This window comes from Rhineura floridana, chromosome 2 (assembly GCF_030035675.1).
Source record: "Rhineura floridana isolate rRhiFlo1 chromosome 2, rRhiFlo1.hap2, whole genome shotgun sequence".
NCBI lineage: Eukaryota > Metazoa > Chordata > Lepidosauria > Squamata > Rhineuridae > Rhineura > Rhineura floridana.
Window position 1 is genome coordinate 208,160,571 of NC_084481.1, and position 277,545 is coordinate 208,438,115.

At 43.2% G+C, this 277,545-nt stretch overlaps 3 protein-coding genes and 1 long non-coding RNA gene across 8 annotated transcripts; 1 reads left to right on the top strand and 3 right to left on the bottom strand.

Annotated features, from left to right (window-relative positions):
* Nucleotides 1-6,721: 6,721 nt before the first annotated feature.
* PPP4R4 (protein phosphatase 4 regulatory subunit 4) lies at nt 6,722-167,138 on the top strand. Of its 4 annotated transcripts, none has more exons than XM_061613257.1 (25): nt 6,722-6,799; nt 13,406-13,479; nt 59,023-59,125; nt 83,444-83,591; nt 86,481-86,554; nt 99,673-99,779; nt 104,036-104,143; nt 112,015-112,136; nt 112,289-112,411; nt 114,429-114,598; nt 115,794-115,913; nt 117,723-117,800; nt 119,546-119,629; nt 120,082-120,264; nt 123,141-123,246; nt 124,810-124,957; nt 139,874-140,018; nt 147,077-147,118; nt 147,209-147,283; nt 148,660-148,735; nt 150,888-150,968; nt 151,794-151,887; nt 154,107-154,174; nt 154,419-154,560; nt 166,114-167,138. In XM_061613257.1, exons 3-25 carry the CDS (start codon nt 59,075-59,077, stop codon nt 166,136-166,138), a joined length of 2,370 nt encoding a protein of 789 aa, XP_061469241.1. In that variant the 5' UTR covers nt 6,722-6,799; nt 13,406-13,479; nt 59,023-59,074; the 3' UTR covers nt 166,139-167,138. The 4 variants fall into 4 exon arrangements, with proteins under 4 accessions (XP_061469241.1, XP_061469237.1, XP_061469238.1 ...); XM_061613253.1 differs by lacking the exon at nt 6,722-6,799 and adding an exon at nt 12,071-12,535; XM_061613254.1 differs by lacking the exons at nt 6,722-6,799; nt 150,888-150,968 and adding an exon at nt 12,071-12,535.
* LOC133378416 (uncharacterized) lies at nt 154,320-158,293 on the bottom strand. Its single transcript, XR_009761009.1, has 3 exons — nt 158,203-158,293; nt 156,291-156,425; nt 154,320-154,505 (listed from the first exon to the last, which is right to left on the bottom strand). It is a non-coding gene; the product is annotated as an uncharacterized LOC133378416 (long non-coding RNA).
* An 8,959-nt stretch (nt 167,139-176,097) lies between the features above and the next one.
* Nucleotides 176,098-196,902, bottom strand: SERPINA10 (serpin family A member 10). Of its 2 annotated transcripts, XM_061612040.1 has the most exons (6): nt 196,784-196,902; nt 194,532-194,712; nt 188,541-189,266; nt 179,561-179,834; nt 178,321-178,468; nt 176,098-176,311 (listed from the first exon to the last, which is right to left on the bottom strand). In XM_061612040.1, the coding sequence occupies exons 2-6, from the start codon at nt 194,593-194,595 to the stop codon at nt 176,120-176,122; spliced, it is 1,404 nt and encodes a 467-aa protein (XP_061468024.1). In that variant the 5' UTR covers nt 194,596-194,712; nt 196,784-196,902; the 3' UTR covers nt 176,098-176,119. The 2 variants fall into 2 exon arrangements, with proteins under 2 accessions (XP_061468024.1, XP_061468025.1); XM_061612041.1 differs by lacking the exon at nt 194,532-194,712 and having other exon boundaries at nt 196,784-196,900.
* A 31,958-nt stretch (nt 196,903-228,860) lies between these two features.
* LOC133377633 (alpha-1-antiproteinase 2-like) lies at nt 228,861-247,311 on the bottom strand. Its single transcript, XM_061612042.1, has 5 exons — nt 247,237-247,311; nt 236,860-237,492; nt 235,731-235,998; nt 234,148-234,295; nt 228,861-229,082 (listed from the first exon to the last, which is right to left on the bottom strand). The coding sequence occupies exons 2-5, from the start codon at nt 237,473-237,475 to the stop codon at nt 228,891-228,893; spliced, it is 1,224 nt and encodes a 407-aa protein (XP_061468026.1). The 5' UTR covers nt 237,476-237,492; nt 247,237-247,311; the 3' UTR covers nt 228,861-228,890.
* Nucleotides 247,312-277,545: the final 30,234 nt, after the last annotated feature.

The window sequence follows — 277,545 nt, forward strand, 5'->3', positions numbered from 1 at the left end:
TGCCCATAACAATTTATTTTGAACCTCAAGGAAGCAAGCAAAGCATTTTCTTTTGACAGACTTGCTCCTGGTTTTATTTATTTATTGTTTTAGTGGTTGTATACAAGTCTACATATGTTTTGGCATTGTTTTACAGTGAAACTAACATTATGGAGCACAAATACAAGCTTGGAGCACAGAAAAGTGAGAAAAATATGTAAAAGCAAAACAAAAAAGGTCATGCAAGTTTATTTGGCCTGGGTTTTGTTTCAAATCATCACGAGGGAGATAGTGAAAGCCAGTCATTGGATGCTCAAGCATTACTGGAAGAAGAAAAAGTTAATGAGGATCCTGCTGTTTAGAAGAACAGAGATGCACTAGCACTACTCAGGCTGCATCAACTACTCCCACCCCTTGCTGTGGATAATGAAAAACACTCGGTAGAGATGGAGCCTGATCCACAATGGAACCTCCAGTGGAAGCAAGCTGTTGCCCATCACTGGTAAAGAATGTGCCAAGAAGTTGTTTCGCTCCACTGCAGAGTTGGGGTATGGAGCAGAAATGGCTAATGACAACACCACTGCTGCTTGGGTAGATTTTCCACTTCAGCAGGAATTTCCAGATATCCTTTTCTTATGGATTCAAGTTTGTTTTAAAATATTGGGGAATAACTTTGATACCCTGCATGGGGCTCATTTCCTGCCTTCAGGCATCTTTTTCCTAGCACCCTTCATGTACCTACAGAACTTTTCCTGTCCCTGCCTCCATCTTACCAATTTGTTCCTTGACTTTTTTTTTTTTTAAATAAAAATATTGGATTCAGGAGAAGCGAAGCAACAATTCAGCATGCAAATCAAGTATGCTTATGCAAATGCCCTTGCCACCACAGCTTGTGTTGCTCTTCCTAGCTGCTTGACACCACCCGCTTCAGCACCAGCATGGCCATCTTCAGCCTCCTCCTCAAGCCTTTGTCCTGCTTCTTTGTCTATCAGATGTGCCGGGAGTGTGGAGGAGAGTGTGCCTTGAACCTAGACTGGGAAGGTTCACCGGAGAGACATGTTTCCCGGGATGTTGTTGACTCCGCTGCTGTTTCCCTTGTCTGCCACTGCTGGGCCGGCTTCCTCTCTCTGATCCTTCTAGAGGGGCTTTTCTTGCTTTGTGTGTGTCTCTGCCGGTTTGGAGATGGGCATTTGCCTCCCATCTTTTCTCCTGGGCCCTTTTTAGAAGGCCAAGAAGAGAGAGGACTGAAGTTTTGCTTTGTGATTTGTTAATGTATTTTATTGGATGTTGTAACTGCTGTTTTTTGTAAATTGTATTGTTTTTATTGATGTATTTTTATATTTGTGTTAATTTTTTTTTGTAAGCCGCCTTGAGGGCCTTTTGGCCAAAAGGCGGGGTAGAAATAAACAACAACAACAACAACAACAACAACAATAATAATAATCTTGTGCCATCTTATTAATATATTTAATGTTAATATAACATTTTGATAAATTTGATTCTTAAATGTTTCTTATTTTACTTTTGTAAGCTTTCTTGGACCAAGATGAAGGAGGTGTGAAAATTGGAGGGAGAAACATCAACAATTTAAGATATGCAGACGATACCATACTCTTAGCAGAAACCAGTAATGATTTGAAACGAATGCTGATGAAAGTTAAAGAGGAAAGCACAAAAGCAGGACTACAGCTGAACGTCAAAAAGACTAAAGTAATGACAACAGAATATTTATGTAACTTTAAAGTTGACAATGAGGACATTGAACTTGTCAAGGATTATCAATACCTTGGCACAGTCATTAACCCAAATGGAGACAATAGTCAAGAAATCAGAAGAAGGCTAGGACTGGGTAGGGCAGCTGTGAAAGAACTAGAAAAGGTCCTCAAATGAAAAGATGTATCACTGAACACCAAAGCCAGGATAATTCAGGCCATGGTATTCCTGATCTCTGTGTATGGATGTGAAAGCTGGACAGTGAAAAAGGCGGATAAGAATAAAATCAACTCCTTTGAAATGTGATGCTGGAGGAGAGCTTTGCACATACCATGGATTGCGAAAAGGACAAATAATTGGGTGTTAGAACAAATTAAACCAGAACTATCACTAGAAGCAAAAATGATGAAACTGAGGTTATCATACTTTGGACACATCATGAGAAGACATGATTCACTAGAAAAGAAAATAATGCTGGGGAAAACAGCAGGAGATGGATTGATTCCATAAAGGAAGCCACAGACCTGAACTTACAAGATCTGAACAGGGTGGTTCATGACAGATGCTCTTGGAGGTCGCTGATTCATAGGGTCGCCATAAGTCGTAATCGACTTGAAGGCAGATAACAACAACAAAGCTTTCTTGATTTCAGCCTTGACGAAAGACATGGTAACATTTAGCAAATAATGAATAAACATCAAGAGACCATATTCCAAAGGTGTTCTGTCACATTAAGAGCTTCAGTGGAGCAAGAAATTTCACAGCAGTATAGAATTTAAGTGCAAAACTATTATAACTTGTTTCTGTGCCACAAGTCCTGACTTCATGTTCTCAAACCTTGTTCATGATTGTCTCTAAGATGATAAATATTAGTCAAACTTGTTGGAAGGAACAACCTCTTATATTCATCCCAGGGCTTTATGAATATAAAATGACTCAGAGGGTACACTTACGTTTGAAGATGTCTATAATGTCATACACTGGAATGTCCATGGAGGCTCAGATTTCGGCTGTGAGCCGGGCAGCTTGGTACCAACTACACCTTATACGTAGGCTGCAACCCTACCTTCCTGTTCATCAGCTCCCACTGGTAGTACATGCCCTGGTCACCTCTCGATTAGATTACTGTAATGCGCTCTACGTGGGGTTACCCTTGAAAACGGTCCGGAAACTACAACTTATTCAGAATGCGGCGGCTCGATTACTCACAAACAGTCGTCGCCGGGACCACATCACGCCAGTGTTGTTCGATCTACACTGGCTTCCAGTTGTTTTCCGGGCCCAATTCAAGGTGTTGGTATTAACCTTTAAATCCCTACACGGTCTCGGCCCAGTTTATCTAAAGGAGCGCCTATAACGCCACCAATCATGCCGCCTGACAAGATCGGCCACACAAGGCCTTCTCTCAGTCCCGCCAACCAAAGCAGCTAGGTTGGTGGGCACTAGAGAGAGGGCCTTTTCAGTGGCGGCCCCCACCCTCTGGAACTCCCTCCCACAAGATCTTCGGCACATCTCTTCCCTGAATATGTTCCGCAAGGCCTTAAAGACCTGGCTTTTTCAGCAGGCTTTCAGGACTTTTGGGGAGGCTTAATATTCTTCTGTTTTAAATGCCTCCTATTATGTATTGCTTGCTTTTATAATTTATATTATTTCACTGTATTTTGTACTGTATTCTGCTATATTGATTGTATGTACATCACCTAGAGTGGCCATTGGCCAGATAGGCGACACATAAATTAAATTTATTATTATTATTATTATTGTTATTAATAATAATAATTAAATGTATTAGTTATTACCCTGAGGTCACCAAGTGACTTACAACATTGTTAAAAACAAAACAAAATGCATCATACCATAAGAACAAAATAATAAAACAACAGCAACCCCCATAAAGCCACAGGAAGCTTTGGCAGTATACCAATGACAAAACAACATAACCTTAGTCTATCAAATGCCTGAGAAAAAAGGAAAGTTTCCCTGGTGCTGAAAAGATGTCAATAAAGGCGCTAGGTGGATCTCACTGGGGAGTGTATTCCACAAAAGGGGAGCAGCAACTGAAAAAGCCTTCTCCCTTTCCACCACCCTCTGAGCCTCCCAAGGTTTGCACGTCCTCATGGGCAACCTTTCCAGGCCTGCATGCCAGTGGGGGGTGGGGGCCAGAGGTGAATGTGGGTAGAACAACAAAGATGACTATCTTTGTACAGTAGGCTACATTCCAGCCACTCTCCCTCCAGTGCATCTCTCCACCCAGGCAAGCAAGAGGCATTATCATAGTTCAAGGACATATTCCAGCCAGGCAAAAACACTCAAGGGAGTACAGCTGGTAAGGGAGCAGGGCCAATGAGCAGCATGGCCTGCAGACCAGGGGACAAGAGCTGAGGAATAGTCACAAGGGTCTTTGGCCCTTGGGGTTGATTTCCCCCCATCTCTGCCCTGCCGTTTCACAATGCTTGTGAAAATAATGTCATAAGTGGTGGGATTTATTTTTTTGCTAATATAGCAATGGTTGTTTCAGGAAATATGTTTGCTAGATAGCCCACATTTTATGGATCTTTCACCATAAAGACACAATCAACTATGAAAATTTGTGAGATTCCTTTGACTTTAGTGGGACTTATCTGTGCCATCTGGGCTGTGGGAAAGAGTCTCCTGGGGGATTTGCAAACTTCCAACTGCACCTAAACTTCTACCTGCCATTTGCAGTTGGTAAAATATTTTGGCCCTACCTGGTGCTAAGCTCCTAGGCTGCTGGCATAGCTGTTGGAGAACTCAGTGACAGCTTCTATAACAGAGATGCAGTGATAGGGAATGCTGCTACTGTAGTCGTTTCCCTTCATGCTATTAGCACCTGAATGAAGCATGGGCTTTGGCAGGAATTTCTCTGACAGGAGGCAGCACAATAAAACACTGAAAGTAGGGGGCAATCTTATTTCTCACAAAATAATCTGAGAAGGATAGTGCCTCTACATTTTGCAGGGTCCCCTCTACAGATACCCCCCCTTGAAGGCTTGGATACAGAGAAGAACAAATGGGGATATGGTGTCAGTAGACAACAGCCTTGTTCTCTTCCTAACATGATTGTTAGGAAGATTCAGTGCAGCTGAATTGTGTCTTCTGAATGTAGCGTAGTCAGACTTCTTCACAGCAGGACTGGAGGCTTGGTCCCTTTGGGGACACAAAAATATCTACAGTATTGCCAAATCACCCATAAAGATGCAGTGACCAAATGATTTAGTAGAAATAATGTGTTTTCTGTAAAGAAGAAAATGAGATGGCACTTTGAGGATTTTCCCGCATTAGTAAAACTGCCCATTTTCACTGGATGAAATTCCTGCTTTAAATATATTGTTATAAGTTTCAAGATTTTTCTTCCTTGTACCTGTAAAAGCTGCACAGCAGCCAGAAATTCAGCAGGCTAAGCTTTCCCATTATTACTTTTCAATCCACAGGAAAAGCTGCTGTAGTTGAATTTTTGCATATCAGGCAGTTGTTAAATGTACAATGCACTTATCTGGAGAAAACGTAGTAATTCTTGTCATCATAACCTTATATATAAAAAGACGGTAAGAGTGATAAAGTGAAATATCTGCATGTATATAAATACCTAGAACAGAGATGTCAAATTGCCAATATACACAAGCCTTGATAAAAAATAAGGACATTACTTAACACAGCTTCCAGTTTGTTGCTAAGAAACTACTGCTTCATAGTTTCAGTATTTTGCTTTGCAAAAACATTTCTGGTTGTTCCGTTGTGCCTTTGAGTCTGCTTAGTATAAAAAGTATAATTAGAATGTGCATGAAGTCAAGTAACAGTTCACATAATTTGCTTTTCTCCCAAGCCTTGTGAGGTTGGTTGGTCTGCCATTTCCTGCTGGTGCAATGAATTTTCCCCCAGTACAACATGGAGGAAGAGAAGTGGTATGGGAGACCGGAGAAGCAATGTTCTTACCCTTAAACTGCTTTGCTGCTGGCGTAACTCCACAGAAATAATTTTTCAATAGGACTTTCAGCAACAGCAGAGTAGCTTGAGGTTTGTAGCCTTGGGCTGCATTCTTAAATCCATCTGTGAGGAGAAATTAGCTGAAAATTAATGCTGTTCCATTTGCACAATAACACTTTAGGCCTTTCCATACTGCTTGAGTGAGTGTGGGCTCTTCCTTCATTTTAGCTTTTGCATGCATGCTGTTCCCAAATGCTCATCTTCACTAACATACGCTTGCCGTCCATAAGCTCCAACTGTGCCTGTTTTCTGCTATCAGATAAATAACTGTCCCTGTTTGACTCTTTATTTTGGCTTTTGGTGATGAGATGCTTTCAAAATTCTGTTAGTGTGTCTTCCAAAGAATTTAAAGATAAAATAAATTGAAAGACACCACAAAACTTCATGGCAGGGCTGTGTGATATGTGTGTGTAAGTCGAGGGCTCTGGTCCAAATGCAGTTTATTAAAATGAATGAGGTCACAATTCAAATAAAAAATGCCCGGTAAATAGGACTTGAGCCATGAAGATGTCAGGGCAGGATCACACCTTTACTTATGCGAATAGAGAGTAATGACCAATGGCTGCTTGTTCAGCGTGTTTCTCATTCTAGTCTTTTTACTATCTGTGTGATAGTTTCTGTTCAACATAAACAAAATTTAGATGTCTATTTCTGACTAGAATGGAGAGTAAAGGAATACACATACCAGGGTAAGGAACCTTTTTCACTCAAGGGCTGCATTTCTTATAGGCAACTTTCCAAGGTCCGCATGGCAGTGGTGAGTAGAGCCAGAAGTAAAAGTAAATGGAGCAATTACTATGATTCTTACTTTTGTACAGTAGCCTACATTTCAGTCACACAAAAGTTAAGAGTTTTCTATACTGTCCCCTCCCCATCTCTCTATCCTCTATCTAGGCAAGCAAGATGCATTATCATAGCTCAAAGAAACATTCCAGCCAGGCCAAAATACTTGAGGACAGTCCAGGGCTGGTGTGAGTGCATGGGCTGGAGAGAGTCCCACTTGCCAGATAGTGAAGTTTGGAAGCACACATTCAGCCCCCGGGGCCTGATGTTGACCACTCTGCAGTTTGAGCATTGAGACCATGCAGTGTGAGAAAAAGCGGTACGTATTATATTTCTTTCATATAATTATTGTACAGCAACGAGAGTGGCTGTATACTACAGCCAGTGTGGATTTTTCACATTCCGCAATGTTAAATTGAAAATGCCCCCATGCATTCTGATATTTCAAAACATAAGCTCATTTCAAAACAAAACCGTACAAAACTTATACTCCTGAACTCAGAAACTCTTGCTTAACAATCCTCTAAGTTTTCATGGTGATACACAAAACAGAGAGAGAATAGAGAGTTGAAAGTCTAAAAAGAGGGAAAAACCCAGACCTCTGTTGGACTTTTTTCTGTCAAGAGTTCACATAATCTGTTGAAATTCATTAAAAATCAGCCATGTTCACAGAGTACCTGTAATCCTATTACTGACTTTGCCCCATACTCTGACCTTCATCTGCTGTTTAAAAGTTACAAAAATGCCTGGCTGATTTTTAATTAATTTAAGAAATTTTGCATTGAACTGAAAGTGTCGGGTATGCTCAGTAAGAACCAACTGGCAGTGTTCTAAAAGCCAGACTCACAGCTGCTTAGCTAATCAGGGGGCCACACCCATACCAGACTTTGATTTCACTTGAGACAGCCATGGCTTCCTCCAAAGAAACCTGGGAAGTGTAGTTTGTGAAGGGTGCTGAGAGGAAACTCCTATTCTCCTGAGAGAGCTCCAGTGGCCAGAGTGGTTTAATCCACTTCCACTTCCTGTGTAGTTTGGAAGAATCTGGTAACATACGCCTCTGAGCATATGGTGAGTGGTGGCAACACCTGCAATCAGCCAAAATAACAGAAACAAGATGCGCTGGGCTGATGTTGTTTTAGCAGGGAGGAAGCAACAATATTAAAACAGTTGCTATAGTTCAGATAGTCACTTCTGAATATGTTTGATTTACTTTGCAATTTTAATGAAGTTACCTATAGTAAATCTTTCTTTTTGCTTGTTTCTGTGAATATGTGAAGTACAGAAGCAGTTTGCAGCACTAAAAAAAACTCCAAGAAGAGTTGTGGAATAATGGCAGTGACTGTTCTGCAGAATAGTTTCCAATGGACATGAGGAGTGCCTCAGTTTGCACAAAATAAAACAGTGGAGGGTGAAATATATTCTAGCAAAATTCTAGGTGTGCTCTGTGTTTTTAATTGACCATGCCCACCTTTCCTTAAGTGAAGTAGTTTAAGCATAGCAGGCTAAAAACATGCATCTTGGGCAAGCCAAGTTTGTTTTTTGCAACAGCTAGTGCCATTGCTTAAGCACCAACATATTGTAATCAGTCTGATTTTACATCAGACTGCAGTGTCAGATTGAACTGTTAATGTGCCCAAAAGAGAAATAAGAGTATAACCTCCAGTTTGAAACACAAAAGGCTATCTTCACCATCATATGACACTGATTTCTAGGATGAATAATGAGAAAAATATAATTTTCTAGGTTAGATTCTCTGTAGAAACATTAGTAACACAGGAAAGAAGCAAAGTAAGAAGAACACCACCAAACATACAAAAATGTAATTCTCCATCTTTGGAGATGGCAGGTGTTGTCACCACTCACCATATGCACAGAGGCAAATGTTACTAAATTCTTCCAAGCTACACAGGAAGTGGATTGGACTGTGAAACCCCAACCCAAATTGTGTTTGCATTTTTACAAATTTGTAGGGCAGTCCAATATCTCAGAGAGGAGGTCAGGTCTCCTGCTCCCCTGGTGCATTTACTACAGCTGCCCAATTTCCCTGCTTTTTAAAGTTTGATAGAAATATAGGTACATTCTTAAACTGCAAGGTTTTTTGCCTATTAGTGAATACATATATATATAATTTCTGAACAAGAGAAAAACCAAACAAACATATATTGTAATAAACCCAATAAAGGATAAGGCTGACCATTGTCTTGAGCTTTGTTACTTAAATATTTATTACTGACCTGTTTGCACTTCTCACTTTTGTTAAGAATGCCACATTAATATTTCTTTTGAATTTTATAAGTGTTAGTTCAAATTAGGTGATAGTCTACATGGAGGACATGCACACACATGGATGACCCCACACCTGCTGTCAGGAAAACAACCCTTGTCCAACATGCTAATAGAAATTGGCCTTGGAGACATTAACACCAACCAAATCTACCTGATTCAGGTTAGGTCTTGCATTCATAGTCAGGTCTTTGTGAGAATAAAGGTGGCTGAGAGTTGCACTTATATTTGAAGGGCGGTAAGTCCTTAAAGCAAGATGTGTTACCAGTGAAAATATCTGTCTAACGGTTGCAAGACATATTCTTTGAGGAGACATGCTTGATGAATCCAATTTTGATGGGCCTTTAACCATGAAGCTGCAATCCAATCCTATGCAAATTTGCTTGTGTGCAAGTCCTCATCAGGACTTGGCCACTCCATCTGGACCTTGTGAGAGAATTCTCTGGGTGATTCGGTCCTGCCTTGAGCTCAGGTTCTCTTCTAATAAAATGAATCTGCTTTCTGGGTGACTTCTTATATTTTCCCCAGGTATAAAAATATTGTGGTGAGTACTGATTCTGAATAAATATAACTCCTCCAAATGGAATCTTAAGTGAAGAAATGCAAAGTATTCCCCAGAAATGAGAGAACCAATTACTGTATCTGGAGCTATGCGTCTTCACTGCTTATTCTGTACCTTGAATAATAATATAGAGTTTTGCCATGTGCTTCTTTTCCTGCCACTGTGCTGAACTTGTAGAATTTTGCTGTCTGTCTAGCTCTTAAAGGGCTAGAAATGGCAACTCCTGGCAGAATGTTCCCCTGAGGTACGTCAGTAGCGCTTTCTGCCCCTCCCCCCACATCTGGTCTGCATAATGGAAATCTGTGAAGCCAGTTGAGATTCTGTAGTGCTCAGTGCAAATAGATTAATTGACTTATTGGTTAAAAACAACAGTTAATTGACTAACTTTGCAGGCTCACACACAAAAAAGTAAAATACCAGTAAAAGTGTATTCACCTGGGTCTTCCATTTTGATCTTATTATTGAATTTCAATTTTGAAATGCCTAAGAAGCAGCCACCCCCAGGCCCTACCTTAACAAAATGACATGAAAGGGTCACTTCACGGAGCATATTCCAGAGCAGGTATTCCTCCAATCTCGTTCAAGATTGGCTTTGCATATTCAGAGAAGTGTCAAAAAGTGTCCCCACAAGTGACTTCTGAAGTACAGTAAAGTAAGGGGAATGGAAACTATGTACGCCTTCACAGGAAGATGGGCAAGTTGCAGATGCATCTGAGACTTGTCCCTCATACCTGGGAATGTGGAAGTCAGGACATACAACCACTTTCAATTATTTCTCTGCATGCAGCAAAGCAGCTCTCAGGACGCTTCCAGATGGGTGCTTATTGTGGCGTGGGTGCTCCTCATGCATTCAAATTGTTTGCAGCACTCACACAACAATATTAGCATCAAAATGTCAGCCTGTATTTTATATCCATTTTATCTCAATTTACCCTTTCTGGTGAAAATTATATATATATATATATATATTTAAAAACTGTTGCCAATGACCCGTTTATGGTATTTTAAGGACACAATTGCAAATTAAACCCTCTTCTGGAGCCTTGTGTGCAGAGATAACCCTATCCATGAGGCAAAGCATAAACGGAGTTGGTCTACCTCATTACAGCTACCAATGGGCCCGAGATGATACATTTCCTATTGGTTTCTTTTTGTGCCACGCTATGACTGCACGCACATCCTAATTTAAAGCACTTACCCAGCATCCTGGGAACGGTAGTTTTGTTAATGTGGTGGGAATTGTATCTCTGTGAGGGGTACACCACATTTTCCAGGATTCTTTGGGGGTGCTGTTTGAATTTGCTTTAAAGGTATGTCGTACAGTATAGGGGTTCAATGGCAGGCACTCAGAGCAAGTTTACTCAGCAGACAATACCAAGTGGCAGTTAGAAATGTTGAATATCTCCGAGATGAAATACTAAATAAAGTGAAACGAAGCCTTGCCCGTCAGAGTGACGTGGGTGACAGGAAGAGCGAGCGGTGGGCCAAGAGGGTCAAAACAGCAGCTATTGCCTCCTAGGCGCGTTCTGATATTGGCGCGCTCACGCATTCCTTTTTGCCCCGCCGAGGCCGCTGTAGCGGCTCGTTGCCCTGGCGACCGGCTCAGCGCTGGCGCACTACCCGCGGAGGCGGCTTCGACTCGCTTGTCCCTCGCACGGCGGCGGCTTTGGGGTCTCCTCGAGTCGCGAGTGAGGAGCGAGCAGCCCGCCTGGGCCCACGATGCCGAATCCCTTGGAGGGGCCCTGAGTTGCCCAGGGGCGTCCCCTTTGGCCTCAGCAGGGGACCCGGCCTGACTGGTTGCCGCCGAAAGACTCACCCACTGACCCCCATCCTGGCCCATCGCCTCTCCTCCGTCCCTCATTCTCTTCCCGAAGGGTGGGGGTGGGTGAGGAATCGTCCTACTGGAGGGGCGGAGGAAAGAGGAAGGATAATTGCTCCTGGGGCAGAACCTGAAAAACAACAGCAACACACCGCTCTGAATGAACATGTATATAAAATATTAGCAGCCTCTTCTGCATTAGCCGCCGCCGCTGTCGGTGCTGCTGCTGCTGCTGCTGGAGGAGGGGGAAGCGGCCCGCCTAATCCATCACTCCTCCCAATCCATCACCCCTCCCTTCCACCCACCCTCCTAAATCTGTTATTCGTCCAACAAGGCAAAGTGCTCTCATTCGGCGGGGATCCTATCATCTGTTTCTCCCCCCATCCCGCATTTACTCTCCTATTCTAGAGCATCTGCGATTAGCCTCCTGTCTTCCTAACCAGGCTTTCTTCCTTCTTCCGAGGAATTATAGTTCCCCCTCCAATCCACTACAGGGCGACTGCACGCTCCCCAGCACCTTTTTCTATTTATCTGTTTTAAAGATCCCTTGCATGCCCTCGAAGAGGGAATTGCTATTCTCTCCCTCATTCCTTCCCCGCTTCTTAACCCTTCCCCGCTTTATCATTTGCTTCTCGGGTGGGATCTGTCTTCCTCTTCGATCCTGGAGTGGGATCCCGAAATCTGCTGTCTGACGGGGAACGAGCCTCCTTCGCCGGGCCAAAGAGAAGAAAAGTTGCAGCCTCAGATCCGTTCCTTCTCCCCTTGCCTTTCCATCCTTACCGTTCCCCCTCTCCATAAAAAAAGGGGAAGGGAAAGGAGGACATGCGTATATGCGCGCGTGCGTGTGTGTGTGGTGGTGGAAGAGGAGGAGGAAGGTAAATGTTGGTGTCTCCTTCTCCCTGGAAACGCTGGAGGGACTGAGGCAAAAGTGAAGCAGCAGAAGAGAAAGTTTCCTAGCCGGAGCCTGGGCTGAGTGACGGGTGATGCTCCTAGAGCAGCAGTGGCAGCACCAGCGGCGGCGGGCTGTGCTGGTGCCGCATTGTGTTTGCTGAGGCTCCTCCTGGGCGGTGGGGGCTCAGTAGCGTCCTACGAGGAGGAGGAGGAGGAAGCAAGAGCAGCAGCAGCAGCCTCCGCTCGCCCACCTCCGCCCGTGCGTCCTTTCAGGCGAGAGGGTGCTGCGTGCTTGCTCTCTCTCCTCTCTGGCCTCTGTGCAATGTGAAGCTCGTATACAACCCTGGTTTGTCAAAAAGACTAGAGCACCAACCTAGTACATGCATCCGATAATCATCTTCTCCTACAAAATGGATTTTAGCCAGAACAATCTGTTTGGTTATATAGAAGATCTGCAGGAACTTACGATTATTGAAAGGCCGGTACGCAGGAGTCTAAAGGTATATCTATATCTATCTTTTAAAAAACAGTACTTTCGAATCAAGCTGCAGTTATTTGAGACTGGAACCTATTAAGCAAACGAGGCTCCTATCTATTATGCAGGCTCAGTTTCTTTTAAACTGAAAAAGATAGTTTGCACAGATAGGCATTCAGTTCATTGTATCGATCGGGAAATGCTTTCAGAAATGGGATTTTAGACGGATGGGTTGTGAGGAAGAAATCCTATATTTTGAATAAGGTTTTGTGATTATATAATTTGGGATCTGTTTTCGTTCCTGACTGTAAGGATGTAGTTTAATGAAGGGGGTGTGGGAGATATTGCTGATTAAAAAGTGAACTGCCTACATTTAGAAATGTTATCAAAGATTCTGAGTATTGAAAACCAAAGGCCTCAAAACCCTAGAACAGTTTATAGACTTCCAGGAGACTGTTCCAGATAAAGTGACTTAAAAATTACAGCCTGACATTCTGATTCAGAACCTGAGGAAGGGGACAGGGATAGACCACATGCTTTGCATGCACAAAATCCTAGTTTACTATCTTTAGTTAAAGCAGGGTCAGGAAAGACATTTACCTAAGAGCTTGGACAGTTGCTGCTAGTTAATATAGATGATATTGAGCCAAATGGATCGATGGCCTGACTCATGTAAGACAGCTTCATAACCAATTAAGCAGGAGCACCTGAATTCATTTTCCATTGACATCTTTTTAATTTCGTGTACTCTGGTTTAACTTACTTGTGTTACACTGATCCCGGTGATTAAGTATATTTATGGTATTGGCTGTAGAACTTGGGGTGGAAGTAGTTGATAACAGATATAAGCATGGACTTCAGATCTTAATTATGTTAATTGTTTCCCACTTGACAGACCCCAGAAGAAATAGAGAGACTGACAGTTGATGAAGAACTCAATGATATTGAAAGGGCTGTATATCTACTCAGGTATTTCTTCGTATAATGTGGTATAGGTTTTATTTTATATTACTTTTTATTTATTATTCCATCTCCATGCTTCCTGTGTGTGTTAGTTTATTTTTGGGTTGGAATGACACCATAGAAGATTCAAATGTGTGCATCAAACATGCCTATAGTAGCATGATAAAAGGATGGTCTTCTTGTGCAAGGACAGATGCCTGGCTACTTTCTATCAACTTGGCTACTTTCTGCTATGGTTCTCTCCTCTAATGAGTTGGCATGCAATTTTTTCTTTTTGAGGGTCACCAAACTGAATGGTAGTATCAATAAAGCTTAACATTGACTGACTTAATAGTACAACTTAATATTTTAAAAGATTAGTTTTGTGGGGCCTGAGAAATGCAGATAATATTGACACAAATATATCTGGTTCCCTCCCCCATCGCATTTGCTTGAAGTGCTTACTTAACGGCCTTGAACATTAATTATCCCAAACTTTGGTTTCTTTTGACTTTCACGCAGATGTCATCTTTAAAGGAGGTGCTGTGCTGAAAGATTTTAATTTAAACTTGCATTTTTATACAATGCCCACTAATTGAAGTGTCAGCTGCAAGCTTCATTTCAGTTTGATCAGATATTTTTAGAGCACTTTAGAGCCACATTTGTCTTGTTCTTTAAAATGTCCTCTGCTAATATCATCTGTTTTGTTGTCACTCTTCAAGCCAGCATTTTTATCAGCCAATTATGCTTTTGGTAACACCTCCTGTCTAGTAATAGCCATCACCATGCCATGCTTTTTTTTTTTTGTTTAGTTGTATCTTCACCCAAGTGTTATTTGTAGGTAATTTTTGATAGGATTTACCATGTCCTTTTTAAAAAAAACATGTTCCTGGTATTATGCTGTGCATTCAGATATTGAATATCCATACATTCCGAATGACCTCTATGTTGTTTGGATGCATAAAATAATTCTGTACATGGCTGTTGCCTCCTTCCCCTGCAAGCTTTTAGTCTAGTCCATAAATCAGCATTGTCACCTGGTCACCTTAGATAAAAAGGAATTGTATTCAGGTAAGTGAGTAGGCTGGTAGAGGAGGGATGGAACACACCATTCCTCCTGTCGTCCCCTCTGGACAGGCTACTAACCTTTTAGGAGACTAGTAACTTTTTGGTGCCTGTTTTAAAAAGCTGTGGTAAATAATAAAAAGTTGCTGCATTTGTCTTGCTCCATAGTTTTTCTTTCAAAATGGAAGCCACATCTCATGGGTACACTTCCTTTGGCAGCCATAAGGAATTGACCCACACACAGTCTATATCTGTGTGTTGTGATTGGGTGAGCAACACAGACTGAAACTGTGTTTGTTCACCAATCGTAGTAGAGGCCATTCTGGTCCAGTCATTAGTGATTGTCTGCCTACCCTTTTCTTAGTGTTTAGACAATCTGAAGATGTAATGCAGGTTTCTGCTACTTTTTGTCTCTCAGAAATAAAGCAGGTGGCTACCTGTCTAAGATGGAGAGAAATTACTGGAGTTGCATTAGACTTGTGTAGACCTCACATTTTTTTTAGTCATAAAAAGTCTCGTGACAAGATTTGATAATTGCTGATATAAAGAATCACTGTCGTTTATCTTAACAGCTCTTAGCCGTTTCTTTTCTTGGCTTCGTAACTGGTTTTGTATTCTTCTTGACTTTTTTATTTCCTTCTGCTCTGCCATACAGTGGCCCACTTCACATGTTATGATTGATCATAGTTAATGGTTTACCATGAATGCCCCAAGTTGAGCTGTTTTCCCCCTCTCTGTTCATGTGAAGGAGAAACAAAACTATGATCCCTAGCTTAGTGTTATATCTACATCAATTTTGCTCCAACAAACAGTGATCCCTGTTTTGGATGTAACACTAAGCCATGCATCACGGCTTGTTTCCTCTTGGCGTAAACTGGGAGAAGTGGGGTGGAGCAAAGTAGGAGCAATTTGCTCATGCAAATGAGAATTAGGTTGTTTGGTGCAGAGAACATCTGTCTAACTGTAGTCCCATATATTGATAGAAAGTTCATTCAACTGTTCCTTTACTCTGATTGAGGTATAGATGTTTGATTTTTCATTGTTTTCCTCTTGAGACATATAGTGAAATAACTGTATTGTTGAGCATCCCCAGAAACTATGGGTTGTGTTCAAGTAAGTTCTACTCAGAGCAGACCCATTGAAATTAATGTACCTGTTAGGAATGTCTATTAATTTCAATGGGTCTGCTGTGAGTAGAACTTGTTTGGATACAACCCTCTCAGTGTAGCATTAGTAGCCTTCTGTTCTTATCTTTTGGATAGTATAATGGTTCCTCAATGCATTGGTCATTTCTTCTCCCTGTCAGTGATGTCAATCTTGCCTACCAGTTTTTTCATATTTATTCCATGGCATGTAGAATCCATCTCCTCCTTCCCTTGTAAACTTTCCAAATCATACTTTTCTGTAACATCTGGAGCAAAGCAGAGATAACTTTGTAGGGAAAGGCTGTAACTCAGTAGTAGAATATTTGCTTTGCATGCAGAAGGTCCTAGGTTCAATCCCTGGTGTCTCTAGGTAGGGCTGAGAGTGACTCTTCCAGTATTGTTAACTGGAAGCCAGAGGGACCAGTGGTCTGACTTAGTATAAGGCAGTTATGTTCCTAACTAAACTGAGTACAGTCAGGCAAAATCTAATCCCATATAATTTTTAAAAACATACATGTGCCAGCATGTCCTCTTCTAAATTTCTTCCACCATGGAAATACTTACGCAGTTTTTCACACAAATGAAGAATTTTACACCCTTGTGTAAACCTGCCTTGTTTGGAAATTTTATCTCCAAACTGTGCTAGTGTACATTCCATTTCAACATTCTGTAAAACTGAATAAGCTATCTGGATTGTAGAGGAAAATATGGTGAAGGTAATATTTTACTTGTCAGGATGTGGCCTAGATCATATAGAAGTGATAAGGTTATTTGACTTGATTGGTCAAACCATGGATCTTTATATTACTCTGTTTTTCATGTTTTGTACCAGAGAGATAGGAACAGTGTTGGAATTTCAATTATCTGTTCATTCCAGTGTCCCATCTCTGGCAAAGGCAAGATGGCAGCATTTTAACAGCTTTAGGAGAATCTGTTCCTTGGTACCCATTTCTAACCTTCATTAATTGTTGTAGCTCTTTACCAGTTTTCCCCATATACTGAACTTATTTCTTGTCACGTGACATCTTGAGCACCAGCATCTGTTAAACAACTCATTCAGAAGGAATTTACTTTTCCAAGGTGACTGGCTAATTACAAAACGGGGTTATACTCAACGATGGGTGAAACACATATTTCTGAATACTTCAAATAAAAAATACAAAGTACTCCATTAAACTATTTCAAATAGGAGCAAAAACACTTTAACTGAGAATTTCCAGTTTCTTGCCAGCATTTTCCTTACTGCTGCTAAAAGATTACTACAATACTTTTTGCCTTTTTTCTTTAACCAATTAAAAATTCTTATGTATATTCCAAATGGTTCTCACATACACTATCTCTGTAATCCTTTCAGTAACCCTGTGGGGGTAGATCAGTATTATTATCTCCATACTGTAGATCATGGGGACTGAAGCTGAGAGAATATTGCCAACTGTGAAATCTGGGGTGAGATCTGAATGTGGAACTTTTTGCTTCACTCAGTAGTCACTGTGCTCTAGGTGTGCTATACTACATTTTAGGTTTTATTATCTGTCTCTGAAGAACAGTTCTACTTGCAACTGGTACTCTTCCACCCCCCATCCAATCCTTATGACTACTAAGGTTATAATCATATGAGCATGTAGTACAGTAACATTTTTCAGTTTAGACGTTCTTATAAGGGAAAGTACACAGACTGGGAGATTTTCTTTGATTTGACTTTCATTTCTTTTGCTTTGTTATCAGCAGTCTGTTCCATATGAATTTTGAAAACCCATGTTAGCCTCTCAGACCTCTTAATTGGAATATATGCTCTAATAAATCTTGCCTTTTCGGGCTTAGTTTCTGAATTGGGAGAGCGTCAGAAGATTTCTTTTTTATGTTCATTGCATATTTTTTTGCATTCTCCCTCCACCCTAATGGATTATGCCTCCTGGGTCATTATGTATTCTTAAAGATGAGGGGGGGAAACTGTTTACTGCTCATTGTTTCCTTTACTCTTGTGAGGAGTCATTAGAGGTGCCTTCAAGGTAACAAAGGAGAATCTAAAGTGGATATTTATCTAGTCATACATTTATTGTCCAAGATCATGCTGTGAATATCACACATCAAATAGGCCAAATATATAAGCAGGATAACCAAATTTCGTCTCTTAGTCCTTGTAATGACAAAGGATCTTGGCACTTTGAGCTTTTTAGTTTGAAAAGGAAATGTGATCACCTGAAGGAAGGGGGAGGGAGATAAATGGCAAGAGAAGCCTTGCTACTCTTTCACAAGGATAGCTTTCATGGATGGTTGTGTATAACAGCATTTCTACGACAATTAAAACTGGAAAAAAATTGCATAAAAGGGAGAAGATCCAAGAAGATATCAATGGAAAACAGTGGCTAAACCTTCCTGACAGCCAGCCTAGTAGCTTCAAAGTAACTTAAAGTGGACAAAGGGTACATTTCCTCTTTAAGAGGAGGCATCCAGACGTGTGTGGTCCTGATGCTGAACCAAATGTGTTGAATGTAGAAGCATTTGTAGATATGCCTTAGTATATGGCAAGTTTACAACACCTATGGAAGTTTACAACTCTGGCTATTGAGCTGCCAATACCTTATGCATGTTGGGTCCCCTTCTCTCCTATTCTGCTAGATCCTAAAGGCACAGTGGGTGTGGGGCAGCCTTACATTTTCTCTGATGTGAGATCATCAGAGAAAATGAGGTGGGCCAGTGTAAGGGAAGAGATATTCTATGTTTGTTGTAATTGTAACTTTTTACACTGAAGATAAATTAATTATTGCTTCGGAACAAATACACTTGAACCAGAGAAGGGGGAGGAGAAAGTGGAGAACTCGTATGTATGCCACGTACAGAACACTGAAAGTACTAGTTATGTTGTCATGCAGGCATGAAGATGAAATAGTTGGCTTTAGGAGGAAGAGCAGAGAAGATTTTGCTATTATTGATGTAGCTGAGCTTTTGGATCAGGAAGTGTTGCACTGATATCAAGAAATGGATGAGTCACTGGCTTAGTGTTGCTTGTCCTGAAATTCCACTGATCATTGTAAACATTAAAATCCTTCCTGTCATTTTCATTGTATCTGTTTCAAGATAAGGGGATGCAGAGTAATGTTGCTACTTCTTCCCAGTTTAAGCGGTGTTTAGATTATGTGTGTATACACAAACATGCACACATGGGCTTTACAACAAAATGTTGCAGTATGGAGTGCAGTTCAAGATTGCAGCCAGCCAGCATTTTTAGGATACTTCATTCCATTCTCCCTCCTGCCTGGATTTCTGACCTCACCCATAAAAGACTTTCAAATACTCTGTAGCTATTGAACATGCTCAGTCCTTTCTAGGCTGTTTTGGGTCCTCCCTTCCCTGCCCCCCAGTACCCCCAAACCTGTTGCTACCCCCATCCTGTGCATGAATGTTGCCATTTTAGCTACATAAGGACTAATACTTGGAGAACATTGTTTTAGTGTTTGATGCATATGCATATGTGTTTTGGACCAAGAGAAAAAATATCAAGTAGGGGAAATGATACATGGATGGATAAGAACAAACATTTTTTCTGAATGTTGAATAGTTTTTATATAGGGCTATTCTTATGTCCCTTTATTTGCGATTCCCAGGTTGAAATGTAATAACTGTTTGAGCAGCACATTAAATACCCTTTTAATGTCACCTTAACTCCCTTGTAATGTGCTTTTAAAAAAAATTATGTATCATTTAACATGTCTCTACTACTGATTAGATTATAATTTTGTTTTGGGGGCATATAATGTAAATTAATAGTTTTTATGGCATCATGATGGTTGGAGCAACACATCCTCATTCTCCCAATATTTCTAAATTTTAAAATGCTGGAGGCTAGCAGTGAATCATAGGAGCAGCAGAACCCCGCTAGTACTTTGTGTTGCTATATATCATTGGTCTGATCCAGCAAGAGTATTATATTTTCTTTTTTCATATATTTTAAGTGTACATTTCAGCTCTTGGGCATTCTTTAGTGCTCATCAACTGTTATACTGTAGATGTTTTTATATTGTCGGTTTTTTTTCCAGCTGTGAAAGGACATTAATTTCTCTTATTGGAAGTTTTACCAGCTGAGTTCTGTCCCTGTGTGTGTAATCAAGACACGTATAAAGAAATAAAACACAGCAATCTTAATTTTGGAAAATGGTGGATTACAATAAAGTGCAGTAAAATTGACAGTAAAGTCAGTAGATAAAACCATCTTGTTGGAATCAGAATTTTGGTATAGGAAAGCCCTGATCCAGAGAAAATTAGTTGTAGCTAAAGTCCTGTTGAAATCAAGGAGATTTTGGTAGTATCTAACTTAAGTCCTACTGATCTTAAGATGACTTAGGCAAGGCTAAAATCTTCTGGATCTCCTCTAGGGTATGTATGTTTTATGTAAAAGGATCAATCAGATATGGCAATATATTTGCTTCATTAAGTATGTTGATCTAAACAAAACCTTTCCAGTGGTTTCAATGAAATTTGGGGCTGCCCTTTGTCCTATTGTTAAGTAAATAACCACTTCATCACCTTGTTTCTTTACTGTTTAATATGGATAATGTGTAGCACTTTTTATAAAGCTAAGTATGAATCAGCTGTGGCAAGAAAGCCAAGTCACCTTAAATGATTCATTTTTGCTGTAAGAAAGCTCTGTCTGATCTATGGCTAACATCTAATAAAAAAGAAAACATTTCAGCTCAGCTTGATATAGTGTAGCAGTTACTTCCGAGAACTTGATCATGAGTAATAGAGACTGCTCAAAACACTGAGATAGTGAGGTGTGTGTGTGTGTAGAATCCAAAACATAAAGAGTGATTCCCATAATTTAGCTAAGGTCCAGAAAAGTTGCAACTTGGAGAATGAACAAGATAAGACAGTAAAGTTGTGCTGTCGGTCTTTTGAAAAGAGGTTGGGGTATGGTGTTTTTTGAGTTTTGAGTTATGTATTATGCCTTTTTCAGAAGACAGTAAAAGTTATAAACTATTTAAAAAAGAAAAGAGAATGAGCATATAGACAGACATGAAATAGCTAATATTTGAAACAGACTCAAAATATGTAGTAACTTGAACATCTGCATTGGAGGAGGGCGTGGAACAGGTCTGAGGGAGGGATATTGCCTAGGTAGAGGGGTGAACTTGAGGCTTGGAAAAGAGGTGTGGCCTGGGGAGTTTCCTGAGGGCTAGATAGAGAGGCCTGGAGGGCCACATTGAGTTCCTGATCCTGAGGTTCCCTACCCCTATTTCTGAAAATTCTTTAAGCGCTTGGCACTAATTTGTATTCCTATAAAATTAACTTTTGTGTCATTTACATAAACGTTTTCATTGTTGAAGATTTACTTGACCAAATTGCCAGGCTAAAATGTGGATTATGTGAATCTGTGTGAAGTTTGGCATGCAGTGAAGTACTATGTGATTGTTTTCACCATGGTGCCTATTTCCTTTAACCCACATTAAATGGAATAACAGCTCAATCCATGTTAGGCAGCTTTTGTATTAATTTATGTTAACAGAGAACATGGTGAAGTTATCACAGGGCAGCTTCATCTGCTGCTAAAATCTACTTAGATCTACTCAGTCCGTATTCCCAAGATGCCAAATAAGTGCTCATCTACTTTGTGTCTTTTCAGAATTCTCCTGTACCTAAGGATGATGTGAGGAAAGTAAAAAGTTGATGAAACAGTTGCAAGTTTGTTGTACAGTAGGGCCCCACTTTGCGGCGGTTCGCTAATGCAGCAGTCTCAATTAGACGCAATTAAACTAAAGCCCCACTCATACGGCACTTGCTCCGCTTTCATGGTGGTTTTCAGGCATTGCACGCCATTCTATTCAATGAGTTCCGCTTTTCGGCGGTTTTTGCTTTTCAGCGGGGGTCCGGAACGTAACCTGCCGTATGAGTGGGGCCCTATTGTGTATTGGTTCACACAATTACATCACAATCTATGTATGCTCTTAGATCAGTTTGTTGGATATCAAACAGTTCCTTAAAATTATTCTCTACAAGTGGCATGAAATGTGCAAATTTGTGGATTGCACACTTACCTGAAATTTGACACCCACAACAGTGATTTATACATATGTTTGACTGTCCTATACAAATGGCTGAATCACCATTTCCCCCCCTAGCAGTATAAACAAAAGCATTCAGGCCAAGCAATTTGAGATACATAAGGTACATCGTTAAAAAATTCACTGCCCTATATGGAGCTTTCCCTCCTTTGAAGGGCAGATAGATCTTTAATGGAGGGGTCAGGTTTGCATGTGCAGAACTGCTGCCTTCATGCAGGAGCTCCATATATGTCTGAAAATGCTCAGATTAGTATGCATTGAGTGCAGTTGTAACTGGTTGTTAGCCTCTAGTCCCTGTGTCATTCCCTCTTTCAACTCAGAGTAGCATGCATCTTGGGAACGTGATAATTTAAAATGTTCCATTTTGTCAGAAGGCAATATTATGACTGAATGGTGTTTGCCCAATTTACTTAGCGAGCAGAGAGCTGGGGGAAACTGTATTACTTGAAGGGCTGTTGGGTTGTCCTGGTTGCAATCTTAAATGTGCTCTTTAGGGAGTGTTGCATAAGAGTGTTGGACTATGAACTGAGAGACCAGGATTCGAATCCCCACACAGCCATGAAGCTCACTGGGTGACCTTGGGCCAGTCACTGCCTCTGAGCCTCAGAGGCAAGCAATGGTAAACCACCTCTGAAAACCGCTTACCATGAAAACCCTATTCATAGGGTCGCCATAAGTCGGGATCGACTTGAAGGCAGTCCATTTCCATTTTAGGGAGTAAGTCCCATTGAAGCAAGTGAAATCTCAATGCTTTGAATTGTGCTGTTGTTTACCAAAGAGGAGTGGTTAATTTCATTTCCATGGTCTTATCTATGGGGGAGAAAGAGGGCTAACAATAGCTTGGGTGAGCTATTTATTTATTATTTGATTTATATCTCGCCCTTCCTCCCAGCAGGAGCCCAGGGCAGCAAACAGAGGTGCTAAAAACACTTTAAAACATCATAAAAACAGACCTTAAAATACATTAAAACAAAACATTAAAAACATTTTTTTAAAAAAAGCTTTAAAACATCTTTAAAAAAGGGTTAAAACATTATTAAAAAAACATATTAACAAGCAATTCTAACACAGACGCAGACTGGGATAGGTCTCAACTTAAAAGTCTTGTTGAAAGAGAGAAGTCTTCAAAAGGTGCCGAAAAGATAGCAGAGATGGCGCCTGCCTAATATTCAAAGGGAGGGAATTCCACAGGGTAGGTGCTGCCACACTAAAGGTCCATTTCCTATATTGTGCAGAACAAACCTCCTGATAAGATGGTATCTGCAGGAGGCCCTCACCTGCGGAGCGCAGTGATCAACTGGGTATATAAGTGGTAAGATGGTCTTTCAGGTATCCTGGTCCACTTGGCCTGTTAGCAAATGGGCAGCCAGTGCAATTCTTTCAGCAGCGGGGTGACATGTGGGCAATACCCTGCCCCAGTGAGCAGTCTCGCTGCTACATTTTGCACCAGCTGCAGCTTCTGGACCAACCTCAAGGCCAGCCCCACATAGAGTGCATTACAGTAATCCAGCCTGGATGTTACCAGTGCATAGACAACAGTGGTCAGGCTATCCGGGTCCAGAAACGGCAGCACCTGTCTTACCAGCCGAAGCTGGTAAAAGGCACTCCTAGCCACAGAGGTCACCTGGCCTCTAGCGACAAAGATAGATCCAGGAGCACCCTACAGACCTGCTCTTTCAGAGGGAGTACAACCCCATCCAAAGCAGGCAACTGACCAATTATCCAAACTTGGGAACCACCAACCCACAGTGCCTTCGTCTTGCTAGGATTCAGACTCAGTTTATTGGCCCTCATCGAGCCCACCACTGAGTCCAGACAGCAGTCCAGGGCTTGCACAGCCTCTCCCGATTCAGATGTTATGGAGAAATAGAGCTGGGTATCATCAGCATACTGCTGACACCTCGCCCCAAATCGCCTGATGACTGCTCCCAAGGGCTTCATATAGATGTTAAGCAGCATAGGGGACAAGATGGTACCCTGCGGCACCCCAGAGCACAACTGGCAGGAGGCCGAAAGACAGTCACCCAATCCTATTCTCTGAGAGCAACCCTGGAGATAGGATCGGAACCACTGTAAAACAGTGCCTCCAGTACCCAGCTCACCAAGTCGGCCCAGAAGGATACCGTGGTCAATGGTATCAAAAACCGCTGAGAGATCAAGTAAGAATAACAGGGTCACACTCTCCCTGTCCTCCTGATAAAGGTCATCCATCACGGCAACCAAGGCTGATTCAGTCCCATAACCAGGCCTGAACCCAGACTGGGATGGGTCAAGATAATCTGTTTCACCCAAGAGTACTTGCAGATGCTGTGCCACAACCCTCTCAATCATCTTCCCTAAAAAGGGGGTATTTGCAACCGGTCAGTAGTTGTCACAAACCAATGGGTCCAGGGTGGGCTTTTTCAGGAGTTGTTGGATCACCGTCTCTTTCAAGGCGGCTGGAACCACTCCCTCCCGCAATTATGCGTTGACCACACCCTGGATCCACTTGGTCAGACCCCTCGGCAAGCTTTAATAAGCCAAGAAGGGCAAGGGTCGAGAGAACACATTGCTGGCCACATCATCGCAAGCATCTTGTCCACGTCATCAGGCTGCATCAACTGAAACCGTTCCCAAGAAGTTGCAGCAGACGTTGCACTGGACACCTCATTGGGGACTACAGTAGATGTAGAGGGGTCATCAAGACTGCTACAGAGGCAAGCAACTTTACCCTCAAAGTGCCTAGCAAACAATTCACAATGGGCCTCCAAAGGGCTTAAAACTCCATTTCCTGGAGTTGATGTCAACAGACCCCTGACAATATGGAAAAGCTCCACTGGACGGCTACTTGAGGATGTGATTGAGGCAGAGAAGTGGGCCTTCTTCGCCACCCTCACCGCCACACAGTAGGCACGGTTATGATGTTTTACTCATGCCCGATCAGCCCCACAGCACTTCTTTCGCCACTTGCATTCTAGCCGTTGTCCAACCTGTTTCATTGCCATTAGCTCACTGGTGTACCAAGGTGCATGCTGGGCTCCACAATGCCGGAGAAGGTGCTCGGGGGCAATGGTGTCAAGAGCCCGACGCGCCTCGCTATTCCACAGCATGACAAGGGCTTCAACAGGGGTCACCTGCTCTATCTACTGGGAAGTCTCCCAGGGCATCCAGGAATCCTGTGGATTCCATTAGGCTCTGGGGGTGGACCATCTTAATCTGTCCACCGCCCTTGCAGGGAAGGATCGGAGCCATAAGTCTGAACTTCACCAGGAAGTGATCTGACCATGACAATGGGGTGACATCCACCCCCCTATCTCCAGACCACTCCCTCCATCAAGAGCAAAACCAAAGTCGAGGGTGTGCCCTGCCCTATGTGTTGGGCCAGTAACAACTTGAGACGGCCCTATGGTCATCATGGAGACCATGAAGTCCCGAGCCGGAACACTAGAGGCAGCCTCAGCATGGACATTGAAATCACCCAGCACTATCGTTCTGGGCTCCTCCAACACCACAGCCGAGATGGCCTCCACCAGCTCGCTCAGAGAAGCTGCCGGGCAGCAGGGTAGATGATACACCAGCAGCAACCCTAGTTTACTGTCTCATCGGCCCGACACCAGGTGCAGGCCCTCACAGCCAGCTCCAAGAAAGAGTGGTTTCCTTTTGACAGAGATGGAAGTTCTGTAGACCACAGCAACTGCTCCCCCCCTGTCCCTGCAGCCTGTGCTGGTGTTGCACCTAGTATCCAGGTGGGCAAAGTTGGGTCAAATCAACTCCTCCCAGCTCACCCACCCAGGTCTCGGTAATGCACACCAAATCGGCACCTTCATCCACAGTCAAATCATGGATGAGAGTGGTCTTATTGTGTACCGATCTGGCATTAAACAACAACACACACAGGCCAGTGGGCACAGCAGATGAGCAACGAGGAACCCATCCATGAGAGGAGTGGCAGCAAGGAACCAGTTTATCTTACGGAGCGCCTTCAACGCCACCAATTATGCCGCCCGACAAGATCAGCCACTCAAGGCCTTCTCTCAATCCCGCCGACAAAAACAGCTAGATTGGCGGGTACAAGAGAGAGGGCATTCTCAATGGCGGCCCCCACTCTCTGGAACTCCCTCCCACAAGATCTCCGGCACGCCTCTTCCCTAAATGTATTCCGTAAAGCCTTAAAGACCTGGCTTTTTCAGACAGGCCTTTGGGATCTCCGGGGAGGGTTAATTACTGTGACTGAAATGCCTCCTACCCTGTTTTAATATTGTTGCTGCTGTATTGTTCTCATACTGTTTTTATTGTATTATTGTATTTTATCTCATTGTGTTTTAACTGTTTTGTACGTCGCCTAGAGTGGCCTTTGGCCAGATAGGCGACACAGAAATTAAATTTATTATTATTTTATTTATTAGGCGCAGATAGCCTTGCCGTTGCATTCTATGGTAATTCACCACATCCCCATGGCTATATTTCCCTCTACCCGTGATCACTGAAATTGGGGTGGCATCATCTATGTTCCTCTGTACTAAGACTCCTCCTAAACACCTGATATGGACCCAACACGAGCCCACCAACAAAGCCTGCTGGAGCGAATTATCCCAGTAGGCCTCTGCGAGGATTGGGAACAGTCATACCCATTCAAACTTTTTCACACAGGGCCCGTCTACTCCCCCTCCTGTCTCACACCCACAGAGGGCCAGCCTTCTGCCAGTTACAGACTCTCACTCTGAAGGCATCTGGCGACTTTCTCCTATCATTCAGTTCTAGGGTTGCCAGTTTCTTGGCCTGAGACTGATCCTGTATCTTTAGGAGAAGAGAAAGTCAGCCAAGTGCAGGTGTTCTTGCAACACGGTAATGGGAAAAACCACAAGGTGGAATTCTTTCTTCCCCCTACACAACTTTTAAAGATACAGAAGACCTCTTGGTTGTCATGCCCAGCCTACAAGAGCAAGCTAGCAAGAAATTTCAGATTTTCAACACGTTTCTTTGCTTCCAGAAAGAGACATGCTGTAGCTTATTTGTTTCCTTATTTAGGTGGTCAGTAATGTTACATGCTCTCCACATCCCTATGTGGAGAGAAATTCCCGGGGCAACATTTCCTGGCTTCCTGTGAAGGAGAGAACAAGCACTGGAGATGGATAGCCTTATACGGCGCAGGGCCACGATACCTGTTGGAACGCCTCTCCCGATATGAAACGGCCCGTACACTACATTCCACAATGAAGGCCCTCCTCCGGGCCCCAACTCAGAGGGAGGCCCGGAGGGTGGTGACAAGATCTAGGGCCTTCTCGGTGGTGGCCCCCGAATTGTGGAACAGTCTCCCCGTGGAGGTGTGCTTGGCGCCAACGCTGTTTTCTTTTCGGCGCCAAGTGAAAACCTTTCTTTTCACCAAAGCATTTTAATTTAGTTTAACTTAAATGTGTACAAATTGTTGTAATTGATTTTTGATTGTTTTTATGTCCTGTGGTATTGTATTATGATTTTACTGTACTTTGTTCACCGCCCAGAGAGCTATTGCTAGTCGGGCGGTTTATAAGCTTAATTAATAAGTAATATTAATAAATTCTGTGTCTTTAAAAGTTGTGTAGGGGGAAGGGAGAATTCCACCTTGTGGTTTTTCTCATTACAGGGTTGCAAGAACACCTGCAATTGGCTGACTTTCTCTTCTCCTAAAGATACAGGATCAGTCTCAGGCCAAGAACCTGGCAACCTTATTCAGTTCACTGCACAGGGTCCCACCCTGTGCAGGAACCACACATGCACCACAGGGCCTTCCCACCACCAATCTCCTCTAGATTGGTTTAACAGAAAACAAATTAAAAAAAGAAAAGGTAATAGAAGGGGTGTAGCACCCTCGCCCTGGGGACTTGTCTCTTCACTGATGACCCCCGCAGTGGCAGACCTGCCACCCAAGAGCAGCTGGGCTTTTATGCCTCCTGACCCAGCCAGCAGCTGATGCAAGAGGCTGAAAGATTAATTGCAGCCTCTCTCTGGAGCAAGAGTCAGGCAGGTGGTCCCAGTCCCTGCAGCACTTACCAGGGACTTCAGCTGTCTCGAGGGACAGCAACCCAAAGGAGCAAGCAGCAAGCACCCAGATGCTCAGATACTCACTCCCAGGGCAGGTCTTTTTTAGTCCCCTAGTGCTGCAGCTGTTCCCCTAGAAATAAATACTTCAGTGGGATTATTGCAGGCAGAAAATGTAGAAGACTGAATGTCATGAAAGCTGGAACTAGAAAAGGTTTAGAAATGGGCAATGAAAATGATAAAAGAGATGGAGCAACTCCCCTATGAGGAAAAGTTACAGCACTTGTGGCTTTTTACTCTAGAAAAAAGGCAAGTTAAGAGGCAATAGATAGAAGTGTATAAAAATCATGCATGGCATGAAGAATGTGGATAGAGAAATGTTTTTCCCCTTCTTCCGTAACACTACAACTTGCTGACATCCAATGAAGCTGAATGTTGGAAGATTAAGGACAGACAAAAGAGAGTATTTCTTCACACGGGGCACTATGGAATTTACTCCCACAGGAAGCAGTGATGGCCACAACTTGGATGGTTTTAAAAGAAGTTTAGACAAATTCATGGAGGATAAGATATTAGACAGGCATTGTTTCTGTTGTTTTTTTGCACCTACAACTACTGAAGACCTTCTTCCAACAAGCCTTTTAAGTAGAGACCTTGTCCCAGTCTGCATCTGTGTTGGAATTATTTTTAAGATGTATTTAAAGATTTTCTTTTTAAAGATACTTTAAAGATGTTTTTAAGAGATTTTGTTTCTAAGATGTTTTATAGATGTTTTTAGTCTTTTATTGCCTATTTGCCTTTTGGGAGAAAGGGCTGGGTATAAATTTAAATAAAAATAATGCATATAGATGAAAATGTAATTGAGCAGTAGGACAATATAGGGCAGTTTGGAAGCAACTATGAGCAAGAGGTTCATGGCTGCTTCACACTTTTAGGGATGAGAGGCAATACATCTGAACATGATGAAGGAGGATACCATGGTCAACGGTATCAAAAACTGCTGTGAGATTGAGCAGAAGTAACGGGTGCACTTCCCCTGTCTCCCTCACAATAAATGTCATCATCCATCAGGGCAGCCAAGGCTGATTCAGCTCCAAAACCGGGTTGGAACCCAGATTGTAGTGGGCATAGGTAATCAGTCTCATCCCAGAATGCCTGCAGTTGCTCCACAACCTCCTGCTCCACCACTTTTGCCAAAAAAGGGTGTTGGTGGATAGTCTAAAGTTATTCCACTCCATTGGGTCCAGAGTGAGTTTTTAAAGAAGTGGATGCATCACTATATCTTTGAGGGCAACAGGCAACTATCTATCATGCAGAGATGTGTTTACTTCATCTGTGACCCATTCAGTCACCCCACTCTGTCTAGCTTTAATAGGCCATGAAGGACAAGGATCTAATGAGCAGTTGGTCGGGTGCATCACTGCAAGCATTCTATCCACATCATCAGGGTACATTAACTGAAACTCATCCCCCAACACTGGTGTTGATGTTGCTTTGGACACCTTGCCTGTTGCATCCCAGGCGCAAGGGGAGTTAGATCAGGGAGAGGAGTCAGATGAGGATGAGGTCTCTGGGGGCGTTGAAGGAGGGAGGAACTCTGCCAGCCTGCAGACTTCCTCGGCCAGCACCCCATCGAGGCAGGTCCCACCTGGTTAGGGAAAGTAGTGAGTCAGAGTAGACGGGTTTATGAAGCGGACCACTTTGGATGTAATCATCACACAAATAAAATGAGAATTATATCAGACCTCGCCTCCGTCTTGTGTCTCGGACTCTGGACAGAACATTGCCACAATAGGAGTGTCCAAATCACTGCGGAGCTGAGTGACTTCATCCTCAAAGTATTTAGCCAGCCAGCTACAATTAAACAGCATCTGCTCTAAAGGTCCATCCTCCGAGTCAGGAGTAACCAGCCTCTGGACCACACAGAACAACTCAGCCATGTGGCTTTTCGAGGATGCAATCTTTGCTGCCCTCACAGCCATGTGAGAGGCCCAGTTATGAGCCTGAACATGGCTTTGGTTGACTGGAGCAAGACTTACATCAATTATGCTCCAGCTGTTGCCTGATCCATTTCGGTATACCAAGGAGCAAATTGAGCACCAAGCACTGGAGAGGGCCATCAGGAGCGATCGTGTCAGTAGCCTTACGAATCTTACCATTCCATAGTGAGACTAGGGCCTCAACAGAATCATCTGCTCTATCCACTGGAAGATCTCCCACAGCAGTCAGATATTTATCAGATCAAATCTCCAAGAAAACTATACTTATATTAGGCTGCATTAACAGAAGTATAGTTTCCAAATCGCGTGAAGTATTAGTTCCCCTCTATTCAGCACTGGTTAGGCCGCCTCATCTTGAATACTGCATCCAGTTCTGGTCTGTACTTCAAGAAGGATACAGACAAACTGGAACGGGTTCAGAGGAGGGCAACAAGGATGATCAGGGAACTGGAAACAATGAGGAGAGACTGAAAGAACTGGGCATGTTTAGCCTGGAGAAGGGAAGACTGAGGGGAGATATGATAACACTCTTCAAGTACATGAAAGGTTTTCACACAGAGGAGGGCCGGGATCTCTTCTTGATTGTCCCAAAGTGCAGGACACGGAATAATGGGCTCAAGTTGCAGGAAGCCAGATTTCGACTGGACATCAGGAAAAACTTCCTAACTGTTAGAGCCATATGACAATGGAACCATTACCTAGAGAGGTAGTGGGCTCTTAGACACTGGAGGCATTCAAGAGGCAGCTGGACAGCCATCTATCAATAATGCGTTGTTTTGGATTCCTGCATTGAGCAGGGGGTTGGACTTGATGGCTTTATAGGCCCCTTCCAACTCTTGCTATTCTATTCTAGGATACACCATCCCAACTGGTCTCCCATCCATGGAGAGGAGCATTGTCACTTCCATTTCCAAGCCTCACCAGGAAGTGGTCTGACCCTGACAATGGGGTGATATCCACCCTGTTTCTAGACTACTCTCTCCCCACATGGAGCAAAGACTAAATCAAAGGTATGTCTTGCTCCATGTGTTGAACCAATGATCATTTGAGCAGGCCCATGGTCATGACATCAGCATGGCTGTTGAAATTACCCCAAAATACCCTTCTAGGGTCCTCCAACATTACACCCGAGACAACCTTGGCCAGCTCAGTCAGGGAGGCTGTTGAGCAGCAGGGTGTGCAGTACACCAACAGCATCCTAATCTATCTCTTTGGTCCAACACCAGATGCAGGCCCACCAGTCCTGCTCCAAGAGAGAAGAGTTTCCCGTGATGGGAAGTGATCTCCTATGGGCTACAGCAACACCTCCCCTACTGCCCCTCCAGTCTGGGTTGATGTTGTACTGAGTATCCGGGTGAGCAGAGCTCAGTCAGATCTGGGCTGCCCAGCTCCCCACCCAGGTTTCAGCGATGCTCTCCGGGAGAGGGGAATTTTAATGACAGGTTTTCTTTCTTTTTTATTTTCCTTTATAGCAAACTTTATAAAAGTAAGAAAAAGTAGTGAGTGGAAGCAAGCATTAAAGCCTCACTCCTTGGTGAACATTAATTACTCTTTTCACATGGAACAGGAAGGAATAGACTCTGTAAGGAGAAAGCTTTTAGTTAAAGGTGCAGTAACCCATAGACGCTTCAATAGTGTAGATCGTTATATTCTATTGTATTCACAACAACCTTGTGAAGTAGGTAGGATAAGGACATGTGATTGATCCAAGGTCATGGTTGAGTGGGGATTTGAATCCTGGTGTTCAAAGTCTAGCACCCTATACCACTGGCTCTCAGAATGTTTAAAACACATGAATTCTCCCCAGTTACCTGCAGTTCAAAGTAACAAAATTCAGGTCTGCGGCATGTGTTATTTCTGCATGTTTGAATTTTTAGAACTTTTCAGAGGACAATTGCATGTACGTTGCATGGACGGAGAGGGGAACAGGATCACACCCAGTATCCCTGTCCCTCGCATCTGTTAATTCAGCCTACACACTTACAGCTGTATGTACAATTGGGGACCCTTTTTTCCCCAGGGTGCTTGATCAGCAGAGATCATGTACAAGCTACATGTGTGTATTCACACCTTCACCTGAATATGTGTATGTAAGGAGGAGGGATGGAGGGTCCCTCTCTTTGTATCTACTGAATGTGTGAAAAGGGCTTCTATCTTCAAAGCCATGAGCAAAAAAAGGAAAGTATGTTGGCGATTTCCTCTTCAAAAAGGAGATAAGAATTTATTTTTCAATAAAAAGGAAGCATCATGTCAACTTGCCATTAGGGAAATGGTTTCCACTAATTGTAGTACCGTGTAGATAAACTTTTTATAGATAAGAGAATTGCTTATGGTTATAGTGTTTTGTTTAATTTTCAGATTGAGTGTGAATGTTTTTTTTCCAGTTAGCAAACAGAAATTAATGCCTGAACTTAGTTGAAATAAACTCTAAAAAAGAAAGAGGTTACCGGCGTACACTTGATTTGGCAATGTCTCTAAAATAGCCATTTGTCTGAATTATTCCATTCTTGCTGGCAGTTCTTCGGTCGGAAAACAAAGGAATAAGAAACTTGGATTGAGCAAGCTGATCTTGGTAAACAAGGTTACTAAGATACATAGCTACAGTAGCATGCAGCCAATTCTTGTTTTTATTTAATCATAGTTAAACAACAGTGGGCTAATCATGTTGACTATCTAATGGTAAATTAAACAAACCATTGAAATGTAAGGACTTACTTCTTTAAAACAGAAGTAGTAGGAAACCTGTGTAGAATTAGCGCATTAAATAATTCAGACACAACCTTTGTAGAAAGCAAAGGCCAGTTTGTAACTAGATATCTTAATGAGAACAGCAGCAAATTAAACTTGGAATAGAGTACGTTTGTTTTGGTTCCAGACAACTGAGATAGACAATATAAGTAAGGTGAGATCTAAAGGTCTTTTAGCTCTCAAAGCGGGAGGTAGAGTTTCCCAGCAAGGAGTGGAGAGTTGCCAAAGAGGCTTCAGAGGTCCTTTATTCATTTATTTACAATATTGATAAAAATTACTGAAGCGATTTCCTTTGGGGGGGAAAAAATCATCAAACCCTAAAGGTTCACAACAGATAAAAAGTCAGGCAGCAGCTGGCAAAAAGCCTAAGCCTAAAAGGTTTGTAGAATATTATCATTATTATTGTCAGTAATAATAATAATTAAAAAAACCCTTTTCATTTGTCTCTGAAAGGTGACAAGTGAGTAGGCAAATAGGCCTCCCAGGAGGAGGCATTCCACAGCTCTTGGGACCGCTATAGAGAAGGTTGCCTTTTGATCTTCCTCTGTGTCTCTCTTGAGGCCAAGTCAAACACACAGAAATGCAAATGTTTATGTCCTTCCTCGATAGTACCAGGCTTCGTGTTTTTACTATGGCACATCATCAGTGAATGTTACTTTACAGAGTAACTCGAACCTAGCAACTCTCCAATGAGGAATGATTATAGTGTTTGGGACTTTCACATTTAGAAAAAAGGTGATTTTTATTTGAGGAAGTGTTCAATTAGGTCAACAGACACCTGCTACCTGAAGAACTGTACCAGGCACTATTTCTGCACATTTTAAATGGCTGCTGCTAGTGCAGAATACTGGTAGATGAATAAAATATAAAATATAGAGTAGTGTTGAGTTGGGATATCTAGAAGGAAGGTTTGTGTTTCTCCCATACTTTTGAGTTCTTATAATGCCAGAGTTTCAAGTATGCTGTTTTTCTGCCAATCTGTTCACCTGCAGGCTGAGGCCAAGTGTGGACACTGTCAGAGGAATAGTATGTGTGTGGGAGGTTCCCCCTTGAAAATGCAAAAATGGTTGCTATTTTGCCCTAGGGAGGCTCACTGTTTGAACAGTTATATTTTGCAAAGTCATATCAAAGAATCACTGAAATGAGCTAAAACTTTAATAGGTCTTGGATTGCTATAGCAGCCTGAGGCTTGGTTAATTAATATAGTAGGGCTACCCTATCTTCCCTATCCAGAATATATGCAGATGGGAGTTTGGCATTTACAGGAATATTATGATATTGCATAAAGGATAAAATGTGGTTGGCCTGTGCTTTTGGTCATGCTGAAGGCCCTGGGATGCTTCTAGACCAATAATTTTTTGAGTGTCGGGTGGGCCTGCTCAGAATGCCAGGAACTCAAAGTCCACATAGGGACTATGTTGATCCCATGCTGATCTCTGTTAGTCCAAATAAGCTGGAGATTAGTGGAATTAGTGTGGGTAGGAAGGGCAAAAACAGTGATTATTGCACAATTGCCCCATGCTAGGTGGAACATTTTTCTTCTGGCACCTTTTTCCAGTTTTCAGGTTCAGTCCCTGGAATCTCCGATTAAAGAAGCTGAAAAAAAAATCATTAAAGAGCCTGTGATAGAGTAGACTAAAAAAGAATTTGAGGAGCACATTGCTAAGAACATAAAAACCAACAACAAAAATTCTATAAATACATTCAAAGCAGGAGACCATCTAGGGAGGTGATTGGAGCCTTGGATGATAAGGGAGTCAAAGGTGTACTAAAGAACGATAAGGAGATTGCAGAGAAGCTAAATGAATTCTTTGCATCTGTCGTCACAGTAGAAGATATAGGGCAGATCCCTGAACCTGAACTAACATTTGCAGGAAGGGATTCTGAGGAACTGAGACAAATAGTGGTAACGAGAGAGGAAGTTCTAGGCTTAATGGACAATATAAAAACTGACAAATCACCGGGCCCGGATGGCATCCACCTGAGAGTTCTCAAAGAACTCAAATGTGAAATTGCTGATCTGCTAACTAAAATATGTAACTTGTCCCTCGGGTCCTCCTCCGTGCCTGAGGACTGGAAAGTGGCAAATGTAACGCCAGTCTTCAAAAAGGGATCCAGAGGGGATCCCGGAAATTACAGGCCAGTTAGCTTAACTTCTGTCCCTGGAAAACTGGTAGAAAGTATTATTAAAGCTAGATTAACTAAGCACATAGAAGAACAAGCCTTGCTGAAGCAGAGCCAGCATGGCTTCTGCAAGGGAAAGTCCTGTCTCAGTAACCTACTAGAATTCTTTGAGAGTGTCAAGAAGCATATAGATAGAGGTGATCCAGTGGACATAGTGTACTTAGACTTTCAAAAAGCGTTTGACAAGGTACCTCACCAAAGGCTTCTGAGGAAGCTTAGCAGTCATGGAATAAGAGGAGAGGTCCTCTTGTGGGTAAGGAATTGGTTAAGAAGCAGAAAGCAGAGAGTAGGAATAAACGGACAGTTCTCCCAATGGAGGGCTGTAGAAAGTGGAGTCCCTCAAGGATCGGTATTGGGACCTGTACTTTTCAACTTGTTCATTAATGACCTAGAATTAGGAGTGAGCAGTGAAGTGGCCAAGTTTGCTGACGACACTAAATTGTTCAGGGTTGTTAAAACAAAAAGGGATTGCGAAGAGCTCCAAAAAGACCTCTCCAAACTGAGTGAATGGGCGGAAAAATGGCAAATGCAATTCAATATAAACAAGTGTAAAATTATGCATATTGGAGCAAAAAATCTGAATTTCACATATACGCTCATGGGGTCTGAACTGGCGGTGACTGACCAGGAGAGAGACCTCGGGGTTGTAGTGGACAGCACGATGAAAATGTCGACCCAGTGTGCGGCAGCTGTGAAAAAGGCAAATTCCATGCTAGGGATAATTAGGAAAGGTATTGAAAATAAAACAGCCAATATCATAATGCCGTTGTATAAATCTATGGTGCGGCCGCATTTGGAATACTGTGTACAGTTCTGGTCGCCTCATCTCAAAAAGGATATTGTAGAGTTGGAAAAGGTTCAGAAAAGGGCAACCAGAATGATCAAGGGGATGGAGCGACTCCCTTACGAGGAAAGGTTGCAGCATTTGGGGCTTTTTAGTTTAGAGAAAAGGCGGGTCAGAGGAGACATGATAGAAGTGTATAAAATTATGCATGGCATTGAGAAAGTGGATAGAGAAAAGTTCTTCTCCCTCTCTCATAATACTAGAACTCGTGGACATTCAAAGAAGCTGAATGTTGGAAGATTCAGGACAGACAAAAGGAAGTACTTCTTTACTCAGCGCATAGTTAAACTATGGAATTTGCTCCCACAAGATGCAGTAATGGCCACCAGCTTGGATGGCTTTAAAAGAAGATTAGACAAATTCATGGAGGACAGGGCTATCAATGGCTACTGGCCATGATGGCTGTGCTGTGCCACCCTAGTCAGAGGCAGCATGCTTCTGAAAACCAGTTGCTGGAAGCCTCAGGAGGGGAGAGTGTTCTTGCACTCGGGTCCTGCTTGCGGGCTTCCCCCAGGCCCCTGGTTGGCCACTGTGAGAACAGGATGCTGGACTAGATGGGCCACTGGCCTGATCCAGCAGGCTCTTCTTATGTTCTTAGACAATAGTGGACTAGATGTAACAATGGTCTGGTGTGTGTGTGTGTTCACACTTGCTTGCACATGTGTGTGCACACACAGAGACATATCAGATTCATATATTCCTATGACAGAAGCCACACCTCTCTTCTGCAGAATAATTTCTTCATCAGATAAAATAAGACTATGCCTGTTTGGGGTTTTTTTTTATCTCATAGACATCTTCTCTGTGTGAGAGTTTAATCTCTCTTTATGTGAAGAATGTAAGCACAGTCGGAAGTGGGTACTATGCCCAAAGCAAACTTGTAACACTGATAGTCTCCTAAAGCACTGTTCTTCAACTTTGGATCCCCAATTGTTGTTGGACTACAACTCCCATCATCCCCAGACAGCATGGTCAATGGTCAGGGATGATGGGAGTTGTAGTCCATCAGCATCTGGGGACCCTAGGTTGAAGAACATTGTCCTAAAGTGCATCGATTAACAAAAAATTCTAATTATTTTGTTAACAAAATATTGGCAACAAACTAGTAATAACATATTGTTTGAAACTGATGTTATAACTCCCTGCTATCAAGTATTGAAATTAAGTGTTGTCATAGCATAGTAGTGAGTGAAATTTATATTCATAGTAGATAACGCTTGTACTGTGTCAGTAACTTTAGCAGTTAGGTTGCTGCTACGTAGGCCATGATATTTATCAGCAATTTTTGTTTGTCTTGGCAACTAGTGCATTCTGGAGATGGAGGTCTGAAAACCTGGAAAGGAAGTTGATGTTGACTAATCACTGATGCCGTATGCTGAGTCTTCTCAACTGATGGGTGAATGACTATTAGACATATCATGTCTTGAAGAATTTAGTACTTGAATTGTAGTACGTGAAACAATGAGGATAGGAGGAAGGATTATTCAAAGAACATGCTATCATTAAAGAAAACATACCTAAAATAAATGCCAGTGCTCATATTTCAATTTCTATAATTGCTCTTAATATTTAAGAATATTGACAGGGTGCTTATTGCAGCCCTCACGTAATGTGATCCTCAGTTTTGTGAAAGTGTCCAGTATGTGGACATGCATTTAATAATAAAATTAAAATGTTTTCAACTCCTGAGCTACCACAGTAACCAGAAATTAGGCAGAGTATCAGTTAGGGCATGGATATTGCATAGTATGTTAGGAATTGAAATGATAACCTAAGGAAGGAGGAGATTGGGGTAGAGGAAGGGGGATGCTTTAAAAGTGTTGTGACCTTCATCAAGCACAGGATAGTAATATTTTAAATAAAATTTCAACAAAATTTCCTTGAAGACAATGGGACACTTTCATTCATTGTTCATTGCCACTAGAGAATAATTGGAGCCCTTCTGGATCAGAGTATCCATTTAGTTCAGCTTTTCGATTTCATCACTACTTTGACTTGAAAACCCAAATAAGGTAAACTTTCAGTGCATTCATGCCTTTGATTTGTAAATATCTTTTTTTAGTACAGAAGAAGCCCATTGTGTTAAATTCAAAGCTGCTTCTTCAAAAGTCTTCACCTGTTCTTGAAGTCCCTATTCTTGCCTTGTAATATAGTCGGACATTTTCACCCATTTGTGGTTTGGCTTCCATGAGTATTCACATCCACATTAACTCCTTAAACTTGATGTCCTTGGATGAGCTGAAGCTACTTTTGGTTTAATCTCTTGACCCTTTGTGGTGACCATTGTGGTCTCTGTGCTGTTTTATAGTGGACCTAAATTAGAATAAGTGTTCTGTAGAGGAAAAATCCATAATACAAGTTAGTATGAGGCATTTATAGCTTGACACCATTGGTACAAACTGAATGGAACAAAAAAAGTCAGTCTTTTGCTGTTTTTGCCAATTGCATTTTGTGGTCACGTGATTGACTTGGCAGGAAGGAATTGCATCATGTTTAATACTTTGTTCATAGCTATATGAATTAAATAAACTAGATGTGAAATGCACATTAGGACTCATAGGGTTTTAGTAATCCAAACACTATTCTGTCGTGCAATCTGCTGAATCACTTTTAGGAAGCTACAATGTCTGTGCACTTGAGCCTTTATTTGCAAACAAACAAAACACACCCCTTGCTGATATTATAAAGAGCAACCATAAATTTTCATCATCTCAAATATCCAAAGTAAAGATATGCCTGCTTTTTTAAACCATGACCTTCCTAATACCTTTCAGAATTTAACAAGAACATAGGCTGCTTCCCACGTTATTTTAGGAAACAGAGATATAGAGCTTGCTCTGATTGAGTGTAGGCACAGAGGATGCATGCAGAATCCTAGAGGCTTTATTCCTTGTTTTCCTACCAGTGTGAGAGTGTGAGGTGGGAACTGGAGTTCCATGCATGCTTCTGTATTTTCCATGAAAAGTTGTGCTCCAGAGCACGAAAACGCCTCTTTTTGTGGGTGCTACGCTTCTGTGTGATTGGATCCATAATGTCAGGGGAAGCTTATTGCAAGTTGGACTTCACTACACATGTATCTCAAACGCTCTTTAGTTATGTTGATTTTATAGTTCTCTGTGTTTATGTACTTGTGTATTGTACTCTACCTTGGGAGGGCCTCTGATGAAGGCTGTACATATGTCTAAACATTAAATAAAAAAATAAATACCTGAATAAGTATTTTGGCATTGGTCATGATATAGATAAGGGTATCTGTATTTCCATTTGCATTGTGATGCAGTTGTAAATATTCCCTCTAATTCAAATTTACACGGTGTTTACAATTTATACTGTGTTTACAATTTACACTGTGTTTACAAGGCTGTGTGAGGGTTCACTTCATATGCTTCATATCTCCATGAACATCACAACGCAGATGCTCTGCATGAAGTTCCTTAGTTAACAAGGGAATTCACCTGCCGGAGTTTCTTCCATGCAACTGTTTTTCTGGATTGAAGGTTATTTATTTAAGTATTTATAAGCCGCACTTCTATAAAAGTTCAACAAGGCGGCTTACAACATACAAAAACATTTTAAAATTAACAACTAAAGAAAACATAGTTAAAAACAATAATAAAAGCATCAGCAAATCCTGCATTTGTTGAAAGAAAAAAAAATCATGTTAAAAGTCCTGTCTAAAAAGTTTGGTTTCAAGAGACACCTGAAAGAAAGGATGGCTCCTGCTGAACTTCTGTTGGCAGGTAGTTCCACAGGGCAGGGTCTGCCACACTAAAGCTCAGTCCTTGGTGGAGGCCAACCAAACCTCTGGGGCATGGGGAACCACCAAAAGTGCTCCAGTATCAGTGCTCAACAGATAATTCATAAAAAAGGGAAAATAAGCAAAATGACATTATTCCAGCAAAGAACATGATGCATATTGGAGTGTTCATTGCTTATTGTATTTGAAACCAGCTGAGTTCCAACTAGGTCTGTTAAGAGTGGAACCCGTAGAACTTATCTCTATCTGAATCTTGTGTCCTCCACATCAGGGACTGTGGTTTGTAATAAACTCTGGTTAATTTAACAAGGCAGCTTCATAACTCACTGTTTGAATTTGTCTTGTTTTGAAATTTTGATCAGAGTTCCTTGGCCCAGATGACAACAAGCTGAAATTCAGGGAAAGCTGGGGTGGGGGAGCTGCTGATATCCTCTTCATGGCCACTTACGCGGTTGGTAGGTCTCTGGTTTTCGTCTGGAGACTCCAGTTTTTCAGGGTCCTCTCTGCATGAGTCAACCCAATATCTGGACACTTAGCTTTCATTTTAAAAAAAGAATTAAGCTTCTAGATAGTCTGGTTCAAGAGATATACACCACAGTATCAGTGCCCCCCCAGCTTCTCTTAGTAGCTGGCTGCTCTAATTCCCACCTAATTCAGTTTTTTAGCCAATAAATGAAGTCAAGGTTGTGATTGATGAGGGATTTGTTGACCTCCAGGCAATAGCTAGAATCCATTGCAAGTCCTGAAAATAGTTTCCTTTTCCTGCTTGTCTGCAAATAAGTTTATAGCTTTCAGCAACAGCACCTTTTTCTCTGTGTGCAGGAGATTTAGCACAAAAGATCCCAGCAGGCTCCAAGCAGCATTCCTTGGTAGGCATGCACAGCAAACAATTTCAGTTATGGTTATAATCATAGTGTACATACAGGGTTTTTAAATTACTTGCAAAAATAGCATATTATACATTTTATCTTTCCAATATTTTTTGAACAAAAATAAAAAGTATACATGCATCTTACAATGCTACTACAGTGTGTTATACTTTTCTAATTATAAGGAGTCAAATAAGGTTACATTTTCCTGGGTTGTTGAAGAGGGCAATTTATTTGTCTAAGTCATAGCCTGTTTTGAAAACCTTCCCTATATGAAGCTTCAATCCTAAATTCAGTTTTCTGGGAGTAAAGCTGCAATGCTAATCCCATCTACCTGGGAGTAAACCCCATTGAATTCAGTAGGATTTACTTTTGAGTAGACATGGTTAGGATTGTTCTGTGAATCAATGGGACTTTTGAGTGAACATAGCAAACATGTTGTAAATCTTTCTCTCCCCTTTCCTCCTTTTTAAGCAATTAGGCAGGGTTTACTTAGGTGCTACTGCTTTTATTTGGTAGGAATTTTTAAAAAGTTGTGCAATGACCAATTGGTTTTGACAATAAACTATTATATGCAGTCAGGGCCGGCTCCAGGCATGCCGGGACCCTTGGGCTCCAGCCTGTTGGCTCGCACCACCCGCCCATTCCGTCGCTCCACCTATCTTTCTGTCCTGTGTTTTGTGACTATGCATGCAGCACTGCTCTTAACCGAGACGGCAGCTGAGGTTTCCCTAAGGGGCTGAAGCCTCCACTGCCATTTTGGTTGATGGCACGCATGCGTGCTATGCACACGCAGAGCTGCCATCAACCAAGATGGCGGTGGACGCTTCAGCCTCTTAGGGAAACCTCGGCCACCATTTTGGTTAAGGGCAGTGCTGAGCGCACAGCCACAAAACACAGGAAAGGTAGGCAGAGCGAGGGAATGGGTGGGCGGTGCTATGTGCGGCAGCAATTCTGCTGCCGATCGCGGAAGGGGAGTGCTGTTCCTCCACCCTAAAGAGGGCCCCTTTAGGGGCCACGGGGCCCTCAGCTAGAGCCCAACCTCACCGCCCTTTAGCACCAGCCATGTATGGGGTGCATGTATTTTTACATCTCTAGTGTGTGTGTGTACATATGGAGTCTTTCCAACAATCTTGTGAGAAAATTCAGACTCATGCCACTTTAAGCTGTTTTGCAACTGTTTTATACTTATTTTATGGTTATTGGATTTTAAATGGCTTTACTTCTTGTTGTGAACTGCCTTGGTTTCCAACTCTGCCTCATAGGGTTGTTGGGAAGACAGCATACACACACACACACTGGAGATGTAAAAATACATACACCCCATATAATAGTTTATTGTCAAAACCAGTTGGCCACCGCAGAACTTTTTTTTTAAAAAAAATAAGTATTAGTTTCCTGCCATATAAAAGCAGTGACGCCTATGTAAGCCCTGCCTAACTGCTTAAAAAAAAGGATCAGAGGGGGAGAGAAAGATTTACAGCACAATCCTTTTCTGTATTCACTCAAAAGTCCCACTGATTTTCAGCACAATCCTAACCATGTCTACTCAAAAGTAAGTCCCACTGAATTGAATGGGGTTACCTCCCAAGTATGTGGAATTAGCATTGCAACTTTACTCCCAGAAAAGCTTCATATTGGGAAGGTTTTCAAAACAGGTTATGAATAAGACAAATAAACTGCCCTCTTCCAGTAAAATTTAAACCTGTTTGACTCCTTAATTAGAAAAGTATAACACTGCAGCATGTACATTTTTTAAAACGTCTGTTCAAAAATTATTTGAAAGACAAAATATATAATATGCCATATTTGCAAGTAATTTAAAAAAACCCTGCATGTACACTGTTATGCCTACCAAGATACTAACCTATAAAGCCTTATACGGCGCGGGACCACAATATCTGCTGGAACGCCTCTCCCGATATGAACCGGCTCGTACACTATGGTCTACTACGAAGGCCCTCCTCCGGGTCCCAACCCATAGGGAGGCCCGGAGGGTAGTAACAAGATCTAGGGCCTTCTCAGTGGTGGCCCCCGAATTGTGGAATAGTCTCCCCGAGGAGGTACGCCTGGCGCCGACACTATTATCCTTTCGGCGCCAGGTTAAAACCTTTCTCTTTGAGGCATTTTAATCTAAGTTAATTTGAGTAAATGTTGTAATTTTATTTTAGATGGCGTACTTTTATATACTTGTTGTATTAGATCCTGTAATTTTATTATTGTATATGTTTTTATGTTCACCGCCCAGAGAGCTGTTTGCTAGTCGGGCGGTATATAAGCTTAATAAAATAAATAAAAATAAATAAAATCCAGCTATGATCTTATGTTGTAGTGGAATCCTATTCACGTTTACTCAGAAGCAAGCCCCAATCCTGTACAGAGAAAGTACTCTTTATGCTGCTGAAAGCTATATATTTACTGAATTCCTGATGTGAGACAAACAGGAAAAGGAAACGGTGAGTTTAGCTATTGCCAACAAATCTTGTCAATCACAACCCTGACTTCACTTATTGGCTAAAAGCCTGAAAGGGCAGGGATTAGAACAGCTAGTAGTAACAGAAGTTGCCGGTGGGGGAGGCTGACATTTTGGTTTATATCTTTTGAACCAGACCGCCTAGAAACCATTTTTTCTTTAAAAAAATGAAAGCTAAGAGTCTGGAGATTAAGGTGAGTCACCTGGAGACCCGGATAGGACCCACCAAAAACCTGAGTCTCTGGGCAGAAACAACACCTGGCAACCCTATTATATAAATATTTCTTCATACTCTGTCTCTGTGTATCTGATTTCACACTATGGTTGTACATTATTATTTTCTCTGCATTTTAATTGTGTCCTTCCTTGGGGTGGTCATGGTCCCTCTCTGTTGTTTTCACCATGAGAGGCAAATTAGGCTGGGAGATGGTGAGGAGCCAATGGACACCCAGTAAACTATTATTTTTTTATCATTTCCATTTACTTACTATCTAAAACATCTCAAAGCGTTTTACAATAGAATACATAAGGTACAATAAAAAAAATCAAATTAATTTACAAAGCAAAATACATAAACAATATCCATATACATAAACATATACATAAACACAGTATAAAAGTCAGAATTCACCAAGGGAAGCTTGTAAGCCGCCCTCCCCTCTCTATGAAAGTGTCAGAAAACTGAAATTGCGTTGACCATGGAGGAGGGTGACAAGCAGGTAAAAGGTTATCGCTCACCTGGTGCGGCTTGCCACCATTTCTCTTTCCTCTCCTTCCTCCAGGGGGAGGGGGAGGCGGTGGGAGCGCCCGCTGGCTGCAAGGCTCTAGGACTCAAGCCTCGCTGGGACTGTGTGTCCACTGTTCTGAAAGTGGAACATCTCTCTGGGAAGCAGGTTGTGATCAGAGAGCAGGATGGGCTTTGGCTGGGGGCTAAAGAGGGTGGCCATCATGTTGATGGGGGACTGCATGTGCCCCCCTCAATAGGGAAAATCAGAGGCCACTCTGCCTTGTCTGCATAGCTCCATTGGCTGGTACCGTGGCCAGGAGGACCTGCCTCCAAGCGGATCCCGTCCTAATCCTCCTCGCCAGCGTCTCCGTCTGCACTGGATAGTTGGGCAGCCAGTGGCAGCAGCAATAGGAGGGGGAGGAGGAGGTGGTGGTGGTGGTGGCGGCGGCGGCGGGAGAAGTCCAACCTCAGCCTCTCCTGGGCACGCATCCTCATCGTGGCTCCACTCTGGTTCTCTCCAAGCCCGTCGGAGCGTGTGAGCATCATTTTGTGCTGTGTCTTGAGCACCTCCTCCAGCTCTGCATCCTGTGGGTGTTGCTGCGGTGGGGCGGCCACCACCATTTTATTCTCAACAAAGAATCTTGTAGCTCTTTAAAGCATTCCCTTTTTGTGATATTTGCAACTATGGGTTTTATACCTCAGAAACTGAATACAGAAAAATTATATGTAGTCCTTAACAAAGAAAACAGAGTGGGTAGCATTAAATACCAAATCAGTTTCTTTTTTCCTCCTGGTGTATTGACTGTGGATGGGTCTTGGCAGCATTGAATGGAGCAAATTCGAATCAGGTAGCAGCGAAGCCAAGAAGCAGGAGGGTAGAGCGGCTGGTCATCAGGTATGTAGATATGTAGAGACAGGCAGGCTCATTTCCATTTAAAAAAAGTAATTTAAATGATTTACATGCAGGCAGAGTTTATGAAGTAATGCAGATCCACATAATACATTTAAAGCACATTCAACACAGATTTAAAAAGCATGAGTTTCCCCAAAGTATCCTGAGAAGTTTCCCACTCACAGTTATAGTTCCCACCACTCTTAACAAATTTCTGTGGTGTGATTCATGTGCTTCAAATGTATGTTGAATGTGGTTTAAATGCATGGTGTGGATCTGCCATTGGTATGCTGTGCATTCATTAATGGATTGAAAAGAACAATTTTAAAAGATACTTTTTTAAACAGGGCAAGAGCTGTAGCTCAGTGGTAGGGCATATGCTTTGCATGCAAAGGTCCAAAATTCAATCTCTGGAAAAGAGTATTGCCTGGAATCCTGGAGAGCCAATGCTAGTCCATATCATCAGTACTCAGCTAGACGGCACCACATGGCCTGAGTTGGTATAAGGCAGATTCCTTTGTTCCTAAAGTGGAAAGAGACCTAAGGACCACAGTGACTCTGAAATTTATTTATGTATTTTATTTGCAACATTTATATATCACTTTATTGTAAAAAACCTCAGAGCTGTTTACAGAAGGAATTAAAACAACAAAACTATTGGTGAAAACAGGTATTCAAAATAATCAAAATAATAAAACCAACAATGAGTTAAAAACAGTTAAAAATGTAATCACTTCTATATGCCTGGGTAGGCTTGCCTAAACAAAAATGTTTTTAACAGATGCCAAAAAGAGTACAATGAAAGCACCTGCCTAATGTCAATAGGCAGGGGGTTCCAAAGCATAGATGTTGCCACACTAAAGGATCAATTTCTTACAAGAGCAGAACAAATACTATGTGATGCCTGTAACATGCAAAGCACACCTTGAACTTGGCCTGGTAACAAATCTGCGACCAGTGCAGATTTCAGAGCAGAGGTATTATGTGCTGACAGGATCTCACTCATGTCAGTAATCCTGCCATATTCTGCAGCCCCCAGCTCAGGTTCTGCTGCATTGGGATATCTGTGACCTGGCTGCCAGTTTTTCTTAGTTTTGGTTTTTGGTTAGGAATCCTGATTGGTTATGGTTGTGCCTTACTCATAGGAATCTTGTTGTGGTTGGTATGGTATTGCATCAAGGAAATTATCACTGTCTTTTCTTTTTCTATTTGCATTTCATTTACTTCTGTCCTCACTTTCTTACATCCATAAAAGTAACAACTTGCTCTCAGCTCAACCTCCTTAAACTCACTAATGATGCATCTTGTTGATGGCATGACGGTTTGTTTCTTGACCAGTAGTGGTAAAAGAGAATTCATATACTGGGAAGTCTGGTTTCAATTGCTGTTGTTCCCAAGCTACTGCCTGTGAAGGTAGATCAACCCATGTGTGTTTATAGCAGCCCACAGAGGGTAGGCAGGAAAGGGTGGAGAATCTTCTTAACCCTTACTCATTTCTCAAACCTCTCTCTGCAATGAAGGGTCAAGTCAGTAAAGAGGTTTGGAACAGCCACGTTAAAAGACAGGGACAGGGCATTCCAGGCAGGGTTGCCAACCCTGCTTTGATATGGATATCTTTGCAGAGGATCCCTAATCAAGCCTTACCAACAGCACAATCCTAACCATATCTACTCAGAAGTAAGTCCTGTTGAGTTCTTTGGGGCTTAATCCCTTAGTAAGTTTGTTTAGAATTGTAGCCTTCAGGGGCATTGATCTTTACTCCTGAGTGCTCCCATCTAACCTCCACAACACTAGGCTCCTACTTCCTACACTGGCTTTCTGGTGCCTGGCCTGGCCTGTGGGCACTTAAACCCTTCTTGCCAGAAGCAAGTAGGCTAGATTAAATGTTCCCTACCCAGACTCCCTAAACAAGTGAGAAAGAATGATTCCATCACTTCAGGTAGACTTGGGAATACCCTCTTTTAGCTAAGATTTCTGTCTTAATTTCCAATCAGAGAAAAATTTTGTTGGAATGGTATGCTCCAAGAAACTGTTGTAGATGCTGAATGAATCATGCTTAATGACATCATAGGGCCTGCCCCTAAAATCTTAGGGTTTGATGTTGTCTTTGTATCAATCCCTACTTCAAAGTGACTTGTATTATTTTATATATATATAGTGCCATCAATGCACTTGTTCTTCAGAGAGTTAAGAAGCAACTAAAAATTTAACAGTGTGTGTGTGTGGGGAGACTAGACAGGAAAATGAAAGGTCACAGTAACAAACAATGAATTGGAACAAGTGCAGTTGCAAACACAAACTTAATTTAGTTGCAGCTGGGAAGACCAGGTGCTAAGTCTTCAGATAAACTTAGGGTATGAAAACAGTAGTTCTTGTTGGCAACAAGTGACCCCCTTACTTTACCTATCCACGTGATATCCTTTGTTCTGACTGCCCCAGTTATTGGGTTTAGAGTGAGGCTTACCTGCATGTTGGGGATGGTTGCTGTCTCTGTGTGTGGAGAGACTGTTTCTGCTGTTGGGAGGAAAGGGTGTCAGAGCAATACAGCTTAAGACAAGGGACACAGTTTTCACACATTGCAAAAGGAGTAGGGTGGGTGACATGGAAGATGGTTGTAACAGTTCTACTTTGCTTCTCTTGCTTACTTGTGCAGGGATGATCTGCTGACCCACCCATCCATTGTTGGAATTGAGTTTGGTGTTGAGTTTTTGTAACTGGAGGTCTGAGGCAGGGGTGCCTGTTCAGATTCTTGGCAGAGAAGTGTTAGCAACATGCTCAAGTTCCCATGTGTGTTGTGAGACCAAGCTGTTTTGCGCAAAGTGCTCTCTTTTTGTCTCCTTTCCCCCCATTGTTTCTCTTCACCAAAGTTCCCCCACGTGAACTCCAAAGGCACATGACATCAGGCCAGAGATATATAGCCCCATACTGTGTGCTCTGCTATCTGAGTTGTGATTTCCCTCTGTGGGGTTTATATACTAGCAATAGTGTGCTGTGATTGGTTGCTGAGTTTCACCATAGGCAATGCTCTGTTGACATAGGTGGACCAGTTGATGCAGGGGTGCCCACTCCCATTGGTGAGTTGAAGGGAAAGTCTTTGTACTAGATCAAGGGGTGGCCACTGACAAGTTGAGTCGTTGACAGAGGCGTCACGGCTAGCATATCTGTAGTTGTGTTGGTCCTCTTGTGAATTGTGGCTTTCTCCAAACTCTAAAACCCTCTCAGTCAGCCGATCTCAAGAATCCACATCTCCTGTCATGCGCACGTGACTGATTAATAGGCTGATTAAATCTTAATAAATTGACATTAACTAATCCTGTGATACAGCGATAGAGTACGAACTTATAGGGAACAGGTTCTGGATCCAGATCTGGATTCAATCTCAGAACTGATCCAACTCTCCGGCGTCTGGGGATAGGGACATGTGTAGATCGGGGGGGGGATGTGACAAAAAGGGATGGGGGCCAAAGTATACAAACATTGGGCGGCAGACGATGGAGTGGTGCTGGAGGCAGACCATGTCAGAGTAGAGGAACAAGGGATAGATGCATAATATCCATCCCTTGTTCCAGGTCTGCCCATAACCCGAAGATAACTGGGGGATGCAAGATTCCAACCAACCTTCGTTTGCTGCTGTGCAATGCCAGGTCTGTGGTACAGAAAACATCTTGCATCCATGATATGATCTTGGATGAATCCGCAGACCTGGCATGTATAACGGAGACCTGGTTGGACGAAGCCTCGGCACCTATTCTCGAGGCGATGTGCCCGCCAGGTTTCCGTTATGCACATCAGTCGAGGGAAGGAAGGCGGGGAGGGGGAGTGGCTGTCATCTATTGGGAGTCCTTGGTTTTTGCCAGGTCTCCTCTCCATGGGACCAAGTTTGTTGACTGCATGTACTGGAGGTTGGGCCCAAAGGGCAGTTTAGGGATCCTGCTTGTGTACCGCCCGCCTCGCTGCACAGCAGAATCCCTGGCCGAGGTGCTAGAGGTGGTCTCGGGTGTGCGCATGGTGTCCCCAGAATTGTTGGTGGTGGGTGACTTCGATGTGCACGCTGAGGCCATTCTCAATGGAGCCCCTCGGGATTTCCTAGAAACCATGACTTCCTGGGAACTGCACCTTAGTAATGCTGAGCCCACCCATGTAGCCGGTCATGCTCTCAACCTTGTATTTGTCCTGGGAGAGGAGAAAAGTGCTCTGAAGTTAGGGGCTATTACTTTTACCCCTGTGTCATGGTCAGACCACTATCTGGTAAACGTAGACTTCTTGATGCCGCACACCCTCTGCAAAGGCACAGGACCTATTAGAATGGTCCGCCCCAGGCACCTGATGGATCCAGAAGGATTCCTGACTGCGCTGGGGGATTTGGAACTTGCTGAAGGTCATTCAGTCGATGCCCTGGTGATGGAGTGGAATACGGGGATCACCGGGGCATTAGACCGAGTGGCCCCGAAACGTCCTCTCCCCCTAAAAAGATCCCAGACAGCACCATGGTACACACCACAGTTGCGTGTTTTGAGGCCGGAGGTGAGATGACTAGAATGCCGGTGGCGTAAGTCCCGCTCCGAAGATGCTCGGACACAAGTTAGAGCAGCAGTAGCTGCCTATCATGTGGCAATAAAGGCAACAAAGAAAGATTACTTTGCTGCCTCTATTGCATCAGCAGAGTGCTGTCCCAGGAGGTTATTCCAAGTGGTCCGAAGCCTGGTCGGTCCAGTTGCTCAGGAACCCTTGGAACACTCAAAGGCCTCCTGTGACAATTTAGCAAAACACTTTGCCGATAAAATTGAACATCTGAGAAGCTCGATTTCGCATACCGTGATTGCAGATAGTGGACCAGAGTTGACCGGTCATAATGTGATCCAATGGGATCAGTTTCGGCTTCTTCCTTCTGAGGATGTGGACAAGGTGCTGTCAACTGTGAAGCCTACCACTTGTCTCCTTGATCCATGCCCATCATGGCTCGTGATGAGCTGTAAAGAGAGATTGGGCGAAGGGATCAAGGCGGTGGTAAATGCATCCTTGAATGAGGGTGTACTGCCATTAGCCCTCAAGGAGGCAGTTATAAAGCCCATCTTGAAAAAGCCCTCCTTGGATCCCCAAGATCTAAACAACTTTCGCCCAATTTCAAATTTACCATTCTTGGGCAAGGTCATTGAACAAGTGGTGGCCAATCAGCTGTTAGCGCACTTGGATGAAACGGATTATTTAGATCCATACCAATCGGGTTTCAGGACTGGACATGGAACTGAAACGGCCTTGGTCGCTCTGGTGGATGATATGAGGATGGCACTAGATAGGGGAGAATTCACCTTTCTGGTCCTCCTTGATCTCTCAGCGGCCTTCGATACCGTCGACCACGGTATCTTACTGGATCATCTGGAGGGATTGGGAATAGGAGGCACAGTATTAAACTGGTTCCGTTCCTTTCTCTCTAGTAGACACCAGCAGGTGGCATTGGGAGATGAGGTTTCAGACCCTTGGCCTCTCAACTGTGGTGTGCCACAGGGTTCTATCCTCTCTCCCATGCTATTTAACATTTATGTAAAGCCGCTGGGAGCTATCGTCAGGAGGTTTGGGCTGCAGTGCCACCAATATGCGGATGACACTCACCTCTACCTCTCATTTAAGTCCTCACCAGAGTTGGCTGTGGAGACCATGTCCAAGTGCCTGGACTCCGTGAGTGGATGGATGGGAAGGAACAGGCTAAAGCTGATAAATCCTGATAAAACGGAGGTACTGCTCGTGGGAGACAAAGGAGGGTTGGGAAATATTGACCTGGTGTTTAATGGGGTAAAACTGCCCCTGAAGGACCAGGTCCGCAGCCTCGGGGTGATTCTTGATTCCGGGCTGACCATGGAGGCTCAGGTTTCATCAGTATGCTGGGCAGCTTGGGGTCAACTACGTCTCATCCGGAGGCTGCAACCCTACCTTCCTGTCCACCAGCTCCCACTCGTAGTACATGCACTGGTCACCTCTCGTTTAGACTATTGCAATGCGCTCTACGTGGGGTTACCCTTGAAAACAGTCCGGAAATTACAACTGGTACAAAACACGGCGGCCCATTTACTTACGAATAGCCGCCATTATGATCATATTACCCCAGTGTTATACAATCTTCACTGGCTTCCAGTTGTATTCCGGGCTCAATTCAAGGTGTTGGTATTAACCTTTAAAGCCCTATACGGTTCCGGCCCAGTATACCTGAAGGCGCGCCTCCAACGTCATAAAGTATGCCGCCCTACAAGATCTGCCACTCAGGACCTTCTCTCAGTTCCGCCGACTAAGGTAGTTAGGTTGGTGAGGACTCGGGAGAGGGCTTTTTCTGTGGCGGCCCCCACGATTTGGAACTCCCTCCCAATAGAACTTTGACATGCCCCTTCCCTAGACATATTTCGCCGGGGCCTGAAAACGTGGCTTTTTCATCAGGCCTTTACGATCCTTGAGACTTCCAAGATGAATTAGTTCTGGAACTGTAATACGAACAATCTACTGAATACTGTAATTCTTACTGTACTGTACTGGCTATATTGTTATTGTATTTTATTACGTTTTATTGTACGCCGCCTAGAGTGGCCATTGGCTAGATAGGCGGCCTATAAATTAAAGTTTATTATTTATTTATTATTTATTTAATTGATTTGTATTTGGGTAAAAGTGATAGTTCTGAAGCAAGAAGCATGCTTTTCTTTTATGATTATGAATACTGATTTCATAGCAGCAGAGGTACTTGCTTTACTATATCAAGCAAATCTGTTGCCCAACTAATTGGGGGCACCTTTTTAGTATCAATAAATCTTTTCTTTAAACAATTAATCGACTAAGCATTGCGGTCCTGTCAAAGATGTTCAATTTACATGCTCATGTCTTAGGGAAAAAAATAAGATATTTTAAAAGTTGCTATTGGTCATAGGGTAGACCCTTTTTTGATGCTGTGGACTGTTTCATAAATGTATCTTAAGCTGGAGGGTCACAATTAATGTGCACACGGGTTGCTTGAAATCAGTAATTTGCATGTCTTTCTCATGAATATGCAAGTGCTTTTCTGTGAACATCTTGTACTTATTCTATCATACTCTGATAGTGTTAACCTTTAATTGTGAAAAGCTTTCAGTAAGTCTTGGAACATTTTATTATGTGGGTCAGAAATATTGAGAGCTAAAAACCTTGGTGAATTTGGGCTCCCTTTTATCTTGAACTTTATTCTTTCTTTATTCTTTTTTTAAAATCTTTTTGTCATCACATGTTTAAATGTATCTTTGAAACCAGAAGGGATTAGGAATTTGCCTTGTTATGTCTTACCCTGTTCAGGGGTCATCTACCTTTTTGGATAAGTGGGCACATTTTGAATTTTGAGAGAGTGCTGTTGGTTCCAGTCACAAAATGGCTGCTATGGGGCATGGCGTAAAATAGCATGGCTTTTTTACTTACCTGTCAGCCGGCTTTTTAGCATTGCCCTTAATGAAGATGGCGGCCGCGGTTTCCCTAAGGGGAATGAAGCCTCTGCCGCCATCTTTGTTGATGGCACACGTGCGTGCTACGCGCGCACATCTCTGCCATCAACAAAGATGGCGGCAGCGGCTTCAGTACCTTAGGGAAGCCGCGGCTGCCATCTTCATTAAGGGCAATGCTAAAAAGCCGTCTGACAGGTAATTGGGGTGTGTGGGGGGGCGTGGATCATGGAAGGGGAGCAGAGGGCCCCTCAGGGGCCCCTCAGGGGCTCCTGTAGCTCTGGGGCCCTCGGACCAGTGCCCAACCTGGCTGCCCTTTAGAACTGGCCCTGATCACAATGTTGGTTAAGCTGAGAGAAAGCAGAATTACAATGGACGCTTTTTGAGCTAAACAAAGATAACCTACATAACCGTTTAGAATCCCTGTGTCTGTTCTCATCGACTTAGGGATACAAAGTAGATTTGTATAGCCTTTTTTGTTTAGTCTAAACTACAAGTTGTATTGGTTTATTTCTCTGATTCTGTGAAATTTGTGTTGGTTTATTGTTTTAATAGTTAACCGTTATAATTTATAATTAAAACTGTACAGACAAAAATAACAAAATACATGATAACAAAAACCACATGACAATAGAACATTTTCTAGATTAAAAGTAACTCAGAAGCCCCAAAGGCTTGCTGAAATAATCATAAAAATATTTCCACAATTTTCTTAACCACAGATATTGAAGAGGCTTTCAAAACGATCCTGTTCTCACCACTGCAGGTTTCATGTGGGAGAATAAGATATGCAGTTATATTTTCAGTGTGTTCATGCAGATTTTTAGTTTTGCTGAGCAAATTAAGTTTTTTCATATCTGATAGTTTTAGATCATCTTATAACAGGAAATTCATTCTCTGAGTGTGGATCTTTATGTAGCCACAGTGGCTCCATCAGCAGGTTTATGAGAGCCCCATGGTTAGCCAAAGTACACAAAATCTTTACGAGAAAACCCTAAGGCCCACCAAAAGATAAAAACAGCCAAAGAGGACAGACTGTGGTCCATGGCCATGAGATGCTGAGTTACTGTTGTTGTTTGACAGGATGGTTTGGGGGAAAGAGAAAACTGTGTGGGAGAGGGAATGGAATGAAGTAGCTGGAATCTTGAACAACACTCAGCACTGCAACATTTTGCTGCAGGATACACTTGTTTGTAATCTCATATCACAATATACGTAGCTTAACATCTATAGAAAAGTATGACGATACGAAAATTATCTCCCCCGATGCACGCAAGAACCTTAGTATTGTGAAGCATGTTCATACAATGGCAGAACAGTTATGTTGACTTTCAGAGAGTATAATGCTTTTGGAGAGCTTCCTGCTTTTAATGAAAAGACAGTTTTAATATGGCACTGAACTTGCTGCAACCCTTATAAGAAAAACTTGGGTGTATTTTGGTGCATCTTACTCCATTAAAACTGCTAGAGTGACCACAATATGATAGATCATTTTAGTTTTGAATAGTTAAAGAGCAGAGGATCACCAATACTGCTATTTCAGTAGAAATAAAAGAAAAATCTCCCACAGTTGGAAAATTACAGCTTGTGTAGGTGTTAAAAACCCTCTGCTTCACATTTTAAATTGGCAGCAAGCCAGCCATTCAGAGCTGCTGCTTCTTTTTTTAAGGAAAGGCCTCCCTCTTCTTTAGAAATGCAGAATTGGATATCATACCACTTTTTTGCCTCAACATTCAGTTTATGCAAATGCTTGCTTCCTTTTTGTGCCAAAATGAATGAATCTATCTCTCCCCCACCACATTATATTGGATAAATTCAAAGAAAAGGCTTAGCATGTAGGTTTTTACTTTATCACAGTATAGCATGCTAATGTGTAGATGATAAAATATTTTAAAAAGTAACATAAATGTGAAAAAGATGAATCTAGTACAGGATTATTAACTTCCCATAAAGATAAATCTTGGAAGCAATTCAAAACTTTGCTATAGTTTGAGTGATTGACATTGTGTACTTAACATTTCCATCTGTCCCCTTTATATTTGCATATGTGTTAATGTAGTTAGAGAAATATGAACCTATGAAAGTGCCATATACTGAATCAGTTGGTCCCTCTGGCCCTTGCTGTCTCCAAGGTCTCAGACAGAGGTCTTTTCTAGTTACTCTGTCTGAATTCCTTTAAACCGGAGATGTTGGGGATTGAACCTAGGACCTTGTGCATTCAATGAATGTGTTCTGAGCTGTGGTCTCTTCCTAAATGACTTCAGTTGGATATCCCATAAAATTTTTACAACAGAGGTTATATTATTCAAAAGATAATTATTGTTATGAGATTTGCCTAATAAATACATATTTTACCCAGTTTTGACAGGGTTTCCACATGAGATAAATCCACTATTTCTGTCAGAATATTCAGTGAGCGTGTTCATAAATGATCTAGAGTTAGGGGTGAGCAGTGAGGTGGCCAAGTTTGCTGATGATACTAAATTGTTCAGGGTTGTTAAAAAGGGATTGTGAAGAGCTCCAAAAGGACCTCTCCAAACTGAGTGAATGGGCAGTAAAATGGTAAATGCAATTCAATGTAAACAAGGCTAAAGTTGTGCATATTGGAGCAAAAATATATATATCTTAATTTCACATGTACACTCATGAGGTCTGAACTAGCAGTGACAGACCAGCAACAAGACTTTGGGGTTGTAGTGGATAGGTCGATGAAAATGTCGACCCACTGTGCAGTAGCTGTGAAAAAGGCAAATGCCATTGTACAAATCTATGGTGTGACTGCATTTGGTTGCCTCACCTCAAAAAGGATATTGTAGAGCTGGAAAAGGTTCAGAAAAGGGCAACTAAAATGATGAAGGAAATGGAGCGACTCACCTATCAGGAAAGGTTGCAGCATTTGGAGCTTTTTAGTTTAGAGAAAAGGCGACTAAGCAGCGACATGACAGACATAAAATTATGCATGGCATGGAGAAAGTGGATAGAGAAAAGTTATTCTCCCTCTCTCATAACGCTAGAACTTGTGGACATTCAACGGAGCTGAATGTTGGAAGATTCAGGACAGACAAAAGGAAATATTTCTTCACATGGCACATAGTTAAACTATGGAATTTGTTCCTACATGAGGCAGTGATAGCCATCAACTTGGATGGTTTTAAGAGGGTTAGACAAATTCATGGAGGAAAAGGCTATTAATAGCTACTAGCCATGATGGCTATGCTCTGCGTCTATAGTTGGAGGTGGTATGCTTCCGAATACCAGTTGCTGGAAATCTCAGTAGGGAAGAGTGCTCTTGTACTCAGGTCTTGCTTGCGGCTTCCCATGGGCACCTGGCTGGCCATGTGAGAATAGGATGCTGGATTAGATGGGCCATTGGCCTGATCCAGCAGCCTCTGCTTGTGTTCTTAAACATAACATAGCAGCAAAATACTACTTTATCAGCAAATGAAATTTAAATAGTTTGCAATAAAGAACTTAATTTCTACATCAAAACTTTATACAGTGCCTTGCAAAAGTAATCAGACCCCTGACCAATGCTCTCATATTACTGAATTACAAATGGTACATTGTAATTTTGTTCTGTATGATATTTTATTTTGAAACACAGAAACTCAAAATCAATTATTGTAAAATGACATTGGGAAATGTTTGTAAGAAACATAAAAAAGTGAAACATGTTGCTTCCATAAGTATTCAACCCCCACACATTAATATTGGTTGGAATACAGATATTAGAAAGCATTCAATATACATCCCAATTCCAAAGAAAGGGGATCCCAGCACATGCAGTAATTATCGAACTATTGCCTTAATATCCCAAGCAAGTAAAGTAATGCTCAAGATTCTACAACAAAGGCTCTTACCATATATGGAGCGAGAAAGGACAGACGTCCAAGCTGGATTTAGAAAGGGAAGAGGTACCAGAGATCATATTGCAAACATACGTTGGATAATGGAACGGACCAAGGAATTTCAGAAGAAAATCACCCTGTGCTTTATAGATTACAGCAAAGCCTTTCATTGTATAGATCATGAAAAACTATGAAATACTTTAAAAGAAATGGGGGTGCCACAACATCTGATTGTCCTGATGCGCAACCTATACTCTGGACAAGAAGCTACTGTATGAACAGGATGCAGTAGGGACCCACTCATATGGCAGGTTACATCCCAGGCCCCCGCTGCAAGGCAAAAACCGCTGGAAAGTGGGGCCCTACTGTATTCCAGCTGCTGTGCTTCAGCTGACAGCAATCAGCTGTAGCGCGTGAGCTCCTCACAGCATGAGCTGTAGCGTGGGGAGCAGCTGCCGCGCTCCAGCTGACAAAGATCAGCTGTAACGTGCTGCAGCTGATCACTGTCAGCTGGAACGCGGTGGCTGGAGCTCCCCATGCTACTGCTGATCACCCTACTGGCGCTGCCATATGAGTGGACCGCCGAAAAATGGGGCCCTACTGTATGGAGAAACTGATTGGTTTTCCTTCGGAAAGGGTGTGAGACGGGTGTATTTTATCACCCTACTTGTTTAATTTATATGCTGAACATACCATACGGAAAGCAGGATTGGACCAAGATGAAGGAGGTGTGAAAACTGGAGGGAGAAATATCAGTAATTTATGCAGATGATGCCATACTACTAGCAGAACCCAGTAATGATTTGAAATGAATGCTGATGAAAGTTAAAGAGGAAAGCACAAAAGCAGGACTACAGCTGAACGTCAAAAAGACTAAAGTAATGACAACAGAAGATTTATGTAACTACAGTTGACAACGAGGACGTTGAACTTGTCAAGGATCAATACCCTGGCACAGTCATTAACCAAAATGGAGACAATAGTCAAGAAATCAGAAGAAGGCTAGGACTGGGTAGGGCAGCTGTGAGAGAACTAGAAAAGGTCCTCAAATGCAAAGATGTATCACTGAACACTAAAGTCAGGATCATTCAGACCATGGTATTCCCAATCTCTATGTATGGATGTGAAAGTTGGACAGTGAAAAAAGTGGCTAACAGAAAAATCAACTCTTTGAAATGTGGTGTTGGAGGAGAGCTTTGTCCATACTATGGACTGTGAAAATGACAAATAATTGGGTGTTAGAGCAAATTAAACCAGCACTATCGCTAGAAGCTAAAATGATGAAACTGAGGTTATCATACTTTGGACACATAATGAGAAGACATGATTCACTAGAAAAGACAATAATGCTGGGAAAAACAGAAGGGAGTAGAAATAGAGGAAGGCCAAACAAGAGATGGATTGATTCCGTAAAGGAAGCCACAGACCTGAACTTACAAGATCTGAACAGGGTGGTTCACGACAGATGCAATTGGAGGTCGCTGATTCATAGGGTCGTCATAAGTCTTTTAAGCCTTTTAAGTTGAGACCTTGTCCCAGTCTGCTTCTGTGTTGGAATTGCTTTTTAATAATTTTTTAACCCTTTTTAAAAAAAACAATATGTTTTTTAACCTTTTTTAAAGATGTCTTCAAAGTTTTAAAAAAGTTTTTAAAGTTGTTTTGTTTTAATATATTTTAAAGTCTGTTTTTATGATGTTTTAAAGTGTATTTAGTGTTTTTGTTTGCCGCCCTGGGCTCCTGCTGGGAGGAGGGGCGGGATATAAATCAAATAATAAATAAATAAAATAAACAATAAGTCGTAATCGACTTGAAGGCACATAAGAACAACAAAAAACGATATTTGGTAGAGCCACCTTTCACTGCAATAACAACTTTATGTCTTTTGAGGTAGGTATGTACCAGCTTTGTACTCAATGTCAGAGGGATTTTGACCCATTCTTCTTGGCAGATTCACTTCAGGTCGGTTGGATGTCGCTTGTGGACCGCAATTTTCAAAGAGCACCACAGATTCTCAGTGGGATTGGTTCAGGACTTTGACTGGGCCACTGTACGACATTCACCTTTTTGTTCTTGAGCCGCTCCAATGTTGCTTTGGCCTTGTGCTTGGGATCATTTTCCAATAAAACCTATGTCACCTTACAGTAATTGATTTTGAGTTTCAGTGTTTCAAAATAAAAAATAATGCAGAATGAAATCACAATGTACCATTTGTATTGCAGTAATATGGGAGCATTGGTCAGGGACCAGATTACTTTTGCAAGGCACTGTATATGATAGATAATAATGTGATCATGTGACTAACCAGGAATGAGACCTTGTAGCGGATAGTTCGATGAAGGTGTCAACTCAGTGTGTGGCAGCTGTGAAAAAGGTGAATTCCATGGGTCATTAGGAAAGGGTTTGAAAATAAAATTGCCAATGTCATAATGATGTTATTCAAATCTTGATAAGACTACGCTTGGAATACTGTTTATGGTTAAGGTAATCTCACCTGAAGAATGATATCGTAGAGCTAAACAAAGTTCAGGGCTTTTTAGTTTCAAGAAAAGGTGAGAAAAGGGGACGTGAGAGAGGTATAGAAGTCTATGCATGGTGTGGAGAAAATGGATTGAGATAGGCTTTTCTCCCTCTCTCTGAAAACTAGAACCCAGAGCCATCCAATGAAGCTGGCTGTTGGAAGATTCAGGAAGTACTTCTTCCCAAAGAACATGAATAAACTATGGAATTTTCTCCAACAAGAGGCAGTGATGGCCGCAGACTTGGATGACTTTAAAAGAGGATTGAACAAATCATGGAGGATAAGGCTGTCATTGGCTACTATCCGTGACGGCTGTGTTCTGTCTCCACTGTTGGAGTCAGTATCTGTCTGAATACTGTTTGCTGGTAACCGCAAGGGGGTGGAGTGCTGTTGCATTCAGATCCTACTTGCGGGCTTCCCAGCGACATCTGATTGGCCACCGTGAGAAGAGGACTATTCTGTGTAATTGGTTATTACAGTTTACAGTATTAATTTGACAGAATATTGTTTGTGGTTCAAAGTTGAGATTATATTCTTACCAAGATCTCTCACATTAGCAGTTACTTAATTTTTGATGCAAAACTACTATTTGCTGCACATCATTACAAAAATATGTAATTTATTTATTTAAGTAATAAGCTGGAAATGATAAAACTTCCATAAGCTTGTGACAGTTTTCTTTCCTCAGCTTCATATTGCATCTGTATTGGTAAATCAGTTAAGCTGGTGTTTTAAGGATGCATTGTGAGTTGAATGCATTTAAATCATATCACATTGGAGGTAGAATGTTTTTGTTGTGTGCTGTTATGCTATTTCTAGTTAATTTAAAGAAGATTTCTGTTGCATGTGCTTTTAATTTAATTTGAAAACAGTAAATTAGTATGATGCATATCGTTTAATGATGTAAATAAGAGACATATGAGCAGTAGCTCTTCATCTTTTCACTAAAATTGATCTCACCACAAAATGTTTTGAAACAAATATGTTTTTTGTAAGTTCTGGTCAGGATATCCAAGGAACAAGCGTGGTTGCAAGTCTTCCAGTCTTGATGCGACAGAATCCTGCAGAGACGTTAAGGAGAGTCCTGCCAAAAGTTAGAGTAAGTATAGTATGCCTTATTTCTAACATTGTCTTTTATCTTCTTTAAAATAACTGAGTGTGACCCACATCCCATTCATGCTAATGACAAAGCTCCCATTGATAACAGCTGTGAGTCAGACCTTCAGTAATAACAAAAGAAAATACGTTATTCAGGTTGAATAACCTTTACCCCTCCCTATAACACTTTCTGTATTGGAAATGCTCATAATTAATTTATATGTATTCAGATTTAAGTTACTTAACCATATATGGAAAGATAAAACTGCTAGCTATCTTCATGAGATTATTTTATGTAACAACTTTGCTGTAACAACTTTGCAAGGCATTTAAGGGACAAAATTGATCAGATTTGGACAGAGTTGGATGCCTCAGTTAGAGCAAGTCCAATGGAGGCGTCCAGAGCACTCTGTTCCACCTGTATTGGACCAGTTTCAATTATTGTGACCTGAGGATGTGGAAAAGCTGCTTGAAGAAGTGTGTCCCACCACCTGCCCCTTCACCCTTGCCCTTCCTGGCTGCTGAGAACTAGGCATAGGGTGGGTCCAGGGAGTGATTAATGCTTCGCTGGAGGAGGGGGAAGTACCATCTGCTTTGAAAGAAGTGGTGGTGCATCCTCTCCTAAAGATCTCCCTGGACCCAGAAGTGTTAAATAACTAGGAAGCCACAGACCTGAACTTATAAGATCTGAACAGGGTGGTTCATGACAGATGCTCTTGGAGGTCACTGATTCATAGGGTCGCCATAAGTCGTAATTGACTTGAAGGCACATAACAACAAACAAAGTGGCAAATATCCCCTTCTTGGGCAAGGTGCTTGAGAAGGTGATGGAGGTCCAGCTTCAAGCATGCTTGAGGAAACTGATTGCTTGGATCCGTTCCAGTCTGGCTTAAGGCCTGGCCAAGGTACTGAAACTGCCTTGATCGCCCTGGTTGATGACATTTGTTGGGAGAGAGATAAGGGAAATGCAATCCTGCTTGTTCTCCTTGATCTCTCAGTGGCTTTTGATACTGTTGACCACAGTATCCTTCTGGAACATCTCGAGGAGGTGGGGTTGGGAGCACTGTGCTTCAGTGGTTTCGCCCATACCTCCAGAACCGCTTCCAAAAAGTAGTTATGGCAGGCTATTGTTCAGCACTATGGGAATTATCCTGTGGTGTTCTACAGGGTTCCATCTTACCCTTCATGCTATTTAACATCTATATGAAGCCACTGGGAGCCACAGATATTTGGAGTGAGGTGCCATCAATATGCAGATGACACTCAGTTCTACTTCTCTATTCCATCTGAATCAGGAGAAGCAGTTGAGGTGTTTAACTGATGCTTGGAGGCAGTGATGGATTGGGTGTGGGCCAATAAATTGAAGCTGAATCTTGAAAAGACAGAGATGTTATGTATCCAGAGTTCTCATGTCCAGGATGTGGGAAGACAGCCTGTTCTGGATGGGGTTGCTCTTTCCTTGAAAGAGCAGGTCTGCAGCCTGGGGGTATTCCTTGATCCAGCACTGTCACTGGAGGTTCAGGTGGCCTCAGTGGCTAAGAGTGTCTTTTTCCCGCTCTGGCTGGTTCGTCAGCTTTGGCCCCTTTTGGACAGAGATTACTTGACCACAGTGATCCACGCTCTGGTAACTTCCAGACTGGATTATTGCAATGCACTCTACGTGGGGCTGCCCTTGAAGACAACTCAAAAACTTCAACTGGTCCAACATGCAGCAGCCAGATTACTGGCTGGGGTTCCCTTTAGAACTCATATAACCCCTGTTTTAGAACAGCTGTATTAGTTGCCCATTTGTTTCCGGGCCCAGGTCAAGGTACTCATGTTAGCGTTCAAAGCCCTAAATGGCTTAGGTCACAAATATCTGAAAGAAGACCTCCTTCCCTACAGACCCTCTTGGGTATTGAGATCAACAGAGGGGACTGTGATGTTCCTATATTAATGTATATATGGTAAGTGTTGTTGTTTTAGAAGATACATGGTAAGTGGAGTGAAAGAGGACGGGGAGTGAATGGGCAGTAGAATGCGAGATGATTGGCTGAGTGTTTAAAATGGCTGAATGTATAAAAGGAAGAGTGAGAGTGGAATCGGGGGGGAGAAGAGAACTGAGTGGGTTGGTTGGTGGGGTTTAGAGAGTTGTTTGCCAGGAGGGAGGTGGAGTTCGGATTAGTATTGAGTAAAACCATATGCTTATGTGCCTTAAGAAGAAATCTTGTTAATCTCGTTAGCTTTGTTATCTGTAATAAATACTTAATTTGGTTTACCAAAGGCCTGATCCTTGGCTGGGGTTTCACAGACCAGAAGGGAGGGTAAGGTAATGACCAAGGCTGAAGGGGAACTGTAACAAATGGTGGCAGCGGTGAAGAGAATAACAATACCAGTATTCAGAGTCTCTGGGAATACTAGTATTGGGACGTTACTGGTGGTTGCCTAGCAGGGGGATCTGTTGAGATCTGTGCTAGAGCGGGGATAGGTAAACCATAAGAGAGAGCGGTCCGGACTGGTGGAGTCCCTGGTGGTGCCTAGAGACAGGCAGTAACCACGAGCAGGTAGGAACCTGACAGGGAGAGCCAGGGAAGGACGCATCACACGTGGTGTCAGTAGCAGTGGGATACGAACAACAGAGAATCCAGATACAGTGGTGTGGCAAACAGAAATAACAAAACAAGATTTCTTGTGAGAGTGACTGGCAAAGAGTGTGTGGCAAAGAGTGAGTGAACTCAAACACCATGGCTGAATATATAAAAATGAAAAGAGAGGAGCTGGTGGAGAAGTGCATAACATTCAATTTACCTCATGACGGTAAAGGGGTAGATGAATTGAGGGTAGCACTTATAGGATTTGCAACTGCCCAGCAAAAACAACCTGTCAGAGAAGAGACCCCAGAAGGATATTTAAGCAATCCCGCTTATATAGAGTACTTGAGAGAGAAGTTAAGATGGGAGGCTGAGGAAAAAGACAAGCAGAGGGAGTTGGAAGCTGAGAGATTGAGGAGGGAGGCTGATGAGAAAGAAAAGCAGCGGGTCTTTGAGGCTGAGGAAAAAGATAAACAGCGAGAGTTGGAAGCTGAGAGATTGAGGATGGAAGCTGAGAAGTTGAAGATGGAAACTGAGAGAATGAGAATGGGGTTTGAGGAGAGGGAGAAGCAACGAGCAGTGGATGCCGAATTACAAGTAGAAAAGTTAAAATTTGAAAGAGAGAAGTTTCATTCTGATGAAACAAGAAAGGACAGAGATGGAGCAAAAATAAAAATTACTCCAAAGGACTTTGCTGTCTATGAGCCTGGTCAAGATCCTCAAATTTACCTCAGCACCTTTGAAAAAGCAGCTCAGTTGTGGGGGCTACCTGAAGATAAATACATCAAATCTGATTAAAGGGGAATTGGCTGAGGTATACCAATATTTCCCCTCAGACAGGCCCGTCACCTATGCTGAATTCAAAGAAGCAGTGTTTAAAAGATTCAGACTGGGGCCTGATTATTTTAGAAAGCTTTTCAGAAATTGCCAGATACAGACAGGGAGGTCTTTTGTGGAACTGGGAGCAAAGTTGATGGATATATTTGGAAAGTGGATGAGTAGTGCCAAAGCTCAGTCAGTGGAAGAGGTGAAAAGCCTCATGATACTGGATCAATTATACCATCAGTTACCACCAGAAATAAGGCTCCTGGTCAAAGACCGTTCCCCTACATCTGTGCAGGAGGCCGCAGAGATGGCGGATCACTTCGCCTCCAATAGAACTGGCTGGGTGGGGAAAACATCAAGAGAGTTTAAACCCAGACCATATAGTGCTGGCAGAAGGGATGTGGTACCACAGCAGTGAGTCCTCCATTAAAATCTGAAGGGCACAGGACACCCCAGAGTGGATCTGTGTACCCTAAAAGTGAGGAGAAATTATGCTACAAATGTGGTAGACCGGGGCACCTACGTTTTCAATGTGAGGTTGCCAACCCCATTAGTAATCCTGCTCAGACAAGGACAGTGAAAACAGAGCCCAAGGCTTTAGAAACAGCGAAGAAGGTTCAGTTCTGCCAGATAAACTGGACAGAAGTAACAGACCTTGATTCAAGTCTGAGAGAGGAAGTGAGTGTACAAGGGGCAACTTATTGGGCATTGCTTGATACTGGTGCCGCTCAGACATTACTGAGGCCAGATTTAATAAAATCTGAGGTAATATTACCTCAGGAAACTGTGACTATCCAAGGAGTGAGAGGTCAGCCAGAAAGTTTGCCTGTGGCCCTGGTGGATATGACTTGGAGAGGCCGAGAGGACCGATATAAAGTAGGCATTAATGCCCAGCAACAAGAACCAGTAATACTGGGAAGGGATGTAATGGGCGCCCAAGGAAAGATCTATGTAGTGACCAGACAGCAACTTGGCAGAGAAAAAGAAGCCATATTAAAGGGGGCTGAAACAAACAGGGTGGAATCTGTTAACCAGCCTCAGGTCACCATAGCAACCACTAGCAGGCCTGCTGAAGGAGACAAACTGTATCAAGTGGTCTCTGGGGAAGAAGCAGATCAATTCAGGGAAGAGCTGCATAAAGATATAAGTTTGAAGCAGATAAAGGAACAAGCCCTGACCCAACAGGTTCCTTTCACTGACAAACTAAGGAATCAAGTTGTGTGTGAGAATGGGATTTTATATCGACTGTGGATGCCTGCTGAGAGAAAGGATGAATGTGAACCAGTGAAGCAATTGATAGTACCTAGCAAATACAGAACCAGATTGCTAGAGGTAGCCCACGATGTCCCATGTGCAGGACATCTGGGAATAAAAAAGACCAAGAGGAGATTGGCTGCACATTATTATTGGCCAAATATCTCCAAGGATGTAAAACAACATTGTCTATCTTGTGGAATATGCCAAAAGGTGGGAAAGAGTGGAGTAAAGACCAAGGCACCCTTAAAGCCCCTTCCTATAATTGGACAACCCTTTTATAGAGTGGGAATAGATTTGGTGGGCCCTTTTTCCAAACCCACAAGGCATACAAGAAATATCTAGTGGTGGTGGTGGATTTTGCCACCAGGTACCCAGACACAGAAGCACTGAGATCTGTAGAAGCCCCTGTAGTGGCAGAGGCTTTATTAAAAATCTTTATGAGGCTGGGTTTCCCTCATGAAGTGCTGACAGATCAAGGCAGTGTATTCATGGGAGAAGTGATGCAATGTATGTGGAAATGTTGTGGTCTAAAACATCTAAAGACCACTACTTACCATCCCGCCACTAATGGGCTAACTGAGAGATTCAATGGAGTTTTGAAGGGCATGATAAGAAGCTATGTTCAAGATCACCCACAAGACTGGGATGAACGTTTGGGATGCTTCTTATTTGCATACAGAGAAGTCCCTCAGGAGTCAACAGGCTTCTCACCCTTTGAACTAATGTTTACTAGAAAAGTGAGGGGACCTTTGGAACTGCTAAAAAATTCATGGGAAGGAACTCTGGGAGAGTACAAAACTTCTGTAGTAGATTTTGTATTGGAATTCCGCAATAAATTAACATCAATGATGGAAGTAGTGAAAGAGAATTTGAGTCATGCACAGGAGAAGCAAAGTTACTGGTATGACAGAACAGCCAGAGAACGTGTGTATGATGTGGGAGATATGGTTATGGCGTTCATACCCAGGAAACATGACAAATTACAGGCTAACTGGGAAGGACCATATACCATCAGAGAAAGGCTTGACACAGTGACATATGTAATCACCACAGACCAATTAAACAAAAGCAAAGTGGTTCATGTAAATATGTTAAAGCCTTACCATACCAGGGATGCAAAGGTGTTGCAAGTTACCTTATTCCCTGAGGGAAGTGGGCCTGAACTTCCAGATTTGGTACAGGAAAGCAAAGACAAAGGAGGGGTAGATCAAGTGGAATGGTCAGAGGAGGTAGAGGAGGAAGTAAAAGAAGAGATTCTGAGAGTTTTGAAAACCTATAGGAATCTCTTTAGCAACAAACCTGGCCGAACCAGTATAGTTATACATTCCATTGATACTGGAGATCATGCCCCAATCAGATCTGTTCCGTACCGTGTGAATGGGAAAGTTTTGAATGAGATCAAAAAGGAGGTGGAAGATATGCTGGAATTAGGAGTGATCAGGGAATCCATCAGTCCCTGGGCCTCAAGTATTGTCCTGGTTCCGAAAAAAGATGGAACGACAAGGTTTTGCATTGATTATCGGCTAATCAATAAAATTACTGTCCCAGATGCGTATCCTATGCCTAGGGTAGACGCAGTGTTAGAGTTATTGGGGGCAGCAACCATTATCTCTACACTAGATCTCTGTAAAGGATTTTGGCAAATGGAACTAGACGAGCAATCCAGAGCCAAAACTGCCTTCAGTACACCAGATGGGTTATATGAGTTTGTGACCTTACCCATGGGACTAAGGAACTCACCAAGTTCATTTCAGAGGCTAATCAATACTGTGTTGTGAGGCATGTCAGATTTTGCAGTGGCCTATATCGATGACGTAGCCATTTTTAGCAAGTCGGTGCCTGAGCATGTCCAACACCTGACAACAGTATTGGAGGCCTTAAGAAAAGCAGGCCTCACAATAAAAGCTAAGAAATGCCAGTTTGGACTAAAGGAAGTAATCTATTTAGGACATAAGGTGGGGAGTGGGAAAATCACCCCCTTATGGAGCAAGGTGGAGGCAATAGAAGCGTGGCCGATCCCCTTAACCAAAAAACAAGTAAGGGCATTTCTGGGTGTGGCTGGATTTTATAGGAAGTTTGTGAGAAATTTTGGGGAAATAGCAACCCCCTTGCATGAATTAACAAAGAAGAAGTGTTCTGAGCGTGTGGTATGGATGGATGAATGTCAGAAGGCTTTTGATCTACTGAAGCAAGCCTTGTGCCAACGACCCATATTAATAGCACCAGACTATGAGAAACCATTCATCGTGGCTACAGATGCGTCGGACCTGGCGCTGGGAGTCGTCTTGCTACAGGAGAGAGAAGGCACCAGACATCCAATGGCGTACCTGAGTCGCAAGCTGACGCCGAGGGAGAAAAACTATTCGTCGGTCCAGAAGGAGTGCCTAGCGGTCATGTGGGGACTGAACAAGTTGCGCCCATACGTGTGGGGACGAAGATTCACAGTGACTACGGATCATCGGGCCTTGTTATGGTTGCAGACTATGAAAAACCATAACACTATGCTGCAGAGGTGGTCCTGGGCCCTACAGGACTATCAAATGGACTTCCAGTTCATCAAAGGCAAGGACAATGTACTGGCCGATGGACTTTCCAGGCAAGTGGCTGGGACTGCAGTGACGTGACCAGACAGAGGAACAAAGAAAGACATTTTCCCCATAGAGACTTTTATTTGTTAACGCGACGTATAAATCCTGGAACAGGAATAATACTCTGCTGTTGTTTAAGGGGGGGAAAATGTGATGTTCCTATATTAATGTATATATGGTAAGTGTTGTTGTTTTAGAAGATACATGGTAAGTGGAGTGAAAGAGGGGGAGTGAATGGGCAGTAGAATGCGAGATGATTGGCTGAGTGTTTAAAATGGCTGAATGTATAAAAGGAAGAGTGAGAGTGGAATCTGGGGGGGAGAAGAGAAAGAGTGGATTGCTTGGTGGGGTTTGAGAGAGTTGTTTGCCAGGAGGGAGGTGGAGTTCAGATTAGTATTGAGTAAAACCATATGCTTATGTGCCTTAAGAAGAAATCTTGTTAATCTTGTTAGCTTTGTTATCTGTAATAAATACTTAATTTGGTTTACCAAAGGCCTGATCCTTGGCTGGGGTTTCACAGACCAGAAGGGAGGGTAAGGTAATGACCAAGGCTGAAGGGGAACTGTAACAAATGGTGGCAGCGGTGAAGAGAATAACAATACCAGTATTCAGAGTCTCTGGGAATACTAGTATTGGGATGTTACTGGTGGTTGCCTAGCAGGGGGATCTGTTGAGATCTGTGCTAGAGCGGGGATAGGTAAACCATAAGAGAGAGCGGTCCGGACTGGTGGAGTCCCTGGTGGTGCCTAGAGACAGGCAGTAACCACGCGCAGGTAGGAACCTGACAGGGAGAGCCAGGGAAGGACGCATCACAGGGACCCTTTTGATAGTTCCCCTGTTCTCAGATGTTTGGGGGCAGGTGTCTGGGAGAGGGCATTCTCTGTGGCAGCCCCTAGGCTGTGGAACTCCTACCCTACCGAAGTGCGTCTGGTGACTTTATTGTACAGCTTTTGGTGAATTCTGAACCTCTTTACCATGGCATTCAACATCTGAGATGTATATTTTTAGAACCCACTCTTTTTTTCTGTGCTGTTTTGATTGTTTTTAACTGTTTTTAATTATATGTTTTTAAATTTTTGTAACCTGCCCTGGGACCTTTGGGTAAAGGTTGGGTAATAAATTCTGATGATGATGATATAATAATGCATGATTTGGGGTTATCATTGTTGCTGGTTTCCGATAGATGTCTCTAGCCAATAATTTGTTTACTATTTTATCTATGTATTTTAGGCTTGCTTGCCCTATCAAGGACTGAGGGTGGATTACAAAACATATTTTTAACAATACAATGAAAGAGACAAGTTTTGACTCAAAAGGGCTTGTAATCTAATGTTTATCTATGTGGTGGGAAAGTATTTTAGACTGAAAACTTTAAAAAGCTCCCTAAGATCTTGTGAAAAGTCTAATTTCCTCCTCCAAAACTCTTAACTCCCACCTAAGAAAATTCTTTCCACACAATTCAATCATCTGTTCGTTCACTTGTTTATGTTTTATACGATCTAAAGAGGCCATGATTTAAGGAGCTGTCCAGCTAGCTCTGGGCACTCAGTGAGGCTTTGGACTTGTCATTCGTAAACAGTGGTCTCCACGCTGCATTGAAGAAAGAAAAAAAAAAGACCTACAAGCTCTTGGGCACAGCCAGAGTAGTGGAGGGATTGGAGGCAATCATGCATTTTACATCTGTGTAGCATGCCTGCCCTCATGGAATGCTGTTCTTGCTAGGAAATGTTTGTATAAAATACAAAGATGTTTGAGATCGTTATTGGAGGCCATGGTCCATGTATCCCTGCCATCTGAGTTGAGGCAGGTGGTAACCAGCGATAGTGTCTTCTTGTTGATGGCACCATGTTTGTGGAATAGCCGCCCCAGGGACACTTGAGTGGTGCTTTCTCTTCTAAACTTTAGGCACCAGATAAATACAATTATGATTTCTTGAGCTTTTAATTAGATTTTTCCCCCTGTGGTGCTGTTTTTATTACTGTTTTCTGGTATTCCTGTGAGTTTCTGCTTTTATACATTATTCATCTTCTTACTGTTTTGTTTTGGATTTTTTCTAATCGGCTTTGTATGAACTAGCATTTTATCTTTCTTGTGGCTGCCTTGTGGTAGAGACAATGTGGTGTAGTTGTTAGAGTGTCAGACTAGGACCTGGGAGACCAGGGTTCAAGCCCCCACCCAGCCATGAAGCTCACTGGGTGACCTCAGGCCAGTCACTGTCTTTCAAACTAACCTACCTCATTGGGTTGTTATGAGGATAAAATGGGAAGGGTAATATAAATGTAATAATAATGTGATATTATGGATCTAGTCCTGTCAAACAATCTGACATTTGAGGGGCTATAAGAATTGGCTGAAGCCCTGCTATGCTGGTGGAATTCCAGATACATCACCACCATGGAAAATACTTTGATGGAATACAAAGTCATCAGAGCCATTCCACCCACGAAGATACGCCAATGGACAGTCTGAAATGGGGCAGAGCAATGGGTGGGATATGGGCAGCACAGTGGAGAAGCACACTTGTTTTGCATCCTACACCCCTTCAATCCATGGCCACGTCCCCATCGATAGTGCAACTTTACACAAGCCCAAGAGATAGCATTGAGTTCAGTGGGAGGTGTCACTTGGATGTCTATTGCCCCACCAGTGTTGCCATGACAATGCATAGGATGCGATATAACCAATACCCATCACAGCACAACACTACTAAGGTGTAAATCTCACACAGGGAGACCACAACTCGGATGACAGCAGTGTCCGGAATAGGGCTGTATCACTTGGAGCTCTCAAGGAAAACTGGGGAAAGGGTCCTTTACACAGAAAGGGAGCACTTTACACAAACCAGTCTGGCCTCACAACACACGTGGGAACTTGAGTGCATTGCTAACACTTCTCCACAGATCCCTAGCAGGTACCTCACCTTGGGGCTCCAGACATAATCACCCAGCATCAAAATCCACTCCACTCCAATAGCTGGAGGTGCCAGGACAGAGCACCCTACACAGCTAAGCTAAGCAAGGGAAGGGAAAACATATGCTACGAAGTATAACTGCTGTGACCATCTTCCATGTCTTCTCCTGCCCCCGTTCCCCTTTGCCATTTGTGAATACTATGTCTTGTTTGAAATTTATTGCTGAAAGTCACTTCCCCTAAGACCACAGTGCACAGGGGACACTCATCCCCACACTCTCTGCTAGCAAAGGGCAGGTACTCTACTCTGACCATCGCAACTGCTGCCTAAGCACCCATGAGCACTTTTGCATTGTAGGAGCACAGCCTCTATGCATGGGGCGGAATGTACAGCCACTGCACACAAAGAGAATCCCACCTCTAATGGAGAAAGGGCTATGTGCACTCACAGCCACTCCTCCCCTCCCCTCCCCTCCCCTCCCCGCCTCATACAGGGAAAGGTTGAAAACTTGCTGACCACCCAGGTGGCACTTCTCCCTCCCTCTCCTCTCCCACTCAGCATCCTAGTTCAGAAACTGTGGACTCCAGCTGCTGCCTATTGCTCGGAGCTCTCTGTCCATATCTCCCCTTTTCTCTCCACAGGCCACTTTCCAACAGGTACAGGAACCATTTCATGTTCCATTCTGCACAGACCAGGAGGGAGGCCCACCAGAGGATGCTCCTGGCTGTCCCTTTCTGGGGTTTCTAACTTACTTGCTCCACACGGTCTCCTGTGCCACTGCAAAAGCCCATGACAGTTATTTTATTAATGTATTCTCTTACCTTTATATTGTGCCTTTCCTCCGTTATGAAAACTAAGGCGACGTACATGTGGTTCCCAGACAACCGCTTATCCCAGTGTTGAACAGACCCAGGACCTGCTTAGGTTCTGTAAGGCTGTGGCCTTACATGCCTTCTGAGCAAATGCAGCAGGTGAAGGTGTTCCTAAAATGGAGCTGGTGCCATGAGGGATATTGCACATGCCACTCTGCTATTTGTTCAGAGTGCAAGAGCCTTGCTGGGGTGACCAGTTGGCAACCTCAGTCTTTTCCTGTTATGATCTTCTCCATCCCAGATACTGATCAAGAAAGGTTTTAACTGTGCTGTATGTGTTGTATCTTTGTTGCCTGGGTTTGATAGATAGGGGTCCCCTTTTCCCACCCCAGTAGGGAATTTTCTTAAGGGTTTTTGGATTTTTTTAGATGCTCTTAATTAAAAAAAAAGTTTTAATTTTATTTTTAATTGGGTTTTAATTGTTTTACTTCTTTGTTTTTTGCTGCCCTGGGCTCCTATGGGAGGAGGGGCAGGTTAAATAATAAATAAATACATAAATAAATAACTACGTTCTGACTTCAGTTGGCCTTCGGATGGGACCCGTGAGAGGGCTGGGCAGGGAGCTTGATGGACTTGGGATGGGGCAGGGAGCTGTCCTCTATCTGCTCACACCAGTGCCCTGTTCTGTGCTGGGGCAGGTGCCTGGATTCACAAGTGGAATGGATGCTTCTATGACCAGTGCATATGAGACAGTCAGTTGGGGGTTGGGGAAAGGATAGGAGTGGGAATTATGGGACGAGGGAAGGGATTCTCTGCTTTCCTGAGTGAACCATTAAAGAATGTTCCTATGGCTGCCTCCCTAGCATGTCCTGGCCCCTCCCTTTTCTGCTTGTCAAAAGAATTCCTCCCTCCCTGAGTGGGTCATGAAACCTTGTCTCAGGAGGTCTGGGCGAGCTCTTTGCCTAAGGAGCTGTGTAGGTGCTGTGTTGGATGGCCCTCTTTCCTCTCCTGTATGTGCATGCAAGTGTGTTGCTCAGAAAACTGATTCAAACCCCTGCCTGTAGGGATACGTGGACATTGCTGTTTGTGCCGGTGAGGCTGATGGGATGGGGCTGCTTGGCATTGGGCATGTTTTGTGCATGGCGAACCAGAGTGTGTGTCTCTGTTGTGTGTGCTTCTGTCCTTCTATGGGGTGGGTGGCATGTGCTGGGCACTGGAGAAATGTCCAGGGACATTGCAGGTGTGTCTGTTGTTTTTATGCTGTTTTTGTGTTTTCTGTGTTGTGTGCTTTTGTCTTCCCCTCCCGGACCAAGCACGCATTGGATACAGCAGCAGTTCTGTTGGTGTAGTGGTGGCATAATATGAGCATGGGATTGCTCTGCGTGTTTCTTCAGTCTGACTTACAGGAAGTATTTAGACTTCCTTTTTGTTCAAAGAACTGCATTTTCTATTTTCAGCTTTCGGTTGCATGTATGACATCTACTGAAGGGTTTAATCAGTTGTTGTCAGTTCTTAGGTATGTGGCCTTCTAATAAGGAAGCAGTAGGAGTTCTAATGATAATTTGCCCCTTTTTAATTGTCTGAACGTGTGTGGCATTAGAAATCTTGGCGACTGAAGTTCTGGAATACATCAGAATATTTGTTTGTTGGTTCTTCTTTCATTTAAGTTTTGAACAAAGTGGTAATTTTCTAATTTAGCCCAAGGGCTCTTTAATATATTCCCAGCATATTTCCATCTGCCTCTTTCTTCCTGCATTATTTGACAGACTTTAAGGTCATCCATAACAGTGACTGTGGAGGCTTTGGCAGAAGATAGAACAAAATGAAAAGAAGCAATAATTGTAAGGGCTGGCAAGAACGTCAGAATATCATTGCTAATAATTTGGGCAAATATTTTGCATGTTGTGATGGCTCTGTAATTCTTACACAGTCTGAGTTGAAAATTATGTTGGTTTACTTTTTTCTTGAAAATGGCAGTATGAGCAGGGACTCTGACTTATTAAAAATTGCAGCTAACTTGAGTATACTTTTGCGGTGTGGATATCCTCTGCCTTTTTTTAATGAAGGAAGAAGACTTTTAAGAACAGCTTGACTGTGAGGTCTCTCTTAGTAGGTGAGATGAAGAATGTACTGAAACACAGTGCCTGTTCAGTTGCTATTTGGCCCTTGGGGTTCTACTGATTGGGCTTCAGGCTCCCGGCTCCCAGGTAACCCTATTCAACTCGCCCCATCTTCCTCACCCCAGATAAATGGTAACGAGTGAGGAGAGCCTTCTATATTTAAATCTTGCATTCAAATAAATATGTCTCCATGGTGCATTGTTTTGTTTTCTGCACGTGAAGAGGTGAGTGGGGGATGAGATACAGTAACACCTCAGTTAACAAAGTACATGTGTTCCTGGACATTGCTTCTTTAACAGAAGCTTTGGTACCAGAGTAAGAATAACATGGAAAGCATAGAGATAGTTTCCTACACCACAAAAAAGAAGAGTTCAATGTATTTCAGCAAACTTTTTATTCTCAAAACTAACAATATGCATGTCTGAAACGAAACAACCAGGTCAGGTAAGCGTACAGGCCATTTGAAGGCTTCTTCCAAAATGCACTCAGGGATGCCTCCCTTTTTTCTTTTATCATGTAGCATCTTGCTATAGCAATCTAAAGGTCTGAGCACAGTTCTCTTCTTTGTACACTCGAGCAGGCAGGCAAGGAACAACTGTGACACCCTTCCCTGGCTCTCCCTGTCAGGTTCCTACCTGCTCGTGGCTACTGCCTTTCACTAGGCACCACCAGGGACTCCACCAGTCCGGACTGTCCTTTTTTATGGTTTCTCTCTCCGCTCTAGCACAGATCTCAATAGATCCCCCTGCTAGGCAGCACCACCAGTCACGTTCTACAACCAATGTTCCCAGAGACCTTGCCTGAGTCTCTCTATCCGGTTACATTCGTGACTGCGTGCCTATGCTGTTCCCAACCCCCTTGTATCAATGCAGATAACTCATAACTCGGGGTTGCTCTGGATACTTATAATGTTATCTTCTCCTCTTCACCGCTGCCACCATTTGTTACTGTTTCCCTTCAGCTTTGGTTATTACCTTACCCTCCCTTCTGGTCTGTGAAACCCCAGCCAAGGATCAGGCCTTCGGTAAACCAAAATAGTATTTATTAAATAACATTAATAACAAGATAACTTTGATAATGATCTACAAGCTTATGGTTTCATCTATTACTGTGATATTTGACTTATTACTAATCCGAACTCCACCTCCCTCTTTCTCCACACTCTCCTGACATACACCAACTCACACCCACCTCCAAACTCCACCAAAACAACCCACTCACGTCCACTGGTTCAACTGTCATCCTTCCATTTATACTCTCAGCCATCCAAACACTCAGCCAATCATCCAGCATTCTACTGCTCATTTACTCCCCCCTCCTCTTTCATTCCACTTACCACATATCTTCTATACAAACAGCACTTAATATACATTAATACAGGAACATACATTAATACAGGAACATCACAGCAACCACTACCCTGTGCTTGGTCTCTCTCTCTCTCCCATCCTCCCCTACACTTGCCCCGCCCCTCTGCCCCCATTTTATGTCCACAAGCATTCTTTTGAATGCCAGAAGAGGGCTTAGGCCCATTCCAGATCTTGTCCCAAGTAGAATCCCTGGGCAAAGAAGCATCTGAACGAGCAGTGTTTCTACTTCTTTGAGTTGCTGCTCATAGCAGGTTGAACATTTTATATTGAGCTCAAGAAAGCTTGTTACTAATACTTATTTCACGTCTGTGGTTCCTAGATTTTTTTGTGGTTCCAGGAATATGCCAGTTTATTAATTTCTATTCATTTGAATACAAAAATTGACATGATATTTCAGAATGGTTCACAAGCAATCAGTTGGTGGGGAAAATCCTGTTAAAATCCTATTAAACCACTCTGTCTTGGAGCTGGCTGTGAGGGCCTGCACCTGGTGTCGGACTGAGGAGACAGTAAACTAGGGTTGCTGCTGGTGTACTGTCCACCCTGCTGCTCAGCAGTTTCTCTGACTGAGCTGGCAGAGGCTGTCTTGGCTGTGGTGTTGGAGGAGCCCAGAATGATAGTGCTGGGTGACTTCAGTGTCCATGCTGAGGCTGCCTCTAGGGTTCCGGCACAGGACTTCATGGTCTCCATGACGACCATGCGGTTGTCTCAAGTTGTCAATGTCCCGACGCATAGGGCATGACACACCCTCGACTTGGTTTTTGCTCCAGATGGAGGAAGGGGTGGTCTGGAGATGGGGGGGGTGGATGTCACCCCATTGTCATGGTCAGATCACTTCCTGGTGAAGTTCAGACTTATGGCTCCGATCCTTCCCTGCAGGGGTGGTGGACAGATTAAGATGGTCCGCCCCAGGAGCCTGATGGAATCCACTGGATTCCTGAATGCCCTGGGGGAGTTCCCAGTAGATAGAGCAGGTGACTCTGTGGAAGCTGTTGTCACACTGTGGGACAGTGAGGCGCGTCGGGCTCTTGACATGGTTGCCCCCGAGCGCCCTCTCTGGCATTGTGGTGCCCGGTCTGCACCTTGGTACACCAGTGAGCTAAGGGCAATGAAACAGGCTGTACGACGGCTAGAGCGCAAGTGGCTAAAGACGTGCTGTGAGGCTGATCGGGCATGAGTAAAACATCATAACTGTGCCTACTGTGTGGCGGTGAGGGTGGCGAAGAAGGCCCACTTATCTGCCTTCATCGCATCCTCAAGTAGCTGTCCGGTGGAGCTTTTCCATATTGTCAGGAGTCTGTTGACATCAACTCCAGGAAATGGAGTTTTAAGCCCTTTGGAGGCCCACTGTGAATTGTTTGCAAGGCACTTTGAGGGTAAAGTTGCTCGCCTCTGTAGCAGTCTTGATGCCCCCTCCACATCTACTGTAGTCCCCAATGAAGTGTCCAGTGCAATGTCTGCTGCAACTTCTTGGGAATGGTTTCAGTTGATGCGGCCTGATGACATGGAAAAGGTGCTTGCAATGATGTGGCCAGCAACATGTCCTCTCGACCCTTGCCCTTCTTGGCTTATTAAAGCTTGCTGAGAGGGTTTGACTGAGTGGATCCAGAGTGTGGTCAATGCATCATTGTGGGAGGGAGTGGTTCCGGGCGCCTTGAAGGAGGCGGTGATCCGACCACTCCTGAAAACCCCCACGCTGGACCCATTGGTTTATGACAACTACCGACCGGTTGCAAATACCCCCTTTTTAGGGAAGGTGATTGAGAGGGTTGTGGCGCAGCATTTGCAAGTATTCTTGGATGAAACAGGTTATCTTGACTCATCCCAGTGTGGATTCAGGCCTGGTTATGGGACTGAATTGGCCTTGGTTGCCCTGATGGATGACCTTTATCAGGAGGACAGGGAGAGTGTGACCCTGTTATTCTTACTTGATCTCTCAATGGCTTTTGATGCCGTTGACCATGGTATCCTTCTGGGTCGACTTGGTGAGCTGGGTATTGGAGGCACAGTTTTACAGTGGTTCCAATCCTATCTCCAAGGTTGCTCTCAGAGAATAGCATTGGCTGACTGTCTTTCGGCCCCCTGGCAGTTGTGCTGTGGAGTGCCGCAGGGTACCATCTTGTCCCCTATGCTGCTTAACATCTATATGAAGCCCTTGGGAGCAGTCATCAGGAGATTTGGGGTGAGGTGTCAGCAGTATGCTGATGATACCCAGCTCTATTTTTCCGTAACATCTGAATCGGGAGAGGCTGTGCAAGCCCTGAACCGGTGCTTGGACTCGGTGGTGGGCTGGATGAGGGCCAATAAACTGAGTCTGAATCCTAGCACGATGGCTGTGGGTTGGTGGTTCCCGAGTTCAGATAATTGATCAGTTGCCTGCTTTGGATGGGGTTGTACTCCCTCTGAAAGAGCAGCTCCGTAGTCTAGGGGTGCTCCTGGATCTATCTTTGTCGCTAGAGGCCCAGGTGACCTCAGTGGCTAGGAGTGCCTTTTACCAGCTTCTGCTGATAAGATAGCCTGACCACTGTTGTCCATGCACTGGTAACCTTCAGGCTGGATTAAAGTAATGTGCTCTATGTGGAGCTGCCCTTGAGGTTGGTCCGGAAGCTGCAGCTGGTGCAAAATGTGGCGGCGAGACCGCTCACTGGGGCAGGGTATCGCCAACATGTCACCCCGCTGCTGACAGAATTGCACTGGCTTCCCATTTGCTACTGGGCCAAGTTCAAGGTTCTAGTTTTGGTGTACAAAGCCCTATACAGCTCGGGACCAGGATACCTGAAAGACTGTCTTACCCCTTATATACCCAGTTGATCACTGCGCTCTGCAGGTGAGGGCCTCCTGCAGATACCATCTTATCAGGAGGTCCGTTCTGCACAACATAGTAAACAGACCTTTAGTGTGGCGGCACGTACCCTGTGGAATTCCCTCCCCTTAAATATTAGGCAGGCGCCATGTCTGCTATCTTTTCGGCAGCTTTTGAAGACTTTCCTCTTCCATCAAGCCTTTTAAGTTGAGACCTATCCCAGTCTGTGTCTGTGTTAGAATTGCTTTTAATATGTTTTTTAATATCTTTAATTCTTTTTTAAAAAGATATTTTTAAAGTTTTTAAAATGTTTTTAATGTTGTTTTGTTTTAATGTATTTTAAGGTCTTTTTATGATGTTTTAAAGTGTTTTTAGTGTTTCTGTTTGCCGCCCTGGGCTCCTGCTGGAAGGAAGGGCGGGGTATAAATGAAATGATAAATAAATAATAAATAAATAAAAATAGAATCCAAATGTAACAAAACAGCATAAAATATAACATATTTTGAATTCTCCTCCTCCTCCTCAGCTAACACAACCAGAAAGGTCATGGACTGCTTTCAAATTATTCACTGGAGGTAGTTTCACAGTTTCTTAAAACAGTTAAAAGATTGAAGTGCTGAATTGAAATGGTTTTTCAATACAGCATTTTTAAGTGCATCCCACAATAAAAAGGGTTTTAATTTTGCCCATGAGAGTGCTTGTTGTTGGATAATAACTAGTACAGAATTATAATAACTAATTTCATGTCAGTAAATTAGCTGGTTAGCTGCTGTGGTACAGCTAGGCAATGACTTGTTCTTTGGTACTGAACAGCAAGTATGTCAATAAAACCAGTGACAATTTTATCTTTCCTCCCCTCTAGATGGTACATCATTCTATTATGGCTATAGCCCTTCCCACTCTTGTTAATATTATTTTGCCATGTATCACAGGCAGAGTGATTAATTTTGCATTTCAGCACGTGTGGGGACTTTATGCCTACTGCTGGAGAATATATCTATGAAAGGGGTTCCATTAATGGCAAGAGAGTGCAGGCCAATATGATAAAACTATGCATCTCTGTTGACATCTCTGTTCATAGGAAAGCTGTTGATCCTGAAAACACCTTTAAAATAGTAATAATTTTAATGCCTTGAGTTGTAATTCTGATGTTTTGGTATTCCATTTGAAAATGGCAAACTTTGAAATCATTATTGACATACAGTACATTTTAAATATGATTTACCCCAAACCTTTAAATATATATTCAGTAACTCTTAATTCTCTAGCAGAAAATTTCAAATATGTAAAAAGCTTTTTGTGACTCCCTTTAGTCCTGGCTTTATATTGGTAACACAGCCGTATTTTCCTTGAAGGTCTGAGACTGTTTAAACTTGTTGTTTAAAAATTAAGGTTTCATTCATGTTTATGTATATGGATATTGTTTATGTATTTACCTTTGTAAATTAATTTGATATGTTTTTGTTGTACCTTGTGTATTCTATTGTAAACCACTTTGAGATTTTTTAGATAGTAAGTGGTTTATAAATGGAAATAATAATAATAATAATGTTGTTGTTATGTGCCTTCAAGTTGACTACAAATTATGGCGACCCTATGAATCAGCGACCTCCAACACCATCTGTCGTGAACCACCCTGTTCAGATCTTGTAAGTTCAGGTCTGTGGATTCCTTTATGGAATCAATCCATCTCTTGTTTGATCTTCCTCTTTTTCTACTCCCTTCTGTTTATTTGACTTTTTTTGCAGTCCATGGCATGCACAAAGCTCTCCTCCAGCACCACATTTTGAAGGAGCTGATTTTTCTCTTAGCCACTTTTTTCACTGTCCAACTTTCACATCCATACATAGAGATTGGGAATACCATGATCTGAATAATCCTGACTTTAGTGGATAAGAGAAAAATCAACTCCTTTGAAATGTGGTGTTGGAGGAGAGCTTTGCGCATATCATGGACTGTGGAAAAGGCAAATAATTGGGTGTTAGAACACATTAAACCCAAACTGTCACTAGAAGCTAAAATGATGAAACTGAGGTTGTCATACTTTGGACACATCATGAGAAGACAGGTTTCACTAGAAAAGACAATAATGCTGGGAAAAACAGAAGGGAGTAGAAAAAGAGGAAGGCCAAACAAGAGATGGATTGATTCCATAAAGGAATCCACAGACCTGAACTTACAAGATCTGAACAGGGTGGTTCTTGACAGATGCTGTTGGAGGTCGCTGATTCACAGGGTCGCCATAAGTCGTAATCGAATTGAAGGCACATAACAACAACAACAAAAGAAAATACTTCTTCATGGACAGCATAGTTAAGCTATGGAACTCGCTCCCAGAGGAGGTAGTGATGGCCATCAACTTGGAGGGCTTTAAAAGAGGATTAGATAAATTGGGGGATAAGGGTATTGAAAGCTACTAGCCATGATGGCTATCCTCTGTCTCCATAGTCAGAGGCAGTAAGCTTCTGAATATCAGTTGCTGGAAACAGCAGGTGGGGAGCGTGCTCTTGTGCTCAGGGATCTGCTTGTTGGCTTCCAATAGCCGTCTAGTTGGCCAATGTGAGAGCAGGATGCTGGACTAGATGGGCCATTGGCCTGATCCAGCAGGCTCTTCTTCTGTTTTTCTGTAGTCTGGGGCTTCTTCTGTTTTTCTGTTGTCTGGGGCTGTAAGAATCCCAGTACATTTAATGGCAGTACATTCAAGTGCAAAACCCTTGTGGACATCTTTTGGTGCAAACTAGAGAAACTGGAGTTGTAATGTATATTTGTATTATGAATTTCATCTGGTAAGATGCTAAAGATAGCTCTTTAATCAAGGCACGTGGACACTGTAGTGCATATACCCAAACCTTCCTTAAAGGTGAATAATTGTTTTTCCTTACAGTCTTTTATCCATATGTGTAATTCTGGGTTGACATTTCCCTGTTGAGCTGTCATGCTTGTTCATCTCACATAGAGGAAATGACGTGCACACTTTCCTTTCACACAACAGCTGTCAGCAAAATCCTTAAGCCAGGCTGTTTCTCTTGGATGTCAAATGTTTTAATTTCATGCTCTGTCTAAATACTGGAGTTATTAAGGAAAGCTGAAGCACTGCATCTTTTTTATTTTTGTGATAACTTTGTGTAGATTTAAATAAGCTTGACAGCTATATCATCAGCTTTCCCTCTGAAAATATACTAGAAATTAGTGCTTGTTTAAAATTTCATATCGTTAGCCATTTAAGCAGATTATTCCTTCTATTTAATAAATAGGCTGTCAATAAAACTAGATCTGCTTATGTATATAAAATATGGCATGTCTTGCCTCCCTGCTTCCCAAATGATATACTATAAATGTTCACTCCATATTTATTTATTTATTCTATTTTATATCAGTAATTTAGGAAGGAATGTTCAATATTAGTCTGTAAATTTTAGCATTCTTTTCTTGATATGCAGTAGATTTACATCTCCACTTCAGAGCATGACACATAAATTGAAATAAGTTCTACCTGATTTGTGGTGACAGACTTATGCTGTGCATAGTGGAAATATCATAAATGTGGAAGCCTCACTAACCTAAGAAGATACTTAAAGCCACAGTATCAGTACAAAATATTATAGACCATTTACATCTTGGTCATAGTGATTTCTAGGGCTGTGCATGTACCCTCCAATCTGATTTGTGGCTTCAATTTGTAAATACAGATCAGGTGCAATCTGGTCTGGACAGATTCAGACCTGACCTGACCTGATTCTGATCTAAATACAGATCACAATTTGGATAGTATAAATCTCCAGAAATCCCATTGACTTACATTGCAAAACCAAAATGGCCACAACATTCCTGTTTTTTGATCTAGAGTCATTTGGAGACATGGTAGCTGGTATTTAAGGGAGTAAGCCTTCCAAGCTATAGGTGGATAGCTCCAGGGGTTTTCATACTAGCCACCTTTAACGCTTCCCTTTTCCATTTTTTAAAAAAAAGTAGACTGTGAGTGCTCAGTCTTGCCAATCCTCATGCTCCTGTGTATCCCTTTCTTCAAAATGTTGGAAAAAAATGAGAGTTTTTAAAAATTAGGTTTGTGATACTACACATGAACAGGCTGGCAGCACTGTTGAGGCAATATGCACACAGTAAGTTGAAATTTAGAGACATGGTAGCTCCTATAGAGGAGATTTTCAGGTGGGTAGCTCCAGGGGATTTCATGCTAACCACCTTTAACATTTGCTTTTTCCAAGAAATATTTTTTTTAAAAAAGACCCTGTCATATAGGGGCAGGTTGGCCCCTACATGAAACATAAAAGTACTATTTAATATTACTAAAATTCACTACCAGGAAGATAAATGTATTTGGCTTTTGCTTGTTGCGTTTTTACAATGTTAAGACTTTGTTGTCTTAAGTTTTTGTAAGTTGCATTGTTCTTTTCTAACTTGTATTTTATATTGGTATATATTCTTTGTGAGCCGCCTTGGGGGCCCTTTTGGCCAAAAGGCGGCATAGAAATAAACCATAGCATAATGTATATGTGGGAATTAGCTGGATGATTTCATATTCTGAACCAGGCATTGATTAATTTTGGTGACATCTGTACATGTTAAGAGTGTAACAAATAGAGAGAATGTTATAGAACTTGTTATGAAGTTGTATGTATGTATAGGAACAACTTTAAATAATACAGTGTGAATACAGGTCACGAGGATGGGCAAAGATTATTTATTTAAAATATTTATAGTGCCTTGCAAAAGTAATCATACCCCTGACCAGTGCTCTCATGTTACTGAATTACAAATGGTACATTGTAATTTTGTTCTGTATATTTTATTTTGAAACACTGAAACTGAAAATCAATTATTGTAAGGTGACATTGGTTTTATGTTGGGAAATGTTTGTAAGAAACAAAAAACTGGAACATGTTGCTTGCATAAGTATTCAATCCCTGGGCTGTGGAAGCTCCCAGTTTACACAGATGAAAGAAACTGCTTTATCGAGGACACAGTTACCTTACCATTGGCCTCCACCTGTCAACCATTAAAGTTGCTATCATGCTGTCAGGATAAAAACCCCACGGTTGAAGGATTATTGGTCAGGCTGTGGTTCTGAAGGAAAATTAAGACCAAAGAGCATTCTACAACAGTGAGAGATAATGTAATACAAATGCATAGATTAGGAAAAGGGTATGAAGTAATATCCAAGTGTTTGGATATCCCAGTGAGCACAGTTGGATCAATAATCAGGAAGTGGAGGCTGCATCACACCACCCAGGCATTGCCAAGAAAAGGCTGTCCCTTAAAACTCAGCACTCAGACAAGAAGAAGACTTGGGAGAGAAGCCACAGAGAGGCCAACAATCACTTTGAAAGAGCTACAGAGTTCAGTGGCTGGGAGTGGAGTAATAATGCACCAGTCAACCATATCAAGAGTTCTGCATAACACTGGCCTGTGTGTGAAGGTGGCAAAAAAGAAGCCATTACTCAAAAAGTACCATCTGAAAGCACATCTGGAGTTTGCCAGAAAGCATGAGAGTGCCCCAGCTGCGATGTGGGAAAAGGTGTTGTGGTCAGATGAGACCAAGATAGAGCTTTTTGGCCAAAACTCAAAGCGCTGTGTGTGGCCCATGCTTCAAGACACACCATCTCTACAGTGAAGTATGGTGGTGGCAGTATCGTGCTATGGGGATGCTTCTTATCAGCAGGGACTGGGCTTCTTGTTAAAACTGAAGGAAGAATGGATGGAGCAAACTACAGGGAAATACTGCACAAGAACTTGCTTCAGTCCACTCAAAAACTGCAGCTTGGGAGGACATTCAGTTTTCAGCAGGACAATGATCCCAGACACAAGGCCAAAGCAACACTGGAGTGGCTCAAGAACAAAAAGGTGAATTTCCTATGGTGGGCCAGTCAAAGTCCTGATCTCAATCACATTGAGAATCTGTGTCGCTCTTTGAAAATTGTGGTCCACAAGCGACGTCCAACCACCTGAACGACCTGGAGCGGATCTGCCAAGAAGAATGGGCCAAAATCCCTCTGACACTGTCTGCGCAGCTGGTACATACATAAAGACTTCAAGCTGTTATTGCAGCAAAAGGTGGCTCTACCAAATATTAATGTGGGGGGGGGGGTTGAATACTTATGCAAGCAACATGTTTAAGTTTTTTGTTTCTTACAAACATTTCCCAACATAAAACCAATGTCACCTTACAATAATTGATTTTCAGTTTCAGTGTTTCAAAATAAAATATACAGAAAAAAATTACAGTGTACCATTTGTAATTCAGTAATATCAGAGCATTGGTCAGGGGCCTGATTACTTTTGGAAGGCACTGTATATACCTCTGCTCATAAAGTATCTCATAGCTGTTTACAGAATTAAAATGAAATAATAAACAATTCATCAGAAACCAAACAAAGAAAACAGAAAGAACATGAGAGAAATAAACTATGCAAAAGCTATAGGAGTTACTTTTAATGTTCAAAGGCCATATTAAAAGAATATCACGGCTATCACAGAGAAGGTTCTATTCTTAGTGGGGGGTCAACCTACCCTTTCATGAATATTACTGCTTATCACAGCAGAAGTAAGACCAGCCTGAATTCCAAGTTTTCCTAGCTAGGTTTGATTGGCTTTTCAACAAGACTGGTGATGTGACAACCATCTTGAATGTTATATACAACAGAGGCATCTAACATAGGTTAACACACCAAATGTAGCCTGGACTTTATTCTGCACACATATAGCACAATCCAAAATGGCAGTACACATTGGGTTGGATTTGATAGGACATGTGTGTGTGTGTCAGGGGTGGGTAGGATGAAACATAAAGGGTGATAGAGCTTCTGTTGCCTAGGCAAGAAGCTCATCGTTTAGCAAAAAGGGGGGTTATGAAGACACAAAAATGTGAATTATTAGCATGTTGCCTTGCATGTTCTTTTTGTTTTATAAAATTGTGGTGCAATTTATCTGTTATAGATCATTTTTGGACTGACCATGCTCTTTCTTCCTGTAATGGTTGCATTTGCCTTTCATATCTATATGCTTCTTTTTTTAATTAAATCTCTCCCCCCCCTTCCTGGTTACACAGGAGGTCCTGCCTGTTGCAGGGGTGGAAATGCAGTTAACAGCTGCTGTGTCACTTTTGACTATTCTACAAGAGGAGTCAATATCCATCCATACTTACTCCCACTCCTTCCTACACATCATTCTACAGAATCTGCAGCACAGAGATGCAGGTCAGAGGCATGGCATGCTGCTGATTTCTTAGCTTGCTATGCTTTTTCTTTGCTCAGTGATGTACTATTTAAAGCAGTGCATGCACCAAGAAAAATAAATAAATAAATAAAACAGGCTTTAGCGTGCACTTGCCAACACTGTCTATTATAGCTTGTAGTTGATTAGCTGAAACCTGATTTTAAAATACATTAGAGCTTGGAGCTCCTTAGCTTGAAATTCTTAGTCTGTACCCCCATTTAATCCATCATTATCTGTGCTTAGGTCCAAATAGCAACGAACTGTATCAGCAGATTTCATGTTGTGTGTGTTTGCTCTGTCAGTTGCCTTAATTTTTTTTAGCATGATCCAGAAGAAAAATGTCCTAGATCAAGGAACAGCCCTGCAATGTCATGGAAGTGTTCCATTTTTGAAAGATCTACGCAGGAAAAAGACATAACAATAGAAAAATTACAGCAATACCACATGATTCTGGGAGGTCTACAAGGGAAGTCTTATAGCACAATCCTGTAAATGTTTACCAGAAGTAAGTCCAGCTGAGTTCAGTGGGACTTGCTCCTAGGAAAGTAGTACAGGATTATAACCTTAATTGTATATTTAACTATCTTCTGAATTGTAGCCAACATTTCCCAATTGAAAACATTCCATTTGTTTGTTTGTTTTATTCGTTCCATTTCTCAATCACCTAATAACAGTAATTATCTGAGTGAAATGCAGAATAAAACAAGTTAAAAATAAAAACTCCAATAAAAGAGAATCAATAAACAGCAAATAAAACAGTAAAAAACAAAGCAACCATTCCAAAATTAAAACAAAACAGCAATTACCAATCAATACAGAGAGCCTGCAGAATATATTTCTCACTACTAACGCAACTATGCTAAAACTACCATGTAATGTAGAGATGAAATTTTAAAAGGGCTGGGAAAATAAAAGGCATTGCCTGTTGCTAAAGGTTTATTAAAGTAGCTGTCAAGGAGAGTATTCCAGAACAAGAGGTGGGGTGGAGGCACTACAGAAAAGGCCCATTCTATTGAGGCCACATTCCATAACTCAGATTTAAGAGCACTCAGGGAAAGGTCTCAGTTGAAGATCTTACAACCTCAGTATGTACATATGGAAAAAGCAATAATTGTGAGGTCCTTAGACATGAAGGGCTTTAAAAGTCAAAACCTGCACTTTAAAGTGGCCTCTGAAACCGACAGAGAGCCAGTGAAAATAGTAAAGAATTGGTGACGTCAATCAAGATTTTTATTGTTTATAGCCAATGGGCATCACAACATCACTCACAAGGCAATTTTATCCAGGAGCAAGTTAACGTATAAATTTACTGCCATGATGTATTCATAACACCCTGTCTCAGTAAGTAATTCTGCAGCCATGCTCAGCACGGCCTCAGAGGCAGCCCCATGTATAATGCATTGTAGGGCATAGGTAACTGAAGCCAGACTATGTCTGTTCAGGTAGCGTCATGGCTTGCATATCAAGCTGCTTGTCTGTAATGAGAAAGATGGATAAAAAGCATCCCCAAACTACAAACCTGATCCTTTAGGGTGGGATGAACCCTCCAGGCCAATCATAGCCCTTCAGGGAGCCCCAAACTGCCCCTGAGGTCATTTTCCCCAAACCATACCTCCCAGTCCATCAGCTGACATCACCAACTGATGGGCGAGAGGACAGGATTTAATCCTGTCTTGGCTGCACAATCCTGTTTCCAGCAGGGAACAGGGCAACACAATGAAAGCAGCAGAATTTCATTTCTGCTCACCATCTGAGTAGGGATTAAAGCCCTGCACAAAAGCAGCCTTTAAAGCAGCTCGCAGGCATGCACAGACATACATGCTACTTCAAATATGCTTTTGCAAAGGCTTTAAGACAGCTGCTGTACTCCTGTTTGCTTAACAGAAGGTCAAAGTCTGTCTCAAAGCCTTTGTGAAAACCTCTTTCCGCCATCCACTTCCTGACATTGGGGGTGAACAAGGAGAAGGGAGACTTGGAAAAACCTTTGTGAGTTTCCTCCCCTCCTCCTTCAAGTCCACTATGTTGGGAATTTAAAGCAGGAAGGGGGGAAGACTTGCAAAGTCTTTTCAAAGCCCCCCCCCTTCCCCTGCAAATCCCCACTTAGGAAAAGCCTTTACTTCTCTCCCTTCAAGTGCTGCAGGAAGGGAGAGAAGGAAGCCAGTGGGGTTCCCAAGTACCAGCAGCAAGCACTGGCTTCCTTCTTTCCCTTCCAGCAGCACAAAGGCAGGGGATGGGGGAACAAAGGAGAGATCAAAGCTTTCTCTACTTCATCCCCTCCCCACCGCTGCTGGTGATGGCAGAAGAGAGTAGAAAGCCAGCGTACTTGGGAAACTCCCCCCAAAAGGGATTTTGACAGGTGGGAAGTGTCGTCTGCCTGTTAATCATGTGATGTCATAATGATGTCTCATAATTGACAGGTGGCAACCATGACCACCTGTCAGATTTGGCTCATGAGGCTAATCATGATAAAGATCTGCCTGTGGAGCCAAAAAGGTTCCCCACCCCTGCTTTAGGGCGAGTGCATCCCTTCCAGAACTAGTTGACCATCATCACTCACCTGGAAAGACAAATCCACCCACTAATAGTACCTTCATCTTGTTTGTATAGAGACTTGTTTTATTGAACCTCATCCCATCCATTACTAAACCAAAGCACTGATTTAGCACCTATATCACCTGTACAGCATATTGCTGGCACTGCATTCTTTATCCCCAGATTATTCAGCAGTTTCATGTAGATGTATCCATTTTCAGGTTACAGTTGTCATTTAAGAACTTTGTTAATTGAGGTCATACCCTGAAGGAGCTTCAAGAAGTAGGTAGATGATATAACATACACATATACTTATAGTTTCTCTTTGTACCTCACAGGTGTCAGTAACGCATGGCTGGAAACCCTTCTTGCTGCAATAGAAGCTTTGCCAAAAGAAACCATCAGGCATGAGGTAATTTTGTTTGCCTTTTGGATATAACAGACAGCATGAGTACAATCTGGGCAAGAGAGGATGGACTCTGGGCAATAGTTTTCTGACATTAGACATAATATTTTCATTTAGGGTCAAATTGCACATGGTGCTTAATTATGTGTACTTTAAGGAGTAAAACTTCTTGCTATAGAGCTGCTGCAGGTTCATCCGTTACTATTACCTGTTGACATGAGCTAAGGCAGTCTCCAAAGCCTCCCCTGCTGCTGCTGACTGTTCTGACCACTGGTCAAAGGGAAAACTCTTAGATCCTCAGAATTCCAAACTGGCCAAGCTACCCTTTGGACCAGGGATAGGAAGCCTGGGACCCTCCAGACACTGTTGGATTCCAGTTTCCATCGCCTCCAGCTAGCATCACCAACGGTCAAGGAAGATGGGAATTGTAACTGGGAGGACCACCCATTCCTGCTTTTGTTGTCCTCCCAGCTGCAAGGGAGCCAGTTATCTGTAAGAGCTCCTGCTTGGCTAGGAGAATGTCTGAATTCTAGCATCCTCTTGGAGTAGTGACTCTAGGAGTGACCCTCCAGTAGTGACCCTCATTTGAAATGTGGTGTTGGAGGAGAGTTTTGCAGATATTATGGACTGCAAAAAGACAAATAATTGGGTGTTAGAACAAATTAAACCAGAACTATCACTAGAAACTAAAATGATGAAATTGAGGTTATCATATTTTGGACACATAATGGGAAGACATGATTTACTAGAAAAGACAGTAATGCTGGGAAAAACAGAAGGGAGTAGAAAAAGAGGAAGAGCAAACAAGCAATGGATTGATTCCATAAAGGAAGCCACAGACCTGAACTTATAAGATCTAAACAGGGTGGTTTATAACAGATGCTATTGGAAGCCGCTGATTGATAGGGTTGCCATAAGTCATAATCAACTTGAATACACATAACACACACACCTGGTGTAGTGCTAATTCCATGGGGGAAACCCACAAAACACGTGTCTCTGAATATTCTCTCAGCCACACTGGGGCTGCTCACAGATAAGTTTCTCCCATGTGGCTGTGAAAACATCTAAAGGGCACCAGAGTTGAATTTCGATCCATGTGAAGATGGCGGTGGCTTGTAAGGGAGGGGGCATACACAGTGGTCCTGGTGGCACCAGCAGTGCTTGCATCTCTTGAGATGAGAATGAGGAGGGTGGGAGAGCTCTGGGTTGGCAGTGGCCTTGCAAGGGTATGCACACCTGTGAGGCCACAGCTGCCAATCCAGAGCTCCCTTGACCTTATTGCCATTGTGCACCATCTCTACCCCAACATGTGCACTTTCCCCTAATATGTATTTTGGTAAACAGTGTTTGGAGAACTACCTTGCAAAATTTAGATAAGTGCGAATTTTGAAGGATGGTTTGTTTTGGTTCTCATATTTCAGAAAGTGCAAATTTGATAAATTTGGCTTGAAATGTGAACTGAATCAAAATTCTCACCCATCCTTAGTCCTGTTGGCACCGGGAGGCTGCCGCCACTTGCATCCCCCTTCCTGAGCCACTGTTGGATGAAGGGCAAGCCTCATTCCGGCATAGGGATTGGCAGCTGGACAGCTACCTGTTGGGTATGCTTTAAGTTGGATTCCTACACTGAGCAGGGATTGGACTTTATGGCCTTGTAGGACCCTTCCAACTCTACTATTCTATGATTGTTGTAAAGCAAGTGTAGATAACATATGACCCATCTGTCTGGATGAGTGCAGCTCAGTAGCCCATGTTTTGTAGCCTGCTAGATACTAGACATCTGCTCTGCTTTAGCAGGCAACAAAAACATGTTTATTAAGCCCATGGCAACCTGCCATTTAGGTGGTCTGGTGAGTTGTGCTTGTTCATAGTGAGTCACAAGTTGGGCAGGTCTGCTTTTAAGATTGTAGAGATAAGGTATGTGAGGTGTTTTTAACATTGAAAATAGGCTGTATAAATGTTAAAATTATTATTTCAGTGGACTTGCATAGAAGACGTTATCAGTATGTTGGGTACAATCTGTTATAAATTCATAGAGTTGGAGCAGGCACCTACCAAAGGAAAGCTGTATATTTATCAAATGGAACCTGTGTCAAATGAAAGGTTGTACAGGAAATGGAATAAATGACTAGAATTTGTAATTTTTTTCCTCTTCAAACAAATTGCATTTAATGGGTGAAAAAGTTATAAACTTTGATTTAAGGAAATACAAAGCATTTCTGGCTTGTTTCCTATAATAAAATTCCACTTAAAAATTAATTGACTTCTTGCATTTCCTCCCTGGAAACACTGTAAAACAAAATAATATTAACTTTCATGACTCGCTTTGTGTAGAATATAATTGGTAAGATGTTTGTAGCTTCATGTTGGGTATGCCATGTAGGCCTTTTCGTAATCTAATTAATTAGAGTAGAAGAAAGCACTCTGGAGTTTCATTTGCTCTAAATGTCAAGTCTTCCTCTTCAGGTTTGTTTCTGATAACACTTTTCATTCACAGAAGCTTCCCCACAAGCCACTCCTGAAAGAAAGATAACAAAATGGGAATGACTTATGGTGCATTCAGACCTGTATATGTTTGGAAGTGATCTGTTACAGAAAATAATATGAAGTGACCTATCTCATGTGTGTGTGTTTTAGCACTGAGTTTTCTTGTGCAAAATCATGTGTCTCATTAAAGAGATGCAAACCTTTTGTCATTGTTCTGGGCAGGAATCTCATGTTGTCCTTCCTTCAAGTTGTTTTTCTACTCCTACTAAATTATGACCAGAGTCTTACATGTTTTTGAAAAAGATTCACCATCCACCAGCTTACCAGTTACACTCTCTCCTTCTCCCTTTGAAGCTCATCTTACATTCCGCTTGCTACCTCAAGGTCTTTTACTCTCTATCCCCACTGGGTGGGAATAAATCATGATGACTTAGAATTGAAAAATAACTTGTCCATTAACACATTCTACTGCAAATTGTCCCTTTTTAAAAAATAAGAACATGCTTATAGCAAATATTATATGATATAAGAAAAGATGAGCAGAGGGAATATTAGCTTCCACTATTTATTATTTATTTATTATTTGATTTATATCCCGCCCTTCCTCCCAGCAGGAGCCCAGGGCGGCAAACAAAACCAGTGAAGTAACTGCTGGTGAAGTGATGTAGCTAAAGGCACTGCTCAAATAGGAAGCCAAACCTGTCCATTTCAGGAAGTAAGTTTGGTCCCTGCCTCTTTAGGTGCAGCAGTTTACTTTTGCCATAAGAGAGAGTGGGTGTCATTTATATCCATGGAAGAAAGTCATGAGGAGTATGATTTCATTTATATACTTCCATACATCATAATTATGAACACATAATGAGAAGACATGATTCACTAGAAAAGACAATAATGCTGGGGGAAAAAGAAAGGGACTAGAAAAAGAGGAAGGCCAAACAAGAGATGGATTGATTCCATAAAGGAAGCCACAGACCTGAACATACAAGATCTGAACAGGGTGATTTATAACAGATGCTATTGGAGATCGCTGGTTCATAGGGTCGCCATAAGTTGTAATCGACTTGAAGGCACATAACAACAACAGTGTATTTTTGTTGCTGTTTATGAAGGGTTTGAGTGTGTTTTTATACAGTTGTATATGTTCATTTTAAATATTTGTAAGCCCAAATGTTGTTGTTTTTACTCTTAGGAGTTCTTTGCATGGTTTAGAGTTGGCATTGGGGGAGAGCAAGGTCTTGTACCTTTAACAGCTGTGTGGCAGGTAGAAATTAAACAGAAATTAAATTAAGCCTTTTCTAGTATAGAAATACAATTATGGGGAAAGCTATACCTGTTGACATTCTGTCTTTTAAGACTTATTATTATTATTATTATCTTCATATGGAGCTTCCTGAGCCTGAGTGATTCAGAGGAGGCATTATTCTATACAGATGGAACACTTAAAACCAAAGTCCAAATACTCTGGCTCTGTTCACCACTCTGGGTGGTTTACTTTTATCTCCTTCCTTTCATTTCCTTCAAATTTTGTTAAAAGTTATTTTTATTGCTGTAACCTGCCCTGGAACCTTCTGATTAAGGGCAGATAATAAATATCATTATCATCATATTTATTTATGATGAATAGAAAGTGACATTATTTAACACTTTATTATGTATTTTGTCACTTAACAGAGACTAACATTACAACAATTAGCATGTGGGGGCCATAGAAAGTTTTGAGGTTACAAAGGGGGTCCCGTACTCATAAACTGCCCTAAGCTGTTCCCCACTTTTTTTTAGTTTACTGCATCAAGATTGAAATAGAAATAATAAATGTGTAGTTATTGTAGTGTGTATAGGTGCATGGGTCTGTGATACAAGTGCACAGATATGTAGCATGTAGTGCAGGGAACAGGCTGCAGTTCAGAGAGGAGGAAGCAAAGAGTGGTAGATGTTGCCTTCCCAATGTGGGGATTCTACAGTTCCCCTGCTGTCCTGCAAAGCTTCTAGCAAAAAGTCTTCCCTTGCCTTCCCTCATCCAAATTTCTTCCTATTTGCTCAACCCCAGCTTCACAAATGAAAACTCTTCACACCCAAATATTCTTTCTTTATTTATTTTTATATACAGTTTATATACCACTTAATATAGCAGGATCTCTAAGCAGTTTACATACATATTTTATTACTGAAATAGCACCTCCATGTTCATAGTCCTTATGCTTCTGCATAGTAGGTGCTGAGAACAAACAACGAGGGGATGGCGCTACCCCAGTGCTCTGTCTGTATGCTGCAGAGAGGCATTTGGGTGACCACTGTTGGAAATAAAATGCTGGGCTGGATGGAAATGAGTGATTTGCCGAAGACTAAAACAAAAAACACCTAAGTAGAAGAAGGAAGCTGGTCTGAGCCTCAAAGCACCTAATCGCTTAAAATAACTTTCCCTTCAATTAATTTACTTTAAAACAACCAAATCCCACAAAGATTTCCTAAATCAGTTTCGTTTCAATTAATTTATCCCCTACAAACTCATTTTCCCTCGGCCTCATCCATGCTTATTTATTTGCTACATTTAAGGCTCACATACACCAGCTCACATGCATGGTTCTTCATAGTCTCTATACACTTCCAGATATGGATTCTGTACCTGTGCAGAGCCTGTTTAGGAACCTGTTAGGGATGGAAAGATCTATCATTTTCAGTTCTATCAGTTTCTTACTTTTCCAATCTTAAATTCAGTTCTCTACATTTCTGTAGCAAACTGTGGTGGTTTTTTTTTTTTTTTTAAACCTCATGAAAATTCTCCAGCATTTTCTTTGAATTTTTCCTAATAAACAGATTTTTATAGGCAGTTTTGACTAATATACTTTTGCAAGCCATTTCTTGTTATATCATGCATTTTTGTATGTTATTTTCACTCATATATTCATTTTATACATGCATTTTTGTAAACTGGTTGGCAAACTGCCTCGCAAAATTTGAATAAGTGCAAATTTCGAAGGATGGCTCTGTTTCAGTAAGTGTGAATTTGATCGATTTATCTTTTAGTGCGAACTGAATTAAAATTCTCGCCCATCTCTAGACCCTGTATGCATACATCAATCGGGGTGGCTCCCAACTTCCTGTCTGATGCTCTTTCAGCTGCCTTAGTGTTAGCCTTGTTAGGAAACATCTCTACGATATAGCTCACCCGCAAGCAGGAGGCTCTTATCTTTCTAGCTTGCCATATGGCAGTTAAGCAATACTAAATGGTGAGCATCCCCTAAACAGAGTAGACACAGGCTGTGGCCGTCCTTTTAGGGAAGTTTACTCCTGCAAGACAGACACTTGGGGAAATGTCTAGGCTCAAAAGAATGGGAAAAGCCATTCCCAAACGAGTAAGTGAGGGAACAGTACTACTGCTGTAGCAGTTGAGACAGAACTGAGCGGGAAGGCATATGGAGGGCAGACACAGGTCACCCACCAAAGCGGCAGCCTAGAGGCTTCCTGCCAAATCCATACAGCTGCCAAATCCATACATAACACTGCAGAAATGACCCCTCAAAGCACTACAGTTACAGATAAGCAAATGGTTTTCTTTCTCTTCTACCCCCTCCCCCATTTTATCTCCACAACAGACCTGTGAAGGCAGGTTAAGCTGAGAGATAGTGACTGGCTAGTGAACTTCATGACGCAGAAGGGATTTGAACCTGGGTACTCTGACCGAGCTCCCAAAAGAAAAAAAAATGCCCCTATTTTGTTCTTGTCCAGGCTGATCCCCTCTTCTCCCTGGCTGCATATGCACCATACATTGGAAGCACATCCCCGCCCCACAGAACCCTGGGAACTGTAGTTTACACCTCAAAGAGTTATAGTTCCCAGCACCCTTAACAAGCTATAGTTCCCAGGATTCTTGGGGGCATCTCCAGCTTCAGTAGCTGGTCAGCTGCTATCAGTCAGCAGTGGGTCACCCAATGTCCTGAAAGTCTGTGTACCCCCATCACTATCCCTCTTCCAGGCCCATGTGGCACTCACCACCTCCACAGGGGCAGGGGTGAATCCTACAAATCTTTTGTGTGTATGTGTGGGGTTCATCCTGCACATCCTGCACTAAGTCCCACCTGCCATCCTGAGGGCAAAAGAAAAAAAACAGTAAAAACCAATGCATATTGTTTTTTACTGTTCTCTCCCCTCCTTTTTTGTTTTGCCCTCAAGGTGGTGGTTCAGTGTATTGCATGCCCCATTAAAGGAGTTGCCAATGGAAGCATATCTGTTAGGATCAGTACTGTGGTGGAAATTCAGAAATGCAGGGTTCCTTCATGATAGTCACAGCCTCCTCCCATTTTTTTGCTGCTGTGTTGAGAATGAGATCCTTGTCAATGCCTGCTCCCACAACGTCCCTAGGAGCCCAATCAGCATGAGAGTGTTAGCTACTGAAAAGAGTCTTCTCAGTGGTTGACTCGCCTCCTTTCATTCTGATTGGCTCCAATCAGCAGGAAAGGACAAGGAAGCATGTTAGAAGACGCTTCACAGTGGCTAACACACTCCCCTTTCATTCTGATTGGCTCGTAGGATGCTAGAGACGTATGGACCCAGCTTGGACCCTGCTCCCAATAAAGTAAGGGGTCTAAGACCCTGAGATCCTGGATGACTACACCCCTGGTTAGGACTGGTGGTCTGGAGGCATAGCCAAAACAGAAGACTGGGGAGTGATCTGAAAATTGGGGGTACATCCATCACCCCCTTGTCATGGTCAGACCACTACTTGGTGAGGTTGAACCTTTCGGTGCCACAAACCCTCCGTGGGGGTGGAGGACCTATTAAAATGGTCCGCCCCAGGCGTTTGATGGATCCTGATGGATTCCTGAATGCGCTTGGGGATTCTCTGGAGCATGCACACAGCCACTCGGCTGAGACCCTGGTGGAGGGGTGGAATGCCGCAATCGCCAGGGCATTAGACCGGGTGGCTCCGAAACGCCCTCTCCCCCTGAATAGAACTCAGACGGCACCGTGGTTCACCCCACGGTTGCGAACTCTGAGGCGGGAGGTGAGACGGCTAGAGCGCTGGTGGCGGAAATCTCGCTCTGACGACGATCGGACACATGTTAGAGCTGCTGCGGCAGCCTATCATGTGGCAATAAGGGGAGCAAAAAAATATTTTTATGCTGCCTCTATTGCATCTGCAGAGTGCTGTCCCAGGAGACTGTTCCAAGTGGTCCAGAGTCTGGTCGGTCCAGTTGCTCCGGAACCAATGGAACATGCTAAGGCCTCCTGTGACGAGTTTGCTAAACACTTTGCGGAGAAAATTGATCGTATTAAGAGTGCTATTCCGTGCGCTGTGGACACAGTGAGCGAGCCAGAGGTGACCAGTGGTGCTCTGGTGGTGTGGGATCGGTTCCAGCTTCTTCCATCTGATGAAGTGGACAAGGTGCTTTCAACCTTAAAGCCAACCACTTGCTTACTCGATCCTTGCCCATCGTGGCTCATTATGAGCTGCAAAGATAGACTGGGTGAGGGGATCAAGATGGTGGCAAATACAGCTCTCGAAGAGGGAGTAATGCCATCATCGCTCAAGGAGGCAGTAATAAAACCAATCTTAAAGAAGCCCTCCTTGGATCCCCAAGATCTGAACAACTTTCGCCCAGTCTCAAATTTGCCATTCTTAGGCAAGGCGATTGAGGGGGTGGTGGCAAAACAGTTGCAAACACACTTGGAGGAAGCGGATTATCTGGATCCATTTCAATCAGGCTTCAGGCCTGGACATGGGACTGAAACAGCCCTGGTCGCCTTGGTAGATGATATGAGGAGGGCGTGGGATAGGGGCGAATGCACCTTCCTTGTCCTCCTTGATCTCTCAGCGGCTTTCGATACCGTTGACCACGTTATCCCCTTGGACCGCCTGGAGAGGTTAGGTATGGGGGGCACTGTATTGCAGTGGTTCCATTCCTTCCTCTCTGGTAGGTACCAAAGAGTGGCATTGGAGGATGAGGTTTTGGATCCTTGGCCTCTCACTTGTGGGGTGCCACAGGGTTCCATCCTCTCCCCAGTGCTGTTTAACATCTATATAAAGCTGCTGGGGGCAATCATCAGGAGATTTGGGCTGCAATGTCATCAGTATGCGGATGACACGCAGCTCTATCTCTCATTTAAATCTTCACCGAGGTTGGCTGTAGAAACCCTGTCCAAGTGCCTGGAGTCGGTGAGTGGCTGGATGGGAAGGAATAAGCTGAAGCTGAACCCTGACAAAACCGAGGTACTGTTTGTGGAAGACAAGGGAAGGCTGGGGGATGTGGACCTGGTGCTCAATGGGGTACGTTTGCCCCTGAAAGACCAGGTCCGCAGCCTGGGGGTCATTCTTGACTCCCAGCTGACCATGGAGGCTCAAGTCTCGGCTGTGAGCCGGGCGGTGCTGTATCAACTCCATCTGATACGGAGGCTGCGTCCCTACCTTCCCAACCATCTGCTCCCACTGGTAGTACATGCCGTGGTCACCTGTCGCCTAGACTACTGTAATGCGCTCTATGTGGGGTTACCCTTGAAAACGGTCCGGAAGCTGCAACTGGTACAGAATGCGGCGGCTCGTCTAATTAAAGGCAGCCGCCGGCAAGATCACATCACTCCAGTGCTGAAGGAGTTGCACTGGCTACCGGTTGTTTACCGGGCCCAATTCAAGGTGTTGGTTTTGACCTTTAAAACCCTATACGGTTTTAGCCCAGTCTATCTGAAGGAGCGCCTCCAGCATCGTCAGGGATGCCGCTCAACAAGATCAGCCTCAGAAGACCTTCTCTCGATCCCACCGGTTAAAACAGCTAGACTGGTGAGGACTAGAGAGAGGGCTTTTTCAATAGTGGCCCCCACCCTGTGGAACTCTCTCCCAAATGATCTCCGCCATGCCCCTTCTATGATAAGCTTCCGCCGGGCCTTGAAGACCTGGCTCTTCAGGCAGGCTTTTGGGGTGGGTTAGGTTTCTTACTGTTATGGTTTTAAATTTTAATGTTTTAATGTATTGTTTTATTTATTTATTTATTTCATTTCATTTCTAGACCGCCCATAGCTAGTAGCTCTCTGGGCAGTGTACAAAACTGGATTAAAATACAATAATATAATAAAATCAATATCACATAGCAGCAAGTTAACAACAAAAATTAAACGTAAAAACATTAAAATGCCTGGGAATGTAGCCAGGTCTTAACCTGGCGCCTAAAAGAAAGTACCGTAGGCGCCAGGCGTATCTCCTCAGGTAAGCTGTTCCAGAGTTCGGGGGCCACCACAGAAAAGGCCCTAGATCTAACAACATTCCTCCGGGCTTCCTGATGAGTTGGTACCCAGAGGAGGGCCTTAGATACTGAACGAAGTGAATGGGTAGGTTCATAGCGGGAGAGGCGTTCCACAAGGTATTGCGGTCCCACACCGTATAAGGCTTTATAGGTCAAAACCAGCAGCTTGAATCTAGCTCGGAAACAGATGGGTAGCCAGTGCAAGCGGGCCAGGACAGGTGTTATATGCGCAGACCGATAGGTCCTCGTCAACAACCTGGCTGCCGCATTTTGCACTAGCTGAAGTTTCCGAACAGTCTTCAAGGGCAGCCCTACGTAGAGCGCATTACAGTAGTCCAATCTAGAAGTTACCAGAGCATGAGCAACTGAGGCGAGATCATCACTGTCCAGATAGGGGCGTAGTTGGGCTACTAGGCGAAGATGGTAAAACGCATTCCGTGCCACCGAGGCCACTTGAGCCTCAAGCGACAAGGAAGGGTCAAAAAGGACCCCCAAACTACGAACCTGTTCCTTCAAGGGGAGTGTAACTCCATCTAGAACAGGATGAACATCCACCATCTGGGCAGGTAAAGGGCTCACCAACAGTGTCTCGGTCTTGTCTGGATTGAGTTTCAGTTTATTAGCTCTCATCCAGTCCATTATCGCGGTCAAGCAACGGTTCAGCACATCAACAGCCTCACCTGAAGAAGGTGAAAAGGAGAAGTAGAGCTGCGTGTCATCAGCGTACTGATGACAACGCACTCCAAAACTCCTGATGACCGCACCCAGAGGCTGCATGTAGATGTTGAAAAGCATGGGGGACAGAACCGACCCCTGAGGGACTCCACAATGGAGAGTCCAGGGTGTCGAGCAATGTTCCCCAAGCACTACCTTCTGGCGATGATCCGCCAAGTAGGAGCAGAGCCACTGCCATGCAGTGCCCCCAACTCCCAACTCCGCGAGCCTCCCCAGAAGGATACCATGGTCGATGGTATCAAACGCCGCTGAGAGATCAAGGAGAATCAACAGAGTCACACTCCCCCTGTCCCTCTCCCGACAAAGGTCATCGTACAGGGCGACCAAGGCTGTTTCAGTGCCAAAACCAGACCTAAAACCGGATTGAAACGGATCCAGATAATCGGTTTCACCCAAAAGCGCCTGGAGCTGGCCGGCGACCACCCGCTCCAAGACCTTGCCCCAAAAAGGGACATTAGCCACCGGTCTATAGTTGTTCAAAACATCTGGGTCCAAAGAAGTTTTCTTTAAAAGCGGTCTTACTACTGCCTCCTTGAGACTGCCAGGGACTGCTCCCTCTCTCAAGGAGGCGTTTATCACCTCTTTGGCCCAGCCGGTGGTCACAGCCCTGCCGGCCTTCACCAGCCAAGATGGGCAAGGGTCCAGAGCAGACGTGGTCGCCCGCACCATTCCAAGCACCTTGTCCACTTCCTCGAGCTGCACCAACTGAAATTCATCCAGCAATGAAGGACAAGACCGTGTTCTGGACACTTCAATGGAATCAACTGTCATAACATCAGAGTCTAAGTCCCGACGGATGTATGCAATCTTGTCCTGGAAGTGCTCCGCAAATTCGTTGCAGCGGGCTTCCGATGTTTCCTTGGTATCATGAGGGCCAGAATGTAAAAGCCCTCGTACCACCCTAAAAAGCTCCGCTGGGCAGCAAAGGGATGATCTAATAGTGACGGCAAAATAAGACTTTTTTGCCGCCCTAACCGCTTTTACATACAACTTAGTGGAAGCACTTACCAAAGAAAGATTGCATCCGTCAGGAGTTTGCCTCCACCTGCACTCTAGCCTCCTTCTCTCTTGCTTCATCACTCTCAGCTCCAGGGTATACCACGGTGCTGTATGAGCTGTGCACCGAAGGGGGCGTGCGGGAGCGATCATGTCAATGGCCTGGGTCATCTCTGTATTCCACAGATCGACCATGGGTTCGACAGGAGCGCCAGTGCTATCAGCCGGAAAAACTCCCAGAGCGTTCTGGAAAACAACAGGATCCATAAGCCTCCGGGAGTGGACCAACTTATCTTGTACGTCACCCAGAGTGGCTGGACAACCAGCCAGATGGGCGACTAATAAATTAAATAAATAATAAATAAATAAAAATAAGAAGACTGATAATCACTGAGTAAACAGATGCTAGGCAGACAGATTGGTAAGACCACCAGATATTTGGGCTATGCAGCAGCTTAGTATTTTCCTAAAAACATATTTCTCAGCTTGAACATGGGACAAATCTGAGGCTTTTTAGGACCATGCGAAATCCTTTTAGTCCCTTGTGTTTCCCCATTAATTGCAGACTTAGCAGATTGCAGTATCTTTTACTGACCAGCTGCTTTCATAGAATCATAGAGTTGGAAGGGGTGTATAAGGCTATTGAATCCAACCCCCTGCTCCGTGCAGGAATCCAAATTAAAGCATACTGTACAGGTGGCTGTCTTTGGTGGTGTCCAAGGGCATTGGATAGCCTGACAACAGCTTTTTGTTTTGTTTCACTGCCATGGTGCTGCCAAGTATAAAAAGGTTTAGGTCAGGCTGCAAGAGTCCCTGTCTCAAGAGACCCCATGTGTCTTAAAGTACATATGTGAATTGTGCCAAGGTTAGTACTAAGCCAGTGAGGGACAAATTGAAATGAAGTAAGAATTTTGTCTGGATGCATCTCTTTATACCCCTGTTGCCTTGACAGGAAGACACAGATGTGCTGATTTTTTTCTTGGCCTTTTAACCACCTGAGTCTCCTGTCAACAATTTTCATTGAGTGACTTGTGGGAACATTTCCATGAATGAAAATGGTAAAGTCAGGACTGATCCTTGGTTTATATGATTTTTATTGCAGAGAACTTGCATCTTTCTAAATATTCAGAAATCATTTACAAAACAACATGCTTCTCTCAATTAGCAGGCATTCAGGAGTAATGGGAATCATAGAGCCTCTGGTAAGAGGCACAGAGTTGAAAGCACATAATAGTGTAATAGCCTGAGCTCTTATGCTCTTAATTTGCTTTAATGTTCTTAATGTACATGTTCTGGAAAGGGGTGGGAAGTACTACTTTTGCAATATAATTGCAAATATCCTTGGCCTGTGTTCTTTCTGATCTTACATAAAGATCAGGAGTGCAGCTCCTTTATGCCAACATCCCTTAGTCTGCACTTTCACATTTTTTATAATTTATGGAAAGTCCATTTTTCTCACATGGAGGTCATTCCTCTGAAGGTGAAAGAGCATCCCATATTGTTTCAAGTGGAATATGAGTGCTGCAATTGCTGCAAGAATGCTGACTGGGCAGCCGATACTAACAGCAGCTTTAACCATCAAAGTGGTTCTTGATGCATTTTTTTTTTTGCTTTGCTTTGCTTCTGTTTAACTAACCCTAGATTTGCTGTTTGAATTTCTTCCCCCTATAGATCCTGAATCCTCTTGTTTCCAAGGCACAGCTTTCTCAAACACTTCAATCTCGCTTGGTTAGTTGTAAAATCTTGGGGAAATTAGCTAACAAGTTTGAAGCTCATATGTGAGTAGCTTGTGTGTGTTTTGGATGTCCTATTAATTAAAACTTATAATAGGGAAAGAAACTGACCTGCTTTTCTCTGTGTGTATTCAAAGGAGCACTTTGAAATAAAAGGACAAGCTGAATGTGATGGACCCAGTCCACCAATGCTGTTGCTCTGCATCCTCCTCCTCCTGTGAATCCTCAGCAAGGTTGCCTGGCACCAATATTAACTAGATTGACCCTGTAATAAAGGCCTCAGTGTTTTCTCAACATGACCCCAAAAGGTGTTCATCAGCACTAGTGAATTTCCAAGTTCCCTTCAATAAATCTTCTAATCTCATCATATCCATAATTTTCTTATTGGCTGCCATCTTATTTATTAAAGTATTTATAGGTTGCACTTTTCATAGAGTACATATAAAGGCATAATAAATTTAAAAACAATTAAAATATGAAAAACAATAATAAAAGCATCAATAATACTGTATTGGTTGGGGGAAAAGGCATGTCTAAAAAGTTTTTTAAAAGAAGCCTGAAAGGAAGGAGGGATGGTTCGTGCCGAACCTCTATTGGTACGGAGTTTCACAGGGCATGGTCCAACACACTAAAGGGCTTGTTTGGTTTTATTATTTATTCATTTGATTTATATCCCACGCTTTCTCCCAGTAGGAGCCCAGGGCTAGTTTCCAAACTCCTTGTTAAAACTGTTGCCCCATATTAGAGATTGTGGGATTGCATAAAATGGTCATATCTCATTCTTTGTGAAGGCAGTTTCAGTAACAGTCAGTCAGGGTGTTTCTCTTTCACCTGCAAGTGCTACCTTGCTTGTTCTTCTAATGGCCTTGGGAACTGTTTGCTTGTCTTAAAATTTCAGAGAGTAATAAAAATGTCTCAGAAGATGCTCTCTGAGATGTATTAAGTTCACAGTGGTTTTGTTTATTTCCTTCAAGTCTTAAAGGTGGAGGATCTCCTTGTCCAGGAATTTGTGCCAGCTTTCTTTGCATTCTTGTGCAAAGCTCCATTATAATCCCACGTAAAGTTGATGTTGAAGGCATGCCCTTGGCTGTGATGGGTAGCCTCTAGCAACTGATTCTTTATCTTCTGTCAAAGTTAGGTGAAGGCCTAGTATTCATATGAGATCCTGCTGCTGAATTCACAATTGCATACAAATGAACCTGGTTTTGCTTTATAGACAAGTATCACAGTTCTAAAAATTTGTGGTGGTGAATTCCTGTATGTATTGTTCTACTTTTGGTTCTAGTTTTGGTGTGTAAAGCCCTATATGGCTTGGGACCAGGATACCTGAAAGATCATCTTATTCCTTAATATACCCAGCCGATCACAGGTTCATGGGGAGGGGAGAGCCCCAGCCCACCAGACCCTGCTCCAGTGTTCCAATCCCCTCTCCCATTCATAGAATCATAGAATAGTAGAGTTGGAAGGGGCCTATAAGACCATCAAGTCCAACCCCCTGCTCAATGCAGAAATCCAAATTAAAGCATTCCCGACAGATGGCTGTCTATCTGCTTCTTGAATGCCTCCAGTGGCGGACAGCGCACTTCTTCTCTAGGTAATTGGTTCCGTTGTCGTATGGCTCTAACGGTTAGGAAGTTTTTCCTGATGTCCGGTTGAAATCTGGCTTCCTGTAACTTGAGCCCATTATTCAATGTCCTGCACTGTGGGACGATCGAGAAGAGATCCCAGCTCTCCTCTGTGTGACAACCTTTCATGTACTTGAAGAGTGCTATCATATCTCCCCTCAGACTTCTCTTCTCCAGGCTAAACATGCCCAGTTCTTTCAGTCTCTCCTCATAGGGCTTTGTTTCCAGTCTCCTGATCATCCTTGCTGCCCTCCTCTGAATCTGTTCCAGTTTGTCTGTATCCTTGAAGTGCGGAGACCAGAACTGGATGCAGTATTCAAGATGAGGCCTAACCAGTGCTGAATAGAGGGGAACTAATACTTCACGTGATTTGGAAACTATACTTCTGTTAATGCAGCCTAATATAGCATTTGCCTTTTTTGCAGCCAAATCACACTGTTGGCTCATATTCAGCTTGTGATCAATGACAATTCCAAGATCCTTCTCACATGTTGTATTGCTGAGCCAAGTAACCCCCATCGTATAACTGTGCATTTGGTTTCTTTTTCCTAAGTGTAGAACTTTGCATTTATCCCTGTTGAATTTCATTCTGTTGTTTTCAGCCCAATGCTCCAGCCTATCGAGGTCCCTTTGAATTTTGTTTCTGTCTTCCACGGTATTAGCTATGCCCCCCAATTTTGTATCATCTGCAATTTGATAAGCATGCTCTGAACCTCCTCATCCAAGTCGTTAATAAAATTGTTGAAGAGCACTGGGCCTAGGACCGAGCCCTATGGTACCCCACTCGTTACTTCCGCCCAGTTTGAGAAGGAACCATTGATAAGCACGCTTTGAGTACGATTCTGTAGCCAACTGTGGATCCACCTGATAGTTGTTCTATCCAGCCCACATTTAGCTAGCTTGCTAATCAGAATATCATGGGGCACTTTGTCAAAAGCTTTGCTGAAGTCGAGATATATTATGTCCACAGCATTCCCACAGGGTACGATGGAGGTTACCCTATCAAAAAATGAGATTCCTCCTAATCTCTCTCCTCATCTTGCTCCAGAGCCTACTATCCTGGGTCTGGGCCTAAAGGCACCTCAGGACTCAGGACACCTTTAAAAATATTTCAAAATTGATATTTTGTGATAAAATATGCTTAGAAATGCATGTTTTGAAGAAAAATACAGTGGAAATCTTTATTTATATGTTAGAGATTAGAAAAATGCTTAATATTTAAATGTAAATTTTTGTGCAGATTCTAATAACAGTTCACAGATTAATGGGGAAATAAGATTAAACACATGCAAAGGTGACACAAACTAGTAACAGACTGAATTGTCCATTATTTCCATTCTTACTTATTCTTATTTATTAAATTTATATCCCCCCCTTCCTTCCAAAGGAGCCCAGGGCAGCAAACACACGTGATAAAATAATAGAAACATCTTAAAAACAATTCCAATACAGATTCAGGCTGGGAAAGATCCCTACTTAAAAAGCTTGTTGGAAGAGGAAGGTCTTCAGCAGGCACTGAAAGGACAACAGAGAGGGTACCTGTCTAATATTTAATGTAAAATATTTAGTTCAGTTTTTCAGGTGGTTCACATGACATGGTAAGCCAAACAATGGCTCACTCAGACCGTACAAATGTGTAAGCTCCTGGATAGGAGCTCACAATTGTTTTGTTTCTCCCTGGTCCCTTTTACTGCCACACTGTGCCGATCTAAGTTAAGTTTGGCTTAATGTGTCATCTGAACTGGGACACAGGATTGTTTTCTTTTCACTAACCATGGGCTGTAGCCAAGAACAAACCTCAGTTTGCCTTATTGTGTCACAAGAACCAGGTCACTGTGCCCTACTTTCTGATTCACTCCATTAATAATCTATTCTAGTGAGGAGTTCTTAATTTTATTGATTTAGGGTACATGTTTTTGTGTTTTTAAACAAGGCTGCTCAGCTTCATTTCCCCCACAGTGCCAGAGTGAAGGGAAGAACCATTGCCCAAACTTGTATGTGACTGGCATGTAATCAGATTTGGCTCTATGTTGATGTCATGAGGCCAGATCAGGTCTCCCCCTGAGGCAGACAAAGGAATGGCACTGAGCAGATTCAGAGAATATAGGCACCACTGCTACTAGGACCATGGACAGGTAGCAAAGAAAATGCAAACAAGATGAGTAGGTTTTTCTACTTCCCAAAAGGTTGTTTTTTTTATAAATAATGTTAGAACATATGGTTCAGCCCTAGTAGAGATGTTGACTGACAGGACGATCCTGTATGAATGATTGGATCCTGGAGTCTGGTCTGAACAAATGCATCTCAAATGTTCTTCCTATTACTAACTAGAATATTAATAGCATTAAATTCCCTTTTTGTTTGCTTGTTTCTTGTAAGTATCTTAAGGTGACGAAGCAACTAAGGTTTAAATTTCTATTAGTATCATAAAATTCAGCTGGACGTAATTGTAAAATATTATTTGAAATACAATGCTAAACATGTATTTCTAGCATTATCCCCTCATGTGTGGTTTTCTTGTTGTGGAAAACCTGAAAAAACAAATGCTGTTATTACACTGAATGTGTTACGAAGATCAAGGTTTTACTATAATATAATTTGAATTAGATGTGCCATCTAAATGGAGGGAGGGTTTTTTTCCCCATCTGTTGATTTATACAATTCTTGCCTTTTTAGAATTAAAAGAGAAATTCTTCCGCTGGTAAAATCGCTCTGCCAGGATGTAGAATATGAAGTTCGTTCCTGCATGTGTCGGCAACTGGAGCTCATAGCTCAAGGAATAGGGTGAGCACAATTTATATAATTACTACACAGTGTAAATAATTCCAGAAGAAGAATGGTGTTAATCTACAACTGGGGTGAGCAACCTGTGGCCCTCAGCCTAATTGTATGAGGCCTGTGGCTTAATTTCAAACAAGCCCTCTGCAAGTGATCAGTTCAGACCTCTGGCAAGAATGGTCTGTTGCTTACTGGCAGCCTGCTGGGCAGAGATGAAGAGGGTGGGAGAAGGAGTAGCAGAGACAGAGAGGAAAGGGGATGGGCCCATCCACTTTTGGCTCTGGACCTGCCTGCCGCTGTCCACAGTCAGCATGCAGGGCTCAACAGATTATCCCTAGAGAATGCAGCTCCCCCCCCATATCCCTCAAAAAAGGATTGCCCATCCTTGATCTCCAGTAGGAAGTGTTGTGGCACAACGTCTTTGCTGTGGACAGGCAAAGACCTGCTTTATCAGATCTTTAAAGTGGACAAAGTAGTCTGAAGGATGAAAAGCAACCTACGTGAGTGGGTGGGGGGTTTTCAAACAGAAAAATGGCCAAAAGTAAGAAGCTATCACTGTCCTTTCCTCTGCTGAAGCTTACAACCTTGGCTGCTGCTTTCAGTTAAAAAAGCAAATATTAGAGAAAAGGTGCTTGCAGCTCTTTGTTGTTTGGTCCTTATTCTCAGTCTTCCTCTGTTTTTCTCCTCTTTCGCCAAACATATTCATATCTTGCTGCTCCTTAGCTTCCTGTTGCAATCTTAGGGTGCCCTCAATCCTCTATCTTCTTAATCTGCCTCCTGCCCACTTTTGTACCTCTGGAATTTCTTATTTCGTCTCTTGCTCTATCTTCTTCAAGCAGGCCACCTGCTATTAGCCTTCCTTGACTCCTCCTCCCACTCCCATCTTGGTGCCGTCTGATTCTTGTTTTCTGTGCCTAGAACAGTTTCCTTCTCTATGTTTGGCAGGGCGCTTCCCTCCCTGTCTTTTCAGTCCTCTCCCAAGGTCCAATTCCTCATCAAAGCTTTTCCTGCCCCAGCATAATTTTGTCTTATCTGGGTTTATCATTCCTTTTTCACCTTTTATTCATTATTTTCGTCTTTAGAATTCCTGTTTACATCTACTTGAATCAAATCTCAGTAATTTCAGTGGGATTTATTTCTAGGTTAGGGTTAGTTCACACAGTGCAGGTGAATCACTTAGAACGCATCCAAACCCAAGATCCTCCAAGATGAGCAGAGTTTGGAATAGGCAGATCTCCAGCTGATCTGAGGTCAGGGTAAGTCCCCCAAAAGGGGTGTTGCGGGGGGAGATGGGGCAGGGGAAGACTTAACCCCTAATCCAACCTCTTTTCAGCTTGGTCATGTGACCTAGCAATTTCCACTAAAACGTGAAGCTCACTGGTTGATCTTGGGCCAATTTGTCCCCCTCCCATTTTATCCTTACAACACCCTGGTCAAATAGGTTAAGCTGAGAGCTCGTGACTGGCCCAAGGTCACCAAGTGAGCTTCATGGCTAAGGTGAGATTTGAACCTGAGTTTCCCAAGTCCTAGTTCGACACTCTAAGCACACTGACAGTAGTTTTAGAATCCACTACACCTGCATTAATCCTGTTTTTGGATGTTATAAATGTCATATTTGCAGTGCAGTTGCATTTGCTCCTACGGATGGCCATCCACCAGCTTACCAGTTACACTCTCTCCTTCTCCCTTTGAAGCTCAGCTTACATTCCTCTTGCTACCTCAAGCTCTTTTACTCTCTATCCCCACTGGGTGGGAATACATCATGATGACACATTCTACTGCAAATTGTCCCTTTTTTAAAAATAAGAACATGCTTATAGCAAATACTATATGATATAAGAAAAGATGAGCAGAGGGAATATTATCTTCCACTATTTATTATTTATTTATTATTTGATTTATATCCTGCCCTTCCTCCCAGCAGGAGCCCAGGGTGGCAAACAAAACCAGTGAAGTAACTGCTGGTGAAGTGATGTAGCTAAAGGCACTGCTCAAATAGGAAGCCAAACCCTGTCCATTTCAGGAAGTAAGTTTGGTCCCTGCCTCTTTAGGTGCAGCAGTTTACTTTTGCCATAGGAGAGAGTGGCTGTCATTTATATCCATGGAAGAAAGTCATGAGGAGTATGATATCATTTATATACTTCCATACATCATAATTATGAACACGTAATGAGAAGACATGATTCACTAGAAAAGACAATAATGCTGGGGAAAACAGAAGGGACTAGAAAAAGAGGAAGGCCAAACAAGAGATGGATTGATTCCAAAAAGAAAGCCACAGACCTGAACTTACAAGATCTGAACAGGGTGGTTTATAACAGATGCTATTAGAGGTTGCTGATTCATAGTGTTGCCATAAGTCATTAATCAACTTGAAGGCACATATCAACAACAAGTACTTCAAAGCATCAAGATTTCCTGCTTTGCACAAGCAAAGATCACAGCATTTGAACTGCTAAAGGTTTCTCACAGCCTCACCTAAACTGGAGCTTTCAAGGAACTGAGGTGCAGCTGTGGCTTTTTGAAGACTTGGGTTAATACAAAGTTAGTCTTTAGCATGGCAGAGTTGGAAGCCTGTATTTCCCCATCCGGACTGTTCCTTTTGGTTTCAGTGTGAGGTTCACATGCAGTGTCTTGAAATGGAATGATAGATTTCTCCCTCCCCTGCAATGCCACATATCTAGTGATTTTGTACAGGTATAGGAGCTCTGATGCACGCAAGGAGTTCCTCCCACTAAGGACCAGACCTATTCATTTCAGTGAAGCAAATACACTCCTTTGATTATATGCTCTTTCTGTGGAAATGGATAGAACAATAGACTTCCTAGTTCATTTTGAGCTATTTTGGCAGCTTCCTAGTTTTTCTCTCCATTCAGAAAATGGAGAAGGGACTTCCTGGTTCATTTTGAATGAAGGGAATTCCTGGTATATTTACCATATTGTCTCTGGTAAAGAAGTGATTGTTGCCTGGAGAAACAATGGAGAAATCCAAGTTTTTAGTGTAGTTGTGACTGGACTGTAGTGTGTACACCCAAAGACAGGAGTTCATGCTCTTTCTAAGAGCACAATCCAAACACTGACTGCTGCCTGGCTTAATGGAGTGGCAGGGCCATTGCTGCATCCACAGCCTTGCCATGCATGCCAGGCAGTCAGAGTGGTGGTGATGGGAGCAGACAAATTGCTGTGCCAGCTAGTGCAGTGATTGATCCCAGATCATCATGTGATGGCAGTGGGGCCAACTTGGGATCCAATGGATCCCAAGCTGTCTCAGCCCTTCCCTCTCCTCTCCAGCGGTGTCACTAGGGGGCTGCGGGGGTTGAGGACCGCACTCAGGTGACACAATCAGAGGGGGTGACACCCAGTCCCAGAGCCGCCCCAAGCCACTGGGAAGCAGGGCAGTTATTTTGTATAAGCCCGGCCATTCTATGAAGTAACCATGAACACTTTCGGTCACAGGAAGGGGGCTATGACCCTCTGAGACCCCACACGATGACCCCATAGATGAACCCTGGTGGGATTATTTATTTATTTATTTATTTATTAAATTTATATCCCGCCTTATGGCCAAAAGGCCCTCAAGGCGGCTTACAAAAACATGAATATAACACATCATAAAGCATAAATACAATAATGCAATTCTCAAAATTAAACAACAAATAACATTATTAAAAGAAAAGAAAAAACATTTAAATGTGTCACAATAAGAGAACCAAACACTTTATAAAAAGGCCTAGATAAAAATCTTCAATTTCCCAGCAAATAAGTAGCATTTTTATTTTTAACATATAAATATACACAGTATATAAGTAGCCAAACAATAATAATAAACAACAAACTAATGAGAACATCTCAATATACAATTAAACAATCCCCACACACTTCACAACAGTGTTTAACAAAAATATGCTATAGTCCAAATAACAGCAAAAATGAATCTCCAAAATTAAATCTTGACCCCCAAAACAACTAAAAAACAACTAACCCCAGTAGTCTATAGACATCCCGAGCAGCACGTTCACGTTCACGCACACATACACACACACGGTCTCTGGCCCCTTCAGCAGTTGCTGCTTTTGTAGCTGGAGAGAGACAGGGCCCCGCCCTTCCAGGCCAGGTGGAAATCAGCCAGAAATGCAGGGAGCAGGTCTAGCAGAAACTCACACAGGTAGATGGTCTCTGGCCCCTTCAGCAGTTGCTGCTTTTGTAGCTGGAGAGAGACAGGGCCCCGCCCTTCCAGGCCAGGTGGAAATCAGCCAGAAATGCAGGGAGCAGGTCTTGCAGAAACTCACACAGGCCCCGCTGGCGCCCCGATCCCCTGCATGCTTTCTCGGGAGGCAGAGCCAGGAGAGCCCTCCCTTCTCCCGTTACGCGGGGCCGCCACCACCCGCCTGGACGTCTCCTGCGCAAGCATCGTCCGGCTAGTCAGCGGGCAGGGGCGGAGTGAGAAGGAGGCGCACTCGGCTCTGTGCCTCGCCTTGCCTCTCCTCCGCGATGGCCACCGACGAGCTGGCCGACAAGCTGAGCCGCTGCCTCCAAGTGGAGGCGCACAATGGCGAAGCGGAACAAGCTCAGCCCTTGCCGTCTGCTCATCCGGATCCCAACCCAGAGCCGACGGCCCTGAATAGCGGCGCCGACGGTGAGCTCAGTGCCAAGCTGCAGCAGTGGCCTTTTTTGGAGTGTGTGTGTGGAGAGACAAAGAGGCTAGACAGCCTCCGAAGAGGGATGCCGCCGCCGCTCGGCCTGGACGCCGTCTCTGAGCATGTGCGGAGTGCCTGCCGCTTCTTTCCCCCACGCGGCAGGAGAATCTCAAGGGGGGCTTCTATGGAGGGGAGGTGGATCATGGAGGAATTTCCCTCCACCATTGCTCCGGCGTGGGCAGCCTTTCCTCCCGGTTTTGCCTTCCTCTCTATAGAAAATGCACTCTGTGCTTGCTAAGGGGACCTTCCGCCCCTCTCGGCGAGGGAGGAGGTCCATGGGGTGACACCATGAGTTACTGCACTGGGTACACCAACCCTAGTGACGCCACTGCTCCTCCCCCATGGAATTCCCCATTTTGGGGCTTTCCTTTGCCTACCGCTGGTGGGGATCCCACCAGTGGCACTTCTGTCAGCCTACCCCATTGGGAGAGTGGGGAGCTCCATGCTGGCAAAGTGTTGCTGATGTCAGTTTGCAGGTGGAGGCCAGCAGAGGGCTGTTGGATTCTGAATCAACTCAGGTTTAATTTTCTTAGTATGTAAACATTAAAAAAATCCTGCTAAGCTAAATGCAAATGCATTTTAATATATGTTATTTGTTTTTGTAGTTCTTAGGTGTTTTACTTATTGTCTTTAGAGATATTTATTATTTAATTATGTTACTTAAAATATGGGATCATTATTGTTGTTCTTTGGCATTGAATGTGGATTTTGTATTGCATTTCTTATATTGATTCCTGCTTAGAGATTTCTTTTGAAATATGAATTGGTATATTAATGAACTAAATAAAGTAAAAATCAAGTTACTATATCCATATTTAGCGGGCAGATTGGGGTTGAGAGAACGTAGGTTATGTCAACCCTGCAAAGTAGCCAATTGTTGTTATACTCATATCACTGGGGGCTGGGGAGGATGCTCAGAGCCGTGTATAACAATCCTGCAGTTTTGTTCAGTGTTATCCAGTCTCTTGACTTGTTGGGTTTTTTTGGGGGGGCAAATGCAGTTAGGGGGTTGTTAAATCTACTGTAGCAGCAATTGCGGGGAGGAAAGGAGGGGAAATAGGGGAATTATTTGGGATGGGGTTGTTGTTCCTGGTATAAACACTTAAATGGTTATATTCACATCAAAGGTTGAATTCTTTTTGCTAAAAAAAGGCAGGAAGGAAAAGAAAAGGATGACAATTTGGTCTATGCTGGTGACATTGCTGTGGTCACTGTATATGACTATATATGTACTGTAATTATATACACACACACACTGTATATGAGGTATAAGTAAATAACTACAACAAATGCTTTTAGAATGCACTGCTTTCCTTTTAGCAATTTAATCTTGGCTTTATCTAAGCATCGGCACCTGAACCTTGATTGCTGTATATCTCAATTTTTTTTGCCCACCCACCCCTATCTGAAATACCATGTTTGATCTTGCACTGACAGTAGTATTACCATCCTAAGTTTTATTGATGGAAAGCCTAGAGCAGGGGTCGGGAACGTTAAGCCCAGGGGCTGAATGCAGCCCTCCAGTCCTCTCTATTCAGCCCTCAGTCACACTACTCACCAACCCACACCCTCCTCTAGTGCTTTTGCCTGCTGGATTGCATCCTTGAACTCTGGCAATGCCTGTTGCTTGCCTGAATGACGGATGGAGAGTTGTGTGTACGTAGAAGCCTCTGACTTCTGCATTCCTGGAATGTAGCTAAATTATCCAAAGGGAAGCATCACATCCATTGCTCTGCCTCTTTTGCCTCTGGCCCTGCCCAACACAAGCATATGTCCTTGGGAAGGTTGTCTATAAAAGAATGTGACCCTCAAACTGAAAATATGTCCCCCACTCTTGAGCTGCAGGGACATAACTTGGTTTACCACTCATGCAACTTCAGTTATTTGCATGGTTTGGGGTTGGCGTTATGGGAGAGGCTCTTGTGCCTTTAACAGCTATTTGGCAATCAGACATTCAGCAGATTAAGACTTTTCTAGTATACAATTATGGGGGAAGCTTGGCCTCTAGATATTCTGTCTGTCAGACATCTTATTACTTATGTGTGGCCCCTGATATATTTTTGGATTGTCCACTCCACCCACAAGGCAGCGCAGATTTGCATATGAAGCAAAGCAAAGCATATACCTTATTAATCAAATTTCTGTTTCTTTTGCTGGCAGGGCAGAGGGGCCGATTCACATTTAGTATACTGGGCCTAGAAAATCCTGTTGGAACCCATGTTCACTGAAGTGTACATGGCTCTGGATCAGGATTCAAGATGCAATCCATAGAAACCCACACAAACTTGTGAAACCTCAGTTTAAGTACTTGTTGCTCCAATTTCAGTGGGACTTAAGCACATTGGATTTTCTCTGGGTTGCATCCATTATACTGTGTTGTAAACATGAAATATCACTGATAAATTAAATGAAACAAAGGCCCTCCTTGTTTGGTATGCATCTGAACTTTCCAGTATTAATCTCAAGGTGCAGAGGAAGTTAGCCATGCTTCAGTCACATTGAAATCAATGTGGGGATGGGAGCATCTGTCAATTTTGGTTCTCTCAGTTTTCATTTTTCCAATCTTAAATGTGGTTCTCCGCATTTCTGCAGCAATTTGTGATTTTTTCTTTTAAAAAATCCTCATGAAAATTCTCCAGCATTTTAGTGCAAACTTCTAATAAAACACATTTTTGTAGGCAGTGTTAACAAATGTACACATTTTTGCAAGCATTGTCTTGTCATATAATGCATTTTTGTATGTTATTTTCCTGCATATATTCATTTTTATGCACACTTTTTCCAGTATGCACATTTTTGAAACACTGGTTGGTTGGAGAACTGCCTTGCAAAATTCGGAGAAGTGCAAATTTTGAAGGACGGCTGTGCTGCGGTTCTCATATTGTTTCGGAAAGTGTTGGCTTGATAGATTTGGCTTGAAATGCGAACTAAATTGAATTTCTCCCCCTTCTCTAGTCTGAAGTTAGTAATTACTAACTTGTCCCACTGATTTCAGCGTGACTAACTTCCTTGGATCCAATCCAATATTTGTTTAAGTTTGCAGGACTTCTTCAATAGATACACAGGTGCATTGTTAGAGGAAATTCAAGCTTGTCCTTGAAGCCTCCAGCCTATTTCTGGCGAGTCTGTGGATAGTGCAGCAGCTGTCTTCTTCTCTAAATGTTTTGATACTTTTTGTAGGACTGAGCTAACCAAAAACGTAGTGCTTCCTGAGCTGGTAGAATTAGCAAGGGATGAAGGCAGCAGTGTACGTCTTGCAGCTTTTGAGACCTTGGTTAATCTGCTGGAAATGTTTGATGCAGGTAAGATTGGAGCTGAGTTGCATTGATCCTTGTTCTGCAGCAATTTCTCTGACTGCCACAATTTTGTTCTTTGTCAATATGCTAATGCACACATTTTTATTAAATCACAAAGTACAGCTCTGTTCACCTTTATAATCTTTTCTGTTTTTCAGATGATAGAAGTCAAACTATCCTCCCATTAGTGAAATCATTCTGTGAAAAATCCTTCAAAGCAGATGAATCTATTCTGGTTTCCCTGTCTTTCCATTTAGGGAAGCTTTGTAATGGACTATATGGTACGATTGAATGGTCCCTAATACTTTATTTAAAGGGGTGCTGGGCTGTTTGTACTTGTACTGGAATCTTAAACACTGCAATTCTACGCAGTTGCTTCTTGCTGAAATAAATGAGTTATAATTGATATTATAAATATGATCAGGGAGAAAACTGTGTACAAATAAATGATCTGATATGCTGTTAGTCCCACCCCTGAACATATAACATATTTATTTGAAGTTGGAGTCCACGTTTGTTTGCATATCAACTTCATTGGAAACAGATAAAATATATTCATTTAAAAGTCAGTTAACTAATAGCAGAAATGGTGGTCTCGTCTCTGAGCTGTTGTTCCTGCGATTTTTTGCTGTCGATGGTCAAAGAGGAACAGAAAAAGGAGGTATTTGTTATTGTTTGGAGTTAGAGTTTTTTTAAAGTCATGAGAGGATTCTGTTCACCTGAGCCTTAAATGCAAACTTTACTTTCCAGCAAGGGCCAAAAGGTTCAGAACAACTGTGGGCTACTTGTGGGTGGCTATTTAGTCCATTTGTGGTGATCATTCAGAGTCTGGCCTAAGCTTTTTGCGCTAAAATGTAGTTTGCCCTGGAATGTTGTGTTGGGATTTTAAGTAGGGTTCTGTGCTCTAATCGTTTGGCTCACATATTGATTTCCTGATCTGTCAGTGTGGAGGTACAAGAGCAGAGCCAAAAGCAGGCTAATGCCTCAGCAACAATTCTGTACCTGCCCTTCATATGCTTACAGCCAAGTAATCATAGTAAAGGATTCTAGCAAAGACTGAAGCAATACTTCAGTAGAGTTGAAGCAGAGACCATCATTATAAAGATGACTGATGTGAAGTATTCCTTGGAGCGTGGATAGAAAAACCCATTTCCTTTCTCTCATTACAGTCACTGGAAACAGTGTTAATAGCAACATACATGGCATGCGTAACACCAATTATATTTCATATGAATATTCATTGATCTGCATTCATTATGTATTCAGAGGATGTGAAAGTTATTCAGTATATAACTATTGACATCAGTCTGTGGAACACATCATGTTTTGTCCTTCGATTGTTAATGTTCACCCTGTACATGTGCAAAGTAACAATACAAACAACTTTGCCTCAGTGATGCCTTCTCACAGGATGAGAAATGGGTATACCAACGTTCTTCCTGCCTTGGAATGTAAACTCTATCAGCGTGTTGAGTATCAGAACTAGTCTTAAAGTCTTATAAACTACAGACAAGGCCTTAGTTCTTATCTAGAACGATTCTGCTAGAATGAATGCCTTCTCCCTGCGATATCCATGGTAGGTTAGCAGTTATCTGCTTACAACACATTGTAGAAGAGCCCCAGTGCAGGAGCTCTAATATATACCTCTAGCACATTAAACCCTTACAGCTGGAACAAACAAATCCCCATGACTACTGTCTAAAAAAATATGTGGCTGAAATCACATGCAGTGGTAGTTACATTTAGCATTGTGTGTTGGGGAAATTTCAAATTACTGTTTGCAATACGATAGGGAGGAGTAGCCTTTATAGAGATGAAATGAAGTCCCACTGTTTGTGAGCAAACCCTTCTGCATGCCTGAAAATGTTTGTTGGGTTGCGGCACTTGTATATGTAAATGCTGTAATACAGAGATAAGAATATTATGCCTATGGTGGAATATTTACTTCCGCTAGATCTTTGGTGCTTCTTCACACTGACATAGAAAGTTTTCCTAGGAGCGTTATCTCATGAGAAAGGATGAGGGAGTTGTGCTGTGATTTCTGGAGCAAAATGATTACTTCCATATTATGGGTCATATAAACCTCACAACAACTATGCAAGGTAGGTTAGACAGAGAGAGGGTGACTTGCCCAACATCACCAGATGGGCCTCATCGCAAAGCAGGGATTTGAATCCAGCCCTCGATAGCCTGGAGTCCATCACTCTGGCTGCTACACAAGCCAGGCTCACTTGACAGGCTAGTCTTGCACTGTAATGTGAACATTCCATAATGAACAAATATTTAATTTGTTTGAAGGGATTTTTACACCAGAGCAGCATTTGCGATTTTTGGAGTTCTATAAGAAGCTTTGCACCCTGGGATTAGAGCAGGAAAATGGACATAATGACAACCAGGTACAACTCCAAACCTTAGAACAGGAAAAGAAGTACATATCGGTGAGGAAGAACTGTGCTTACAATTTACCAGTGAGTGAACTGCTATTTTACTTAAATGTCCATTTATAATATGTATGTAATGTAGTCTTGTAAAACCCCTACTGGCTTTAGAGAGGTGGGTTGCCTCCCCAAGAGTACTGTAAGGCTAGCGGGGTTGCATCCTTTGCTGTTATGATGACAGTGGCAGAGGGTGGGTAGTAGAGCATGATTGCTTCATATGTGGGTGGTAGCAACTACTCTGTAGTTGGTACTTCTATGATACCACAGGAGTAATTAGGCTTTGTTGGCTCTGTATACACATTATTCTTTGTTCTTTTTGATCATCACTGGTCACAGAAATATTAAAAACATATGAGCCTTGCTGGATTGAGCCAAGGGTCCATCTTGTCCAGTGTTTCCCTCTTGGGCAACCCAGAATCCTCCAGGAAACCCACAAGCAGGGCATGAAAGCAATAGCCCATTGTTGCTCCCCAGCCACTGGTATTCAGTTGCATGATGCCTCTGTACATGCAGATTCTGTAAGGCCATTGTTTCTAGTAGACCTGTCTTTCATGAATCTGTCAAACCCTGTTTTGAAATTGCCTAAGCTAGTGGCCATTACTACATCTTGTGACAGTTTGTCCCATAAATTAATTATGCATTGTAGGAACAAGTCTGTCCCAAATGTGCTGATAACCCATTTTATCGGATAACTCGGCGTTTTAGTATTATGAGATGGAGAAAGACTTCTCTCTATTCACTTTTTGCACACCATGCACAATTTTATAAATTTCTATCATGGGCATGTTCTTCCTTGTGCCGAGTGAAATAGTACTTGCTTGAATAAGAGCTCTGGGCAAATGTTAACACCAGTTTTGCAGGGTTATAACTCCACTTCTGCAATATAAAGCCCTCAGGTGATGCCTGCAACAAAATGTTGCAATATAGAGTCCTTCTGTTCATAACACCTCCCATCCCTTAGTTTTCTGTTACCCCTTCCCCAACAGTGAGTCAGCATTCTGTGGCCACTGAGCATACTTGCCTTGCCCTTCTGCCTCCTAGTTTTTTTTCTAAAGTTTTTTTTTTTACATAATCTTGGGGTTCCATGTAACCAACTGGGATATCTCCCTCTTGTGTTTGAAAGGTGCCCTTTTGCCTATATAAGGGCAGGCATTTGGAGAAAGAGCCCACTATTAATGAATATGATATGTGCTTATCTACATTATTACATCATTTCTATTCCTAGGCCATGATGGTTTTTGTGGATCCTAAAAACTTCAATTTGGATCTCTACTCTACATTCTTCTGTCTCTGCCATGACCCTGAAGTGCCAGTCAGACACACTATGGCTATTGGCTTCTATGAAGTAAGTCAAGGAATTACACCTCAGGAGAAACACTCTTTGGATTAATTTCAGCACCTGCTGTTTGTATATAATTTCATTTATATGTTTACCTGTAACATATTTGCATCTACTAACCCCTCTTACAGAAATCAACGTGACTTGTAAGTCACTAACAATCCAGTTAGTGGTTTATGATTGATTTATAACATACTGCACTGGGATTTAAATATATCCTTAAAGACTTTTTTCGTTATGAATAAATACACTGCATAAGGCCCTGAGCAGTTCATTGTCAACACAAATTGTTGAAAGATCCAGTACTCCAGATCTTTCTCACATAGCTAATGTGCTATATGAAAAATTCCTACAATGAAAACAATTATTCACCTAAAAAGGTCTTCATAGACTTGAAAAACAACTCAGTTGTGTTTGTGCGAAACATTCTTAGTTGAAGCAACTTTGAGTTGACTGGAAGCAGAGGACAATAGATTGCCTCCCTGGGCTCCTGCTGGGAGGAAGGGTGGGATATAAATCAAATAATAAATAAATAAAATAATAAATGCAATGGGTTCTATCCATTCTTTCCCTCCCTCTCTTCCCCCTATGTGCCCCACACACCCAGATCTGCTGTGAGTTTTCTCCCAACCCTCTGGAGCAGATTTGGGGGTGGGTAGGGGGGAGGCATGAGGGGGACGAGAGGGAAGGGAAGTTCTACTGCACAAGTGAAAGCCGTTCCACTTGTGCAAGGACTTTGGTGGATACAATCAAATATCTCTTTCCTTGTCAGCAGATAGAAGACAGTACAGTGGCTGGGGACAGAGGGAGGCAAATCAGAGGGGAAACTGAATTAGACACAGATGTGAGGTGGGAGTGGAATACTTGGCAATGCTTCTACATAAGTTATGTGGGACTGTAAGACCTGGCATTTTAATTGGCTGTTGCTGTATAATAATTTTATGTACTCACCTGAGGCATTTTTCATATGAATGAAAAATTACCTGTTAAATTTTTGAAATGTAGATCTTTGGTGCATTAATTGCTACCTTCATCTTATATCAGCTGTCCTGAACCAAAGTAATCTACATATTTCTATAGAAATAGATTGTATCCTGCAGATGACTACAAATGCCTCTGTCTGATAGTAAATAATCATAGCCCCTTTGCAAGTATGTTTCATCCAGAGATCTAGATACATTTTACTATTGACCTGGCATTCTATGAGAAAGTTGTAGATTGTCAACCAATTCATTTTATAGATTCTAGTTGTGCCCTGCGGTACTAGGATGGCAATTCATGAACATTTTATTTTCTCTTTAAAGTTTCCATTAAGAGTTAAACTGCCTAACCAAGAAGGTACTTGCAATTCAGTATAATCAACATTGCCATTTCATGTACCTGTATGGAACAATGGAAAAGAATGAGAAAAAGTGAGGGGAGCTATGCTTAGTCCATGCGAGCAACTAGAAATAGATCAGCTATATGACTTAAGTTAATGGGAATTACACGGCACAAGACTGTAAAATGTCTGGAAGTATCAAAATTCAAAGGATATTTGAAATATAAAAAGAAGCAGAATGCCATCCTAGTACCGCAGGGCACAACTGAAAGGTGTGCAGTTGCCAGGATGTTCATTTTCTATGTTTCTTTGTAACGCTAACTGCTACGCAGTGAGGGAAGGACATGACCTCAACACTCTTAAGTATGATTGTTGGCAGTAGAGACCTAGTCTACACCCTTGTTTCCTTTTGGCTATTCAGACCTTGCTGAAAAATAAACATTACCAGATTAAGAAGACTAATGTCCGTGTTTTGTTGGTTCTTTATTTTTCAGGTTGCTAAGCTTTTAAATACTGATGTGTATGTAATACATAAAGAACTGGTAGCCCTATTACAGGATGAATCACTAGAGGTAATAATAACCTATTGGTTGCTTACGTTAAGATCATTTACAATTATCCTAAATGACACTATAACAAGACAAAGTAAGAAAGGCTTGATGGAATGAATCATTTGTTTGTTGCATGGTCTAGTCATAAAGAACATGATGGGTGTTTAGTATAGATTTATCTGAAAGTGAGGACTAAACTTTTTTACTTAACCCCATATGACATCTTCCCAAGAGAGGCTGAAAAATGTGGAGCCAAATGAACTAAGATACAGTAAACACAAAAGTGCTAGAGAAGCTCCATTTAGAAAGGAGCAATTAGTGGATTGACATTCAACAGAAGTGGGGTCAATCTCAGGTTAACTATCCTTCAGTACCTTTCTAGATTACTTGGGCTTGATCAAGACATCACTTACCAGTGGATGATGACACAAAGCAAGAAGAGATTGTAGATATTTTATAGGATATAAAATCATGTTCAAGATTCAACAAGTAATACCTCTCTACTTAGTCCTAATAAGAACTCATTTGAAATTATGTGTTCAGTTTTGTTTGTCACAGAATTTGTGTTGGTAAATCAGAATGTCTGAAGTCAAGGTGTACAGGATGTTAGAAGAGGAAAAGCTGAATGGATTGAAGCATGTTTAGTTTAGGAAGAAGTAATTATTCAAGATATATGCTAATGGGTTCTCAGTATTTTAATACGTGCTGGAAAGAAGAGGAGTCATGGAGTTGGAAGGGGTCTTGTAGACTGCTAATCATGTGTCATGAATCCATCATGAGTTGCTGCTGAACAAATTCAACTAGGATTGGAGAATCCTAAAACGGTTGATGCATAGGCCATAATATTAACATAGGCCATCTAGTCTAACCCCATGCTTGAGGCAGGAAATCCATATTTAGAGCATCCCCAACAGATGGGTGCCTTGCTGCTGCTTGAGGACCTCCAACGAGGGTCTGCCCAGCCCTCCCCTAGGTAACTGTTTGTATTGTCAAACTGCTCTTTTTGTTAAGATTTTTTTCTTAACATTCAACCAACTTAAACCTCCTGTAACTTAAGCCCATTAGACCTAGAACAACAGTTTGCCCATTTTAATGTTACAGCCTTTTGGGTATTTGAAGATTATCATGTCCCACACCAGCCTTCTCTAATGTCACAGACATAAGGTTTGAGGAGGGTAGGTTAAGCATCCTAAAAACACTAACTGAATATGCAACCACTGAATGGGTCAAGGGGTAATTATAGAATCTTCATGGAGGCTTTTCTAAGGAAGATAGATAGAAACTGGTCATGGATGAGACATTCAGCACAACAGTCACTGATGATGTGGTTCACCCCTTTGAACTGCTGCAGGGCAGTTTCAGGAGGAGGGGGATTTTTGCTCTTATCGTATTGTACTGGAAGGCAAAAGACATCTCAGCACCATACAAGCACACAGTTGCTGACTGGATAGGCATCCATTCAGTGACCATAGACTTCCATAGTGTCCAACTTTCACCACTTCCTCCTGGCTCTTACAGGGAATTTTCCCATCCCCCTCAATTGCCCTCACAGGAGTGGCTGGCAGTTCCAACTGATTAACGCTTCACTAACCGTACCTCCCCAAAGAAGGTTAGTTCAAGATTCCTTCCTTATTCTGTAGTTCTGTAGAGAAGACTGAAATGAAGAGCAGATAAAAAGAAAGACTGTTAGTTAATGATATGTCTTTGTCGTGTTAATATAAGGAGGGTGTTGGGAATGTTGAGTGACCCATCATTTCTTTAACTAGGTGTTAGATGCATTAATAGGCTACCTTCCTGAAATTCTTGAACTGTTGTCTACTGGAGGAGAAAGTGGTGGAGCAGAGAGCAAGGTAAGATAGCAAAATCCTATTCTGAGCAGCAAAACCGTTTCTTAAATGCCACTTCTTTGGGCCATCTGATCACCAGCATCCAGTACAAAGCAGTGAAAACAAAAATTAAGTAGCACTACATCTGGTGCTCAGCTGACATAGCCAAAGTATCAGTCTTACACCATCTAAGCTATTTCTGGAGATGACATTAAGAATTTGGTTGGGAGCCAAAGAGTCCCTGTGCATGTCTAAGGCACTTTTGTGCAGACTGGGGGGGACTGCTGATTTTTCCATCTCAGCTGCAGCTCCATGCTTTGCAGCTCCAGTGAGAATTGGACCTGGGGTGGGGTGAGGGAGGCTAGTGAATGCCAAGAACACCACCTATGGCAGAATAAGTGGACTGTATATTTGAAATATGGTGGTTTGCTGTTACTGATATAATTAGCTTTTCTTCTCCCCTGCTCATCCTTTAGTTATTGAATTTCCCAGAGTTGATACCAGCACTAACAAGAGCAGAGCAGAGAGCGGCAACCTCTTTAAAATGGAGGACTCATGAGAAGCTACTACAAAAATATGCCTGCCTGCCTCATGTCATTTCAAGTGATCAGATTTATTATCGCTTTTTGCATAGAATGTTGAGCATCATCATGACAAATGTGAGTTCCCCATCATCCTTCTCTCTCTCGCTTACTGTCTTGCATGTCTCTCTGAAATTTCATAGGCTGTCTTTAAACCTGTCATTTCTATGGAGTTACGGCAAAGTTTAAATCCCATGATTGCTGAGTAATCCTTCATACCAAATATAATCCCTGCACATAGAAAAGTAGCATGTCAGGGAGAAAGCTGGGCTAGAACTCTTTTGGAGGGACAGGAGAGTGCCATTTTCTATCTATCTCGGTATGGTTTAAAAGCACATAAAGCTACCACCTTTCTGAACCTAAGCAGATCTGGGTCTGGTCAGTGCCTGGATGAGTGACCGCCTGGATGAGTGACCTCCTGGTATCCAGTGCTAGTCCAGCCTAGACTAAACCCACTGAAGTTAGACATGACTAACTTAGGTTCATTCATTTCAGCTGGTCTACTCAGAGTATAACTTAGTTGGGTATGACCCCATATGTATGCAGTCTTGAATTCCATGGTGGATATAAATGTAATAAATATATACATATATTCAGTGTTTTGCATGAAGGAGTATTCAATCATATAAGCTTCCTCCTGGCATCTAAAATGTTACTACCCAACACAGGTTTATTACCTGAGTAATGCGCTCAGCTGTACTGCTTTTATCTGGATTGGTTTTGGAACCAGTAGACAAAAGGCATTCATGTTCAGGAAGAAGAGTAGTATAATGGCTCTTCATTGAATTGCTTGAACTCCCCAGCCTCTGCTGAGACATGCTGCTGGTTCAGGGTTTATATTATATTATATTATATTATATTATATTATATTATATTATATTATATTATATTATATTATATTATATTATATTATATTATATTATATTATATTATATTATATTATATTATATTATCCAACCAGGGCAACTATTATAGGTTTTTAAACAATTAAAATCTTGAGGTTTTGTATAGGTAAGCAGTGTGTGTGTGGGCATGTGTGTGTTAGTGTACCTAAACTTTCTTCCTAGAATATCTTGTACTCCTGGCCCTACTAGCATTTTTTTAAAGCAACATTGGTACAAAGTGGTTCCTTTTGTCTTGGATGGTACAAAGTGGTACCTGTTTGCTTGGATAAGCCATGCTGATAATTAATGGTTGCTGACAAAAGCTATAGGAAAGCTCCCCGAAGATGGCCTGAAGGCACACGAGACCACCACCTTGTTGAAGCTAAGCAGGTTTGGGCCTAGTCAGTGCCTGGATGGGTGATTGCCTGTCTAGTTATAACTTCTGCATATGGAATTGGATTTCTATTGGTGGGTTGAAAGTGGGGCTGGAGAGGTTGCCCTGTCTCTTTTGCCCTCTTCAAGACATCCACACTTTTAGGAAACTCTGACATAGTGATACTCCACTCGAAAAGACTTCAGGCTCATAGACGATTGCTGACATTCATCTCATTCACAATTGCATTCTGCCCACCATAGACAAATATAGGTCTTTTTAATATGTAATATAAACCAGTAAAGAACTAGTGAGTATGAGAGGGGTGTTGGAAGAAGAGCTATGGACTGTACTATGGCAGGAAGGTGCTGCAATCAGATTCACAACCGCCTCCCCCAAAACCTCTTCTCGGATAGCAGCATTTTAATACATTTTAGGCATTTATAGCCCACCCTTCAGAACACTGCATTTCCAGGCCAGCTTATATCATTAACAGAAAACAAGATTAAAACAACAACAGATAAACAAGCCACCAAACAATACAATCCTACCCCCTGATGCATGCCACTGACAGGAGTTAGGATAAGGCAGAGGTGACCCTCTGCTGGACTCCATTGGTCTCCACTGGCAGGAAAGGCTTCAGTGGATCTTTTGTTCTGTTGCTCTCTGAGCAGACTTTATGTCGAATCAGAAGTAAGCCCCATTGAGTTCACTGGGGCTTATTCCCAGGTAATTGTGTGTAGGATTTCAGCCTTTAACAGCAAAAGATGCAGCAGTATGAACCTCCAGGTAGTTTAAATCATTGGCTAGCAGCATGAAGCATGATAACTTTTTTTTAAAAAAAGGTATTTGTCTGGCACATTACACATTAGTCTTAAATACATTTTGTCATTGAAGGGTAACTGCTGAAAATTAAAAGTTAACAAGAATGTCAGCTTCTTCACGGGAATGTGGTTTAATCTCTAATAATTTTGCTAAATCAGCAAAAAAGAAAAAGAGAAAAGGAAAGCACTCTGTTTTAAGCTTCCAAGAAATTTATACCTCTGTCCTAAATCCAGTCAGCCCTTTGTGTATTTTGGATGAAGGCATCAAAGGCACCTGTCCCAAACTATCAATTGCTGTAGAGTTGCCTACCTTCAAAGCCTGCTCTATTCACTTCAACGGACAGGGTAGATCGACTTTGTCATATAAGCAAAAGTACTTTTCTCTCCCCTCACCCCCACTTCCTGACTCTTGTATTCATGAGTGAAATAAAAACTTGCGCTGATTTCACACGCTTCCTCCTCTCTCGCCTGATTGTCTCCCCATGTGAAAAATGTCACACTATGAACGTGTGGGCAAAATAAGGAAAATAAAGTAAGCTCCAAAACACAATATATTCAGAAAGAAACAAATTAGCTCTCTGAGAATTTACTACCTGCTATCATGCAAACGTTTGAAAATATTTCATCTTTGGCTGCATATTTTAAGAATTAGGCTTTGGCCAGGGGTGGGGGGGAAGCAAATTCCATTTCAGTTCATCGTTTTGTGTTTCTTAAATACCAATGCTTCAGTTTCTTTCTACTCTTTTCCACCCGCTACCCCCTGCATGCCATTAGCCATTATGTGTCCTTACTGCTCTTCAACCAGCAACATGTGGCCTTGAATACTCATAGAGACTGTTGTAGGATTAAATGTATTTTCTCTCTTTCCTGAAGAATGTTTTACCTGTCCAAAAAGCAGCTGCTCGAACCCTGTGTGTGTATTTACGTTACAATCGCAAGCAAGAACAGAGGCATGAAGTCATCCAGAAACTGATTGGGCGTAAGTCATGATTTTCGCTGTATTTGAGAAAAGCAATGTAACTTGGAGAAATGAATGGCAACTGTATATTGAGTTGTACAAGAGGAGAGGGCCCATATCTTTATGGCAGACGAAGCATTTTACGTTCTCGAGGTCCCAAGTCACCTGCATCTTCAGCTAAGCAGGGATGGAGAACCTGTGGTCTAAGATGTTGTTGTTCTACAACTTTCAGCATTCCTCACCATTGGCTTATGCCGGCTGGAACTGATGGAAGTTGAGTCCAGCAACACCTGGAGGGCCACACGTTCTCCATCCCTGAGTTAAAGGATATCAGTATAGCAAGGCTTGCCAAGACCTTGGAGAACCCGTAGGGGCCAGTGGATGGGCAACTGGTCTGAAAGCATAAGGCAGCTTCCTATGTTCCTACATGTCAACCCACTTAACTTGGTTTCACAGCAAGCAAAAGATGCTTATGGGACCCAGTTCAAATCTGGTGAAAATGGAGGGGGGAAACCCTTTATTAAACTGGTTATAAATTGGTACAGCATAACCTGTCAAAATGTGCTGTGAATTGGTAAGTAAGGTCTATAAATATGTGCCTCAGAGCTGCAGTGTTTTTACCAAAGCAGTCATTTCGCAGGAGATTCCCAAGACAGACTCTGTACTCTACTGCAGAGATCCAGTATTTTTAGGCAAAAGGTTGTGTGTTGCATAATCACAATAGTGTTCAAGAGCACCAGAGGACATGGTTATAAAGTGCTAAATTTTAAAGTTCCTGGAAAAAATGTAAATAATTTAGAGAAGGTTTTAAATAATGTAATAACAGCTGACTGACACTGGCTTTCTGATCTGCGCTTGTAGGTCTACCAAAAGAGTACAGAAAGGATGAGCGACATTTGATTAATCTAAATGTTCACACTTCTAAATTTCCTGGTAAATGGCACTGAATATGTGTCAGTTTCCAATCCAGGCATTAATTATTCCCCTTGAGAGTTACACCACTCCAGGTATCAAATCGACCTGACATGATAAGCTCGTCCACTGCAGATGTAACACTGCTGATCTCTTTACCATTTTTGTGGTGGGGTCATGGGATCCCTCTGCCTACTCTGACATGAATTTTCCCCACTTCTTTACATTATCAGCCTTAACTGTGGCTTAGTCTTACATTTATACTGTGGCTAGCTTTTCTAACCAGGGTTCAAAACCAAGCTGAATGTCATCACATAATATTTGTACGATCAGCATTTTTACAAATGTAATGCTAAATCCTGGTTACAAGGGAAGGGATGGAATTCAGAGAGGGCAGAAAGAAGGGGGAGGGAGCCTGTGGTCCTATCCTGATCTTTCAGCTTTGTTTAAAAGATTAACAGTGTTATGTCTTGATGGGAGTTATGACTAATCTTTTCACATAACTGAAAGTGGTATAAAACATGTTTCAGAATCAGTCTGACTTTAATGAGCTCATCCCATTATATTATTTTTCAGATGAAGTATTGAATTTCTATGCATTTCTTGCACAAATAAAATAAAAATCTACAGATGGTAGTTGTGGGTTTCTTTTAAACACTTTTGTTTTTTCAGAGCTGGGCCAAGGAAAAAGCTACTGGAACAGATTGCGTTTTTTAGACACCTGTGAATTCATCATAGAACTCTTTTCCAAATCATTTTTCTGTGAATACTTCTTTCTCCCAGTGCTTGAGCTCACACATGATCCAGTAGCAAATGTGAGGTATGGTGAAAGTTACATTAAAAAAAATCTGTGTGGCTTATTCAAGATGTTTTACATTGATGTTGTATGATACATATTGGCAGCTTGCCTGGGAAGTTTTGCATTAATTTCTTGAGTATAATTGCTGCATTACAACTCATACATATGAACTTGCTATCCAGTATATAAATACTGTGTGTGTCTTTGTCACACTCTAGATGGAGCATGGCCAAGAAACTGGTCCCAGTGTAAGACTATTAAGAGGAGAATATTGGGGGGGGGATCTTAATTTCACATATACTCTCATGGGGTCTGAACTGGTGGTAATTGACCAGGAATGAGACCTTGGGGTCATCATGGATAGATTCATGAAGATGTCAAACCAGTGTGCGGCAGCTGTGAAAATGGCAAACTCCATGCTGGGAATCATTAGGAAAGGAACTGAAAATACAACTGCCAATATGAAATCTATGGTGTGACTGAATTTGGAATTCTGTGTAGAGTTCTGGTTGCCTCACCCCAAAACAGATATTGTAGAGTTGGAAAAGGTTCAGAAAAGGGCAACCAAAATGATTAAGGGGATGGAGCAACTCCACTATGAGGAAAGGTTGCAACATTTGGGACTTCTTAGTTTAGACAAAAGGTGAGCAAGGGGTGATATGATTATCCGTTCTAAGATGGCGGCTTGGAGGATGTGGTAGTCGGAGCTCCGTAGCCAAGCTCTTTTACTATTCATTTTACTATCTATTTTAACATCTACCTTTATTTTATTTTTATCACCTTTGGTATTTTTCGGGCCCACATGTGTGTGGAATTGAATAGTAGCTCTCACCCCGTTTTAATTAATGAAGTTTGCTTACTTTGGGGCGTTGGCATAGAAGAGTGCTGTGGAAGAGTGGTTGTGGCGGAGGAGACGGGAGATGGGAAGCGGCGCCGAGAAGGCGTTGTGAAAGAGCGGCTCGGCGGTGGTGAGAGCACCGCAGAGGAGTGCCTGGCGGTGGTGAGAGTGCTGCGGGGGAGCGCCCGACGATGAGAGCGGCGGCGAGAGAGCACTGTGAAGGAGCGACTCCGCGGCGGTGAGAGTGCTGCGGAGGAGCGCCCGGCGACGGTGAGAGTGGGAGTCGTGTTCCGTCTTCGGCTTCTGGCGCCGTGGCCTCGAGTTGTTTTTTGGTCCCGGCGCTGCTCTCTGAGTCGCCTCCATTCATCGCTTTTGGGAGAGAGCACCGTGAAGGAGCGACTTGGCGGTGGTGAGAGTACCGCAGAGGAGCCCCCGGCGGTGGTGAGAGGGCCGCGGGGGGGAGCGCCCGACGGTGTGAGCGGTGGCGGGGGGGTGCTGTGAAGGAGAACACCGCAGAGGATCGCCCGGCGGTGGTGAGAGCACCGCAGAGGAGTGCCTGGCAGTGGTGAGAGTGCAGCGGGGGAGCGCCCGACGACGAGAGCAGCAGCGAGAGAGCAACGTGAAGGAGCGACTCCATGGCGGTGAGAGCGCAGCGGAGGAGCTCCCGACGGTGGTGAGAGTGGGAGTCATGTTCCATCTTTGGCCTGTGACGCCGCGGCCTCGAGTTGTTTTTTGGACCTGGCGCTGCTATCTGAGTCGCCTCCATTCATCGCTTTTGGGCCCACTTATCGTCTTTGGGCCCTTGTTGTGACGGCTACCGCTATTGTCGTTTGCCACTGTTGCTGCCTGGTTGTATGAGTGGTTTGTATGAGTGAGGGTGTGAGTGTGTATAGACTATGAGTTCTGTTGTTTATTTTATTTTTATTTTTATTATGTGCCTGGGCGGGAGGATAGGGTATGGGGAGGGAAGACCAGAGGGGGCCCCTGTTAGCGTAGTGACGGATAATGGGAGGTATGGCGTTGTGAGGAGTACATGCCAGTTTAGGGGAACTCGGCCCAGACAACTGGTAGCTGTCCTGTGTTCCGGTCCTCCCCGCATCCACAGGATTGCTGGTAGCTTTATCAGCCAACTCTCGGATCTCCAGTTGCTGCTTCTTAATGCCAGATCGGTAAATAATAAAACCTCCCTCATCCATGATTTAATTGTGGATGAGGTGGCCGATCTGGCGTTCATTACTGAGACCTGGGTGAGCGATCTGGGGGGCATTAATCTCTCCCAGCTATGCCCACCTGGGTACTCGGTTCAGCATCTGGGTAGATCCGAGGGTTGGGGAGGGGGAATCGCTGTGGTCTATAGAAGTTCTATCCCTCTTGTTAGGCACCCTATCCAGGTGGCTAATGGTCTGGAGTGCCTTCATATTGCGTTGGGTCAGCGAGACAGACTGGGAATACTGTTGGTGTACCGTCCACCCTGCTGCCCAACAGCCTCCCTAACTGAGCTGGCGGAGGTGGTCGCGGGCCTGGTGTTGCAATCCCCCAAATTTTTGGTATTGGGGGATCTCAGCATTCATGCCGAGACCGCTTTGTCAGGGGCGGCTCAGGACTTCATGGCCTCCATGACAGCCATGGGGCTGTCTCAATTTGTTACTGGCCCTACGCATATTTCGGGGCACACCTTAGATTTGATTTTTGCCACTGGATTAGGGGATGGTGATCTGGGAGTGAGGGATTTTACATCTATCCCTTTGTCATGGTCAGATCACTGCCTACTGAGGTTTAGACTCACAATGTTTTCTTCCCTCTGCAAGGGTGGAGGACCAATTAAGATGGTCCGTCCCCGGAGACTAATGAATCCTGAGGGTTTTCAGAAGGCTCTGGGGAGTTTTCCGTCTGATAAAACTGACGCTCCTGTCGAAACCCTGGTCAATCTGTAGAATACGGAAATGACTCAGGCAGCTGACACGATCGCCCCAGTGCGCCCTCTCCTTTGCAGAGCTCAACTGGCTCCGTGGTTTACCCCGGAGCTAAGAGTGATGAAGCAAGAAAGGAGACGTCTTGAGTGCAAATGGAGACAAACTCCCAACGGCTGTAACCTTGCACTTGTGAAGGTCTCTACCAAGCTCTATGTGAAGGCGGTGAGGGCAGCGAAGAAGCAGTACTTTGATGCCTCCATTCAGTCATCTTCTAACCGCCCAGCGGAACTTTATAAAGTTGTTCGGGGACTTTTACACTCTGGTCCTCAGAACGCAATAATATTATCAACAGCCCGCTGTAATGAGTTTGCGAGACACTTCCAAGATAAGATCACGAACATCCACCGGGACCTTGACTCCAACATTGTAGCAGTTGATCCTAATGAGGTGTCCAGAGCACAGTCCTGCCCTGTTTTATTGGATGAGTTTCAGTTGGTACAGCTCGAGGATGTGGACAAGATGCTTGGACAGGTGCGGGTGACCACGTCTGCTCTGGATCCTTGCCCCTCGTGGCTAATAAAGGCTAGCAGGAATGGAACAGCCGGATGGGCCAAGGAGGTGATCAATGCCTCTTTAAGAGAGGGAGTGGTACCACTCTGCCTGAAACAGGCGGTGGTGAGACCACTCCTAAAAAAACCCTTCTTGGACCCTGAAAATCTTGACAACTATAGACCGGTAGCAAATGTTCCATTCCTGGGCAAGGTTTTAGAGCGTGTGGTCGCTCACCAGCTCCAGGCTGTCTTGGATGAAACTGATTATCTGGATCCATTTCAATCGGGCTTTCGGCCGGGGTTTGGTACAGAAACAGCCTTGGTTGCCCTGTATGATGACCTCTGTCGGGAGAAAGACAGAGGGAGTGTAACTCTGTTGGTTCTCCTGGATCTCTCAGCGGCTTTTGATACCATCAACCATGGTATCCTTCTGGGGCGACTTGCGGATTTGGGAGTCGGAGGCACTGCTTGGCAGTGGCTGTGCTCCTACCTCGAGAATTGTCTCCAGAAGCTGGTGCTTGGGGAGCATTACTCGAATCCCTGGGTACTCCAATATGGGGTCCCGCAGGGTTCGGTCTTGTCCCCCATGCTCTTTAATATCTATATGAAGCCGCTGGGTGAGGTCATAAGGAGATTTGGAGTGCGTTTCCAGCAATATGCTGATGAAACGCAGCTCTACTTCTCCTTTTCATCTTCTTCAGGTGAGGCTGTTAATGTACTAAACCACTGTCTGGCCGCGATAATGGACTGGATGAGAGCTAATAAACTGAGACTCAATCCTGACAAGGCTGAGATGCTGTTGGTGGGGGAGCTCTCTGCCCAGATGGTAGATGTCCGACCTGCCCTGGATGGGGTTACACTCCCCCTAAAGGAGCAGGTCCGTAGTCTGGGGGTTTTATTAGATCCGCTCCTGTCACTGGAGGCTCAGGTAGCCTCGGTGGCACGGAATGCGTTCTACCAGCTTTGGCTGGTAGCCCAACTACGACCCTATCTGGACAGGGAGAACCTCGCCACAGTTATTCATGCTCTGGTAACCTCTAGATTGGACTAGGTAATGCACTCTACGTAGGGTTACCTTTGAAGACGGTTCGGAAACTTCAGCTGGTGCAGAATGCTGCGGCCAGAGTTCTTACTGGGACTAAAAAATATGATCATATAACTCCTGTCCTGGCCCAGCTGCACTGGCTACCAGTATGTTTCCGGGCCAGATTCAAAGTGTTGGTTCTTACCTATAAAGCCCTTAACGGCATTGGACTGCAATACCTGGCGGAATGCCTCTTCCGCTATGTACCTACCCATTCGCCGCACCTGACGTCGAAGGCCCTTCTCCGGGTTCCAACGCACAAGGAGGCCCGGTGAGTAATAACTAGAGCTAGGGCCTTCTCAGTGGTGGCCCCCGAGTTATGGAATGCCCTCCCTGACGAGATATGCCTGGCGCCTTCTTTGTTATCCTTTCGGCACCAGGTAAAGACCTACCTCTTTGCCCAGGCATTTTAACATTTTAAAATTTAAATTTTAATTTTAATCTATTTTTGTCTTAATCTTGTTTTATATATCTTTTATAGTCTATTGTACCCATCCTCATTTGTATGTTAACTTGTTTTTATATTGTTGTACACCACCCTGAGAGCTTGTTGCTATAGGGCGGTTTAAAAATGTAATAAAATAAATAAATAAATAAATAAATATGATTGAAGTTATAAAATTATGCATGGCATGGAGAATATGAAAAGAGAAAAAATTTTCTCTGTCATAACTCTAGAACTCATGGACATAGAGGATATCAATGGCTATTAGCCATGATGGCTATGCTCTCCTACATTCGGAAGCAGCATGCTTCTGAATACCAGCTGCTGGAAACTGCAGGACGGGAAAGTGTTGTGCTCAGGTCCTGCTCATGGGCTTCCCATAGGCATCTGGTTGGGCACTATGAGAACAGGATGCTGGACTAGATGGACCCGATCCAGCAGGCTCTTCTTATGTTCTTATAAATCTATACAGAGATGAACAAACATTATTCTTAATAGCTTCCGTTAAGTTCTCTGGGGCAAAGTATACACTTTGCAGTCAGCAAGACTGTTGGAAGAAGGACAAAACTGGGGTCACTTGTAGTAGGGGGCACATTTAACCATAACCCAGTAGGTTCCTGAGTACATACCTTAACTTCTCCTATATAAAATAATGACTGTGATTTATTCCTTTAGCAAATATGGAAGTGCTGTGTTTGGATACATGGGGGTCCCAGAGAGTAACTCATTTTTGGCCTGCATTTCTCTTGCATTACTCTGCTTGCTTCTATCTACAGTTAGTCCTGCTTTTTCTGGTGCAGCAAGTATCATGTACTGAAAGTGTGAGAACTTGTTCATAATCACATTGGACAGGACAAATAGCCTACTGTTGGGTAACTGTAAAAGTGACCTGATCCTCAGAAGAAGTTGTCTATTCTTAGTGCAATCCTAAGTCTTTTGAAGTCAGCAGTTAACATTTTTCCTGTCTAAGCAGTGTCGATATTGGCTGTATAGCAAATTGTTTGTTAAGTAGCCCAGAAATTACAATATATAATAGGTGTGATGTTGCCCAGAAGCATATGGACGAAACAAGAGTGTATAAGAAGAGAGAGATGTGAAAAATGTTCACAAGGAAGAGCACTGAAGTGGTTTTCTGTGCACCCTCCCAGATAATATAAAAGGAAGCATGAACAAATGACTTGTTGAAGTTGAAAGGGATTCTGTAATAGACAACTTCAGATACAAAAAGCAGTTGGAGATGAGGGTTGCAATCCAGTGAGTTCCCGAATGGGTGTGCAACAGAGCTTGTCATGGTTATTATTTATTCATTTTATTTAAATAAATGTGTAACCCGCCCTTCACTGTAAGATCAGGGCAGGGTATAGTACAAATTACAATCCCCCCAAATATATATAACACTATAACAATCAAACCACAAAGAACAGTTAAAACTATAGCACAGACTTTAAAATTACAAAAACCATGGAAGTGCAGAAAAGCCAGTTTCCATATATAAATATTAGTATCCTGTGAATGCCTGGGCAAAAAATGGATCTTTATCTGGCAGGGAAACAATAACAATGTCAGTGCCAGACATGCTTCTGGGGGGAAGGAATTCCATAGATGAGTGCTATCACAGAGGAGGCCCTTTCCTGCATCAGTGCATTATGTGCATGTGTCAGAGTTGGAATATCGAGAAGGGCCTCTCTTGCCAAACTTAGAACATAGGGTGTTTCAGGGAGAGGCATTCCTTCAGGTATTTGGGTCCCAAGTCACTTGGGGCATTTTAGGTTACTGATGAAAAACAAAAAAAGATGAGCATCCAAACAAACCCAGGTAAAAATGAAAAATGATAATATGCTGGCAATGAATTAATTTTTTTTAAGCCCAACACGTTTTGGCCTGCATGCATTCTAGCCTTTCAGAAGGGGTCAGTTCAAAATGAGAAAACAAACTTCAGAGATCTGACAATATATTCAGTCCTTTTCTTCTAACTCCTCCACCACCTTGAATTCATCCCAGAATTCATCTAGATAATGTCACACGAATTAAGAATTAATTAATTAATTCAGAATGAATTAATGGATTAAGAATCAGTGTGACATGATTGCAACTAGCTGAGCTGATTCATACTATGACAGCTGCATTCTGCAGAAATGGAAGCTTCCAGATTGTTTTATTTATTATTTATTTATTTATTAATTATTTGATTTATATCCCACCCTTCCTCCCAACAGGACCCCAGGGCAACAAACAAAAGCACTAAAAACACTTTAAATTGTCATAAAAACAGACCTTAAAATACATTAAAGCAAAACAACTTTAAAACATTTTTTTAAAAAGGTTTAAAAGCATCTTAAATAGAAAGGGTTAAAAAAAATTGTTTAGAAAAAAAGGGTTAAAAGAAAACATATTAAAAAGCAATTCCAACACAGACCCAGACTGGGATAGGTCTCAACTTAAAAGGCTTGTTGAAAGAGGAAAGTCTTCAATAGGCACCTAAAAGATAGCAGAGATGGTGCCTGCCTAATATTTAAGGGGAGGGAATTCTACAGGGTAGGTGCTGCCACACTAAAGGTCCATTTCCTATGTTGTGTGGAACAGACCTCCTGATAAGTATCTGCAGGAGGCGCTCACCTGCAGAGTGCCGTGATCAGCTGGGTATATAAGGGGTAAGATGGTCTTTCATGTATCCTGGTCCCAAGTTATATAGGGCTTTGTACTCCAAAACTAGAACCTTGAACGTGGCCCAGTAGCAAATGGGCAGTTCCTCATAAAGTACATTGCAGCAGTCCAAACAGGAAGTTACTGAAGCTGGATTATTGTGGCCAGGCTCTCTCTATTCAAGAATGGCTGTAGCTGGCTGTCGTGTCCAGGTTGAGGCTCAGGAACCAGACCAGTTGGTGAAAGCAAATCAGTTTTTATTAAAGTGATATCCAGACAAAGACTACGTCGTCTCATGAACTTTAACTACTAAACATAACCTGCGACAGAGAAGAGAGTTGACAGAACAAGGAACCACTACTCCCCCTGTCCCTTAAGAAGGGGGCAAATGAGCGCGAATTCTCTCACTCCTCCTCAAAGTGCCCTCATCCACACCCCGCCTCTCCCCCTTCTTTTGCCACCTCTTTTGCTGTCTCCTTGTATGTGGTGAAGGGGGTGCCACCGCCCCCTCCCCTTCTGAGAAATCTGACTCAGGTATGGGGGAAAGTGGGGGGGCAATGCTTAAACCATCTGGCTGTTTCTCCTTGCTTTTTCCTGGATCAGGAGGGGGTTGGATTCCTCCTTGCCCTCCCTCCTCCAACTCCTCCAAGCTTGGAGGGAGAGGAGGCGTAGGAAGCTCACGGTAAGAATCTGTGTCTGTTGGACATTCAAGGTCCTCGCTTCCAGACAGTTCTATCTCTGAGATTCCCTCCCCCTCTTCTGCTTCTCCTTCACACGACTCTGTCCAAATGACCCCCTCCCTCTCCTCATCGTCTGAAACTTCAGGGCCCCAATCCTGCATCCTGACACCATCCCCTCCTCCATGCTGTGCTCCCCCCCAACTTGTTGGCTTAGGACAATGAGGGAACCATTGATGAAAGTCTCTTATTAAGTCCGGAGCATGGACATCGCTCTCATTTCCCCACGATCTGTCAGCTGGTCCATAACCCTTCCAATGAATCAAATACTGTAGTTTATTACGCTTTCTCCTTGAGTCCAGAATCTCTGCCACTTCAAACTCAGTTTGCTCATCCACTATTAACGGCGCCCCTGGAGATTCCACCGGTCTTAACTCACTGGGAGAGGCGGCTTTCGTTAACAAGGAGTGATGAAACACAGGATGTATTTTAAAAGTATCTGGCAACTTCAGATGATAAGCCACTGGGTTGATTTGCACCTCTATTTCAAAGGGTCCCACTCTCTTATCCTGCAGCTTCCTGCATTTGCCCGGCATCTGGAAGAATTGGGTAGACAACCATACCTTGTCTCCTATCTGAAGGGGGGTCCCCTCCCGTCGATGTTGATCAGCAACTCGTTTATACTCCACTTTGGCCTCGTCTAATTGTTGTTTCAGTGTCTGCTGCACCGCCTGAAGCTCCTGCAGAAATTCCCCTGCGGCCAGTACAGGCGTACTCCCTGTACTGCTGGGGAAAGCCTTGGAATGGAATCCATAGTTAGCGAAGAAAGGTGTTTGTCCAGTACTGGTATGCAAGGAGTTATTATAAGCAAATTCTGCAAAATGCAAATAGGAAACCCAATCAGTCTGTTGGTAAGACACATAACAGCGCAAATACCTTTCTAAAACAGCATTAAGTCTCTCCGTCTGCCCGTCCGTCTGGGGGTGATGAGCTGAAGAAAGTTTTAGCTCCGTTTGCAGCTGATTCCACACAGCTCTCCAAAATTTAGCTGTGAACTGAGTTCCCCGATCTGAGACTAGGCTATTGGGCAATCCATGCAATCGGTAGATTTCCTTTATAAACAATTTTGCTGTTTCTCTAGCTTCTAAGGCTCCTGAGCAAGGAAGGAAATGAGCCATCTTGGTCAATGAATCCACTATGACCAATATAGCTGTCATTCCTTGTGACTTCGGTAGATCAGTTATAAAATCCATGGAAAGGTCCTTCCAAGGTTCACTCGGCGTTGGTAAAGGGTCCAACAACCCTACAGGTTTCCCCGTGTCTGATTTCGCCCGCATACAGACAGAGCATGATTTTACATAGTTTTCAATGTCTCGGTGCATTTGGGGCCACCAAAAATCCTTAGCTACATTTTGAATGGTCTTAAAAATGCCAAAGTGTCCAGCCGTGATAGAGTCATGACATTGACGTAAAATTCTGAGTCTTAGGTCCCCCTTTGGCACATATCTGGCGGCTTTAAACCAAAACAGTCCATCCTTCCAATGGAAACTTACTTCTGAATCCGGATCCTGTTCCATTTCCTGAATGTATCGTTGCATGCATGGATCCCTCTGCTGTGCCTTCTTGAGCTCCTCTTCCCATGAAGGCTGGCATAATCCCAACATCAGTTTTTCTGGCGGGACAATGTACTGGGGAGGGCTGCAAACTTCATCTCCTTTATATTGCGGTTGTCTGGATAGAGCATCTGCTCTCTGATTTTTTGCATGGGGATGGTAAGTAATCCTGAAGTTAAACCTGGCGAAAAACTGCGACCAACGTATCTGTCTCTGGTTCAGCTTCCGAGCTGTCTGCAGACTTTCCAAGTTCTTATGATCAGAATGCACTTCTATCTGATGCTGGGCTCCCTCTAAGTACTGTCTCCAATTCTCAAATGAGTCTTTGATGGCTAACAGCTCTTTTTCCCACACTGTATAATTTCTTTCGGCATCTTTTAGTTTTCTGGAGAAATATGCACAAGGGTACAATTCCTTCCCATCCATGTCTGGTTGCAAAAGGACCCCCCCATGGCTACGTCTGAAGCATCTGCTTCCATGACAAAAGGGCGGGTAGGGTCAGCAAAACGCAAAATAGGCTCAGATGCGAATTTCCTTTTCAGTTCCCCGAAAGCTCTCGCTGCGTTCTCTGTCCATTGGAACTTTCCTTTTCCCCTTAAACAGTCCGTAAGGGCAGCTGTTAGCTTGGAAAAGCCTGGGATAAATTTTCTGTAGTAATTGGCAAATCCCAGAAAACGTTGTGCATCCTTCTTGGTGGTTGGCTGGCCCCAATCCAATACACAACTCACTTTTCCTGGGTCCATCTCCACTCCTCCTGCTGAGATTCGGTATCCAAGGAAGTCCAAAGATGACAAGTCAAACCCACATTTCTCTAACTTGGCATACAAGTGGTTCTCTCTCAGTCTTTTCAACACAGTTTTCACGTGTTGGTCATGTTCTTCCTGGCTCTTTGAAAACACCAGAATATCATCCAGATAACAAATCACGTATTGATCCAAGAGGTCTCTAAACACTTCGTTTATAAACTTCTGAAACACTCCAGGGGCCCCACATAGCCCCGAAAGGCATCACCAGGTATTCAAATTGACCATAGGAGGTGTTGAACCCGGTCTCCCATTCATCCCCCTCTTTCATTCGAATCAGATTATACGCCCCTCTTAAGTCCAATTTCGTGAAGATTGTTGCAGAACGCAGTCGGTCTAACAACTCCGGAATCAGGGGCAATGGATAACTGTTAGGGATGGTAATTTGATTTAAGGCGTGGTAATCATTACAGGGTCTGAGTTCACCTCCTTTCTTATTTATGAACAGCAAGGGGGCCCCTGCGGGGGATTGTGAGGGACGGATAAATCCTCGCTTCAGGTTTTTGTCCAAAAACTCTCTCAGAGCTGCTCTCTCTGGCTCTGTAAGGGAGTAAATTCTTACAGCTGGAATGCTTGCTTCTGGCAGTAGATCAATAGCACAGTCATAAGGGCGATTAGGGGGCAAGGACTCTGCTTCCTTTTCATTAAACACACCCTCAAAATCCACATATTTCGAGGGAAGTACCACTTCCTTGACCTCTTGCACAGCTCCTGCCAGGGCTTTTACGGTTATCTCTGGCTGACAGTTCTCGTGACAGTACTGAGAAGTGAACCATACAACCGCATCCTTCCAGGCTATTTTTGGGTCATGCTTTGCTAGCCAGGGCATTCCCAGAATCACATCAAAGTTCAAGAGATCTGACACATACAAGGAAATGAGCTCTTCGTGCCCAGGAATTTCTACCTTTAATTCCTCTGTGGCTCGAGTCACTCCACCCGACTTCAATGGTCTGCCATCAATAGTTTCAACTGACAAGGGGATTTCCTATTTCCATTGGGAGATTCAGTGACGTTTTGCCAACTTTGCATCAATGAAATTGGTAGAGGCTCCACTGTCAATCAGTGCTGTAGAGTTGAACATTACTCTTGTGGAAGTTGTAATCCGAATAGGTAGCACCAGTACCCCTTTTGAAGGGGGCTGTGCTACCGGAGGCCCTTTGTACACAGCAGCCCCCAGCCCTCTGGCCTGCACGAGAGCTGGGTACTTTAGTTTCCCGACGGCCCTGTTTTATCTCCTTTAAGTCTGCATTCCCTAGCAACGTGGCCCGGCTTTGAACAGTAAAAACAGAGATGTTCCCGACAACGCCTTTCTTTTTCCTCCTCCGATAGCTTCGGATGAGCCCCTCCCGATCCTTCTCCCGTGTTACCTGACACCCCGGGAGTCGGAGGGGTTTTACTGCGAGAGGCTGAAGCTGAGTATCTTTGTACGTCCTGTTTCCTCTCCAGGCGCCTTCTTTCCAACCAGTGATCGATTTGCAGGCACATCCGAATCAGCCCAGGCAGATCAGTTGGGGGTGTAGTTCTGGCCAGATCATCCAAAATCTCGGCATTCAGTCCACTTCGGTACATAAACATCAGGGCTAAGTCATTATAACCAGTTTCCTGGGCCAGAATTTTAAAGGCATTGGTATACTCTGAAACAGTTCCTTTCCCTTGTTTCAAAGCGCTCAGTTGCCTCGCCACAGTCTCCGCTCTTTGGGGGTCCTGGATGGCATCCTTTCTGACCAGATAAGGAGTGACCCACTTGGCAGCTTCCCCTTCCAATAGACTGATCACGAAGGCCACTTTGGCCGCATCACTAGGAAATTCTGCATTCCTAATGTCCAGGTACATTTCACATTGAGCCACGAAGGTGGAGAGTTGGTCACTCTGTCCCACATACTTAGGTGGCAATCCAATCGGAATCTTAACCACAGCGGCTGAAGGGGTTGTCCGCATTTGGGCTATCGTGGATTTCAAAGTTTGGTTGTCAGTTTTCAATGCCCTCACCGATGCCAACAAGGTTTGGACATCTACCTGCAGATCTGCAACATTAGTTTTCAGCTGTCGCACTTCCTCCGCCTCAGAAGTGGGCTTTGTCCCCCCTGCTGCTCCCTGTTCCATCTTGTCCTGTTCAAGTGGCAGGAGCGTCGAGGGTTGGGTAGGTGGTTCTGTCAAACTGTTGTGTCCAGGTTGAGGCTCAGGAACCAGACCAATTGGTGAAAGCACATCAGTTTTTATTAAAGTGATATCCAGACAAAGACTACGTCGTCTCATGAACTTTTAACTACTAAACATAACCTGCAACAGAGAAGAGAGTTGACAGAACAAGGAACCACTACTCTCCCTGTCCCTTAAGAAGGGGGCAAACGAGCGCGAATTCTCTCACTCCTCCTCAAAGTGCCCTCATCCACACCCCGCCTCTCCCCCTTCTTTTGCCGCCTCTTTTGCTGTCTCCTTGTACATGGTGAAGGGGGTGCCACCGCCCCCTCCCCTTCTGAGAAATCTGACTCAGGTATGGGGGAAAGCGGGGGGGCAATGCTTAAACCATCTGGCTGTTTCTCCTTGCTTTTTCCTGGATCAGGAGGGGGTTGGATTCCTCCTTGCCCTCCCTCCTTCTCCAACTCCTCCAAGCTTGGAGGGGGAGGAGGCGTGGGAAGCTCACGGTAAGAATCTGTGTCTGTTGGACATTCAAGGTCCTCGCTCCCAGACAGTTCTATCTCTGAGATTCCCTCCCCCTCTTCTGCTTCTCCTTCACACGACTCTGTCCAAATGACCCCCTCCCTCTCCTCATCGTCTGAAACTTCAGGGCCCCAATCCTGCATCCTGACACTGGCGAACCAACTGGTCTGTTTCAGTTGTGGACACACTCACTCACACAAACACACATAATACATGAAGGCAGCTGTGAGAACAGGATGCTGGACTGAATGGACCATTGGTCTGATCCAACAGGCTCTTCTTATCATTCTTACAGCATATATTTTAAGGGTGGTTGCTTTGAAGAAGTAGGAGGCTTCTGCCCAGTGTCATGTCCAGTCACTCTGAAAATTTCGGCATATAGCTATTGCATCACCTTGCTTGTTTTAGCAAACGTTGCAGTTTTTACTGCTACCTCGATTACGGCTTTACACTGTACACCAAAGGATCATTAAAAAACAGGCCAAGAGAAATTGGTTCATATTAAGTGCTAGCCACAGACCTGAACTTACAAGATCTGAACAAGGTGGTCCATTAGAGAGGCTCTTGGAGGTCCCTGATTCATAGGGTTGCCATAAGACATAATTGACTTGAAGGCACATAACAGCAACAAAGTGCTAGAACAGTATAACCCTCCAACAGATTATAGCATTTTTGTTTAGCATTTCTATATTGTACAGTGCCTGCCTTACTGTTGAGAGAACACAGAAATGGCATGGCCCTTGCCTCAGAGGCCTAAAGCCCTATTCAGAGAGGACAAAGCTTAAGAAAAGGACAGTACTTGCTGCTGCTTTGCAATCAAGTGCTCAGGAACACTTTGACCTGGAAAGTGTGTGTGTATATATTATTATCAGCATTAGCATTTATTGTCCGTCCTTCACCCAGAGGTCCCAGGTTGGGTCACAAGAACCCCAAAACACAGTGTTAAAAACAATTAAAACCACCCAGGGTACTAAAAATATACATCTCAGATGTCAAAGGCCAGGGTAAAGGGGTGAGAGGGAGGAATGGGCAAGTGACAGGGCAGAAGAGAGACATGGACCACAGGGGATGTATATTTTTAAGAAGTAACCAACATTTATAGGATAGAGTGCTGTATAAATGTGATTTTTCTTAATTAAAAAAAACCCTACCACAATATTTTCTGCTATATGCGTTGATTAGTCAAAACTAACCAAAATCTATAGTATAGTTTTGTTGTTGTTATGTGCCTTCAAGTTGATTATGACTTATGGCAACCCTATGAATCAGTGATCTCCAATAGCATCTATAGGGTAGAGTGCTGTAAAAATGTGATTTGTCTTAATTAAAACCCTACCACAATATTTTTCACTATATGCATTGCTTAGTCTTGAAACGTATTCCTCTTTGCATTTTGCACAATCACAAAATTATTTAGCTCAGTAGTAGATCATCTGTTTGCATTCAGGAGGTTACAGATTAAATCCGTGGTGTCTCCTGGTAGGGATGGGAAAGAGTTCCTGTCTGAAATCCTGGAGAGCTGCTGCCAGTCAGTGTAGACAGTATTGAGCTAGATGGACCAATGTTCTGACTTGGTATAATGTAGCTTCTTATGTATATAGATCAAAGGGATACTAATAAAGGGGAGATATACTATTGTATTTTCTTAACCTATTGCCAGATCTTTACGCTTTTCCAGCCGGCATATAAATCTTACTTTTCCTCTGTAGAATGAAGCTTTGTTATTTGTTGCCAAAAGTGAAGTTGACTCTCAAGGTTCCCACAGATAAACATTTACTGCAGCAGCTCGAACTGTGTGTAAGAAAACTCCTGTGTGAGGAGAAAGACAAAGATGTCCTGAGCATTGTTAAAAAGGTATGCGAGGTGGCTTCTTCTCCTTTTACTTATCCAATATTTTTCTCACATTGTTAGTATATTAATGAGAGTGTTATTTGCAGATTTTCTGAGTTCTGTTCTTGCTATTGAGTTTTTTAAAAAATAGCGCTATCTATTATAAATATGAGCAAGTAGTACTGTAGAATACTTTGGACAGAATGAACTGGGGCTATGGTTGAATTGTGTAGGGTCTCTATTGAAATTTGGAATTTTTGAAGGAAAAAACAGTTTCCATCAGGATCACATTTGCTCAGAAATAAGTTGTACTGTGTTCAGTGGAGCTTACTCCCAAAACAGTGTGTATAGGATTAAACGATAATGGTAACACATTGTCCTAGTTCAGCTGTAAAAGGAAACAGGGAACAAACCAAGATCAGAAACAATGGTTTGATCCCGGTTTATTTGAACAAAGTACCACTTAAACAAACCACAGTTCAAATGTAATGGGAAACTGTGGTTTGTTTACAAGTGGAAGTGGATATTTCTGATTTCCACATGGCTGCAAAAGTAGAGATGGAAGGGGAAATTCCATGAGCCCAATGCTCACAGTGGCTCATTCATGAAGAGGGAAACCATGGTTTCTGGTAATGTCTGAACCAACCCATTGAATCTTAATATGTAAAAACATGGGAGTGGAAATGAAACTGACTCTTTAAAATTTGGTCATTTTAGAGACAAAGGGAAAAGAAACCAAATCGATTAGTACTGGAGTGACAAAGCCTTAGTGAAATACTACTAAACTGACTAGTAATAAATATGGGTTAAGTGGAGATTCTCAAGCATGGCAAAGCAGTTGTGCGAGTGCTTCAATCAACCTGGCCAGTGCTCTTTCATGCCACCACTAAGTTGCCCCCACGAGGTGTGGAGACATAGCACATTTGGCTTGAGTTGTAAGAATATGGTCCAAGCGTCAAGGCCCCAGCTGACAAAGCGTCAAGGCGAGTTAAGCAGCAGAGCGAGTTCGGCAGCAGGGCGAGGAGGCCAGGGCCCCCCACTCTGCCCGTCTGTTCCCTGACCTCAACTAAACTGCAGTCTCCAACCCATTGATGTAATAAACCTTAAACAAAACTATGCAGGTAAGAAGCCAGCAGGGGTGTGGGGGCTTTCCAGTGTTTTGCACCGCCTGCAGCATGTACGACTATCTGCCTGTTGGACAGAAGTCGTGGGTGTGCTCTCGGTGCAATGAGCTCCTGGCTCTCCGGGAACGACTTCATTTCCTTGAGGCCAAGGTGGCGGACCTGGAAAAGCTGAGAGAGGCAGAGAGGTGTGTGGAGGAGGCCTTCAGGGACGTTATAGCTGTGTCCTACTCCAACGATGATAGCTCTCCTGCTATCATGGACAACGATGGTCTCGGGGAAGGAGAGCATCCAGCTGAGGAAGAGGGAAACGATCCCTTAGAAGGGACCCATTCCTTGGGGGATGAGCAGCTATCCTCTCGTGCCGAGGATATATCTCCAGGGGGTGGAGGGATCCTTGTAGTGGGTGATTCGATCATTAGGAACATAGACAGTGGGGTGTGTGATGGGCGTGTAGACCGCAAGGTTTTTGCCTGCCTGGTGCGAAGGTTGCGGATATCGCCCGTCGTTTAGATAGTTTGGTAGACAGTGCTGGGAAGGAGTCAGTGGTCGTGGTGCATGTTGGCACCAACAACATGGGTAAATGCAGCCGTGAGGTCCTGGAAGCAAAATTTAGGTTGCTAGGTAGGATGCTGAAAGCCAGGACCTCCAAGGTGGCTTTCTCTGAAATGCTACCGGTTCCACGCGCAGGACCAGCCAGACAGGCCCAGCTTCGCAGTCTCAATGCGTGGATGAGACGATGGTGTCGGGTGGAAGGGTTTGGATTTGTTAGGCACTGGGGAACATTTTGGGACAAGCCGGGCCTGTACAAAAGGGACGGGCTCCACTTGAACCAGAATGGAACCAGACTGCTGGCACTTAAAATTAAAAAGGTGGCAGAGCAGCTTTTAAACTGACTGAGGGGGAAAACCCGACAGGAGCTGAGAAAGGTCCGGTTCGGAATAAACCTCCCCCCTGGGATAAAAACCAAAGAAATGATGAAATTTTAAAAGGGGTAGGCCTAGAAGTAGGCATTGTGAGAGCAGGGGCACAGGATATAAATTCAGAAGAGCAAAATTACCACAAGCCTAACCACAAGTGCCAAAGACACTTGAAGAGAGACACTGCTTACAAGTGCCTGTACGCTAATGCTAGGAGCCTCCGAACCAAGATGGGAGAACTGGAGTGCTTGGTCTTAGAGGAGAGCATTGATATAGTGAGCATAACGGAGACCTGGTGGAATGGAGAAAACCAGTGGGATACGGTTATCCCTGGATATAAACTATATCGGAAGGACAGGGAAGGACGTATTGGTGGCGGAGTCGCTCTATACGTGAAAGAAGGCATTGAATCCAGCAAGCTCGAAACCCCAAAAGAGGCAGACTCCTCCACAGAATCGTTGTGGGTGGTGATACCATGCCCCAGGAGGGACTTAATACTGGGAACGATCTATCGTCCCCCTGATCAAAATGCTCAGGGAGACCTGGAGATGAGATATGAAATTGAGGAAGCATCCAAACTAGGAAATGTGGTAGTAATGGGTGACTTCAACTACCCGGACATAGACTGGCTGCATATGTGTTCCAGTCATGACAAAGAAGCAAAGTTTCTAGATATTCTAAATGACTATTCCCTAGACCAGTTGGTCATGGAACCGACCAGAGGGACGGCAACCCTGGACTTAATCCTCAGTGGGGACCGGGACCTGGTGCAAGATGTAAGTGTTGTTGAAGCGATTGGGAGCAGTGACCACAGTGCTATTAAATTAAACATATATGTAACTGGCCAATTGCCAAGAAAATCCAACACGGTCACATTTGACTTCAAAAGAGGAAACTTCACAAAAATGAGGGGATTGGTAAAAAGAAAGCTGAAAAACAAAGTCCAGAGGGTCACATCACTCGAAAATGCTTGGAAGTTGTTTAAAAACACTGTATTAGAAGCTCAACTGGAGTGCATACCGCAGACCAGAAAAGGTACCGCCAGGGCCAAGAAGATGCCAGCATGGTTAACGAGCAAAGTCAAGGAAGCTCTCAGAGGCAAAAAGTCTTCCTTCAAAAAATGGAAGTCTTGTCCAAATGAAGAAAATAAAAAAGAACACAAACTCTGGCAAAAGAAATGGAAGAAGACAATAAGGGATGCTAAAAAAGAATTTGAGGAGCACATTGCTAAGAACATAAAAACCAACAACAAAAAATTCTATAAATACATTCAAAGCAGGAGACCATCTAGGGAGACAATTGGACCCTTGGATGATAAGGGAGTCAAAGGTGTACTAAAGAACGATAAGGAGATTGCAGAGAAGCTAAATGAATTCTTTGCATCTGTCGTCACAGTGGAAGATATAGGGCAGATCCCTGAACCTGAACTAACATTTGCAGGAAGGGATTCTGAGGAACTGAGACAAATAGTGGTAACGAGAGAGGAAGTTCTAAGCTTAATGGACAATATAAAAACTGACAAATCACCGGGCCCGGATGGCATCCACCCGAGAGTTCTCAAAGAACTCAAATGTGAAATTGCTGGTCTGCTAACTAAAATATGTAACTTGTCCCTCGGCTCCTCCTCCGTGCCTGAGGACTGGAAAGTGGCAAATGTAACACCAATCTTCAAAAAGGGATCCAGAGGGGATCCCGGAAATTACAGGCCAGTTAGCTTAACTTCTGTCCCTGGAAAACTGGTAGAAAGTATTATTAAAGCTAGATTAACTAAGCACATAGAAGAACAAGCCTTGCTGAAGCAGAGCCAGCATGGCTTCTGCAAGGGAAAGTCCTGTCTTAGTAACCTATTAGAATTCTTTGAGAGTGTCAACAAGCATATAGATAGAGGTGATCCAGTGGACATAGTGTACTTAGACTTTCAAAAAGCGTTTGACAAGGTACCTCACCAAAGGCTTCTGAGGAAGCTTAGCAGTCATGGAATAAGAGGAGAGGTCCTCTTGTGGATAAGAAATTGGTTAAGAAGCAGAAAGCAGAGAGTAGGAATCAACGGACAGTTCTCCCAATGGAGGGCTGTAGAAAGTGGAGTCCCTCAAGGATCGGTATTGGGACCTGTACTTTTCAACTTGTTCATTAATGACCTAGAATTAGGAGTGAGCAGTGAAGTGGCCAAGTTTGCTGACAACACTAAATTGTTCAGGGTTGTTAAAACAAAAAGGGATTGCGAAGAGCTCCAAAAAGACCTCTCCAAACTGAGTGAATGGGCAGAAAAATGGCAAATGCAATTCAATATAAACAAGTGTAAAATTATGCATATTGGAGCAAAAAATCTGAATTTCACATATACGCTCATGGGGTCTGAATTGGCGGTGACCGACCAGGAGAGAGACCTCGGGGTTGTAGTGGACAGCACGATGAAAATGTCGACCCAGTGTGCGGCAGCTGTGAAAAAGGCAAATTCCATGCTAGCGATAATTAGGAAAGGTATTGAAAATAAAACAGCCGATATCATAATGCCATTGTATAAATCTATGGTGCGGCCGCATTTGGAATACTGTGTACAGTTCTGGTCGCCTCATCTCAAAAAGGATATTATAGAGTTGGAAAAGGTTCAGAAGAGGGCAACCAGAATGATCAAGGGGATGGAGCGACTCTCTTCGAGGAAAGGTTGCAGCATTTGGGGCATTTTAGTTTAGAGAAAAGGCGGGTCAGAGGAGACATGATAGAAGTGTATAAAATTATGCATGGCATTGAGAAAGTGGATAGAGAAAAGTTCTTCTCCCTCTCTCATAATACTAGAACTCGTGGACATTCAAAGAAGCTGAATGTTGGAAGATTCAGGACAGACAAAAGGAAGTACTTCTTTACTCAGCGCATAGTTAAACTATGGAATTTGCTCCCACAAGATGCAGTAATGGCCACCAGCTTGGACGGCTTTAAAAGAAGATTAGACAAGTTCATGGAGGACAGGGCTATCAATGGCTACTAGCCATGATGGCTGTGCTCTGCCACCCTAGTCAGAGGCAGCATGCTTCTGAAAACCAGTTGCCGGAAGCCTCAGGAGGGGAGAGTGTTCTTGCACTCGGGTCCTGCTTGCGGGCTTCCCCCAGGCACCTGGTTGGCCACTGTGAGAACAGGATGCTGGACTAGATGGGCCACTGGCCTGATCCAGCAGGCTCTTCTTATGTTCTTATGATTGTTGGGCCTGTGTTAAGCCCTCCCATAACTGCATCATCCTGTTCCAAATTCCTGTGTGCCAAAGCGCATCCCAGACTTTGCCTAGGAGCTTCAGAATTGGCCCATATAATGAATTGTAGACAGTAGCAGCTGGCAGAGATGGGTGGCATTGCTTACTTGACTTCTCAGTGCAGAGGGAGGGTGAGGCAGTGGGCAGGTGGAATTGGGCGTAGTGGCAAGAATGGCGGATTGGCTTCATTGCTGCGCCTGCATCATGCTAACCTCCCCATGGCCTCTCCCCTCTCCCTCTCAGTTACCGCCAGTGACTTCTGTCCTGCCAGCCACTCCTCGTTACAGTTTTGCAATTGAAACAGTCTTGAAGTCTGTGAAAAAAAAGATTGTTGCATAATTTCCTGCTGTTATGTCCAGTGCTCATCCTACACAGAGTAGATCCATTAAATAAAATGCACACAGCTAACTTAGGTCAATTAATTTCAAGAGGTCTGCTCCAAGTATAATTTAGTTGGATACAACCTCTAGCCATTTAGATTTTATTAGAATTTTGCCTATATAGTGTAGTAGGAAGAATTTAGAATATGTTTTACCCATCTGCAGGAGTGTGAACTATAATTTAGTGCCTATATCTAGAGATGTGAGAGCCAGTGTGGCGTAGTGGTTAAGGTGTGTACAACCTGGGAGACCAGGGTTTGAATCCCCATAGCCATGAAGCGCACTGGGTGACCTTGGGCCAGTCACTGCCTCTCAGCCTCAGAGGAAGGCAATGGTAAACCCCCTCTGAATACTGCTTACCATGAAAACCCTATTCATAGGGTCGCCATAAGTTGGGATCGACTTGAAGGCAGTTCATTTCCATATCTAGAGATAAAATCATTATAGTAAATGTCATGGTTGTTGCTTCCATTTGGATTTTAAGAGGTCAGAGGTTGCTGCTGTTGACAGAACCCTAACTGGGCTTTCCAACTATATTCTCTTACTGTTGTTCTACTCTGGAAAGCTGCAATGACAGTGCAAAACGTTGTCCACACGCACACAGGTGTTAGACTGTTCAAAACTATGAAATCATTTTAAGGCGCATCTCGACCAATTTTCATTGTAGTGAGTGGCTGGCAGAAACCACATACACTGTGCCACATGCCAGCCGCATCGCACATTAAAACATGCATTGAGTTCTGTGAACTCAAGCCAAAGATGGGTTAGAGGGCTTCCAGGCAGAAGATTTTCTGCAAGCCGCACTGGATCTGTGCAGTACACAAATTAAATGCTGCTAGTTCAGATTGGTAACTGAAGTGGCAAGTAGAAAGATCTTCATGGTAGAGCACACCAAAAGAGTATTGCATGTCTGTCAACACGCACTCCCGCTTCTCAGGAGCTGTCTCATAGAGATGCCATTTGTGAGAACCAGTGCTACCCTCCATATTGGTGGAAGATGTACAGCCTCTACTAATATGGAGAGAAGCACTGGTTGTCTCAAGCAACATATGCACAAGAGAGCTGCTCAGCGGCATCTCCTGTGAAGGCCGCTATAAGTGGGACCTGGCCCCATGGGTATGTGTTGGCATGCTGAAAACTATAAGAAGAAAAGGCTATTTTCACACAATTCATGATGGCCACATATACAGCATGCACACAGAGGCCCCAGGTCTCCTAAATGGCACATCCTCACGAGTCCCGCCCAATGGCTGCTCCTCAGGTGCTTGAATGGGGGCCACTGTAAGTGTAAACCGGCCCATGTTGCCGGTGAGGCCACAGATGTTTCAAGGATGCTTCTAGGAGACCAAACCGTGTTAGCTTTTTAAAAAAAAAATCATTAAAACTACCTAAAGTAATAATTAAACCTTTTTAATAGATGGTGCTGGAACTGGACAGAATGGAAACCTCTTTGGATGCTGTAAGTATTTACTAAGACAATAATCGGAAAGAGCAAGCTGAAACTTTTGGCATGATCATTGACTGCTTGTTTGGTTTATCCTTTAAATAGTTTCAGAAGAGGTTTTATGAAAATGATCTATTGGACCAGCAAAAGGAAAGAGAGGAACACCTTCTGTTGGAAATGGTAGGTTTATTATGATAAGTAGTAAGGTAGCAGAATACGATATAGTCTCCCCAGTGGATCAAGAGTAAAAGTTTAAAATAACTTCCCAATACATCAGGGTCAAAAAGCAAAAATCCTAAACATTCCAGACATATGTTACCCAAGATGTCACTATATTTCTGGGGCGGAAGTCGGGGTGCTCCTGGTGCGGAAAGAAATTGATAGAATCTTTAGTAGCTGCAGTCTACTCTGTGTGTGTATATATAAATTATTGCCAGAAGAATATGCACATCAAGCTACATCAATTGTGTGATTATTTTAATAATAATACTTAGCATTTATACAGTGCTTTTGGAGTGTGGAAAACACACCACTAATCCACACAGAAATCCTGAAAGGTAGGCAGAAGTGGCTTGTTGGGTGGTGGAGCCATGGTGCTAGCTTCCTAGTAGGAGGGTTGCTGGGGCTTACTGGGACCGGAGGAGGTCTGTGTGCTGCAAACTCATCAGCGGAGCCAATCTGGCACTCCTGCTGCTACGCTTGCACTGTGCACACCTCCTAGCCGCCTTGCCACTGTCCCTCCCTGCCAGTAAGCAACAGTGACCCACCTGCCAGAAGGCTAGCATAGGGGTTTTGCCCCACCCGGCAAGCTGCCTTTGAAGTTAGGACAGCATTGTGATGCAAATTAAGGAATAGTGCCTACGGGCCACCTTGGTTCCTAGTCAGTTCTAGCACAAGACATTTGACTGCCTGAAATGGAGCCCATATGGCACATGCACAGCCCTCCTGTGAACAATACTTTGGTTCACTGTTCAGTCCTCTGCCTCCCTTCGCGAGTGGAGAGGTTGCTCCACACTGCTGCTTGGCAGACCTGTCCCTGCTTATGTCCGAGGCAAAATCTTGACCAGGACGTTCCTGGCTCATGGCTTATGCTCTTAGCCTCTGTGCTATACCTGTTCTCTTGCAACAGTTTCAGTTTCACTACATACATGTCCACGTCAAGCGTTCAAAGTGTGGGTTGCCCATGGTAGCTTTGGAGAAATGTAACTGGTAAGCATAACTCCTATGGTTTACCTCAACATCTCAGAGAGGAAACACTGAAGTTTAAGTGGTCAGACTTTGCTTTATATTAAAAACCACAATCCTGTGTGGTGTTACTGGAGGGGTATTTGTTATTTGTTTTTGTTTTATTTTAAGGGAGGGGAGGTACAGTTTCTGGAGATAGCGTGTTTTGAGCTGTTTGGCCACCAATGGCATGCTGGTGGCATTTCAGGCTGCACCTTTCTCTCTTTACAAGCTGATTGGGTTGTGGAGGCATGCTTCTCTGCAGGCCACAGCCCACAAATTTTAGATTTTAAGTTTCCATTACCACTGTTGTTAAATTGTTTCCACAACAGGAACAATTAGAAAAAGAGAAACAGCAAAATGAGGGCAGGTCTACCAGTATGAGCGATAAAATATATGAAAAGAAGCGTAAGTGGTTTTTTTGTTTCTCTTCCCAAAGGCTTCTTAATTTCTTTTTATTGGGAGTGGAGGTTGCTGAGGTGGAGGTGGCAAGGACTGTTTCTAAACTGAATTAATGTTGTATTCAGAAGCACTGGGGATGATGATATTAGTTAGTAAGATCTTCTGGCTGTTACTAATTTAGTGTGTGAAATGCATGTCGCAACATTCTACATTTGTACAGCTTGATGATTATTAAATGCTTCAGCTGGGACGGTGCAAACAATAACCTGTGTGAATGGAGCAGAATTCCTTCCTGAGCAAGTGAGGCAGACTCTGCTGCTCACCAAACAAAATCAGAGGAGGGGTCACCAACCTTTTTGGATCAGACAGCACATTTCAAATTTTGAGAGAGTGCTGGGGGCACCAGTCACAAAATGGCTGCAATGGGGGTGTGGCACACAAAATGACTGCCATGGGGGCCTGGCATTGCACAAAATTAGACAGTAGTCATGGTGAAGCTTTTTCCATAATTATATTTCCATGCTAGAAAAGGTTTGACCTATTTAATACCTGACTTCCATACAGCTGTTAAAGACACAAGAACCCTGTCTTTTGCAATGCCAACCCTAAACCAAAGCCTAGGCTGCTATCCTGTACCCACTTACCTGGAAGTAAACCCCATTAAACACAAAGAGTCTTACTTCTGAGTAGACATGTCTACCATTGTACTGTAAGTTAACTATACAGTGAATTCTTAATGAGACCTTGGTCTTCAGCTCCTGCAAAGCAGAAAACATGTCAACCTCTACAAAGTTTTCTCATTTGTCTTTTTTTGGGGGGAAGGGGGATTCGTCAACATTCACCCACACACTTATTATGTAGTAGTATTTGTGGTAAATAATGCTAGGCACTACCTGATCTCAGGTGAACCCACAATAGATGCATCCTGGTTGCTAGGGGAAAAAGGACAAACTGGAGATTCTAAGGACTAGGAAAAACAACAGAAGCAGGAAAAGTGCACTAAAAGGGAGGGCAAAACAGCAGCTCTCTAGGACCCCAGGGATGCCTATTGTCCAAACAACTCACTTATCAATCACAGCTCTGGCTTAACTCATTGGCTAATAACATTGACAGGCAGGAGCAGCCAGCCTGGCTCATTGCACAGAGATTGCTTAGAAGGGTATCTGCACATTTTCCTCCATAAATTTCTTTCTAGGAAGGGTAGACTTTCTAGTTAAAAAATGAAAGCTCAGAGTCTGGGCTGCCAGCTGGAGGCACCGTTGGAGGCCTTTGTGGGCACCATGGCACCTGAGGGTGACGGGTTGGCAACCCCTGCACCAGAGCATGTGATGCCAAAGCAGCAACATTGTCTCAGGCCTTCTGGATCCATGGAAGCTGAAAATGTCATTTGGATGGCTTGCAAGGGTCCTCTGGCCCTGCCTCCTGCCTGTGCTAGACGAGGGACCTTGAGTGGCTCCAGTGTATCCACAGCCACGGTGTGTTCCCTCCCCCACTGCTCTCCCATACTAGATCTGTTTTTGTGTTGGATGTGCATTTGTGCAAACTATAGTTAATGAAAACCATAGCCCTTTGTGAGCCAGGGACTGAAATTGTAGTTTGACGTGGGTTTGCAAGCCATAGTTTTAAGAGAACCTGGTTTGCATTAAGCATTCTTGGAGTTTGTGCATGAGTAGCGCAGAATCATAGTACTGGGAGGGGATTTAGCAGGAATTATTTCAGAGAGGGAGGAGGGAGGTTTATGAGGGTACTCCCTCCTGATTTTCAAACCATGGTTTGGTGGGAGCCTTAGGTCAATAAATTGTGCTGCTTCAGCAATCAATCTAATCCAGATGTAGACTTTACTAAGTGCTTCAAGCATCAATTATAATGGTCAGCGCCTTGGAGATGAAAGATATAATTTGAGGTTCTTAGATGAATCCGTGCCCTATAGCAGAAAAAAATTCCTATCTAAAATATCTTCAATATCTATTCTGCACTATATTCAGTTTCTGCTGTGATAACACGACAGCTTTTATTCCAGGATAATGTATTATTATCCCATTAGCCTTTTTTCTAGAGTTTATGATTTCATGGAGCTTAAGATGTTAAGACTGACAGTGTGCAGTCTTTACCTCTTTAGTTAATCTGAATGCAGTGCTTAAAATGACCTTTGTTATAGGTAGAGACAGTAAAGCATCAACAACTTTGGCCAAAAATATACCAATATCTGTTTCTGGAAATGCTTCAGGTGCTTCAACAAGTAAGAAACAATTCCCTTCTGTACACTTTAAAATCTCTGTCCGCAGCACAACGAACATAAGAAAACACAGGTTGAAAAGCATCAGGATAGACAACCATGTGATACCTATGAGAGGTACCACAGGTGTAGTCCGGTGGAGCTCCAAATGCATTAACTCTCAGGTGCCCTGTGTATCCTGGCTCCTATGTATGTACTTGCAGTCTCACACTCCCTGCAGCAGATATCCTTGCAACCATGTTTCTATATTCCCTCTGATTGCCCACCCATTTGCGGTTGTTGCTTGAGCACCCTTCTTGGCCCTTAGCCAATTAGGCAGTATTGAGTTTCAGGCAACCATGCCTGCTGATTTTGCTTCCCCATTCTTTTTACTTCCCCTTCCTGGTTGAAGTACTCATGCTTCATGGCCATGTACCTGATACAAGTTGCCCTACACAGCCCCCTTCAGTCATATCAGGCCCTGTCAATCCTGGTAGCTGCTACTTGTATTTATTAGTCACATGAGCTTCTGTTCACTGAAAGCAGGTTACATGTTTTCACCCAAAACCACATGATGTTATAGGAAGACCTTTATGCGCATTGATAAAAATTGAGTGCCAGAACTTTATTGTGGTTTTCTAGGTCTCCATTCCAATTATTCTTTCCCTGTAGTATGAATCCTCTTATTGTTGTTAGCAAATTGTAGACTGTATTGCTATAGCACTTTCATTCTTCTGTTGTGCTGATGAGAAGACTCAGTACTGATGGAACTACTGTAAGAAAACAGTTAAAAATACAGTCAGGCTGTAATTGTGTCTTAATTTTTTATTTTTTAAAAATGGCCTTTAGGCAAAGAAGTAAAAAAGTCAAAATTGGTTCGAAGCCAGTCTTTCAGTAGTCAAGCCTTGCACTCAAAATATGGAAACATAGACAAGTGTCCCAGGTACGTAAAATTTAGTTTCCCCTTATTTCTCTGGTTGTACAGTAACAGCATGCCGGTATTCTTTGGTCACTTTCTAGAGGAATGTAGGACAGTTAGGGATGGATGGATTAGTTTATTTCCATTTCACATCATTTTTGCATGCACTCAATCTGTCCTGGTCAAACTGGTCAAAGTCAGGCACAGACACGAAGATGTGCTTTTCTTTAAAAGCTTTAACGGAAAATTTCAGTTCAGAGCGCTTCCTGAATCAGCTTACAGGTTACACAGGATTTAGCATCTTTACCAAGTATAACCAGGCACAACTACCCTGCATTAAGATGTTTTCACAGCAATTGGCAATGCTGCCCTGGGCTCCTGCTGGGAAGAAGGGCAGGATATAAATTAAATAGTAAATAAATAAAAACATGCTCCCTTACCAGCCTTAAGTAAGGATGGGCAGGCTCCCTACTTACGTGAAAAAAGTGCCACAGGTGGGAGTGCGCATGCACATACTCCTCTTCAGTGGGACCCCTTTGAGCCTGCTGGCACAACAGCCTACTGGCCGAAGGCAAGGGCGGCTGAACCACTTCAGCAAGTTCCTCCTCCTCAGGAGGAGGGCTGTGCGGTGGTGAGCGAGGAAGGGAGGTGAAGGGAAGGTGAAGAGGCAACTTCCTGATTGGGCAGTGCCTCATCAGTGGTAATTGGATCTATAGGGGCAGAGCTGTTACTGTCAGTGGCACAGAAGCCTTCAAGTTCAAATGTGTCTGAATGCATGTCACTGGGGCCTTTGCCCAATCCAAGCCTGTCTCCTCCTCCTCATCATCATCGCTCCAAGACCTTTCCACAGGGCACATGACATAATCAGGAGTCTATTGTGTCTCATTTCACAAATTTTTTAAAAGTGCATTTAAATTATTCACATTTTATATGCATTTTCCCCCTAAATAAGCATTCAGTACATTTTTAAAATCTAAAACCACATTGTAAAATTTAGAGACGTGTGTAATCCGATTGAAAGCTGGGTTCCAGTCCATATATAAGTCTGGAACTGTTTGCTTTAAAAATGCGGACCAAATTAATTTCTTCTCCATCCGTAGTAACAGTGATATATAAGCAAGTTAGTTTAAAATTTGTATAAGTAGGTTGTGACTGGAAACTTCCTCCCAATCCCACAAATGATTTCAGTAACATTCCTTAGTTTGGGAGTGCTCCATGTGGAAAACAACTAGGTCCAAGACCAATTTGGTATGAAATCATCTACCAATCCCGTATTTTATACCCAATGAGCAAGTGGAAACTTAAACCTGTCATCTCTAGGGATGGGGAGGATTCCATTTCGATTTGTGTTTTGGAGTGAACCTGTCCTTGGACCTCATGCATGGATTGGAATTTAGATCTGTGCATTAAGCCACATAACAAACCAATCTGCACATTTGTTTCTATGGTACTTACAAGGTGCTCCAAGGGCTGCCATTTTCTTTAACATGCTTAGAGCATCTACTATCTCCTCCATGGCCACATGGTATAAAAAGATTTGTTAAAGAATGCTCCCAGGAAATGACAATATATCATAACATGCAGTCTTGGCACAAGACAGAAATAGATGGATCTGTCCATCCCTAGGTGACCCCACAAGCTTTCCTTTAATGGATAAAACACAATACTTCCTTGATAAGCCAGAAAGGAAATTATGTGACAGCTAAAGGCTGAAATCTTACTTAATATGTGGATATAGCACTCAATGGGACTCGCTTCTGAGTAGACACATATAAGATTGTGTTCTGAAAGACACCCAGACAGTCCATCAGAGACAAGGTCCATCAAAAGAAGATTTGTGTAAAAAGGTTGAATTCCCATTGTCTTTAGATGTCCTTTCTAAACAAGAAATCTAACACCTTCATCCACTACCCAAGTCAAATATAGTACATTGATGAAAGTCCTTTATACTACATAATGTATAACATTTCAGATGGCCGTGAACATCTAACATTAGCATCTGACATTACCACACACATTGTTATGTATGTATTGTAGATTTTTTTGTTTATTATGTGAGCTGCCTTGAGGGTCGTCAAATATCAAATGCAGTGGGGCTCAAACTTCAGAATGGGATTGGGAATATTGCAAGTTATTTTCCAGTTTGGAAGGGAAATTCTTTGTTTTATTTGTGGGGAGGGCTTGCCGATTACTAATTCTGGTTATTCTTTATTACATCCTCACACATTTTTGTGCCTCTTCAGCAAAAGTTCTTCAACAGGATATACTTCAGTGTCTACAGTAGGAAAGACTTCTGTATTCACATTTGCAGGTAAGCAGGTTGGCTAAGTTTGGGGGGAAAAGGCATTTATTAAAATTCTTTTATTGATTTTCCCCAAGCCCAAAGACATGTAGGGCCCATGGTCCGTGGTTCTGCCCAATATAACAAACAAGCACACATACAATGTGATCTTTATAAACACCCAATACAAGCAACCATCAAAATCACAGCTCCAGTAACATCAGTACCCACATACTGCCAGTTGCTCAGCTAACTTTTCATCCTTGTCTTTCAGACGATTCCTTCCGTCCTCATTCTAGTAACCCCAGTGGGACGGCTTCTGCTTCCACCTTACCTTCTTCCTCTCGTAATGCAAGTAATTCTGTTGATCAAAAGAACAATGGGAGTAAAGAAAGCCATTCGCGGAAGGTTAGCTTGTAAGTGATCAACTAAAGTTAGGGCACAATTTAAGGCTATGCAGCGTATAAAGTAAAAGGCCAATTTTCCATCCTCAGTTTTTAGTTAGCTTGTTTTTATTATAAAAGGGAAGGGAATATTCTCTATATAGACATTTCCAGAAGTATATGAACAACCTAGTTATCTACAGTTAATTGTGTTTACCCACAGCATCAGGATCAAAGTGAAACTGGTGGTTACAGCAAATTTGCAGTTGTTGCACTGCCTGTTCATTAAAAGACTGGATAAGTCAAGAGTTAAATTTACAAAGTAAATCAGAATGGGCCTTTCAACTTTCTCATAGTGAAGCCTGTGCCTATTCTGGAAATGTGCAACCTTCTTTCTTTCTTTCTTTAGCTACCTTTTTATCCCACTTTTCTGAAAATTAATGTCTCCCAAAGTGGCTCACATCAACAAAATGGGGGGGGGCATGAGGATGACAAACTAACCACAAGTATGGTGGTCTTGTTTCTGCATGTAAGGAAAACAAGATGGAAGCCTGGCTAACATGGCTAGAATAATATTTGTGATAAAGAAGATCCCAAGAATTTGTCAGGGATGGTAGAAAGAGGTCCACACGGCTAAAAGTAATTTTCTCCTTCCTGATTTTGGTTCTTATGATGTTAGGGTTGTATCCAAGAAAGCACTAAGTAAGTGTCCATTAGCACAAGTGCAATGGGATTTTCCCCATCCCCTGCACATCCCTTACATTTCTTCTAGGGGTTCCCCAAATTTGGGGAGGATGTGAGGCACAGAGAGGTGGGAAAGTCCCATTGCACCAGTGGTAATCCTTATGCTGATGGGGCACACTGAATACCACCCTTGGTACTTCCTGATATTATTTTAATGCATTTTGTGGAGTTTGTTTTATTGCATGTATATTTGATTGTTGGAAGTGGCTTTGAGTTTCCTTTTTGAGCTATAAGTTTTTTTAAAAAAAAATTCCTTCTAGGAATTGTAATTTTGTGATCATGGTTAGAATTCTTAACAGCATGCTTAGGATCCTCGCCAGAAATTCTCAAGATTCTTTGAGGAAAGTCAAAAGAAATTTGTACAGTATAGCTATACTTTCTGTGACTGGATCTCTGTGAACTGCCCTCCCCAACACCATGTATCAATTGTGGTAGAGGGGAAAATAACTGTAGAGTTATGGATCAGAGAAGTGCAAGATTCCAGAACACACACACCACACCGTACCCAAAATTGCACCCCAGGGGTGTGCTTTGGTACTGCTCAGTTGGGAGCAGTGGGAATCCCCAGATAGTTGAATCAACTCTCAGTTACAGAAGGCTCATGAATTTCATTTGTAGCACATTGTTAAATGTGGATGAATTTCATTCAGCAAGCCCCTCAACCAACAGGAGACCCACATAAGAGAGGGTGTTTTGGGGGCAGGAGTACAAACTCATTGCTAGCAAATAGGCTGTGTTAAATGAGTCATCCTAGAATAGTCAGTAGCTGTGAATCATAAACATGGAGATTAACAAAAGAATCTGTTCTGCTACTATTATGCTAGGTTTGGTTTTATTATCCTCTGTGTGTCTGCTCATTGTGAAGAGCTTTAGAATTTTATTTCAACATAATAGCTTACACTTACACTCCTACATGGCAACAGATTTGAATATATATCTGGAGAGGAATCAGGTGCTCTTACTTGGTAAGATGAATCACTGCAATATGGGTTAGGGTGAGATTGTGTGTAATAATTTACCTCATGGGCATACAATGCTGAAGTACATGGCAACATTCTACTTCATTCCAGTAATTTATCATCAGTTCCCAGAAGACAGAACATTTGCCATTCCTGTTCCATCTCTTGTCTTCAGCAAGGTCTTGCTGCCATAAACTGTGAGGAAAAAAGGTCTAAAGGAACCATCTTATTGTACAGCCACAAGAGTGGCTATATACTATAGTCAGCATGGAGTTTTTGCATTCCACAATGTTAAATTGACCCCCATGCCATTCTGATCCTTCCCATAAGCTCATTTTAAAACAAAAACTTACAAAACTTATAGGCCTGAACTCAGAAACACTTGCTTAACAACCTTCTAAATTTTCATGGGGATACACAAAACAGTCAGAGAGAATCGAGAGTTGAAAGTGTAAATAGGGAGAGGAAAAAACTAGACCTCTTTTGGACATTTTTCTCTCAGAGTTCTCATAATCTGTTGAAATTCATTAAAAATCAGCCATGTTCAATAAAATCCTATTACTGACCTTGACCTATACTCTGACCTTCATCTTCTGCAGTTTAAAAGTTAAAAAAATGCCTGGCTGATTTTTAATTAATTTAAGAAATTTTGCATTGAACTCAATGAAAACATTGGGCATGCTCAGTAAGAACCAACTGTCAGTGTTATAAAAGCCAGACTCACAGCTGCTGGGCTTGCCTAATTGGGGCCATACCCACACCAGACTTTGATTTCACTTTAGACAGTCATGGCTTCCCCCAAAGAATCCTGGGAAGTGTAGTTTCTGAAGTGCGCTGAGAGGAGACTCTTATTCCCCTGACAGAGATCCAGTGGCCAGAGTGATTGAACAGTCAGCCACTCTGATTGAAGCTCTGTGAGGGAACAGGGCATTTCCTAGCAACTCTTAGCACCCTTCACAAACTACACTTCCCAGGATTCTTTGAAAGAAGCCATGACTGTCTAAAGTGAAATAAAGGTCTGGTGTGGATGTGGCCAGGGACAGCTTTGGTTTAAATTTGGGTGGGAGGCTACATATGCCTGCTGTAGAATAAAAAGATGGAGAAAACACTGAAAAAGAATGATACTGTTCACAATGTTTTCCTTTTGAAAAAGGGCTACCCCTCTGCCCAGTGCCCGCCCATCCAATCTCCTCCCCTCCCCCTTCCCTTACGACCCTCCTCCTCCCCTCCCTGCCCCTCACCCAGGTCACTTTCACCTTTCCTTAGCATGATTGCATGGGAGTAAATCCCACTGAACTCAATAACCATGCAAATGATCAAACCTGCTCTCCCCTCCTCCCTCTTGCCTCTTCCCTCCCCCTTCCTTCAACCCTCCCTTCCCCTCCCCCATCCTAATGGTCAATTTTACCTTTCCTTAGCATGATTACACAGGAGTAAATCCCATTGAACTCAGTAAGCATGCAAATGATAAAACCCACCCTCTGCTCCTCCTCCCTTCCATCACCTCCCTTTTGCACCTCCCCTCCCCCTTCCTTCACCCCTTCCCCCTCACCTTCCAATCCCCTTCTTCCCCCTCCCCCTCCTTCTGCTCCCCTCTCCCCCCTTCCTCCTTCCCTCTACTCTCCCCTCCCCCTTCTCCCCCCCATGGTCAGTTTTATATCTCCTAGCCATGATTGCTGTAAATCCCACTGAACTCAATAAGCATGCAAGTGATCAGACCTGCCTTTCTCCTCTCCCTTCTTCCTCCCCTCTTCCTTTTTCCTCCTCCACTGCCCACTCCAGGCCTCCCTCCCCATGGTCAATTTTCCCTATCCTAAGCATGATTGTACGGGAGTAAATCCCACTGAACTCAATAAGCATGCAAATGATCAATCCATTCTCAGCAAACTTGCACAGGATTCCATTTCTTACCTCCCGGATTAAAAAGCAGAAAAATTCACTAATAGGCAAAAGTTGCAGTTTAAGAACTTACCTATAGCCCACAGATATTTCTATCAAACTTTAAAAAGCAGGGAAATTGGGCAGCTATAGAGAATGTACCAGGGGAACAGGAGACCTGACCTCTTCTTTGAGATATTGTACTGCCCTACAAATTGGTAAATATGCAAACACAATTTGGGTTGGTCTTTCACAGTCCAATCCACTTCCTGTATAGCTTGGAAGAATTTAGTAACGTGCCTGTGAGCATATGGTGAGTGATGGCAACACCTGCAATCAGCCCAAATAACAGAAACAAGACGTGCTGTGCTGATCTTATTTTAGCAGGGAGGAAGCAACAATATTAAAACAGTTAATGTAGTTCAGATAGTCATTTATTTTGCAATTTTAGTGCAGTTTCCTATAGTAAATATTTTTTTTCTGTTTCTGTGAACATGTGAAGTACAGCAACACTTTGCAACACTAAATAAAAAGCTCCAAAAGCAATTGTGGAACAATGGCACTGACCATTCTGCAGAATAGTTTCCAATGGACATGAGGAGTGTCTCAGTTTGCACAAGGTAAAACAGTGGGAGGTGAAATATATTCTAGCAAAATACTAGGTATGCTCTATGTTTTTAATTGACCATTCCCACCTTTCCTTAAGTGGAGTAGTTTAAGCATAGCAGGCTAAAAACATGCATCTTCGGCAAGCCAAGTTTGTTTTTTGCAACAGCTAGCGTCATTGCTTAAGCACCAACATCTTGTAATCAGTCTGATTTTACATCAGACTGCAGTTTCATATTGAACTGTTAATGCGCCCAAAATAGAAACACAGCATAACCTCCAGTTTGAAACACAGAAGGCTGTCTTCACCCTCATATGACATTGACCAATAAAAAGGCTTTGAAAGTAATAAAAATAAATTTGACACAGATTTCTAGGATGAATAATGAGAGAAATATAATTTTCTAGGTTAGATTCTCTGTTGAAACAGTAGTAACACAGAAAAGAAGCAAAGTAAGAACACCAACAAACATACAAAAATGTAATTCTCCAAATTTGCAGCTTTCAGGTGTTGCCACCACTCACCATATGATCAGAGGCACGTTACCAAATTCAACAAAAGCACCAAAACATCATAAAAACAAACTTTACAATACATTAAAACACAACATTTTAAAAAACGTTTCTTAAAAAAAAAAGCTTTCAAAACATTGTCTAAGATTAAAAACATTTTAAAAAGAAGGTTTAAGAACATATTAAAAAGCAATTCCAACACAGACGCAGACTGGGATAGGTCTCTACTTAAAAGGCTTGTTGAAAGAGGAAAGTCTTCAATAGGCATCGAAAAGATAACAGAGATGGCACCTCTCTAATATTTAAGGGGAGCGAATTCCACAGGGTAGGTGCCACAACACTAAAGGTCGGTTTCCTATGTTGTGCAGAATGGACCTCCTGATAAGATGGTATCTGCAGGAGACCCTCACCTGCAGAGCACAGTGATCGACTGGGAATATAAGGGGTAAGATGGTCAGGTATCCTGGTTGGAAGCTGTATAGGGCTTTGTACACCAAAACTAGAACCTTGAACTTGGCCCAGTAGCTAATGGGCAGCCAGCCTAGTGAGCAATCTCGCTGCCTCATTTTGCACCAGCTGCAACTTCCAAACCAACCTCAAGGGCAGCCCCACATAGAGTGTACTACAGTAATCCAGCCTGGAGGTTACAAGTGCCTGGACAACAGTAGTCAGGCTATCCTGGTACAGAAATGGCCGCAGCTGTCTTACCAGCCAAAGCTGGTAAAAGGCACTTCTAGCCACTGAGGTCACCTGGGCCTCTAGTAACAAAGATGGATCCAGGAGCATCCCCAGACTATGGACCTGCTCTTTCAGAGGGAGTATGACCCCATCCAAAGCAGGCAACTGACCAAATATCCAAACTTGGGAACCACCAACCTGATTCAGACTCAATTTATTGGCCCTCATCCAGCCCACCACTGAGTCCAGGGCTTGCACGGCCTCTCCCGATTCAGATGTCATGGAGAAATAGAGCTGGGTATCATCAGCATACTGCTGACATCTCACCCCAAATCTCCTGATGACCACTCCCAAGGGCTTCACATAGATGCTAAACAGCATGGGGGACAAGATGGTACCCTGCAGCACCCCACAGCACAACTACCAGGAGTCCGAAAGACAGTCACCCAGTGCTATTCTCTGAGAACGACCTTGGAGATAGGATCGGAACCACTGTAAAACAGTGCCTCCAATACCCATCTCACCAAGTCAGCCCAGAAGGATACCATGGTCAATGGCATCAAAAGCCGTTGAGAGATCAAGTAAGAATAACAGGGTCACACTCTCCCTGGCCTCCTCCCAATGAAAGTCATCCATCAGGGCAACCAAGGCTGATTCAGTCCCATAACCCAGACTGGAACGGGTCAAGATAATCTGTTTCATCCAAGAGTACTTGCAATTGCTGTGCCACAACCCTCTCAATAATCTTCCCTAAGAAGGGGGGTATCTGTGACTGGTCAGTAGTTATCACAAACCAATGGGTCCAGGGTGGGCTTTTTCAGGAGCGGTCAGATTACTGCCTCTTTCAAGGCAGCTGGAACCACTCCCTCCCACAATGATGCGTTGACCACACCCTGGATCTACTCGGTCAAATCACTCAGTCAAACTTGGTATCCGCAAAGCTCTCCTCCAACACCACACCAGCGCATAATTCAGCAAGTCCGGATTTTGAGAGCGAAACTAATTCTTGTGGCCTCGTCTTGGTCAAGATAGCCTTGGTTCCTGAACCTGTTGAACCTGTCAGTCAGGGAACCATGGAAGTTGCCAATTCAAGTGGACCTTCTGATCCAGGGCCTGCTTCGCCAACCCCGACCAGAGCTCTTGCACTTGACAGCCTAGAGCAGCCTTTCCCAACCTTTGTTTCCCCAGATGTTGTTGGACTACAACTTCCATCACCCCAGCCAGAGTAGCCAATGGTCAGGAATGATAGGAATTGTAGTCCAGAAACATCTGGGGACCCAAAGGTTGAGAAAGGCTGGCCTAGAGGCTGAGCTGCTCTGGTTGAGGGACATGGGATTTACAGGGAAGGTGCAAGACACCTTGTAGGTTTCCTGCAAGCAATCCACGAATAGGGTCTAGTCATCCAAATGGCAGGTCTTTTTGTCATAGTCCTCCCAAAATTCCATTGACTCATTGGCAAGGAACATTCAAGTTCTCCTGGGTTTTCTTCAGTCAGGACTGGACAAGAGTTTAAGTGCAGCTACCCTCAGGTGTCAAGCAGCTGCTCTCAGTAGCATATTTTCCAGTTTGGGGATTCCTTCACAATAATCCAATCCTTTGTTCAAGTGGTTCCTCAAGGCGGTTGTCCTTGTATCTCTACAGATGAGTCATAGGTTCCCAACCTGGAACCTGAACTGGGTCTTGTCAGCGCTAACAGGTCCGACCTTTGAACCTATGGCCTCTGAACATTCTGACCTTTCAGACAGTCTTGGTATCCATTAGATCAGCACATAGGGTTTCTCAGTTTGGGGCGCTTTCTTCAGACCCTCAACTGTGTGTGTTCTATCAAGACAAGGTGGTCCTGCGACCAGATCTGGCTTTTCTGCCAAAGGTTAATTCAGTTTTTCATAGCTCCCAGGGGGTGGTCTAGCCATCTTTCTGTCCCAACCCGTCCTGTGCTCAGGAGTGTAGGTGGCAGTCCTTGGACATTACGAGGGCACTTCATTTTTATTTGAACCATACATTAGAATTTAGACAGTCTGAAGCCTTATTTGTGTCTTTTTCTGGTAACTCAAAGGGGAAACTATTGCCTTAATATCCCATGCAAGTAAAGTAATGGTCAAGATTCTACAACAAAGCCTCTTACCATATATGGAGCGAGAAATGCCAGACGTCCAAGCTGGATTTAGAAAGGGAAGAGGCACCAGAGATCATATCGCAAACATAGGTTGGTTAATGGAACGGAGCAAGGAATTTCAGAAGAAAATCACCCTGTGCTTTATAGATTACAGCAAAGCCTTTGACCATGTAGATCATGAAAAACTATGGAATGCTTTAAAAGAAATGGGGGTGCCACAGCATCTGATTGTCCTGATGTGCAACCTATACTGTGGACAAGAGGCTACTGTAAGGACAGAATATGGAGAAACTGATTGGTTCCCCATCGGAAAGGGTGTGAGACAGGGGTGTGTTTTATCACCCTATTTATTTAATATATATGCAGAACATATCATACGGAAAGCGGGATTGGACCAAGATGAAGGAGGTGTGAAAATTGGAGGGAGCAATATCAATAATTTAAGATATGCAGATGATACCATACTACTAGCAGAAACCAGTAATGATTTGAAACGAATGCTGATGAAAGTTAAAGAGGAAAGCACAAAAGCAGGACTACAGCTGAACGTCAAGAAGACTGAAGTAATGACAACAGAAGATTTATATAACTTTAAAGTTGACAATGAGGACATCAAACTTGTCAAATATTATCACGTCAGCACAGTCATTAACCAAAATGGAGACAATAGTCAAGAAATCAGAAGAAGGCTAGGACTGGGGAGGGCAGCTATGAGAGAACTAGAAAAGGTCCTCAAATGCAAAGATGTATCACTGAACACTAAAGTCAGGATCATTCAGACCATGGTATTTCCAATCTCTATGTATGGATGTGAAAGTTGGACAGTGAAAAAAGCGGGTAAGAGAAAAATCAACTCATTTGAAATGTGGTGCTGGAGGAGAGCTTTGTGCATACCATGGACCGCAAAAAAGACAAATAATTGAGTGTCAGAACAAATTAAACTAGAACCGTCACTAGAAGCTAAAATGATGAAACGGAGGTTATCATACTTTGCACACATCACGAGAAGACATGATTCACTAGAAAAGACAATAATGCTGGGAAAACAGCAGGGAGTAGAAAAAGAGCAAGGCCAAACAAAAGATGGATTGATTCCATAAAGGAAGCCACAGACCTGAACTTACAAGATCTGAACAGGATGGTTCATGACAGATTCTATTGGAGTTCACTGATTCATAGGGTCGCCGTAAGTCATAATCGACTTGAAGGTACATAACAACAACAACAAAGGGGGAAAAGGTGTCCACTTCATCCATTTCTTGTTGGTTAAGGGCGACTATAGCTCAGGCTTATGAAGCGTTGGGTAAGGATCCTCCATCAGGTATTACAGCGCATTCTGTGAGAGGGGCAGCTGCTTCTGCAGCGTGTAGGGGCAGTTTCCCAGTCGTGGACCTCTGTAGGGTGGCTGCTTGGACTTCTCCACACACCTTCATCAGACACTATAAGATAGATTCATTTTCCTCAGCTGATGCTGCGTTTGGTAGGAAGGTGCTCCAGAAGGTGTTGCATCATTAGAATGGGACGGAGGAAGCCCACCCTGTGGATGTGTATACTGCTCTGTTATATCCCTAATCAGAAATGCCCTCCAGTTCTATCTAGCAAAAATAGAAATTTTCCTTATCGTGAATTTCTATTTGTAGGTAGGGCTGGAGGACATTCCACCCACCCCTCCTTCCTCTGCTACGGCCTTCTGGAGAAGGGGTTAGGGTTTCTCCCAGTGTCTTACGTTCTCACACAATGTTTAGTTTTGTATGTATTCTTTACCATGTGGTGTTTTTTTACCTGGTGTGTTCTCTCTCGGTTTTTCTTTCTTCCCAGTTACTGCCTTATACAGGGCATGTGTAGGGGGGTTGAGGAGTTGTTTTTGCTCTGTCAGCTCGGTCTGGAGGGTGGGACAACTCCTCCCCCTGAGAGGAGACAAAAGGAGTTGAAGACCCTGCCTGTCATGACCAGTAGGAGGAGTAATCCCTAATCAGGAATGTCCTCCAGCCCTATCTACAACTAGAAATGCACAGTAAGAAAAAAATCCATATTTCCAGAGTCCTCAGCACTTGGGAAAGACTGGTGCGGGTCAGAGTGCTCCTTCCTATTTCTGATCTGCACTCATCATGGGGAGAACTTCAAGGAGAAAGGGAAGGAAGGAGTTGTTTTTTTCTCAGAGATGTGCCAGACAGTGAGAGCAGGAGAAAGGGGTGGTCCTCATAGCAACGGCTGAGCACAGGACCCAAGTGTGTGCTTGAGAAAGGTATTCCATGAGAGCTGGAGGGCTGGACAGGAAGGTGTGGTTTGTGCAAATCACCCTCCCCACTCATCAGATCAATTAAGAAGGGGGGTGATTTCCATCCCTCTGACGGCAGAGGCATAGGTGGAGAGGTTTAAACATCTCTGCTGTGCCCAGTGACGCATTGGGCATACAAATCACCTTCTCCCATCAGATTAATCGTCTCAAGAGCAGGGAGGGCCAATAAGCCTCCTCCTCCACTGAACAGATCAGCAAAGAAAGAGGGACTATGTGTTTGTATGCACACCTGTAATATGTGGTCTCTGTGTGTGGTTCTTCTGTATGCATGTGTGTGGTGTGCGTGTATGCAAGAGTGTGTGAGAGGAGTGTGGCATGCATCCCCCAGAGGACTGGCCAAGTGTGAATGCAGCCCTTGGACCCCTAAAGGTTAACACCCCTCTCAATGTACTCATTCTACATTTCAAGACTGCCAAGACTGTTTTCAGTGTGCAAGATCAGACTGTATGCATACAATACAGAAGGCCTATTGGGTGAGGAATGGGAGTTTTTGGGGGGGCAGGGGGGGGGAGAAATATAAAAAATGAATGCAAATAAATACATACATTTTATACACAAACGCTAGGATCCATTGAGCTCATGGTTAGGTTCGGGTTGCCCAGTGGAGTTGTTGGCTTTACCTCTCTTGGAAGAAAAGACACATACACCCATGCCATGTCACAAAGTGTGTTTCTAAAAGCCGCCTCAGCTTCAAAAACAGTTTGACACATGGTATGAAGGGCTAATGTTCAAGAAACACCAAGTACTGCACATGCAGTTCTTTGGATCTCAGCCAAAGAGTTTAGAAACTTCAGTCCTAGTGGGCTGCCGAAGCATCAGCCTCTAGGTGGGAGAAACGAAGATGCAATATAGTCCATTAATCACTCAAAATGGCCCTTCCAGATGACACTGAGCAAATGCAAGGGAGGTAAATAGCTCTTAGTCTCCATCTCTGTCATGCTGTAGTTCCCACAGTAGACAGTATGTTGTGTTCAGTCATATTGAGGATGGATTTTACACCACTGGTGCCCATAACTCTTTTGAACCAGGGGGAGGTGTGTTGCCAAAGCAGTTTGACTGAGAACTCCTCATGCCACTGAGTGAAATTTCAAAACAGATTGCACCCTGCCTACTTTCCATTGTTGGTCAATTTTTAAAACTGAAGACTAATATTGTAATACACATTTATTATAGAATACTCCATGTTAACAGATTCAGCCCATTCTAGATTGTTGCTTCATTTCAGAGCCCTAACGTGCACCATTGCAGAGTTCCCACGTATCTGGGTTTCCACATTCATTTCAAGGGATGGGGTAGTTGCATGTGTACAAAGGAATGTATTCAGTGATTGATTCTCTGCATAGAAATGGATGGGCAAGTTCTTCTACATGAGGGAGAATCCCACATATGCTTTGGGGAGCCAAACAAAAGATTTCTGTACACCAAAGACCAAGATGAAGTTGGGCTGCAAGGATGGGAATCAGGTGGCACCAGTTTTGAGTCAAGGATATTCATATCTTGTTCTGATCAAGAGAGGAGAAACGCTCTGGAGTTTTTACTTGCAAGCAATGTATTTATTATTGTTATTGTTATCATTTACCCACCCTTCACCCAAAAGTCCCACGGCGGGTTACAAGAATGTTAAAACAATTTTAAAACAACCTATTTAGGATTGCAAAGACCATATTGGGAAACAAATACAGATTGTGACTGGACTATGTCAATAATTTTTATCATCCATACATTAAAAAGCAGTTCTGTTTAATGCCATTCCAATCAGACTATGTGATTAGAGTATTTTTGTTTCTCTGAAGGAAAAACAGGAAGTCAAACTCCTAGAGCTGCTGAAACAAAGGATGAACACCAAAGACCACTGGAGGCAATGTGGATGAAGGATTGGCAAAAGCTGGAGTACAACCTTGAACGCAAGGACCAGAGAGACTGACTGCATCTCACAATGTTAAACATCTTCTGTCACTTAAATAAATTCCTATGTTGTAAAATATCTTCATAGAAATAATGTAATATGTGCAGAACTCCAATGTTGTAAGTGAAGTGTTTAATTCAATGTTACTTTAGCAATGTGCTTAAAAACTGCTGTAGCTAAAGAGACAGGGTTTTACCCCCACTTTCCCCCTCTCAATTATGCCTTTTAATAGTTCAGGTTTTTCAAATTGGAATACAAGTGCCCTCTACTTTAAAATACACCTATTTATGAGTGTAGGGCTCCTACTATACCTTTGCTATGGAAATAGGACCATATAGGTGCAATTGCTCTGCATATAACATTAACCAAACAAGTAACATTTTATCTCTCAAAGACATGTTAGGGTGGAACTTGGAAGCACGGACAAAGAAATGTTGAGTAGTCATTACAATACAGTTGTGCTATAATTTTAAGTAAGATTGCTTACCTGGTGTATAAAAATTCTCAAGAGGGTTTCCTTTCACCTTTTAATAAGAACAAATACCTCCAAAAGAGCATACAAATGATTATTAATTAGTTTCATATCTCAATTTTGTTGTATAAATACATTGTTTTAACTTCTAGTATTTCAGGTTGTAGTTTCTCTTTATCCAACACTTTAGAAATAATGAATCTAGTTTTTAATTAGTTGTTATTTCAAGTTATCATGCTTTTAGCTGCGTCAACTGCATTTTGTTTGTATTCATGCTAACATTTCTATCAAAATTTGCCTGCAACATGCAGTTCTATTTAAAAAGTTCTATTTATGCCAATACTTGAGAGAGACTGTATGAAGCTATTGTCAGCTTCTCTATTTCAGAAATGCAATCAGCAAAACTATATTGATATCAGAAATCTGTTTTTTAAAATATATTGGTGTATGATAAAGATAATTAATTTGTGAATGAATATGTGTGTGGTTACTTTTTACAATGTGGAATTATGAATGCTTTGCGCACAATAAAACGTAGGATATTAAAGTACTTGCATGTCTTGGGTGGGAGAGATCTAATTTATCCAGTTAGTTTCAGTTGGGAAATAAAGAAATGGGCAGCCCTATCGTATATTCACTACACCAGCAGCTACTGCTGCGCTAGGCCTAACGCCAGTGAAATATAATTATATTTCTATGCCCAATTACCAACAGGTTCAACAGTAGAGCAACAACTCTATAATCAAAAGCTAATGTAGCAACTAGTGATAGACAAATCTGTCAATTTTGGTTTCTCATTCCCCCCCTTAAGTTAAGTTCCCCACATTTCCACATCAGTTTGAGGATTTTTTAAACAGTCCTCATGAAATTCATCAGCATTTTATTGCAAATTTCTCCTAATATATACGTTTTTGTGTGCAGTTTTTGTCTAATGTACAGTTTTCCTACTATAAAAAAGGACCTGGTTCTATTTTGTTAAAGGAGGGAAATTTGTCCCGGCTGCAATACACATCTTTAGAGTTAAAATTATTCCAATGTTGATGTATGGGGCCCCTATATGGATTCCATATTTTAAGGGGAACTTAGAGGGTCCTCTTCATGCCTTTTTGAGATCTATCCTCGGTGTCCCTAGATGTGTGTCTGGGGCTACTCTTATGCTGGAAGTTGGTTTAAACTCCCTAAATTGTCTAGCTTGGCTCTATACCATTTATTACTGGCTACGGTGCTATTCTAAGTTTACACAAGAGTCCTATGTGCAACAGATCCTAAAAGACCCTTCAAATGTATCCTGGCCGAAAGTGGTTTCAGAGAAAATAGTCTTGGTAGGTCTTTCTCCAGTAGAACTGCTGAGCATGGAGCTTAGTGTAGCCAAGGCAAAAACGTCGCCTAATGGATATAGATAATCAAGAGCTTTCTATAGCTGCTTCTGGCCCATGTTCCCCTCGGGCCTTAGGCTTGGATGTACCTCCCAGTAAAGACGGGATGCGTTACTTATATTGGCTATCTGTCCCTAAATACAGGCGGGCCTACTCACTGGCCTGCTTTGAAGCTCTACCCTCAAAATTATTGGAGGGCAGGTATGATAAGACCCCGAGAATTCTTAGGTACTGCCCCTGCGAAACACATGAGGTGGAGACGGTCTTGCACGTCCTTTTTAAATGTAAATTTTATGAGGAAGCCAGAAACGACCTCTTAACCCCTATCCTTTTAAATACACAGGGTCGTATCTCAGCGTACTTTTAACAATTCTTCTTCAGGGCTCCGACGAAGAAACTACCATATCAGTGGCCAAATTTTTAAACCAGGCCATGATGATTAGAAAGACCATGACTAGCTCGAGGCCTTGATTTTATCGGAACGGTTGAGTCCAAAGTAATTCATTTACTGTTAACTGTTCCTTTTCTGATGTGTTTATAGTTGTATTTTGTCTGTTTGCGATGGTCTGTAGACTTTGCAATAAACAATTTGACTTTCCTACTATAAAAAAGGTAAAGGTGTCCCCGCACTTGTAGTGCGAGTCGTTTCCGACTCAGGGTGACATCTTGCGACGTTTACTAGGCAGACCATATATATGGGGTGGGATTGCCAGTTCCGTCCCTGGCCTTTCTTTACCCCCCAGCATATGCCGGGTACTTATTTTACCGACCACGGATGGATGGAAGGCTGAGTGGACCTTGACCCCTTTTTACCGGAGATTCGACTTCCTCCTTTCGTTGGAATCCAACTCTGGCCATGAGGAGAGCTTCGGCTGCATTACCGCCACTTACCGCTCTGCGCCATGGAGGATCTTTTTCCTACTATAATGCACTTATATATGATTTTCACTAATATATGCATTTTATGCACACTTTACCTTAGCATATGTATCCACTGTACACATTACCTAGGTGGAGAACTGCATTGCAAAATTTGGAGAAATATGAATTTCTGTGTTTTGGTACTTGTATTGTTTTGGAAAGTGCTAATTAAGTAGGTTTGCCTTTAATGCAAACTGAATCAAATTTCTCCCCCATTCCTAGTAGCAACACCAACAGAACTTCTCCAACAAGTCCCTGGAGAGGAGGGGTTGTACTTCAGTGATAGAGCACATGCTTTGCTCCCAGAAGGTTGTGGGTTCAATTTTGACATCTCCAAAGACCCTGGTCTGAAATCCTGGAGAGCCACTGCCAGTCATTGTAGACAATGTGGTGCTAGTTGAACCAGTAGTCTCCCTTGGTGTAAGGCAGGTTCCTACATCCCTGTGAAACTCTGCCACAACCCACCTATCATGATATTGCACGCCAATGACGTCTCGTATGCTGAGAAGGAACCAATCAAAATGTAGCAACAGCCAGAAATCCATTGTGATGTCACCCCGCTATCTGCACCTCCCCATCCACATCCCACAAGCACACACAGTGAAAGCCCAGAGTAAGTTCTCTCCCCTTATGGTCACATAACTTGGTGGATAAGTCCTAAACTCTAGGGTTCCCAGCAAATTGTAATCTCATGGAAACCCAAGCAGCAATCTGCAATCAACCACCTTTTTTGCCAGCAAAAACTTTACAAGCAAACATGGAAATCCCCCTATGAGAAAGGTTTGAGTCCTGCTATGTGACTAATGCCTCCATACACAGTGTTTGTAACCTTGTCCACAACATACTGGTATCTATGTGAGGAAAGCTTTTTGCAAGGAATATAGAAAAGAGCCACATGAATAAGGACGAAGATGCTGCCCCAGCAGGCTCACAGAAGGCAACCCCATGAAATGTCAAACAATTCAGGGGCAAAGGGCAATGTAATGGGAAAGCAGAGGTGTGGGTTCAAGATTCAACCAAGGGAGTTGCAACTTTGGCTGCTGGAGAGCAAAAACACAGCTCGGGGGCTTGGTGGGTCAGATGCAACAATAATTTTAGATGGGAAAAGGGAAGTTTATAGAGATTTAAGGCCTCCCGCTGTGTAGAGCAGCACCCTGAGCATGCCGAAGAGGGGGGCTTTTGTACTCTTCCTGTGCATGGATAGAGTAGAAATAATGACTACAAACCAGCATGAAACAAGGAGAGAAGGGAGCTTGCATGAAAATCTTCACACCAACAAAACAGAACTTCTACTGCAAAAACCTTGTGAAAAATTGGTGCAGCACGAATATAGTCTTGTACTGAAAGGGTCTTCTTTGGTGGTGTAGGTGAGTGGAGAAGCACAGAATTAGCAGGTGGCAGGTCTCTACCTACAGCCTCCCAAGTTAAAGGGGCATGCACAGCGCCCTATGAGGGCAGACTGAAGGACCTGGGAGTGTTTAGCCTTGAGAAGAGGAGATATGATAGCACTCTTCAAGTACTTGAAAGGTTGCCACACTCTCTATCATCCCAGAGTGCTGGATATGGAATAATGGGTTCAAGTTACAGGAAGCAGATTTCAGCTGTACATCAGGAAAAATATCCTATTAGAGCAGTATGGCAATAGAACCAATTCCCTGGGGAGGTGATGGGCTCTCCAACACTGGAGGCATTCAAGAGGCAGCTGGACAGTCACCTGTTAGGTATACTTTAATTTGGATTCCTGTACTGAGCAGGGGGTTGGACTTTATGGCCTTATAGGCCCCTTCCAACTCTACTATGGTTCTATGACAAATATACTTACCTGTGAGTGTTTTGTGATAGCTAACCAGGGTGACTAAGCATCTGGATCAATAACAGCCTCAGTCAGAGAACTGGCCAATTCATCCCCAGGATGCCTTACCTTTTCTGCACCTTCTTTCTACCATTCCACAGTGTCTCCCTCCTGGTTTTTAGGATGATTGCCCCTGCCTTCTATTTATATTCTCAGCGCACTTTGCAATCCCTTCCTCTTTCCTTCCCTTCCCCACTCCACTAAGGATGGGTGAATTTGTCCATTTGGTTTCTCTTAGTTCCTCATTTTTCCAACCTTAAGCTCAGTTTTCCACATTTCCTTGTCAGTTTGTGATTTTTTTATATTAAAAGAAGTCTTCATGCAAATTCACCAGCAGTTAGTGCAAATTTCTACTAAAATACATTTTCCCATGCAATTTTGCCTAATATACACATTTTTGCAAAGCACTGTCCTCTAATATGATGCATTTTAATACTAATTTTCACGAATATTATACCCTAGTATATGCATCTTTCTACTTGGCTGAAGAACTGCACTGTAAAAGTCAGAAAGTGAATTTCAAAGGGTGGGTGTGTTTTGGTTCTCATATTGTTGTGGAAAGCACAAATTAGATAAGCTTACCTTTAAATGTGAACTGAACTGAATTTCTCCTCCATCACTGCCTTCCACTCTGGCACTCAGGCTGCTTGGTTCATTATTACACTAGCAGAAATGAGGGATCAGAAGGATGTTAAGCTTCTGGACTGGATGAGAGTGAACTTATTGAAGCTGAGTCCAGGCAAGGTGAAGGAGGGAATGCCTTTCATTGATAGGGTTGAGCAGTTCTGCTGGCCGCTGTGATATAGCTAGGGCCATTAAGTTGCTCTGGTGCTTTCACTGTTTTGTTTGTGTAAAAGATTTCTATCTTCCCTTTTAGCAAGAGCTTCCAAGGAAGCAAACATTTTTTAAAAATGTAAAATTCAACAATTAACATGAAATTAAAACATTCACGTCAAAAAGAATCACAAAATGACAATTTTGAAAAACAACTGTAAGGGCAAAGTCGATTATCTATTAAAAGCTGGCAAGAATACAATTGTCTTTATCTGGCACCAGAAAGCTAATTAGCAGGCACTGGTTGAATGTCTCTTGGGACAGTATTCCATAACTGGGTGCCACCACTGTAGAGGACCCTATTTCAGTTGCCACTTGCCTCACCCTCTGGGGTCAGTCTCTGATGCAGATCATGAAGAGTGGATGACTGCATGCATCAACAGTTGGTCCTTTAGATACATCAGTTCCAAGTTGTGTAGATGATGCTTTCCATCATCTTGACTAGTAAGCAAGTGTTAAACTTCATATTCATTTGCTCTCACTAGTGTAGTGTGCTGCACAAAGGGCTTCCTTTTGAAGGCTACGAGGATTGTCTGGTTGTCAGAAAATTTACTAACAGGGTAGGGGACTGGATCTTATCTCCCCTACCACTTGTGAACTAAATTTGACAGGTGAGTAGGGCTGCCCACCTGTCAATCACCTGACATCACAATGATGGACACTTTGAAGTCCTGATGATTGTCAGGACTTCAAACAATCACTCAGCACTTGCAAAGAACCCTGTGCAGTGCTTTGAAGTGCCATCAATCACCTGATTGGCAACTCTTCAAAGTGCTGAGCAAGACTCTTTGCAAGGATAAAAGATCCCTTTCAGGAATTGGCTGCCTACAGAGTTGCCCATGAGGAACTCAGTAGTGCAACTGATCCCAGGGAGTTTGAAGTGAATGCCTATCAGCTGATAGGTACTTCAAGCTCCACTTTCTCCATGGGTCCAGCTGATGTTTTCTCACTGCTACTCAGCTGATTGGTGACAGCAAGCCACCCTTGCCCATGCACAGTCAGGAACCCCTCATGACATCACATGAAGCTGGTAGACACAATTTGGGGAAAACAACCTCGAAAGCCAAACTGGACCGATGCGAGGCCTAATTAGTTGAATTCTTTGTTCTCACAATCTCTTTGCAGAGCCCCTACCCTTTCTTTTGCTCCGGAACAGGTATGTCTTTTGATTCCCTACTTTCTTACTTCAGTAAATAGTTCAGGTCAAACTGCATGTTACATTAAGACCATATTTTTCAATGTGTGTTTAACAATGGATGCTTTCCTCATCCCCTCAAAAAAGAAGAAGAAGAAGAAGTCAAGTGGGTCTCTGCTCCGGATCAAGGATATGATGCTTGATGCAGGGATTTGACCCAGTGGTAGCTGGTAACCACTGGACCTGGTCAAGAGTATAATTCAAACTAGGCTGGTGTGAGTTCAGTTCTCCTGAGACAGCTGCTTCCCAGAACTAACTACCTGGTCTCTTTTGCCATGCCAAGAAAGCCATTGAGAAAAGTTTCACTTTAAAAAATTAAATTAATACCTATAAACATCACTTTTCATAAGAAAATGCTTGACAGCATGTCACAGAGGAACTATACATCTCTCCGAACTACAGGTGCTAGAATTAACTGTACAAGCACACGATCTCTGCTCTTCAGAAAGGCCCTGGGTCAGCTAGCTAAAAAGGCTTCCGATGGCCCTATTTTGGTAGGATGTAAGTTTGCATGAGAAAAGTTAAATAAGGTGAACTATTTATAACAATCATTTACACAGTTGGGTGAAGGTCTAAAACTGTTGCAGCTAAGGCTCTAGCTTACACTCCTCAAAACCATTTTGAAATGGAAGAAGATTGAAAAGATATATTTTTTGATTTTTTAAAAACAAACTAGAGAAGAAATGCCCCCCCCCCGAATGCTCACACAATATTCCAGCTCCCCATTGCCTGGCTAAGTTAGTATAGTCTCATTAGGCTTCCTGGGCCTTGGAGAGCCAGTTCACTCACTTCTCTGCTTCTTCTCAGGTCCTGCCCTGGACTAGGCTAAGCTGCTGCATAGTCTAGGCTCAAAAGCGTAGGCACACCCACCAGATGCACCCCCCTAGAGAGGCTGGCTGAGCATTGGATTCCTGCATTGAGCAGGGGGTTGGACTCAATGGCCTTGTAGGCCCCTTCCAACTCTACTATTCTATGATGATTCTGTGATTACAGCAGAGCAGTGTTGTCAACAAGATTTTTTTCCCCACCAGACCCAAACTCCAAACCACCAAAATCTTACCTTAATCCATTACACACTGCATTTGATAACATTGTTTACGTTATTGGGAAACGCTGTTTTGAGGAATTGCTTAGCAAGGTGGGTAATAGAATTTAAATGTACTAGCAATTGTTGGTATGTGTTTTTTAAGTTTGGAACTGCAGATATAAAAATGTGTGTGTGTGTTTTAGATTTGAAAGAAGTATGGAGGTTTTGCATTCTTGGTTTTTTTTTTTTTAGTTTAAAAAGTGCTCTGTGTGTGTGTGTGTTTGGTTGGCTACTCTGAGAACAGGTTGCTGGACTAGATGGGTCTTTGGCCTGATCCAACAGGCTTTTCCTGTGATGATTATATGATGTACTGTTTATACAAAGGATACCTGTTGTGGAATCACCTTATTAAATACAAACAGGTTCCGCATTGATGAGGCAGGTGCACCCTGTGCATGCTCATGCCATTTATTTTTGAGGCTTATAGTTCCTAAGTTGTGGAATTCCTTCCCTACAGAGGTGCATCTAGTATCTTCGCTATACATTTTTTGGTGAATGCTTAAGACACATTACTCTGGCCTGCAGCTCCTAAGATGTATGTTTTCAGAACCCACACTATTCTTGTGATTCTTGTGACTGAAATGTGTTTTAATTCTTTTTAATACTGTATTTTAGATTTTGTAATCCACCCTGGGACCTATTGATGAAGGGTGGGCAGTTAAATATTAATCATCATCATCATCATCATGTCTCCTCTGTTCGTCTCTGGGAGATGGCTGTAGTTTGTGAGGAGGAGTTGGTGGTGCTTAGGCTGCATCACATTTTGGTAGAATATTGCCTGCACAATTTCCTTCTCAGTAAGCCAATTGGCAAGAACCCCGTTTATACCTTTAAAAAACAAGCACACCAGAGGATCTGGAGACTTAACTTTAAAATCCTCCTGTCTGTCACTGGCTCATTGTGTGGTGCTGCTGCGTACATTACTCTGTTATTCTTTCAACCAAAGGGGTAGCCAACTAGCCATGGCTTGCAGCAGAAATGAAACAATAAGTCAAGTAGCACTTTAGAGACTGTACATAGGAAGAGAAATGCAAACAATGAAAAATATGAGAAAATGTCCAAAGGTGGAAAGTTTTTAAAAAGGCTAGATTTTGGCTAGACAATTTCATGAAATACATAATAGAGAAAAAAATGAAATTGAAATATTTGTAAAAACTGGCAGACTCTGACCATTAAATATTTGACATCCACTAGATTTCCCACTACTGATTAGACAGGAAAATTCACCACCAGATGCATGCCTAGAAGCACTAGATTTAGTGGGAAAATCACTAAATAGGCAACAGTGCAAGGGGAGGGGGAGATGCTCTGCAGTGCATAACAATACTGTCCTTCCCACCTTGCCTTCCTCCAACTGCAAACCTTTAGGTTTGCCAACTTCCTTTCCCATCCATCAAGATTTGTGTCCACTTCATTCACACTTTTAACTCTTATATTTGCTGCGTTCACATTCCCTTGGTAACTGCCCTGCCCCTCTCTTTCAATGCCTAAACAGTATTTCTAAAAGCTCAACTGAAGTTTGAAGTTACTGCAATGCTAGACATTTGGTGACTGAAGGCAAATTTCATTGGGGGGGGGAAAGAATTATCATTTGGGGGTGCAATGCCTCCCTGTTGCTATACCCCTGGACCTGATGGGGTGGCCAAGGGGGCCACTGGACATGGGGCCGATTTGTTCTGAATGTCTCCTCATCTTCCTCCCTTGTAAAGGCACCATGGACCCTTAAGCAATGCAGTAGCACAATTATTTAGCATCTAACTGAATTCAGTTCTGCAAGGATGGTTTGACTGAGACTGAGACTCTGTGTTGACAAGCCACCAGTGTTTTAGTCTTATATTGGGTAGCAGAACATGGATAATAATTCTTCTCATACTCAAACGCTTTCTTCCCTGCTCCATCTGCCTGCCAAAAGTCACCCCTCCCCAAGCTGCTCTTTCCTCCAGAGGTGCTATTTACTGTAAACAGCGTCTTCAAGGGCGCAAATGGGGGGGGAATCTTGGTGGGAACATGGTGTAGAGAGGAAAGAACTGATTCCCTTCCTGATGTGCCATGGTCCCAAACACCTTTTTCTGGTCAGGGATAAACACCGTGTAAAGGAACGTGTAGCGTGACCCTTAAAAGACCACTAAAAGAAGACAGAAACTCTTGATTTTTATTCACAGCTCTGTAGGATTGATGACTCTGCCAACAAAGAGCAAAGCATTTATGCTCTCTTCATAGATAACGAAAAGGAATGGCCGATTCACCCGGATGATTGGTGGCATCGAGTATGCTATGATTTCTGATCCACTGACAGCTGCCACTTCGGTTCCTCTCTCATCCACTTCGATAGCAGCTCTTTGGAGAACCTAAGAAAGTGGGAAATGTATGAGACTCATAGCAGTGTGCCTGCATTTCTTGTCAATGTCCCTCTACTGATCTTCATTGGCTATGCAAGCTGGAGCTGATGGGAGTTGTAGTCCAACAACATTGGGAAGGCTCATTGAACTCATTAGAGACATATATGACCACAGGATTTCAGCTGTTGTTGAAGCAGATTTCAGGAATCATGTTTATAAACACTAACTCTGGGCCATTTCTACTATATATTTTGGAAAATTGTTTGTTTGCTATGTATTGAAACACCACTTAAGATGTTGTAACTAAATTTTGCATAAGGGCTCCTGTGATCAAGGAGCAGGTTTTTGTCTGGATACAACTAGATGTCATTTTGAATCAAGATGGTGGACTGAACTTTTCAAAACTGCACTGAATTTAACCAGTGACTTCAATATTGCTATTTTTTTTTAACGTGGAATTGCTGAGCAACTTCAGGTGCAAAGCTGCTAATGCATTAAAGGAGAGGATGTATGTTGAGGATTGCCAAGAAAGTGCAACACAATCACATTTAACTTTAAAGGAGGAAACTTCTCAAAATCAGGGGGATCAGATCTCTCCAGAATGTTTTTTTGGGGGTATTCAAAACAATAATAGATGCTCAGTAAGAATCAGGAAAGGTACCATCAAGTCCAAGAGGATGCCAGCATTGCTAATGAGCAGAGGCGAGAGGGCTTCCTCCAGAAAATGGAAGTCTTGCCCAAATGGGAACAACAAAAAAGAACACAAACTGTGACAAATGAAATGCTTTGAGGAATATACCGCTAAGACCAGTAACAAAGCTGAAAACCACCTAGGGAGCCTGTTGGACCTTTGGATGACGAGGGAGTCAAAGGTGTGCTAAAGGAGGGGCAGAGATGCTGAATGACTTCTTTGCATCTGTCTTCACTGCAGAAGATGTAGAGCAGATCCATGTGCCAAAACAAAATTTCCCAAGAAGGGAGGCTAAGAAACTTGGGCAAATCAATAGATGAAGTTCAAGGCCTTATTGACAAATTTAAAGTTAACAAATCATCAGGTCTGGATAGTATCCACCCAAGAATTCTTAAAGAACTCAAATGTGAAATTTTGCTGGTCTTTTAACAAAAATATGCTACTTGACCCTTTTCTCTACTTAGGATACTTCCTGAGCACCTGAATGTGTGCTACACTGGCTAGTTGAGCACTGCAAGCTTCCATCTAAGGACAAACTAGATGGGACATTAATTGTGTGATTGTAATTAACATGCACATTGTTGTATAAATAGCAGCTTCTAGGAAGCCCAAGTAGCATTGGGGCTGAGGAAGTGGAGAGCAGCTTCCTTGGAAATTCAAATGGTGCAGCTTTTGCCAAACTGGTGACCTCCAGAAGTTTTGGACTATAACTCCCATCAGCCCAAAATATCTGGAGGGCACCAGGTTGGCAAAGACTGAAATAGCAGGTTCAGAAAGGGGATTTTTGTTAGCACCATGGCAGGGAGAGAAAGGTTTAAATTACTCTTCCTTAACTTCCATTCTCTTCCACTCCTATTAACATAACAAAATCATGCATACAATTGCATTCATGCAATTAATGTCATGTTAATTTGAGCCTGAAAACAGGTATTATTAGTCTCTTTCCAGCAAGTGTGATACACACAATTGAAACAAGATTCTGCAAACAGATCACTCTTTTGAGTCCTACAAAAGTAAGCAAGCCAGCAAACAAAACCCCAAATCCACCACTGGAGGCTGCATGCACAGAGGCTCTTGGATAGATGAGAGATGTGCATGGACCACCAAACCAAAGCAAGCAATGTCAGTGTTAACTGTATAAGCCATCTGTGTGAGAGCTGTAGGATTCTGATTCCTTTCCTCTTTCCCTGCCTCCAGATGGGTGAACAGTGTTGTCTGACTGTGTCAGCCTTCTGTTAGCATGGTCCATGGCAGCGTGCACGGATCTGCATTGTGCCTGTTAAAATTGGACAGTATGCACTTCTGAGGAATAAGTGATTATACCTACCTGTGATACTTTTACATATATCTCATCTGTGAGGTGGCTCAGGTCTGCTTTGTAGGAGAAAAGATCTTTAATTCCCAGATCTTGAAGCAATAGATCCATGTAGTATTTCTGGTCTAGTTTGAACTTTGGAAAGTAAATGTCCATTTTCCTGTAATGCAGATAATGTTTAGTGATTAATGTGAGATGAATAGAGAATGTGCATAGAAACTGGTCATTGTGCACTTTGAGTGGACACCATGGAGAAAGTGCACAAATGAACACTGACAAGCAGGAGGATTTGCATATTACCCTCTATGCAGAATATGTAGTGTTGCCTGCTCAGTATGCATATTCTCCTCTTGGAAACGAGGGTAGTTCATTTGTGCATATTAGTGTTCATGTGTGATGCTGGGAGCCACAGGAAATGCAACCCCCAATGTTCCCAGCATCTTGCATGCTATGGAAAGTTTGTGGCTAGATGTAGACCCCTATTTCCCTCAAAGATCTACAATTTCCAGAGTGGTTTAACAACCAATCCCTCTTCCCTGGGACCTCAGGGAACTGTAGCTCTGTGAGGGGACTAGGAGTCTCCTAACAACTCTCAGCACCTTACACAAACTACACTTCCCAAGATTCTTTGGCGGGAAGAAGTCATGACTTTTCAAAGCAGAAAAATAGTGGAATAAATGTTTGGTGTGAGTGTGGTCGCCATCCACCCACTTGAGTCACTTTTCTGCTTTGCATCAAATAGGGATGGGGAGAAAGTCAATTCAGTTCACATTTGAAGCCAAATTTATCAAATTTTCACTTTCCAAAAAATATGCAAACCACAACACAGCTATCCTTTGAAATGTGCACACATCTGAATTTTGCAGGTGCTGTTCTCCAACCAAACAATGTTTACAAAAATGCATATTAGGGGAAAGCGTGCATAAAAATGAAAATATTCATGAAAATAACATTCAAAAATGCATTATATTAGAGGAAATCGCTTGCAAAAATTTGTACATTAGTCAAGAATGCATTCAAAAATTTGTTTATTAGGAACAATTTGCACTAAAATGCTGAAGAATTTTCATGAGTTTTTAAAAAAATAAATAAATTGTAAATTGCTTCAGAAATGTGGAGAACTGAATTTAAGATTTAAAAAATGAGAAATGGAGAGGACCTAAACTGGCAGATCCTTCCATCCCTAGAATCAAACCATCTGAATCTAGCATCTTAGCAAGAAAAAGCATGACATTCTTGCCATGACTTGTACCTGATCTTCATGGTCCTAAGCCAAGACTCCATCAGCTCACTTGTTAAATGGTCTTCAACGGACATATAATCACCCTCCTTTTCAGGCATGATAATCAGCATGTGCACATTCCCTTTGTATGGAAGCTTTAGCACAACACAGCGCAAGTTCTTATCAAACACGGAGGCAACCCTCTCTGTCTTGAACATCATCGGCACTTGGACAGTCCTGTAATTGTCTATATAGAAGGTTTCCAGTTCTGTGAACTTGGTCGAAAATGGATGTAGCCATTTGCCTGAGAATATATATAGAAATGCAGCCATTTATTTTATAAAGCTGACATTATCCGTATCAGTTGTGGGAAACTGCAGGGACAGTTCAGACAAAACCAGGTCCCATTTTTTGCAATTTTGGCATGTGCTTAGCCCTTCCATTGAAATGAATGGGATTTTAAAGTATGTAACTTTGGTATAATTAATCACTGCTTTTCTAATGGGGCTCCAGATGTACAGCCCACATATGCAGCTCCTGTTAGCCCATGCAACTGGATGAGGGTTAGAGAACAGCACACCACTTCCATTAAAATAATAATAATAGAGTGTGATTTAGCCAATCAGCTGTTCAGTGGGGAGAACACAACTCAATAGCCCCGCTCCCTTCTCCTCTTGGAGAGCTGATACATGCTACTGCTGCTGATTTTCTGCATTTCCATGCTTCCCCAGGATGGGGAAGGCTGATGCAAGCAGCGTACAGAGATTCTCAGTGTATTACAATTAATATACTCTTAGACTTAGGGCAGCAGTGCCTGCAGGAGGAAGAGACCATTGCCCAAGGGAAGGAGAGGCTGCTGCTGCTGCTGTGGGACCACCACCTCCACCTCCACCACCCTTCCCTGAGGGACTTCTGCCTGGCAGGACCAGGCCCCAGGTACCCAGCCAGCCAGGACTGATTCTTACCACCTGTCCCTCTCTGGAGGGATACATAAGCCGGCTGGCTGAGGTGGCCTGGGAGACCCAGTGCCTGCAGGAGGAAGTGACCATCGCCCAAGGGAAGGAGAGGCTGCTGCTGCTGCTGCTGCTGCTGCTGCTGCTGCTGCTGCTGCTGCTGCTGCTGCTGCTGCTGCTGCTGCTGCTGCTGCTGCTGCTGCTGCTGCTGCTGCTGCTGCTGCTGCTGCTGCTGCTGCTGCTGCTGCTGCTGCTGCTGCTGCTGCTGCGGGACCACCACCTCCACCACCCTTCCCTGAGGGACTTCTGCTTGGCAGGACCAGGCCCCAGGTACCCAGCCAGCCAGGACTGATTCTTACCACCTGTCCCTCTCTGGAGGGATACATAAGCCGGCTGGCTGAGGTGGCCTGGGAGACCCAGTGCCTGCAGGAGAAAGAGACCATCGCCCCAAGGGAAGGAGAGGTTGCTGCTCTTGCTGCTTTCTTTCTGGGTGCTTATATGAATGCATGTTGTGAGAGTGTGTATTTTATGTATTTGAGTTTTTTGTATTTTTCTTTTTGTATTTATAGTTTATTATGTGCCTGGGGAAGAGATCTTTCCATCTAGCGGGGAGACATGAGGGGGCCCCAATTGCCGTAGTGACGGGCAGAGGGAGGTATGGTGTTATGAGAAGGACGTGCCAGGTAAGGGGAACGCGGCCCAGACATGTTGTGGCTGTGCCTTGTTCCGGTCCTTCTCATACCCGCAGGGTTGTTGGTTGTCCTCTCAGCCAACTCTCAGATCTCCAGCTGCTGCTTTTTAATGCCAGATCGGTTCATAATAAAATCCCCCTCGTCCATGATTTGATTATGGATGAGGCAGCCGATCTGGCATGCATAACCGAGACCTGGGTGGGCAAACAGGGAGGAGTTAGTCTCTCCCAGATCTGCCCACCGGGGTATCTGGTTCAGCATCATGGTAGATCTGAGGGTCGGGGAGGTGGGGTTGCTGTGGTCTATAAGAGTTCCATCTCACTCACCAAGCACCATGTCCATACAACTACTGGTCTGGAATGTTTGCACCTTGTGTTGGGCCAGAGGGACAGACTAGGAATCCTTTTGGTGTACCGCCCACCTTGCTGCCCAGTAGCTTCCTTAACTGAGTTGACGGAAGTTGTCTCGGAGGTATTGTTGAGATCCCCTAGACTATTAGTACTGGGGGATGTCAACATTCATGCCGAGGCTACTTTGTCTGGGGCGGCTCAGGACTTCATGGACTCCATGACAACCATGGGGCTGTCCCAATATGTTAGTGGCCCAACACATATATCGGGGCATACACTCAACCTTATTTTTGTTACTGGACATGGGGATAGTGATCTGGATGTGGGGAGTTTTACATCTCTCCCTTTGTCATGGACAGATCACTGCTTGCTGAAGTTTAGACTTTCAGCGACCTTTTCCCTCCGCAAGGGTGGGGGACCTATTAAATTGGTCTGCCCCCGGAGACTAATGAATCCTGAAGGTTTTCAAAGGGCTCTGGGGGATTTTCCGGCTGATAGGACCGGCGCTCCCGTTGAAGCCCTGGTTAATCTGTGGAATGCGGAGATGGCCCGGGCTGTCAACACGATCGCTCCTGCGCGCCCTCTCCTTTGCAGAGCTCATTCAGCTCCTTGGTATACTCCAGAGCTGAGGGCGATGAAGCAAGATAGGAGGCGGCTTGAGCGGAGATGGAGACGAACTCCTGATGAATGCAACTATATGCTGGTTTGTGCTTTCACCAAGCGGTATATAGGAGCGGTGAGGGCGGCGAAAAAACAATATTTCGCCGCCACTATTAAGGCATCTCTCTCCCGCCCAGCAGAGCTTCTTAGAGTTGTCCAAGGGCTACTCCATCTAGGCCTTCAGGACACTGTAGATACTTCGGTGGCCCGCTGCAATGAGTTTGCTGAGCACTTCCAGCATAAGATCTTACGCATTTGTCGGGACCTAGACTCTCATTTTATAGCAGTTAACCCTAGTGAGGTGTCTGGTGCACAGTCTTATCATGTTTTGTTGGATGAGTTTCAGTCGGTTCAGTTCGAGGACGTGGACAAGGTGCTTGGACAGGTGCATGCAACCACTTCGGTACTAGATCCTTGCGCCTCTTGGCTAATAAAAACTGGCAAGGAGAGAACAGTTGGCTGGGCCAGGGAAGTGATAAATGCCTCCTTGCGAGAGGGAGTGGTCCCTGGCTGTCTGAAGGAGGCAGCAGTGAGACCACTCCTGAAAAAGCCTTCCTTGGACCCAGAGGATTTCAGCAGCTACAGACCAGTGGCAAATGTTCCATATCTCGGCAAGATCTTGGAACGAGTGGTTGCTGACCAGCTCCAGGCGCTATTGGATGAAACCGATTATCTAGATCCATTTCAATCGGGTTTCAGGCCTGGTTTCGGCACTGAGATGGCCTTGGTCGCCCTGTTTGATGATCTATGTCGGGAGAGAGACAGAGGGAGTGTAACTCTGTTGATTCTCCTTGACCTCTCAGCGGCTTTTGATACCATCGACCATGGTATCCTTCTGTAGAGGCTTGCGGAGTTGGGAGTTGAAGGCACTGCTTGGCAGTGGTTCCGCTCCTACTTGGCAGGCCGTCTCCAGAAGATAGTGCTTGGGGAACATTGCTCGACACCGTGGGTACTCCAATGTGGGGTCCCGCAGGGTTCGGTTTTGTCTCCCATGCTTTTTAACATCTATATGAAGCCGTTGGGTGCGGTCATCAGGAGTTTTGGAGTGCGTTGTCACCAGTACGCTGATGACACGCAGCTCTACTTCTCCTTTTCATCTTCCTCAGGTGAGGCGGTCAATGTGCTGAACCGTTGCCTGGACGCGACAATGGACTGGATGAGAACTAACAAACTGAGACTCAATCCTGATAAGACTGAGATGCTGTTGGTGGATGGTTTTTCCAATCAGATGGTGGATACATATCCTGTCCTGGATGGGGTTACACTCCCCCTAAAGGAACAGGTTCGTAGTCTGGGAGTCGTTCTAGACTCTTCCCTGTCACTTGAGGCTCATGTAGCCTCGGTGGCACGGAATGTGTTCTACCAACTTCGATTGGTAGCCCAGCTACATCCCTACCTGAGTAAGGAGGATCTTACATCAGTAGTACATGCTCTGGTAACCTCACGTTTGGATTACTGTAATGCGCTCTACTTAGGGCTACCTCTGAAGACGGTTCGGAAGCTACAGCTGGTGCAAAATGCGGCGGCCAGACTGCTAACAAGAACGAAGCGGTCTGACCATATAACACCTGTTTTGGCCCACTTGCACTGGCTTCCAATACGCTTCCGGGCCAAATTCAAAGTGTTGGTATTAACCTATAAAGCCTTATACGGCATGGGACCTCAATATCTGTCGGAATGCCTCTCCCGCTATGAACCGGCTCGTACACTACGGTCTGCTACGAAGGCCCTCCTCCGGGTCCCGACTCATAGGGAGGCCTGGAGGGCAGTGACAAGATCAAGGGCCTTCTCAGTGGTGGCCCCCGAACTATGGAATAGTCTCCCCGAGGAGGTTCGCCTGGTGCCGACACTATCATCCTTTCGGCGCCAGGTTAAAACCTTTCTCTACTCCGAGTCATTTTAATTTTTTGTTAATGATTGTAATGTTTGTAATTTGATTTTAGCCTTTGCTGTTTTTAGATTGTGAAATTTGATTTTAGACTGATGTTTTTGTATTATATTGTATTTTATTGTGTCTATGTTCACCGCCCAGAGAGCTATTGCTAGTCGGGCGGTATATAAGTTTTAAAAATAAATAAATAATAATAATCTTTGGGTCCCTAGATGTTGGACTACAGCTCCCATCAATGCCAGCCAGCATGGGCAATGGTCAAGAATGATGGGAATTGTAGTCCAGTCATACCTGAGGACCCAACGGTTGGGAAAGGCTGACTTAGGGCATAGCCACACAGATGCTAATCAACAGGCTGGCTAGTTGCACATCTACTTCTCATGGATGCAGAACCAACCTATGTGCTCTGCTCCTTGGCAGACTGGAAGACCAATGTTGTAATACATGGGTGGGGAGCCTCATGCCCAGGGGCTAAATGCAAGCCCCCAGGCCTCTTTATCTGGCCTTTGGAACTCTCCCCAAGCCATACCCCTCACTAGACCTGCTTGAAACCACCAAATGTTTTTGTCTTGCTAAAATGTGCCCTTGAAGACTGATAATGCCTTTTGCTTGTACAGATGGATTTTAGAGAGGGGTGTGTGAGCATGTGTGGAGAAACTAGCCTACAGTACAAAGGTAAAATTTACATTCATTGCTCTATCTGCTTTTGCCTCTGGCCCTGCCCACCAATGGCATGTGACCTTTGGAAAGTTGTCCATAAGGGAATGGGATCCTTGGGGTGAAAAAAAAAGTTCTTCACCCCATTGTAAGATTTCTAGAGTCTGTATGGATAGTGGCCCAAATCTGCATGAAAAAGAAGCTTGCACATCAACCAATGCATGTGTATTTCACATTCTTCCAGGCCTAGGTTCAGCTAACCCACAGAAGCCAAGCAGAGATGATCATGGGTCTGGGCAGGGAAACAGACACACACCTGTGGAGATTATACATATTTGGGTTGTTTGTTTAGCTGCTTTGTGGAGGCTTTTGCTTGGAAAAGCAGGATATTCAATACGTAAATAAATACATACATTTTGGACACATGCCCTGAGACATCAACTGGAAGAGTACAGCAGAGGAAGTATCTTTCAGTTGATCCCCATTACTGCGTCCCTTATAAGACTTGAGCCTCTCTTCCCATCAGGCAGACAGCCTCTTCCTTAAGGATTACGTCTGCTCTCTGTGACCAAAGGTCAAATAAGCTCCTAGGAAAAACAGGAGTGTAGGAGCTCTTCCATAGATTTTGGGATAGCAGGGACATACCTGAAGCTGGAAACAGGAAATATCCAACACACACATACACCACCCCCAGAGAACCTTGAGGTGACATTGTTGAGATGTTGCTGTTGTGCATGGAGAACTTCTCAACAATGTCACCCTCAACTTTCTCTGGGGGTGGTGTACTTGAATGAATGAATGAACGTCTTATAGAGGGCAGGGGCCTTCTTCAAATAGTAATGTGTATCGTGTCATTTATTTAATGTGGCCTGAGGTCCACCCTCTCTTTAGAAGGCAATGTATATTACTTCAGATTGTGGTGAATTGGCTCTGCTGCATTGGAAAGCCCTACTCCTTATTCTGATGAGTGGGTCCTGACGCTTGCCTCCTAATCTGATGCTACCACTAAATATAATATCTTGTCAAGCAGGTTTTGTAGAATATGCAAAACGTCTTTGAACACAGATGGAAGCAGAACAAGGGAGAATAGAGTATACAATACATGAACAACATAAGTTCATAACACTTCAAAAATCTCTTAAAAGTCAATTGTCTGTCTCTAGCCTGATCAGCACCATATTATTATTATTGTTGTTGTTGTTTGTTGTTGTTATTGTTATATCCCACCTTTCCTCCCAGAAGGAGGCCAGGGCAGCAACACTAACAGCACTTTAAAACATTTTAAAAACAAAAGTCTTTAAAACACATTAGAACAAAACACCTTAAAAACATGTTTCAAAAACATTAAAAACATCTTAAAAAGCAATTCCAGCACAGATGCTGCTCACTGCATCCCCACTGCATGTCATTTTTCTTCTTTTATACCTTCTAGGTTTGCTCTTTAAATCACAGGAGGGGTGCCATCCTCCCCACTGTTGGGCTGCTTAGAGCCACCAAAGCCAGTGAGGTTTAAGCAGCCTCACTGTGCTCAGGATAGCTTTATCCTTCCGTTTCTCTCGTCAGCACACTTCATCACAACTCAACAATTAGTGAAGGAGTGAAAAATCAGAACAGGAGCTAAAAATATAGAAGAGAGAAATTAGGGGATATTTAATTGCAGTGTCTTTTTTGTTGCCATGGTGCCCTTTTCAAATATTTCTGACAAGCAACACCCAGTGGTTGGAAACATTCCTTGCAGCCTCTTTCTCCAATTATTAAAAAGATTGATAGAAATTGAGGGAGGACCGACAGCCTTGATTTTCGCTGTCATGTGAAATGAAGCAATGGCCAAGAGAACACGTCCATCAATTTGACATCCTGCAAGATGTACTGATGGCCACTGACTTGCATGGCTTTGAAAGAGGATTAGATAAATTTGTGGAGAATAAGGCTATGAATGGTGATGAGCCTTTGAATTGTGCTTGTGAATACCAGTGTTGAGAATCACAACTCGTTGCACTCAGCTCCTGCATGCAGGCTTCCCATAGGCAGGGCTGGGCCTAGGATAAATAGCGCCCTGGGCAAGGAGTGCCTTTGTGATCAGCTTTGCAGGGCCACTCAGAGGGTTATACGGAGCCTGGTGCAGGTGTGATGTTGGGGGCTGTGTTGCTGCCCCCCCCAAGGACCCATGTTTGTACTTTCAAAGCTGGGGGCTGCACGTCTGGGTATAACTACAAATTCTCCTGACACTTCCAGTTACAGTTACCAGTGGCAAGCTTAGCTTCTCTCAGCCACTGTGCTACAGTTTGCACAAGCCAAAGCTCAAAAAGCCACATTCTGGGCAGTGGTGGTGTACTAGGCAACACAGCAGAACTATCACAGGGTTAACTTTTACTATTTTTTATTTTGTAGCATTTTATCTTCCTATATTTTGGTAAGATTTCTTTATTTTACAATATCCATTATTTCTATCTTTAAAAGTAATTAAGAAAGTTATAAATAAATGGCTATCCAGCTACCTCTTTCAGCTTACGGCTTTATTTTATTATTATTTATATAGTGCCTATAGTGTTTCTAGTATCTGAAATGCTAAGTGCTTAGTAACCATGTTCCACTGATTTTTACCTAGTGCAAGTGATAATCAAACTGAAAATTGAAAAAGAGACATATTTTAATGCTAACTGAAAAAAGATAATTTTGTAGTTAATACCCAAACAACCTGTAGAACCTTGAAAAAAGGGTTACAGACCCTTGCTTTTTGCCACCCTAGCTCACTACAGATAGTACACTGAAAAAACACAGTCACTAAGCTCAGCTTGGCACTCCCTTCAGTTCAGCTTGGCGCCGCCTTCAGCTTAGCACCCTGGACAACCACCCAGCTCGTCCACACCCAGGCCCAGCCCTGCCCATAGGTCTTTATCTGGCCACTGTGATAACAGATTGTTGACTTTAAATAGGCCTTTGGCCTGATCTAAGAGATCTCTTTTTTTCTTATGAGATGGCCAGATCCTACCTTGAAAACTACAGGGAGAGCTGCAATGAACATGCACACATTTTAAGAGTCTTATTTTCACCTCTGAACCATGTTCACTGGAGTTCACTGAATGGAAGGGGTGGGGGAGGGAGCTCCTTTCACATCCTCCACGACATGCATGAAGGTCAGGGGAAAGTCCAGCAGGCACAATCCCACTTCACTCTCCACTTGTTCAGTGAGTGTGGTTGAAGGTGAGAATAGTCAAGCATTGCATGCTCACACAGCTCTGGTATGTTGGTGAAAGCTGACTGAGCTCAGTTGGTCACTTCTGTTTTATGTATTAGGTTACTGCTTTTGGAGACATTCATGGTAGCAATGTTGGCTTCAAATAAATTTCTCAGGAAAAGCCCTAACCTAGGGATTGGCTAGAACAAATTAAACCAGAACTATCATTAGAAGCTAAAATGATGAAACTGAGGTTATCATACTTGGACACATCATGAGAAGACATGATTCACTAGAAAAGACAATAATGCTGGGAAAAACAGAAGAGAGTAGAAAAAGAGGAAGACCAAACAAGAGATGGGTTGATTCCATAAAGGAAGCCACAGACCTGAACTTACAAGATCTGAACAGGGTGGTTCACGACAGATGCTATTGGAGGTCGCTGATTCATACGGTCGCCATAAGTGATCGACTTGAAGGCACATAACAACAAACAACAAGGGATTGGCAGCTGGACCCTTGGGGCTCTTAAGGATTACCAGTTGACCCTTCAGATGCCAATTGGCGCTTATCATCTCTCTTAAAACAGCAACAGCAGCACAGGTATCTGTGATCACATAAGCAATTACCTTTAAAAAGAATGCAGTTCACCAGGATGATTTTAGCATGCTGATCAACTGTATCAAACAACATCGGGATTTTCCCTCTAGTCTTTCGTTTAACATGCTGATTGATGATGTTTTTGGCAAGAGTAGAGTTGTGGAAGTCAACCGTCAGGAACTCCATGTCAATGTATTGCTTGGACAAGTTGCGGAAGATGTCCTTGATCCGGAAGTCTTTCTGGATGAAAGAGAAGCTGTCCTGCAAAAGACTGAACTCTTTGTTCTTGGTGAGGTTGACCCTAAGCTGTTGGAACAAATATGGAATCTGGTTCTCTTTGCTGTCCAGAAGATGGAGGTTTAGAGCCTGTACTATTTGGTTGTGCGTTTCCCCTTTGGAAGCCAGCAAGAAGGCTGCCAATGAAAAGGACAGTGACAATGGAGAGAAGAACACATTGTTGTCATGCTTCAGTGCTATTTTCCTATAGAGATTGAATCCAAAATTGGTGTTCTTTTCAGTGAAGTTGCGCATGGAGGCTCCTGGCACACACTCTTCTCCAGAAGGATCTTGCATAGTGTTATGTAGATATTGTTTATCAGTGTCATTGAAAGACCAGCAGTTTGGAATGAAACTCCGCTCTGTCTTCACCCCAGAAAAACCAGCTGTTCCATTTGATAAGCACGTGTCAGCCCACAGTTCAAATAAGACAAGAAACAATCCAGCCTTCATGTTGGGCTCCAGCAACGAGCTTCTTTCTGGTGAAAAGAATGGAGATAAGTAGAGATGGAAATGCTTTATTCTTGCAGTCAAAAGAAAGAATGGCCTGGAGACAGCTGCTCTGGGGATTCATCAGATGTCCCATACATCATATTAATATCCAAACCTTTCTCCAAGACAGTGTTCCTCAACGCTGTGTCCCCAGAGATTGCTTGACTAAAACTCTCATCATCCTTACCCATTAGCCATGCTAACAGAGGATGATGGGAGCTAGAGTCCAACAACATCTGGGATCCAAGGCTGGGTAAGACTGTTCTAAGAATAAATTGGCTTTCCCCAATTTTATCCTTGTAGCAATCTGCTGAGCTAAATTAAGCTGTAAGATCTCTCCTAAAGCCATTTGCTGAGTTTCATCCTGCATGTTAGTACTTAGTCTGAGACTGAACAATGAAAAAGCTAATGCCTTTCACAAATAAGAACATAAGAACATAAGAAGAGCCTGCTGGATCAGGCCAGTGGCCCATCTAGTCCAGCATCCTGTTCTCACAGTGGCCAACCAGGTGCCTGGGGGAAGCCCGCAAGCAGGACCTGAGTGCAAGAACACTCTCCCCTCCTGAGGCTTCCGGCAACTGGTTTTCAGAAGCATGCTGCCTCTGACTAGGGTGGCAGAGCACAGCCATCACAGCTAGTAGCCATTGATAGCCCTGTCCTCCATGAATTTATCTAATCTTCTTTTAAAGCCATCCAAGCTGGTGGCCATTACTGCATCTTGTGGGAGCAAATTCCATAGTTTAACTATGTGCTGAGTAAAGAAGTACTTCCTTTTGTCTGTCCTGAATCTTCCAACATTCAGCTTCTTTGAATGTCCACGAGTTCTAGTATTATGAGAGAGGGAGAAGAACTTTTCTCTATCCACTTTCTCAATGCCATGCATAATTTTATACACTTCTATCATGTCTCCTCTGACCCACCTTTTCTCTAAACTAAAAAGCCCCAAATGCTGCAACCTTTCCTCATAAGGTAGTCGCTCCATCCCCTTGATCATTCTGGTTGCCCTCTTCTGAACCTTTTCCAACTCTATAATATCCTTTTTGAGATGAGGCGACCAGAACTGTACACAGTATTCCAAATGCGGCCGCACCATAGATTTATACAACGGCATTATGATATCGGCTGTTTTATTTTCAATACCTTTCCTAATTATCCCTAGCATGGAATTTGCCTTTTTCACAGCTGCCGCTCACTGGGTCGACATTTTCATCGTGCTGTCCACTACAACCCCGAGGTCTCTCTCCTGGTCGGTCACCGCCAGTTCAGACCCCATGAGCGTATATGTGAAATTCAGATTTTTTGCTCCAATATGCATAATTTTACACTTGTTTATATTGAATTGCATTTGCCATTTTTCTGCCCATTCACTCAGTTTGGAGAGGTCTTTTTGGAGCTCTTCGCAATCCCTTTTTGTTTTAACAACCCTGAACAATTTAGTGTTGTCAGCAAACTTGGCCACTTCACTGCTTACTCCTAATTCTAGGTCATTAATGAACAAGTTGAAAAGTACAGGTCCCAATACCGATCCTTGAGGGACTCCACTTTCTACAGCCCTCCATTGGGAGAACTGTCCATTTATTCCTACTCTCTGCTTTCTCCTTCTTAACCAATTCCTTATCCACAAGAGGACCTCTCCTCTTATTCCATGACTGCTAAGCTTCCTCAGAAGCCTTTGGTGAGGTACCTTGTCAAACGCTTTTTGAAAGTCTAAGTACACTATGTCCACTGGATCACCTCTATCTATTATTTCTAAATTATTTCCTATATGCAAACCTCCAGAGCCAGAGCCAGAAGGTGTCATAGTCAGCTAGCGGAGAGAGACTTATAATGGCAATCTCATGAACCTGATAGGAATGTTGGGATTTTATGCAAATAGAAATGACAATGCCAATCTAATTGGATCACAAACTAAAAATGGGTCATTCTAGGTTTGGGCTCAGGAAAAAATGGGCTTGGGTAGAGGTGTGTTCAAAATAATGTGGGTTAGAAGGCAGGGTCTCCTTCCTCAAGGCAGCTGAAGGAAGAGGGAAAGGCACTGTGGATGTAAAATAAGAAAGAACTTGATCTGAAAGATTGTTTTGATTGTATGTAAGCAACACAGGTTTAGGGATATGTGAAATCAGTCTGTGAAACATCATTCGCCTGAAGAAAATGTTTCACCTAAGGCAGAATCTCCAAATTCACTTCCACTTTTTTTTGTGATTTAGGGGAAAGAAACAGTGATAATATGATGCTAGCTCTTATGAGTTTGAATAAAGCAAAATTTCTCAGGGAATTCTGCACATCCACAAGTTTGCAAACAACCCTCTCTATTGATTTTAAAAAGTATATTTGGAGGTTCCTACTCAATGGAAAGGTAAGAACAGCCTTGCTGGGTGAGAAAAGGACTATCAAACCTTGATGTCTCTGGGAAGCTCATCAAGCAGGGCATGAAGGCAATAGCTCTCTTCTGTGGTTGCTTCCCAGTAACTGGCATTCAGTGACCAATTGGCCAAAGAGCCTCATGTCTAATAGCTACTGATAGCCTTATCCTCCACAGGCTCCATGAATCGGACAAATCCCCCTTTAAACCCAACTAAGGCTGTAAACACACTAGTCGCCAGATCATTAGCCACACCTGGAGGGGAAAGCTGCAAAATTTATTTGAAGCTGAAAAACATGCACTCAAGCTGCTCCCACCATCTTTTACAGTAAAAAGGGATGGGGTTTGACCAGCACTGTGTGGCTCCCGTTCTCAGAAGGAGAGGTGAAGATGCACTGGAACCAGCAGAACAGTGAGTGTGTTTCAACACTAAGCAGTGACCATTGCCACATCTGGTGGAAATGAATTCCATAAGTTAATGACACATTTGTGTGAAGTGCTTTAGCTGTTCCAGATGGCTGATAATTCCTACTAAATTATTGCTCTTCTATTCCATCTTTCTATTTTGGTTTCCCTCTGTTTATCATTTTTCCATTCAAGCACATTTCCACATCAGTTTGTGGATATATATTGCCAGGTTCAGGACCGGAGACTGATCCTGTATCTTTAGGAGAAGAGAAAGTCAGCCAAGTGCAGGTGTTCTTGCAACACTGTAATGGGAAAAACCACAAGGTGTAATTCTCCCTTCCCTCTGCACAACTTTTAAAGATACAAAAGACCTCTTGGTTGCCAGGCCCAGCCTCCAGTCCTTATGAAAATTCAGCAGCATTTTAGTGTGAATTTCTCCTATTAGAAAATGTTTGTATGTTGTTTTGTCTAACATACACATTTTTGCAAAGCAACTTGCCCTCATATAAAGCATTCTTTTATGCTGTTTTCACTAATATATATATTTTAAACACACTTTACCCCAGTATGTGCATTACTTGGCCTGAAAACTACATTGCCAAACTTGGAGAAGTGTGAATTTCAAAGGATGGCTGTATTTGAATTCACATACAGTATTGTTTCAGAAAATGTGAGTTTCCCTTTAAATGCAAACTGAATCAAAATTCTCCCCATCCTCCTACAAGTAGAATTGTAATTGACTTCCCGACAATTGGAGAGTGGCTGTATACTATAGTCAGCATGGATTTTTTGAATTCCGCAATGTAAAATTTAAAATACACCCCATGCCATTCAGATGCTTCCTATAAGCCCATTTCAAAACAAAGCTTTACAAAACTTATAGTCCTGAACTCAGAAACACTTGCTTAACAACCCCTGAAATTTTCATGGTGATAATAGAAAACAATCAGAGAGAATCAAGAGTTCTCATAATGGACTTTTCTCTGGCAGAGTTCTCATAATTTGTTGAGTACGTGACCTTGACCTATACTTTGACCTTCATCTTCTGCAATTTAAAAGTTAAAAAAATGCCTGGCCGATTTTTAATTAATTTAAGAAATTTAGCATTGAACTCAATGATAAGGTTGGGCATGCTCAGTAAGAACCAACTGTCAGTGTTCTAAAAGCCAGACTCACAACTACTTGGCTTGCCTAATCAGAGGACCACAACCACACCAGACCTTTATTTCACTTTAGACAGTCATGGCTTCCCCCAAGGAATCCTGGGAAGTGTAGTTTGTGAAGGGTGCTGAGAGGAGACTCCTATTCCCCTGACAGAGCTCCAGTGGCCAGAGTGATTGAGCAGTCAGTTGCTCTGATTGAAGCACTGTGAGGGGAACAGGGCGTCTCCTAGCAACTCTCAGCACCCTTCACTAACTACACTTCCCAGGATTCTTTGGGAGAAGCCATGACTGTCTAAAGTGGAATAAAGGTCTGGTGTGGATGTGGCCAGTCACAGCTTTGGTTTAAATTTGGGTGGTAGGCAACATGTGCCTGCTGTAGAATAAAAAGGTGGGGGAAACCCTGAAAAAGAATGATACTGTTCACAATGTTTTCCTTTTGGAAAGGAAAGGGGCTTCCCCTCTGCCCAGTGCCCACACATCCAATCTCCTCTCCTCCCCCTCCCTCCCTCCCCCTCCCATTCCTTCCCACCTCCCTCCCTCCCTGCCCCTCCCCCAGGTCAGTTTCACCCATCCTAAGCATGATTGTGCAGGAGTAAATCCTACTGAACTCAAAAAGCATGCAAATAATAACCTGTCCTCCCCTCCTTCTCCCTCCTATCTCCTCCCTCTTGCCCCTTCCCTCCCCCATCCTTCATCCCTTCTTTCCCCTCCCCCATCCCCTATGTTCAATTTTTCCTGTCCTAAGCATGATTGCACAGAAGTAAATCCCACTGAACTCAATAAGCATGCAAATGATCAAACTTCTCTTCCACTACTCCACCCTCCCATCAACTCTCTTTGGCACCTACCCTCCCCCTTCCTTCATCCCTCCTTCTCACCTTCCAATCCCCTCCTTCCCCCTCCCCATCCTTCTGCTCCCCTCTTCTCCCTTCCTCCTTCCCTCTACTCTCCCCTCCCCCTTCCCCATGGTCAGCTTTACCTATCCTAGCCATGATTGCATGGGAGTAAATCCCACTGAACTCAATAAGCATGCAAATGATCAGACTTGCCCTTTTCCCTCTCCTCTCCCTTCCTCCTCCCTTCTTCCTCCCCTCTTCCTTTTTCCTCCTCCCCTGCCCACTTCAGGCCTCCCCATGGTCAATTTTACCTATCCTAAGCATGATTGCCAGTGATTAAATCCTACTGAACTCAATAAACATGCAAATGATCAATCCATTCTCAGCAAACTTGCACAGGATTCCATTTCTTACCTCCTGGATTAAAAAGCAGAGAAATTCACTATTAGGCAAAAAAAAAACCATTGTGGTTTAAGAACGTACCTATAGCCCACAGATATTTCTGATGGATCATGCGGATTCCCTGTTTTTGTAGTAAATGAAACATGACTGTAAAAGTCTATTGAGAAAGTACTTCCTCCCCCTCCCCCGAATCTACTCCTGGGGCGCTTCCAGATGATCTGTTTACTAAGTCTTCATCCTGATTTGCTGCCCTGGGCTCCTGCTGGAAGGAACGGCGAGATATAAATAAATAAAATAAATAAATAAATAAATTTGTGCTAGGGTTATACAACTTCCCATCAATTGGTTGTTACTGCAGATGTCCTAATGCATTTTCCTGTTACGTACTTTATCTCAAAAGTCCTGATTTTTTTAAAAAGGTGGGCTTGTTAGACAAGCGTGCCTTACTCTCTTTTAAACCTAAATTTGCATAAACCTAAATTTGCCAGTATGCAATTGAATTCCTCGCACAAAATAGTGACAATCTCGGGGGGACTGTAATCAATTTCACAGGATGACTCTGAATTCTAGTATGATGAGAGAGGAATTCTCCCAGTCCTCTTTCTCCACATTATGCATTATTTAAAAACTCCTCTTCTTTTCCATCATCTTTCTTTAAAGCAAAAAGCCCCGAATGCTTCAGCTTTTTCTTTGTAGAGAAGGTGTACCAATCCCTTGATTCTTTGCAACATTCCTCAGATATTTTACCTCAGGGGAACCCTCTAGTTTTGCTTTGAATGTTGCTTTAAGCAGCTTTACACAGGCTGCATTTTGCAGCCCACTCAGAGCAGAATAGGCTCATGAAGAAGTTTGTAGCTAATATCTGCTTCATACAAGAGGCAGCCGCTAAAGTTTAGCTGGGTATTTGTGGTGTGTGTGTGTGTGTACATGCTAGGCTCATATCCTAGCTGGCCTTCTGTGGAGGTGCCAGTTGTGTGACCTGGCATCTTCAGATGAGCAGCATACATAACCACGATTTCCATGATGCAGGCAGCTTTAAAACCAAAACAAAATATATGCTACCATCATTTGAAGAAATGAGGCAGCCATGTTTGCACCACCCACATTTCACATGAGCGGGAGCACACCAATGTAAGCATGACCAGGCTATGACCCTAGAAACAAACTTGCATGTTCTCAATAACAGGCCTAGTGTCAACAGGCGGTATCATCAGTCAGCTGCCAGTGCCCTGGCAGGGCCCATTGCTGATGCCTGCATTGCCTCTTCTTTTAAAAATCTGGGAGCCACAATGTACATTTCCCACAATGCCCTAGGAATAATGCTACATTGGAGCCGTGATGGGATATTAGAATGGTGATTTCCAGTCTCAGCTGCTACCCACCATTTTGACTCACTGCCACCAAGTAAGCCACAGGGGGAGGGAATCAACATAGGAAGGGGCCCACTAGGGAGTGCTTTGACAAGGCCCTCCTCAAACCAAGAGCTAGCCCTTCCTGATATAATATGTATACACTATGGTGGTCCTTAGCTCAGTGGTAGAGCATGTGCTTTGCATATAGACTGTCCCAGGCTCAGTCCTTGACATCTCCAGTTTTAAGAAACACCACTGCCTGAAACCCTGGAGAGCTGCTGCCAGTCAGAGTCGACAGTACTGGACTACATGAATGAACAGTCTGGCCTGGTATAAGGCAGCTTCCTATGCTCATACAGCATTGTCAAGCAGTGTGTGCCATTCCATAGTTGCTTATAACAAACTGATCCCAATCATTTATTCTATACGGATTTACCAATGAAATCATGCCTTTAGTTGGACCCCATCTAGTTCTTCAGTCCCTGACACCCATAAAGCATTTTCCCCCCAATGTTGCTAACAGTCTAGCAACTTCCTCCCACAACACTTGCATTCTACAGTTAAGAGGCTACCTGTTTCTCCACTTGGGAATCTCTACTGTTAGGCAATGAAGTCATTTTAATTAGACATAGTTTCCCTTCTAGCTCTCAGATCATCTGCTTTATAACAGCTTGGAAAATCTTACAATTCCTTGAAAAACACAGACACTCTAAAAAGACACTAGTGTTATTTTATCTTCTTACAGTGATCACTTTTGGAACAACAAAAACAGTAAAAAAAATAGAGAGAGGAATCCCTGTGGCACTATAAACATTTTTCCTTAAGAAGATTAAGACATTTGAAAGTAGGAGATATGATTCAAAATGCACTAACGCATGCAAACCCTCAGTATTGTAAATATGGCAATGCCTTAACCAACTACCACTTTTAATCAACTTCCTTTATATTCTTTAAACATGCATTTAAATGTCCACATCTTACCAATGGAACAGCTTCTCTCTTACTTTTCCGAATCCAGTTCAAATCAAGATACGGTGTTATTATCCCAAATGAGTGGAATCTTGAGGTAAATATTTGCCATTCCAAAGTGTAGCTCCATACTTTTGTCTGTTGTAAATTAACTGAAGGACAAACAGGGATATATGACTCTTCTAGAGAAGGGATAAATGTTGAAATAGCCACATTCCAGTAAGGAGCATGTTGAGTTTATCAATGTGTTTGTGTATGTGTGTGTGTGCGGCAAGGACATGCTTTCAATAAGTCTAAAGTAAACACTTCTAAAAGGTAAGATTGGGTCAGTTTCCTGTCCACATACTTAGAAGAACAGCATGTTTTTAGTAGGCAAGTGGATGTAGAGCATTCATTCTCAAGGACATGCAGCTTCAAAGGAACTCTTCGAAATGGAAGTTTGCCTGGGGTTGGCTTGCCTGCACAAACATTCTTGCAGTAGCATTGTTATCGTTGTTAATTCCATCCATCCATCCATCCATCCATCCATCCATCCATCCATCCATCCATCCATCCATCCATCCATCCATCCATCCATCCATCCATCCATCCATCCATCCATCCATCCATCCATCCATCCATCCATCATTAAATTTATATCCTTCCTCCCAAAGGAAGCCCAGGGCAGCAAACCACAAGTGATAAAACACTAAAAACATCATTTTAAAAAACATCCAATACAGATAGACTGGGTTAAGTATTTATTTAAAAGGCTTGCTGAAAAAGGAAGATCTTCAATAGGTGCCAAGAAGACTACAGAGATGGAGCCTTTTAAAGAGCCCCAGTTAAATAGTGTGTCACCTAAGGTGCATTACCCAGAATCACTGCAATGGGGAAACTTTTTCCACCTGAGGACAGCATTCCAGGGGCCGCATTCCAGTGCTTGGTGGGGCCAGAGGAAAAAGTGGGTGGAGCAAGGTTTACGACTCTTTTCTTGGCCTGCTGCTAGCAACAGACGCCTGGGAGATGCTCTATTTCAGTATTGCCTGTGGCTTCAGTATGGCTACCTTTGAAAACAAAGCAAAGGGGCTACAACCATGAGAAACATGTCAACATAGATGGATTACCTCAACAGAGGTGATGTCACAAGTTATGTGCACAGTATGCCATTTATGCAATCCAATCCCATCAAAACAATAGGGTGCAGCTCCGGAGATGGGCCTGCTAATCAAGAGTCTAAATTTAATTATGCTGGCCAAAATCATTTCAAACGGTCAACTGGTTGCCACAAAAGAAACTAAGAGTATCTTGTCAGGCCCTTCCTGCCAAGTAGTGGCAGAGCTATACAGGCAGGCCCCGCTTTACAGCGCTTCACCTTTCGGCGTTCCGCTAATGCGGTGGCTTTCAGTTAGGGAAAGTCCCCACTTTAAGGCCCTTCTTCTGCTTTTATGGTGGCTTTTGCTCACCGCGCACCATTTTTGTATCCTTTTCGCACGACATGCACCATATCTTCAATGGGTTCCGCTTTTCGGTGGTTTCCGCTTTTCGGCAGCAGTCCGGAATGGAACCAGCTGTATAAGCGGGGCTCGCTTGTACTAATATATAGGAAAGGGCAAAGCTGCCCAAGAATAATAATAATAATAATTAATTTCATTTCTAGGCTGCCTATCTGGCCATGTCAGCTCTAAAATTAAGTAAAATACAACATATAAAATATACATATAACCTAAAAACGTTGATATAAAATTAAGCTAAAACCACCTGCAGCTATAGCCGATGAAATTAGGCTACCCCAGGGATCTTGTAGGCCTGCCTGAATAGCCAGTTTTTCAAGGCTTGGCAAAAACTTGGCAGGGAGGGGGCATGGCGAAGATCGTAAGGGAGCGAGTTCCAGAGGGTGGGGGCCATGATTGAAAATGCCCTCTCTCTGGTCTGCACCAGCCTGGCTGTTTTCACTGGTGGGACTGAGAGAAGGTCTTGAGTGGCTGATCTTGTCAGGCGGCATATTTGTTGATGCTGGAGGCGCTCCTTCAGATAAACTGGGCCGAGACCGTTTAGGGCTTTAAAGGTTAATACCAACACCTTGAATTGGGCCTGGTAAACAACTGGTAACCAGTGTAGATCTTCTAACACTGGAGTGATGTGATCACGGCGACGGCTGTTATTAATCAAACTTGCCGCCGCGTTCTGTACCAGCTGTAATTTCCGGACCGTTTTCAAGGGTAACCCAACGTAGAGCGCATTACAGTAGTCTAAGCGAGAGGAGACCAGGGCATGCACCACCCGTGGGAGAAGATGGACAGGAAGGTAGGGTCGCAGCCTCTGTATAAGATGTAATTGATACCAAGCTGCCCGGCTCACTGCCGAGACCTGAGCTTCCATGGACAGCTGGGAGTCAAGGATGACCCCGAGGCTGCAGACCTGGTCCTTCAGGGGCAGTTTTACCCCATTGAGCACCAGGTCTATATCTCCCAACCTTCTCCTGTCTCCCACGAGCAGCACCTCGGTCTTGTCAGGATTTAGTTTCAGCCTATTTCCTCCCATCCATTCACTTACTGACTTCAGGCACTTGGAAATGGTCTCCACAGCCAACTCTGGTGAGGACTTAAATGAGAGATAGAGCTGAGTGTCATCCGCATATTGGTGACACCGCAGCCCAAATCTCCTGATGATGGCCCCCAGCGGCTTTACATAGATGTTGAATAGCATGAGGGAGAGGATAGAACCCTGTGGCACACCACAATTGAGAGGCCAAGGGTCTGAAACCTCATCCCCCAATGCCACCCGTTGATGTCTGTCTGAGAGATAGGAACGGAACCACCATAAAACAGTGCCCCCTATTCCCATTCCCTTCAGGCGATCTAAAAGGATACCGTGGTCGACGGTATCAAAAGCCGCTGAGAGATCCAGGAGGACGAGGAATGCATGTTCTCCCTTATCCAACGCCCTCCTTAAATCATCTACCAGAGCCACCAAGGCTGTTTCAGTTCCATGACCAGTCCTGAAGCCCGACTGGAATGGATCCAAATAATCTGCTTCATCCAAGTGTGTCTGTAACTGTTCGGCCACCACTCGCTCGATCACCTTGCCCAAAAATGGTAAATTAGAAACTGGGTGAAAGTTGTTCAACTCTTGGGGATCCAAGGAAGACTTTTTCAGAATGGGCTTTATTACCGCCTCCTTGAGGGCTGATGGCACTGCACCTTCTTCTAAGGAAGCATTCACCACTGCCTTGATCCCTTCGCTCAGTTTCTCTTTACAACCCAAGATGAGCCATGTGGGGCAAGGATCAAGCAAACAAGTGGTCAGCCTCATAGTAGAGAGCACCTTGTCCACTTCCTCAGAGGGAAGAGGCTGAAACCGATCACACCAGACTGGAATGCAACTGGCTGACTCTGGCACACTTCCTGTATCCACGGTATACGGAATCATGCTCTTCAGGCGCTCAATTTTATCAGCAAAGTGTTTGGCAAATCTGTCACAGGAGGCTTTAGAATGTTCCATGGGTTCCTGCACAGCTGGACCAACCAGACTGCGGACCACTTGGAACAACCTCCTGGGACAACACTGTGCAGACGCAATAGAGGCAGCAAAGAAATCCTTCTTTGTTGCCTTTGTTGCCACTTGGTAGGCTGCAATTGCTGCTCTAACCAGTGTCCGATCGTCTTCAGAGCGAGATTTCCGCCACCGGCGCTCTAGTCGTCTCACCTCCTGTCTCAGACCCCGCAACTGTGGTGTATACCAGGGTGCAGTCTGAGTTCTATTCAGGGGGAGAGGATGTTTCGGAGCCACCCGGTCTATTGCCCAGGTGATCTCCCTATTCCACTCCATCACCAGGGTTTTGACCGGGCAACCTTCAGACAACTCCAAGTCTCCCAGTGCATTCAGGAATCCCTTAGGCTCCATCAGGCGCCTGGGACGGACCATTCTAATAGGTCCCTGTCCCCTACGGAGGGTGTGCGGCAATGAGAGATCTATGTTTACCAGATAGTGATCTGACCATTACACGGGGTTAACAACAACATCCCCCATTTTCAGAGCACTTCCTCCCCCTCCCAAGACAAACACAAGGCCAAGAGCATGACCAGTTACATGGGTGGGCCCCGTATTACTAAGATGCAGTTCCCAGGAAGTCATGGTTTCCATGAAATCCCGAGGAGCTCCTATGAGAGCTGCCTCGGCGTGTAGGTTAAAGTCCCCCAAAACCAGTAGGTTGGGGGAAAGAACCCGCACACCAGCGACAACCTCAAGCACCTCGGTCAGGGAGTCTGCTGTGCAGCGGGTTGGGCGGTACACAAGCAGAATCCCTAAACTGCCCTTTGGGCCCAACCTCCAGTACATGCAGTCAACAAACTTGGTCTCGTGGAGAGGGGGGTCTGGCAAAAATCAAAGACTCCCGATAGATAACTACCACTCCCCCTCCCCGCCTACCAACCCTCGGCTGCTGCGCGTACTGGAACCTGGCTGGACACATGGCCTCAAGCACCAGGGCTGAGGCCTCATCCAGCCAAGTTTCCGTGATGCACATCAGGTCTGCGTTCTCATCCACGATCATATCGTGGATGAATGTTGTTTTCTGTACCACAGACCTGGCATTACACAGCAGCAGTCGAAGGTTGGATGGAGTTCTACATCCCCCAGTTGTCTTCTGGCTGTGAACAGGCCCAGAACAGGGGATGGATATAATGCATCTATCCCTTGTTCCCCTAAACTGGCGTGGCCTGCCACCTGCACCTTTCCAGCACCTGCCGCCTAGCCTCTTACTATCATGGCTTCCCACCCTCCCCACCATAGCTCTCTCCACCATGCACATATCCCCCTCCGCGCCTGTCGCCCAGGCAGGCCCCCCTACCCCCAGTTAGGTCCAGATCAAATCGTTCGCGTCTGTCTTGCTGCAGTTCTGTCTTGCTGCCAAATGGCTCCTTCTCCTTGGTGGGGTCGAGATGTTATATCGTTGTCCTCCTCTCGCAGGCCCTGTTGCTCCGAAGCAGTCCAGAGCAGTCAGGGCGGCCGTCGGAGGGCGTGTCGAGTCGCGCCACCGGCACTGCGGCCTCTCTCCACCTCTCCCACACAACCGCAGAGTGACAAAACCGGCCATATGGGACACGTCGCGGCCCATCACCACCCCGTCCTTAGCCAGCCAGCTCCCACATCCAAACAAAAACGTCCCAGGGCCACCAGGGAGAGCCATCCAACACAATCGCAGCATCAGGCCGATAACAGAGGATACCAGCAGCCGCTGGACGGCTCGGGCCGTCCTATATCCAGTCAATTTTGGAATTTGCTTTAAAGGTTTTGTTCAGAAAGATATGTAAATAGAGTTGCCATATACCAGTTCCACAAATCTGGGCAGGGTAATTTGCATATTATGAAATTTATTTGCTAATTATGCAAATTAAGCACATTAATGGTTGCATTGTCCAGTTGTTTTGTTTTTGTCCTAGTAATTACCACCAAAAAGTGGGGGAGGATGTGAGGAATCTTTTTTGAAGAATGTAACATTTTCAGCCTTAAATGCCTAGACTCTAGTTTCCAACACTTTGAATATTTATTTATTTATTTATTTAGAGAACTTATATCCTGCCCTCAGGGCAGCTTGCAAAAACAATAAAAATACACAATCAGTCAGTTAAAAGCAATATTGTGACCGAGGGGTTGTCTTAGCAATAATTAGGAAATGTGAAATGAACGTTGCAACCTGTAATGCAGATACAAATCAAGATTCCAATATTATCAGTTCCATCAATAATCTTATCCAATTAGCTACAAAGCAAATAGTGCTGTCATGGAATCCTTTCCAACACCAGACTATACTCCTGCACACATTTGAAGTACCTGAAGAAACCCAAGCTTATGCTTATGCTGCGCAGTAAATTGAAGATCAGCAAGTAAATAGGAATGGTGTATTCTATCTTTAGAGTATTTAATATGCCACTAGGAAGTACAGAACCTTGGTGTGCAGCAAGGTTTGCCTGAACTTCAAAGTATTTTGAGCATACAATGTAAATGGAGTCCTGTCAAAAATAGTAGTAGTAGTAAAAATATTTATATACTGCTTTTCAACAGCAAGTTCCCAAAGTGGTTTACGTAACAAAATATATAATGTTTGAAATTTGGCTATGTAAAAGAAGATAGCTACAAACCAATTATTTCCATTTCAAATTTTAAATATAAGGAAATTCTCCCCAGTCCTTGCAAAAACAAGCATTGGGCTTTGAATACAGTAGGGCCCCGCTTATATGGCGGGTTCTGTTCTGGACCCCCACCGTAAAGCGGAAAACGCCGTAAAGCGGAACCCCATTGACTTTAATGTGCCGCGTTGCTCGAAAATGACGCGAAAACGGCACAAAACGTTGCAAAAGGGAAAAAAACCCTTTAAAATTGAAAATGTAAGGCGCCGCATCAGCGGAACACCTTAAAGTGGAACGCCGTAAAGCCGGGCCCTACTGTATGTGAAATAATAATAAAGAAAATATGTGCTGAGTGCATTCTACAGCACTTAATTCTAAGCTTGCCTTTATTAATTGAGCATTAGGAACAAAGGATTTCAGCCATTGCCAGGGGGCAGACAAGTAGCACCAAGAGCAAAATATTTCACAGAGTAAGCAAATAACTTTTCCCAGACTGGCGAGTATGGGATGGATTGTTCCATTCCTATTTGTTTTAAGAGGGGGAAGGTTGTATCTCCCATTGCGCTGAATATATATAGAGCCTGTGTGTATGTATATATGATTGTATATATGTGTGTGTGTGTGGAAGAAAATTAAGTAGGGTGATCTTTGGTGGAGTGATGCCTGCCAGTCATTTTGAAGAATGTATTAAAAAAATACTTTTTAGCCTTTTCTGAATTGCTGAACAGAGGCTCTACCAGGAAACAGGATGAACGAGGCTGCATTCCACTTTACTTGGGACTAAGCATTAATTAACAGGGTTGGGGCAGGGCTGAAAAATGCAAATGCTAATACCGCAGCCTTTTCTACAGAGAGGTTTGCTTTTATATCTTGTATTTGTTCCATCCTCCATGATGGCAGGCAGACCCTCCCATTGCATTAATTAAGACACATACTCTGAGATACAAAGGCAATTGAGGTTTATTTATTTATTATTTGATTTATATCCTGCCATTCTCCTAGCAGGAGCCCAGGAGGAAGCAGGAGATGAAGGCTGCTTCTCCTTACTGACTCAACCAGAAAGTCTATGCATAAGGGATGGAGCTGCATGTGTTGATCAACTGAGCACGTGCAGTTTTCTAGACTGCTGGATTCTGCATATGTAGCAGGCAGGCAGACTAAGATTTTTGATTTCCCAGGACAGCTGTGGTCTCCCTCATTGGCTAAGAACAAAGGAAGGTGGTAGTAAGCTGATTTCTCTCAGAATTGGCAGAAAACTGCCTCCATTTTTGTCTTGTGTCTCTGGATCCACAAGGGCTAGAGACTGGTTTTTTTCTAAAAGTGAAAGCTGGAAATCCGGGCCACCTAATGGGCTAAGCTGGCACAGGGTAGCATGGCTAGAATCCAGGTAAAATCTGGCTAAGTGGGCAATATGGCAACCCCGTATATATAACCCATGCCTTTGAACCAACTTGTTCCATTTATTTCTGTGCTATGCTCAGTTCTAATTGCTGCTGAAATAACTTTGCTGCCTGAACACTTAACCTTGAGCCTGGAAGGTTGCAGGGGTCTGACTCCATTATCTATTCCTGCTTTTCCTTGATGGCCTCTGGTTCCTGCTTCTCTGAATCCCTGCTTGCTGAAACCAAGATCCTTGTGGCACTTGCTCAAAAGTCCCTTTCAGGCAAGGGTGGGTAACCTTTTTGGCTTCACAGGCCAGGATCTGCCTTGCAGGCCAAATTTGAATCACATGGTGTCATTATATAATTATTTAATTAAAATTTATATACTGCTTGATTGTAAAAAAAAAAACCGTTTAAGCGGTTTACAAATGACATTAAAATTGTTGATAAAGCCATTAAAAACAAGTAGTTAAAAACATTTTAAATGTTTTACAGGGTATGCCTTGCCCACTGTGTTAGGACAATGGCCATCTGAGACAGCTCCATGGTTGCCACTGGACAACAGGGTGGTCGGTAGACCAGAAATATTCACAATCTGTCTCTCTGGCCCAACACCAGGTTGGGTCAGACTCAGACCCTTTAAGGCCATCCCAAGATCAAGAGGTTTCTGGTGAAGGAGAAGGTGCTTCCACGGACAACAGCAACATACATACCTGACCCTCTAGTCTTGCCTGATGCTGTACCGAGTACCCAGATGGCCACCCAGCTCACCCATTGAAGTCTCAGTGATACATGCCAAGTCAGCCCCTTCATTCACCGTTAAGTCATGGATGAGTACACTCTTAGTATGGACTGACCTGGCCTTCAATAGCAGCACCACCAGACCAGAGGATGCAGTAGATAAGCTACCAGTAATTTCCAGAGGAGTGAGAGGCCTGAGGTGGAGAACAGGGACCAAAAATCTAGGTCTCCACCCCAGATTGTGGTCAGCCCCTCCACTTTAACTATACCTTCCCCTAACAACCACCACTGAAATGATGGTGTCACATGATTGGCAGGCAGGTGGGGTATCCTATCAAAATCTCTTGTGCTTTCCTTAAATTTCCACAATCGGAAACTTAAAGGGGGAGGGGGGAGACTTGGAAAAGCCTCTTCCAAGTCTCCTCCCCTGTCCTTTTAAGTCCCTGATTGTAGAGAATTAAAAGGCAAATGCAAGGAGACTGGGAAAATGCTTCTGCAAGTCTCCCCCTCCCCCTTTAAGTCTCCAACCACAGAGACTTAAGGGTAGCATAGGGAGACTTGAAAAACTTTAAGACATTCCCAGCACTCGTGATTCAGAAAATGAGAGTGCAGGAGCTGCCTTAAGCCCAGGGGCGTCACTACTGGAGTCCGGAGGGTGCGGCCTGCACCCGGGTGTCACCATGAGGGGGGTGACACCCAGAGCCGCCCCGTGCCGTTGCCTGGCAAGGCTGCTCCAACTCCTCCTTGGAGGCGGGCGGGTGGGCGGGTGAGACTGGGAGCAGCGTCGGCAGGGCGAGGGAGGCGCACTGGCATTCCCAGGCCTTCTCCGGCTGAGTGCCCCTCCGGCGCGCGCCCTCCCAGGGGCATGGACGGGGTGGCTGGTCTCGAGTGCGCGCACGCACGCAAGCAAGCCTGGCTACCTCGTCTATGCCCCTGGGAGGGCACGCACCAGAGGTCCGCACCCCCCCCGCACTCCTGCTAGTGACGCTGCTGCTTAAGCCTTTGCAAAAGCCTCTTTGAAGTAGCTTGCGCATGTGCACAAGCTGATTCAAAGGGCACTTCTGCACAGGGCTTTAATCCCTGGTCAACTGTTGAGCATGGATTAAATCCTTCTGCCTTGGCTGCACATTTTTGTTTCCTGCTGGGAACTAACTGGGTTGCACAGCCGAGTCAAGATTAAACCCTATCCTCCTGCCCATCAGCTGACATCACTAGTGATGCCAGTGGGTGTGTGTGGTTTGGGGAAAATGGCCTCATATGGCAAATGTTAGGTTACTGTTATTCACCTATCATCAACATCTCTATGTGGAGGGATCAGAATGATGAAATCAATCCAGAGTCTTTAGAAAAGGTGGGTCTTGAATCCAGTTACAAGATTAACTCTAAGACTACCTTGGCTGTAGCCTTTTGGGGGAGTGGGGGGCTTTCGCTCAAAGGCTGGTCACAATAAACGTTAAGATTAAATGCCATTTCATTTTTTTTAAAAAAAATGTATCTTTGGAAAACAGCTGGATATGCCATTTTAAATGGCTCCATTTATGCCTTGTTTCTAGGCTCATTCAGTTTCTAAGGAAACTGAAGTTCCACAGTTACTAAAATTGCACTGAGTTCAATCGTACCCTGCAGTTTCTTTCAAAAGCATGCATTCAAATACACAGACTACTGCCGTGAAATATTGCACTTTACTAAAATGAGCTGGACAAAACATTTTTTTAAAGCCTTATATAATCCAGAGATAGAAGCATCTTCAGAAACATTTGGAGGAACAGCACACAAATTCTTGGATGACAGCCATTCCATCAAACATTATTTCACAATTTCCAGGAACATGCAAGTCTTGCAAAGAGATCTGCAATCCAATGAAAACAGAGAGTGTGTGTAACAGTTACTAATAAGAGCAACAAGAAATGCTTTGCAAGTTTTTTTAGCAATAGGCCGAAGTAGGAAAGGAATCTGGTCATAGACTTTGGGAATAGCTTTATACTATTCCTAAAACTGGGCTTCTTTGGGAGAAATGATGGGATAAAAATTTAATGAATAAATAATGAATAAATACTCTCTAGCTAGTATTGGTAGCATTTCTGGCTACCATCCCCTCCCCAGTTCTCCGTGATCTTCTTCCATTCAAAAATAAAGTCTGCCTTATTAACCAAATTCCAGAAAATGGTGCAATGGTATTTGGCAGAATATCTGCCATCCAAGAAGTGCATTCGGTTCCTTCAACATCTGGTGAGCTTGCCAATACCATTTCATTGCACATCATAAAAGTTGCAGTGGAGTACAAATGCACCTGCTTGCATTTTGGCTAGGGATGGTGGATAATTTTGCAGTAATCCAATGTGAATGTGAGCTGCAGCTGTTCACTTGTTCGCCAACCCAGCAAGCTGGTTGCTTTCCATACGAGCACTAGCTATCTTTAATGATACTGATTTTTAAAAATAATAATGATGATGATGAACTTAATGACACTGCTTTTGAACCCGACATATATTTCATGATTATTTCTTATACTAATGTTAATCTCCTTGTTATTGTTTTGGAGTTACCCTGCTGATTGAAGTTACGATAGTAGCTATTAACATTCATAGTTATGTTTCTTATCCTGTCTTTCTGCTTATATAGCTCTCTATTGCTTGATTGTGTGTAAGTGGGGGGTTAAGGTAGTAATGCTTACATGGTACTAGTTACTAGTAGCTTTATAAATACATAGGCAAATACATTTAAAAAAAATGATTCCCTGAGCTTCTTGGAGTCAGTCTCATACATTGTTGTACAAAACTGAGATAATTCTTAAGTACATAAGATTTCTTTAGTCTCATCTCTCATCATCAATTCGTCATATATTAATGTCATGCTTTTCATTTTTTATTTTAATGTTGCTTATTTATGTTAATAAATAAATTTAAATGGAATACCATTTTTAAAAGAAAAGGATTTCTTTTTTAATGAAAAGGAATTTTACCAACAAATGGTGTTTTATTTTAATTTTTAAATTTTTATTTGGAAAAAACATATTTTTGTTATAAACTTACTTGAAATAAATTATTTATTGATTTAATTTTCCTCTTTTGTATGTGTTTTAAGGAGCAATCCAACTCACCTTTCTCCTGGCCACAGACCTCCAGCTGCACTGGCTGGCTCCTGGCGCTGCCGGGTTCCACCTGTTCTGCAGATCGAAATCCTAGAGTGGGCACATATGGGGTAAGGCAGTCCCGCAAGTAAACTGGTCCCAAGCTATTAAGGGCTTTATATATCAATAGTAACACCTTGAACAACTTCCCGGAAGGATTGCTCCGCCTGTGGCTGCCTCTGAGAAGCTCTGTCTCAGAGGAAGCTTTTCCAGTTTAAAATCAGTCAAAAGGGAACTTTGACTGGTATAAATGTTCTCCCAGGCAAGGGTGAACCGAAGATTATCCACAGAAACTTCGTTGGGCTGTCGGTGGCTGGAATTGATCAGGAATTCCCTGGGAAAGGAAGGCATACCTAGCAGCCGAGGACGGAGTTAGGACTTCCAGCAAGCTGGGCTGAAAAAAAGCGAGACATTTTTTCTTTTAAATGATCCACAACGGGCGAGCTTTCTTCTGTCTAATCTTATCATTTGGCTTAAATTACTACAGTAAAAGAGATTTGTTTAAGAATCAGCAATCAAGATACCTGGGTGAGTCACACTTCTCTCTTTTATACAAGGAATTAAGGAGGAGGAAAGAAAATTTAAAAAGCTTATCTTATTTTATATGGCAAAAAGCTGGCCTGAATTTGGAAACTATAAAGATTAAAACGGATGAGGGGCAACTTACCCGAAGAGAAAATCTGATTTAGATGATTATTTGATTGATATATGTCTGGGACTACTTTTTTTAGATGAATCTGCTGTTCGTGTATGTTACTAATTGTTTGGCGTTGTGAACCAAATTTGTTTTGCATTCTTGGACGTGCGGGAGATAAGAACTGTGCTGGCCAGATGATGTCAACAGGCCTGAAATATTAACTCCCTTATTGCTGGAAAAAGAAGCAAAGTACTCTTTGCTTGGGAATTGTGGCTATATTGGAAATTTGAAGGGTTTTTTCTTCGGCTTTAAGAATGACAATCAAAGAAGTGGCAGAGACCCTGGATGTACCCCTGGAAGGGTTTTCCCCTCTGGATATGTTCCAGAAGATAATGGATGAGATTAAGATAACGAAACAAGAACTGGGACAGAGTAGACAAGAGATGGCAACTGAATTTGGTAAAGTGAAACAGGAGCTGAAAGAAATAAAGGATTATATGAGAAAAGAAGCAGATGGACAAGCAATAGAAAATGAAAAAGAAATTAAAGGGAAGGAGCAAATTCTGGAGATTGGATCAGACATATCAAATGTGGAATTGGAAAAAGATTTGGACTTTATGGCAAAAATTGAAGGGAGGATGCAAGTCCTGGAGATTGGAACAGATATATCAAGTGTGGAACTGGAAAAATATTTGGAGTTTGTGGATCCTGGAGATAAAGATTACTGTTTGGAATTTGGCGTTGTCCCTGGAGAAATTGATGAAGATATCAGAGATAAAGCTATCAATGTTTCGATGGAATTTCTGGACTGGAATGATTTGATGGAATTTGAAATAGAGAAAATTTATAGAATTAATTCCAGATATGTGACAATGGAAAAACTCTCAAGAGATGTGCTAGTGTATTTCGTAAAAAAGAGGAACAGAGATATGACTTTACAACAATATTTCAGCAACACATTCAGAATTGATGGCAAGAAATTATTTGTGATGAAGGAAATTCCCATCAGACTCTTGCTATATGACTATGATTATGACAGCAAGATTATTATGGGTGCAAGGATGGAAATGGAATTAACACTGATAATGGAAAAATGGCTATTGAAATTACTGGACCTAGCAGATTTGATGAGATGGATTAATTGACATGTTTATTTGGAGAAAAATCGATGGATATATTTCTCAAGGAGTGGAAACCTCTCTTTGACTTTTTGCAGAAAGAATAAAGTGATGTTAATAAGATTTGATGATTAATTAAGATAACTACTGGAGGAAAGTGATTTTGTAATATATTAAGAGACAGGTTTGTTATATATCATAGACCTATAACTGATCTGCGACAAATCGGAAGTCAACATTTTATTTTATTGTTTAATTTGTTTCTTTTTTGTTTTGTTTTGTTTTGTGTTTGAAAATTTGAATAAAAATTAATGGAAAAAGAATAGTAACACCTTGAACGTGGCCCGTTAGCAACAGTGCAGATCGCTGCGCAGAGGTGTTATATAATGACATGGTCTCACTCCTGTCTGCAATCTGGCTGCAGCATTCTGCGCTAACTACAGCTTCCAGGTCAAATGCAAGGGAAGCCCCACATGGAGTGGATTGCAGTAATCCAATCTTGAAGTCACCAATGCCTGAATTACTGTGCTCGTGCTCTCCCGGTCCAGGAATGGTTGTAGTTGTCTTACTAAGCATAGCCGATAAAAGGTACTTCTAGCCACAGAATACCTGAGCTTCCAATGAGAGAGCTTGATCAAGAAGCACCACCAGATTTCATACCTGCTCCTTCATACCTGCTCCTTCAGGGGGAGTGCAACCTCATCCAATTGACCAATTTCTCTGACATAGGGACCACTCACCCACAGTGCCTCTATCTTGCCAAGATTCAAGCTCAGCTTATTTTCCTTCAACCACTCCACCACTGCGTCTCGGCACTGGTTCTGGACCTGCACAGAGTCTCCTCATTCAGATGTTATGGAGAAGTAGAGCTGAGTGTCATCAGCATACAGATGACACCTTGCCCCAAAACTCCTAATGACTGCTCACAGTGGCTTTATATAGATGTTAAATAGCATAGGGGGAAAGATGGTGCCTTGTGGCACCACATGACACAACTGCCAGGGGGCTGAAAGGCAATCGCCCAATGTAATTCTCTGGGCTTGGTCCTGTAGATCAGACTGGAACTACGATAGCATGGTGCCCCTAATTCCCATTCTACGGAGCCAGTCCAGGAGGATACTATGGTCAATGGCAGAGAGATCGAGAAGCAGGAGCCAAGGTTGCACTCCACCTGTCCTGTTCTCTATAAAGGTCATCCATCAGGGCAACCAAGGCTAACTCAGTTCCATGGCCAGGACTGAACCCAGATTGGAACAGATCTAAATAATCAGCTGCCCCATCACTGCAGCTGCCCCATCGCTACTCTCACCACTACCTTCCCCAAGAAGGGGGTTTGTGACAGGTTGATGCTTATTCCAATCCAAGAGATCCGGGCCTGTTTTTTTTACGAGTGGTCTCACCACCGCCTCTTTCAAGGCCTCAGAGACTACCCGCTTATGCAATAAAACATTAACTATATTCTGTACCCAACCAGTCAAGCCCCCTCTGCTAGTTTTAGTAAGCCAGGAGGGACTGGGGTCAAGAGACCATGTGGTTGGATGTATAGCCACCAGCCCTTTGTTCACATCAGCTGACTGCATAAACTGAAACTGACACATCACTAACTCCAGCACCGAGTATTTCATCTGAAACTGCAACAACAGCAGAGTTTAGGTCACTTTGATGATGAGCACCTTTATCCTCAAAGTGTGCAGCCAGTTGGTCACAGCAGGTCCTCGAATGCTCCAGAAGCCCCTCCCCTACACCGGGAGTCAGTAACCTCCAGATCATTCAAAATAAATCCGCTGGCCGACTACTTGAGGGTGCAATGCAAGCTGTGAAATGAGCCTTCTTCACAGCTTGCCCTGCCACATAGTAGGCACAATTGTGTGTACTAGCTAGTGTTTGGTTGGCTTCAGAGCGAGATTTGTGCCACTTGCCCTCTAGTTTTTGTCCAGCTTGCTTCATAGCTTGAAGCTCCCCAGAATACTAAGGTGCCACCAGGGCTCCAAACTACTGGAGAGGATGCTCAGGAGTGATTGTGTCAATCTCCCATTTCATCTCACCATTCCATAGCAAGACCATGCTATACTATGGTGGTAGCATTGCTATTGTAATCTACCCTAAGTCAGGCTGTGACCCAGTAGTGGAGGAATAGCTAACTTGTGGCCCTCCTGACATTGTTGGACTTCAATTCCCATCATCCCTAACCATTTACCATGGTGTATGGGACTGAGGGAAGTTGGACTCCAACAACTTAGCCACCTCTGTAATAGTGGGTCCCCCTCCCTTCCAACTCACTTATTGAAGATCAGTTATTTAGAAGACAAGGCACTTGTCATCACTTGGATAACAGTAAATCCCACACTAGATATTGGGTTGTGTACTGCAGTTGCAAGCAAGGAGGAGGTTCTTCCTGCCATACCTCTGGGCTACCCTGCACTGACTGGTATACATGTGAGAATTATGGTTTTTTCTTCCATATCCTGCAATTTAAATTGAACATATATCTGATGAGAATGACTTTGGATAGGATGTTATGGATTTGAAATGGAGAAACCAAAGCCAATTTTCTTTTAGAAAATATTTATGAAAACTTAAAATTTATTTATTTATTTATTTATTGCACTTGTATACCGCCCCATAGCCGAAGCTGTCTGGGCGGTTTACAGCAATCAAAAACATAAAAACAAATATACATTTTAAAACACATATTTTAAAAAAACAATTACAATTTAAAAGTTTAAAACAATATAAAACATATGCTAAAATGCCTGGGAGAAGAGGAAAGTCTTGACTTGGCGCCGAAAAGATAACATTGTTGGTGCCAGGCGCACCTCGTCAGGGAGATCATTCCATAATTTGGGGGCCACCACTGAGAAGGCCCTCTCCCTTGTTGCCATCCTCCGAGCTAAGAATGTAAAATGCAAAACAGTAATATGCAAAGATAATATTGTTGTGCACCACCCCAATCTCCAAGTGATGAGAGATCTCCAAGGGTCCATGCGCTTACCCAGGGTTTGGTTTCTTGGAAAGAAGGCCAGCAGAGACTGGGTGTCTTTACAAAATATGGTTTATTTATTTACACACATTTCAACCTGAGCTTAGGATGGAGGGGTTCTAGCCATTAGCAGTCCAATAGATCTTGCATTTTCCATCAGGCTTACAGGAGGCACCCTAAAGTCATGGTGTAGGGAGCCAGTCTCTCTGCCTGCCTCCAGCTCCCAGCCTTTTCTCTGACTCATCTCAAAACACAAGCCTCTCCTTGGTCTCAGGAGGGGGGGAGGCTCTCCTGAAGAGTTTCAATAACAATAGGATCTCCCTGGCTCATTCGCCAGTTAATGGGCACTTGCTAGGCCCATGAACTCACCTGGCCACTCTATTAGACTAACAAAGAGGGATCTTGCCAGCGGAGCAGATTTCTCACCTCCAGGTGTAGGTTCCAAATCAGAGGCTGGAAGGGGACTCATAGAAATCATCAATCATCAGTCTCAACCCCAAACCCCTAACACTATTTTCCTGGATGATTTATCCTCTCTACCAAAGCATTAATATCTACCTTGTAAGAAAGAGTTGGACATGCTAATTTTGTTTTCATAAGCTTTGTGATTTGCACATGGAGAAAAACATGCAGTTGTCAATATTCTTAAACTTTTTTTCCTGAAATGTCATAGAATCATAGAGTTGGAAGGGTCCTTGTCCATGCATTGCCTCTCCAGCTGCTTTATACAGTGTGAAAATGGAGCTCACATTCAGCGGTAAGGTACTGTGAACATTGCCGCTGGAAGGAAAGGAGAGGGGTGGGTGATCTTTTGACCTAACAATTCTACCCCAATAGTGTTGTGTTTCATTGTTTCTGATAGCAGGCTAAGGCTGCAACTTTAAGGGGTGTGTGTGGAATCTGAAGGCAGTTCAGGCAATATATCTAGTGCCCTGGTGGGCTCAAGCTAGCAGGGTGGAAATGAGCAAGAAGGAACAATCTTGTGTTCCTCTGTCAGTTTGCATGTTTTGTTTTTGTTTTACATTTTCTTTCCTATTGAAAAATAATGGGAGAGAAATAGGAAGGAGAGATTTAGAAAAACTCCTGAGCATGTCTAAAATTCTTCCTGCTTTGTGGGCATGTCAGAGGACTGGCAGAGCTTTGGATCCCAGCAGCTTCCCAGTCCTCTCCCTGGAACATCCCTGAATCACCCCCAACATATACTCTTTTTCGTTCTACTGATGTTGGAATTCTGATGTTGGTTGGATCAGGGGGACGGAGGCACCTGTGGTGGTGGGGAGGGGTGGATCAGCACTGCATCTCATAAGAACGTAAGAGCCTGCTGAATCAAGCCAGTGGTCCATCTTATCTAGCATCATGTTCTCACAGTGGCCAACCAGATGCCCATGGGAAGCCCACAAGCAGGACCAAGACTGGAGACCTGTCTTTGATGTCAGAGAGGGAGATCCACCCTGGCCTCTGGCCCCTGGGATGCCCTCCCCGGGACCATTAAATTGCATCCTAAATGGAGAATTATTTAATAAATAATATGCAATTGAAAAACCAGGCACTGAGACTCTTGAAACTATTTTTTCCTTCAGCAAAATTAGAAAAACGAGATTTATTCTGCACATGTAGAATACAAAGACCTCAATGGATGACTGAAGAAACTCTTAAAAAGGTTAAAGAGAGAAGGAAAGCAAAAGGAGATAGAAACACAGTCAGAACTCTAAATGCAACAATACAGCGACTAGTACGTAGGGCCAAAGAGAACTATTACAGTAGTAATTGTATAGAAATAGAAGAGGACAACAAAAGGGTAGAACAAGAGCCCTATTCCAAAATATTAGAGAAATGAAAGGGAAATTTAAACCAAGAGTAGGGATGTTGAATAATCAACAGGGAAACACACTGACTGACTAAGATGAAATAAAAGGAAGGTGGAAGCAATCCACTGAAGAACTCTATAAAAGAGATGCAAAGATGACAGATTCATTCATGGAAGAACAGTTTCATGAAGAACCAGAAATTTTAGAATGTGAGGTGAAAGCTGCTCTTAAAATACTTGGAAGAAACAAATCACCAGGAACAGATGACATACTAACAGAGTTGCTACAAGCTACTGAGACTGAAACTGCAAAGTTTGACAAATATTTGTCAAGAAATATGGAAAACTAAACAATGGCCCACAGACCAGAGGTGTTCAATATACATCCCAATTCTAAGGAAAGGGGATCCCAGGGAATGCAGTAATTATCAAACTATTGCCTTAATATCCCATGGAAGTAAAGTAATGCTCAAGATTCTACAACAAAGCCTCTTACCATATATGGAGTGAGAAATGCCAGACGTCCAAGCTGGATTTAGAAAGGGAAGAGGCACCAGAGATCATATCGCAAACATAGGTTGGTTAATGGAACAGACCAAGGAATTTCAGAAGGAAATCACCCTGTGCTTTATAGATTACAGCAAAGCCTTTGACCATGTAGATCATGAAAAACTATGGAATGCTTTAAAAGAAATGAGGGTGCCACAGCATCTGATTGTCCTGATGTGCAACCTATACTGTGGACAAGAGGCTACTGTAAGGACAGAAAATAGAGAAACCGATTGGTTCCCCATTGGAAAGGGTGTGAGAGAGGGGTGTATTTTATCACCCTATTTGTTTAATATATATGCAGAACATATCATACGGAAAGCGGGATTGGACCAAGATGAAGGAGGTGTGAAAATTGGAGGGAGCAATATCAATAATTTAAGATATGCAGATGATACCATACTACTAGCAAAAACCAGTAATGATTTGAAACGAATGCTGATGAAAGTTAAAGAGGAAAGCACAAAAGCAGGACTACAGCTGAACGTCAAGAAGACTAAAGCGATGACAACAGAAGATTTATGTAACTTTACAGTTGACAATGAGGACACTGAACTTGTCAAGGATTTAATACCTGGGCACAGTCATTAACCAAAATGGAGACCATAGTCAAGAAATCAGAAGAAGGCTAGGACTGGGGAGGGCAGCTATGAGAGAACTAGAAAAGGTCCTCAAATGCAAAGATGTATCACTGAACACTAAAAGTCAGGATCATTCAGACCATGGTATTCTCAATCTCTATATATGGATGTGAAAGTTGGACAGTGAAAAAAGTAGATAAGAGAAAAATCAACTCATTTGAAATGTGGTGCTGGAGGAGAACTTTGTGCATACCATGGACTAAGAAAAAGACAAATTATTGGGTGTTAGAACAAATTAAACCAGAACTGTCACTGGAAGCTAAAATGATGAAACTGAGGTTATCATACTTTGGACACATAATGAGAAGACATGATTCACTAGAAAGGACAATAATGCTGGGAAAAACAGAAGGGAGTAGAAAAAGGGGAAGATCAAACAAGAGATGGATTGATTCCGTAAAGGAAGCCACAGACCTGAACTTACAAGATCTGAACAGGGTGGTTTATGTCAGATGCTCTTGGAGGTCACTGATTCATAGGGTCACCATAAGTCGTAATCGACTTGAAGGCACATAACAACAATAGAATACAAATTTGCATCCTCTTTGTTGCATCCTGTCCATGATGCTGTTATAAATTATTTCAACAGATTGCAGATCTCTTCCAGTCCTTTTGAATGCTCAAGGGCTCAAATTGAGCAAAAAGCGTGAAAGTTATAGCTTTAAACTCTGGGCACAATTTTTTTTAGGCCTGTTCCTTTTAATGTGTAATACCACAGTTAAGACAAAACCCCCAAATTCTGCAGAGCATTTTAACTCTTTTTTTCAGTGGGGGATAATGTCATACCTCCCCCCCCCTCCAAATTCAGGGATCACATAGTCCTCAGGTGTTTGCCACAAACCAGCACAATAATGAGCCTTGCCTCTTGGCCTAACGTTAATGATAAGCTTTTTGGCATCCTTTCAGTTTATGGAAGAGAAAGGCAGTCTGCTTTTGTTCAGATCCAGCTAGAGCCACTAGATGTCATGGCAGTCCTTTTTTTATCTGAAGGAAGGCATTGTGGAATCAGTTTGACTGCATGCATTTCTACAGCCAGAAATAGGTGTCTGCCTCCCTATCCTCAGAGTGTTAAACAAACAAATATACAGATCCTACTTTTTATTTATTATTTGATTTATATTCTGCCCTTCCTCCCAGTAGGAGCGCAGGGTGGCAAACAAAGCACTAAAAACATTTTAAAACATCATTAAAACAAACTTTAAAATAAATTAAAACAAAGCATCTTTACAAACATTTTTAAAAAGCATTAAAACCATATTTTTTAAAAAGAAAAGGTTTAAAAACATATTAAAAAGCAATTCCAACACAGACGCAAACTGGGATAAGGTTTCTACTTGTAAGGCTTGTTGAAAGAGTAACGTCTTCAGTAGGCACTGAAAAAATAAGAGATGGCACCTGTCTAATATTTAAGGGGAGGGAATTCCAAAGGGGAGGTGGCACTACACTGAAGATCCACTTCCTATGCTGTGCAGAATGGACCTCCAGATAGGATGGTATCTGCAGGAGGCCCTCACCCGCAGAGCACAGTGATCGACTGGGTATATAAGGTATAAGAAGGTCTTTCAGGTGTCCTGGTCCCAAGCTGTATAGGGCGTTGTACACCAAAACTAGAATGTTGAACTTAGCCCGGTAGCTAATAGGTAGCCAGTGCAATTCTTTCAGCAGCTGGGTGACATGTTGGCGATACCGTGCCCCAGCAAGCAGTCTCGCTGCCTCATTTTGCACCAGCTGCAGCTTCTGGACCAATCTCAAGGGTAGCCCTACATAGAGCACATTACAGTAATCCAACCTGGTGGTTACCAGTGCATGGACAACAGTGGTCAGGCTATCCCAGTCCAGAAATGGCCACAGCTAGCCACTGAGGTTGTCTGGGCCTCTAGTGACAAAGTTGAATGGAGGAGCACCCCAGGACTGTGGACCTGCTCTTTCAGAGGGAGTATGACCCCATCCAAAGCACGCTACTGACCAATTATCCAAAGTTAATTAAACCACCAATCCACAGTATCTCCATCTTGCTAGGATTCAGTTTATTGGCCCCCATCCAGCCCACCACCGAGTCTAGGCAGCAGTCCAGGACTTGCATGGCCTCTCCCGATTCAAATGTTACAGAGAAATAGAGTTTGGTATTGTCAGTGTATTGCTGACATGTCACCCCAAATCTCCTGATGACCGCTCCCAAGGGCTTTATATAGATGTTAAACAGCATGGGGGCAAGATGGTACCCTGTGGCATCCCACAGCACAACTGCCAGGTGACAAAAGACAATCACCCAATGCTATTATCTGAAAACGACCCTGGAGATAGGATTGGAACCACTGTAAAAAAGTTCATCCAGTACCCATCTCACCAAGTTGGCACAGGAGGATACCATTGTTAATGGTATCAAAAGCCACAGAGAGATCAAGTAACAATAACAGGGTTGCACTCCCCCTGTCCTTCTCCTGATAAAATTCATCCATTAGAGAGACCAAGGCCAATTCAGTCCCATAACCAGGCCTGAATCCAGATTGGAATAGGTCAAGATAATCTGATTCATCCAAAAGTACTTGTAATTGCTGTGCCACAACCCTCTCAATCACCTTCCCTAAAAAGGGGGTATTTGCAACCCGTCGGTAGTTGTCACAAACCAGTGAGTCCAGGGTGGGCTTTTTCAGGAGTGGACGGATCATCACCTCTTTCAGGGTGGCTGGAACCACTCCCTCCCACAATGATGCATTGACTACACCTGGGATCCACTCAGTCAACCCCCCTCGGCAAGCTTTAATAACTCAAGAAGGGCAAAAGTTGAGAGGACACATTGCTGGCAGCATCGTCGCAAGTACTTTGACCACATCATCAGGTCGCATCAACTGTTCCCAAGAAGCTGCAGCAGATGTTGCACTGGACACCTCATTGGGGACTACAGTAGATGTGGATGGGGCATCAAGATTGCTACAAAGGCAACTTTACCCTTAAACAGCCTTGCAAACAATTCACAGTAGGCCTCTGAAGGGTGTAAAACTTAGTTTCTTGGAGCTGATGTCAACAGACTCGTGACAATACAGAAAAGCTCCACTGGATGGCTACTTGAGGATGTGACGGTGGCAGAGATGGTCGCCACCCTCACCACTGCACAGTAGGCACGGTTATGATGTTTTACGTGTGCCCAATCAGCCTCACAGCATACCTTTTGCCATTTGCGTTCTAGCCATCATCCAGCCTGTCTCATTGCCCTTAGTTCACTGGTGTTCCAAGGTGCAAACCGGGCTCCACAGTGCTGGACAGGGCACTCAGGAGCAACCATGTCAAGAGCCTGACGTACCTCTCGCTGTTCCATAGCGTGACAAGGGCTTCAACAGGGTCACTTGCTCTATATACTGGGAGATCTCCCCCAGGACATTCACGTATCCTGTGGATTCCATTAGTCTTTGGGGGCAGACCATCTTAATCTGTCCACCACCCCTGCAGGGGAGTATTGGAGCTGTAAGTCTAAACTTTACCAGGAAGTGGTCTGACCATGACAATGGGGTGACATCCACCCTCCCTATCTCCAGACCACCCCTTCCTGCATCTGGAGCAAAAACCAAGTTGAGGGTATGCCCTGTCCTGTGTGTAGGGCCGGTGACAACTTGAGACAGGCCTATGGTCATTATGGAGTGCATGAAGTCCCAAGCCGGAACACTGGAGGCAGCCTCAGCATGGACATTGGAATCACCCAGCACTATCGTTCTGGGCTCCTCCAATACCACAGACGAGATGGCCTCCGCCAGCTCGGTCAGAGAAGCTGCTGGGCAGCAGGGTGGACGGTACAACAGCATCAACCTTAGTTTACAGTCTCCTTGGCCCGATACCAGGTGCAGGCCCTCACAGCCAGCTCCAAGACAGAGTGGTTTCCTGGTGACAGAGATGGAAGTTCTGTAGACCACAGCAACTCCTCCCTTCATCCCAGCAGCCTCTGCTGGTGCTGCACTGAGTATCCAGGTGGGCAAAGCTGGGTCAGATCAACCCCTTCCAGCTCACCCACCCAGGTCTCGGTAATGCACACCAAATCGGCACCTTCATCCACTATCAAATCATGGATGAGCGTGGTCTTATTGCTTACCGATCTGGCGTTAAAGAACAACACACACAGGCCAGTGGGCATAGCAGATGAGCAATGAGGAACCCATCTGTGAGAGGAGTGGGAGCTAGGAACAAGGCGTAGATAGCCTTGCCCTCATCTTCTATGGTAGTACACCACCTCTGCATGGCTATACTTCCCTCTACCCATAATCACTGAAATTGGGGTGGCATCACCCATGTTCCTCCTTACTAAGACTCCTCCTAAACACCTGATGTGGACCCAACAAGAGTCCACCAACAAAACCTACCTGAGCCAGATATCCCACTAGGCCTCTGAGAGAATTGGGAACAGTCAGACCCACTCAATATCTTTCATACAGGACACATATACTCCCCCCCATCTCACACCCAAGAAGAGACAACCTTCTGCCAGTTACTCTCATTCTGAAGGCATCTGGTGACATTCTCCTATCAGTTCAGTTCACTGCACAGGCTGTCACCCTGCACTGGAACTACACATGCACCATACACCTCCCCACTACAATCTCCTCTAGATTGGTTGAAAAAATAGCAGGGCGTATTGCCCTTGCGCTTGGTACTCCCTAAGGGGCTCCCCAAGGACAGCTGGGTTTTTATGCCACCTGACCCAGCCAGGAGTTGATGCAAGAGGCTACAAGATTAACTGCAGCCTCTCTCTGGAGTTAGACAGGGGGTCCCAGTACTTGCAGTACTTACCAGGGACGTCAGCTGTCTTAAGAGACAGAAACTCAGAGGAGTGAGCAAGCAAGCTTACTGGAGTCACAAAAAAGCAGCGAAAGCTACAGAAAGGTAATTTCTTTAAAGCTTAGATTCACATCTACCAGTGGCTATAAGCAATCTCCATGTCCAGAAGCAGAATGCCACTGAATACCAGTTGCTGAGAAGCAACAGCAGTGGAGGCCTGTTAAGAACTTATATACCCATTCAGTATGCTTTCTGTAGGAGAGGGCCTCCTGCAATAATCATCTCTTTAGGAGGGCCATTCCATGTAGAGTAGCCTTTAGCATGGTGGTACCTACCCTTTGGAACTCCCTCCTGTTACACAGCAGACAGGGATCATCTCTATTTTATTTCAGCACCTGTTGAAGAAGTTCCACTAAGCCTGTTGTGATTTTTAACCCAGTCTCAATCTGGACTAGAAATTGTAATCGCTCCAGGATGTCTCATGGGAAGTGATTAATAAATGAAATAATAATAACAATTAGAGCCATCCTTGGAAAAAGAGGAAACCTGTGTCAGACCTGGAGCAGTTCCTCCGCTATAGACTCTCCTTCCACTCTTCCTCTATAGGATTGCTTAGGGTGGATATGCTGTAAATTTTAGCTGCGGTCAAAAAGCAGGGTAATAAACTCAAAAGTCAAGCCATCCTTGTTAGGATACTCATGCTATCATTACTCCTGCTGCATGCAATCAGTTGATCAACTGCATAGATACACATGTGGAACTACATGTTCACAGAGTTCTCTCCCCACAGTCCAGAATATGGGAAAAGCTGGATTCCTGATTGCGGGGAGAGACCTCCATGCATGTGTGGAGATGTACATGTATTGCTCCTATCAAGAATAGGGATGGAATGATATGTCAATTTTGGTTCTCTCAGTTTCTCATTTTTTCAAACTTAAATTCAGTTCTTCACATTTCTGCAGCAATCGATGGTTCTATTTTAAAAAATCTGGCGTAAATTTCTCCTAATAAAGACATTTTTGTATGCACTTTTGACTAATGTACATATTTCTGTAAGCAATTTCTCCTAATATAATACATTATTGTATGTTATTTTCACTAATACATTGATATTCTCTTTCATTCACAGTTTGCCCTAATATATGCATCTTTGCAAACATTGTTTGGTTAGACAACTGCATTTTAAAATTCAGATAAGTGCAAATGTCAAAAAGGGCAATGCTTTGGTTCTCAAATTGTTTTGGAAAGTGCAAATTTGATAAATTCAGCTTTAAATGCAAACTGAATTTCTCCCCATCCTTAGTCCCTATAGATCTGTCATCCAAGAATTTGTCACCATTTACTTTAAATGAAATGGGACTATGGCTCATCTTCATTACCTGACAACCCTGCTGGTAACCCAGAACCAGCAAGGCTGATATATATGCACCTGGCACCTTCAGGCAGCTGCTGCGCCCAAATGGCCCAGCAAGACTCAGTAGAGCTGACACCTCCCTTGGTCCAATTAGTTCTGATTCTTGCTTTGGCCTTCCACCTCTCTCTTCCACAGCAGTGGACTTATCTAGTGGCAGTGGCCAGAAAGCTTTTTGACATTTTAAACTTCCCACAATTCCCCAGAGCTTAATGGAAGGTACTATGTGCTAGTCCTACTCAGAGTAGACTCACTGAAGTTAATAGACATGACTAATGTAGGTTCATTAAGTTCAGTGGGTTTACTCTGAGTAGGTTTTAGTTGAATACAACTCAATGTTTGTTTATTATTAAATTTATATCCCACTCTTCCTCCAGGAGGAGCCCAGGGTGGCAGACAACAAATGATAAAACACTAAAAACATATTTAAAAAACAACTTAAGAACTAAACATCTAAAAAACCCAATTAAAAACGTCTTTAAAATATGTATTTAAAACAATTTCAGTGCATATGCAGACTGGCCAGGGTTGCCAGGTTCATGGTCTGAGACTGATCCTGTATCTTTAGGAGAAGAGAAAGTCAGCCAAGTGCAGGTGTTCTTGCAACCCTGTAATGGGAAAAACCACACGGTGGGATTCTCCCTTCCCCCTGCACAACTTTTAAAGACACAGAAGACCTCTCGTTTGCCAGGCCCAGCCTCCAAGAGGTCTTCTGTATCTTTAAAAGTTGTGCAGGGGGAAGGGAGAATTTCACCTTGTGGTTTTTCTCATTACAGGGTTGCAAGAACTCCTGCACTTGGCTGACTTTCTCTTCTCCTAAAGATACAGAATCAGTCTCAGGCCATGAACCTGGCAATCCTAAGACTGGGACAAAGGTCTCTACTCAAAAGGCTTGTTGGAAAAAGAAGGTCTTCAGTGGGCACCAAAAGGACAACAGAGATGGCATATAATATCTAAGGGGAGGGCATTCCAAAGGGTGGGTGCCACAACACTAAAGGCCTATGTGGTACAGAAGGGATCTCCTGATGAGATGGTATTTGCAGGAGGCCCTCACCTGCAGGATGCAGTTGATTGACTGGGTGTATAATGTTGCTCTGAGGGACTGCAAGAAATAAAAATGGTGGGTGGTTTCCCAGTCAGTGCCACCAAATTAGCCTGCATCTAAGTAAGCCTGCAGTTGGGGTGCAGCGCTAGCCAGGGATGGGACTGGGGGAGTCCTTAGCAGTGGCACCCTAAGACTGGAGCTAGCCCTGTTTGCCAGTATCATGCTATGAGTTTAAATGGTGTGGGGAGGGGGAAGGATTGGAGGGTGCCTGTGTTCATAGGATCTGTGCCACTTCCTGAACAAGCCCATGCGGCTAATGGAGAAGTGTGATGACGAGCGTGGGCTATGCATGAGCAGAGCCAACGGTGTCCACCTTCTGTACAAATGGCCATATACCAGGAAAAGAATTGTTACTGTGTGGGAGTTAGAGTGGGAGGCTGTGAAGAAGAGCTGGTACAGAAAGGAAATGCAAAGAACACATGCCATAGAGACATTTGCTCATCCCAGGTGGTGCGGGATATGGAGGACACAGGAGCGACAAAATGAAAAACAACACACACACACACATTGAAATGGGCAATGTGATTTTTGGCAGAGGAAGTGCAAGTGTTGTGCCACTGCTCACTTAAGCTTTGTGGCAGCTATTCCCATTACAACATTAGAACAGAGGGAAATAAGGATGCAGACAGAACCTACCCATACAGGATTCCGCCTTGAATTTCAAAGAACAGTATTCAGCTACCATGTCCCCATCAGTGCAAGAATTTCTGCTTGCACAGTGGGACTTTCCCCCCTTTTCTGTTCATACATGCTGTCCCAAAATCTGCTGGGGGAACCCCTAGAACAGATTTAGGAGGACTGTGGGAAAAGGGAGGTGGGGAGAACCTATAGCCTTCAGTGTATTGTTTACCAACTTATAGTCTTCAGACCTGGGACTAGGAATGCTGGAGAATGTTGGACAAAAATGGAAAGGGGAGTGGAAATGGCCAACATTTGCTTATTTGTTCCATGTCCAGAATGGAAATAAATCTAACAAATATGGTCAGTATTCACTGTTGTTGCTTTCAGTCCGCAAATGATATTGGAACTCATTACATTCCCCCCCCCATGTGCACTGTGTTTCCTTTGCATTTAATTGAATGGGGTGGAATAACATAATGATAATGTAAGTTATGTATTTAATTGTGTAAATTACTTAAGTCACATAATTCTGCCACAGTGGACAATGAGATACTTTTTGCGAGAAGATGAGCTGCAGTGGAATGGAAACAATATAACATGTGACAAATACAGGACAGAATGGAAAATAATGTCTTCTTACATCCCTACTTAGGACCCATCTTTAAGCCAAACATGCATTAGGGGACCCATTTCTGAATATTTACCATATATTTGTATGGTGCTGCTGTTGCTGTTGCAACCCATTTTAGTGCTGATTCACCTGTTGAAGACCAATGCAATTAGAGTACTATTCACTAATGTAAATGGACTGCCTTCAAGTTGATTCCAACTTATGGCAACCCTATGAATAAGGTTTTCATAGTAAGCGGTATTCAGAGGTGGTTTACCATTGCCTTCCTCTGAGGCTAAGAGGCAGTGACTGGCCCATGGTCACCCTGTGAGCTTCATGGCTGTGTGGGGATTCGAACCCTGGTCTCCCAGGTCGTAGTCCAACACCTTAACCACTACACCACACTGGCTCTCTTCACTAACAGACAAAACACCTTGCAGTTTAAGAACGTACCTATAGCCAAAAGATTTTCTATCAAACTTTAAAAAGCAGGAAAATTGGGTAGCTATCGTGAATGCAATCGAGGAACAGGAGACCTGACCTCTTCTTTGAGATATTGTACTGCCCTACAAATTGGTCAAAATGCAAACACAATTTGGGTTGGTCTTTCACAGTCCAATCCACTTCCTGTGTGGCTTGGAAGAATTTGGTAACATGTGCCTGTGAGCATATGGTGAGTGGTGGCAACACCTGCAATCAGCCCAAATAACAGAAACAAGACGTGCTGTGCTGATCTTGTTTTAGCAGGGAGGAAGCAACAATATTAAAACAGTTGATATAGTTCAGATAGTCACTTTAAATATGTTTGATTTACTTTGCAATTTTAGTGAAGTTTCTTATAGTAATCCACTTCCTGTGTAGCTTGGAAGAATTTGGTAACATGTGCCTCTGATCAGATCAGATCAGGGTCACCCCAAAGTGTTGGATTGGGGCACATGTGAAAGAATCCTTTCCTGAAAAAGTAAATTCAGGAATGTATAGTATCTACCGTATTTCTTCTGAAGGCACATACAAAGAATTCATTTATCATCTAATCCTTTTATTGCAGATTTACCTTCCTTGTTGTCCAACGGTCAGTTTCCTGCCTCTGATGTATTTATTTATTTAATTAATTAATTGTTGATCTAATGTCTTTAGTAGGGCTGTGCACCAAATCTGGCTGAATCCTGGATAATGATCCAAACTGGGCTGGTTTGGGCAACATGGGATTCAGCTAGATCAGGTTAAGGCAGCCATGGGTTGGACTGGGTCCACCCTAAGTGATCCAGGGCTGTCAAAAGTTGTGCAGTCTGATGTTTTTTGGAGGGCAGCCTGCATGTGTCTCCTTTGCCTTCCTGCAACTGCATTTTCATTAAGGTTTCAAACCCCAGTTAAGCATATAGTTGGAGGGGGGAAGAGGCTTGTTTTCTTCTCCCTGTCCCCAAAGAGGTTTGAGATTTGGATCGGTTTCAGATTGGCCCTGGAACATTCCAGGTCAGATCAAGGCCACCTCAAAGTGTTGGATTGGGCCCTAGATTTGGTAACATGTGCCTCTGAGCTTATGGTGAGTGGTGGCAATACCTGCAATCAGCCCAAATAATAGAAAGGTGCAAGATGTAAGTGTTGTTGAACCGATTGGGAGCAGTGACCACAGTGCTATTAAATTAAACATACATGTAAATGGCCAATTGCCAAGAAAATCCAACACGGTCACATTTGACTTCAAAAGAGGAAACTTCACAAAAATGAGGGGATTGGTAAAAAGAAAGCTGAAAAACAAAGTCCAGAGGGTCACATCACTCAAAAATGCTTGGAAGTTGTTTAAAAACACTATATTAGAAGCTCAACTGGAGTGCATACCGCAGATCAGAAAAGGTACCGCCAGGGCCAAGAAGATGCCAGCATGGTTAACAAGCAAAGTCAAGGAAGCTCTTAGAGGCAAAAAGTCTTCCTTCAAAAAATGGAAGTCTTGTCCAAATGAAGAAAATAAAAAAGAACACAAACTCTGGCAAAAGAAATGCAAGAAGACAATAAGGGATGCTAAAAAAGAATTTGAGGAGCACATTGCTAAGAACATAAAAACCAACAACAAAAAATTCTATAAATACATTCAAAGCAGGAGACCATCTAGGGAGACAATTGGACCCTTGGATGATAAGGGAGTCAAAGGTGTACTAAAGAACGATAAGGAGATTGCAGAGAAGCTAAATGAATTCTTTGCATCTGTCTTCACAGTGGAAGATATAGGGCAGATCCCTGAACCTGAACTAACATTTGCAGGAAGGGATTCTGAGGAACTGAGACAAATAGTGGTAACGAGAGAGGAAGTTCTAAGCTTAATGGACAATATAAAAACTGACAAATCACCGGGCCCAGATGGCATCCACCCGAGAGTTCTCAAAGAACTCAAATGTGAAATTGCTGATCTGCTAACTAAAATATGTAACTTGTCCCTTGGGTCCTCCTCCGTGCCTGAGGACTGGAAAGTGGCAAATGTAACACCAATCTTCAAAAAGGGATCCAGGGGGGATCCCGGAAATTACAGGCCAGTTAGCTTAACTTCTGTCCCTGGAAAACTGGTAGAAAGTATTATTAAAGCTAGATTAACTAAGCACATAGAAGAACAAGCCTTGCTGAAGCAGAGCCAGCATGGCTTCTGCAAGGGAAAGTCCTGTCTCAGTAACCTATTAGAATTCTTTGAGAGTGTCAACAAGCATATAGATAGAGGTGATCCAGTGGACATAGTGTACTTAGACTTTCAAAAAGCATTTGACAAGGTACCTCACCAAAGGCTTCTGAGGAAGCTTAGCAGTCATGGAATAAGAGGAGAGGTCCTCTTGTGGATAAGAAATTGGTTAAGAAGCAGAAAGCAGAGAGTAGGAATAAACGGACAGTTCTCCCAATGGAGGGCTGTAGAAAGTGGAGTCCCTCAAGGATCAGTATTGGGACCTGTACTTTTCAACTTGTTCATTAATGACCTAGAATTAGGAGTGAGCAGTGAAGTGGCCAAGTTTGCTGATGACACTAAATTGTTCAGGGTTGTTAAAACAAAAAGGGATTGCGAAGAGCTCCAAAAAGACCTCTCCAAACTGAGTGAATGGGCAGAAAAATGGCAAATCCAATTCAATATAAACAAGTGTAAAATTATGCATATTGGAGCAAAAAACCTGAATTTCACATATACGCTCATGGGGTCTGAACTGGCGGTGACCGACCAGGAGAGAGACCTCGGGGTTGTAGTGGACAGCACGATGAAAATGTTGACCCAGTGTACGGCAGCTGTGAAAAAGGCAAATTCCATGCTAGCGATAATTAGGAAAGGTATTGAAAATAAAACAGCCGATATCATAATGCCATTGTATAAATCTATGGTGCGGCCGCATTTGGAATACTGTGTACAGTTCTGGTCGCCTCATCTCAAAAAGGATATTATAGAGTTGGAAAAAGTTCAGAAGAGGGCAACCAGAATGATCCAGGGGATGGAGCGACTCCCTTACGAGGAAAGGTTGCAGCATTTGGGGCTTTTTAGTTTAGAGAAAAGGCGGGTCAGAGGAGACATGATAGAAGTGTATAAAATTATGCATGGCATTGAGAAAGTGGATAGAGAAAAGTTCTTCTCCCTCTCTCATAATACTAGAACTCGTGGACATTCAAAGAAGCTGAATGTTGGAAGATTCAGGACAGACAAAAGGAAGTACTTCTTTAGTCAGCGCATAGTTAAACTATGGAATTTGCTCCCACAAGATGCAGTAATGGCCACCAGCTTGGATGGCTTTAAAAGAAGATTAGACAAATTCATGGAGGACAGGGCTATCAATGGCTACTAGCCGTGATGGCTGTGCTCTGCCACCCTAGTCAGAGGCAGCATGGTTCTGAAAACCAGTTGCCGGAAGCCTCAGGAGGGGAGAGTGTTCTTGCACTCGGGTCCTGCTTGCGGGCTTTCCCCAGGCACCTGGTTGGCCACTGTGAGAACAGGATGCTGGACTAGATGGGCCACTGGCCTGATCCAGCAGGCTTTTCTTATGTTCTTATGTTCTTAAAGAAAACATGTGCTGAGCTGATCTTGTTTTAGCAGGGAGGAAGCAACATTATTAAGACAGTTGATATAGTTCAGATGGTCACTTTAAATAAGTCTGATTTACTTTGCAATTTTAGTGAAGTTTCCTATAGGAAATCATTTTCTTTTGTTTCTACTTCTGTGAATATGTGAAGTACATCAACACTTTGCAAAATTTACACTAAAAACACTCCAAAAATAATTGTTCAATAATGGCACTGACTGTTCTACAGAATAGTTTCCAGTGTATCTTTCCCAGAGCTTGGAAAAGTTACTTTTTTGAACTACAACTCCCATCAGCCCAATCCACTGGCCATGCTGGCTGGGGCTGATGGGAGTTGTAGTTCAAAAAAAGTAACTTTTCCAAGCTCTGAATTCTTTCCGTGCTCCCTCTGGTTAAGAAAAGAGAAGGATTCACATTAACTTTAGATTACTAAGATGCTTTATTCTAAAGCTGCATTTAGAGTTCACCAAGCTTTACTGCTTATTGGGAATTGCTATTCTGCTAATAGTTAATGTGAGGTTGGTCTCTTTGTGAAAGGACATCATCAGAAAAGTGTGGTTGAAGTGAATAGTTGGAGGCGGTGACAGAGGTGTCATTTCTATTGCAGTGGTGGTGGCTGCCTCCGTACCTCTCTCATCAACTGTCAGCACCGCCTTATGCGTAGCCTAAGGAGAAACAAAGCAAAAGCTCTGAGTTTGGAGAGGAGGAAAGGAGCTCATCACAAAAATGACACAGGGTGATGCAACAAATCACAGTAAACGGCTATGAGGGCAAATGAGCTCCAGGATAAATGAGAGCACAAAATGAACCAGAGAAGCTACAGCAGTCAAGGGCTCACAAGGGTGCTGAAAACCTTGAAAGAATACCAGTGTTGACTAAGGTGACCTTTGTTGGTAATTAGTTTGGCTATACTGATTAGGGTGATTTTGAAGAGAATATCTTAGTCATCAGTCAGTATTTGGCACAGTCCTATTTCAAACCCAAGTCTTCAAATAAGAAAGAAGAGGACACAAAGGACTTGGTCAAGGCCTGGATTCAGCACCTGATATCTCAGGGCAGCTGCCAAGGCCTCAGTGCCCCAGCAGTATCCACCACTGCTGAGACCTCCGCATTGGGCAGCTGGGTCTCTAAGCCTCTACTTAAACTTCTCATCATGTTGGGGAGTGTCACTCTATCAAGCAATTCAGGGCACTGTGGGAAATTAAAATGGCAGGTCACAACCACCACTGGTATTGCTGCCATCCTTGCCAGGTAAGTCTGAGGAAACCCATCAGCATAAGAGGAGACCCATCAGATGGGACTTGGTTCAGGGCCTCCTCAGTCCTGGAGCCAACCCTGGCTTACCCCAAAATGCATTGTTAGGTGATTGGCTACATCGTTATCTTGCCATATGTAACTTTATTTATGATAGGCATGATAAATTTAGTTTTCTGTTAACAAGAGCATGTTTTACAGCTCCATCATTTTTGTACATGCCCATTTTCTCTGGTTCTCAGTACTTTAATTCTGTGGTGTGCCACAACTTGTATGATTAGGTAATATGGCCCCTAATATTGGTAGGAAGGAGGCTTTGCTTACATTCCCTACTAGCAGGGGAGGCTGGTCCATTTGGACAAGTTGAGCACTGCCCCACCTTCAGCCAGCCTCCATCTGCCTACTTCCTTACAACCAGTCTAAGGGGTGGCACTGGCTGTTAGCTGCCTCCCCCCCCCTCAGGCTCAGTGTTGCATTTGTAGAACTGAAAAGGGAGGAAGATGGGGATGAAAGCAGAATTAGTTGGCTCTGGGTCCACCTACTGTTGGTCTCCATGTCTTCTGCCCTACCAGTTACAATGGGCACCAGCCTCCACTGCCTGTCAGGAACTGGGGGGGGGAGGGAATATGTGTTGGAGTTGTAAAATATAAATTTTGTAGGAATATTGAACATACACCAGCAGATACATATTGCATATACAGGCATAGGTTCAGGCTTCTTGACATGAGTAGGCCCAAGTTAGCATATTATCACAAGTGATCTAAGCAGTAAACAATTACTGGAACAAAAGGGAACGGGGATGACCTAAGGTCACATCTGTGGTCAAAAGAGAGAAGTTAGGTGTTTTTGCAAAGGACCTTTGGACAGCTAAAACCACATAAATTCCAGAAAGTTAATTATGAAATGGGGTAAAGGTGTGAGATGAACAAGTAGTGTCATTTTCCAAAATAGATTGAGATTATAGGAGGAGAGGATAGTATTTAGTCAATCCAGTTAACATGTTTAGCATTAAAAATATTTGGTGTGATAATGCGACTATAAAAGGTGGAAATGCAGTCAGATCAGGGCTATTTCTGAACCATCTAAGCCTTGGGCATAGTTCTCCGCCTGTGAGAAATGTCTTCTTCTTCTCCAGAAGAAGAACCTCTGCCCCATGAGCCAAACCTTTCCCACCAGCCATTTGACTCATAAGGCTATTTTGGGGAAGCCATGCCCACCTGCCCTACACCTGGGACAAGCAAGGGCCAGGGCTTCAAAGGAAACATTGGGAGATGTAAGTGCACTCCTGAATGTTCCTTCATTGGAGCCAGGTGTACTCAATTGAAGGGTGCTAAGAGTGCACCTTACTCAATCGACAAGGGAGAAATAGAAACCACTTCTCCCTCCCTCTAATACATAATATTAGAACCTGGAGTCATCCAATGACTGTATGTTGGAAGATTCAGGACAGACAAAAGAAAGTACTTCTACCTTCAGTGCATTGTTAACCTATCAAATTTGCTCCTACAAGAGGCAGTGATTGCCACCAACTTGGATGGCTTTAAAAGGGGTTTAGACAAATTCATGGATGAAAAGACTATCAATGGATCTGCTAGCCATGATGGCCACTTTTTACCTCCAGCGTTGGAGGCAGTGTGTCTCTGAATAGCAGGTTGCTGGGAATTGCAGGTAGGGAGAGTGCATGTCTTGCTTGTGGGCTTCCCATTGGCATTGGGTTGGCCACTGTGAGGACAGGATGCTGGACTAGCTGGGCCTGTGGCCTGATCCAGCAGGGCTCTTCTCATGTTCTCCAGCAGCAAAATGTCGTGGGCCAGCCCAGTCTACAGACCACCTCACCTTTTGTTTCCCCAGGCTAAGAACAGGATCCTTGCCATTTTCTACATGCTGCCTTCAAATTGTCTGCTCAGTGCTCCAAGCTCATTGGGACAATAGTTGCTTTTTCTTTTTTATTTTCTGCTGTTGGCATCCCTGGACTTGTCCACGGCTCTCCACATTACTGGAGGTGGGGGGACATTCTGCTTTAACAGGAACATTTCTCAAAAAAGCCAGGTGCACAGTTCTATTTGCCTGAGGGTGATCAAGAAAATGTCCCCTCACTTTTCTGTAGCTAAGGAAAAATAGCCCCCTGTATACCCCTAGGATCATCTCAAGGGAAGTGGTGCTAAATATATGTGGTTGGTTTCAAAAGGGGAAGATAAGCATGGAATGGGACTTGAGACCCAGGTGTTTCTTGTTGTGGTGGCGAAGAGGGATTGCCATTAGACCAGAGATGCATAATGGAGAATAGATTTATTTATTTATTTATTTATTTTGTTGCATTTATATACCGCCCATAGCAAGTAGCTCTCAGGGCGGTAAACAGAATAGGATAAAATACATACATCATAATAATAAAATCACAAAACATATAAGACACAATGAAAACAAAATACAATTAAACAAAATATAAGATGATAAAAGGATTAGTATTACAAGATTAAAAAGATAAAAAGATTAAAATGATTAAAATGCCTGGGAGCATAAGAAGGTCTTTACCTGGTGCTGGAAAGATAATAATGGGCGCCAGGCGTACCTCTTCGGGTAGGCTATTCCACAACTCGGGGGCCACCACAGAAAAGGCCCTAGATCTAGTAACCACCCTCCGGGCTTCACGATGAGTTGGTACCCGGAGGAGGGCCTTAGATGCTGAACGAAGTGAGCGGGTAGGTTCATAGCGGGAGAGGCGTTCCACCAGGTATTGCGGTCCCACGCCATGTAAGGCTTTATAGGTCATAACCAGCACCTTGAATCTCGTCCAGAAGCAAATACGTAGCCAGTGCAGGCGTGCCAGAACAGGAGTTATGTGCGAAGACCGACTGGGCCTCGTCAATAGTCTAGCTGCCGCATTCTGCACTAGCTGAAGCTTCCAAACTGTCTTCAAGGGCAGCCCTACATAGAGCGCATTACAGTAATCCAATCTCGAAGTTACCAGAGCATGAACAACTGAGGCGAGGTCGTCGCCATCCAGATAGGGGCGTAGTTGGGCTACCAAACGGAGATGGTAAAACGCGTTCCGTGCCACCGAGGCCACTTGAGCCTCAAGAGACAAGGAAGGGTCAAAAAGGACCCCCAAACTACGGACCTGTTCTTTCAGGGGGAGTGTAACCCAATCCAGAACAGGATGCACCATCTGAGCGGGGAAGGCGTTCACCAGCAGTGTCTCAGTCTTGTCTGGATTGAGTCTCAATTTATTAGCTCTCATCCAGTCCATTATCGCGGTCAGGCAACGGTTCAGCACATCAACAGACTCACCTGAAGAAGATGAAAAGGAGAAATAGAGTTGTGTGTCATCAGCATACTGATGACAACGCACTCCAAAACTCCTGATGACCGCACCCAGAGGCTTCATGTAGATGTTAAAAAGCATGGGGGACAAGACCGACCCCTGAGGGACTCCACAATGGAGAGTCCAGGGTGTCGAGTAATGTTCCCCAAGCACTACCTTCTGGCGACGATCCGCGAAGTAGGAGCGGAACCACTGCCAAGCAGTACCCCCAACTCCCAACTCCGCGAGTCTCCCCAGAAGGATACCATGGTCGATGGTATCAAACGCCGCTGAGAGATCAAGGAGAATCAACAAAGTCACACTCCCCCTGTCCCTCTCCCAACAAAGGTCATCATACAGGGCGACCAAGGCTGTTTCAGTGCCAAAACCAGGCCTAAAACCGGATTGAAACAGATCCAGATAATCAGTTTCATCCAAGAGCACCTGGAGCTGGTTAGCAACCACCCGCTCCAAAACCTTGCCCAAAAAGGGGACATTCGCCACTGGTCTGTAGTTGTTCAAATTATCTGGGTCCAGGGAAGATTTCTTTAAAAGAGGTCTCACTATTGCCTCCTTGAGGCTACTAGGGACTACTCCCTCTCTCAAGGAGGCATTAACCACTTCCTTGGCCCAGCCGGTGGTTCCAGCCCTGCTAGCTTTCACTAGCCAAGATGGGCAAGGATCCAGAACAGACGTGGTTGCCCGGACCATTCCAAGCACCTTGTCCACTTCCTCGAGCTGCACCAACTGAAACTCATCCAATAATAAAGGACAAGGCCGTGCTCCGGACACTTCACTGGATTCATCTGTCACAACGTCGGAGTCTAAGTCCCTTAACAGAAAGATCGTATCATACATAATGGGTGAATGTGGTCACTGTGTTGTGTGTTGAACCTTGAACGTTGAATTTAGGCACCACATTGGAAACTTAAATGGTTTATTGACCAGAGTATGCACAAGTCCCTGGCAAGGTTCCTAACACAGGCCTGCACAGAGTTTCTAACTTTCTTCTAGTCCAAGGGATGAGAGGAGTGGGGAGTCTACAGGCTGGGCTATATTTAAAGAGCTGATGATGATTAACTCGATGTGCCTGAATGAAGCACTTCCACAGCATCAAGATCCTGGCAAAAATGAAATCACGTAAATAAGGGAAAATACTGTTTTGGACTTACTTTTGACACTTTCAGAGGCTGCCCAGTGATTCCAGACAGATCAGTGTGGTCACTGAAGACATCGGTAATGCCCAGTCTGGCAAGGGGCTCATTCAGCTCATAGCTGGCAGAAATATTAAACTTTGGAAGGTACACTTCTGCTGTGTTACTTTGGAAACAGAAAGATACAAGAAACCACTTCAATTATTTACTGAAACAAATGGCTGAGATTTTAAATAACATCAAACAGACCATGAATGAGTATGATAGAAACAGGTTCTTGTTAAAACTCAGTGGGTTTGTCAGCATTGTCCAACTACTGCCGCTGTTTGTTTCGTTCCTTTAGCCCGCTATTTGTGCTGTGACAGAGCAAAAGAAAAGGAGGCAGGAGGTTAGGACCATGAGCTGTCATTTTCAAGCCTCATTATATTAATTATCATGAATTATAATTATAAAGCCCTACACAGCTTGGGACTAGGACACCTGTAAGTCCGTCTTATCCCTTATATACCCAGATGATCAGTGTGCTCTGAAGGCGAGGGCCTCTGGCAGATACCATCTTATCAGGAGGTCTGTTCTGCACTACAATAGGAAGTGGACCTTTAGTGTAGTGGCACCTACCCTTTGGAATTCCTTTTGCTTAAATATTAGACATCTCTGTAATCTTTTCAGTGCCCACTGAAGACCTTCCTCTTTCAACAAGACTTTTAAGTTCTTAAGTCCTTAAGACCTTTTCCTATTCTGGGAATTGCTTTTTAAGATGTTTTTAAAGCTTTTTTTTAAAAGGATGTTTTAAAAATGTTTTAATATGTTTTTAAAGATTTTTTAAAAATATATTTTAAAGTCTGTTTTTACGATACTTTAGAGTGTTCCTAGTGTTTTGTTTGCCGCCCTGGCCTCCTTCTGGGAGGAAGGATGGGATATAAATTTAATAAACAAACAAACAAAAATATCTTTAATTCAGTGATGGTGGGGAAAGTAGGGTTGAGAACTGGTAGATTGGGCCAGATTGTCTGTGATCTCTGATGGTGGTGCTTTTTGTTACTACTACTATTAGTATTACTAGTCCTACTACTTGGAGTACTCTTACTACTGGATAACAATGCCATGGCAAAGTAAAGCCCCATGTGCTGTATATTTTAAGCAATTATCATTCCAGTTTAAATAGTCATGGCTCCCTCCCAAGAATCTTGGGAACTGTAGTTTAAGGGTTCTGAGAGATGTTAGAAGACCTCTAGTCCTCTCACAGAGCTACAACTTTCAGAGTGGTTTAAAATCAGTCTCTCTTTCTAGGGAACTCTGGGAATTCTAGCTCTGTGAAAGGAATAGGAATGTCCTAACAACTCTCAGCACTCTTCAGAAACTACAGTTCCCAGAATTCTTTGGGAGGGGAATCATGACTGTTCAAAGTGGAATGATACCACTTTAAATGTATAGTGTAGACGGTGCCTAAGAGTAATCCTAACGTTCAGGAAGGCCTTCCTATATTAAATGGACCACATCCAGCCCTTTTACCTTGTAAGTGGTATAGTAATCCAAGACAGTGAATTACTGACTGGTTCCAAATATATCTAACAAAAATATAGAAGTAACACAAAATTTACCGAGAAACACGTTCTGCCCATTTGGTCAAAGTATCTAATGACAGCGCCTCCTCCACCACCTTGAGTTTTCCGGGAGCCGGTAGAACAAAAAATGCAGTAGCACTACCCTGGTAGTCCAGTTGTAACACTGTGCAAGACAATTCAGCATCAAAATAATAGTCAAACCAGCCTGTCCCGTGCATCATTGGGACGCTGATGGTTGTTTCTTGATCCACAAAGAAATCCTTTTCTGTGGTCAAAGCTGGATCAAAAGGTTTTTTCCAGGTGCCTTAAGAGAAAAGAAGGGCCCACTGTCAAATTTCGGAGAGATTATATAGCCTGTTCAAATTGAAAATAATGGAAAAGGCTGATATGCTAGCAAGAGATATTCCTTAGAACAGTTGATCCATTGGATGGATGGATGGATGGCGATTCTTATGAGCAACATGCAGCCCATTGCTGTATGTAAGGAGTTTTGAACCAGGACTGCTGTTATTACAGACAGAGCCGGCCTCAGGCATGCGGGGCCCTTGGGCATCTGCTTACCCTGGGCCCCGGTGTGTGTGTGGGTGCGTGTGCATGGTTTCCCTAAGGGGATGAAGCCTCCGCCACCATCTTGGTTGATGGCATGCATGCCTGCTACATATGCACATCTCTGCCATCAACCAAGCTGGCGGCACAGGCTTCAGCACCTTATGGAAACCTTGGCTGCCATCTTCATTAAGAGCAATGCTAAAAGGCAGGAGACAGGTAGGTGGGGCGAGGGAATGGTGGGGAGGTGGAAGGGGAGTGGAGGGGCCCCACCTCGGCCAGGGCCCCACCTGGCTGCCCTTTAGAACCGGCCCTGATTACAGAAAACAATCACTATATTCAGGGATAAAGGAAACCGAATGCTGGATATCATGAATGGAGCTTCCCACATTTTCTCTCTTAAAAGCAGTTGTAGGGGCTGGATTAAATTAGGGCCATAGTACTTGAGCAAGTGGGTTAACTTTTCCCCTCTCCTCCATTTCCACAAATTGCCCCATCTAAGCTAAGTGAGAATTGCTGCTTTCAGTGTCCATATTATTTCAGAAAGTGCAAATCAGGAGGTTTTATCTTTAAGTGTGAACTGAATCTAATTTATTCCCCGTCCCTAAGCGTAGCATACCTTTAAAGACTATGTAGTCAACTATAGCCAGTTCCGTCTCTGGGTCAAGATCTTTGATCAATTCCACAATTTTTCCATTGGTTTTCCTTGCTACATAATGGTTGACCTGCTTCTTGGCTTCTTTTGGCTCTTGGAATTTCGCATGCAGCACTTCTGTGTCGTAGAAAGCTTTGGCATCATCCAGAAATGTTTGCAATGGCTTTAGGTCATCCTTTAAAAACAGGGCCTGCCCTAGATCGAGTTGAAACCCAGAATTTGGGCGAGTCAGTAGGGGGATGACATCATGAAACCCCTTGTTGATGTCTTCCTCTGTGATTTCTGTCAGGTTAAAGCGAAGGCCTTCTAGAATCTGAGTGCGGGTGGCAGATTTTGCCCCAAGTGAAAGAAGTGAAAAGGCACTAATGATACTGAGGGGTGAGAAGAAAACATTCTTGTCAGGTGAGGCTGAAGAAAGCTGCCCATATAATTTAATTGCAAAATCGGCAACACTCTTATATAGCTTGAGAGCTGCTGGATTTGTGCTGTTGTGTTCATCCTGACCCTTGTCCAGGTGGTGGCCATGGGTGACAGTGCAAAGGCCAGCCAATGTTAAACACAGGAAGATGGCAGAGTGCATTATTCTTGTTAGTTATTCTGTGGAATGAGAGAAAGAGAGGGAATTTTATTTGCCATAAAATGTATATATATACATTTAGTAAATGAATGAATGAAGTTCATTCATTTATTCATAAAGTAAATAAAATCACCCATTGAAACAAATGCACTCTGTTTTTTGGGAGGGGGTCATGTTACACAGACACAACTCAGATCAATACATTTCTTTGCTTTAGCGTAGCCTTCCCCCACCAGGCACCCTCCAGATATTGTTGGACCCCAACTTCCATTAGCCCCAGCCAGCATGGCCAATGGTCAGGGATGAAGGGAGTTGCAGTCCGACAACATCTGGAGGAAGGCACCAAGTTGGGGAAGGCAGATTTACAGAGTTTCAACTGCTAGCATGCTGGACACATCAAATTATTCACAAAGTGATTCATTTTTGAAGGAAGGAAAATACATTTATCCCCAAGCAGTTTAATTGCAATGAACTAATCAGAATATCTTGAAATTAATAAAAACAAAAACAAGAGAGAACAAGAACAGCCTAATCAAACTGTGTTCCCCCAGGTGACTGCAGAAATATTTGTTCAGGTAATGAGTATGTCAGTTGTCTTGGACTTTGAAAAGCCTCATTCATGGCACCGTTTCTGCAAACATTTTGCCTTTGGATGACATGCCTGGTGCCACTGTGCTGTTTTGTACATAGAGTTTGGGTAATTTAAAGTGACATGCAAGCAATTATAGCAGGTTAGACAAAAGCAAACTCTTGTGACCCAATTAACTGTGAAAATATCAGCCAGACAGTCCTCTGAGATGAATCAGGACTGCTTATGTATTTCTTATTTTTTAAAAAAAGATTATTCAATATAACCTTTTAAAAAATACATTTTTGGATTGTCATCACAAAATTCACCATTAAAATATTTAAAGCGCATATATTTATTTTAAAATGTGGGACACTTTGCACATGGTTTCTTCATATTTTTGGTTTGAAGTAATGTAGATTGCAGATGCAAACCAGCCTTATATAAAATGAATGCATAATGAATGATTTTTTTCAAAATAGATGCAAATTTAAAAAAACATCACAATGGTAGCTTCACCTTAATTTTTAATTATTATATATTGGATTTTTTAATCTGCCCTTCACCACAAAGTCACAGGGTGAGTTACAGCAACAAAAATAAAATATGAAATCAGTTACAACAATTTACAATAAGAAGAATAGGGTGGGTCTTATATATTTTCACTGCAGATGCACCTCTCGGTCTGGTAAATACCAGGTGTCAAAGGCCAGGAAAAATAAGTGCATCTTCAGTGCAAACTAGGGATGGAAGGATCTGTCAATTTTGGTTTCTTTTTCAAAAATCTCCATGAAAATCTTTAACATTTTAGTGCAAATTTCTCCTAATAAACACATTTTTTCTGTGCAGGTTTGACTAATGTACATTTTTTCAAGCAATTTCTGCTAATATAATGCATTGTATGTTATTTTCACTAATATATTCATTCTTATACATACTTTCCCCTAATACATGCATTTTTATAAACATTGGTTGGTTGGTGGACTGCACTGCAATGAGTTAGTGCAAATTTCGAAGGATGGCTGTATTTCATAGAATCATAGAATCATAGAGTTGGAAGGGGCCTTGTAGGCCATCGAGTCCAACCCCCTGCTCACAGCAGGAAATCCACAGCTAGAGCATCTCCCGCAGACAGCCGTCCAGCCTCTGCTTGAAGACATCCAGCGAAGGGGATCCCATCACCTCCCTAGGCAGTCGGTTCCATTGCCGAACCGCCCTTACTGTCAAGAAGTTCCTTCTAATATCCAGTCTGAATCTACGCTCCTGCAACTTAAAACCATTAGACCTAGTCCTACCCTCTGGGGCAGCAGAGAACAAATCTGTACCCTCCTCTATGTGACAGTCCTTCAGGTATTTAAGAGTGCAATCATGTCACCCCTCAGCCTTCTCTTCACCAGACTGAACATGCCAAGTTCCTTCAACCTTTCCTCATAAGACTTGTTCTCCATACCGGCTATCATCCTCGTCGCCCTCTTCTGAACCCTCTCTAACTTGTCTATATCCTTCTTAAAATGAGGCGCCCAGAACTGAACACAGTATTCCAGATGAGGCCTGACTAATGCAGAATATAGTGGGAGTATTACTTCCCTCAACCTGGAAACTATAGCTCTGTTTATGCAGCCCAAAACCGTGTTTGCCTTTTTTGCCTCAGCATCACAATGCTGGGTCATGTTCAACTTGTGATCCACTACACTTCCAAGGTCCTTCTCACATGCACTACTGCTAAGCCGGGTATTTCCCATCCTGTACCCGTGCATTTTGTTTTTGTGGCCTAAGTGCAGAATCTTGCATTTGTCTTTATTGAATTTCATTTTATTAATTTCAGCCCAATTTTCTAGTCTATCCAGGTCCCTTTGGATTTTATTCCTGTCTTCCATTGTGTTAGCTATCCCTCCCAGTTTCGTGTCATCCGCAAACTTCATAAGGCTTCCCTCCACCCCATCATCTAAGTCATTGATAAAAATGTTGAAGAGTATCGGCCCCAGGACAGAACCCTGTGGCACTCCACTCGAAACCTCCTTCCAGTCCGAAGCAGAGCCACCGACGACCACTCTTTGAGTACGGTTTTCCAACCAGTTGTGAATCCACCTGACAGTATTTCCATCTAGTCCGCATTTCACCAGTTTGCTAATCAAAAGGTCGTGGGGGACTTTGTCAAACACTTTGCTGAAATCTAGATAGATGACATCTACTATTTCCACCATCTACTAAGCTAGTGACCCGATCAAAAAAGAGATGAGATTAGTTTGACAGGATTTTTTTTTGACAAACCCATGCTGGCTCCTACCAATCACAGCCTTGTCATCTAGATAGTTGCCAATGGACTCTTTTATTATCTGTTCTAATATCTTTCCCGGTATTGAAGTCAGACTGACCGGCCTGTAATTCCCCGGATCTTCTTTTTTACCCTTTTTAAAGAGCGGGACGACGTTTGCCCGTCTCCAATCCTCCGGCACCTCTCCCGTTCTCCAGGATTTCTCAAAGATGATGGCAAGAGGTTCCGAGAGTACATCAGCAAGTTCCTTCAATACTCTGGGATGCAGTTCATCAGGCCCTGGAGATTTGAACTCATTTAGGTTAACTAGGTATTTCCTGACTATCTCCTTATCAATCTTGAACTGCAATCCCGATCCCTTACTGAGATTGCTACCGATGCAAGGTTGCACACTGTTCCCTTTTTGGGAGAAAACGGAGGCAAAATAGGCATTGAGCATTTATTTATTTATTATTTATTTAATTAAGCTTATATACCGCCCGACTAGCAACAGCTCTCTGGGCGATGAACATTAAAAATACAATAAAAATAACACAAAACTGTACACAAAACTGTACAGTCTAAAATCAAAATATAATAATTTAGAATTAACAGGAATTAAAATGCCTCAGAGAAGAGAAAGGTTTTAACCTGGCGCCGAAAAAATGATTGTGTCGGCGCCAGGCGCACCTCCTCGGGGAGACCATTCCATAGTTCAGGGGCCACCACTGAGAAGGCCCTAGATCTTGTCACCACTCTCCGGGCTTCCCTATGAGTCGGAACCCGGAGGAGGGCCTTCGTAGTAGACCGTAGTGTATGGGCCGGTTCATATCGGGAGAGGCGTTCCGACAGATATCGTGGTCCCGCGCCGTATAAGGCTTTATACCTACCAAGTGTAAGTACCAACACTTTGAATCTGGCCCGGAAGCATATTGGAAGCCAGTGCAAACGGGCTAGCACAGGTGTTATATGCTCAGACCGCTTAGTTCTTGTTAGCAGTCTGGCCGCCGCATTTTGCACTAGCTGTAGCTTCCGAATCGTCTTCAAAGGTAGCCCTACGTAAAGCGCATTTGTCCAGACGCGAGGTTACCATAGCATGTACCACTGATGAGAGGTCCTCCTTACTCAGATAGGGACGTAGCTGGGCTACCAACCGAAGTTGGTAGAATGCATTCCGGGCCACCGAGGCTACATGAGCCTCAAGTGTGAGGGAAGAGTCTAAGATGACTCCCAGACTACGCACCTGTTCCTTTAGGGGGAGTGTAACCCCATCCAGAACAGGGTATATATCCACCATCCGATCAGAGAAACCATCCACCAACAGCATCTCAGTCTTGTCAGGATTGAGTCTCAGTTTGTTAGTTCTCATCCAGTCCATTGTCGCAGCCAGGCAACGGTTCAGCACGTCGACTGCCTCACCTGAAGAAGATGTAAAGGAGAAGTAGAGCTGTGTGTCATCAGCATACTGATGACAAGGCACTCCAAAACTCCTGATGACCGCACCCAGAGGCTTCATATAAATGTTAAAAAGCATGGGAGACAGAACCGAACCCTGCGGGACCCCACATTGGAGAACCCACGGTGTCGAGTAATGTTCCCCAAGCACTATCTTCTGGAGACGACCCGCTAAGTAGGAGCGGAACCACTGCCAAGCAGTGCCTCCAACTCCCAATTCCGCAAGCCTCTCCAGAAGGATACCATGGTCGATGGTATCAAAAGCCGCTGAGAGGTCAAGGAGAATCAACAGTGTTACACTCCCTCTGTCTCTCTCCCGACATAGGTCATCAAACAGGGCGACCAAGGCCGTCTCAGTGCCAAAACCAGGCCTGAACCCCGATTGAAATGGATCTAGATAATCGGTTTCATCCAATAGCGCCTGGAGCTGGTCAGCAACCACACGTTCCAGGATCTTGCCCAGGAACGGAACATTGGCTACTGGTCTGTAGCTGCTGACATCCTCTGGGTCCAAGGAAGGTTTTTTCAGGAGTGGTCTCACTGCTGCCTCTTTCAGACAGCCAGGGACCACTCCCTCTCGTAAAGAGGCATTAATCACTTCCTTGGCCCAACCAACTGTTCCTTCCTTGCTAGTTTTAATTAGCCAAGAGGGGCAAGGATCCAGTACCGAAGTGGTCGCACGAACCTGTCCAAGCACCTTGTCCACGTCCTCGAACTGAACCAACTGAAACTCATCCAACAAAACATGACAAGACTGTGCTCCGGACACCTCAGTAGGATTAACTGCTATTAAATAGGAGTCTAAGTCCCGGCGAATGCATGAGATCTTATGCTGGAAGTGTTCAGCAAATTTATTACATCGAGCTACCAATGTATCTGCCGTATCTTGTAGGCCTGGATGAAGTAGGCCACGAACCACTTTAAAAAGCTCCCATGGGCGTGAGAGAGATGACTGAATAGTGGTGGCAAAATGTTGTTTTTTTGCCGCCCTCACCGCTCCTACATAGAGCTTAGTAGAAGCACGAACCAGCTCATAATTGCATTCGTCGGGAGTTCGTCTCCATCTCCGCTCAAGCCGCCTCCTGTCTTGTTTCATCGCTCTCAGCTCCGGAGTATACCAAGGAGCTGTATGAGCTCTACATAGGAGAGGGCGCGCAGGAGCGATCGTGTCAACAGCCCGGGTCATCTCTGTATTCCACAGATCGACCAGGGCTTCGACAGGAGCGCCAGTCTTGTCAGCCGGAAAACCCCCCAGAGCCTTTTGAAAACCTTCAGAATTCATTAGTCTCCGGGGGCGGACCAATTTAATAGGTCCCCCACCCTTGCAGAGGGAAAAGGCTACTGAAAGTCTAAACTTCAGCAAGCAATGATCTGTCCATGACAACGGGAGAGATGTAGAACTCCCCACATCCAGATCACTATCCCCATGTCCAGTAGCAAAGATAAGGTCAAGAGTATGCCCCGATGTATGTGTTGGGCCACTAACATATTGAGACAGCCCCATGGTTGTCATGGCGGCCATGAAGTCCTGAGCTGCCCCAGACAAAGTAGCCTCAGCATGAATGTTGAGATCTCCCAGTACTAATAGTCTGGGGGATCTCAACAGTATCTCCGAGACCACTTCCGTCAGCTCAGTTAGGGAAGCCATTGGGCAGCAAGGTGGACGGTACACCAAAAGGATTCCCAGTCTGTCCCTCTGGCCCAGCACAAGGTGCAAACACTCCAGACCAGTGATTGCATGGACATGGTGCATGGTGAGTGAGATGGAACTCTTATAGACCACAGCAACCCCACCTCCCCGACCCTCAGATCTACCATGATACTGAACCAGATACCCCGGTGGGCAGAGCTGGGAGAGACTAACTCCTCCCTGTTCGCCCACCCAGGTCTCGGTTATACATGCCAGATCGGCCACCTCGTCCACAATCAAATCATGGACGAGGGAGGTTTTATTATGTACCGATCTGGCATTAAAAAGCAGCAACTGGAGATCTGAGAGTTGGCTGATAGGACAACCAACAACCCTGCGGGTATGAGAAGGACCAGAACGTGGCACAGCCACTACATGTCTGGGCCACGTTCTCCTTACCTGGCACGTCCCTCTCATATCACCATACCTCCCTCTACCCGTCACTACGGCAATTGGGGCCCCCTCAGGTCTCCCCTTTTGATGATAAAATCTCTTCCCAAGGCACATGATAAACTATAAATACAAAAAACTCATATACATAAAAATACACATTCACTCAGAACATACACTCAAATAACACCCATTCATCCACTTCAAACCCACACAGAAGACACAGTCCCGTATTCTGTGCGCCCAAATGCCAGCTCTAAGACCGTTCTTCTTCTGCCTTTTCCTTGTTATCTGTCAACATTTTGCCATCCTCATTGAGCAGCAGACCCACCGTTTCCTTGGTCTTTCTCTTGCTTTGAACATATCTGAAAAACCCCTTTTTGTTGTTCCTCGCTACCCTCGCCAGCCTCAGCTCATTCTGGGTTTTAGCTTTCCTTACACTATTCCTTCAAGCCCGAGCCGCTCGTCAGTACTCTTCCTTGGTGATGCGTCCTTCCTTCCATTCTTTATACATGCTCTTTTTTATTTTTACCTCCTCCACCAGTCTTCCGTGTAGCCACATTGGCTTTTTCCGATGTCTTCCGTTTTTTTTCCTCTTTGGAATTGTTTGGGATTGCGCTTTTTGTAATACGTTCTTCATGAACTCCCATGCTTCTTGGGCTCCTTTTTTCTTTAGTCTATCTAGCCACGGGATCCTACCCATCATTTCCCTGAGCTTGCTAAAATCAGCTTTCCTGAAATCCAAGGTCCATATTTGACTATATTCTTCTTTGGCTTTCCCCAGAATCACAAATTCCAGCATTACGTGGTCAATTTCCCCCAGGGTACCGACCGCTTTAATTCCCGTGACCAATTTGTCCCTGTTAGTTAAGATCAGGTCCAGGATTGCCGATCCCCTTGTTCCTTCTTCTACTTTTTGAAAGAGGAAATTATCAGCAAGGCCCATCAGGAATTTGTTGGAGGCTTTGTGCTTCGCAGAGTTTGTCTCCCAGCAGATATCCGGGTAGTTGAAGTCCCCCATCACTACTACTTCTTGCCTCCTTGAGATTTCAGAGATTTGTTTGAGAAAGGCCTCGTCTACCACCTCTTCTTGGCCAGGGGGTCTGTAGTAGACACCTACTACCATGTCGGTTTTATTTGTTTCTCCATTTATTTTTACCCAAGTTCTCATTGTTTCAGAAAGTGCAAATTTTGATAGGTTTGGCTTTAAATGTGAACTGATTCCAATATCTCCCCATCCCTAGAGCAAACCACACTGATTAGAATCATAGAATAGTAAAGTTGGAAGGGGCCTATCAGGCCATCGAGTCCAACCCCCTGCTCAGTGCAGGAATCCAACTTAAACCATACCCGACAGATGACTGTCCAGGTGCCTTTTGAAGGCCTCAAGTGTTGGAGAACCCACCATCTCCCTAAATATAAGCTATTACTATTAGTTATAAGCTTAACACAAGCTCGGGAGATGAATTAGAAATGGCAAGGTGGAGGCCATTTCCATAGTGGATCTGCTTGTGAGTAAGCAGTGCTCCACACTTCCAGTTGTCATTAATTAGCAGAGATAAACATTGAAATGCATGGAGTGTTTTAGAGCTGCCATAGGGCAGAGAGGGGCTGATAAGTTCTCAAGGCCCTTATTTGACTCTCATACTTTGCAGTAACACAGGAAGCTATCTGAAACTGAGTCAGGCCATTGGTACATCTAGTTTAGCATTCTCTATGCTGACTGATAGCAGCTCTCCAGGGTTTCAGATGGGACATTCCCAGCCCTACGTGGAGATGGCAGGAACTGAACCTTTTGCATGCAAAGCAAATGTTTTATCTCTGAGCTATGTATACCTTCCCTTATACTCTTTATATGCAATCACTTTGGACAATATCCAATATACTAGTGCAAAGAGACTTGCACTAGCAGAGCAGAACTTTCCCTTTCTTTGCCTGCAGCCCATCCCTGCACCCGCAAAATCAGAAAATGTAGGTGGGCAGCATAGCAGGAGAAAAGGAATGTTCCTGTGCCCCTTGTCCCAACAGTGCCCCCTCTCCACAGCATTGGTTCACTGGATACAACCCACTCTCTTTTCAGTAGGCTCACATTGGCTGGAAGCAGTTCTAAATCAGCAGTAAACTCTGTAGTATATGGAGATCTCTGAAAATGCATATGCTTTTTTTGCCCCAGATGGTATTTCCTTCCCTTTTCATGCATGATGACAAAGAAATCATTTCCAAACCTGGAAACAAAAGGCATGCTCTCATTTCTTCTGTTTACATGCACATACACCACACTTAGTCATTCATGAGTAGTACTAAAGTTCTTTCATTTTCTCTACATCTGGATCTTTAAAGACTTTGCCTCTGTCTCTAGTCTCTCCTCCCTCTCTCTGTTACAGTAATTCAGTATATGGCCCAGACAATGTGTGGGTGATCCCATCGGGGTATGCATTATTAAGCCATTCTTTTCTGTATATTTCTGTAGTGGCATTTCAAGCCACAAAATTGCTCTTGTTGCTTCCAGGTCTTTTTTTTTTTTGGCACATCATCACTTTTAAACCACTATTCATTTATAAATATTAAAATGGCAACAACAACTCTGAAACGAAATTTTGGGAAGTTTTGGCAACAACTTAACTTCCCCAGAGGTGGGACTATTAAGGTAAGTTTATGTACAATTTTGAATAGGGTAGCCCTGGGCTCCTGCTGGGAGGAAGGGTGGGATATAATCAATAATAATAATAATAGGGTAATAAAGTATCCGAAGTATTGCTGTGACTGCCCTGATAATGGACTATGAAGAGAAGCCACTTAAAGGGAGTGTTATCAGGGGGCTGGGCAGATTTAAAAATACCCACATAAAAATCAAGCAGTGTTATCAAATACATTGCATATCAATATTTTAAACAAAACCCACAAAGGATTCCTTCAGATGAGCTGTTTATTCTGTATTCATCTTGATTTGCTTGCACAATGCTTACACAGTGGTTGGTTAGACAATGTGTGGTATCCAACTAACTCTTGCGTAGTGGAACTTCCCACTTCTCCACCCACCCATGCCCCACACCCTCCCCAAATCTGCTCTGGAGGGTTGTGGAACCCCCTTGAACAGATTTAGAGGGCGTACAGGGGCAGGAGAGAGGGGAAAGTCCTATTGTGCAAGCGTAAATTCTTTCATTCATTCCAATTTGCTTGTTGGGTGTTTACACATATTCCCATGAATCATTCATCCCACATGCTTAAATGCATTTACCAGTCACTTTCCAAACCCACAAAAAGTCATTTTTTTAAAAAAGAAAGAAGAATATTTTAATACACTTCAGTTGAGCAAACCTAATGTATGGTATGCACTTGCATCTCTCCCACAAAATAGTGATAGTCTGGAGGCACCCAAACAGGACTCCCCCCACACAAATACTTACCGCAATTGCAGAGAACCTTCCTATACTCTAGAAGGCCGCTGATACTTTATGGTCTTCTATTTATGTCCATCAAACTGCACTGTGAGCATAGAGTGTTCCGTTAATCATTAAGTAGGCCTGTCAGAAGGTATTTATTTTAAACATTGTCCAAATATTGCCACGTTGGGAGCAGCTTTGTCTATGGAGGTATGGTCTAAAGCAAGCAGCAGAAATACATTTGATGACCTTGGGTACAACAAAGGCTTTTACAAATAATAACTTATGCATTTCCTAGAATGTTGGGTAAATAGATCTTTATGACCCCATTGCTTGACCTCCCTGCTGCGCCCCACCCAGCCTTGTCACAAGCATAGGGCATGTCATGTGAGCAAGTGTGGAGAACCTTTGGCCCTCCAGATGTTCTTGAACTACAAGTCCCATCAGCCCCAGGAAGCATGGCTAATGGCCAAGGATGATGGGAGTTGTACTTCAGCAACATCTGGAGAGCTAAAGGTTCTCTATCCCTGATGGAAGGATGGAAGAAGAGCAAATAAATACTCTTGCACATTATTGGGTTTTCATGGGTTTCAGACATTCATGAATGAGTGAAGTGGGGAGCATGACTGTGCTTGTAGGACACTCCCCTGCAAGCTAACCCATGCACCAGCCATGTGTGCATACATCATCATCAACAACAACATTTATATCCCACCTTTCCTCCAAGGAACTCAAGGTGGAATACATGGTTCTCCTCTCCATTTTATCCTCACAACAATCCTGTGAGGTAGGTTAGGCTGAGAGACAGCAACTGGCTGATGGATTCCTAGTGAGCTTCATAGCTGAGTGGGGATTTGAACCCTGGTCTCCCAGGTCCTAGTCCAACACTTTAATCCTGGGCCAATACAATACTATATCCTGATTGTGCATATAGCCCTTTCACACTAATGCTGAATGCTAGCCACCAGGGGGGGTTGCTAGTGAGTACAATTCCACCCTGTGGGATGTTGAAAAATTCTGGCAAAAACAGAAAGGGGAGTGGAAATTGCTGGTGTTCACTCATTCATCCCATGCCCGGAACACAAATTAGTCCAGTGAATGTGATGGGTATTCACTGTTCTTGTTGCTTTCAGTCCACAAAAGATACACAGTTGATTATCCCCCCCCCCAACTGCATTGAAATGAATAGTGTGGAATAATGTAATGACAATGTAACTTACAGTAACTTACATAATTTTTCCGCGACAGATAATGAGACAACAAATAATATAGTTTGTAGTGGAAGGCAAACTGCAACGGAACAGAAATAGTGCTGCATGTGACAAATATAGGGTGGAGAGGGGAAACGATGCCTTCTTACATCCCTACCCTTCATTCATGCATTCATAAATACATGAGGGGGGTGTCATCTGAACTCATCATCTGATTGGTCTGGTTCACACTAATGCACACTGGTTCGCGTGGTTTACACTGGAGAGGGAGAGGGATAGAAAGAACCCTGTACCGTATAGAAATATCGCTGTAGAGATGCAGAGAACAAAAAGTTTGCTGTGCCCTCTGGTTTATATAATTCAGTAAACTTTTTTTAAAAAAACAGGAAATGTCATAAAAACCTTTGATTTAAAAGAAGACTTAAGCTGCTTCCAAATTCACTCTTGCACCAAAAAGCATGCACCTTGTCAGTTAAGGCCAGAGCTTGGAAAAGTTACTTTTTTGAACTACAACTCCCATCAGCCCCAGCCAGCTGGCTGAGGCTGATGGGAGTTGTAGTTCAAAAAAGTAACTTTTCCAAGCTCTGGTTAAGGCACCTGAGCTTAACTTCCACACCACATAAGCAGTAAGCACATTTGGTCATCTCAGTGGTGGCTGGTAATATTTTGACTTGGTAGGACTGTATTTTTTAAACTTCTTGTTTTCACCGCAGTAGGACTTGGGCCACATGCATACATTTATTCCACTATTTATTCATACATTTACATTCATTCCGCTATTATTCCACTTTAAACAGTTAGGGTTTCCCTCAAAGAATCCTGGGAAGTGTAGTTAGGAGACCTGTGGCCTGAGCATGTGGGGACATCCCTGCTGCTCCTCCCCACCCACTTCCTACCTCCATCTAGCCCCAGCATGGGACAAAATAGGTGCTCTCAGCTTATTGGCAGGCAGCAGCAGCAGCAGCAGCCTGAGTATGAGACGTTACTCCCACAGCTCCTTCCTTCCCTCCACAACTCCCCCCCCCCAAAAGTAAGTGGATGGTAGGCAGCAGTGGCATGAGCCAAGATGCCAGTTCTCCTTATCAAAGCGTTCTGACATAAAAAGAGCACCGACCCCTGTGACCCAGTTGCACGGGCTTCATGACACAGGTTTAGAAATATTGATCTAGAACAGGGATTAAAAACCATTTCTGGCCAGTGGCCACATTCCTTTCTAGGCAACCATCCAAGGGCCCACATGACAAAAGTGTGTAGGGCCAGAAGACTGTCCCTATCATTCCCTAAGAATGTTAATGTTATGTTCCCTTTGTACTTTAGGCACACACATGTACATCCCTCTCTCGGTCCTCCATCCAGGCCAACAAGAAGTGGTATCAGAGTTCAAGCACATTCTAGCCAGGCAAAAACATTTAAGGAAGGTGGAAAGCAGGGCTGGTGATGGATGTGGCCTGGGAGAAGGTGTGGCCTCATCCCTGATCAAGAGACCCACAGATGCTCTTGCCCAGTGATTCCCAAATCACGTCCCCATGGACTACCTGAAAATTGCTGATGGCCTTAGCAGACCACTTAATGATTTTACTGCCTCCCTTGTAATGTGCTGTGCTAGATGCTGTGTGATTTCTAACTGTATTTTAAAAGCTTCTTTTATTTTTATATTGTATTTTATTATATTACAATATGCAATCCATAGAATTTAAATTGTAATGCAACAAAATACAATGTAAGAAATAAAAGCAGCAATAAAAATGTGAAATAAAAAGCAATATGAATATTAAATGGAGTTATGCTCCAGACCATCTGAATGAAGGTTGCGGATTACTGTGGTCATAGAATAGTAGAGTTACAAGGGGCCTATAAGGCCATCAAGTCCAACCCCCTGCTCAATGCAGGAATCCAAATCAAAGCAATCCTGACAGATGGCTGTCCAGCTGCCTCTTGAATGCCTCCAGTGTCGGACAGCCCACTACCTCTCTAGGTAATTGGTTCCATTGTCATATGGCTGTAACAGGAAGTTTTTCCTGATGTCCAGTTGAAATCTGGCTTCCTGCAACTTGAGCTGATTATTCCGTGTCCTGCACTCTGGGACGATTGAGAAGAGATCCTGGCCCTCCTCTGTATGACAACCTTTCATGTACTTGAAGAGTGCTATCATATCTCCCCTCAGTCTTCTCTTCTCCAGGCTAAACATGCCCAGTTCTTTCAGTCTCTCCTCATAGGGCTTTGTTTCCAGTCCCCTGATCATCCTTGTTGCCCTCCTCTGAACTTGTTCCAGTTTGTCTGCATCCTTCTTGAAGTGTGGAGACCAGAACTGCATGCAGTATTCAAGATGAGGCCTAACCAGTGCTGAATAGAGGGGAACTAATACTTCACGCGATTTGGAAACTATACTTCTGTTAACGTGGCCTAATATAACGTTTGCCTTTTTTGCAGCCACATCACACTGTTGGCTCATATTCAGCTTGTGATCAATGACAATTCCAAGATCCTTCTCACATGTCATATTGCTGAGCCAAGTATCTCCCATCTTATAATTGTGCATTTGGTTTCTTTTTCCTAAGTGTAGAACTTTGCATTTATCCCTGTTGAATTTCATTCTGTTGTTTTCAGTCCAATGCTCCAGTCTATCAAGGTCCCTTTGAATGTTGTTTCTGTCTTCCACGGTATTAGCTATGCCCCTCAATTTTGTATCATCTGCAAATTTGATAAGCATGCTCTGTACCTCCTCATCCAAGTCGTTAATAAAAATGTTGAAGAGCACTGGGCCCAGGACTGAGCCCTGTGGTACCCCACTCGTTAATTCCGCCCAGTTTGAGAAGGAACCATTGATAAGTACTCTTTGAGTATGATTCTGGAGCCAACTGTGGATCCACCTGATAGTTGTTCCATCCAGCCCACATTTAGTTAGCTTGATAATCAAAATATGGGGCACTTTGTCAAAAGCTTTGCTGAAGTCGAGATATATTATGTCCACAGCATTCCCACAGTCTACAAGGGAGGTCACCCGATCCAAAAATGAGATAAGGTTAGTTTAGCAGGATTTGTTCTTCATAAGTCCATGTTGAGTCCTAGTAATCACTGCATTGTTTTCAAGCCGCATGCAGATTGACTGCTTTATAATCTGCTCCAGAGTGTTTCCAGGCATTGATGTTAGGCTGACTGGTCTGTAGTTCCCCGGTTCCTCCTTTTTGCCCTTTTTGAAGATAGGGACAACATTAGCTCTCCTCCAGTCATCTGGCACTTCACCAGTCCTCCATGTTTTCACAAAGATAATAGACAGCAGTTCTGAGAGTTCTTCAGCCATTTCCTTCAATACTCTAGGATGCAGTTTATTGGGCCCTGGAGATTTGAACTCGTTCAAAGTGATTAGGTATTCCTTGACTGTTTGTCTGTCAAGCTGAAGCTCCAATCCTGCCCCTTCTACTTCATGTTTCCCGGGAGGGCCATAGATCTTTTTTTGGGAGAAGACTGAGCCAAAGTAGGAATTGAGCATTTCTGCCTTTTCTTTGTCATCTGTTATCATTTTGCCTTCCTCACTAGTTAGCTGTGCCACCATTTCTTTTCCCTGTCTTTTACTATGGACGTATCTGAAGAAAGCTTTTTTGTTGCTTTTAGCATCCCTCGCTAACCTCAGCTCATTCTCAGCTTTAGCCTTCCTGACACCATCCCTTCAATTCCGCAATACCTGCCTGTACTTTTCCTTTGTGGCCTGGCCTTCTTTCCACTTCCTGTATGTGTCCTTTTTTATTTTCAGGTCACCTCTAAGCTTTTTGTGAAGCCAGATTGGCTTCTTCTGCTGTTTCCCCCCTTTTTTCCTTGTTAGAATTGCTTGCCATTGCACTTTTAGAATTTTCTTTTTTAGAAACTCCCACCCATCTTGGACTCCTTTTCTCATTAGGTTGGCTTGCCATGGAACCATACTTACAACTGTTCTGAGTTTATTGAAATCAGCTTTCCTGAAGTTCACGGTGCGTGTATGGCTACTCTCAGCTTTTGCTTCAGTTAAAATCAAGAGTTCAAGTATGGTATGGTCACTTTCCCCCAGAGTTCCCGTAACTGCCACTTCATCCACCATATCATCTCTATTGGTTAGAATCAAATCCAGGAAAGCTGTTCCTATGGTTGCTTCCTCCACTTTCTGTAGGAGAAAGTTATCTCCAACACAAGTCAGAAATTTCTTGGAGGGGCCGTGTTTGGCAGAATTTGTCTCCCAACAGATATCAGGATAATTGAAGTCCCCCATTACTACTACATCATGACTCCTCAATACATTGGCAATTTGCTTTTCAAAAGTTACATTCTCGTCTTCTCCTTGATTGGGTGGTCGGTAGTAGACTCCAAACACCACATTCCTTTTATTACTTGCCCCATTAATTTTAATCCAGATACTCTCAGTGGAGCTACCAAGCTCATCTTCCTGTATTTCTGTGCAGGGATATATATTTTTAACATATAGAGCGACTCTGCCTCCCTTTTTATTCCTTCTGTTCTTTTTGAACAAGTTATATCCTTCAATTTGCTGTATTCCAGTCATGGGAGTCACTTGTGTACCTAGGTACATAGAATGTACACTCGTTGAATGTTACATGTGAATAACTGTATGAGTGTACAGCCAACTACTTGTGTACCCGAGTACACAGACTGTACACTCGTTGACTAACGTGTGAACAGGGCCATAGTAAGCGGCATTCAGAGGTGGTTTACCATTGCCTTCCTCTGAGGCTGACTGGCCCAAGGTCACCCAGTGAGCTTCATGGCTGTGTGGGGATTTGAACCCTGGTCTCCCAGGTCGTAGTCCAACACTGACCTGGGAGGGGCAGGGAGAGTAGGAGGAGGGTAGGAGATTGGGTGGGTTGGCACTGGGCAGAAGGAAAGCCCCTTTCCTTTTCAAAAGGAAAACATTGTGAACAGTATCATTGCTTTTCAGGGTTTCCCACACCTTTTTATTCTACAGCAGGCACATGTAGCCTCCCATCCACGTTTAAACCAAAGCTGTCACTGGCCACATCCACATCAAACCTTTATTTCACTTTGGACAGTCATGGCTTCTCTCAAAGAATGCTGTGAAGTGTAGTTAGTGAAGGGTGCTGAGAGTTGCTAGGAGACACCCTGTTCCTCTCACAGCCCTTCAGTCAGAGCAGCTGACTGTTAAACCATTCTGGCCACTGGAGCTCTCTAAGGGGAATAGGAGTCTCCTCTCAGCACCCTTCACAAACTACACTTCCCAGGATTCTCTGAGGGAAGCCATGACTGTCTCACATGAAATCAAAGTCTGGTGTGGGTGGGCCCCCCTGATTAGCCAAGCCAAGCAGCTGTGAGTCTGGCTTTTAGAACTCTGACAGTTGGTTCTTACTGAGCATGCCCAGGCTTATCATAGGGTGCCAGCCAAAGCCTCTTAAATTAATTAAAAATCAGCCAGGCATTTTTTCAATCTTTAAATTGCAGAAGATGAAGGTCAGAGTATGGGGCAAAGTCAGTAAAAGGATTATAGGTACTCTGTGAACATGGTTGATTTTTAATGAATTTCTTTTTTTTTTACAATAATTTTTATTCAAATTTTCATAAAACATAGAAAACAAAATCATAAAACATTCAAAGACAAAAAACAAAACAAAACAAAAATGATTAAACAAAAAAAAATAAAATGTTGACTTCCCATTTGTCACATATCAAATCAGTTATAGGTCTACAATATATAACAATCCAGTCTCTTAAATCATATTATAAAATCACTTTCCTCCAGTAGTTATCTTAATTAATCATCAAATCTCATAAACATTACTTTATTCTTTCCACAAAAAGTCAAAGAGAGGTTTCAATTCTTTAAGAAATATATCTATCAATTTTTCTCCAAATAAACATGTCAATTAATCCATCTCGTTAATAATTATAATAATCTTATTGTCATAACCATAGTCCAAATAAACATTTCGATTAATCCATCTCATCAGAATCTGTTAGGTCCAATAATTTCAATAGCCATTATTCCATTATCCCTATTAGTTCCATCTTCCATCTTCAATAGTCCTGTTAAGTCCAGTAATTTCAGTGTCCAATCTTCCATTATCAGTATTCCATAATAATCTTGCTGTTGTAGCCATAGTCATATAATAAGAGTCTGATGGGAATTTCCTCTATCCCAAATATTTTCTTGCCATCCATTCTGAATAAGTTGCTGAAATACTGTTGTAAAGTCATATCTGTGTTCTTCTTTTTTACAAAATGCACTGGCTCATCTCTTAAGAGTTTTTCCATTGTCACATGGCTGCAGTTAATTCCATAGATTTTCTCTATATCAAGCTCCATCACATCATTCCAGTCCAGAAGATTATCCAAGCCATTGATAACTTTATCTCTAATATCTTCATTAATTTCTTCAGAGATAACGTTAAATTCCAAACAGTAGATTTTATTTCTAAAATCCATAAACTCCAGATCTTTTTCCAATTCCACATTTGTTCCAATCTCCAGGGCTTGTATCTTCCCTTTATTTTTTCTTTTCTCATCTCTGATCTCATTCTCCTCTCTCACAGGATCCCCTATTTCTTTAAACTCCTGCGTCATTTTGCTCAGTTCAATTTTCAGCTCCTTACTACCCTGTCGCAGGGTTTGTTTCGTTATCTCAATCTCATCATTATTTTCTGAAACATAGTTACTTCCAGATTCTCAGCCACTTTCTTGATTGCCATTTTTAAAACCACGAAAACAAAGCAAAACAAAAATAAAGAAAAACCACTTCTTATTTCAGCAACAATTGGGTTAATATTCCAGGCTTGATGACATCACAGTATAAACAGAGCAACCTGCCTTATCTCTCTATGTTCAAGAATGCAAAACAAATTTAGTTCCCAGCATCAAAACAGTTAGTGGCGTCGTGAAGAAGCAGATTCGTCAAAATAAAATAGACCAAAAAGAGAATAGTCCCAGACAATATAATATTCCTTGGAATAGAAATCAGGAATAGAAATCCCTCTTCTGTGTATATCTTTAGAATGCACTTCCAGGACAGCTTTTTGCGACAGAAACAGAGATAAGCTGTTAATTTCGTGGATAACAGAGAAGAGTTATAGCTCACCCAGAAGCTGTCCAAAGCCGATCAATCTGACAAATCTCCTTTTGCTGCAACAATTTAAACCAAAAAAAAATAATAATAGAAAGATTTTTAATGAATTTCAACAGATTATCTGAGAGAAAAAAGTCCAAAAGGGCTCTGGGTTTTTTTCTCTCTTTTTAGACTTTGAACTCTCGATTCTCTCTGACTGTTTTGTGTATCGCCATGAAAATTGAGGGTTGTTAAGCAAGCGTTTCTGAGTTCGGGACTGTAAGTTGTGTAAGGTTTTGTTTTGAAATGAGCTTATCAAATCAAATTTATTGTTACAGTCATAGACCAGTACATTCATAAGAGCAAAATCAGGGCAAAAGCGTTTGTAACAGAATAGTTACGAAGCAGCTTTCCATAATAAAACAATAAAATGGTAAAACATATTACAATAAAACAGCAGGTCCGTCTGGAGGGAAGATTCCCCCACGTCTTAATTCTGGCTGTATAATTCTGAAGTACATTGAGTAACATGTAAACTGTCTGTGTGTGTGTGTGCTGATGTAACATGTGAAGAACAATGGAAAACTCTGGAGTTTTGAGTAAGGGTCTGGCTTTAGACGTATTTACTGATAAGACTTTTATCTCCTGTAAAATATTTAGTAAAATATTCCTGCTTTTGGGTGATCAATCCCTTTTCCCTTAGGGGTTAAAACATCTCACGACCTTTGTCCAGATGGCACCATTATTTGTTACGAGCTCTCTTTCCTCTGACGATGTTGAAACTTAAGAATTTGGTTTATGACCTCCTGAGTCAAGATGCTTTCACTGCTTCTCATGATTTGCAAAACATCAAGGTTCACAGAAAGTGCTGCTTCTCCCAGGGTTCATTTTAATTCAGGTACTCATGTCAAGATCCATTGTTATGAACCCAGCTGTAAGAACCCCCAAAACATAGGTACTCTCATAACACAGTAAAAGCCTGGAAAGGGCAATTAACCCCCAGAAAATTTCAAAATGTAACATGAGCCTTTGAAAAGTATATTTTAAAAGACCAAATATTTAACATTTCCTCTTCCCAGGGCACAGTGGCTGTCTATTAGGACATCTGCAGAAGTGGATAGATTCTTCAGCAACCAGAACTAACAATGGTGAAATACAGTGAGTTTATCCACCCATACATGTTTACTGAGTTGCAAACTATTTATTTAGCGACTCAGTTACATAATACCAGAATTCCCTGTAAGTTATAATAAGTATCCAATATAAGATCCAAAGCCTAGTGGTGCCACAGTTTGTTTGTTTATTTATTTGATTTATATCCTGCCCTTCCTCCCTGCAGGAGCCTAGGGCAGCTGTTTAAACAGCAACACCCATTGACCACAGCACAGAAGCCGATTATAGTCTGGCCTCCACATTTTGCTGGCCAGCAGAAGTAGCAGCAACACATTATTAGTTTATTCATTATTATTATTTATGCAATTAATATTCTGCCCTTCCTCCCAAGGGAGCCCAGAGCGGCAAACATAAAAAATAAAACTTTTAACTTAAAACTTTTAAAACAACTTTTTTTAAAAACAGCATTCTAAAAAGCATTTTTTAAAAAAGCATTCTAAAATTAGTGAAAAGGGTACTTGGGTCACAAGCCATTTCAGGCTTTATATGCTAGTATTAACACCTTGAATTAAGCCCCAAGCTTGAGGTTCCCTGTCTCTGGATTAAACACATTCATGGAGGATAATGTTATCAATGGCTGATGTCATCATGGCTATGTAATACCTCCAGTGTTGGAGGCAGCATGTCTCCAAATACCAGTTGGTGGGGATCATGACCAGGAAAGTACAGTGGCAGGACCTCAGCCAGAATGAAGGGTAGGGAAACCTGGAGAGAGGAGCGGTGGAGGCAGAGGGAACAGGGTGGACTACTTAGGCCTTGAGGTGACAGGGCTTCCATACAGAGAAGGGAGGCCTGGCCTGGCCCTCCCATACCAGAGGCTTTCTTTAAGCTCTCCTCAGGCTCTCCCCTGAGCCCCATTGGGTAAGGCTAAGGAGGGAATTGTTGGATGTTGGATCGGGCACAAGCAGATGCCCAGAATGCAGAACAGAATAGTGACAGGCTAGATCCCAGTTGAATCACTCGGCCAGACAAGACATAGGTTTTAAGAGTCACTTTTACTGACATGAAAAGTTTCAGGATACATTTACAAGCTCTTCTCTCTACTAACAAACTCCTCGACCCCCACACTCACAAGTGTCTGCTGGCCCTCTATATAGATAAGGCCAGCTGCCCGAGCCCAGGTTGCTTAGCAACGTGTCCTTGAAGATGGCTCGAGCTCTGCCAACTTTCGCTTCCAAGTCACGTAGCTCACTTGTGGAAATTTAACCTCTGCTTTCTCGGTTTAATAGCCAACAATCCCCCACCTTAAATTTCCACATTCAGCCAGTTACATTTCTCTTCCATTTACATGTGTTACATTTTACATGTCATTACATTTACATCATTTGGTTTTATACTCCTGATACATTTCCTTTTATTTCAGTTTACATCACTTTCATTTGTAATACAGTTACTCCATTGCAATCTCAGCATTATTGTCATTATATTTCATTACTCTTCATGATTTCCATCATCCCACTTTTTCCAGTTACTGAAGTCTATATGTTTAATGGAATTTATTTTAAATCTAACAGGTGGAATACCTTTTGTTGTTCTCTCTGATCTGCGTGGTTGTATTTCTGCCTTAGTGTCTGTGTCTGTGTCAGGCGATTCCTCTGTTTCTCACTCAGAGCTAGAACTTGATTCACTACTGCTGCCTGTTTCTTCTTGTTTTATTGGTACTGTGTCTGCCTGTTCTTGTTCATTACTACCTTCAGTGTTTCCCAACTCCACATATGTTTTCTCTTCCCAATCCTGCTCTATTGCTTGCACGCTTCTGCTTAACACTACAGACCTTTGTTTTGGCAGCCATATTCTGTAATACGTGTTTTTCAAATCCCAGCATGTACCCTTTGTCTGCTCTCCTTTGCAGCTTCCCTGTCCTTTTATTTTTGGGAACATGTACCCAGCATTCTGCTCCAAACCTAATCAAATGGTTTAATCTGGGTTTTCTGTCATACAATTTCTGATAAGGAGACATTCCAGTGGCCTTATGGAATATTCTGTTTTGAATGTAAGCAGAATACAGAACACACTCTCCCCAGAAACCTTGTGTTAAAGAGGAGTCACATAGCATTGATCTTATTGAGTCCTGAAGCAACCTGTTCCAGCGTTCAGCTAACCCGTTCTGATGAGGACTATAAGGGGCTGTTAACTCCTGTTTTATTCCTCTTTTATCCAAGTATTCAGTAAAAGAGTGTCCTAAGAACTCTCCTCCTTGATCTGATCTTATTCTCTGTATTTTGACACCAAACTGCACTTCAATTTTTGTAATAAATCTTTTCAGTTTCTCTGCAGCTTCACTTTTAGCTTTTAGTAAATAAACAGTGCAGAATTTTGAAAAATCATCAACTATTGTCAGGAAATATCTTGCACCCCCCTGAGTAGGTTGAAATGGCCCCACTAAGTCCACGTGTATTAATTGATAAGGTGCATTTGTACTGGGCATGGCTTCTTTGTTCTTTGCAGCCACAACTGCCCTAGTTTGTTTACACACGTGGCAGTCTACATATTTTTCACAGTTTCTCAATGTCACATCATTACTGTTCTCTGTTGTTTTCACCACATTTTCATATCCTATATGGCCTAGTTTTCTGTGCCATAAATGAACACAATTATTATGGGGTTTCTTATTAGCACACATGAGTACATGATTTGTTTGTTTCACGTGTAAGAAGAACAATGAGTTCCTCACTATTCCTTTCATGAATATTTTTTCTCCTCTCATTACATGCACTGAACCCCTTTTGAACATTACTGTGAACCCCATTTCATTGAGTTTCGACACAGCCATAATGTTACATTCGATATCAGGAACAAACAGCACATCTGTCATAATGGTATTGAAACCTGCTAATTTCACTGTACCCCTACTCTTGATAAGTTTCTTAGTTCCATCAGCCATTATTACATGATCCTCTACGTCACAAAATGTATGAAACATGGATTTATCTTTGATTATACTATTTGTTGCCCCACTGTCAATAGCCCATAAATCTTTACAGTTATTTCCCTGTTCATTGTTAATACATTGCTTATTCTTACTAGCATAGATCACCTGTACACATGGTTTTCTTCCTCTTTCTCTTCTTGCTTCACAATTCCTTTGAAGATGTTGCTTGGAACCACAAAAATAACATGCCTTTTGTCCATACAGTCTCTCTTGTGCAGCTTTGTTGTTCTGCTTTTCCACGTTGTGTTTAGTCTCAGTCTTTTCCTGCTTTGCCATTTCCTGCCTCCTTTGGAATTCTTGTAAAAGTTTTCCTTCTATATAATCCATATTGAGATTTGCATCGTCCATTGCTTCCAAAGAGCTCACCAGACTATCATAACTTGAAGCTAGTGAAGCTAATGTGATATACACTTTTTGCGTTTGAGAATGTTCAATTTCACGTTCTGACAACTCAGTAAACAGTCTGTTTATTTCCAACAAATGCTCTGACATGGTTGTATCTCCAGATAAGCACATCTAGTACAATCTTCTGGCAAGATATATTTTAGAACTGGCAGTCTTTTTCACATGAATATTTCTTAAAGTTTCCCAGGTTTCCTTAGCTGTTGTGGCATCACGCACGTGCAGTAATTGAGAATCATCAATAGCAAGAACAATTAACGCCTTTGCCCTCTCATCCAGCCTTCTCCAATCTGCTGGAATAGGCACCCTGGCGGGTGGGTCTTCTGCGATAGCTTTCCATAGGTCTTCTTTCACTAGAAAAGCCTGCATTCTCTGTTTCCAAGTGCCATAATTTTTCCCTGTCAGCCTTTCCAAGCGAATCCCGGCCGATAACGTAACAGACATACTTTCACTTTTCACAGTTCACCGCCTTTGTAATTAGAGCTTCTCACCTCTGTCCATTAGTCAGGTTTTTTTTTTCTTCCCACGGCTCTCTCACAGCTTTCAGCTCAGCTTTCAGTTTCTCCGTCTCTCTGCTGTTTTACTCGCTGGTCTGCAGTTCTGACTTTTCTCTGCCGCTTTTCTGCAATCCTCAGCACCAGGTAATCCTCAGCTCCAGGTAACCATCAGCACCAGGTAACCATCAGCACCAGGTAACCATCAGCACCAGGTAACCATTCTCTGCTACCACTTGTTGGATGTTGGATCGGGCACAAGCAGATGCCCAGAATGCAGAACAGAATAGTGACAGGCTAGATCCCAGTTGAATCACTCGGCCAGACAAGACATAGGTTTTAAGAGTCACTTTTACTGACATGAAAAGTTTCAGGATACATTTACAAGCTCTTTCTCTCTACTAACAAACTCCTCGACCCCCACACTCACAAGTGTCTGCTGGCCCTCTATATAGATAAGGCCAGCTGCCCGAGCCTAGGTTGCTTAGCAACGTGTCCTTGAAGATGGCTCGAGCTCTGCCAACTTTCACTTCCAAGTCACGTAGCTCACTTGTGGAAATTTAACCTCTGCTTTCTCGGTTTAATAGCCAACAGGAATGGCTGCATTCTAGGTTAACGTAGCCCCTTCCTTCCACAGAGAGGTGTAGGAATCTTGGATTTAAGTCTGTCCAGATCAACAGCATGGAAGCCAGGCACTGCAGGAGAGGAGGCCCCCAGAAGGGCTGTACTTATAGGAGAGAGTAACCTGGGACATGGATGGGAAAGTGGCCTGTGAAGCAACAGACCTGAAATGAAGCCATACTTGCAGCAGAACAGATATGAATCAGTGCCTTTGTTGACCCCTTAGGTGGGCCCATGGAAAATAAGGAACTTCCCCAGGGGGGGAGATGACGGGGAATTTTATATATACATACATGTATAGCTAATGGGGAATTCAATATACATAGATAATAAGCAAAATATATTCTTTTATAAAGCTATAAAGGTTCATAACATTTTAATAGTTTAGTAGGAAGCCAGATCCTTTTCTTCTTGCAGCTGCCTCCCTGACTATGCTGGCCGTTTGGAACTACTTGCACTCAAAACAATTGATAACATTGTGCTGAATATCTCAGTACCTCTAAGACATAGAAAGAATGGCAGAATAGCTAAAATGCTTAGCTCATTAGCTGGAGTGCTTAGCTCACTGTGAAAATGTAATTTCATGTGAAGTACTGAACATTGCCAAATTCATTAGAACACCAAATTCACTAGAACGCGATACAGAGAAGTACAGTACCTATGCAATGCCTATGCAAAATGCCTGTGTAATACTATCATGTCTATGTCATTCTGATGTGTTAAATCCTGATTGGTAGATGCTAAAGTCTTTGTCCTGAAATGTATAAAAACCCCAGGCAAACAGTGCCAAGTTGCAGTTCTCCACTCACTAGGAGGGAGACTGACCAAGTGTACACTTGTCATCCAATAAAGGCCTACCTTTTTGCTGCAAGCCTGTGTCTTCAAACTTTTTATTCAAGGACCCCCAGCAAAAGAACCCACAGGAGAAATACAAAATTCTCCAACACAGCATACCGTCAAATGTCCTGGAACTATTCAACATATAGGGCTTTCTTGGGGGTTGGGGAGGAAATAGCCGCCACAGAAAGTTCTCTTGTTGCTTTTGCTGCTATTGAGGTGGATATACCTTCCCCACTCCTGAACATCAGGATGGGTGCAGATAGAAATGTATTTGATTGGTTTATTAGAGTCTGGAATACCATCAACTTGCTAAAAGTAACATACTACCTAAGAGAGAAAAATGGTCAACCAAACAAATATATAGAAAATTGCTTCAAGCAACTAGAAAGCATTTACTCATTGAAAATGCATCTAAAAATGTCATTGAGGCTACAGTACTTTATTTATTTATTACATTTCTATCCCACTTTCCTTCAAGGAGCTCAAGTCAGCGTGCAAACACGGCTCTCCCCCTCCCAATTTTATCCTTACAATAACCCTGTGAGGTAGGTTAGGTTGAGCGACAGTGACTGGCCCAAGGTCACCCAGTGAGCTTCATGGCCCAACAGGGATTTGAACCCTCACAGTTCCCAGTCCAGCCACTACATCACATTGGCACACTGGATTATGACATCCCATCCCTTCCTCGGAAATTGTACCTATGGGAAGAGCCATCTTTTCCTCTGTACAAATTTCCTTACAGCGTCACAGGGACATTGGCTGGGAAAAAATGATGGCTGTCCCCATGGATACATGGGGGCAGCCCTCTTTTCACCCCCAGAAACTGCCCAGGAAGGGGCATCATGCCATAATGGATGGCCCCTTCCAGGGCAGTTTTAGATGCATTGTCAACAAATGTGGCTTTGTGCTTTCTAACTGCTCCACCTAGCTAGAGTCTAATGAAAATATGGGAAAAAAATAAGGAAGTTCTCAGACCACTTCGTAAAAAATTAGGTAGTTGACCCTTGAGCCATGTTGCAGAAAGATTCATGGAAATGCAAATTAATGTGTATATATCTACAGTCTGCAGCTTGGTATATTAAAATTAAATTCAACCATTAAAAGGTCTGTTTATTCCCTCTCCCTTCTCTTGTTAGACATGTGTTTACTCAGTTTAGATTTCAAACTGCCCATGAATATCTGACTGGTAAATTCTTTAATACATTAACAAAAGACCATCTATGTGTATGCAAATCAGGCCAGATCAAAGACATTGTGCACTATATAAACTGTATTGTCCTCCATATAGTTCACTGCGGGATAGAGTCTTCTATTCACTGCAAACTTTTCTACAAGGTCAATCAAAATTCAATGGTTGCTAGCTGATGTAGACCCACCTGCTTGTTTCTACACACGTAATTATTTGGGAAACTTTATGATTTTAAGTTGTTACAATTTGCAGTTCAGGGAATGGATATATTTTAACTTACTCTTGGATTGTCTTGTTTGTTTTCCTGTGACTTACATTGTAATGCCCATTGGCTATGAAGAATAAAAAACTGACTGACTGGACAATCTGACCTGAGCACTAGGCTGGGAGGTGTGAGCCAGGAAAGTTTGCTCCAAGTTGCGGAGTGAATGAAATGCTCACTCATCCTAATAATGTCTCACACCAGCCTTCCATTCCTTTCTATCCTCTTTTCCCGTGCTAGCAAAATGGAGATTATGGGTGGAATCCAACATAGCGCTAAGTCTTTCATTCCATCAGTGCAAGGGCTGTTCCTTGCACAATGGAATGTTCTCCCCCTCTTCTCCCCGTGTGCACCCTTAAATCTGTTCTAGGGGTTCCCCCAATCCTCTGGAGCAGGTTCAGTGTGCACACAGGGGGAAGAGAGGGGGGAAAGCCTCATTGCACAGGTGGAAATCCTTGCACTGGTGGGATGTGGTAGCTGAATATTGCCCTATGAACTGCTTAAATCAAGTTGTGTGTGTGTTGCTTCTTACTCTGTGAAGAGGAGGGAGACTATGTATTTAGAGATCAATCAAAAATAAGGCACCAGCCTAGTACTTGCAGAGCAAGAGTAAGGAACCTCAGACACAGGCGCCAAATGTGGTTTTCCAGATCTCTCTATCTGGTCCTGAGGACTCTCTTCATGTGTTTTTGTCTGGCTGGAATACATTCTTGAGGTGTGATAATGCCTCTTGCTTGCCTCCATGGAGGGCAGAGAGGCATATGTGAGCATGTGGAGAAACTAGCCTACAGGACAAAGGTAAAATTTATATTCATGATCCCACCCACTTTTGCCTCTGGCTCCATCCATCACTGGCATGGCACCCCTTGGATGGTTGCCTATAAGAAAATGAGGCCCTTGGGCTGAAAATGGTTCCTCACTCCTGCTTTACAACATGGTATAAAATCCAAAAAACCTGGAGGGTCAGCATCCCAACCAAAGAGTTGCCCAAGGCGCTCATTCAAAATTTGTTCATCCTGCTGTATGTGGTTCACTTCCTGGAAGCTTTGAAAAAGAACCCATCAGTTGCCAGCCTTGCCCTGCTCCCTGGGACAAATGACACCAAATCACTAAGCTCACCTCAAGCTCCTGCAATGATTAAAATTGTAAGCTGGGATCAGAGCTTGGAAAAGTTACTATTTTGAACTACAACTACCATCAGCCCAACCCAGTAGCTATGCTGGCTGGGGCTGATGGGAGTTGTAGTTCAAAAAAGTAACTTTTCCAAGCTCTGGCTGGGATCATTTCTACAGTGAGTAAGCAAAAGAACAAGAAGAGCCTTCCTGGATCAGGCCAGTGGCCCATCTAGTTCAGTACCTTGTTCTCATAGGAATGTCTATAGGAAGTGCACAAGTAGGATCTGAGTGCAACAGCATTCTCCCCTCCTGTCATTTCCAGCAACTGGAATTCAGCAACTGCCTTCAACCATGAAGGCAGAGCATAGCCATCATGTCTAGTAGCCATCAATAGCCTTATCCTCCATGAGTTTGCCTAATCCTTTTTAATGCCATCCAAGTTGGTTGCTATCACTGTCTCATGTGGGAGCAAATTCCATGGCTTAACCATGTCCTGTGTGAAGACATTTTTTTTTTCTGTCTTGAATCTTCCAGTATTCCACTTCATTGGATAACCCACCAGCCCACCTTTTGGTGGTTTTTTGACACTGAAAGACTAAATTATGTCAAATATGTTTTGGGCCAAAATGTTTTGCTGAGGTGGAGCAGCAAATAGTACCCCCCCCAGTAGGTATCAGTGAGAATTTCAGTTCAGTTCACATTTGAAACTGAATGTATCAAATTTGCACTTTCGAAAACAACATGAGAACTGAAACGCAGCCATCCTTCAAAATTCACACTTATTTGAATGTTGCAATACCCTTCGCCAACCAAACAATGTTTACAAAAATGTGTATATTAGGGGAAAGTGTGCATTAAAAGGAATATATGAGTGAAAATAACATACAAAAATGCATCGCATAACAAGAAATCACTTGTAAAAATTACAATAGTCAAAACTGCCTGCCAAAATGTGGTTATTAGGAGAAATTCACACTAATGTGCTAGAGAATTTTCATGAGGATTTTTTAATTTAAAAATTCGCAAATCACTGCAGAAATGTTGATAACTGAATTTAAGACTGGATCAATGAAAAACTGAGAAAACCGAAACTGACAGAACTTTCCATCCCTACCACCAAGTCATGGCGCATAGTTCTCAAGGCTTGTCAGGTTATTTTGGAACTAAAGGTAGAATATCCCACCAGTTAAATAAGTAACAATTTGCTGTCATGCCACCCAAAATCAGCAGCCTAAGGCAGCCACTTCATTTTACTGAATGATAGGGCCTTTTCATATTATCTCATTCTCATTTTTAATAGAGGCGCGCTGAAACGAGTTAAAAATAGCAGGAACTCCAGTGTTTGATCTTCCTTGCAAATGTAATACTTTCCCACCAGATGGCACACTCTACCCTTTTCACACATGATTACATAGAAAGCTTTTCTAAATGTGAAAGCAAATGATGGGCTCTCATTTATCTTGTGTATGGACATGAGTATAAATGCTACAATGGCATCATGAGCATATATAGTAATGAACACACAATAAATAGGGCGTCGGGGGGGAGGCTCTCCCTCATCATACTAGAAGTCGGGGCCATTCAATATAGCTGCAAAAGAGGATGATCTACAGCAGTTTAATGTTCTGAAATAATTTCTGTTATGCAGTACCTTTGCAGTCAAAGGGAGGTTTCTAAAGGTTATACATATGGAAGGCATATTGCACAACAAACTGTCTTCTGTCCCCTGTAGCCTCTTGTACTTCTCAAAAAGCCTATGAGCCTGCAGTGGGAGAAGGAATCATCTGAAATTGGGCAGAGGGATCTTCTGCTAGTGAAGTCCTATCCATGCCCCAAACAAGGCAGGCCACATTGTCTATTAGGTCCCGATGACCCTCTGCAAGATATTTTCTGGAGGATGAGGAGGCTGCAGGGATGAGAAGTAGAAGGGGACAATTGGTTGTATTGTCTAATTTAGAAATAGTAGACCAGTGGCCCTTCAAATATTATTGGACTACAACTTCCATCATCCTGACTATAGGCTAGGGATGGAAAGAGCTGTCAATTTCAGTTCTCTTGGTTTCTCATTTATCTAATATTAAATTCATTTCTACACATTTCTGTAGCAATTTACATTTTTTTAAAAAAATCCTCATGAAAATTCTCCAGCATTTTAGTGCATTCTCCTAATAAACACATTTTGTAGGCAGTTTTAATTAATGCATACATTTTTGCAAGCCATTTCTCATCATATAATGCATTTTGTATGTTATTTTAACTCATATAGTCATTTTCATGCACACTTCCCCCTAATATATACATTTTTGTAAACATGGGTTGATGAACTGCATTGCAAAATTTGAATGTGCAAATTTTGAAGGTTGGCTGTGTTTTGATTCTCATATTGAAATTCTCAGCATGAGAACTGAACTGAAATTCTTGCCCATCCCTGCCATTGGCCATGCTGGCTGGCGCTGATGGGAGCTGGAGCCCAACAATATTTGGAGAGTCACAGGCACCTAATCTCTGGTCTAATTTGTCCATTAAAAACACACACAAAGGTTTGATTCTTCTTAACAAAAGAAAATTTGAGGAAGAAAAAAGTTAAGGAAGTACAATCTGAAATGGATTACAAACACTAAAATAAATATTTAATATCCATTAAATAAAATGAGCAGAACAATAAAACACTCAGCTGAATGTCAAGAAGACTAAAGTAATGACAACAGAAGATTTATGTAACTTTAAAGTTTACAATGAGGACATTGAACTTGTCAAGGATTATTAATACCTTGGCACAGTCATTAACTAAAATGGAGACAATAGTCAAGAAATCAGAAGAAGGCTAGGACTGAGGAGGGCAGCTATGAGGGAACTAGACAAGGTCCTCAAATGCAAAGATGTATCACTGAACACTAAAGTCAGGATCATTCAGACCATGGTATTCCCGATCTCTATGTATGGATGTGAAAGTTGGACAATGAAAAAAGCAGATAAGAGAAAAATAAACTCATTTGAAATGTGGTGTTGGAGGAGAGCTTTGCAGATATGATGGACCGCGAAAAAGACAAATAATTGGGTGTTAGAACAAATTAAACCAGAACTATCACTAGAAACTAAAATGAAGAAACTGAGGCTATCATACTTTGGACACATCATGAAAAGACATGATTCACTGGAAAAGACAATAATGCTGGGAAAAACAGAAGGGAGCAGAAAAAAAGGAAGGCCAAAGAAGAGATGGATTGATTCCATAAAGGAAGCCACAGACCTGAACTTACAAGATCTGAACAGGGTGGTTCATGACAGATGCTATTGGAGGGTCACTGATTCATAGGGTCGTCATAAGTCTTAATCGAATTGAAGGCACATAACAACAAATGTCCTAATAAGGTACACACTAGTTTAAAATGAGTGCTCATGGAATAGGTTAGCCATACGTGTTTCTGTCTTTTGGTCTTCTTTCATGGCAAAATAAATGAAATCCAAATGCTTGAATATAGAGATTCTTAACTGGAACATAAATCAGGCTTGTTCAAATACAGGTTTAGTAAACAGTCCCATTATGGAGCTCTAAATGAAAAGTATTTTCAAATAACACAAAGCTTTGGGCTAATCCTGATTTCATGGTTATTTAAATATTTATTTTAGGGATTATTCTTCCTTATGTTTGATCTTTCTCTAGTTTGTCCGTTTAACAATGTACTCTGGCACTACTGGGGTTGGATTAATAATAGATTGACTCCATCTTTGCTTGGTCCCCCATAAATTATGAGCGACCTCTGAAAACTGTGCCAGTGCCCATTGGGGCTGGTGGGGCAGAAAGCAGAGATGCCAGGAGTAGGTGGATCTAGAGCCAATGATAGGCAGAGCCAACTAATGCTGCTTTGGCCCCTGTCCTCCTCCCTGCTGAGATCGACAAGGGCAGCGCTGAGACTGAGGAGGAGTAAGCTGACAGCCAGGGCCATCTAGACTGGATGTAAGTAAGAGGGCAGGCAGGTGGGGTCTGGCTAAAGGTAGACTGAGATTAGTGGGGCAGTGCCCCATTTGCCCTAATGGACCAGCCACTACTGCTCATGTACGTAATCCCTTAGGGCTTTTATTTTTTTGAGATGGGCATTGTTACAGGATTTAACTATTTATCATTGAAACAGAGATCTCTTGCCATAATCATACATTTTATTTATTTATTATATATCCCGCACCTTCCTCCAGAGGATCCCATGGTGAAAAACATGTCAGTACTAAAACAATGCAATTAAAACATCTAAAAAATAGTTAAAAACAAACCTTCTAAGAACAGTTGAAAACTCCTAAAAAAGCAATCACCTACTCTCAGACTACTAATTTCAGGGGCCGGATGTTCTATCACCTTAGCATACAGATAGATAACGTGCTACAAGTGTACAAGATTACAATATTTCAGAATCATTTTATTATAAGAGTGATTTGCACTCATTTAGTTTCAGAACATATATGGGCTAAGTCATATGAGCCTGCTTTGGGATGGTCTGAAATGGGGCGGAGAGATCTTCTGCTATGGAGCAGAAGGAAACAACGTTCTGATTCAGGGATGGTGAGGCTGTGGTCCTCCAGATTTTGGTGGACTACAATTCCTATTATCCTTGGCCATTTATTTCTTTAGAAAAATATTGATAAGAACATAAGAGCCTTGCTAGATCAGGCCAGTGGCCCATCTCGACCAGCATCCTGTTTTCACAGTGACCAAGCAGATGCCCATGGGAAACCTGCAAGCTAAACCAGAATGCAACAGCATTCTCTTCTCCTATGGTTTCTAGCAACTGCTATTTGGAAACATGCTGGCTCCAACTATGGAGGGGAATATGTTAGCGGTGGACTTTCAGAACCAGGTAGAACGTAATAGGCAGACGTACACAGGAGCATTGTAAAGAAGAAATTTATTTGTATCACACAAATAAGCTCTATAGACAGACAGAGACACTTACGCAGCACAAACACCTTCAGCAACAAACTCCACATAGACCTTTCTCCTCAAACTCCCACGCTTGCTGGAATCTCTAACTCGGTTTTATGGCCCTCTAACAATTAGAGACAAATTCCTGCAGCTGTGTGATTGCTGCAACCTGAGCCTTGTTTCAGCTCACTCATGACTCTTTAACCCTATATTCCCCTGCATCTATGGGGATCAAAACTACATTTCTCACTACATGTCAGCAGATGGTAACATTCCCCCACCTTTTGATTCCTATAGAATGCAGTCCTTGTATTATACATTAATACACACATTATACATTTCATGTTACATTTACATACAGGGTTATTTTTTTTTATTCAATCATCAATTTAAGCCTAGAGCAGATATGATTCTTCTGTGATCATCCTCAGGGAGAGGTTTTGTTAGCACATCAGCCAGCATTGCTTTTGTTTCACAATATCTTAAAGTGATTAGTCCTGTCTTTACACATTCTCGCACATGGTGAAACCTCGTACTGATATGCTTCGTGCGCTTTGTGTGACTTTCTGACTGCGCTAAAGCAATACATGCCTGATTGTCTTCAAATAACACATATGGTTTTGCAACAGACATAGCTACGTCTTTCAGCAATAATTCACGGTAGGCTGAGGGCATTCCTGCATATCCAAGGAAATGACCCTTTACTGCTCTTTGGGCTAATTTTCCCATTCTGTGAGCCTTGGGTACATGCACCCAGCATGTAGCTCCAAACTGCTTCAGGTGTGTGTGTTTGGGCTTTCTCCCATACAACATTTCGTATGGTGTTGTATCCACAGCTATCTAGTATAACCTATTGAGTACATGGTTTACATACATTGCTGCTTCTCCCCCAAAATTCAATGCTAAATTACTGCCATACAGCATGGCGCGCATCATATTTTGCAGGCTTTTGTTACGGCGTTCCGCTGTCCCGTTCTGAGACGGTGACCAAGGGGCCGTGAGATAATGTCTAATCCCTCTCTCCTTAAGGAATCTCTGCAAAGAGCTGGAGAGAAATTCCCCTCCCCTATCAGAATGCAGCTGTGCCACCTTAACAGAGTGTTTTGCTTCCACCCATTTAACAAAGTGACGTATATGCTGAGCTGCTTCTGCTTTAGTTTTGAGCAAGTAAACAAAACTATATCTTGTGAAGTGATCCACCAGTACTAAATAATATCTGGCACCTCCCTTGGATTTACGGAATGGACCCGCTAAATCCATGCTTAGCAGTTCAAACGCCCTGCTCGCTTTGCAGTCGCTGCTTCTCTTTACCGGTGCAGCTTCTGCCTTTGTCTCTTTACACACAGAACATTCCACAAATTCTTTGCAACATTTAAACTTAATATCAGCACTGTGTTTTGGCATTAACTGTAGTGTTGAGAAACTAGCATGCCCCAGCTTCCTGTGGTAATCGTGAATACACCCATCGTGGGTGGGTTTATTTAACACAGCATTAACAGCAGCTATTGGATTTTGGTCTATAACATACAGAGCATTTTGTAAATGTCCTTTTGCTTGCACTTCTCCCCTTTTTCTTATAGTGTAAGTCCCTTTTGAAAATGTTACATCATAGTTCATACTGTTGAGTTTAGACACAGACATATTCTTGTCCATTTGTGGAACATATATCACATTTGACAGAGTCATTTTTAAACATTTTACATAAACAGTGCCCCTCCCCATTACCTCATGTTTCGATCCATCAGCCAAAATGACTTGCTCACGTGTAGAAGAGAGCACTTTAAATTGTTCCTTTTTATTTGCAAGGAAATGAGTAGATCCAGAGTCGACCACCCGAACAGGGGAGTTCTCTGTGATTTCTTTACTCGTGTCACTTTTCACTACTCGTACAGACAAAAAGTCTTTTCCTTTCTCTGGTTTTCTTGCCATATCACAGTCTTTACGCAGATGTTTCGTGGAACCACATCTGAAGTATTTCTTTACACTCGTGTAGTCTTTAACGACATCTTTCCTTTTACTTGGACCAGCGGCAGCTTGAGTTGCGCTGCTTTCACGTCATCTCTCCGCCTCCTGAAGTAACTTCTCAGTAACATACAGCATGTTCAGTTCTTCATCAGATAAAGCCTCAAGCACTGAGATTGCCACGTCATAAGAGGCATCTAAAGATGATAATAACACATAAACCTACCAGATCCTCCACAACCATCAGAGACTTGCAGAACCTTGCTACTCTCACAGGAAGCAAGCATTTCAAGCCCAGCCGCCCTGGACATGCTCCCCTTCAATACAAATCCAGAATGCTCCCTGTGCCTAACAGGACAAAGCCCAACCGTTCTCCATAAATATGCCCATGAAATCCGCAGCAGTCCGGCTAACACCCCTGAGGAAAAGGCCCATAGGCAGAAGAGAATCCAGATTTTAGAAAAGGTGGCACAAGACGTTACTAGCCAGAGAGAGGATCACAGAGAACATCGGAGTGGCAATAGCTATCTTCAAGCCCCTATGCGCGAAGTCATTGATGGGCAAGGAGGTATAGCTTATGTCTATGTCCCTTTCACAACCTCTGACTTGTTCAATTGGAAAAACCAAACACCCCCCTTGAGAGAAGACCCTGGGAAAGCATATGATCTGTGGCAATCCATATTTGTTAGCCACCATCCCAGCTGGGCAGATATCCAAACCTTAATGAACATTTTACTAACTTCTGAGGAAAAGAGTTTAGTTATGGGACAGGCCCGCAGGCTTGCTGAGACAGAGAGAGCAGCAGCAGGAGCAGGCGCGCCACCCATGGCTGTCATAATGCCAGAGAGAGACTTGGGCTGGGATGCTTCACCTGGTGGCAGTACTGAACTTGAAAATTATCGCCGCCTCATTCTTCATGGGCTGCGGAACGCCATTCCTAAACCCACCAATATGGCCAAATTGTATGAGGTTAGACAAGGCAGAGAGGAAGACCCTTCTTCCTTTCTTGTGCGGCTGCAGGACACCATGCGGAAATACACCCCCCTTGATCCAGCTGCGGCTGACAACCAGAGACTTTTAGTTACGCTCTTCATAGGGCAAAGCGCCCAAGATATTAGGAAGAAACTGCAAAAGGTTGAGGGGGCCATGGGAATGAACATGAGTCAATTGATGGACATTGCTTACAAAGTGTTTGTGAATAGAGATGAGAGAGAGAAGAGAGAGGAGCAGCGCATGTTTAAGAGACAGTGTGCGGTAATGGCCGCTGCCTTGCAAGGAGACGGGACTAAGAGGGGAGGAAGAGGAGAAGAAGGTAGAGGACAGCGCCCCAGGAGAAGGTTGGACAAGGATCAGTGTGCCAAGTGCCTCAAGAAAGGACACTGGGCCAAGGATTGCAAAGGTGAAGAAAGACAGAAACCCATAGCCCCCCTGCTTCCGGCCTTTGCTGAGGATGACTCTGAATGAAGGTGGTCGGGCGTACGAGGTAGCGATCCGGGGGAGCCACTTATTCCTATCATGGTGGCCAACCAAGAAGTAAGAGCCCTTGTTGATACCGGAGCTACCTATTCTATGCTTCCAGGGGCGGCACCCCACCACTTGAGCCCCAATTACAGAACTATTTTAGGTGTAACGGGGAATAAACAAAAATTACCCCTAACAAAAGCAATAGGAATACAAGTAGGGAGACAAACCTTTAAGCATCGCTTCCTTGTTTCAGAGCAATGCCCTCTACCCATTTTAGGTAGGGATGTCCTGGCAAAGCTACAAGCCACCATTTCGTTTAAGGAACATTGCCTTATTGTCACCATTCCTAAGGAAATGGAAGCTGCATACCAGATGGCAGTGTTGTACCAGAGAGATGAACGCCCTATTCATGCTAACGATGAGGACCTAAGAAGGAATGAGAACATAAACTCTATAGTGTGGGCTGCGGAAGGGAACCCAGCCAGAGCTAAATTTGCTGAGCCTGTAAGAGTCCGCCTAAAACCAGGAGCAAAGCCCACCCCTGTTAAACAATTTCCATTAAGAAAAGATGTGTGGGAAGGCCTCACTGTGCTCATCCAGCAGTTCCTTAAGGACGAATGGATACGCCCAGCCACATCCCCCCATAATACTCCAATATTTGGAATCAAGAAGCCAGGCCAGCCAGGCAAATACAGGTTTTTGCAAGACTTGCGCGTTATTAACAAGCAAGTGCAAGAGGATGTCCCTGTAGTTCCTAACCCACATACACTTCTCTCTGGAGTTCCAACTGAGGCAACAGTATTCACTGTGATAGACCTAAAAGATGCCTTTTTCAGCATTCCTATACACCCTGAGAGTCAAGATTTGTTTGCCTTTACTTGGGAAAACCCCCGAACTGGGCAGGCTTCCCAAATGACCTGGCAAGTCTTGCCCCAAGGATATGTGGGCAGTCCTTCGGAATTCACTAAGGCCTTGAGAAAGGACCTAGAGGAATGGCACCAGCGACCAAAGGAGACCGTCCTTTTGGTTTACGTTGATGACCTTTTGATATGTAGCCAAAATAAACCTTCCTGTGAGCAGGATTCCGTTTTGTTGCTTAACCACTTGGCCGAAAAAGGATATCGCGCCAGTCACCAGAAAATACAGTGGTGCCAAAGTGAGGTTAAATACCTAGGGTATAAGATATCCCACCATGGCAGAACGCTGTCCCCTGAACGAAAGGAAGCCATCTGTAGCTTGGACCCCCCCAGAAACGTAAAAGAATTACGTACAATATTAGGACTATTTGGGTTCTGCAGGCCATGGATTCCTGAATACGCCAGAATAGTGCAGCCTCTTTATAAAGCATTGGAAGCTGAACAGATAAAAGAGACTTGGCGTTGGACCAAAGAACAACAGCATGCCTTCCAAGTGCTTAAAACCTTGTTAACTCAAGCGCCTGTGCTTGCATTGCCAGATGGCAACAAGCCATACTGCCTTTATATCTCAGAAAACAAAGGAGTAGCGGCTGGAGTGTTAACACAGAAGTGGGGGCCCAAACAGAGACCTGTAGGATACTATTCCTCGAAATTAGACCCTGTAGCTCAAGGATGGCCTGCTTGCTTAAGAATCTTGGCAGCTGCTTCCATCTTACTCAAAAAAGCTGACAAAATTATGGTCGGAAGCCCAGTTGAAGTTCTGGGACCGCACGATTTAAGGAAAATAATGGGAGCCGATGCAGCCAAAGTTTTAAGCCCTAGCCGTTTAACCATGTTTGAGCAGCAGCTTCTTGGAAGACAGGGAATCACTCTTAGCACCTGCAATACGCTAAACCCTGCAACCCTGATGCCCCAACCAGGACAATTGTTGCACAATTGTGAGCATGCCCTTGAGATTGCCACAAAACCCCGAAATGACCTCTCTGACTTGCCACTTCCCGATGCCCATGAAGTTTTTATTGACGGCAGTAGCAGAGTAGTGGAAGGCCGCAGGAGAACCGGGTTTGCTATAATAGAGGGAAACCAAACACTATCCAGTGGAAGATTGCCGGACAATTATTCCGCCCAGCAAGCTGAATTGACTGCACTCGAGAAAGCCCTTTCGCTGTTTGAAGGGAAGAGGGTCAATATTTACACAGACAGCAAATATGGTTTCAATGTGATTCACGCCTTTGCAATGATATGGAAAGAGAGGGGTTTCATAAATAGCGTGGGAAAAACTATCGAACACTTGGACATTATAAAGAGACTTTTAAAAGCTGTCACTCTCCCTCAAAAGGTAGCTGTAATACACATTCTGGCACACGGCAGAGAAAAGGAAAAGAAACTAAGGGAGGGGAATAATTTGGCTGATCAAGCGGCAAAGGAAGCAGCTCTCTCTGAAAGAAGCCCCACAGTTGCTCTCCAGCTCACCCCTTTAGAAGTTTTAAAACCTTATTATTCACCTGCTGAAGCAGAGGATGCTGCAGCCAAAGGAGCATCTCTGACACCGGAAGGGTGGTGGAAATTGCTGACAGGGCAAATTATAGTACCACGGCCCCTCCTAAGACAAGTTGTGTTGGCAGCACATCAAAACACGCATCTAGGGGGAAGTGCCCTAGGAGATTTGTTAGTCAGACAAATAATGGCACCAGGACTTTATGTTGAAACGGCACGGGCAGCAGCGCAGTGTACTATATGTGCTGCCACTAATCAAAAGGGGCCAACTGCACCCGCGCCAATGGGAGGCCGCCCTTGGGCCTATTACCCATTTCAGAGACTTCAGATTGACTTTTCAGAACTTCCTAGGAAGAACGGATACAAGTACCTCCTTGTAATAGTAGATCAGCTGTCCGGATGGATAGAGGCCTACCCTACAAGGCGAGCTACTGCAGCAGTAGTGGCTAAAATACTGATGAAAGAAATTTTCCCCCGATATTCCCTACCTGAGACAATAGACTCTGACAGAGGGACGCACTTTGTTTCGGAAGTGGTTCAGCAACTCCAAAGGCCCCTCGGATTCCAATGGCGCCTTCATACGGCATGGAGGCCACAATCAGCTGGGCAAGTAGAGAGGGCTAACAGATCTTCGAAAGCCACGCTAACCAAGCTTTGCCAAGAGACTGGACAAAATTGGGTAAATGCCCTGCCGATGGCATTGACAATTTTTCGTTGCACTCCCAGGGGACAGACCAAGTTAACCCCATTTGAAGTTTTATTTGGGAGACCGCCAGTGCTGGCAGCTCTCAAGACTCGGCCTCTTGAAATAAACCAGATAGTGGGAGATGCTGTGGTCAAAGAATATGTTATTGCCCTGCAGTCTGTTCTTTCTAAACTCTATAGATACTCCCAAGAGTTCCAGAGATTGCCACTAGACGCCGCCATCCATCCCTTCAGACCAGGAGATTGGGTCCGGATCAGGACGTGGAAGAAGGAAACGCTCCAGCCCGAGTGTAGCCAACCGGTCCAGGTGCTGTTGACCACGGATGCAGCTCTAAAGATTGACGGCAAGGCCAAGTGGATCCACCATACCAGGGTCAAGAAAGCAGCCGCACCTATCGAGGTGCAGGAGCCAGAGACGGGAATAGCCAAGGATTCCCCAACAGGTGAGGGGCGGAAGAAGATCCCTGAAGAAAAGTGGCTTTCGCAGACAGTACCGGGTCTGGGCCTGAAGTTACGTCTCCGTAGAACGCCCCAAACTTAGTTATTGATCCTGCTGCTCAGAATATAGTTAATCCATACTACATATGCATTGCCGTTATTATAGCATGTATGCTTTTTATTATGTTGCTTTATCTTGCATTTTACTTCCGGCATGGGCGCGTCCCTTGACCGGGAATGGGTCCTTAACGCAAACTAACACCTTCCTAAAGCTGGTGCAGGAGGTGGTTAGCCAGTTCAAACTCACTAGCTGTTGGGTGTGCTCCCCCTTGCAGGTGCAACACGGCCAAATCCCACTATATCCTCTTCCGCTTAACATACTGGAGTTGGCTGTGGATCGCCCAGCACACAACCAGACTTGGCCACGAGGGGACCAAGTGCAGGTCAAGAGAAGGAAAGGCTTATGGTGTTGGGAAAATCACGATGGCACAGGGCCCCTGTTGGGATATTCTTCTTGTTTTTACACACATAAGAGAGGCCCATGGCAAAAGTGGCCTGGGGGAATCCCTTGCCTTAATTTGCACTATAATAGTACCCACATCAATAAGACCAGATGCAATTGCACACCACAAAGCATGAGGTACACGTTTCAGAGAAACCCCCCTTGTCATTGTGGCCATAAAGGGCTTAATGATTATTGGCAGTGGTATGGGTTAACCTTATGTCGTGCAAATGGCTGGACTACCAACATACCAGACCAGACCACTATGCTTAGGTGGTACAAAGGGGATCAACCCCAAGCTTGGTCTGAGGTGTATATAGCCTCTGACTCTTGGTATGCCAGAGCTCGGACGGGAAAGGGGATAGAAACCTGTGCCCCTGCAGCCCCAGGAGTAACTAGATGCAATGCTAGTGGCCCCATATATACTGAGCCATTATTCATGAGCTGGTATTTTGTCCCACAACATGGTTTCCAATCTCATTTGAATGGGACTATACAAGCCCATCATTCACAGATATGGCCCTTGGGTAAATGTGCACTTAAACACCATTGGTTTGTTTGCGGAACCACTGCGTATACATGCTTGCCCCCCGACTGGAGAGGAAGCTGTTACGTGGCGTACTTGATACCTAATATCAACGTTAAACCCAAGGGG

What these genes read in the sequence shown, in the direction of transcription:
- LOC133377633 (XM_061612042.1), bottom strand. Translation starts at nt 237,475, where the DNA reads ATGCACTCTGCCATCTTCCTGTGTTTAACATTGGCTGGCCTTTGCACT. An exon ending in TGGGCAGAACGTGTTTCTCG is followed by an intron (nt 234,296 to 235,730) that starts GTAAATTTTGTG and finishes CTGTTTCCAAAG; the next exon opens with TAACACAGCAGAAGTGTACC. An exon ending in AGCCTCTGAAAGTGTCAAAA is followed by an intron (nt 229,083 to 234,147) that starts GTAAGTCCAAAA and finishes GTTTCTCCTTAG; the next exon opens with GCTACGCATAAGGCGGTGCT.
- SERPINA10 (XM_061612040.1), bottom strand. Translation starts at nt 194,595, where the DNA reads ATGTTTCATTTACTACAAAAACAGGGAATCCGCATGATCCATCAGAAA. An exon ending in CTTAGGACCATGAAGATCAG is followed by an intron (nt 178,469 to 179,560) that starts GTACAAGTCATG and finishes TCTGCATTACAG; the next exon opens with GAAAATGGACATTTACTTTC. An exon ending in TATATGTAAAAGTATCACAG is followed by an intron (nt 176,312 to 178,320) that starts GTAGGTATAATC and finishes CCACTTTCTTAG; the next exon opens with GTTCTCCAAAGAGCTGCTAT.
- PPP4R4 (XM_061613253.1), top strand. Translation starts at nt 12,416, where the DNA reads ATGCATCCGATAATCATCTTCTCCTACAAAATGGATTTTAGCCAGAAC. An exon ending in TGGCTATTGGCTTCTATGAA is followed by an intron (nt 115,914 to 117,722) that starts GTAAGTCAAGGA and finishes TTTATTTTTCAG; the next exon opens with GTTGCTAAGCTTTTAAATAC. An exon ending in GATCCAGTAGCAAATGTGAG is followed by an intron (nt 124,958 to 139,873) that starts GTATGGTGAAAG and finishes TTTCCTCTGTAG; the next exon opens with AATGAAGCTTTGTTATTTGT.